The sequence below is a fragment of the Geotrypetes seraphini genome, chromosome 8 (assembly GCF_902459505.1).
Source record: "Geotrypetes seraphini chromosome 8, aGeoSer1.1, whole genome shotgun sequence".
In the NCBI taxonomy this organism is placed as follows: domain Eukaryota; kingdom Metazoa; phylum Chordata; class Amphibia; order Gymnophiona; family Dermophiidae; genus Geotrypetes; species Geotrypetes seraphini.
In genome coordinates this window covers 109,496,219-109,736,566 of record NC_047091.1, presented here as the reverse complement: position 1 = coordinate 109,736,566, position 240,348 = coordinate 109,496,219, and the positions used below count along the sequence as shown (strand labels likewise).

General features: G+C 43.0%; 2 protein-coding genes and 1 long non-coding RNA gene across 5 annotated transcripts; 1 reads left to right on the top strand and 2 right to left on the bottom strand.

Annotated features, from left to right (window-relative positions):
- Positions 1-13,192: 13,192 nt before the first annotated feature.
- Positions 13,193-25,673, bottom strand: LOC117364875. Its single transcript, XR_004540328.1, has 3 exons — positions 25,408-25,673; positions 23,383-23,456; positions 13,193-13,324 (listed from the first exon to the last, which is right to left on the bottom strand). It is a non-coding gene; the product is annotated as an uncharacterized LOC117364875 (long non-coding RNA).
- Positions 25,596-154,711, top strand: PIAS4 (protein inhibitor of activated STAT 4). Of its 3 annotated transcripts, none has more exons than XM_033954594.1 (11): positions 25,596-25,807; positions 36,093-36,546; positions 60,010-60,094; positions 72,521-72,562; positions 93,945-94,035; positions 130,557-130,685; positions 130,803-130,908; positions 131,693-131,766; positions 132,855-133,015; positions 134,060-134,190; positions 151,149-154,711. In XM_033954594.1, exons 1-11 carry the CDS (start codon positions 25,781-25,783, stop codon positions 151,343-151,345), a joined length of 1,497 nt encoding a protein of 498 aa, XP_033810485.1. In that variant the 5' UTR covers positions 25,596-25,780; the 3' UTR covers positions 151,346-154,711. The 3 variants fall into 3 exon arrangements, with proteins under 3 accessions (XP_033810485.1, XP_033810486.1, XP_033810487.1); XM_033954595.1 differs by having other exon boundaries at positions 25,598-25,807; positions 151,152-154,711; XM_033954596.1 differs by lacking the exon at positions 25,596-25,807 and adding an exon at positions 25,842-26,015.
- A 31,167-nt stretch (positions 154,712-185,878) lies between these two features.
- ZBTB7A (zinc finger and BTB domain containing 7A) lies at positions 185,879-238,868 on the bottom strand. Its single transcript, XM_033954648.1, is given in 6 exon segments — positions 185,879-187,339; positions 194,155-194,398; positions 222,897-223,108; positions 223,110-223,420; positions 223,423-224,083; positions 238,402-238,868. Coding segments are annotated over 6 exon segments (1,485 nt in total). The 5' UTR covers positions 238,429-238,868; the 3' UTR covers positions 185,879-187,309.
- Between the last annotated feature and the right edge of the window lie 1,480 nt (positions 238,869-240,348).

The window sequence follows — 240,348 nt, the reverse complement described above, 5'->3', positions numbered from 1 at the left end:
TGGCCCCCAACTCTTTGAAATGCTCTACTTTAACCAATGTCATCAGATCTGAACAATATTTCTCCTTTTTCAAGACTATTAAAAACACACTTTTTCTCCCAACTAAACCTGTTTTAGGGCAGGGATGGATCCCCTGGCGAAATAGATTGAGATATTAATTATATTTTATATTTATTGAAAGCTTCTATACTGCATGGAATATTGCTACTCCTTAGGGTTTGGCAAGGTATTAGTGAGAACGGGCTACTGGGCTTTGCTACTAATACTGGGGATCCAATTCAGAGCAATTTACATGAATGAGCTTCTGTAAAGATGTTACAATACAGAGTTAGCATTTTTTGAGGTGGTTTTCAGTACAGACACATTTATACCATAGTCAATCATCCTATGTTTATACACATATAATACTAGTATTGTGTTTTATGTTCATACTAACGGCCTCTTTTACAAAGCCATGCTAGCGGCTGCACTGTGCTAATGGCCCCAAAGCCAATAGAGATTTAAAGGGCTTTGGGGCTGTTGCCGTGCAGCAGCCGCTAGTGCGGCTTTGTAAAAGAGGCCGTAAATCCTACTTATTTGCACACTTAACACCTGTATCATGTTCTGTGTTGTGTTCCTAATGAAGACTAGCCAGCTATCTCCTTTATGTTGCTTTATTAGTTAAAGTAGTCTGTGAAGAGGATGGTCTTTATCCCTTTCTTGAACTTTCCAGTGTTCTTTTCTAGTTTGAATTCCTTTGGAATTCCTTCCACCACCTTGGAGCCATCACTGAGGACATTCTTATCCTCACGCAACAAGTATTCTTGACTCTAGTGCAGGGCGCATGTTGGTGTATGGTAATGTAGTCCAGCTACTAGATATTGCAGTTTACTGATCGGGGTGAGTGGAAGGCATGATTTTCCAAGCATATCAAAAGGTATTCCCTATTGTGAACCCCTCTCCTTTTTGTTGAACTTGGGCCCTAGGGTGCTACTAGATGTGGTACAGAGCCCCAGGCAATTAGCGTGGTTCTTTTTTTCTGTTGCATATAAGTGCAATGGAACATACAATGGGAAAAAATGGGGGGTGGGGTGAGAAGAGGGGAGGACTCAAGAGAATATAGTGACGAGGGAGATGGGAGAGGGTAGTTTGGAAGAGGGTTTGGAGAGTAAGGGGAAGCAAGGTGGCCTTAATGATACAGAGGAGGGCTATCCATGTAGAATTCTTTATTGGTGAAGATATGCATGTGCTCCAGCTGAAGAGGTGGCATTAGGGTTGTTCAGTAAAAACTAAAGTTGGAAAAAACTGTGCAAATTGAAGTTTTTCACCTGAATTCGATTGTACTTGATCAGAAACTATTTTTAAAGACCCTCCAGGGGTCCCACAAAGCTCTGTTTTTCTTAAAATTTGCTATTGTCCTATATTATAAAGAGAGCAATACTGTAATTGTACATTTGTTGGAAATTTTATCTTGAAAATGGCTCTAAGGATTTAAATGGGGACAAGTTACATTTTAGCTAGGTGTCAAGTATGGGAAAATTAATTGGGGGGTGTCTTTTTGTCATTTGAAAAAGGTTTGGAGTAGCATCAGAATGAGGCTTGGAACACACTGAGAAAGACTGTTGGAGTGCCAAAGTGAGGTTTGGAAGCACTGAGAAAGTCTATTGGAACACAAGAATGAGGCTTGGAATGCACAAGACTGCTGGAATAACAGTGAGGTTTGGAAGGCTATTGGAATGCCAGAATGAGGCTTATAATACAATGATAAAGATCTAAATACACAACCTGAAGAAAAAGACAGAAGGGAAGTTTGGCAGATAAAGGTTGGCCACTTGAAGAAAAAACAAACAAACCACTGCACACAGTTCACAAACACAAAGGAGGGAACTCCACAACCTAAGGAAATTTAAACAAAGAGGTTGAGCTTCACAGGAGGGAAGTTCAATTCACAAACATGCAAGAATGAAGTTAGGTTGCCAGTTATGCTTATAAAACCATGATTTCAAGATACAGCTTGGACACTTCACAAACACACAGGAGGGAAGTTAGGCTGATAAAAACCATGATTCAGCACACTACCTGAGGAAAATTAATCAGATAATAATACAGCACCACCATACAGCACATATGTGCCCACACTGTGGAAACAAATTACATTAGCAACTTAGAAATATATTACTGATGTAGGGCTAGTGATAGGCTAAGTTTATATAACATTGTAAACCTGTGGTTAACTTTTTCCAGATGTAGCATAACGCATATCTTTAATGTGAATGACAGGACATACAGTATGTTACTTGACTCTGAGACCTTCAGGAAAGGACAACATAGGGCATTCATATCTTGAACAGTTACCAATTTGATGGAGTTGTCACAAAAATATAAACCATATGTATGAAGTTATTAGTAGACTGACCTATGTAAGGGGCAGGCTTTTGTTCAGAATTTAGAGCATACTACGTCTGCCTTTAAGATGTGTGCTGTATGTCCTCGTATATTGAAATATATTAATAAACAATTGTTAATTTAGAGCACAAGCTAGTGTTTATTTACAGTTTCCACAACACCACAGTTCTACAGGAACCAACAACAACTACATCTGGGGTTTTTTTCAGTTTAAAACCCCTCAAAAACACAACATAATCATTGCCGTAACATACAAACGGTTGCCTAACATCCATGTAAATTTAATACAATACACTAACCTCCCCCCCCTTTTATGAAGCTGCATTAGGCTTTTTTTAATCACTGGTCACAGCAGTATTAACTCCGACGCCCATAGGCATTCTATGAGTGTCAGGCATAATGCTACCACGGCCAGCGATAAAAATGCCTAACATGGCTTTGTAAAAGGAGGGGTAAGAGAGAGAAGCTGTCTGCCTCTGTTTATATACACAGTCATATCCCACATTGAAGCACTGTTTTATTATTATTAATTTTTTTTACTTTATCATTTTTATTGCTGAACTAACAGGTTTTTCCTATTTTTAACTCTTCACCATTTTATGTTCTCTGAGACTTACCATCACTGGTCATATCAACAACCCTAACAACTTCAGATAATACAAAGACTGTTTGCACTAACATGACATAAAACTTGCACTGTACCTCTACTGTGCTTCATGTAACAGAATATACTCCTTCCAACATGCTTCTACTGTGACTGACTACACCACTTTTCAGCATGCTTACAGGGACAAATTGTATGAAAATACTTCCATCAACGTTTAATTGGAACCCTACACATCATTCTTAAAACATTTAGGGCTCCTTTTATCAAGCCGCGTTAGCGTGCACGACTTTTAATCATGTGTTAACCCCCGCACTGCCCAAAAAACTGCCTGCTCAAGGCAGGCGTTAGTGGCTAGCACGGCCGGCGGTTTAACGCGCGCTATTACGTGCGTTAAACCGCTAGTGCGGCTTGATAAAAGGAGCCCTTAAAATCTCTATGAAATAAGCTAAACCCATTGCACACCTGTGTACCGTGTTTCCCCGAAAATAAGCCCTAGCATGCTTTTTGGGGTAGGTCTTAATATAAGCCCTACCCCCAAAAATAAGCCCTAGTCATAGGCAGCTGCACTTCCCCCTGCCGTGCAGCCGATCCCCCGCTGACCATCCTTCCCTCCCAACCGATCCCCGACAACCACAACCATAAATATCTTGCTGCAGAGGAGCGTCGGACCAGCAGCACTCAGTCTGCTTCGCAGCCTTCTGTGTACTGATGATGATGATGTGTTTAATGTATGCGGTTTAAATTTTAGCATACATAAGGTGGTGTAAAATATAACTAAAACATTTTTTTTAAAACTTTTAGTACTCATATGAATTGGAACAAACACATTATCAAATTCAAGAAATTAAAAAAAACTGAATCATTTCAACAATGACCCAAACGTTTTAGTTCTCACCCAGAAAACAATGAAAACTTAAATGCCACAGTGTAATAGCAGCAATATAAAACTAAAACAACAATACCATCATCATCATTAACACTACATCCCTGAGCGAAGCTTGGTCTTCCAGGTACCTTTTGCTTAATGGAGCAATTTCTTGGTTTTTTAGCTATAACTTTTATGTTTTCACACTCAGCAATGATACATTGATAAAAAGCCATTTTGAGGGGCATTTTCAAAACATACATCTAAGTCCAATTTGGACTTATGGTGCTAGACGTCCAAAGTCAGCAGTAAGAAAATGCCTTACATCTAGAAATAATAATTTAAAAAAAATCCTCTATCTGGATGTCCAGGTCATTGGGACACCCAGACCACCAGGACATCTCTCTCTATACCACATTTACGATAAAAATTTAATCCAATTCCCAAATGCCCAGAATAAGACCATTTGGACATGGGAAGGGCCAGTCCTGTAATGGTCTGGTCACTCAGAAATGGCAACAGAGCAGTGGGGCACTTTACAGAGCACTGCTGTGACCTTCACATACAGGGTGCCAGATAAGCATATCAGCAGAACTACCTTATAGGTTATGGTGATTTCCCTCCCCCCCCAAAAAAAAAAACCAAAAACACCACAACCCACTATACCCACCTGTCTATAACCCCAAAAGCTCTTATGGCTGCAGGTGGCACTTATAAGGCAATATAGTATCGTTCACTAGCCCACATATCAAGCTACTGAAGACACCTGTGTGCAGCTCTACTAGGCATGTATGTTTGTATTCTTTTCTTTGTGGGTGTGAGGGGCTCTGTGAGCAGTGTGGAAGTGTCTTATCTTGATACATACATGGTCATCTGGTCAGTTTGGGCACCTTTGTGACACTTAGACCCTTCTAAAACAGGTCTAGTTCCAAACGCATAAGTTCTGTCCAGGATGTCTTGCAAAATGTTTATCGCAGCAAGACGTCCATGTCTAACCCACCCTTGAAACTGCCCAAAGCTTACCCATAACATGCCTCTACCACGTTCATCTTGTGCTCTTAATGTACACAGGCTGGAACACCTTGCTAGATGCAGTGTTTCTCAACTCGGTCCTGGAGTCCCCCCTTGCCAGTCAGGTTTTCAGGATATCCACATTTAATTTGCATAAACTTGAATTATATGCACTGCCTCCATTATATGCAAATGCTTTTCATGCATATTTATTATGGATATCTTGAAAACCTAACTGGTAAGAGGGCACTCCAGGACCGAATTGAGAAACACTGGCTAGATGTACAGAGAGACGGTTTTGATTATCGGCACTTGGTCATCCTGGCGATTAGAACATTCAAGTGCTGATTTAGGATGCTTTTTGGATGTCTATGTTTTTTGATTATGGACCCCTTTATGTCAAGTCTGTGTTATTTAAAAAGAACAATAAATTAATACAGAAATAACACTAGAGAATCCAATATGCTTATTATAACAACAAGGGTCAGATTCCTAAGAACCCCACTAATACTTTTAATTAACTATTTCCCTCTTCTTTTCCTTCAATCTACAATACATTCTCTATTGATTTGTATAGTATGTCAAATAAACATTAAACATGAACCTGGTATGTGTGTGGAGGAGGGGGGATTTACACAGGAAACCAGGCTACAGCTCAGTTCAGTTTTATTGTCATTGGGATTATACATCTGTATCTATCTCTTTCTCTCTAGCTATGGAGTTAAATTTTCATCAACCATATGTTTTATGAGATTTGTATAAATCACATTTAATAGATATGAAAAAAAAGCAATAACATTCTGCAGAATACAGATTCCTCCCTCCTGGGGCGCCATCATATTTTTTGCTGTTTTATAATCTCACTGGCAGTCAGCCAGATAATTGTGAGCCTTTTGCACTGTCAGGCAGCATGGCGTGGTCTGCCAAGATTCCTTTCTGCCTACGTCCATCCATAAATTATTTAGGACAAGGTGGGGGGGGGGGAGGGCTCCAAGCTACTTCTCTTTTTTTGTTGTTGTCAAAGGAGGGACAAGCAGGAACTTAATCCGGTCTATGATTAGAAGCTCCCTGGTGACCCCAGCTGGTCAGGAGGACTTAGAGGAGGCTTTTATTTATTTTCAACTCGGACTTATTTAACTCAAACCTCTTTCAGTCCCGTCCCTCACACTGAGGGTAAACAGCAACACCCTCATAGCAAAGCAATCACATGTCCTATCCAACAATAAATGCCCAATTATTTCAATTGTGGTCTATAAGGTATGCAAGTCTAAACAAGCACTGCACCCCGTGAAAATTTTTTGTCAGGTCGCCAAACAGGAACCTTTTCAAAATTGCTTCCTTTTCCCCCATTGTAACTGGGCTGGAAGATACCGGCTGCTGCTTGTCCCGAGCTGGAACCTTTACCACTGACTGAAGCAAAAAAGCAGATCAGGTCTCAAGATCCCTGCAATGCATGAATCTTTACTGATATATGAAGAGGCCTGAACTCTAATAAAACTGTGAAACTTTAACAGTTTCTTGGTGATCTCACAGTGTGTGTGGGAGGTGCTATCAGTGTCCTTGCTATAGCTTTCCATGCCTTAAGAAATCCTACCTACTACCAGATGTCACTGCTGTTTCATAGATGTTTTACCTAAACATTGCCATTTGATTTAAAAATAAAAAAATAGTATACTTCAACGTATTAAGTTGATAAATATTGTGGTTGTTATGTTAGTTTACTTTTAAAGGTAATAATTACAAATTGGACTAACATTACTTTTACTAGCTTTTGAAGGCAGAACTTTCTTCCTATGGTTTTCCCTCCTGAAGGCTCAGATGTTAATTTTTTCAGTGTTGTTACTGTGAGGATTTTCAGAACAAAAAAAAAAAAAGTTATACATAATCATAAGTGTGTATTAGCCTTCAGATCCTCCAATGTCTCTGTAGCAGTTAAAGAGAGAGTAGGTTTTGTGGAAAGGAAGCAGATCTTTTTTTGTATTTTCTATTCTTTTTATTTGACTAAAGAAACATAGAATATGAGGGCAGAAAAGGGCCACGGCCCATCAAGTCTGCCCATTCTAATGACCCTCCCCCCCTAAGTTCTTCCTTGAAGTGATCATAGAAACATAGAAATTGACGGCAGAAAAGGGCCATAGCCCATCGAGTCTGCCCATACCAATGACCCACTCCCTGATTCTTACTCTCCTAGAGATCCCACATGAATATCCCATTTTCTCTTGAAATCTAACACGCTGCTGGCCTCAATCACCCGCTGAGGCAGCTCGTTCCAATGATCGACCACCCTTTCGGTGAAGAAGTACTTCCTAGCATCACCCCGAAATTTCCCTCCCCTGATTTTCAGCGAGTGTCCTCTGGTTACCGAGGGCCCTGTAAGACTGAAGATATCATCTTTCACCTCTATACGCCCAGTAATATACTTAAAGGTCTCAATCATGTCCCCTCTCTCTCTTCGCTCCTCCAGCGAGTACATCCGCAGTTTTTTTAACCTTTCTTCATACGTGAGATCCCTGAGCCCCAAGACCATCCTGGTAGCCATTCGCTGAACCGACTCAATTCTCAACACATCTTTTCGGTAGTGTGGTCTCCAGAATTGAACACAATACTCGAGATGAGGTCTCACCATGGATCTGTACAGTGGCATTATGACTTCAGGTTTTCTGCTGACAAAACCCCTATGGATACAGCCCATCATTTGTCTTGCCTTGGACGAAGCCTTCTCTACTTGATTGGCAGCCTTCATATCGTCGCTAATGATCACTCCTAAATCACGTTCCACCGTGGTCCTGGACAAGGTTTCACCATTTAGTGTGTAAGTTCTGTGTGGATTTTTTTTGCCTAGGTGCATTACTTTACATTTTTTAGCATTGAAGCCTAGCTGCCAAGTTGATGACCACTGTTCAAGCTGTCTTAGGTCCTGCGTCATAAAGTCAGGCACACTGCTGACTTTATTTTTGGAGGAGAGGTTAGGGCAGGATGTGGGCCGACCTAGTCGTCTTACAGGGATAATCGAAGATTTGACTAGACTGCCTATGGAACTTATACGTTGTGATTTAGATGACATAAAGACATGTATAAGTGCCCAAAAGGTATCCAAAGTGACCAGATAACCACTGCAGTGGCAAAGTAAACACCCCCATACATACTGTTGCTCCCCCGCAAAGTTCACCAGAAAACAATGAAAATATCTTGATTTTATTATATCACTTTTGTTCCCGTTCGGACCCTCATAGGATCTTCCTTTCTCATCATGTATGAACTTTTGGAGAAATGCATGTGATAAGAGCCAGCTCTAGCCAACTGGTGCCCTGTACAATGCCTAAAACTGGTAGTGTCCCATTTCACAGTGGCAGCTCCAGCACATTGTTTCTCCATCATCACTTGTACTCGTGGAAGGGCATAATCGAAAGGGACGTCTAAGTCCGTTTACGTCCAACTCACAAGTCATCCAAAGTAAAAAACATTCTAGGACACATTTTCGAAAAATACGTCCAAAATTTTTTTACTTTCGAAAATCGTCTAATTATACTTACTGCAGATCTGATCGTCCAAGTCGCTAAATCGTCCATCTTTATACCACATTTTCGTCTAACTTTTCGTCCAAGTCCAAAACGCCTAGAACAAGCCTTGTTGGATGTGGGAGGGGTCTGCAAAGTGATGGACTGAACACCCAGACATGCCACCTAAATAGTGGGGTACCTTACAAGGCACTGCTGTGAACTTCACAAAAAGGGCGCCTCACTACAGCTCCCTAATAGGTCACGGTGAGCCCCACAAACCACCTCTAGAATCCCCTAGACCCACTTATCTACCACCCCAATAGCCCTTATGGCTGCAGGAGCCACTTATATGCCAGTACAAAAGGGTTTTGGGGTGTATAGGGGAGTGCACATGTTTCATTATCAATGCAGTGATTACAGGGGCTTATGGGCATGGGTCCTCCTTTCCATGAGTCCCTAACCCACCCCCCAAGATGACTCTGTGCTGGACAACTAGGCTTTCCTATGCCAGGCAGCCAGGTGATGATGGTCTAGAGGCTGAATTTTAAAGTTGTGATTAATATTTTTATGGGAGTGGGGGGGGGGGGGGGTCGGGGATCACTGGGGTAGTGTGCGGGGGTCTGCTTTATGTGTTTGCAGTGCTTCTCTGGTGGACTATATAACTTTTGGTTATACATGCTGTACAACTAAGTCTAAGCCGGCCCACGTCCCGCCCAACTCCTGCCCTCGACACTCCTCCTGAAACGCCCCGTTTAGCTTTGGTCATTCAGCAGCACTATGAAGGCCTAGGTAGTTTAGAAATACGTCCAAAACCCGTTTTTATTATCGGCACTTGTACGTATTTGGGAAATGTTCGTCCAAGTGCCGACTTATGCCGGTTTTTGGATGTTTTTCTCTTTCAATTATGAGCCCCATAGTGTTTTGACTACAGCATCCTCCTTTCTTTTTCTCTTTGATTAATAACTCCCTCTTTATTTCCCCCATCTACACTCAGTTCCTTTTCTCTGCAAATATGATGTAAAATGGAGTGGGGAAGGGGGTGCCAACATGATAGTACCCCCTTGTGCACGGCAGCTTGTGAGGCTGCACAGGAATTCTGCTGGAGATCTGATTTAGCTGGGGTTCTGAAATGTAGCCAGACAGTTTCTTCAGATAGGAAACAAAACACAGAATATGAGACATAATTCCAGAAAAAAAAATAAAATAAAATAACGTAAAGGCTGCACAGATCAAAGCCTCTAGCAATAAACAGCATTCCCAGCTTCAAATTGCTGGAGATTCAAGTTAAATACAGAACAAAAGAGCTGATAATTTCAGATATTGAAGTGTAAAAGCCATGGAAGGGCATAATCAAAACATATGTCTAAGTACGATTTGGGTATATGGCACTAGAAACCCAAAGTCGATAGTGGTAAAATGCCCATTTTTGAAAAATACGTCAAAAATATATTTTTTTTCTCGTCTATCTGGACATCCAGGCTATTGTTTGTACAGACCGCCGGGATGTCTATTTTTATACCGCATTTTTGACCAAAATTTCATCCAAATCCCAAAAGCCCAGAACAAGATAAGAACATAAGAATTGCCGCTGTTGGGTTAGACCGGTGGTCCATCGTGCCCAGCAGTCCGCTCACGCAGCGGCCCTTGTCAAAGACCAGCGCCCTGAGACTAGCCCTACCTGCGTACGTTCTGGTTCAGCAAGAACTTGTCTAACTTTGTCTTGAATCTCTGGAGGGTGTTTTCCCCTACGACAGACTCCGGAAGAGCGTTCCAGTTTTCTACTACTCTCTGAGTGGAGAAGAACTTCCTTACATTTGTACGGCATCTATCCCCTTTAAATTTTAGAGAGTGCTCTCTCGTTCTCCCTATCTTGGAGAGGGTGAACAATCTGTTCTTATCTACTAAGTCTATTCCCTTCAGTACCTTGAATGTTTTGATCATGTCCCCTCTCAATCTCCTCTGTTCAAGGGAGAAAAGGCTCAGTTTCTCTAATCTTTCACTGTATGGCAACTCCTCCAGCCCCCTTAACCATCTTAGTCGCTCTTCTCTGGACCCTTTTGAGTAGTACCGTGTCCTTCTTCATGTATGGTGACCAGTGCTGGACGCAGTACTCCAGGTGAGGGCGCACCATGACCCGGTACAGTGGCATGATAACCTTCTCTGATCTGTTCGTGATCCCCTTCTTTATCATTTGGACGTGGGAAGGGCCAATCTTGTAATGGACTAGCTACCCAGACATAGCAACAGAGCAGTGGGCCACCTTACAGGGACACTGCTGTGAACTTCACAAAAATGGTGCCAGATAAACATCTCACCAGAACTCCCTTATAGGTTATGGTAAGCCCCCCCCCAAACCCCACCATACCCACCTGTCTACAACTCTAATAGCCCTTATGGCTGCAGGTGGCACCTATATGACAGTAGAGTAGGGTTTTGGGGGGGTTTGGTGGGCGCACATGTTCCACCATAAGTGTAGTGGCTATAGTGGCTCCTCCTATGGTTCAGTCCTCACTCCCCAGGTTATTTAAAACACCTGTGTGCAGCTCTATTAGGCTTCCTATACCAGGTGCTTATGTTCTGGAGACAGGTATGTACTTTCTTTATTAAGATCTTTGTGGAGGTGTGAAGGGGTCGGTGAACACTGGGGGAGTGTGTGTGGGTCTTTACTTTGTCTCTGCAGTGGTTAGATACTTTTTTGGCATTTATACCTATTTTTACATCATCTAACTCACAACATATAAGTTTCGTCCAGGATGTCTAGTAAAACATTCGATTATCCCTGCAGGACGACTAACTCTAGATCGGCCAAAATTCCACCCACATACTGTCCTAACCCCTCCTCCAGATACGCCCGTTTCAGCTCTGGGCGAACAGCGGCATTCAGAGGCATAAAAAGTCCCGCGACAGCTGTAGAAAGGATTGGTAAGAAGGGGGGGGGGGGGGTTGTGTATACTAGAGGGGACATATTTGTTGTTTAGTACATTCTGTTTGGGGAGTTGAATAATAGTCCACTTATGAAGGGAATGTAATTTTTTTGGTAGGAACAGTTGCGGGTGTTGTGTTTGTTTGGTTGTACAGAACCTGACAAGCTTGTAGCGGCACTAATTCGGGGACCATGAGGAACAAGGCCTCGGATTGTTGTTTGCTGCAGTTCTGAAGTGGCCTTCTATTTTGCTCCTGCTGCTATCTAAGGACTGGGCTATGGGAAGGGGGGAGGGAGATGGGGAACATTCATGTTAAATCGGATTGATGACTAGATACACTTGTTAGTAGCCTTGGTGTTGACTTCTACATGTATTGCTGACAGTGTACTGTGACTGTTGTTTTATGGTAATTCTTTGTCATCAATAAAAATGTTTGAATACTAAAAAGTCCTGCAACACATCTAGAAAGTCAGTTTGATTATCGACACTTGGACGACTTCTCTTTTAGGTTGTCCAAGTGCTGACTTGGGCAGGTTTTTAGACGCGTTTAAGTATTGATTGAGCTCCACAGTCTCTAAGCAAACTAAACATCTCCTGATCTTTAAGTCTGTCCCCAAATGCCTTATGACGAAGACCACACACCATTTTAGTAGCCTTCCTCTGGACCAACTCCATCCTTTTAGTTAAATACTGCAGATTTCACTAAAATGCAAAATATTGGTTCAATTGCTATTAGGGCTTCAATTCCACATTTCCCAAGGTTAAACACATCTAAAGAACACAGTAACCTCTCAGTACAATTTTCTGTCCAGTCTAGTAAGAAATGCAGAAATTTATATCCCCATTCCACTCCAGTAAGCTAAAGCAAACATATCCATAAATAAATACAATATACAGTAGACGCTCAGTTAACCGGCACCCATGGGGATTGATCGATGCCGGATAAATGTGATTTCTGGTTGCTCGAGAGTTACTATTAAAAATAGGCCTAACTAATACTATGCCATACCATAAACTGTTCCAGACAAACTACCGGAAATGTAGTAGGCAAAACATGGGCGTACTCAGGTATGGCATGCCAAGTTTACACTTAAATTTCTGCCAGAAATTGATTTTATTTTCATTGTTATTTAAAGTATTACAATATATCTTTAGATTTTTTTTCTGGTTGCTTGAGACTGAGAGTTCTGGGTAAATGAGTTCTGGTTAACAGAGAGTCTACTGTAATAACATTTCCATCAACCACCCCCAATAGTAACAAAATAAGTGCAATACAGGATATACTCATTTCCATCAACAGCAGCCACACTATAATCTGCTAAGGGTAAAATTTTCTGACTAGCAGACTACATATGTTAGAAAATAAAACCAATTAAGGAGTTAAACAATGCAGTAAAGTCATTAGAAAGATTAACAAGTTGAAAAGTGCACACAGTGGCACATTTCCCCTCCTTCCATTTCTAAACCCAAAACATAGGGCTCCTTTTACGAAGGTACGCTAGCGTTTTTAACGTACGCACCAGATTAGTGCGCGCTAGCCAAAAAACTACCGCCTGCTCAAGAGGGCATTTTAGCACGCGCTATTCTGTGCGTTAAGACCCTAATGCGCCTTCGTAAAAGGAGCCCATAGTAGACTAAAAGGGGGCTGGGTGGATGTCTAGGAAGAAATTATATGGGTTATGTCAGTTTTCTTCAATGCAAGGCTCAGAGTTCAGTAGCCGTCCTTCCCATCATTCTGTTTGTTTATTTTGTTGCTACTCTCTGCCTCTCTATCCAAACTCATGACAGAAAGAGGAAGCAGTTGGGGGGGGGAGGCAGGGCATACTTGCATGCTTGAAGGACAAGGGATTTCTCAATAGAAGAAGAATGTATCAGAAATGCTCACCTCCTCGAGGTTACTCCCATTGAAAAGTTTGAAAGCAGGCTGATATGGGTTGATATTAATACCCGCTGGTCTTCAGGTGTTGTGTCGCCACATGGGAAGATATTTGGTGGCTATCCTTCAGCTTGTTGGGATCCAAAGTGGTCTCAACTTAAAAATGAATGAAAACCACTAGGTTATTTAATTAATTAATTAATTTTGTTTTATATCCCGTCCACCCCAGAGAGTTCAGAATGGGTTACAAGGTAACATGCATAATAATTGAACAAAAATGAGATACAGAAATCTAAGGCAGTATGGGCTACAGAGAAATTCGTCTAATACGGTTGTTCAACATAAATTAGAAATCACAGAGTGAGGTTTTTCAACTCAGATGGATCATCATATATTAGCAATTCAGAGATAAGTTAGTTCCACATATAACATCTTAAAGCATTCACAGAGAATTTAGTTCACCATACATGAGGAATACATTAGTTTTGGAGTTATATACTGGATGGTTTCTTAAGGTCAAGAATTAAGACTAGTGGGTCAGATGCTCTGGTAGTTTGTTAAGTAGTGGGCTAAGAGATTTAGGCAAAGAGGTTTTTATTGCTTTCCTAAAGCTCAAAAGCTTTTTGAGAAATTTGATAGGTGGAGGTAGTTGATTCCATTTTTTGTTAAGAAATGGGAGTAGGATCGGCATCTGGCACTTTCTAGTCAGAGGCTACGACCAGAGAGTAATTGTAGATATATTTCCTCTTGGGAGTGGAGAGGTCTGTTAGGGACATAAGGTGGGAATTTGGCTGATATGTAGCAGGACGTACTGTGTAAGGACTTATGTGCAAGTACTAAGCCATTGGCTATAGGTAGCCAATGGGCTGGCACTAGTGCTTGGGATTCTGGTAAGACCTTATTTAAAATACTGTGTTTGTCTTGTATGACTATGTTTATTACTTGTAGTTTGTTCCCTAATTAATATTTTAAACAACTTTTATTGTACAACACTTTGAATTCTATGTAAAGCATTTAATCAAATTTTAATAAACTATGAAACTATGAGATCACATCTGATCAATTTGATTGAAATGTATGTACTGCCTTTTGTTGTATTTTATCAAGATTGTTATTGAAAATGTATGTACTGTTTTTTTTCATCATGCGGTGAGCCGCTTAGAACCTTCCCAGTATGGCGGCATATAAATAAATAAATAAATTATTATTATTATAAGGGGCCGAAATCTAAGTCGCAGGCCAAATTTTTTATTAAGATACATAGAGGGGCAAAATCCAAAAATACGTCTAAGTCTGTTTTGGGCCTAAGGTGCTAGCTGGTCCAAAGTCGGCAGTGTCTAAAGTCCATTCTCGAAAAATACATCCAAAATCTTTTTTTTTTTTTGAGAATTGTATATTTCTACGCCAAGCCGCTTGATCGCCAGACCGCTAAGTTGTCTATGTTTTTACCGCATTCTCGTCCATAAAATTGTCCAAGTCCAAAACACCTAGAAAAAAACCTTTTGGATGTGGGAGGGGTCAGCAAAATGATGGACTGGCTACCCAGACATGGCAACAGAGTAGTGGGGCACCTTACAGGGCACTGCTGTGAACTTCACAAAAAGGATGCCACATAAACATCTCACCACAACACCCTTATATGTCATGGTGAGCCCCCCCCCACCAAAACCTACGATACCCACCTGTCTACCATCCCAATAGCACTTATGGCTTCAGGTGGCACTTATATGGCAATAAAGTAGGGTGGGGGGGGGTTGGTGGGTGCATGTTCCACCATAAATGCAGTGGTTAGAGTGCCTTATGGACCTGGGTCCTCCTATGGTTCACTAGTTCACCCTCCAGACAACTTAAGCCACCTCTATACAGCTCTACTAGGCTCTCCTATGCCAGGTGCTGATGTTCTGGAGGCAGGTATGTATGGTTTTATTCCGATTTGTATGGCAGAGTGGGGAGGGTCAGTGATCACTGGGGGAGTGGGTGGGGGTCTGTACTTTGTCCCTGCCATGGTTATCTGGTCACTTTGGATACCTTCTGGGCACCTATACCTGTTTTTAGATCGCCTAAGTCACAATGTATAAGTTCTGTCTAGGCAGTCTCGTTAAACTTTCAATTATCGCTGCAGGATGACTAAGTCTAGGTCGGCCTACCTCCCGCCCTAACCACTCCACGAAAAACATCCCATTTCACTCTGAGCGCACAGCGGCAGTGAAAAGGCCTAAGCTGCTTTTAGATACGTCTAAAACCTGTCTCGATTATTTGCACTTGGACGACCCGTCTTTTTGATCATCTAAGTGCCAATTTAGGCGGGTTTTTTAGATGTATTTTCATTTCAATTATGACACCCTTAGTCTTAGTAGAAGGATTCTAGGTTAGATGGACTACTGGTCTGATCCAGTAAAGTTCTTCTTACATTCTCATGTTGCTCAGAGCAATCTTCATTGATCTGTCATCTTTCACTCAACCAGTTCCTAACTCAGTCTGGGGCCCATCCCAAGGGCGCTCAGTTTATTTATTAGACATCTGTGTAGAACATTGTCAAAGGCTTTGCTAAAATCTAAATCTAAATACACCACATCTAGTGCATGCAGTACAACACCAGAGAAATAGAAACAAATTAATTTCTTCCTGAACAGTGCAAAATATAGACAGCAGATGTAAATTTTCAAAACTAACATATTTCAATCACTGAATTGAAAATAAAATAATTTTCCTACCTTTCTTGTCTGGTGATTTTATTTTTTAATATATTTTCCCAGTCTCTGGCTATATTTCCTTTTGTCTGTGCTCTTAATTCTTGTTTCCAAGACCTTCTTATCCATTTGCTGATTTTCTCTCCTTTCTGCCCTACATCCATTATTGGCATTAACCTTTAACATTCAACTTTCTTCCATTTTTCTGCTTCCTTCTCAATCTATTTTTTCATGTCTTCCCCTCCTCTCCATATATGTGCACCATCTCCTCCTTCCTTTTCCCTATTCCCGTCAATCCTAAATAGCATTTCTTCCATCTCTTTTCCCTTTCCCACTCTTCCCATCCCTGTGCATCATCTCTTCCTTCTCTCTCCTGCTCCTGTGTTCTGACATCTCTGTTTTCCCCCTTCCTATGGTATGGCATACTTTTTCTCTCCTTCCCACAGTTTGGCATCTCTATCCCTTCCTTTCCCTCCATCTCCCTACTGTGGTCTGGCATCTCTCTCTCCTCCTTCCCTCCCCCTTCTTGAGGTTTGATCTCTCTCTCCTTCCATTCCCCCTTCCCCTGATTTGGTATCACTCTCTTCTCCTTCTCACAGTCTGGCATATTTCTCTCACCTTCTTCCCTTCCCATCCCATGGTCCATTTCCCTCCTTCCCTTCCCCCCCCTTCCCGTGGTCTGCTATCTCTCTCCTCTCGTTAGTTTATCATATCGCTTTCTCCCTTCCTCCCCTTCCATCCCTGCTCTGCACCGTTGCCCACTATCTTTCTCTCCCTTCTGTTTCCGACGTCATAAGTTCTTCCCCTTCCCCTCTCTCCCACCCCTCCCCCATTCTATTTAAGAAACTGGACCAGGGGGCTTCCTGGCCTGGCATTTCCTCCCCTTTCTATCTGCGCTGGTCCGACGGTATCCTCACCTTCAGTCTTGCAGATACATTCATTTTTATTGCAGGGGACCACCAACTTCGGCAGCAATTCTCAACTGCTGCATGCAGCCCCTTCCTTCTGCTGCTGTCAGTCCCCAATAATACAATTTCCTGTTTCTGCCTGGATGAACTGTGGCAAAAGGAAAGCACAGAGAGGGGCGCAAGTAGCGGTTAAGAATTGATGCCAGAGACAGCAGCTCTCTGTTATAAAAATGAATGTGTCTGCAAGACCAGGAGAGGAAGATGTCGGACTGGCATGGATAGAAGGGGGTGGACATGCCGACCCACTAGGGACCCCTCAGAGCCTTAGAGCCCAGGGCAGCTGCCCTGTTTGCTTCCCCCTAATGCTAGCCCTCTGCTGCGGCGCAGTCACCACAGGCCACATAAAACAGCCAGGCGGGCCAGATTCAGCCTGCGGGCCTTGTGTTTGACACATGTGCTTTACAGGAAAGGCAGGAGAGGGGAGATATGATACATTTAAATTCATATGTGGCGTAAATGCGTACGAGTCGAGTCTCTTTCATTTGAAAGGAAGCTCTGGAATGAGAGGGCAAATAATGAAGTTAAGAGGTGATAGGCTCAGGAGTAATTTAAGGAAATACCTTTTTATAGGAAGGTGGTAGATGTGTGGAACAGTCTCCCAGAAGAGACTGTTCCACACATCTACAGTGTCCCGGTAGAGACTGTGAATTCAAGAAAGCATGAGATAAGCATGTGGAATCTCTTAGAGGAAGTGAATGGGCAGACTAGATGGGCCATTTGGCCTTTTTCTGCCATCATGTTTCTAAAGATTCTTCAGAAGCCTAATTGCTGCATTTTGTTGAGATCAGAGGCTTAGCAATAGTGTTGATCAGGTCTGTAGCACTCAGTATGATGGAAAATATTTGTAACTTTTTGTCACATTTTTCTTGGTTTCTGACTGTATTGCTTGGTACTTGAGAATCTTCTTTTTTCTGTTCTGGGTGGTTTTCTCTTTTCCACTATGTTCAGTTTCCTTGCATCTAGCTTTATATTGGTTGGAAAGAGAATATGTTATGTCTGTTATATTAATCAGGTTTTCTATTCCACCTTTACCTATTCAGTTCAAGGTCGGATTACATTACAAGAGGTTGAGTCAATAAGGGACAGTTAGCAGGGATGTAGGTATTCTGATTTCCACAGTCCGTATATGAGTCTTACTGCTGCATTTTGAACTAGTTGTAGACGTGAAAGCAATGTCTTAGCACTAAGAACTAGTGTTACATTACAGTAGTCTAGTCTAGGTAGGATTAGAAATTGCACTAAAATTCAGAAAGTCTGTTTCGAAGTATTTTCTGATGGATCTTAACTTTCTCATCACAAGGAAAGATTGTTTTATTATTGATTGTATGTGGCTTTTCATGGATAGATGGTTACCAATTTCTACTCCCAAGATTCAGGATTGTAGTTCTAATGGAAAGTCTGTGTCATGTGGAGTATAGCATGGATCAGTTGAGGGTCCTAGCCAAAGGAATTTGTTTTTGTTTTTATTTAGTTTGAGGCAGTAAGTTGAGGTCCAGTTTTCTATGATGTGGACACATTCTTTGACAGTGGTAGGGGTGTTGGCTGATGTGGAAGTTACAGGAAGCTTGATTGTTATGTCATCTGCATTGGTGAAATTTTTTATCTGTGTGAGATCTAGGTTGGCTCCCAAGGATTGCATTAGAAGGTTGAACACTGACAGTGAAAGTGGGGAACCTTGGGGGACTCCGCTGGGAGGGTGCCAGCTGTCAGAAAGTTCACCATCCTTTCGTACAGCATGGTGCCAAGTGGTTAGGAAGCCTTAGAACCAGGAGAGGACTGGGCCACTAAATCCAAAATTACGGAAGATCTTGAACATTTGATCGAAGCCTACTAAGTCAAATGCGCTGCTTAGGTCAAATTGGATTATGATTGCGCTGACCCTTGCTTAGTAGCTCTTTGCCATATGTTACTAGTGCTGCAACCACCATCTCAGTGCTGTGATTATTCCTGAAACCCAACTGTGAAGGGTGGAGGATACTAAAGCATTGTAAGTAGCATTCAAGTTGTTCTGTGACATATCCTTTCATCATTTTGATAAATAGGGGGATGAAAGCTACTGGCTTATAATTGATCACATCGTAGGTGCTGAGTTTTGGGTTCTTGGGAATGTTTGTTAAGATAATTCCTCCTCCTTATTTGGGGAAAACGCCACTTGTTAGGTGATAGTTGGGTCATAAGGTTCTTTTTCCTATGGTTGTTGGGGTAGCTGCTTTGATCAGGTAAGGTTGGCAGGTGCCGAGGCTACAGTATGCTTTGGAGTATTTTAGGAGAAACAGTTTTTGTGGTCTTTGAATTTAATCTCTTCAAAATCATTCCAAGATCTGTTAGTATTTCCATAGATGGTTTTGTTGCAGAGGGTCTAGCTGGTCTTGTGTGGATTGAATCTTTGTTTTAAAATAGCTAGTTCTGGGGCTGTTGGAATAGAGGGGTTGTCGCCCTTTGTGATCTTGTTCGTGTTGGTTAGGTTATCTAATATTGAGAACAGTTAATTTTAAGCTTAAAGCATAACCTAATATAACATAAATCTTTATTTTTATACCGCACAAGCCTTTCAGTTCTAAGTGGTTTACAGAGTAAAACAAATGAAACAAATTCAACAATAATAACATCTTCTGTGCTGATCTGTTTATAGTACTCTTTTTTCTTTTGCGTCAGTACTGATTTATAGTCTAGGATTTTCTGGTGCAAACTTATGCTCCCTTTTATTAAACTGCGATAGCAGTTTCTAGCATGGGGAGCCATGCTGCACCCGATGCTCATAGAATTCCTATGAGTGTCGGGAGCAGCGCGAGGCATTCGGCACAGCTCCCGGCACTAAAAACTGCTAGCGCAGTTTAATAAAAGGAGGCCTTAGTCTTGTTTTATTCTCTTAGGGCCTTTTGTATCAAACCTCAGTAGAGCTTTTTACCCTGGGCCAGCAACGTAAATGCTCCAATGCTCATTCAATTCATACCGCAGTTTGATAAAAGGTGGCCTTAGATTTGTGATCCTAATGTTTTTTTGCTATACAACAGTACTGACATGTTTATCAAGATTCCAGTGGTTGAGATGTGCCACTTTATTGTGTCTTTCTGTATAGAATTTTTCTCCTATCAGACTTTTGCAGTCACCAAAGAGATAACTGTTTTCATAATTACCTTACAAAATTTACCTATATTTTACTATTTTTTAAAGTCATATTCCATTATTTTACCATATTAATCATAATTCATTGTTCTGAGCTTTTCTCCTTTTCTTTTGCTGGCTGGAGTTCAGTGCCTGTTGACTGGGCAGAAATTTGCTATAGTTCCTTCTCCTTCTGCCAATAAGGAGCAGATTGCTGCTGGCCCAGTGGAAATTATATTACTGCAGGGACTTCAACTTTTTGGGGGGCCCCTGTGGCACTGATTTTTACCATCACTTTTGTATCTGGGTTGGAAAAAAAAGGGAAAGGGATCTGTAACTCAAATACTGCCTTTTTGTAGTTTTACAACCACACTCAAAGTGGTTTACAAACAGGTACTTCAAGCATTTTCCAATCTGTCATGATGGGCAGTGGAGGATTAAGTGACTTGCCTAGGGTCACAGGGAGTAGCATGGGGTTTAAACCCACAACCTCAGGGTGTTGAGGCTGTAGCACACTACACCATACTCTCCTCCAAGAATTAGTAGGAACCGATTTGTATTAGATAGGGATTAGATGTGAGGTTATTGAATTGTGCTATGGTTATTGTATTGTGCTTTGATGTTAGAAATCACATAGAGACTTTTGTTAGTGGCAATAAATATGTCAAAATAAAGCTATAGCTCATTACTGGGGAGGTAGGGCCTGACTTTCCTGCCATCCTGATAATACTCTGAGTGCTTCTGCCTTTATCTTACATATGGGATTGTTTGTGCATGCTTGAAGCGAAGTCGTTTGACTTGTTGAAGCTATGTAATGTTCTTTCCAAGCCATTAAAAAACTACCATGTACAATAGGAAAACATGTCCTTCAGCAGGATCAGACAGATACTACTCTATCCCTTGACTATCCAAAGTTTGGAAACCAAGCAAAGACAAGAAAACAAAGAAAAGAATGAGAGTAGAAAGGTCAACTCTAGAACTTCAAGAACTGCAGGCTGTGCCACCTCTGGTCTTCATTAGAGGTCAAGAATTGTTAACATAGCATATCAGTAGATACATACAGTAAATAAAGCAGGTGGCACCTTAAAGATTGGATATAAAAAAGGATCTCAGAAAACTATACCATAGCACACATAATATTATAATCCTTGTGATACCTGGGCATTGTAAACTAAGTACAATTTCTATATAATAATAAGTACAAAGCATTATTCAAGTATTATTTATGATACAATTTTCAATGAGAGTTGTTGGTTGGTTTTTGGTTTTTTTTTTGTAAGATCAATGAAAGACACTATTAACCAGATATCACAAACACTATAATATTAAGTATGCTGTTATGGTTTTCTGATATCTTTTTCCCCCCATTTCTGTTGTATGTGTTAATTAACAGTAACATTTAAAGGTTTCTTGTGGAAGATAGACACAAAGGATCTCTGAATATAAAGCAGATAGTATCGAAACAAAACTTGACAGGTCAATAGCTAAACTTTACTTCGTTTGTGATGTGCAGGACCATTCCTGCACATCACAAACGAAGTAAAGTTTAGCTATTGACCTGTCAAGTTTTGTTTCGATACTATCTGCTTTATATTCAGAGATCCTTTGTGTCTATCTTCCACAAGAAACCTTTAAATGTTACTGTTAATTAACACATACAACAGAAATGGGGGGAAAAAGATATCAGAAAACCATAACAGCATACTTAATATTATAGTGTTTGTGATATCTGGCAGCTCCAGCAGTGAGGAACTGAAGCAGATGTCAGATAGACATCTACAGTCTTTGCCCTGTATGTGGCAAGATGGATCAGGATGGGCTGGAGTTAGCTTTGATGGCAGATCCAACAGTGGGGAAGTGAAGCTTATGATGGACGGTGAAAAAACAATTAATCAGAGCCCCTCAAAGAGGAAAGAGGGGTCATACTCAGCGGAGGACCCCAGAATCCTTCAACTCGGAAAGGATATTCCTCAGTCCAGCATTGAGTGAGATAGTAAAATTTAGAGAAGTGAGTTTCCAACTGTAGTTAAAAAGTTAAGAGTGCAAGAAAATAAATAAATGTAGCCAAAATAGTCTCTCAACCAGAGTGCCTGAAATAGGCCGTCTTTTATTAAGCAGTGGTAGAAGTTCTACTATGGCCATTTCTCCAACGCTCATAGGAACTCTATAAGCGTTGAAGTAGCGTCAGAGCATTTAGCGCTCCGGGCCACGTTAGAAACCTCCACCGCGGCCTAGTAAAAGTGGGTGATAGTTTGTAATGATGTATTGGTCTTATACTAATTAAAAGGGGAAGGATGACCTGGAAGCATCAAAGGGACCAAAGATTTCCCGTTTATATAGCACCACAAATGGTAAGAATAAATTTATTTCCTGGTGCAAGAGGTAGCTTATATTATTATGCAATCCCCACAGGTCCAATTCCAAGCTTCAGGACTCCTCCAAGTATAGCTGTCCATGATCTGTCAAATTAATCACTGGCCACTGATAACACTACAGAGGAACTGTTTATTATATCAGCATTGGGAGACAGGAATTCACAAAGCAGATTCTCTGTCTGACTTTATGATGTATCTTTATTATAGAGTGGCAATATCAATTTTAATAAGCACAATCCTGGATAATATATTTATGGTTTGCTCATGCATATCATATTTATTATACTTAATTACCTCACCTACTATCTCTTACGAACATAAGAACATAAGCAATGCCTCCGCTGGGTCAGACCTGAGGTCCATTGTGTCCAGCAGTCCGCAAACGCGGCGGCCCAACAGGTCCAGGACCTGTGCAGTAATCCTCTATCCTATACCCCTTTATCCCCTTTTCCAGCAGGAAATTATCCAATCCTTTCTTGAACCCCAGTACCATACACTGCCCTATTAAGCCCTCTGGAAGCGCATTCCAGGTGTCCACCACACGTTGGGTAAAGAACTACTTAGCATTCATTTTGAATCTGTCCCCTTTCAACTTTTCCAAATGCCCTCTTGTTCTTTTATTTTTGGAAAGTTTGAAAAATCTGTCCCTCTCCACTCTCTCTATGCCTTTCATGATCTTGTAAGTCTCTATCATATCCCCTCTAAGTCTCCTCTTCTCCAGGGAAAAGAGTCCCAGTTTCTCCAATCTCTCAGCGTATGAAAGGTTCTCCATACCTTTTATCAGACGTGTCGCTCTCCTCTGAACCCTCTCGAGTAATGCCATATCCTTTTTAAGTACAGCGACCAATATTGGACGCAGTACTCCAGATGCGGACACACCATCGCCCGATACAACAGCAGGATAACTTCTTTCGTTCTGGTAGTAATACCCTTCTTGATTATACATAGCATTCTATTCGCTCTCTTAGTTGGCGCTGCGCATTGTGCCGTCGGTTTCATTGTCATGTCCACCATTACCCCAAGTCCTTTCTTGGGTACTCTCCTTCAATAACATCCCTCCCATCGTATAGCTGTACCTTGGGTTTCTGCTTCCCATATGTAGTACTTTACATTTCTCAACGTTGAACTTCATCTGCCATCTTTCATTCCCCTAGAATGAAAGATGATTGTTAAGACTACCAGGAGAAACATAAAATGATACATTCCAAGCATGCACATTTAGCAAAAATTGGTCAGAAGTTAAAAGGTCAGAACTTAACTTTTCATGTTTTCACATACTTTTGCAAACATTATTGGCACCAGGTACTTGAACTGTGCCTGTCATGATAAATCACTCAAACCCCAGCATACCATTTCACAAATTGGTACTTTGCTCATTATGTACTGCACAATTTCAGAAAGCATATGTTCAGTAATCTCTTTCAACAGACTTCTACAGGCTGTGTCCCACCAGTACAGACAGGGAAAAAGCTTGAGTACCTGATTGTAAACCATTTAGATAACCTTCATAGGCAGTCTACAAATACCTAACAAATAAATATAAATTAAATAAATATTACATTACATTATATTAGGGATTTCTATTCCGCCATTACTTTGCAATTCAAGGCGGATTACAAAAGAATTATCCAAGATGTATTACAACAAGAACTTACAAAAAAAAAAAAATTAGTCATTTTCAAAAAGAGTAAGAAATGGGTAAGGTTATTTGTTTGGGGTAGTTGGCTTTAATGAGAGGTGGAGTTTGAGACTTGCGGTATTATTTATTTTTTCAGAGTTTTCTTGAAGAGTATGGTCTTTATTTCTTTTCTAAAAGTCTTGTAGTCGACTTGCAAGATGAATCAGGATGGGCTGCATTTAGCTTTGACAACAGCTCCATCAGGGGAAAAGTGAAGCTGATGCCAGACAGACTTCTACTGTCTGTGTCCTGTATATGGCAAGACAGATCAGAATGGGCCAGAGTTAGCTTTGACAGCAACTGCAGCAGTGGGGGCAGTGTACCTGATGCCGGACGGATTTCTATGATCTGTGTCTCATATGAGGCAAGACAGATCAGGATTGGATGGAGTAGGTTTTGATAGCACCTTGTTAGCTAGAAGTAGGGCCAGTGCAGGGCAAGTATATATACTTTATGTTCAAATGTGTTTATTCAATTTTAACGTGCAGAAAACAACAACAACCATAGCAAAAACATTGCAGAATACTGACATATTTGCACATAAACCAAACCATCCCTCCCAATCCCCCTACCCCCCCAACAGAAACCCAAACATAAAATCCCTGGATATAAAAAGTCAATAGATAAACCAATTATGAATTTAAGCGTCTACTCTGGGCCACAGATGGAAGGGTCATCCAAAAGCGCTCCCAAATCATAGGAAATCTTTGCCCCAGTTCAGAGTCGATATCAATAAAATGTCTACGTTCTAAAGAAGCATGTATGATCATCAATGATTTCCATTGACTATAAGTCGGGGCATCGCTAGCCAGCCACTGTGTTAGTATAGCCTTCTTTCCAAGTAATATAGCTTGAGCCAAAAAGGCTGAGAGGCCTTTAGGTTTAGGAGAGACAACATCATAAAATCCAAAGAGCGCTCTGGAAGTCGGAGACCCAAAAGAACGGTAATATAAGATCCCAAGCGGTGCCAAAACTGAAGAATACTAGGGCAAAACCAAAATATATGGCCCAATGATGCATTTGCATGAGAATATTTAGGGCACTGATGACTCTGAGAAATGCCCATCCGGTAAGCTCATATGGGTGAGATGTAAAGGCGAAGTATAAACTTTAATTGCTGTTCCCAGTGCTGAATATTGGAAGATATCTTAAAGTATACATACTTTATTCCACATGCATATTATCTAATGGTCTTGCATATCTGGGGGCAGGGAGGGGAAGACATCTTATAGTGGAACTTAGCAAGTAAATAATAATAGCATACTGGATTGTTGGCTCAAAATTGCCTTGATAATAAATGTGACTGTTGGGCAGACTGGATGAATCACATAGGTCTTTAACTGCTGTCATTATATGCTAGTTTTCCCAGTTAACAAACTATAATTTGTTCATTATTAAACACAGAAACATCAGAAGCATATACCAGCAAGAGGCAGATACTTCAACAGGCCGCACCCACTAGATCAAACAGTAACTCTTAATTCATCATGCGCCAGCCCAGCCTTTGCACTACTACCGGTAGCGTTTTGGAGTTCTTTTCTCTTCTGTGCATGCGCACGCCGCGCATTTGGGCCCTTCGTCTTTAAGACTGGATTGACGTGGCGAGTCGGGGGTGGGGCTTAAGCAGGACGTCAGTGTCTGGATTGGTGTATGCCGCACGACAGCAAAAGCTGCACGGGCACGCGCGAAGGAGCCCGAAACGGCCGTGGACAAGGGTGGCTGGTGATTGGCTGCTGGCCTCCGGGGATCGTCACGTGGCTCGGCGGCTGCGGGCGCGCAGGACGCTGGAGGCCAACATGGCGGCAGAGCTGGTGGAAGCGAAGGTAAGTGAGGTGGGGGGCCGGGCTGCCGGCTTTACAATTCTCGGTGTCGGGAGGTTACCATAAGGGCCGCTCCGCTCTCTGCCAGCGGTCTTCTCCGGGCTGATTCGTCTTCTTAGCTGACAGTGAGCCGCGTTCCCCGGCACAGTCTCTGGCCCAGCCTGCTGCATTTAGGGCGGCCTCGGGCGCTTCCTTTCCCCTGGGACACAAGGTCTGCTTTATATTTTCCCAGCCCCTTCTGCTTTAGAGTCCCCATTAGTGCTTCCTTTGCTAGTTGAGCTAGTATCAATAGTAAGCCTGTCTAATTAGGAATACGAATCCCAGACACTTCTGTTCAAAGCTTGAACAGAAGTGTCTGCTGGAGCGAGGTTCACATATCGCAATTTATAACACTTTTTCACTTTTAGCAGGTTGTAGTGTTATGGTTTAATTTCTATTGCATAGTAGAAGGGGAAATCCACTTGTCTCAAACACATTTACCGGTGGCTAGCTTATTAGAGTGTTGATGGTAACTATTCTCTTCCTCAGATGTGAAATCTCTGAATGTCTCTTCTTTTAAGGGCCAGCTATGCTAATAATTTTCTCCATAGACATAAAATGGCCATTGCTTTGTCATCTTGGAGCTTAACTAAAGAAAAACATGATTGAAGATCTGCCTAAGTTAACTGACAAAAAAGGACTGCAAACTGAAGTAGTCTTAATAGAAATATGGGGTTCCTAGTCTGTGGACTGCCTTTAGGGGTAAGATTTATTCAAGTGAAGATAAATGTAAGTAATAACTAAAGACGTGAAAATACAGTTTTTAATAATTGGCTATATGCACATTTTGCTATATGGATGTGTATTCCTAGACTTTTGTATTGGGCAAAACCTGTGAAGGTATATTCCTAGCAATTACAGATATTTACCAGTGGTGGGAAAGATAATGAAGATGCTGGGCCAATTTTCTACAACCCAGTGAGTTACAAGATGCAAGGCACCATGGCTTTACTAAAGGCAAAAGAACTGGGTGTGGACCACTTAGATTTCAGCAAAGCCTTTGATCCCTCTCCTCATAAGAGGCTCATAAACTGAACAGATTGAGGATGAGACCCGAGATGGTTAACTGGGTCAGAAATTGGTTGAATGATAAGTGGTAGAGGATGGCAGTAAATAAACTTTCACCAAAAGAAAGGTGAGTATTGAAGCACCTTTGGTATCTATACTGGGGCCTATTTTCTTCAATATATTTGTGACTGATATTGCTGAATGGTTAGATCAGTGTCTCGCAAACTTTTTTGAGCCGGGGCACACTAAACCTAGTGTCCCCGGCTCGAGATGTCAGCGCATGTGCATAGGTCCTTCAAATGGGCATTGCGCTGAGAGGATAGAAGGGCCGGCAGAGAGAAAGAGAAAAGGGCCGGCCGAGAGAAGAGGTGCCGGTGTCGGGAGATTGCTATTACGTGCCTCTCTTCGTGAGAGGCACGTCCTGTAGACAGCTGGCGCCGGCATCTCTCCTCTTCCCCAGTGTACCGCAACACTCCTGAAATCTCAGGAAGCACACAGTTTGCAATACACTGGGTTAGATGGAAAGTGTGCCTCTTTATTGATGACATGAAGATTGACAACAGAGTACCCACTGCAAAAGTTGTGAAATACATGAGGTGTGAACTACAGAAATTAGAAGAGTAAGCAAAATGATTTGATCAAACAGGTGATTGACTATTGGGGAAATATCTGAGGATCTGAACTTCTCTGGTTCCATTCAAAACATTTTAACAACAGATTTGAGCATGAAAAACAGGCAGTTTTATCCTCCATCATGACAATGCTGAAGTCATGCATCACATCTAGTATTGCAATTTCTGCCAAAAATATTATGGTGTCTCATCATCCTCTTTATTCACCGAATCTGGCACCATGCAACTTCTGGCTCTTCCCCAAAGACAAAATGACCATGAAAGGTAAATATTTGAATTGATTCATGACATCGAGGCAGCCATCACAGTGTAGCTAAAGAGACTCACGATAAAGGACTTCCAGAACTGCTTCAGAAAGTGGCTAGAACGACAGGATAAGTGTGTTTGAAGCGAGGGGGAGTATTTTAAGAACATAAGAAGCGCCATCTCCAGATCAGACCTTCGGTCCATCAAGTCCGGCGATCCGCACATGCGGAGACCCTGCCAGGTATACACCTGGTGTAATTTTTAGTCACCCTAATCCTTCTATGCCTCTCAAAGTTGTTGTTTTTTTGGGTTTTTTTTAATAACACTTTTAATTGTACAAACCTACCTATTTAAACGTGAAAACACTGAATTCTCAACTTTTCATTCTTATAAAAGTCATAAAAAGCAACATATGAATCACACTTATGGTAACGTATTTTTATTGAAATTATACAAAATGACCACAGATTTAGAGGTGAGTAGTTTTTTTTAGATTTGTGGTTATATTGTAAGTCACATTCACGAATCAGCCCCCTTATGTAGTCTCCCATCATGTTCTCATATTGTTCTTGGTAGTGGCGTTTGAAGTCCAGTATATCCTGGGGGGAATTAATGGCAATGTGTCTTTTACTGTAATAAATGTTTTTTAAACTTTCACCGTATTTTTTGATCACATCTCGTAAAAGGTTTAGACTGCATCAGGTGTCAGTTACAATCTTAAGAACTGGTTTGGGGGGGAGGGGGGTTAACCTGCACAAAGTTGCAGGTACAACACTAGCTGTCTGATTAAATTGGATGGACCATGCTGGGTTTTTCAGCTATAATTTTACTGTGTTATACAGTGGTACTTCGGTTTATGAGTGCATCGGTTTGCGAGTGTTTTGCAAGACGAGCAAAACATTCGCAAAATTGGTGCCTCGCAAACCGAGCTTGCCTCGATGTACAAGCGTCTCACCCCGCGATCTGGCACCCCCCCCCCCACGCCGCGATCCGGCACCCCCCACCCACCCGAACACTTCGCTTACCCTCCATCTGGCACCAACGCACAGGACATGCCGGTGCCGATGCCCGAAGATCTGCAGTCCTTTTTGCTGGGCCTTGAGCATCTGTGCATGCTCAAGGCCTTCGATTTCCCGCCCTCTCCGAGATTCCCTTACTTTTTATGGGGAAACTCGCTTTGATATACGAGCAATTTGGTTTACGAGCATGCTTCTGGAACGAATTATGCTCGTAAACCAAGGTTCCACTGTATTAATTTTGTTATCTTGGCAACAATGTATATTAAAGGTGCCTTAGAAGAGTGGCTTCATTGTAAGGCTTCATATTATTGCTACATATCTTGATTTGGAGAAAAAAAACAAGGTAAGATTGTGAGTTTTTTTTAACTGTAAAAACAAAAGACCATATTCTTACCACCATAAGAGTGCCTCACTAGAAGATATAACCTAGTGATGATTAATGTCATATTGGGAGGAGCCAGAGGCAATGCCAGTGCACTGTTGTATAAACAGGATATCAGAGCACTGGAGGTGGAGTTTACTTTGAATTAATTTAGAAACTAAAGTTTTGTAACCCTTCTGCTTAAACTGAGGGTGCATCCACACAATAATGAAGGTTCTTGCCATTTTGAATACAGGATTTGAATCCCAGTACTAAATATCATGCCCTTGAAATGTGTGTTGTTCTATAAATATGGCAACAGATTAGTGGGGCACCTTACAGGGCACTGCTGCGAACTTCACAAAAAGGGTGCCACATAAACATCTTACCATAACTCCATTATAGGTCATGGTGAGCCCCCAAAAACCTACTAGACCCACCTGTCTACCACACCAATGGTCCTCACAGCTGCAGGTGGCACCTATGTGGCACTACAGTAGAGTTTGGGGGGTGCACATGTTCCACCATAAATGCAGTGGTTAGAGTGGCTTATGGGCCTGGGTCCTCCTCTATGGTTCACTAGCCCACCCCCACACTACTTAAGCCACCTCTGTGCTGCTCTACTAGGCTTTGCTATGCCAGGTGCTGATATTCTGTAGTCAGATATATACGTTTTTATTCCAATTTTTATGATGTGGGGGGGTGTCAGTGATCTCTGGGGCAGGGTGTGGGGGGTATGTACTTTGTGTCTGCAGTGCTTATCTGGTCACTTTGGATACCTTTTTGGCACTTAGACCTGGTTTTACATGGCCTAAGCCACAACGTACAAGTTCTATCCAGGCAGCCTCGTTAAACTTTCGGTTATACTTGCAGTACGACTAAGTTTAGATCAGTCCACGTCCTGCCCAAATCCCGCCCTCGCCACTCCTCCTAAAATGCCCCTTTTAGCTCTGGTCGTACAGCACACTGAAAAGGCCTATGTCATTTTTAGATACGTCTAAAATCCGGTTTGATTATCGGCACTTGGACGACTTGTCTTGCTGATTGTCCACGTGCCGATTTAGGCCGGTTTTTAGACATATTTCCGTTTCGATTATGAGCCCCTTAGTCTTTATCGTACCATTTTCCTCTTGTAAAAAGCTTTCTTATTATGATGTTATACAGTTCCATTATCAAGACTGTGTTCTAAACTGAATTAATCAATCTAAAACGAGCATGCAGGAAACTAGAAAAGAGATTGAGGAAAGATCAAACTGAGGAGTTAAGAATAACATGGAGAAAAATGATCTCTTTTTATAAAAGGAAGCTAACAGAAACGAGAGAGGATTATTTTTTTATCTTCTAGGAACAGATGTTAGTGACATTAAAATATTATTCAAATTAATAAAGGAATTGAGTAACACTAAACATTTAATGTTCCTATTGAAAAACCACTGACTGCTCAACAATTAGCTTGTCACTTTATAATTAAAGTCAAAGATATAAAAAGCATAATTGCCACCTGTTTCAGAGTCCATCTTGCTTTTAGCAAAGACCCAAATATAATAAGGGGGTCCTTTTATTGGACATCTTTTCAAAAAAGTGGGATGAATATATTAAAACATATAATAGGTATGTCAACACTTTTTGCTATTTGGATATTTGTCTATCTTATGTCTTAAAGAAGGCACCTCCCTCATTTCAAATAATTCTTTTTGAATGGGTTAACAAAATGCTAAATAGAGGTCTTCCCCAAACTATTTAAAACATAATGTTAACACCTTTAATAAAAGACTCTTAAGGGACATATTGACCAGGTATCCAATTATAGACTGGTAGCTTTAATACCATTATTAGTTAAAATATTAGAAGGCCTAGTCAATATCCAATTAAATTCCTGCTTAGAAAAAAATAATATTTTACATTCCATACAATCTGGTTTCTGCAAGGGTCACAGCACAGTAATCATTATGACAGGACAAGCAGGCAGCATATTCTCAACATGTGGGTGATGTCACCAACGGAACCCCACAGCAGACAGCCTCGCAAGCAGACTTGCTTGAAGATCTTTTTGGGATCTCAATGCCGTCCTGGCTCAATTGATGAAGCCTCCATTTGAACCAATTGATAAGGCTCATCTAAAGTATCTCACTTGGAAAGTGGTGTTCCTCATTGCCCTCACGTCTGCTCGAAAAGTCAGTGAGTTACAAGCTTTAGTTGCGGATCCACCCTTCACAGTTTTCCACCATGACAAGGTGGTCCTCCGTACTCATCCTAAATTCTTACCTAAAGTTGTTTCAGAATTTCATATTAATCAATCTATTGTTCTTCCAATATTTCTCACCCCGGAGAAATAGCGCTTCATACTCTGGACTGTAAACATGCTTTGGCTTTCTACTTGCAACACACTCAACCTGACAGAACGGCTCCTCAACTTTTCATCTCCTTTGATCCAAATAAGTTGGGACGTCCTGTCTCGAAGTGAACCATTTCCAACTGGATGGCTGCTTGCATCTCTTTCTGCTAAGCTCAGGCTGGTCTCCTTCTGCAGGGTCAAGTCACGGGCAACAGAGTTAGAGCAATGGCGGCATCTGCAGCTTTCCTCATATCAACTCCTATTGAGGAAATCTGCAAGGCTGCCACTTTGTCCTCGGTTCATACATTCACCTCTCATTATTGTCTGGATACTTTCTTCAGGAGGGACGGCCATTTTGGCCAGTCCGTTTTACATTTGTTTTCCTAACCTGCCAACTCTCCCTCCATCCCATTATGCTCAGCTTGGAGGTCACTCACATGTTGAGAATATGCTGCCTGCTTGTCCTGGGATAAAGCACAGTTACTTACCGTAACAGTTGTTATCCAGGGACAGCAGGCAGATATTCTCACAACCCACCCACCTCCCTTGGTTGGCTTCTTAGCTAGCTATCTGAACTGAGGTACCTCACAGGAGATGCGCGCCCTAACTCAGGCGGGAAGGCACTCGAGCATGCGTGGTGCAGCACTCGTAAGCTCTTAAAAGATCTGTAAGCAAGTCTGCTTGCAAGGCTGTCTGCTGCGGGACTCCGTTAGTGACGTCACCCACATGTTGAGAATATCTGCCTGCTGTCCCTGGATAACAACTGTTATGATAAGTAACTGTGCTTTTTAGGATCCATGTTAGATATTTTAAGAGCTAATATTTCTAAGGGTTACAGAGTATATTTTTACTTCAGTTTGACCTATCCAGTGCTTACGACTTAGTAGATCACGTACTGTTAAGAATATTGGATGAAATTGGTTTAAATTGGATGAATGTTGGTTACAAATTTTTTTGATAAGATCTTATAAAGTAAAAATGTCTTCGATGATATCTACTGAATGGGAACTCCCTTATGGAGTCCCTCAAGGTTCTCCACTAGCTCCCTTTTTCAATATTTTCCTTCATCCATTGGAAAAAGCTAATTTTATTTCTTTCATCTATGCAGATGACATTACTGTACTTATCCCCTTTTCTTGTTCCTTAGAACATATCAAATCTACAGTAAACCATTGTATGAATCTGGTAGAGAACTGGATGTCAGTTTATCAACTGAAATTAAATAAAAATAAAATGAATCTATGTTTAGTTAATCATCCCAAAATGGGGAGTGAAGTTAGTGTTATCAGTAACCAATATTGGCTTCAATAATCAGAATTCTATGAGTACATTTTGATAATCTTTCTCTGCTGCGCCAAATCAACATGTTAATCAAAAAACCATTTAGGGCTCCTTTTAGTAAGCTGCGCTAGTGGTTTTAGGGCACGCTTAGCGCACGCTACAATGCCATGTGTGCAAAACGCTAACACTTCCATAGAGCTGGCATTAGTTTTTCCGCATAGCATGGGTGTTAGCGCGCGCTAATCACGCTATCGCAGCTTAGTAAAAGGAGCCCTTAGTCTTTTTTGAAAACTAAGAAGGTTAAAATATTTTGAACGTCATAAATTCCATTTGCTAGTGCAATCATTATTCCTGTCTCTATTGGATTATTGCAATGTTACATTTTAGACTGTCCCAGAGCAATATTTAAAAAACCCTACAAACTCTGCGAAATACAGCTATAAGACTAATTTTCAGATTGAAGAAGAGTGATAGGATAACACCTTATCTACAGAAGCTTCACTGGTTACCAGTTGAAACGAGGATCTATTTTAATTTTTTTTTGTTTATTGTTTAAAAATTCGCTATGGGGACACCCCAGATTATATAACCACAACGTTTTAAATTCTCCACTGAGCTGTTAATTTAGGGCAAAATCATCCTTTTACATTTTCCTGAAATTAAAAATAAGTTCAGTTTGAATTACGAGGGTCATTTCATAAATAATGCACAGGTTGGCAACATTGGGGAGTGGATGATGCAATTGCAGTAAATCTTGTTTCACTTCCACTTCAGTGCTTGAAGCAGCAGAACGTGCGCTAGGAGCTCTGTAGTGTACATATTGTGGCTGTGACAAGTGTGGGAAATGGAGGCTGCAGGTGTCTCGGGTACTGTGTCTGTTAACGGTCAGAGGTCTTACATTAAGATTGAAACTCTACGTGGTAAAAACCCGACAGAAATCCACAGTGAAGTTTGTGGTGAATTAACAGTGGACCATAGTACAGTTTCTCAGTGGGCAACTCATTTTCACAGTGGTCGTGTGAGCATAGATGATGCAAGACCAGGAAGGCCGAAATCAACAACCGATGAACGATGTGTGTAACTCGTGGCTGATGCTCTTGAACAAGATTGTCATGCGACATGCGAGGAACTTTCTGAAACCACAGGGATTCCACCGACATCAGTATACCAAATTCTGACAAATGATTTAAAAAAGAGAAAAATTTCTGCGCAATGGGTCCCCCACTTCTTGACTACTGAACAGCAGCAGAGACGCCTGGACAATGCAACTGTGCTGAAACAAAAGATTTGATGTTGAAGGTCAGGCATTCTTGAATCACATTGTTGCTATTGATGAAACGTGGGTCAGAGATTTTGAGCCAAAGCTGAAATCGCAGTCCAACAAGTGGAGAGCTCCATCTTACCTCACGACCAAAAAAATTTTGATGAGTTCAATCAAAAGTCAAACAATTAATGATTTTTGCTTATGATCATAAAGGCATCATCATCACAGACAAAGTTCCATGTAGAAGAAGTGTCACGGCAGTGTATTATCATGATTTTTACCAAAAAAATGCGTAGAAAAATACACAAAACCCGACCTCAGTTGCTCTTGACTGGGCCACTCAATCTTCTCGACAACGCTCACCTGCATATAGGGAATATCGTCATTGAAAAACTATGTGAATACAGGTGGGAGGTGTTACCTCATGCTTCCTACAGTCCAGACATGAGTCCATCAGACTTCGACCTTTTTACAAAGTTGAAACAACTTATACCTGGACATCGTTTTGCATCTCTGGAAGAACTTTCTTCCACCATTACCCGAGCCATTCTGCAACTGAACAAAAACGGTTTCTTGGATGGAATAATGAAGCTTCCCGGATGTTGGGACTTGGTCATTGCAAAGCAGGGAGACTATATTGAAGGATTGTAAAGAAATACTTGGGGGAAAACCCCCATGTATATTAAAAAAAATAGTGTGCATTATTTATGAAATGACCCTCATATAAATTCTGGTATATCAAGCAGCTAAACTATGTAAAACTCTTGCCTATTCAGATTATTCTTAAAAGTCCTCTTGGAATTCCATATTTCTTATACTTTAATCAGTGGATAGATTGTGCTCAGAGACATGGAGGAAAAAGGGGACAGAAAGTCCCCCAAAAACCTCACCACCCAATCATTGCAAAACTTCCACCTTAACACACTTTTATATGTGCATGACTTGAAAGATTGTATTATTGAAAAAGCACTTATCTTTTGTTTATAGTTCTTTGGCCTTGACGTACCACGTTTCAAAATTTCTTCAGGAAGCCAAATGGTAACAGCAAAAGACTCTTCAGTCTTCCAGAATGGGTGTCAGTCTCTGGTCTAGCTTGCAATTCAGCTTTCAGTGAACTTCCGATATCTGCTCCGATCAGCAGATATCGGAAGTTTACTGAAAGCTGAATTGCAAGCTAGACCAGAGACTAACACCCATTCTGGAAGACTGAAGAGTCTTTCGCATCCTGAAGAAATTTTGAAACGTGGCACGTCAAGGCCAAAGAACTATACACAAAAGATAAATGCTTTTTCAATAATACAATCTTTCAAGTCATGCACATATAAAAGTGTGTTAAGGTGGAAGTTTTGCAATGATTGGGTGGTGAGGTTTTTTGGGGACTTTCTGTCCCCTTTTTCCTCCATGTCTCTGAGCACAATCTATCCACTGATTAAAGTATAAGGAATATGGAGTTCCAAGAGGACTTTTAAGAAGTTACAGCAATTACACTAGCGTGATTTTTGTTTATTTTCTTGAATTTTTTCACGCTGTTTGATTTTTGAAGTTATTTTCCTCCTGTGTAGTTTTGACTTATTCAGATTATTCAGCAAACTAACTTTGAGTTTAAAAAAAATCTAAAGACCTAAATTTATTTGTACTTAAGAAGTTATGATTGTAGGATAACCAATTTACAATTTTGTATGAACTTGTTTTATGTAAACCACTGTGAACTTTCTTGAGGTATTGGTGTTATATAAATAAAGATTGTATTGTACTTATTACTTCCAGTAATTTTGCTTCAGTCTCTATCAGAACTTCAATGCCTGCTAGTTTTATTGAAAATTTATGGCTTTTCCATAGTACCATTACCTATCCAAACCTTTTCTTTAATGAGCAAATGTTTGTTTTAACTTTGTTGTTTTTTTTTTTGTTTTTTTTTAATAGAGGCTGTATATAGTACCTCTGGCCTTTTATTCCAATTTTGTATATCTTTTTTTTTTTAATATCCGGACAGTGAGCTTTTAGATTTCTTCTTATGTCTTGGTTGTGCTTCATTTTTCCTAGCCAATCCATTTTTAGCATGTGATTCAGATTCATGTTAGATTTTATTTTTATTTTCTTCAGAACATGGTGATGAGCTTCAGGGTTTCGGATCTTCAGATGTTGTTAGGCTTTGTTGGACGCAGCAAGAGTGGACTTAAACATGAACTGGTCACCAGGGCGTTGCAACTAGTCCAGTTTGACTGTAGTCCTGAGGTCTTCAAGAAGATTAAAGAACTATATGAGACACGTTATGCCAAGAAGACTACAGAGCCACTGCAGCAGCAGCAGCAGCAGCAACAGCAGCAACCATCACACAGATCTTCGGACACACTAGCCATACACCCTTCCTATGACCATGGGAGTTCTCTTCCTAAGACTTCTCTTACTGCACCTAATATTGACTATCCTGTGCTGTATGGTAAATATCTGAATGGACTGAGCAGAGTTCCCTCAAAAATATCAAAACCTGACGTTCGACTGGTGAAGTTGCCATTCTTTGATGTTGTGGATGAATTATTGAAACCAACCGAGCTGGGTGAGTTACTGTATTTTATTTTGTCTTTTACCTGTTAAATAAGACTTATATTTCTAGGTAGTTGAGCCTGGTATAAGTGACATTTTTCCTTGGAAGAACCTCAAGGTGAAATGATTGACACACCTTTCTTTCCCCTTCATCTCTGCCCTTCGTTGCTGGTGTGTCCTGGAATCAAACAGGAAGATGAGTAAAATTCATTGTAGTCTATGCTAAGTGAAACATCGTCCAAAATGGCTGAATCTTGTTCTGGAAGATGTGTAACTGGGATGAGAATTACAAGGGTTTGTGTTTTTGGAAAGTTAACTTTTGGTATCCTGTACCACTTCAGATGTTAAGTTAAGATGCACCCCCTCTGTACCATTGCAAATTCAATTTTGTATAGGATGAAGAGGATGTTCATTCTCAACACATATAGGTCTAGTGCCCCAAAGTAGTTTTGGTCCCTGTGATACTGTGAGCAAGGGCAAGCTTGGGGCCTGGACAGAAGGACATCATGCATCAGTCTAAAGGTGAACAAAATTAACATTTATTAAGGCTGTTAGGAAGAGGTTCCTTTTTGTTCACAGGTGAAGGAGAAATCGAATGCAAAACTACAACTTGAGAAAAGGAGTGTCCACTGTGGCCTGTTCCATGGGCAATATAGTTTTTCAATAAAGCAATACCTTCTCTAGGCTCTGGTCTAGCAGGAGAAGCATCGGCACAGGTTTCAGCGCTTCACCAGTCAGCCTGCCTTAGGCTGGATCCAATATGTAAAACTATAAAGTCCCAACTGGGCCTACCTGGATCACAGATATGTGGAGGCATATGCAACAGGTCTTTGCGCCTTCTCTGCATCCCAAATGTGCCCTGAGCTTTTATACTTCCTAGTTCCTGTCTTTCTAGTTCTACCCAGAGAAAATATAGATGGAATGGAATATCTTTCTATATTCTATAATAAGTAACCAACAATATTTGTTACTGATTTGCAAGTACAGTGGTGCCTCACACAACGAACTTAATTGGTTCCAGGAGCAAGTTTGTTATGTGAAACGCGTTTTCCCATAAGAATACATGTAAAAAAAAATAATTCGTTCTGCAGCATAAAATATGCTAAGATGACATAAAAAAAGATAAATTTTTGGTTATTATTTTTATTTAGATACATCTAAAAACATAATTGTTTTTTAAAACAACACACATTTTTTAAATTTAAAGACAGACTAAGTAGAGTCTAATTTTACAGTGAGAGAGGGCAGAGTCTCAGCGGCAAAAACTGGGACTTAACTGTTCATTTTTTTTTTTTTTCTACCGTGTTTCCCCGATGATAAGGCAGGGCCATCAAATAAGACAGCCCCCCCTTTTTAGAAAAAAATGTAAAATAAGGCACCCCCCCGCAAATAAGCCACCCACCGATACCTGCGCTTACCCGAATCGGGTGGTACGGTGGGTGACTCCGTGTGGTCCCTGGCACCCCCGACACGATCGGGGCAAGAGGGAGCTCAAGCCCTCTTGCCCCCCCGACTCCCCGACACGATCGGGGCAAGAGGGAGCCCAAGCCCTCTTGCCCCCCGACTCCCCGACACGATCGGGGCAAGAGGGAGCCCAAGCCCTCTTGCCCCCCCGACTCCCCGACACGATCGGGGCAAGAGGGAGCCCAAGCCCTCTTGCCCCGCCGATTCCCCAACTCCCCGACAATATCGGGCCAGGAGGGAGCCCAAGTCCTCCTGGCCACGGCGACCCCCTAACCCCACCCTGCACTACATTACGGGCAGGAGGGATCCCAGGCCCTCCTGCCCTCGACGCAAACCCCCCCTCCCCCCAATGACCGCCCCCCCAAGAACCTCCGACCGCCCCCCCAGCCGACCCGCGACCCCCCTGGCCGACCCCCACGACACCCCCAACCCCCTTCCCCGTACCTTTCTGTAGTTGGCCGGACAGATGGGAGCCAAACCCGCCTGTCCGGCAGGCAGCCAACGACGGAATGAGGCCGGATTGGCCCATCCGTCCCAAAGCTCCGCCTACTGGTGGGGCCTAAGGCGCCTGGGCCAATCAGAATAGGCCCGGGAGCCTTAGGTCCCTCCTGGGGGCAGGGCCTGAGGCACATGGTCGGGTTGGGCCCATGTGCCTCAGGCCCCGCCCCCAGGAGGGACCTAAGGCTCCCGGGCCTATTCTGATTGGCCCAGGCGCCTTAGGCCCCACCAGTAGGCGGAGCTTTGGGACGGATGGGCCAATCCGGCCTCATTCCGTCGTTGGCTGCCTGCCGGACAGGCGGGTTTGGCTCCCGTCTGTCCGGCCAACTACAGAAAGGTACGGGGAAGGGGGTTGGGGGTGTCGTGGGGGTCGGCCAGGGGGGTCGCGGGTCGGCTGGGGGGCGGTCGGAGGTTCTTGGGGGGGGCGGTCGTTGGGGGGAGGGGGGGTTTGCGTCGAGGGCAGGAGGGCCTGGGATCCCTCCTGCCCGTAATGTAGTGCAGGGTGGGGTTAGGGGGTCGCCGTGGCCAGGAGGACTTGGGCTCCCTCCTGGCCCGATCGTGTCGGGGAGTCGGGGGGGGCAAGAGGGCTTGGGCTCCCTCTTGCCCCGATCGTGTCGGGGAGTCGGGGGGGCAAGAGGGCTTGGGCTCCCTCTTGCCCCGATCGTGTCGGGGAGTCGGGGGGGGGCAAGAGGGAGCCAGGCGAAGAGAGGGCAGTTAAGCGCAGTGCCTGCGCGGAAGGATGCAGCTCGGGCGACTTCGTTGTGTGAAACGAAGTTCGTTGTACGAATCAAGACATAAAGTTCGTTGTGCGCAGCGTTCGCTGTGCGAGGCGTCCGTTATGCGAGGCACCACTGTAGAACTATTAATTGCCTACTGTAGCTTCTTTTCATTGGGCAGATTTTACTTGCCAATTCTAGTCCAAAGATAAATCTGCAAAGAATCCAAACTGCATTGGGACTCCCTTTATTTAGAATCGCCAGGGTTTTATTTTAGCCTCTATGTAGCAATTTTGACAAATGAAACTGTTGCCTCTGTAAAATTGTGTCATCAGACCAATGTGTCCTATAAGCTGGGTCTTTTTTTTTTTAATCCCATGGGCCAAACAGATTATCTGTGTGTGGTTTAGGGGATACTTTTACAAGTACTGGGCTAGGTTGGTTTCATGACTTTCTCAGGGTTTATGAGCTGTGTATAATGCCATATAAAGTGAATGGAGAGAAGTTGTTGTGGTATCAGATCCTAGCAATGGTTCTGATTTGAAAACCATAAAGAGCAGATAGAAACTGCTGAGCCACAAAGGGTGCAGTGGGCTTCCTGTTTATTTATACATAAAGGATCTGATTTACAAATATATTTCTCCCATTCAAAAACTTGTGTGATCTGAGTATATAGAATATACTGAGTAAAGATGCTGAGTATAGAATTGATGCTGTTTCTGTGAAGATAGTGATTGTTTACATGTTTATAGTGATTGTTTACCTGATATTCCACCTCATTACAATATGGAATATCATGAGAAGCCACAGTCCTTGGTACCTAATAATGTGTGTGGAATGCTGTACTCAGTTATAAGTCTTTATTTTGATTAGATGTATATTTTTCTAAAGAATACATGATCAGGGATGAGCCTCAATACCACTTTATGTCAAGCTAATGGAAGGCCTCGTAGCTAAACTCCTAACCGTACACCTAGAAAATTGAGAGTGGTAAATTGTTCCATAAACTAGTTGCCAAAAAGAAATAAGTGCTTAATTTAGTTGATTCCCACTTGGCCCTCATAAGACCTGGAAGAACCAATTTATGATAGAGTGTAATAGATGTGGTGGAACAAGTTTCAAGTTTTATTAGGATTTTATATACTGCCTATCAAGGTTATCTAAGCGGTTTACAATCGGGTACTCAAGAATTTTCCCTATCTATCCTGGTGGGCTCACAATCTATATAACGTACCTGGGGCTATTGCTTGCCCAGGGTCACAAGGAGCAGCGCAGGTTTTGAACCCACAACCCCAGGATGCTGAGGCTGTAGTTCCACCCATCATGAAGGACGGTTAGCGTAGCTGGGTTTAAGAAAGGTTTGGACAAGTTTCTGGAAGAAAAATCCATAGTCTGTTATTCAGACAGACATGGGAGAAGCCACGCTTGCCTTGCGATCGGTATCATGGAATGTTACTACTATTTGGGTTCTTCCAGGTACTGTGACCTGGATTGGCCACTGTTGGAAATGGTAAATTGGGCTAAATGGACCATTGGTCTGACCCAGTATGGCTGTTCTTATGTTTTTGTCTAATTTTTGTTAGTAATTTTGTTTGAGCCTGCATTCTTTAAACAGCCTGGTACAGTTGAAATGTGGGTCAAGAGAATAGAGCAGCCAAGAATGAGATTACTGGATGAGATTTTCTCTGTGATCTGTGGAGACTATTATGGCTGAACATAAGTAGTACCTCAGGTTTTAAAGACAAGTAAGATTATGAGCCTGAATATTCTGACTTACTGTATCTTGCACCACAGTATATATACTGGTGCAGTCTATATTTCAAGTAGTCTGTTTTAAGACTGTCATACCCAATGTACAATCTTTGCCATTCCTGTAGGTGGATCGGCTCATGACTCATAAGACTTCTAACCCTCGTTCTACAGTATGTGAAAAGGAAAGATGAATCTTTTCTAGTGCCTTCCCTTTTTCCCCTCCCAAGCTCAGAGGCATTCAGTGGGAAAATTGAATTGGTACTTGATAAAGAGACTGCCATGAAAAAAAATATTGCACCTAAAAACAGCTGATGTTGATAGTGTGATTAGTCAGATGCTTGCATAGAATTTTAAGTACCAGTTTCTCTTGTGCTGGCACATTCACTTTTTTCCGCATTCAAGCCCTACGATCTACAGTCATAAAGATTCACCAACATTTTAGATCAGTGTGACCTTGATCTTTTATATATTTTTGGCCCTGAAGGGGGGGTATTATATACATTATGCAATTTTATGACCACCTGTAAAACCCTTTAGGAAGAAAGTTAAGGTATATTTTTAATTAAACAGGCTTGCTATCAAAATATTTGTTATTAATATCCCACCTATTGTCATACTTCTAAGAAATTTATATTATATGCATAATCATAACATTACAGTATATTGTAAGAATAAGATAGCATGCATAATGCACAAAAAATTAATAAGAACTTATATAACATTCCTCGATCCTCTAAAACACCCCATACTAAATATGCCTTAATGTTCTTTTCTAAAGTGTGTTTTTCCTTGTCATCAACAGCAGATGAATCCAGAGACTAGTGGGATTATGTCCATCAACCAGCAGGTGGAGATAGAGAGAACTGAATTGATCTCGAGTATATCTTGGATGCACAGCCTCCTGGCCAACCAGTATACTCTATCTCCAGCAGGTTGGATGACTGGTTCCTGTTTTTTTCAGCTCCTGCGGCCATGGCTGCTATCATTCTGGTACCTGGTTTCAACTCCTGAGGACAGAAGGCTGTTTGCTTATGTTGCTGCAGCTTCAGTAGAGCCTAGGGGTGTTGGCCAGACTGAATCAACTTTAAGGGCAACACTTGGGCCCACTCAGGTCCCTTCCCGACCCTCCCTGCCAGTAGAGAGAAGGCTGATGTGGTTGGAGGTTTTAAAGAAGAAGCCCAACCTCAGGTGCCAGCACAGTTCCCTGTGCGCTGCAACACAAGCACTTCTCCTGTTGCCTTCCAGTAGTTCAGGAGCACATGAGTACTGGGTGATTTAGTTGCTGGGTTGTTAGCCGGTTGTTCGGGAGACGCAGAAGTAAGTTGGTCGGTTGCCATGATCTCCGTGTTACTGGGAAAAGGAGGCGTCTAAAAGGTGGAAGCTATGTTGGGGGTTGACCCTCGTTCTCTCGTTCGGGGAGGAGGATGCTCTAGTATAGAACTGGTATTTTAGAAACATAGAAGATGACGGCAGATAAGGGCCATAGCCCATCAGGTCTGCCCACTCTACTGACCCACCCCCAAGTCTACTATCCTAGGGATCCCACTCCTGGTGACAGGTTCCCTTGGCTTAACCCTCTAAGGCAGGGGTGTCAAAGTCCCTCCTCAAGGGCCGGAATCCAGTCGGGTTTTCTGGATTTCTCCAATGAATATGCATTGAAAGCAGTGCATGCAAATAGATCTCATGCAGATTCATTGGGGAAATCCTGAAAACCCGATTGGATTCTGGCCCTCGAGGACCGACTTTGACACCTGTGCTCTAAGGGATCCCACATGGGCATCCCATTTGCTCTTAAATTCTTGCACGCTGTTTGCCTCGATCACCTGCACCCGGAGCTCATTCCAAGGATCAACAACTCTCTCGGTGAAGAAATATTTCCTGGTGTCGCCATGAAATTTCCCGCCCCTGAGTTTGAGCGGATGCCCTCTTGTGGCTGAGGGTCCTTTGAGAAAGAGAACCTCTTCTTCCATCTCGATACGGCCAGTAATATACTTAAACGTCTCGATCATGTCTATCCTTATGAGAAGAGTGTTTTTTTTAATACAGGCTGGATAGGTTACACATGGCTCCTTGTGGCCCCCGGTAAGTTTTTTATGGATAGGTCTTGGCTTCGGAAGTGTTTTTTTCTGGAGCGTTTCCAGATGCACCAGGCACAGCCTTTTGTGGTGGCAGCCTGGGCTGGCACATCTTCTGCCTTCTATGGCTGCTTTCACAGAGTTCAGTGTTCTTGCAGTATGGTTGTCCCAAGCATGCAAGGTACCGGATTTTGGTGACAGCACACACTTAATCTATATTTTTTTAGACAGGCCTCAGGGGCTAGCTATAAAAGTGCCTGCTGGCTACTCTCATCTTTTGTTCTTCTGTTCTAAATTAAAGGGGATGAAGGTCTGTTACAGGTAGCTGTCTTCTTCAGTTGTATCAAGAAGGCGAAATCCTCAGAGGGGAAATAAGATTCCTGTAGCTTAGGCCTCAGAGTAGAAAAATTCCTGGGGCGCAGGCCCCTGCGGAGACAGAGTCCCCGGGGCCCCAGATTAGGGATATTCCAGTGGCTCGGGCCCCAGTGGAGAAAGATTCCTGAGGAGTAGGCCTCAGTTGAGTTGTGGGATGTTGGCTGTATGGTACCTATGGTGGGGGGGGGGGCAACACCTGGCCTCCCAAGTCCCTCCCCCCCGAAGAACCTGGATTTCTAAATCCCATAAACTCAGTCGGTCTATGGAGCTACAGAGGTCGCCGTTCTCTTCAGAGTGGCACCAGTAGGATGGATGAGTTTGGTTTTTGTTTTTTTTTTACTCCTTTCCCGCGGAGGAAGCAGAGACTGCTTCGGCCGCAGTCGGGCAGCAGCGAGCGGTGGGAGGTCCCTCAGGGCGGTCGGCCAAGGCCCTTCCTTCCCACCACGGATCAGAGGGGGGAGTCACTGTATCTACAGTTGCCGTCACCGCCGCCGTCAGTCTTTCTCCTCTAGGAGGAGGATCACCGCCCCCGGCAGTGTGGCCTTTGCAATCACTAACCGGCTGGCCCCAGTAGCTGCCGCATGGATGGGTGGGGGGGGGTTGTCCTTGGGCGGGGCAAGATTTTGCTTGTGGCCTGTTGTACCTTATTTAGTCCAGGCTGGCTGGCAGGTAGCTGTGGCAGGTAGCGGGCTAGTTTGCACTGCAGATCTTACTCTTGCTCAAAGTTTTTCTTTCCACTCTTGGGTGCATGCATGTGGAGGAGTGGACTAGAGGTTGGATCAGCTACTTTAGTGTCTGAGATTGTCACTGTATCTCCTTGAGACTCTGGGGAAGGCACTTGTCACTTAGTGGCCCAGGTACAGAAGAGTGTCTGGCTACGAGAGGATGCCTTGTCTCTCCTCTGGTGTTCTTCTTGACTATGGTCAGGTCCGTTGCTACCGATAGGGTCAGCTGCTCCTTATAGTAGATGTATTCACCTTGATTTTATTTTTTAATGAATAACATTTCAAGAACATTATAATCCACAGTCTCTGCCTTTTTCTGCTATCCCTTTTTTGTTGTTGTTTGTTGTCTGACGTCAGAGGAGGGGCAGGACCGCAGCAGAGGAAACAGCTCAAAGCACTGCAGTGCAAAGAGCTGTAACCGCGATCTTCGGCTGAAGCTCTAAGGTAAATGGTTCGGGGAGGCCAGGGGGAACACAGAGGCCTTCCCAGGAGGGTGCGCAGTCTTTCGGGGGGGGTGGGGGGGGGCAGTCCTTCAGGGGGTGAGACAGGCCTTGGGGGGTTGCATGCCTTCAAGGGGTGAACAGGCCTTTAACGGGGAACAGGCCTTTAAGGGGGGGGAACAGGCCTTCAAAGGGGGGATAGGCAGGCCTGGGGGGGGCAGTCCTTTGGGGGAGCAGTCCTTCAGGGGGTGGGACATACCTTGGGGGGGATGCAGGCCTTCAAGGGGTGAACAGGCCTTTAAGGGGGGGGACAGGCCTTCAAAGGGGGGACAGGCAGACCTGGGAGGGCAGTCCTTCAGGGGGTGGGACAGGCCTTGGGGGGGGGGTGCAGGCCTTTAAGGGGGGGACAGGCCAGGGATGGTGGCATAGGCCTTCAGGGAGGACAGGCAGGCCTTCAAGGGGGGACGACAGGCCTTCAGGGATGGGGGGGACAGGCCTTCAGGGGGGACAGACCTTCAGGGGAGGGGGGCCCTGGTGTAGAAGTACACGGAGGGAGGGAAGGGGGTTCAAAGAGATGTGCATATGCCGGACTTTGGGGGGGGAAGAAATAATGGGTCTAAAAATAGAGGAGAGGGAGAGAGATGATGGACAATGGGATTTAGGGAGGGAAGGAACAGAAAGGGAGAGAAGTTGGACACAAGGGATGATGTGGAGGGGGGGATAGAGATACTGGGAGAGGAGGGTAGTTGGGAAAAGAAAGGGAGAGATGGTGGACCCTGGGGTGGTGGGGAAGGAAGGAGAGATGCTGGATGAAAGGGTAGTTTAAGAAAAGGTGGATCTGTGGATGGAGACGAAAAAAAAGAAAGATGCCAGACCTCCGGAGGAGGGAAGGGAAACGGAAGGGGAGGACAGAAATGGCAGATGGATGGTTAGCATGGAGAAAGAAGAAAGAAGGAGACCCTGGCAAGCAAGACAGCCAGAGCATGGGACCAACAAGATTTGAATAATGACCAGACAACAAAAGGTAGAAAAAATAATTTTATTTTCCGTTTTGTGATTACAATATGTCAGATTTGAAACGTGTATCCTGCCAGAGCTGGTGTTAGACTGCAAACGTGAGGTAGGATTTAACAGAGAGAGGAAAAGTCTCTTTTGTTTGTTTATTTTGTTCACACCACAGCGCCAGTGTGGTTAGGAGAAGGTAAAGGGGGTGAAGAGGCTATAAAATAAACCCACCAGGATGTTTGAAAAAGAACACCCAATTGGGCAGGAAAATCGAATCGAAAAACCAATTCAGTAGGCCGAATCGAATTGAAATTTTTTTTCCTGAATCAGGCAGCACTACTCTGGAGTACACTTTAACCTCATGGAATGTTGGGGGGATACATTCCCCTTTCAAGCGCTCAAAAATTTTGCAGCGTTTAAATCGTTCTAAAACCTCGATAGCCTTTTTACAGGAGACCCGGCTGTCCTCTGCTGAACATGCTAAGCTCTGTACCTGGTGGGTGGGCACACATTTGGAGGTGCCCACGGTTGATGGGAAAGGTGGAGTCATTATTTTGATCCATAAGTGTCTCCGTTTGCAAACCCGGCGAGTGCTCCGCGACCCTAATGGGCATTACATCATTGTTTCTGTCTTGCTTAATAATCGGCCCCTTTTATTATGTAACGTATATGCTCCTAATAACCCTTCAGTTCGGTTTTTTCGGGGGCTTCGTAATCAACTTTTGCAATTTGGGGACCTTCTGATACTAATTGGTGAGGACTTTAATGAGGTCCCATATCCCCAGCTGGACCGCTCTACCTCCACTGGAAAAGAGGTTATCAAACTTTGTACAGGGGCCAAGCTTCTGGAGTCTATCTTGGGGCTGCTCGATGTTTGGCAGGTGCTGCATTCCTTGTAAAGGGATTACTCCCACTTATCTGGGGCTCATGGGACTTTTTCCTGTATAGATTACCTCCTAATTTCGCGGGAATTGCTCCCCCGTATGCAGGCGGTGGATATGGGCCCCATTGAGATTTCTGACCAAACATGGGTGAATTTTCAGTAGACCTGGGGTGATTCTCCGGGAACTAGGAGGGGGTGGTGATTTCCCTGCTACCTCTACAGGGATCTTCGATTTCTTGAGTTTTTGGTGCAGCGGTGAAATGATTTTAAATGCAATAACCAGCAACATCACGATGATCCCATTCTCTATTGGGAGACAGCAAAGGCTGTTTTGCTAGGAGAAGTTATTGCCTATGTGGCACAGGAGTCCAAGCTGAGATATTGGAATGTTCTTGCTTTAGAAAGGAAAGCAACCATGTTGAGGCATCACTATGGCAGGACACCCTCGTTTTTGCTTTGGGTGCAACTCTTGGAGGTACAGCAAGAATTGAACAAATTATTATACCTCCGGACCATGCGTGCACGGGCGCACTATAAGTTTCAATTATTTCATTTTGCGAATAAGAGCAGCCGGTTGTTGGTGCGAATGGTGCGTATGCAAGCTAGCCCAATGGACATTCCCGCTCTTCGGGACTCTCATGGGGTGCTGCATCATAGAATGACAGAGATCTGTGAGCTTTTGCGGACTTTTTTCGCAGATGTCTATGCGGATCCGGGTGATGCGGTTTTGGACGGGCAGGTCTATCTTGACAGTGTTGCTTTGCCTCGTTGTCCCATAAGGATGCTGATGCTTTGGATCTTCCCTTTTCTGCGGCGGAGGTGGAGTGGGCAATAAGGGTTAGTCCCCTGGGTAAAGAGAAACTGGGACCATGATGGAAAAACAAAACATCCAGACAAGGTAGAAAAAATGGTTTTATTTTGAATTTATTAACTGGAATATGTTAGCTTTGGGATATGTGCATCACAATTATTTTTGTATTCAGTGGCATAGTCATATACAGCTGATTTTGAGGAGGGACTGGAGCCCAAAATTAGTGGATGGGCACCAAAGTTTCTCCCCGCCTGAGTGCAAATTATAAATACTTGAGCTAGTGGGGATTCCCAAGCCCTGCCAACTGAAGACATCTTCCTCCAGTCTGGCAACTCAAAATCTCCAAGCTTTGCAGCCAATGGCAATATCCTCAAGCTGCCCCTGCTTTCATACATGCATGAAAGCCAAAGGGGGAGCAGGGAGGAGGGAAGGCAGCAGCTCTGCAATGTTGCTGCCAGCTGCAGAACTTTGGAAGTTGGAGGGGGAGGAGGTGGCTATCAGTTGGTGAGGCTTGTGGATCCCTACTAGCTACAACAGGTGAAATGTTCATTTTGAGGGAGCCTAAGCTCAAAGTGGGAGGCCCAAAAAAGCAGTAATATTTACCCTGATTAAACAATCCTCCACATGCACTCCTGACAGCTGATTCAGCATCCCCCCTCTGATGAGGCTCACCTCTGAAGAGGCTCAAAGCAGCTGTAATAGAAGTGAATGGGAGAACAAGGAGCGCGTATCCCTGCTCATCAGAGTGGGGATGTGGAAGCCTGTGGCTGCTCCCACTGTCAGAGGTGCACGTGGAGGATCACTCAGTCAGGGTAAGCATTACTGCTTTTTTGGGTTCCTCTCCACAATGTCCCTTTAATGAAGATTTATTATTAGATATGTACATCTTCTATATTAGTGATTGCAAATTTGGGACCTGTTCAATCTTTTTTTTGCTCATCAGCTAGTGTTAGTGTTTGTGCGGCTCCAGAAATTTTTTTTTTTCGTCCAATGCGGCCCAGGGAAGCCAAAAGGTTGGACACCCCTGGTGTAAAGAGTTGTAAATAATGTTGACCTATATACCAAAATCTATGGATACTAAATCTGAAAAATTTAGGCCAGTTGCAAGCATATTTTGGCTTGTAAAACTTCTAGGGTTAACTATAATCAGCAGCTTAACCAATTATTTTTGTTACCAGGCTCACTTCACCCCATACAACATGGATTTAGAGCAATGCACAACATAGAAACTTTAAGATTAGAGATGATGTTGGATATAAGAGAACATCTGATTTTAGGGAAACAAGTAGTTATAGTTTGATATATCTGTGGCCTTTGATACAATTGATCGCTCATTACTATATAAGTTAATTGATTTGAGAATTACAGTAGTAATAATTGTTTGAACTGGATAGAGGAATTCTTGAAGTTTATAGTAGAACTTATCAAGTTTTTAAAGGTCACGATTTTATCTAGAATTTAGCATAGCACTTTTTGAATTCCATCACTCACATCGTTCAACGTATATATGAGAGCCTTAGATTCTCTTTCTACTGATCTCAGTGTTTTAGTATTGTATATTCTTATGCCAATGATATATTTCTGCTTTGTCCAATTATTAGAAAATTTGAAGATCCATCAGTTTATCTGAAACAAATTTATAGTGAAAATAGATATCTGGACCATCAAGAATTTTCTGAAGCTTAATAGACTTAAAATGAAACTTATTTAGTTTGGAGATCATGAAAAATTGTCCTGTAAGGTTCTATATTTGGATATAGGTAAGGCTCTTACGACTGAGAATAACTCAAGAATTCTTGGTGTTTTAATAGATTCAGAGCTTGATTTTTAAATGTCATCTGAATTCTTTATCAAGACAATTTTTTTTAAAGACAATTACAATCTATTAGCTTGTTGAGTTCGTCATGTTTCTATAACAGTCTGTGTCTGAATTAAAGAGGGCCTGGGATAGGCATGTGGGATCTCTCAGAGAGAGAAAGAGAGAATAGTTACTGTGGATGGGCAGACTAGATGGGCCATTTGGCCTTTATCTGCTATCATTTTTCTATGTTTCTATTATTTTAGAGTGCTATCTCAATCCATACTATTTCCATATTTGGATTACTGTAATTCTTTTTTATATTGTTGACTAGATGGCAAGTATTTCAAACCACCTCAGCTAGACTTTTTTTGTTGTTGTTTGCAAATAAAGGTATGAAAGAGCAACTTTGTTGTTAAGGAGGCCTCATTGCCTCAGATTAAATTTAAGATAGCCTGTTTAGTCTATAAATCACTCTATGGTTTTTCTTCTCATTGATTTGACAAACTATTTAAAGTTTACAGAAAAATTTGCCATTTGAGAGAAGTCCATGTTTTAAGCAGAATTATCCTTCTGTCAAGAATATTTCCAAGGAAAAAAAACAATTAGAAAACACATTTGCTTTTCAAAGTTTGGAACTATTTACCTCTTAGTAAGACAACTAGATTATTATTTAGCTTTTCATAAAGCTCTTAAAATATTTGTTTGGAATTAGTTATAGACAATCTGAGTCTGAATGTATAATCTAATTTTTATATACAGTATATACTAGTGGCCAAATTTGTGGAAATGCCTAGAATTTTAGGAATTACGCTTTTTAAAAAAATGGCTATAACATCATGCAGTAATTTTTATTTAATGCATACATTTTTGATTAATAACAGAAACTCTAATTGTTTAACAAGACCAGCATAATATTTGGCACATTTCACAAATATAATGCCATTCATAAGCTACCTAAGCTAATAAAGTGTAGTTACTTACCTGTAACGTAGGTTCTCCGTGGACAGCAGGATAGTCAGCCACATATGGGTGTTGTCCCAACAGCTCCCAATTTGCGGATAAGCTCTCCAATAGCTCAGAGAGATTTTTTTTTTTCTCTGAGCACATGCAGTGCCCGGGCCCCACTGGGCATGCCCGAGCCCTACCCATTTCCCCCTGCTTCCCCCTAATCCCCAGGATGTTCCTAGCTGTGGCCGGGTCGGCCGTATGGGGAGGCGGGTGGGTTGTGTGGCTGACTATCCTGCTGTCCACGGAGAACCTACGTTACAGTTAAGTAACTACACTTTCTCCTAGGACAAGCAGGATGAGTCAGCCACATATGGATGACTCCCTAGCCGAGGGATGTACCAACTGGACCTGCACCTTAGTGCTCTGTGCATCCCTCGCCTGGCTGTGGAGGCCGAGCCGGGCAGGGTAATCAGGCGAAGCAGGTGAAGTTGTGGAAACAAGGTTTTTTGATAAAGCGCTGTGTTAACTGAGCAATAATACAGAACAGTGAAACTGGTCAATAACAATCAATGAACAGTGAGAAACCAACTGGTCAACAGTGACAATTCATACTTGCATATTCCACATTCAGTCTAGACAGGAGTGCTGGAAGACCTACTTAATCAATATCTATAACACCCTACTTGATCTGTGTTTGTCGATATTTATAACTCCTACTTGATCAGTGTTTGTCAAGGCTGTGCTAGTGGTTGCTGTCCCTCCCGGGAGGGAAGAGCGACTTCCAAGACTGCTCAGCCAAAAGCATTTGGAGCGTGGAATGCTATGTCAAGGCAGTAGTGCTTGGTGAAGGTGTGCATGGAGGACCAAGTGGCAGCATCGCAGATGTCCCCTATTGGTGTGTGGTGCAGATGAGCCGTTGTGGTGGCTATGGCTCTGCGCTGGTGGGCGTGGGCTCCCACCTGCGGTTGACGCTGCTCTCTTCTATAGGTGAAGGGGATGCACTTGGATATCCAGCGCGAGAGCCTGCGTTTGATGGCCGGCAGTCCTGGTCTGTTTTGGTCGTAGGAGACGAACAATTGAGGCTTGTCTGGTCTGTTACATAGTCAGGGCCCGCACACAGTCCAGGAGGTGTCGCTGAGGTGGCTTTGTGCCTCCCTGTGGGGGGATGTAGAGTACCGGGAGGCACACTGAAGCCATCTTCGGCAAGAATCGGGGGTGGGTTCTGGGTACCACCCTGTTCTCATGGAGGAGTGTGTCGGGGGGTGATGGACCAGGGCCTGGATCTCGCCGATTCATCTGGCCGATGCGATGGAGGTCAGGGTTTTCCCGGCCAGGAATACGGGATCTGCCTCCCCCAAAGGTTTGAAGGGGTCGAGGTGAGCTGATGCGGCACCAAGTTGAGGTCCAATCCGGGCGGTGGTGGTCTGACCGGTGGGTGCAGATTGGACAGTCCCTTCATGAAATTGTGAGTGTATGCATCATGTAAGTTCAGGGATACTAGCCAATACTCGGGCTGTAACAGGGCCAAGACTGTACCCAGAGAGTGCATCTGAAATCGTTCCTTGTGTATGCACCTGTTGAGCTTGCAGAGATCCAGGATCGAGCGTTGTCCTTGTCCATGGGGACGCGGGGGTTCCTGGAGTAAAAACTCCTTGGTGATCTCCTCTGTTCGGCACCGCCTCTATTGATTCTGCCGAAGCAGGTCCTCTCCTTGCTGCAGGAAAATTGGGTCGTCAGATGGAGGGTGCCCCGACCACTCTGGGGGCGGGAGTGGAGACGAATTCGGAATCCCTGCTTGATGATGCTGAGGGCCCACTGGTCGATGGTGATCCTGGGCCAAGCCTTCGCAGACAATCTGATCCTGCTGGCCGGAGGGTGATCAAGGTTCTGTTTTTGTTTTGGGGAGAGGGCTGCCCTTGGATGCCCCTGCCCTTGGATGCCCCTGCCCCTCGGGCGGTGCTTGTTTGCTTAGCAGTTATGTTACAGTTGCGAGCGCTGGGGCACAGACTGCTGCCAGTGTGGACTTGCTCGGTGGTGAGCTGGAGTCCCTGTTTTATTTTTTTATTTATTTTCTCTCAATGGCCTCCTGATAAAGCTGCATCTGGAACTGGAGCGCAGCAATTAGTGTGCTCAGCATTGCGCCCTCGAAGGTCTTTTCCCCGTGGAATCCAGGGTTTTTCAGGTCCTTCCCTGACTGGGCGTTGGAGGGGGGTCGTGCTGCCCTGTTTCTCTTAAGCACCAAGGCTACCGCAATGTCCATGTATGGCTGCTGCGGGTTGTTGAATCCCTGGGCTGGAAAGATCTGGTACTTCAGTCCCAGTCTCCTTGATGTTGGTTGCCCTGAAGAGGGAGTCTGCCAAATCTTGTCTCTGCAGTCCAGGAAGTTCTTGTGGATTGGAATCGCCACCGCCTGCCTGAAGTAGTTCAGCCATTGTAGTAATCTGTGTTGGGTACTGGTGGTCCACCCATGTGGATCTTGAGAAAGGCTGTGAGTTTCTGGAGGAACATGGGGTAAGTCCTCGTTTGTGGGTTTTTTGTGGGGTTTTAATTTTTTTTTTGTTATTTATTTATTTATTTTTGTGGGTAGTAACTCAGGGTGTGGCTGGAGGCTGGTATGTTGCTTGTTCCTCCATTGCTTAGGTGCATGGCATGTCGCTGGAACACGCCATGTTGTTGTGCGTGGCTCCCTCTAAAGGGGGGCATTAGGAGGAGTGTTGTCCGCTTAGAGAGGAGTTGGGTCAGCAGGAAGATTAACTGTTGCTGCTGGTCCCGCCCCTGGTGGTTCGTAGGTTCATGTGCTGCTCCACTTGACTGGTTGGGTGGCTTCATGTACCCCGTCGACATTCTCTGTCCTTCTTGAGAGGGGGGGTGAGCCTGCAGAGAGGGGGCAGGATGCACCCCTTCATCTATGCCAGTGCTCCTGGCTGCGTTTCCCACTGTGCCTGGAGAGACTGCTAGTGATGGTGGGGGGACTGATAGAAGATATGAAAGAAGGGTGGTAGAAAGGAACAGATGGTAAAGGAGGGAGGGAAGGGTGGTGGTGGAAAGGAATAGAACAGACATTGAAAGAGGGTAGAGAGGAACAGACCCTGAAGGGAAATATGGAAGGCAGAGTGGGGAGAAGACGCTGGAAGGGAAGAAGACAGATGCCAGACTATGGGGGAGTGGAGGGATGAAGATGGGTGCTAGATCAATTGTGGGAGGGGGTGAAGGGAGAGGCACAGTAACAGCAAATGGAAGACGCAGAGAAAAGACACACAGTGGATGGAAGGAATTGAATGAGAAGATGTGGAAAGCAGAAACCAGACAACAAAGGTAGAAAAAAAAATTCTATTTATTTATTTTTTGCTTTAGGATAAAGTAGTATATTAGTTGTGTTGATAAAAATTTATAAACAAAGCCCTGCCAGCTGAACATCTCTTTCTCAAGTTCAGCAGCCAGAACTTTGATTTATAAGAAAGGAATAAGCTAAATATTGCAGTACTAAGGCTTATATGGATGCTGCGGGGACGGTGACGGGGCGGTGAATGGGATGGCAGTGGTGGTGACGGGGCGGTGAAAGGGGTGGCGGTGACGGGGCGGTGAAAGGAACGGCGATGAGGGGGCGGTGCAGAGGATGGTGGGCCGGGGACGGTGCAGTGACGGGGACAGATTTTTTCCCCATGTCATTCTCTAAGAGAAATCTTGAAACACCTTATTCCATTCCTGCTGTCCTAGGAAAACTGGAGTCTCATTACAGGATGGTCCACTGCAAGGGCTTCGAGAAATCTCAGTTATCCCATCAATCCCTTCTTGTGGAATCTTCTCTGAAAAAGATCAACCCTGCCAAAGCTTATGCAACTGTCCCTCCTGGAAGAGAGGGCAGTACCATGGACAAGTTTGGTCGCCGTTTTTTTATCAAAATGCTCTCATGACAACTAGAGTTTTGAATTACAATTTTGTTTTCATTTCTTACTTCAAGCAATTTGGTTGACACACTGACTGAATATTTCAAATATATTCCTCAACACCATCTTCCAGGGTTTCAGCAATCATCACTCTGACTCAACTCCACATGCATCTCCTTCAATCTTCATATGATGCATGTGAACTTTCCTCTAGAGTCGCTGCCTTTTCAGTGGCGATGTGCAGGCTTGCCTGGCTCTGCACTATAGACATGGACCCTAATCTTCAAGATCATCTGGCCAACATTCCTTGTCAAGGCAATGAACTGTTTGATGACTCCATCGAGGCAGCTACTAAACGATTGTCTGAACATGAGAAATCGTTTGCTTCCATCACTTGTCCTAAGCCTAAGCCTTCTACCTCTAAAGGCTTCAGACCTCTTCCATCTTACCAGAGGCGTTTTCCACAGAGAGCATCTCATTTCTACAAGAGCGCCTCTTAAGAAACAACCACAACAACAACAGAGGCAGCAGAAACCTCAGACTCCTGCTGCACCTAAGGCCTCTCAGCCTTTTTGACCATCTAATACAGAGCATAACCTCCATTGTTCTGCCTCTGTCCTCTCCCCTTCCCATTGGCAATCGTCTCCATCATTTTTACCACCGCTGGGAGATCATTACATCAGACCTCTGGGTGCTGTCCATCAGGGAAGGATACTCTCTTCATTTCATTCAGGTTCCTCCAGGTCAGCCTTCCAATCCATCCCAGACCGCCCTTCTTCTTCAGGAAGCTCAAGCTCTGCTTCATCTCCGTGCCATCGAGAAAGTTCCCCCAGAACAGCAGTTACTCCAGTTACTTCTAGTTCCGAAGAAGACAGGCGATCTGCGACCCATTTTGGATCTCAGAGTCCTCAACAAATTTCTTATCGGAGAGAAATTTTAGATGCTGTCTCTGGCATCATTATACCCCCTTCTAGATCAGAACGATTGGTTATGTTCTCTAGATCTCAAAGAGGCTTATACTCGCATTTCCATTCATCCAGCCTCTTGACAGTTCCTCAGATTTCGGGTGGGGAATCTGCATTTTCAGTACAGAGAGCTACCTTTCAGCCTGGTTTCATCTCTAAGAGTGTTCACCAAGTGCCTAGTTCTAGTAGCAGCAGCTCTTCGGAACCATGGGCTCCAGGTGTTCCTGTACCTAGACAACTGGCTCATCAAAGATTCAACATCTCAAGGGGTTATTGTAGCGATCCAATGGACTAAGTGGTTCCTATAAAGCTTGGAGTTCAAAATCAACTTTCCCAGGTCCCAGCCCTCTCAGACTTTGCAGGTCATTGGAGTTTTTCTGGACACTGTCTGACTCAGAGCATTCCTTTCTCAACAACGTCAGGCTGTTCTCATTCATCTCTGCCACAAAGTGTCTTCCTTGACAACAATTTCAGCAACCAATTAGATTCAGCACTACAAACATCCATACATCAAAAATGGAGAAAAAAACCTCAGTGTCTAATAGGGGTAACAAAAAAACTTCCCATATAGACAAGCCAGTCTCAAAATACCAACTTTGAAACCAGCAGACACATCCTTGGTAAAAAAAAAAAAAAAAAAAAACAACCTCCAAGATAAGTGGAAATACACTATTGATTATAACAGTCCTTAATAATAAATCAAAATACCATCACTTATCTGAAAATGTAGTATTCAAAATGATCTTTGTAGTAGTGCTGAGATGTGGAAGCAGGAACAACCCGCATAGTGGAGCATGAGCACTAGGCACAGCAGCTAAACACTCCTCACCGCTTACACTTTATCTCCACAGTAAGTGCAAGATAGATCTCTTTGCATCTCCTCACAACAACAAACTGCCTCAGTTCTGCTCCAGGATATACTCTCCTCACCGATTTGAGGCAGATGCTTTTCTACTGGAATGGATGAATCAGTTTCTCTATGCGTTCCTCCATTCCCTCTCATCTTTGTCAAACTCAAACAGGAACATGCCACCATGATTCTGATAGCTCCTCAGTGGCCCAGACAACCTTGGTACTCCCTTCTACTTCAACTCAGTAGCAGGGGGCCACTGCTTCTACTACTTTTTCCCTCTCTGCTTACACAGAGTCAGGGGTCTCTACTTTATCCCAACCTGCAGTCTCTACCCCTGAAAGCTTGGTACCTCTCAACTTAACTGTAACTCTACAGTTTTCTCAATCTGTACAGGACGTTTTAGATGCTTCTAGGAAGCCGATCACTAAACAGTGCTACAATCAGAAATGGACTAGATTTTCTGCTTGATGTACCATTCATCACAAGGAGCCTCAATCTACCTCCTTGTCTTCAGTTTTGGATTACCTGTTCCATTTGCCTCAATCAGGCCTAAAATCCATATCCATTCGAGTCCATCTCAGTGCAATTGCTGCTTTCCATCAGCCTATCGAAGGGAAATCCCTTTCTGCTCATCCTGTGGTTTCCAGATTTATGAAAGGACTTTTTAATGTCAAACCACCTCCAGTGGTTTGGGATCTCAATGTTGTTCTTGCTAAATTGATGAAGCCTCCTTTCGAACCAATGGATTCGGCTCATCTTAAATATCTCACTTGGAAAGTGGGTTTTCTCATTGCTCTCGCGTCTGCTCGCAGGGTCAGCGAGCTCCAAGCTTTAGTTGCAGACCCACCTTTCACAGTATTCCATCATGACAAGGTGGTCCTCCGTACTCATCCTAAATTCTTACCTAAAGTGGTTTCAGAATTTCATCTCAATCAATCCATTGTACTTCCAGTGTTTTTTCCAAGGCCTCATTCTCACTCTGGAGAATCAGCTCTTCATACTCTGGACTGTAAGTGTGCTTTGGCTTTCTACTTGCAACGCACTCAACCACATAGATCTGCACCTCAATTTTTTGTCTCCTTCGATCCAAACAAGTTGGGACATCTGATTTCCAAGCGCACCATCTCCAAATGGTTAGCTGCTTGCATCTCTTTCTTCTATGCTCAGGCTGTACTGCATCTACAGAGTTGAGTCACAGCCCACAAAGTCAGAGCCATGGTGGCATCAGTGGCTTTCCTCAGACCTACTCCTATTGAGGAAATCTGCAAAGCTGCCACTTGGTCCTCGGTTCATACATTCACTTCTCATTATTGTCTGGATACTTTTTCCAGATGGGATGGCCATTTCGGCCAGGCAGTTTTACAAACTTTATTCTCCTAAGTTGCCAACACTCCCACTTTCCCATTTTGGTTAGCTTGGAGGTCACCCACATGTGGGAATATGCTGCCTGTTTGTCCTGGGATAAAGCACAGTTACTTACCATAACAGGTGCTATCCAGGGACAGCAGGCAGATATTCTCGCAACCCACCCACCTCCCCTGGTTGGCTTCACTGCTAGCTATCTGAATTAAGGAGACACATGCTCTGCACTGGGTGGTGCGGCAGTCGCGCATGCGCGGTGCGGTTGTCGCAAACTTTCTAAAGTTCTACAAGCAAGTCTGCTTGTGAAGCTGTCCGCATCCGGGCTCCATGGATGACATTGCCCACATGTGAGAATATCTGCCTGCTGTCCCTGGATAACACCTGTTACGGTAAGTAACTGTGCTTTTTGTAACATATTATATCTAGCTTTATGGTTTAATCTTGCTTCGTTGCCAGCTCTGTCTCTTCATCAAAGATGGGAGAAACTTGAAGTGATATTTATTGAAACATATTTAATATATTATAAAAGATTTAATTCAAAAATCATAAATTATTAAAAACCGAAAAAAAATTTCTCTATAAAAATAAACATTATCCAAAAAGGAGGTTTTGACCAGTGATGGTACTCAAAACCCCAAATTGGTGTCTTTCCATTGATTGGACTCCGGGGGTTCTTTGAGGTCTTTACTTCTCCTTTTGGTTATATATGTGCATCATATGCCACATTTAGTGTTCTACACTTAATTGCCTTAGGTACTTTTTGAAAACTAAACAAGCTTTTTCACTCGATTTTGCTCAGTGTAAACTGTGTGTGATAAATAGCCACATAAAAACATAAAAGCCTTACTGGGTCAGACCAATGGTCCATCAAGCCCATTAGTCCGTTCTCATGGTGGCCAATCCAGGTCACTAGTACCTGGCCAAAACCCAAAGAGTAGCAACATTCCTCTCTGTTAGGTATTAGCTCATACTCACAAACACCAGCTCTGGCAGAACACACATCTACCATCTCTCGCTCTCTGTCTCTCTGTGTGTCTCTCTCTGTCAACACTGACTCTCCCATCGTGATTAGTATAGTATGTGCCTACATATCCTTTTCATTCCTCCTCTAGAAGTCATGTGGCACTTCGTAATGCAGCTGTTAAGAGAAAGGAAGTATGGTGAAAGAGGACATTTAAGATGAGGGCTGTGTTGGAGTGGAATAGTTGCCTACTTAGAGGGGAGGAGTTGGATTTGCAGTTTAGGAAAGCGGTGAAAGTGCTGCTGTTTCCTTGATTTGTTAACTGGGAGTTTTAATGTTTTTATGATTGAACACCATCTTGATTAACATTTTGCAGACAAGAAGAGTGTATATGTGTTAAATACGTGTAATAATTGGTTGCATCACCTTTAGCAGCAATAATTGCAACCAGATGCTTCATATCATTTGATACCAATTGTTCATAACACTATCGAGTAATCTTAGCCCACTCTTTATTTATTTATTTTCCTTTTTCCAGAATTGCTTTATTTCAGACACATTTGTAGGTTCTCAAGCCTGAGCTGTTTGTTTCAGGTCCTCTGTGACAGCATACATAAGTCAGGATTTTTGACTAGGCCAATCCAAAAACACTAATTTTGTTTCTCCTTAGCCATACAGATGTAGACTTGCTCATGTGTTTTGGATCATCTTGCTGCATAACCCAATTATTCTTAACTCAAGCTATGAACAAGATGACTGGACAGTCTCCTTAAGAATTTTCTGATACAGTGCAGAATCATGGTACCTTCAATAATGGCAAGTTTTCCAGGTCCTGAGACAGAAAAGCATCCCCACACCATCACACTAATACTACCATGTTTGATTATTGGTATGATGATCTTGCTATTAAATGCTGCTATTTGCTTTACACCAGACATAATGAGACCTATGATGTCCAAAGAATTCCACTTTTGATTGCCTGTCCATAAAACATTATCCCGAAAGGCTTGGGGATCATCTGGGTGTGTTTGCAAGTGTGAGACTAGCATTGATATTACTCTTGTCATATCTGTTTAATTTCCTTTCCTTTCCTTTAGTTTGGCTGCATCATCTTGAGACCTGCCCTCGGAATACTTGGATGCGGGGCTCTTGGACTGCTCTGCCTTTATGAGAGAAAAAGTTTGTTCTTCCTTTTTTCTTTTAATCTGTTGAAGCAGAGAAAGAAGAGTGCCACAGATGTGGTGTTGGGGCTCATGTTACAAAAAGCTGCAGTGGTTGATGGGACGTGTGTGTGTTGTACTTGAGATCTTTTGCTTTGGCAGATGCATACTGGGAGTTTTCTACTGAGCCACCAGCAGGTTATACCGTGAGTTTACTGGAAAAGTTCAGTTACCGTCAGATGGTAGGAAGTGATAATGCCTGCTTGTTCAGCACAATACAGCCTGACTAAAGGAAAGGAAATTAACAGTTATGACATAATTTCACCTTGTCCACAGGAGAAAAAAAGGTGCAAAAAAATCTAAAGTAACTTTGTACCTGTGGTAATTTTTTTTTCAAAAGGGAAAGTACATATATACTTTAACCTTTTGACCTATAATACAAAATCTGAGTTAAAGTACCTGCAGACAGTGCTTTCATAATGGCACATCAGGTTACACCATCCCTTTAAGTAAAGCTCAACTGGCTGTAAGTCATCAAATTTTGATGTTGGGTCTAAGGAAGATGAATAGAATGGATAAGCAGCTAGGAACCCATTCTGAGAAATAAGCTGAAGAGTCCATGTCCCACAAATGCCCTCATCTCCTGCCTCATCTCAGTCCTGGAGCATTCTTGTCTGGGTGTTAGGACTGGTGAGTTTTTCTGAAGTCATTAGGCTGCCATTAGGTACTAATGTCAGGAAATGAACAGTGTACTGCTTGGAATATAATGTCTGCTTTTCCTCACCTTCTTTCTAGTCCCTCAGAATAATGAGAAGCTGCAGGACAGTCCATGTATTTTTGCATTGACTCCACGCCAAGTGGAACTGATTAGAAATTCCAGGTACCAGCCATTTTTTCTGCTTTTTGTCTTCTCAGTTTGCATTGGAACTGGCCATTCTTACTGTATTAAAGTGCTTTTATAAATCATTTGACTGCTACTTTTAGCTTGTATGTAAGGAAAGATTGAAAGGAAAACTGTCCTGAACCAACTTTTAAACTACTTCCTGTTATAAAAATTTACCTTTCTTGACTTGACTAAAATTGGTGTCCAGCAAATAAGTAGTATGAGAACCAGAGAGCAAAGCAAATCTTATTTTGTTGGCACAGATTGATCTGTGTGAGAAGAATGCCTCTTACCTTTTTATATTTCATTTGCAGTATTAATCTGACATTTTCTTACCATGAATTTGGTTCTATTTCAAGTTTTCCTTTTTGCCAAACTCCTATATTTATGTATTTAGGATGTAGTTAGAACTGACAGTATTCAAATCCAGATTCAAAGCCCACTTCTTTGATGCTTTCAATTCCAAACTCCAACCCACCTTCTAAGTAGAGAATGACACGGTAAAGGGTTCCCGCGGTGAACTGCGGTTGTGGGAAACAATATAGCCAACTTAAGGCGGGAATGGGAACAAGGTCTTCCACTTCCCCACAAGAGTGGTAAACGGCCTTGTTCTCGTGGCAAAAATTGTACCAAGGTCAGCGTGACAACATTCCCTCTCCCTACGGCTCAGCATCTACTCCCCAGTTCCCCTCACACCTACCTTACCCGGACGAGTCGGCTGCGCCACGCTGAAAAATCTTGAGAAGCCTGCTTGCAAAACTGAAGGAGGGACTCGTCAGCTGAAGGAAAGCTTGGAGCAGACCTCTGAAGTTTTTTCAGTGTGGTGGTGCTTTTACCTGAAGGAGCCAGCCGTGTGGATAATGAAAAATCTTCAGAAGCCTGTTCAAGGCCTTCCTCTGCCAATGAGTCCCTCCTTGATGTTTCTTGGTTTTGTGAAACTGGAAGTTACATCGAGGAGGGGGTCATCAGCAAAAGGAAGGCCTCTTGAGAAGGCTGCTCAAGATTTTTCAGCTTGGTTGGCTCATTCGAGTAGTAGTTGCGAGGGGAGCTCGGGAGGAGATGCTGACCTGTGTTTGGGGATGTCGCCTGCCACTATCAATGTATTTGCTGGTGGGGGGTGCTGGCTGTTTCAGAACTAGAGCTGAAGGATGGTGCTGGATTTGGGCTGGGGAAAGAGAGGTAATGGACCAATGGGGGGGAGGGTTGGGGCTGGAGGGAAGGGAGAGAGCTACTGATTGGGGGGGGGACTGGAACTGAAGGGAAAAGAGAGGTGCTAGACCTAAAGCTGGAAGGGAGAGGTACTGAATTTGCGGCTCAGATCTGGAGCTAGAGGGAAGGGAGAGAGATGTTGGACCCATTAGAGGAGGGGCTAGAGGGAAGGGAAAGAGGTTCTGGATCCTTGGGCTATGTTGAGAGAAGGGAGAGCGGTACTGGACCTGCAGGGAGGAGAAGAGGGAAGGGAAAGAGATGCTGAACCAAGGGGATGATGCAAGTGAAATATTTAACACAGTGGAGGGAGGGAGAAAAGAGAGGGTGAGACAATTTGGTGTAAAGGAATAAGGGGAGCAGCTGAACACAAGGAGATACAAAAAGAGGAAGATTGTGGGTATGGATAGGAGCATAGGAATAGAGAATGACACGGTGACGGTTTACCCGCGGCCACCGCATTTAAGCCGCGGGTCACCGCCGAAAACGGGGAAGAAAAATAGCAGTCGCTGCGGTGACGGGGACAAGGCCATTCACCGACCGCGGAAACGGTGAACAGGTTTGTCCCCGCGGGCCAATGTACCCCCTTCTAGGAACCGCTATTTCACCGTGCTCCTCATTTGTCATTTCAACCCTTCCTGCCAATCGCAGCAGAAGGGTACCCAACCCCTCCTGCCGGTCCTCCCAATGGCCTCCCCTAAGATCGCCGGCAGGAGGGTACCCAACCCCTCCTGCTGGACCCCCCCCAACGAACCCTCCCACCCCGGAACCCCCTTAGTCTTACTTTTCAAGTTGGACCGGACAGCTCCTCGCTCGTCTGGCCAGCAGGCCTGCCTCCGTCCAAATGAGGCGGGCCCGCCCCTCCCCTCCCCTCCCTAACCCACAGGATCCTAGGGCCTGATTGGCCCAAGCACCTAAGGCCCCTCCTATAGCGGGAGTGGCTTTAGGTGCCTAGACCAATCAGGCTCTAGGATCCTGTGGGTTGGGCAGGGTAGGGGCGGGCCCGCCTCATTTGGACGGAGGCAGGCCTGCTGGCCAGACGAGCGAGGAGCTGTCCGGTGCAACTTGAAAAGTAAGACTAAGGGGGTTCCGGGGTGGGAGGGTTCGTTGGGGGGGGGTCCAGCAGGAGGGGTTGGGTACCCTCCTGCCGGCGCTCTTAGGGGAGGCCATTGGGAGGCAGGGGAGGGGAGGGGCGGGCCCGCCTCATTTGGACGGAGGCAGGCCTGCTGGCCAGACGAGCGAGGAGCTGTCCGGTCCAACTTGAAAAGTAAGACTAAGGGGGTTCCGGGGTGGGAGGGTTCGTTGGGGGGGGGTGTCCAGCAGGAGGGGTTGGGTGCCCTCCTGCCGTGATCGCTGGGGGGAGGGGAGACTTGCAGCCGTAGCCGCGGTCACTATGCTAATCACGGCAGCATTTAAAGTACATGTCGTGTTTGTTTTTGCATTGCTAGCCCCAGGGGTGGTGGAAGATTAGTGATTGAAAAACTGTATGAAAAATAACTATTTTAAATTTAGTGATCAAAATGTGTCAGTTTTGAGAATTTTTATTAATTAATTTTTTCTCTGCGTGTTTTGTTTTTGTATAGTTATTAACTAATATTTAACTAAGTTTTAAAGTTTTAAAGAATGTTTCCTTTATACGTAAATAAAGAAAAGTGAATGGGATTGCAGTGGCGGTGACGGGGCGGTGAATGGGGTGGCAGTGGCGGTGACGGGGCGGTGAAGAGGATGGTGAGACGGGGACGGGGCGGTGACGGGGTTGGTGAGACGGGGACGGGGCGGTGACGGGGATGGTGAGACGGGGACGGGGCGGTGACGGGGACCAATTTTTTCACCGTGTCATTCTCTACATAGGAACAGGGACGCAAAGGGGAACGCTTTATAATAAAGTCAATGGGGCAGTGCCAGGCATAGGAGGGTATATCGACACAGAAGATGGCTAGACATGAGGGGGAGAGGAACGCAGAAGAGAGATGTTGGACGTGGGGGGGCATAGGGACACAGGATTGACACTGAGCACAGAGAGGATAGGGAGACAGAATAGTGTTGATGAAGGTAGGGACATGGGCACAGGGGAAATACTAGAAAGGGAAGTATAGGAGACAGAGAAAGGAGATGCTTGCTGTACAAGGGGGGAAAACATACACAGAGATTGAAGATGAATGGTGAGCAGGAAGAAAGAAGACATGTCAAATGGTCAGAAGACCCTGGCAAGTGAGTTAAGAGTAGATGGATGGAAACAGAAACCAGCTCTTGAGACCAATGTGATGTGAAGAATAAAATGACAAAGACAGCTGCCTGGACGGAGTTGGGGGGATTGGGTCGGAACCGACGCTGAAGGGGGCCGAATGAGGCCGGATGTGAAGGGCAAAAGACCCTCTGAAAAACCCGTGACCCCCGTGGAGGAAAGAGAACCCCCAGCCGCCTGAAGATAAGCCTTGCACAAGGCTAGTACAAAATCTGAGGAAAACCCCCCTGGTGGCACAGCAGGATTCACTGCCAAAGCAGGAGACCCAGTAGAAACCTGCCCCTGTCTCTCCAATACAGGGGGAAGGTCACCTGAGGCTTTAGACAAAATGGAGGAGCTTCCCACCAAAATCAGTGCAAAACCCGCCGAAAAAAACTCTAAGGCTTGCAGCGGCAAAGAGGCCTGAACCACCTCAGCCGCTAAAGCCAGCAGCAGCGGAAAGTGAGTCCCCAGCACTATCGGCAGTAAGGGAAACCTTTGTTTACCTGACCATTGGCGGCTGGGGAAATTCCTGCGTGCTGCTGACGCGCAAAGGGGAACCCTGCTTGCCAGCATACAAAGCCGGGGAGGATTCCCATCTGTGGTGATGGACACACTGCAAACACAGGCCAGCTGCAGCGATCTCGCGGCAGGAACACAATGAGCACTCTATCCCTTTAAAACTACTTATTGCGAAAACCGCTACTATCTGAAAAATAAAAGTGGTATTAGCAATTAGAGAATGATACAGTGAATGTTGCAGGTAACCTGCTGAAACAGGAAGAAAAAAAGCCTGGTTGCCGCGGGTACTGAGACAAGGCCATTCACCGCCCCGTGGCCCGTGGAGTGGTGAATGGCCTTGTCCCCGCAGTTGAGGCAACGAGCGCAAAATACCTTTCACCCCTCACGACCGTGCGGTCCAGCAGCCCCCTCCCTCCTTCCTCTCAGTCTGGGCATCTCCCTCCCTCCCCCTCACCTTTGCTGGCGATTTTCATTTTTCTGTCTTCGAGTGGCACAAGTATTTAAACAAGTAACGCGCGGCTGCCTCAAACTTCTCCTCTGACTGAACTAGAAACAGGAAGTTGCATCAGAGGAGAAGTTTCAGTGTAGCCGCACATACCTTGAGGAAAGGCTTGGGCCGCTCAGAGACAGAAAAGTGAAAATCGCAAGCGAAGGGGAAGGGAGGGAGAGAGAGATCCGAACAGTGGCGATCAGGAGGGAAGGAGGGGGCTGCTGTACCGTGCGAAGGATGCTGAAGGAAAGTGGGGAGGGGAGAGAGTAGAACAGACGCTGAAGGAATGTGGAGAGGAGAGAGGGGAGCACTTACTGGATGGAAGCGGGGGGATAAAGGAAAAAAAGGGCACATGCTGGATTAGGGAGACAGATACCAGATCTGAGGGGAGGAAAGGAGGAGAAAGATGCTAAAAACCAGCCCCCCAAACATGGAACTCACTCCCTATCGATTTAAGGGAAGAACGTGATTTGGACAGATTTAAGAGCCAATTAAAAAGCTTTCTTTTTAAGGATGCATTTTATAATTAGAAAGCTTGAGTAGTAGCCTTATTTCAATTGCATTTCTTTACTTCTCTGAAATACATGATCTTTCCCTTCCCAGTGTAGTTTCCCATATATGTCTTATTTACTATCAAAGAACTTATATTTCTCTTTCCTTTTGTTTAATATGTTTGTAATATTAGTTTTTAATATATCTTACAAGATTTAGTTTGTCGTTTGTTTTGTTGTCCCCAAATTGTAATTTTACTGATTTGTACATCGCTTAGAACTTTGAATAAGTGATCAAATTTATATTAAACTTGAAACTTGAAGAAAACAGAGATGCCAGACTATGGGGGGAGCGGAGGGAAGAAGATGGGTGCCAGACCAATTGGGGGGGTGAGGGAGAGATGGAAGGGAGAGGCACAGTAACAGAGTAGATGCCATATGGAAGACAAGAAGATGGGGAAAGCAGAAACCAGACAACAAAGGTAGAAAAAAATTATTTCTTTTCTTTTCTTTAGGATAAAGTAGTATATTAGATGTGTTGATAAACATTTATAAACAAAGCCCTGCCAGCTGAAGATCTCTTCCTCTAGTTCAGCAGCCAGAACTTTGATATATGAAATGACGATTTTACAGAATATTGTTTCTTTTTATACTTTAATAAAATAAGTTCAGTATAAAACTATTTGAGGCTTGTGTGGATGGGATCAGATGGTTTGCGAGGATGGGGCGGAGACTGGGACTGAGCAGGCGGGGTTGGGACAAATTTTTTCCCCATGTCATTCTCTATTAGCAATTAAATGCAATTTACCTCAGTTGAAGGTTTCCCTTCACACCGGCAATGCCTCAGGGTTTTTTTTCCCTTAATATAACTGTAAGGGACAATTGAACAGACCCCACTGGCTCTCAAAGCCATATGCCTTGCTGGTGTTGGTGGCAAGGCTTACAGCTGAGACACCTCTAGTGAAAAAATTTTTGGGGAGGTGGGTAGGGACTTAACTCATCAAGTGTGACACCCTCGAGGTTGGACGGACCCCCCAAAAGGGTCCCCCAAGCTCAGTTTGGCACCACAGATGAGGACAAGAAGGCCTAAACAAAATCCAACAGTCCTACACTAAATCAGGCTGCACAGGCTTACCACCTCCACCTGCTGGAGATTGATAGCAAACTGATTGTATTTAGGAAAGCAAAGCCCACTTGTATTTCAGCCAAAAGTTTGTGTCTCAGTCTCCACCTGCTGGTCATGGTGAGCTATTACCAATCAGTGAGCTATGCTGGTCTGGAGAGACGATAAAAGAAATACATTTTTCATTCCCTCTTTCCAGTTTGTCCCACAGTGCCTCTTCCTTACACTTTAGATCCTGTAATTGTGTGGTTTTAATATGATCTTTAACATATAATGACACTCCCCCTCCTTTTCTTCCTACCCTGTCTTTCCTGAACAGATTCTAGCCCGATATAACTATTTCCCAGTCATGGCTCACTGTGAACCACGTCTCCGTGATCACCACAATCCAACTCAGCTTCTAGATTAAGAACCTCATTTCCCATACTTTGAGAATTAGTATATACTGCGTTTCAGACATTGCCCCTTTTTCTCATTTGTGTAAAAGTATTTAGTGATTAACTTACCCGAGAGCTTATACTTAACTTGTGGTATTGATCATCCTGCCCCAATGATTCTAGTTTTAAAGCCCTCTTCAGTAGGTTAGTCAAGTTTGCTGCTGAAGACATTTCATCCCTTCATTGATAAATGCACACCATCTCAACTGAGTATGCCTTGAAAAATCATCCTATGGTCCAGTAAGCCAAAACGCTGTTGACACCAGCCATGCATTCATCTCCGGGATGCGAGCTTCTCTGCTCTGGCCTCTACCCTCGACAAGGAGGATTGATGGAAACACCACCTGTGTACCTGATTGCTTCACCTTCCCTCCCATAGCCATGAAATCACTTTTGATACATTCAGAAGGGTACCTTACAGTATCATTAGTGCCATCATGGATGAGTAACATCAGATAATAGTCATTAGGCTCGATGAGTCTTAGCAAGCTCTCCATAACATCTTGATTTTTGGCACCAGGCAGACAGCAAACCTCCCAGGACATCATGTCTGGTCTGCAGATGGATGCCTCTGTACCCCTTAAAAGGGAATTGCCAACCACCACTGTCTTTCACCTAGTGGTCACAGATTCAGCAACTTTGGTGATTTCAAGCTTTGGTCATTCCTTTCCCTGGGATGCTCTCTTCTCCTCCGCTTCCATGGCTGCATACCGGTTCTTTAGTTCAAGGGTAGGTGGAGTCACAGTATCAATCCTGTAGGGTCTTGTAACCTGAGTCCAGCTGTTCTCCATCAGCACAACCTCTTCTTCCCCAGTGCTGGAAATCTTTGATGTCTCATGGCAGAGACACTATCCAGGAGCTTACCTTTCTACATTTCCTCTTGAGTGATACTGATGATGGATGCCAGTCTGTATTGCCTTCTGCAAACCTTATGGGTAAAGGGAAGAAACCCACTTGTCAAGCCTACTGTACCCTTCTACTAGAAAGATTATTGAGGTAAAAACCTAATCTTCCCCTAGAATGGTGATAGTAGAAGAGACCCTGGATATCTCATCCTACACTTCAAGACCTGCCTCTCTCTATACAGGACCTCCTTTATTAAACTAATGTCCACTAAGAAACCTCCTATGATGGAGCTCTAACCTCAACACTGCTTCCTGAGAAAATTTCTCAAGGCCTTTTCCGCCCTTATTGTTAGTAAAGCTTTTCTAATCCTGCTCTTCAGTATATGTTATAGTTTATAATAATAATAATAATAATTTTATTTCTTATATACCGCTGTACCGTGAGGTTCTAAGCGGTTTACAGTATAAACAAAAGAAATGCAATAAGTAAGATTAATTAAGATGAAGAGAAAGTACTTAGAATTCCCTGACTGTCCCAAAGGCTCACATTCTTGCTAAAGTACTTGAGAAAAATAAATTAGTTAGGTTATAAACATAGAGTAGAAGAAGGTAGGAAAACAGTTCATAGACACGAGACATCACTGATAGGATTGAGAGGATCCTAGACGGAGCAGAGACAGAGGAGACTGCGGTAATAATCCACGTCGGAACAAACGATGTGAGCCGGAGGAACTTCAGCATGGACGCACTGACTGACCAGTTCAGGGTCCTGGGACGAAAGCTGAAGCGGAGCACACGGAGGATAGCATTCTCGGAGATCCTGCCTGTACCGAGAGCAGATGCAAAGAGGCAGTCAGACATCCAAGCTGTGAATGCATGGTTGAGGAGATGGTGCCAGGAGGAGGGCTTCCGCTTTGTGAGGAACTGGACGTCCTTCTGGAGAAAGAACAAGCTCTACCGGCGGGACGGACTGCACCTGAGCACAGCGGGAACCAGACTACTGGCAGCCAATGTGAGGAAGGAGATCGAGAGGGCTTTAAACTGAGGAGAGGGGGAAAGCCGACAGCTGATCTGATGTTGACGCTTCGGAAAACAGTATCCAGAACAGATGCTGAACGAGCTGACTGCAGGGAGGAAACAGAGGGACCGGAAGATCTCAAAATCAGACAGCGAGGGAAACAACGGGTAAAGGGAGCTTGCTGGGAGAAGACTAAGGGGCACAGGGACACGGGGCTGGGTGGCATGAGGGCGAAAGCCGAGGGTAATATAGAGGTACCACAGGGCGAAGGGGATCAAACAGAGGCTCAAGGGATGATAGCCCAGGAGGGGGACGGTAGGGCTAGGAATCCCAGAGGAAAAGCGGAGACGTGGGGTGGCAGGAATGTGGGGAAGCAGGAAGCCAAGAGGGTAAAGGCTGAGGGCAAGGCAGAAACACAGAGAGCGGGAAAATTGCCAGAAATCCAAGGGCAAGTGGCCCAGGTAAATGCAAAGGTGGAAGAAAAACGACGGAACCTGCGGGGCTTATACGCAAATGCAAGAAGCCTCACGGCCAAGATGGGTGAACTAGAAGTCGTGGCCAAAGAGGAGGACCTGGATATAATTGGGATTGTAGAAACCTGGTGGACAGAGGAAAATCAATGGGATGTAGCGCTGCCGGGGTACAAGCTCTACAGGAGGGACAGGACCCACAAAAAGGGGGGAGGCATAGCACTATATATAAAGGACTCTATCCACTCGATCAGGATGGATATGGCAACAAAGGCAGAGGAGCTGGAATCGCTATGGGTCAAATTACCGGGAAACAAGGGTGCGGGCATAAAACTGGGGCTTTACTATCGACCACCTGGTACACCAGAGGGAGTCGGACACGACTTGGAAGCGGAACTGAAACAGGAGTGCAGGACTGGAAGTGTAACAGTGATGGGGGACTTCAACTACCCAGGGATAGACTGGAGTACGGGTCACTCCAACTGCACGAGGGAGACAGGATTTGTAGAAGCTGTGAAGGACTGCTTCATGGAGCAACTAGTCAAAGAACCGACGCGAGGGGGTACTACTCTTGACCTCATCCTAAACGGTTTAGGGGGGCCTGCAAGAGGGGTAGAAGTGGGAGGACCGCTAGGAAACAGTGATCACAACATGATCAGATTCACATTAGAAAGAGGGACACCCATAGTTAGGAGGACCGCAACAACTGCGCTGAACTTCAAGAAAGGGAACTATGTTGCTATGAGGGAAATGGTGGGGAGGAAGCTCAGAAACATCTTTAGGATGGAGACTGTGGGAAGCGCCTGGACCCTATTCAGGGACACCCTGCAGGAAGCGCAAAGAATGTACGTCCCCAGTTTCAGGAAAGGCTGCAAGAACAAGCGATCAAAGGACCCGGTTTGGATGTCAATAGAAGTAAAGAGGGCGATAAAAGACAAAAAAGTATCTTTCCAGAGTTGGAAAAAGGACCCAACAGAGGAAAACCGTCAGGCGCACAGGAAATGCCAAAAGGAATGCCACCGGGAGGTTAAAAAAGCAAAAGGGAAATACGAAGAGGGGCTGGCCAGGGAGGCGAAAAACTTCAAGGCATTCTTCAGTTACGTTAAGGGGAAGCGACCAGCGAGAGAGGAGGTGGGGCCGTTGGACGATGGGGACAGGAAGGGAGTGATTAAGGAGGATAAAGAGGTAGCTGAGAGGTTGAACACGTTCTTCTCGTCGGTTTTCACGAGCGAAGACACTTCTAATATACCGGACTCAGAGGACCTCATGAGTGGGGAACAGGCTGAGAAATTAGAACACATAGAGGTAAGTAAGGAGGATGTCCTCAAACAGATAGACAGGTTAAAATGCGGCAAATCACCGGGCCCGGACGGGATCCACCCAAGGGTTCTGAAGGAACTAAGACAGGAAATAGCGGGCACAATCCAACATGTTTGCAACCTATCCTTGAAAACGGGTGAGGTACCAGAGGACTGGAAATTGGCAAATGTCACACCCATCTTCAAGAAGGGATCGAGGGGTGACCCCGGGAACTACAGGCCGGTGAGCCTGACTTCAATTATAGGGAAGATGGTGGAAGCTATGATCAAGGACGGCATTTGCGAGCACATTGAGAGGAATGGCCTACTGAGAACAAGCCAGCACGGATTCTGTAAGGGGAGGTCGTGCCTAACGAACCTGCTGTACTTCTTTGAGGGAATAAGCAGTCGCATGGACAAAGGGGAGCCCATAGACATCATTTACCTCGATTTTCAGAAGGCTTTCGACAAGGTGCCACATGAAAGGCTACTTAAGAAGCTTTGGAACCACGGGGTGGGAGGGGATGTGCACAGATGGATCGAGCACTGGTTGTCGGGTAGACTGCAGAGGGTTGGAGTAAAGGGTCAATACTCTGACTGGCGGGGAGTCACGAGCGGTGTGCCACAGGGATCGGTGCTGGGGCCGTTACTCTTTAACATATTCATCAATGACCTGGAAAAGGAGGCAAAGTGTGAGGTTATAAAATTCGCAGACGATACCAAACTGTGCGGCAGAGTTAGGACCAGGGAGGAGTGTGAGGACCTACAAAGAGACCTGGACAAGCTGGAAGACTGGGCAAACAAATGGCAAATGCGCTTCAACGTGGACAAATGCAAGGTCATGCATATAGGGAAAAAGAACCCGTTGTTCAGCTACAAATTGGGGGGGGGTATTGATGGGAGACAGCAGACTCGAGAGAGACTTGGGTGTGCTGGTGGATGCATCACTGAAGCCATCTGCACAGTGCGCGGCAGCCTCGAAAAAAGCCAACAGGATGCTGGGCATCATAAAAAAGGGCATAACAACCAGAACACGGGAAGTCATCATGCCATTGTATCGAGCGATGGTGCGTCCGCATCTGGAATACTGCGTTCAGTACTGGTCGCCGCACCTCAAGAAGGACATGGCGGTACTTGAGAGAGTCCAAAGGAGAGCAACGAAAATGGTAAAAGGGCTGGAACACTGCTCATACGCCGAGAGGCTGGATAGGCTGGGGCTCTTCTCTCTGGAAAAAAGGAGGCTCAGGGGAGATATGATAGAGACCTTCAAGATCATGAGGGGCATAGAGAGGGTGGATAGGGACAGATTCTTCAGACTGAAGGGGACAGCAAATACAAGGGGGCATTCTGAGAAACTGAAGGGAGATAGGTTCAGAACAAATGCAAGGAAGTTCTTTTTCACCCAGAGGGTCGTGGACACTTGGAATGCGCTACCGGAGGAAGTGATCAGGCAGGGTACGGTCCAAGGATTCAAACAGGGATTGGACGGATTCCTGAGGGATAAAGGGATCATGGGATACTGAGGGAGGAGCTGGGATGTAACAAAAGTATAGAAAGTTTGTCAGGTAATGAGTATAAACCAACCAGGTCGTGCATGTGCAGGACCGGAGGGCTGGGACTTCGATGGGAAGGCAGGACCAAATTGGGAGGCCAAGGTGGCAGGGGAGCCCCTTCAGATGATTCAGACAGGTTGTGATCTGTTTGGGCCGCCGCGGGAGCGGACTGCTGGGCAGGATGGACCTATGGTCTGACCCGGCAGAGGCACTGCTTATGTTCTTATGTTCTTAATACATTATACATTATATATTGTTCAAGGCGGAATACAAATTATAGGAATTACCAAAAGAATTGCGTAATATAGATTATCTAGATAAATTACATAACAGTGATTCGTGTACATTACATGGTGTGGTAGAGGATTCAATTTTGAGAATTACATATCAAGGGAAGTTTATGCGAAGTGTATCATTTTTGTGGTGGTTCTATATATAAAAATTTATATTTTCTTTATGTTCCTGATCTAGTTGGAGTAGTGTGACCCTCTTAAACAGTCTAGAATGTATCTCCAGCGGGGACAGGATCAGTGGGTTTTTCTGTTTATGGAGGGGGAGGAGGGGTCAGGTCTTAACCATTTATTTTTTTTTCTCAATGGAGATTTTGTTTTTTTCATTTCACTTCTTCAGTCCACAGCTTGCCTGCCTCCTCCCTCCTTCCCCACATATTCCCCCATGATGCAGGATGACATTGCAAAATGTGATAACTTGTTCTTTCTCACATATCTCACTCTTTTTTTTCCTAGGGATTTGCAACCTGGTATGAAATCTGTGCAAGTTGTGCTGAGGTAAGTTTGGAGCTCTGGATTTGGCTTTTGCAGAGAAGACACAGAGTGTGGAGAGATGAGAGATTTATTAATGCACAATATAAATGACTTTATCCCTACATATTCTCCTAATAGTGTGCCATTTCTGTATAGTCATTCCGATTGAGGTTACATCTGTATTACAGGCAATAAACTATCTTATCACTAGCACATAAGCTCAGTAGTCAAAAAATGTTTTTATAAGTTAAAAATTATCCATTCCATTTCAGGTCTTTTAGATCAAGAATCCCTCAATTCATTCTTTAGTTATAACACAGCTGGACTACAGAAACTCCCTTTACCATGGTATAAATCAAAAAGAAATCAGATGACTTTAGATAATACAAAACACAGCGGTGAAATTCATCTACAAGGCTAAAAAATACAACCATGTTACCTCTTTCTTGAAACACGCTCACTGGTTGCCATTATCCTACCACATCTCATTTAAAATCTTCCTACTTGTTTTCAAAACAAAATAAGAAAGCACACCGGCATTCATTGTCAGACTATTGATCTCTCACACAACATTGCGACTACTATGATCTTCCCAGCAAAATCTTTCAATTCCATTACTTCGCCATATATTTTATGACACAATACTGAAACAATTTTTTCTGTTTTAGCTCCGACATCATGGAACATACTTCCAAGCCATATCAGAAATGAAACATCCTTCTCAATATATAAGACAAATCTAAAGACCTTTTTGTTTAAGGATGCCTTTGCTTCCTTCCTAAGAAGTTTCCTTCCCTAGGTAGTGTAATACATCGCTTTTTCCCCCTCCTAATGTGTGAGCGCTTTTTTAAAATTATTATTGTTTGAATATTGTATTTTTCTCCAGAGACAGGCAGGGGATATTCAGCCCCACTTGATGGTGAAGTCTCTGTCTGAGCCTAATGATGTCGGTACTCTCCCCTAGCTATAGTAAGCTTTTGAGCTTACTAAGCATGTGCAGGATTGCCCTACTACTCGAGCCCCTCACCTCTGCCTGTCAGTTTTTTTTCTGACCATTCTGACCCGTTCCTGCACAGTCACGGCTCTCCCTTTTCTCAGAGAAAAATATTAATAGGAAAAAGTAGTTTTTAGTCAGGAAAGCCTTGGCTTTCTAGCCCTTAGGGCAGTAATTAAAATTTTTTTAAAAAGCGAGGGCGTGGCTTGATCGCGCATGAAAACGGTCGGGTGAGGAAGGAGCTCCGTGCTGGCAGACTTTTTTTAAAGTCAAATAAGTTACGAGAAAGATTTTTCTTTTTACTCAAACAAGTGTTAGAAATATATACTGCCGATCCTGTAACATAAAATGGCTTCGGGGAAGCAAATAAAGAATGACTCAGCGTTTACAGCCACAGGAAGCATAAAAAGATCAAAACCAGAGCCAGTAACACCGTTGAAGACTCCATTGCATAAAGATGGTAAAGACGAAAATGAGGTTTTGAAGAAGCTTCATGAAATTAAAGAAATAATGTTGGATAACGCAAAGAAGTTAAAGGATCTTGGAGAAGAAGTTGCTAATCTCAATAAAAGAATGGAGAGGGTAGAAATAAAAGTAAATGATATGGAGGAAAGAATCAAAGTGATGGAGGCAGAACTAACTCAAATAAAACTGGATCAGAAAAAAATTGAAATACCCGTGATCTGGAGGACTGCTTAAATAGAGAGAGGAGGCGCAATTTAAGGATCTTGGGTTTACCAGAAGGGGTGGAGAAAAGTAATAATAATAATAATAATTTTATTTCTTATATACCGCTATACCCTAAGTTCGAAGCGGTTTACAGTGGGGTCGTGTCTAGAGAGAGTACAGTGTTAACAGTAGGATACAGGGTGACACAAAGTGAGCAGGTACTGGGTGATTACAATAAGGTACGAGATATTAACACGAAAAAACAGTTACAGTATGTTTACAATGGGGTACAGGGTACTGGGGTGTTTACAATAAGGTGCAAGATATTAACAAGAGAACAGTTACAGGATGTTTACAATAAGATACCGGAAGTACCAAGTAAGGTGCGAGATATTAGCACGAGAAAACAGTAACAGTATGTTTACAATGGGGTAGAGGGTACTGGGGTGTTTACCATAAGGTACAAGATATCAACAAGAGAACAGTTACAGGATGTTTACAATAAGATACAGGAAGTACCAAGTGAGCGGGTACTGGGGTGATTACAGTAGGTTCAAGATAACAAGATAGCAAGAGAATAGTTACAGGATGTTTAAAATCAGATACAGGATGTTATACTAAGTTATAGGATGATACAATATGAACAGTTACAAGGGATCAGTGCTGTTTACAGCTACATATATATGATGAGCGTGAGAGAGGTACAGCATTAAACGTTGGGGGAGGGGAAAAGGAGGGGGAGGACTTTCGAGGCGGTTTATAATTGGTAGGGGGAGAGTTTAGGTGGTGTTGAAGAGGCGGGTTTTCAGAGATTTTCTGAAGTCCGCATACGATGTGGCTTCGAGTATAGGTTTTGCTAGCCATGTGTTCAGTTGGGCTGCCTGGAAAGAAAGCATTCTGTTTAGGTACTTCTTGTAGTGACATGATTTCAGTGATGGGTAAGTAAAGAGGTTTGTTCTGCAGGAAGTCTTTTTTGGGCAGTAGGTGAGGAATTGGGAAGCTAGGTAAGTTGGTAGCATCCTGAAGATCGCTTTGAAGCTGATGCAGGCAAACTTGAAAAGTATTCTGGATTCTACTGGTAACCAGTGGAGTCTTTGGAGGTATGGAGAGACATGTTCCCATTTCTTGAGTCCGAAGATGAGACGGACGGCCGTGTTTTGGATTAATCTTAGCTTTTGGAGGGACTTTTTGTATGCTCCTAAAAATATGATGTTGCAGTAGTCCAGAGTACTCAAGATGGAGGCTTGTACAAGTAGACGAAAGGATGATTCGTCGAAGAGTTTTTTGATGGTGCGAAGTTTCCAAAGGGTAGAGATACATTTTTTGAACATTAGATCGGTGTGTTTTTCTAGTGTTAATCCAATTTCCTTTCTAGAGAACTTTATACCTAAAATACTGCCTCTTAAAAACGAAGTTTCCTATAGAGATTGAGAAGGCACATAGGATCCCCGCAAAGAGATCTGACAAGCAGGTGGGTCCACGCCAGTTAATATTTAAGTTGTTAAGACATCAACAGGTCATGGAGATATTTCATTTAGCAAAACAAAATAAAAACTTGAAATGCCAGGATGCCCATATACATATAGTTCCTGATTTTGCCAGAGCTACTGCAAACAAGAGGAAAAGGTTTTTGGAGCTCAGACCTCAATTAAGAGCAATGGGGACCAAATACGGGCTGCTATACCCTGCAATTATAAGGATTACTTTTGAAAATAAAACTATAAATTTTGATGAGCCAGATAAACTACAAGATATTTTATATCAACAGGAGCAGCCAATGTCATCATGAATCCCTCATTGGATATTAAAGAAATTATTTATTTACTAGTGTTTAAGCCCGTTACATTAATGGGTGCTAGTAAAGCCTCCTTCCCTCACATGTCCCCTATTTTCAGCCCCAGTTCCAGCTCCAAACCCATTTTTATCCCCCCAGCCCCCTTCTCCCATCTTTTCCCTTTCAGCTCCAGCCCCCTTTTCTCACCAGCAGCATTTCCCTCCCCACTCCACTTCCCTGTGCAGTAGCAGCAGAAGCATATCCTCCCCCTCCATTTTCCTGTGCAGCAGCATTTCCCTCCCCCAATCCACTTCCCTGTGCATCAGCACCTCTTCCCTGTTCCCCCGGTCCCTCTTCCCTGCTCCCCCTGTCCAGAAGCCCCTCTTATGTACTCCCCCTGCCCCACTTCCCTGCTCCCTTGGTCCAGCAGCACCTCTTCCCTGCTCCCCTGGTCCAGCAGCACATCTTCCCTGCTCCCCCTCACTGCCTTCCAGACTTTGTCCCACCCCCACCCTCCGAAGCCAGCTTGCCTTCCTGTCTGCCATCCCCCTGTGCAGTAGAACTCTCCACCCCCCCGCCAGCAGCACCTCTTCCCTGCTCTCCCCGGTCCCTCTTCACATATTTTTAAAATGGCCTAAAACAGAAGTCTGCCATATTGCATTGCAGTTACAAAATGATTTACAGTGGATCTTTGTACCTGCCTGCCAGCCATCCTCCTGTGCAGTAGAACCCTCTCCCCCCACCCCCCAGTGCACCCTTTAATGTTTTATTTTATTTCAGTGCTGAGATTGTGTGTTAGCAAACGTTACAATATGATTTCAAATATAAAAATTTGCCTTCATAGAACACTAATAACATCAGACAAGAATGCTATGAATACAGTTCAAATTGTATGGTTTAATGGCTTCTGATGTGAGATATAGAACGGTCCCTACCCTGCCCAACACACAGGATCCTAGAGCCTGATTGGCCCAAGTGCCTAAGGCCCCTCCTATAGCTGGAGGGGCTATTAGGCGCCTGGACCAATCGGGTCCTAGGATCCTGTGGGTTGGGCAAGGCGGGCCTGCCTCATTTGGACGGAGGCGAGCCTGCTGGCCGGACGTGCGAGGAGCTGTCCAGTCCAACTTACTGGTAAGGTCAAGGGAGGGTTCTGGGGTGGTGGAGTTCGCTGGAGTCCCTCTATCTGATCACTTCCCTGTGGTACTCTCGCTTCAAATCACCGCTGACCCCCCCCCCCCCCCCCCCCCCGACCGGACTTGGCGTTTCCCGGGATACCTCTTTAAAGACCTTGCTTTTCACAAGTGTCTGCGAGATAAGTGGCTGGATTATTATAGTACTAACTACGCCCCTGATCTTGATCCGGGTCTCTTCTGGGAAGCTTCCAAGGCGGTACTGCGTGGTTTCGTTATTGCCTATGTCGCTGGGAAAAAAAAGAAACAAGAAGCAGAGTTGCTGACGTTATCGGGCGAGCTACAGCAGTTACAGAGGTGCCACCAGGGGACCTTGCTGGACGCTGATCGTATCCGCATACGTACCCTTAGACAACAGATAGATGTGATTCTTACACAGCGGGCGGAACGAGAGCTGTATTTCCGTCGATATAACCTTCATCGTTGGGGGGGGAGGTGGGAAAGCTGTCAGGTTACTGGCACGTTTAGTCCGTCCCTATCGCAAACGTCAGGTTATTACAGCTATCGCCGATCTAAAGGGTCACACTTATACGACCGAACCCCATATCCATCACCAATTCGTGACTTATTACAAAGATCTCTACGCCCATAAGCCTTCTGAAGATACCGATCGGGTGGCTTTTTTTCAGAATGTCCTCCTCCCTAAGCTCACTCCGGCCCAGATTCAAGCTCTGAATGCTCCCATTGAACGCCTTGAGGTGGAGATGGGTATTAAGGAGCTTACATTAACTAAATCTCCAGGGCGCGAATACTATAAAATTTTGTCCGACGACATTTCCACCTCTTTGGCGGCAGCTTATAATTCTTTACATTTGAGTCATGTGATGTGCTGAACAGAGCAGGACGTATCTTGCTCGTGCTCCGGGGTCCCAGGTCCTTTCCCACCTTGCCTGGCCTCATTTAGTGTCTACCAGGGCGACATAGTGCTGGGAGCAGTGCATGGACAGGTTTGTCCAGCATTTCATCTGGCTATGAGTGGACGGGCGACTAGAAAGGACAAAGAAAAAGACGTGCGGCCTTCGAAGTCCGATTCCAAGATGGCGGTGGCAGAGCCGTGTTCCGCGCTACTCCTTTCTGATGTGCATATTGAAGCGCTGTCGGCATCCGTGGTACGTGCCTTGGATTCCCGTTTTGAACAACTTTCGGGGCAGCTTACCTCTTTAGAAGCTCTACTCACGGAGACTACTCGGCGCACAGGGCAATTTGAGACACGGGTGGCGCTTGTGGAGGATGCGCACACTTCCTCAGCAGCCGATCTCTTTTTCCTCAAAGAGCAGCTGCTGGTTGTGGTTGGAATGGCGACTCATGTTTCCTCTACGTTTATGTCATGTTCTCAGTATCAAAATGCCTAGACTGTATATAGAAAACAGAATATTAATGGATACATGGAAAACCTTACGATATGTCAGTAATTTAACATCTATTCCAATTTATAAATCGACGAATCAAACTATATGGCTAAACTCCCAAGATTCAAATTTGCGGATTTAAGGTCATCTGGAAGCACTGGATGATTTCAAGTATACATATTTTAGATGATGTTATTTCAAATGGTAAACTGCTTGATTTTTTACAATTGCAGCATAAATATGATCTTAATAAATCACAAAGCTTTAGATGGTTGCAACTGAAGCAGGCCATTCAGGTAATAATAATAACAGTTTATATACCGCAGGATCATGAAGTTCTATGCGGTTTACAAAGATTAAAAGATGGTACAAATTGATTGAACTTAACAGAGGTGAAAGATAGGTAGGGTTCCCTGAATGGAAAAATCTTAATACGCAATATAGCTTGGAATTTTTATGCTTTCAGGTAGACTTCCTGGGACACCAGGCCGCACAGTGGTATAAATTGATAAACGGATTTGTAAATAAAAATCCTAAAACTGGTCTTAGGGATATTTGGAGCATTGAGATTAAGCATCAAATTACTGCATCTCAATGGCCACTAATTTGGTCTTGGAGGATGAGATGTACAGTGTCTGCATCTATGAGACAAACTTGGTTTTTTCTCTTGCATAGAGCATTTTGGACCCTAGTTAGATTACAAAAGTTAAATAGCTCTACATCTGATAGATGCTGCCATTGTAATCTTGAAGCAAGGACTCTAGATCACTTATTATTCTATTGTCCATTTATCTTGGCCCTTTGAAAATCAATATGGGGCCAAATAAATTGTTTATTGGAAAATCCTGTGGCATTATTGTATGATACAGTTCTATTTGGTATGTCAATGAGAGCAAAGAGTCAAATTTAATCTAAAAATAACAGGCTTCTACTGATTATGACAGGGTTTGCCATACAAATATCACAATTGGAAGAACTGGAGCAGACTCAATTACAGTTTTTGGTGGAATTCGTTGTCACATTTATAAAATGGAAAGAACAGTAGCCATACAAAAAGAGAATTATAAGAAATTTAAAGAGATTTGGGGGCCATTGACAAATTATTGTAATGAATAAATACCATTTTTCCATTATAAGTATAATACAAATGAGGGGGTGGGGGATTTCTGAATTTTATAAAATGTTTAGTTCAATAGGAAGAATATTTTATATGTTAAATGTGATTGCATAGGTTATGATAGGGATGGGAGGGAGGGGGTTAAATTTCATGGGTTGTTTTTTTAAAATCTTTATTTATATTTTAAAACAAATTATCAAGAATAAACTTCTTGTATAGAATATGATTAAGTCAACATAATAGCTAACAAAAGAAATTACATTTAATATAACTAGATTACTATTTACTCAATCAAATTAAAGTCCCAAAATTGAGGATCCAAGATGCTACCTGAGTGAGAAAACTATTTAAAAGAAAAAAGAGAAATTCAAATTACAAATTAGGCGGTTAGTTGAGAGTGGAACAAGAGTAAATTTATACATTAAGTTTTTCTTTCTCCCCTTCAAGGCGCTTCCTAGAGAGAAATCCTGTCAACTGAGATGGTTCAAAGAAAATATAGTTGCAAGACTTATACTTTACAATACATTTGCAAGGATATCGTAAAAGAAATAATGCCACCATTGCAGTGACCCCAGGCTTAAGAAGCAATAATTCTTTCCTTCGTTTCTGAGATTCTCTTGTCACATCCGGAAATATTTGAACTTTATGTCCAAGAAATTCTTTGTCTATTCTTAAAATAAAGCTGTAATTTCCAATTTTTGTCCGGTGATAAAACCACCGTAGCTAATAGAGTAGCTGGAATAGCTACCTCCCTCATTGAAGATTCCAATAATGTTGTTAGATCCATCTGTTCACCTTGGCCTTGTTGCTCTAGTAGATATTGTGGATGTTGTTCCAAGTTTTTTGGTGTTGGCAAATAGTATATTTTAGAAAAAGGGGGAAAGGCATCATTTGGAACATTAAGAACTTCACAAAAGTACTTTTTCAAAACTTCTTTTGCTGATAAAGAAGGAATCTTTGGGAAGTTCAAAAATCTAAGATTATTCAACCGCATATTATTTTCCATCATTTCCACCTTTCTCCTAAGGTTAAGGTTATCTTTAATCAATGTTGTTTGCACCTGATTTATTTCACTTATCTTTTTATCTATTTTTTCCACATTACTTTTCATCAATATATTTTACTGTTTAAGTCCATTTAGTTCATTTCTTTGTTCTGAGAATTTCTCTTCTAATACTTTAATTTGTAGTGATAATGTTTGTCCCAGAGTGATTACTAAATCCCATATAGAGTCTAGGGTAACATTCGTGGGTTTAGGAACAGAAAATATACTTGCAGGTATTGTCCCAACTTCCACTGAGATGGCAGTCTTCTCTCGCTGCATGCCTTGCTCCAATTCTAATCCCTTCATTGTTCCCACCTCAGTTACGTTTTCAAGTGCTTCGCTCATTTCAGCCTCCCGGGAAACGGAGTCTGCCTCTTCGGACTCGCTGCTTTCCCGTGGAGAGCTAGCACACTTTGGTTGAGGGGGCGGGGTCCTGGCGTCGGGGCTCAGAGTCGATTCTAGCCCAAGGAAACTCGCCGCGGCCTCATTCCTTCCTGGCGGTTCCAGCGGGCGACTCCCAGACGCAACAAACTCTTGGTTTAATCGCCGCAAAAAAATCCTCCATGGTCGTCTGAAGAGGAGTCTCCAGGCGCCTTGAGGCTCCAGAGGCGCCTTTTCCTCTCCTCTTTGGTATCGATAAAGCAAAAGGTAATGTTTTGTTCGGGTCTCTGGTAGCGTCTTACTCGCTCTCAACAGCTTGCAGCCATCTTGGATCAGACTTAATTATTAAATTTTATGTTTTAACGTTGAATTTGATAGAAATTCAAGTGATGTATTCAATTTTAAATGTCATTTATTGATAGACTTGTTGTAAGATGTAAAAATGAATAAAGATTAAAAAAAAAAAAAGTGTGAAATTCCGACCTGTTTCTCACAGTTCTTCAGCGACAGGAACACTGATTTCTTCAACCGCCAGTTTTTTGACTGTGACAACTAATCACAAGTATTTTTGGTTATAACAACAATCGCTAAAAAAAAAGACAACAAAAACCTAACAAGCCGTTCTTCATAATAAGCGCGGGTCTGTTGCCGTTACAGACTTGCCAGGCCTGCTTTCTCACATAGCGGCCACTAGGACCGTGGATACTTTGGCAATTAAGATGTCTACGCCTCTGATGTTGTTACAAACTGGCACATAGAAAATTCCGGTGAAGAAACAGCTGATTTTTATGGCTCCCTCTCTGGGCCCTGCTTCGGTCCTACAGGGGAAGGCAGCGTACATCCGCCAACTCTGACAAAAAAGTTTCAGCACCGGTGAGGCAGCAGAAGATTCCTTTGGCTCCCTCCCCTTAGGGCTCTGACTCGGTCCGGCGGGGGAGGGAAGTGCCGTTCCCTCTCATCTGGGCTGATAACAAGATCCCACCGCCGGCAGCAACTCATATGAGGAAGCTTTGCGTTGGAATGGAGAGCACACCAGCAAAGCAAAAGGTATTTTTGGTTCCCTCCCCTCAGGGCTCTGCTTCAGTCCGGCAGGGGATGAAAGTACCGTTCAGCCTTAGCTGGGCCAATAACAACACCGTAGCACTGGCAGCGACTCATCTATTACAAAAAGGAAAAAATAAAAAGCCTTGCGCCTGCATGGAGTGAACACCGGCGAAATAGCAGGTACTTTGACTCCCTCCCCTCAGGGCCCTGCTCCAGTTCAGGCAGGGGAGGGCAGGGCAGCGTACATCTTCCAAGACTGACAAAAAAGTTTCAGCTCTGGGATGGCAGCAGAAGATTCCTTTGGCTCCCTCCCCTCAGGGCTATGGTTCAGTCTGGTGGGGAGGCACCTCAGCCAATCAGGGCCTTAGGCCTCTCCCCGTGCATCAGATGATGCGCCAGGGCGGGGCCTAAGGCCGCTTTTGGGCGGTGGGCCGGCAGAAGAGTAGGAGAAGGAGGGCTTTCCTCCTGCTCCTGAAGATTTTGGTGGTGCATAGGAGCAGGAGGAGGGTCCGGGCACCCCTCCTGCTCCCGAAGATGTTGGGGAGCCTTGCCCAAGGAGCAGGAGGGACCAGGCAACCCTCCTGCTCCCAACTATTTTACAGGTACCAGGTGGGTGGGCCGGGCCCGACCTCCTCAGCCGACCAGGGATGGGCCGGGGGGTGGTTGGCCTAGGAGCAGGAGGAACTGAGCACTCCTCCTGCTCACAACTTTTTACTGCCGGGGATGGGCCGTGCCGTCGGCGGGGGGTGGGGAGGGCGAGGGCTGTGCTGCATGCATGCAGCATTTTTAAAAAACCCAAAAAAACACTGATGGCAGGAGGGAATTGGCATCCCTCCTTTTTTCTCCAGTGAGGGGGGGGAGTTTAGTGAGGGGGGTAATTTTTTTGACAGGCCTGTCTTTTTTATTCTTTTTTTTTATGGGGAAGGTATTTTGCGTGTGTAAAAATATTAAACAAACATGGTTATCTGACATACTACAGCTGAGAACATAAGTTTCACCAGACTTCTACCATTTTATACCAACACGTACTCTTATAAGCTACTCAGGAACTGCTGAGCTAATCTCATACCAGCTGGTTCCAAGCTCATAATTAGGAGCATTGGCACTGCCCCATCTCCATAAGAACAAAAGAATTGCCGCTACTGGGTCAGACAAGTGGTCCATCATGCCCAGCAGTCCGCTCATGTGGCGGCCTTCCGGTCAAAGACCAGCGTCCTAACTGAGACTAGCCCTACCTGCGAACGTTCTTGTTCAGTAGGAACTTGTCTTGAATCCCTGGAGGGTGTTTTCCCCTATGACAGATTCCAGAAGAGCATTCCAGTTTTCTGCTAAACTCTGGGTGAAGAAGAACTTCCTTACGTTTGTATGGAATCTGTCCCCTTTCAACTTTAGAGAGTGCCCTCTCGTTCTCCCTACCTTGGAGAGGGTGAACAACCTGTCCTTATCTACTAAGTCTATCCCCTTCAATACCTTGAATGTTTCGATCATGTCCCCTCTATTCGAGGGAAAAGAGGCCCAGTTTCTCTAATCTTTCGCTGTATGGCAGCTTCTCCAACCCCTTAACCATCTTAGTCGCTCTTCTCTGGACCCTTTTGAGTAATACCGTGTCCTCCTTCATGTATGGTGACCAGTGCTGTACGCAATACTGCAGATGAGGGCATACCATGGCCCAGTACAGCGGCATGATAACCTTCTCCGATCTGTTCGTGATCCCCTTCTTTATCATTCCTAGCATTCTTTTCGCCGCTGCACATTGCGTGGATAGCTTCATCGACTTGTCAATCAGAACTCCCAAATCACTTTCCTAGGAGGTCTCTCCAAGTACTGCACCGGACATCCTGTATTCATGCAGGAGATTTTTGTTACAGATACACATCACTTTACACTTGAACCTCAACTGCCATGTCGATGCCCATTCCTCGAGCCTGATTATGTCACTTTGCAGATCTTCGCTATTCCCCTGCATCTTCACTACTCTGAATAACTTTGTATTGTCTGCAAATTTAATCATTTCGCTCGTTGAACCTATGTCCAGATCATTTATAAAGATATTAAAGAGCATGGATCCAAGCACTGAGCCCTGCGGCACCCCACTGGTGACACTCTTCCAGTCCGAGTAGTGTCCATTTACCCCCACTCTCTGTTTTCTATGCTCCAGCCAGTTTTTAATCCACGTGAGTATTTCACCCTTGATTCCATGGCTTGCAATTTTCCGAAGTAGTCGTTCATGCGGAACCTTGTCGAATGCCTTCTGAAAGTCCAGATATACAATGTCGACCAGGTTGCCCTTGTCTATCTGCCTGTTTACTCCTTCAAAGAAGTGCAGCAAGTTTGTCAAACAAGATCTGCCTTTGCTGAAACCGTGCTGGCTGGTCCTCATCAGCCTGTGTCCGTCAAGGTGATCAATGATGCAGTCCTTTATCAGCACCTCTACCATCTTTCCCAGTACCGAGGTCAGTCTCGCCAGTCTGTAGTTTCCTGGGTCTCCCCTCAAACCTTTTTTTAAGATCGGCGTAACATTCGCCACATTCCAGTCCTCTGGAATCTTTCCCAGTACGATCGACAGATTGGCTGTTAGTTGAAGCAGTTCAGCTATGGTCCCTTTCAGTTCCTTGATGACCCTCGGATGGATGCCATCCGGTCCCGGGGATTTATCACTCTTAAGCCTATCAATCTGCCTGCATACCTCTTCTAGACTGATCGTTAACCCTGTCAGTTTACCATTTTCACTCCCAGTATATAGCCTAATGGGTTCCGGTATGCTGTGTATATCCTCTTCGGTAAATACAGACGCAAAAAACGTGTTCAGTCTGTTGGTGATTGCTTTGTCCTCCTTTAGCGTTCCCTTTATTCCTTGGTTATCCAACGGTCCCATCACTTCCTTCATGGGTTATTTCCCATTAAAATATCGAAAGAACGGCTTGAAGTTTTTTGCCTCCTTAGTTATTTTTTCCTCGTAGTCTCTTTTGGCCCCTTTTACCACTTTATGGCACCTGCGTTGATGTTTGTGCTTATTCCAGTTTTCATCCATTTTTGATCTTTTCCATTCCTTAAATGAGGTTTTTTGTATTTGATCGCTTCCTTTACCTCTACAGTGAGCCACACTGGTTCTTTATTCTTTTTCCTCTTTGATCCCTTGTTGATATGCCGTATATATAGATTTTGCGCCTCGGTGACCGTATCCTTAAAAGGAGACCAAGCTTACTCTAGCATCTTTACAGTGTTTATCCTCTTCTTAATCTACTTTAGTAACAGAGCCAGTTCCAAACAATTTTTCTACACTGCCTATCTAATCTGATATTCTAAGAACATCCAGTACTAAAAAAGAAAAATTTGCCTGCAGAACCTTCAGGATGCTCTGCTATTTCCCTTAGAAGACCATTCCTCTCTCCTTTTTCAGCAGAATAGCCATTTCTTACCTTCCAATCTCCGCAGTCTGTTAAACATACTGACAGATCCTCTCAGTTTACATGGGTACATTTATTCCATCCGGGTGCAAGTTCTCCAAGTTTTTCCTCTTCATTGTCCACTTGACTTCATTCTCATGCCTTCTGCATCTCTCAGATACTGGTCTCTAATCAAACTCTCTCATTTTATGAACAGTCGTACCACCTTCGGTCTCCAATAAGAGACCCTCCTCCAGTGTGGGACCTACCATTGGGGGTGGATCTCTTGGTCCAATTCCTGTCTAAACCATTGGAATCTGCTTCCATTATGTTCTTTTCTGGGACATTAGTTTTGTCTCACTGCTTTCAACTTCACTTGAGGATGTAGGGAACTTCAAGCATGCCTTACTTATTCTACTTATCTCATACATTTTTTTTCCTACTAGAGTATTTTTTCCGAACTCATTCCAGATTCTTTCCTACACTTGGTACGGATTTTCATCTAAACCAATCTATTACTTTATCATCATCGTTTCTTCCTTTACATTCCTCTCCAGCAGACCAAGGTCTCCATGTTGTCCACTGCAGAGGAGCATTATGTTTTTACCTCTAGGCAACTACTCAGTTTGCCAACCAAATCAGCTCTCTGTTTCTTCTACATCAGCTACTGAGGAACACAAGAAAACAAAAACCAATAAAACAATAAAATGCAATATGATAGAACAGAGAAAGAACTCTCCTCTCCGATAGCACATTTTATTAATTTGTGCTACCCCAGAGCACACCTGATCCCTACTGTGTCAAGTGTAGATCATAGAGAGCGACCTACAGCTTCTGCATGGCAAATTTTCATTTTAATTCCTATTCAGGATGTTTCTGAAGCTGCATTTTGGTCTGCAGTGCATCCATTTTTGCTGCGCAAGAGCTCATATTCAACCCCCTGGCAGGGCATCAACTACAAACTATAGCGGCTCCAATAGCCAACTTGAAATCCGTCCCAATCTAGGGTATTTCCAAACCAGCAAACTAGTCTTCTGTGCATACTTTTACAATGCAGTGCTGCTTGGACCACACTTTAGCTTCAGATATTCGCTTTTTGACAATCAGTTTTACGTAATCTCTTTGAATTATAGACTGTTTTCCACCTCTCATATGCTTTTTCAGCATGGGACTCATCATCAAGTAGGGCTGTGTTCCGCCACTTATTTCTGTCAAATGGGATGATCAGTGACACTCAGAAAAGCACACAGACAATATAAAGCATAAACAATAACACTTTATTATTGTTATATATATATATATATATATATATATATATATATATATATATATATATATATAAGAATAAAATAGCATCACCGTATCTCAGGCAAACACTCTTCCTTCATAATTGGGAATCCCTCAATTAATAGGCGAGTAGACACGGGAGACTGCCCCTTTAGACATCTTTTGGATTCTGTTCCTGGAGACGTCTTGGATTCTCATGTTAGGAGCAGAATCCCGTCCTTTTAAAAGGGTGAACGCTGTTGAGTTCAAAAGCATAAACAGCTGGTCCTGCTATTACAATTAGAACAGCTGGTCCTGCTCTTTTGTTCTTTTGTTTTGACAACACCCAGTTCAGGATATCAGAAGGAGGTGTTGCAGAAACGGCTTCCCATCTTGGTTCCCTTCGATGTTGTTTTGGGCAACACTCAGGTCAAGGAGGTCAGAATGTCAGATAAGCAGAGTATGCTGAGTTTCAGTTACTCCCCTGGCCAGTCCTTTTGATGTTATCGAGGAGGTGTTATAGAGACCGGTTTCCCATCTGTCCTTTTGATGCTGTTTGGGCAACTCCCAGGTCACAAAGGTTGTGGAAACCTTTGATGTTGTCTTGGCAACACCCAGATCAGATAAGCAGACTTGAGGAGACATATCAGTAGTATGCAGAGTTTCAGTTACCCCCCTGGCCATCTGCATAACAGTCCACCCCTGGATCCTTAAGTCTGCACCTCCGAATAAAAAGTCATCCAAATAAAGGGATAGAGTGTCCGTTTGTATTCACAATAAGTAAACCCACAATTAAGAAATGTTAACATAAGGATAGTTAAACAAAAATATAGAGTAAGGAATGAAGAAACACCTTTTGTGCCGTAGCCCTCCCTCTAGTAAAAGCATCCCACCAAGGGTGTGCAGTGGTAGCTTCAGTGTGATCTGATTGCTATATTTTGCATGGCTTTCTTTATAGATGGCAATAAAATACAAAGGCAAAAGAAAAATTAATATTTACATTTGATATACACATACTGAAAAGGGAGCTTGAATAGCATGAATCACAAGTTTAACAGTACTGCTAGCAACAAATACATTTTTATGTGATATTTCTTGTATAAAGGTATAACATTGCGGTGGAATGGTCCATTGGCACAAATAGTAGATATGTTGAAAAGAACATGGTTCATAGATGACACATTTGTTTTATTTTGTTCGTCTATTTGTTGCCCATGATAAGTGGGAAACCCTAATTGGGGTCCCAATGTCAAAGGCATCACCGTAAAAGGACACATTGTTTCATTTCAAAATTACACCATTTTCTATCTAAGGGTACAGAATGTGATGTGATTTTAAATCAATGAGATAAAGTTAATTCTTTGTGATATCATTGACGACATGTAACATTAACTGATCATATCGTAGTGTTAGTTCATAATTATGTACAGTATTTGGCACCCATTCACCTTCCCATCAAAATACATCTGCTACTCTGGAGCCAAAATATGCCTGTTTGCCAGCCAGTATTTCAGAAACAATAGTATTTACTAGAACTCAGGTTCTACATTTAGGTAAAGGTAAAATGGGAAAATTAATTTTCCCTTCATAAATTATTTCCTTATGTTCTAAACCTGGTATTCTTGCCTTCCCTAATATTTCTTGCTAATTAAGCATTTTACTTGAAAGTATCACGTATAGGGAATCATGGAAATTAATAATCTTATTAATATTATATTTGTGCTCTTACTCATGGCTTACATACATTTAGGGCAGCTTCATATTCACCATTGATCACTGCAGTTATCTGGTATCCCATTTTTCTTAGCAGCTTTGGTTAGGGTCTGGCTATGCTCCAGTTTCAATAGGCTTGCTATGCCACTCACATGCCTTCACTCACGTAAGAGTCAAGTGCACCACCCCCAGAGACCAGCCCTAATGTGAAGTGGCAGGATATAGGCTCACTTCTATTCCCAAGTCGGTGCCACATAATAGCGTCATGGCACGGCACTGTATGTCTGGTTACGTGTCATCATCTTCTCGATCTGGTGAAATTTTCTCTTAACCCAGCATGTTAGCCAAATCATAAGAATAAGAGAGCAGAGCTGACCAATTTTATCACAAAGGGATGAAAGTCTATATGGAATAACATTTTCCAGTACGTGATTTTCCAAGGAAAATATTTCATCATGACTGTTTAGCTTCAATGCTTTAGTTACAATAAACACCCCTAGTGGTAAAAGAGAAGATAAAAGAAGAAAAACCACTTTATGTACAGAATGTGATAACATATGACACAATACTGGTGTGTAAGGTAGTATTTGTTTGAGATAAGAGAAACAACACTAATGTACTTAAAGGTATTCTGTAGGACATTCAGAAAATACACCTTTTTATGTTCTGGACATAATTATTATGTCACTTAAGAGAGACCATAAACACGTACTGATGGTAATACCAAAATAACTTATGTCAGAGATATGCACTGCACTGTTTATACCTGATAAGTTAAATAAAGAGACCATTTTTTATTTTATTTAGCAAATATCAAATACCAATGAGCACCATTTTACCAGGTATAAAGCTTTCTAATTTTTTCTCTTCAGATATCCTCTTATAATATAACCCCTAACTAAAATATAATTGGGCTGTATGAGCCATAGCATAAAATCATTGTGAGCATGGTTTTCATAAGATACTTTCTTGTATGTGGGGGAATCTTTTTTGGAAAGGGATATGGTACCATTTGGACTAATAGAAGGGGTGGAATAGACTCTGGAAATGGCCAATGTGCGATGTTTATTGGGGTACCCCATAAGCTAAAACAGACAACACATAACAGAAACAGACAAACACAGAGCTCCAGCATGCTTTCTTCCATCGGCAATGATTCAGGGTTGAATTTAATCTGTAAATAAGCACACTATTAATCAAAAGAGTCATAAACAAATTTGGTATCCATTGGATTCCCACTATCAGGTCACAGTGCTGGAAGTATTTTGAATATGGCACAGTGAAATTGGTTCTCCTGACCATGTCTGGATACTAAGCTTCTAAAAGAAAGAGAGATAGAAACTTAAGTTCTTGCTGGTCTCCTTTCTTTCTTCTTCCATTTCAAAGCTCTGTCACACACTCATAAGAGAATGCAAGCAGGGACGTTTTCATCTATAGAACATACAAGAGAAGTTTACGTGCAGGTACAGTGGTTCACAATGTTAGTGTTTGAGGTAAAAGACACATTTGCAAAATCACTTGGAGTGCAACTTCCTTATACTATCTAACAAAACTTTATATTTTATAAAGGTCACTTAGCAATATTTCTACTTTTTTATTGTCCAACCTACGCCATATGTTACCCCAGATGTGAAATATGTTGCCTCCAGAATCCAAAAAGGCCCAAGTCTGTTTTTTACTTTGGGGAGGAGGGAAGTTTACAATTTTCTGTTTAACTTTCTCTATCACCTCTCGGCATCCTTTTTTGCCCACTTTCTGCTATAATCTTGTGATAGGAAGTGGGACTATGTAAGTATTTTTGTGGTAGTCTGGTAGATGTATATTGCCTCCCTTGCCAAGTGAATGCAAATTGTTCTGGACATTGCTCCACTATAGGAATAGTAAAAAATGCATTGGTTCATGTTTACAATTTTAGTGGAGATCAGTACTACTATTGGTTTAGATAATTTCCCCACCACTACTGATCTCATAGGAATGTCTGGCAATTTACCAAAACTATAGATTCCATCGGAAAGCTGTAATGTTAACCCTTTTAGGATATCTAGCCCTATTATATTTTAAGGAATCCCATAGATTAATACAGTATATTCCCAAATTGGTAATTGTCCAATTTTAAAATTTGTAAAAAAAATTTTTTTTCTTCCTGCTTGTATAATTTTCCCCCCAATCCTGATATTTATATTCCTCCACCCCAGTGTCCACTACAGCTTGTACCTTTTGCTCCCCAGATTTCTACTAAATATTTATCTCTACCTGCGGACGCTGTTCTAATTTGGTCCAGGCAAACACTGAGGCTCGGCATTCACATTATTGATCCTCCCAACACTTCCACCCTTTTAAATCAGGATAAAGAATGGAAGCAGTTTCCTCAGGGGGAGCCGTTGGCACCAAAATATCCTCCCTCTCTCCTTTGTTCATTTGTGCTTGAGACATAGATTTCTTTCCCAGTCCTCTACTTTTGTACATTTCCCATAATGTCCTTGTATTTTTCCCATCTATTTCTTCCCCCTTTACACCATCTTTTATTAATTTCAAAAACATATTCCTCCGAGACACCCGATTAGCCCTGTTTGAATTGGATTGTCCTTTTCTCTTTTTGTCAAAAGTATTTGGAAGTCCCCAGTCCCCCCGATCTCCTAACTGTCGGACCGCGTCTAAGGCTTCCAAAATAGTCCTGTCTATTTGATTGATCAACAAGGTTATCATTACCTGTTTGTATGCCGGTGCAGCATACTTAATAATTTTATTTCTCATGGACACAGTAAAAGGTAATGACATATATGTGTCAGCGTGACCTATTACTAAGGTTGCCTTCTTAGCCTCCTCCTTAATTCTCATTTGAGCATCTTTTAATGTATACCAAATTTTATCATTTGAGGGCCAATCAGATTCAAGTGGATATCGCCTCGTGACACCCCTACTAATTATCTCTAATAAAGACCATTGGGCATTTTTTGCAGGATAAGGATCCTCCCGCAACGCATTTTGCACTGCTACTTCTTGACTAATTTGAACAAATTTAGGGGCATCTGTGGCATCCAACATAATCCCTGCTGCGCCCAGCTCCTGCACCCGAATTACCCATTGTATTAGTGGTTCCCCAGGCTGCTGTGTAAAGCGTGCCATCGTATCCATGATTTCATGTGGAGTAACATCCTCCATAACATTATTTCTAGTTAGATTTTCTCCTGTTTGCAGACTTCCCTGTAATCTTTGTCTCCTCACAGGCTCTGCTTCTAAACTTTCTGCCTGTTCTCCTTCAACACATATATCCTCCTCACTGTTGTTAGAATTTGAATCCCAAATATCCCCATCCCGCTTGTTTGGATTCCAATCATCCGGCAGATGATAAATTAAGATTTTAACTTTTCTGTAACTCACTTTCCACCTCCGTTTCTTGTATTTATATCGTGCACATTGCATAGCTGCCTTTTCTGTTACATTTTGATAGGTGTCTACCTTATCCATTAACAACTTATTCTGACATTGTAGCATTTTAATGGCATGCTGTTGATTATACCTTTTCTTTTCCAGCTCTCCTAATTTCAATTGTAATTCCTGTTTAGCTTCATGCAAGTTCCTCCAGTCTGACAAAATCATCCTTCCTTGTCTAGAAATTCCATCTTGCTCTTCTCCTTTTGAGATTTTCACCTTTTGTAAGGAGGCACATAATTCATGTGGATCCCCACTTCCAAAAGTACAGGATTCACTTAATCCTGCTTCTACAGACCACTCAGTGGCCACTAATTTATAAATACTGTCATCCCAACCCGGAATGGAGAGGTTGGGAGCCTGCCCCTCAACCCCATGTTTCATCTGGTGCTTTTTTGACCACATTGATCAACCCCACTTCTGGTACCAATTTGTTCCGCCACTTATTTCTGTCAAATGGGATGATCAGTGACACTCAGAAAAGCACACAGACAATATAAAGCATAAACAATAACACTTTATTATTGTTATATATATATAAGAATAAAATAGCATCACCGTATCTCAGGCAAACACTCTTCCTTCATAATTGGGAATCCCTCAATTAATAGGTGAGTAGACACGGGAGACTGCCCCTTTAGACATCTTTTGGATTCTGTTCCTGGAGACGTCTTGGATTCTCATGTTAGGAGCAGAATCCTGTTCTTTTAAAAGGGTGAACGCTGTTGAGTTCAAAAGCATAAACAGCTGGTCCTGCTATTACAATTAGAACAGCTGGTCCTGCTCTTTTGTTCTATTGTTTTGACAACATCCAGGTCAGGATATCAGAAGGAGGTGTTGCAGAAACGGCTTCCCATCTGGTTCCCTTCGATGTTGTTTTGGGCAACACTCAGGTCAAGGAGGTCAGAATGTCAGATAAGCAGAGTATGCTGAGTTTCAGTTACCCCCCTGGCCAGTCCTTTTGATGTTATCGAGGAGGTGTTATAGAGACCGGTTTCTCATCTGTCCTTTTGATGCTGTTTGGGCAACTCCCAGGTCACAAAGGTTGTGGAAACCTTTGATGTTGTCTTGGCAACACCCAGATCAGATAAGCAGACTTGAGGAGACATATCAGTAGTATGCAGAGTTTCAGTTACCCCCCTGGCCATCTGCATAACAGGCTGCATATCCCCTGCCTGTCTCCGGAGAAAGCAAAGTTGCTTATCTGTAACAGGTGTTCTCCGTAGACAGCAGGGGAATGCAGCCACACTTGCCCGCCCTCCCTCCCCTCGTCTCCTCTTCTATTGGTAGGAACAAAAATGACAGGCAGAGGGGAGAGGCTCGAGTAGTAGGGCAATCCTGCACATACTCAGTAAGCTCAAAAGCTTACTATAGCTAGGGGAGCGTACCAACATCATTAGGCTCAGTCAGAGACTTCACCATCAAGTGTAACTGCATTCTCCTGCTGTCTACAGAGAACATCTATTACAGGTAAGCAACTTTGCTTTCCCCCCTTTTTTTGTCTTTAGTCAATATGTTCTCATGATTATACATTTCAGTCTGATGTATTTTTATTTTTACTCCCTCTATTTTTAAACTTTGTTTTTAACCTATTTTAAACTGCCTAGATGTAATGGTAGGCGAGATATCAAATATATAATAAACTTGAACCTTTTTTTTTTTTTTTTTGCCTTTTCATGTACTGCTGTGAATCCTAAAGTAGTTCAGGCTTTAAGAAACTCTTTTTTTTATAAAAAGCAACCCAGTCAATGCAGTGCTAGTTTCAGGTGGTAAGAGATGAGCATGGTTTGCAGAGATGACTGGTACCTAAGTCCTGAGCATCTTATAGATACTGCTGGACTGGCATGTGTGCAAATGCCATGGAATACAGCAGCCCTACTAGCCACCAGTTACAGATCACAAGAGCTGAATGACAAGATTCAGGTTCTTCATGGCTGGAGCCAGAGCCAAAGTACATTCACCCTTTTTTCTAAAGGTCATGTATAGCATTGGGGGCTGTAATGTGGCAATGCAGCTCTGTTCAAGTTGACTTCCTTTTTCTTGCAGGATCTGTTACACTGACACCACCTGCCCTCAGGAGGATCAGTACCCTCCAAACATTGCAGTGAAGGTGAATCATAGTTTCTGTTCAGTCCCGGTAAGTTTGCTTATCAGCCTTCTAAAGGTAAGGGTTAATTAGCAGGATGCCAGAAACGGTTCTTTGGTAACAGGAAAGGGATAGGAAACAAGAAAAATAATGCTATAATGCATTTGTGTACTTTGGAAGAAAGGTGGGAGAGAGGATATATAATTGGTATTTAAACATGTCTGTGTGGCATAATTGCACAGGAAATGAGTTTTTTTCAATTGAAAGGAAGCTCTGGATCAATAGGGCATAGGATGAAGGTAAAAGGGGATAGACCTGAGGAAATACTTTGTTATGGAAGAAGGTGGTGAATTGGTGAAATAGCCTTGAGGTGGGGGAGATGAAGACAATATTGGAATTACAGAAAGCTTGGATCAAGTACATCGGATTTCTAAGGGAGTGATAAGAGTAGATGGCAAGGACAGGTAGACTGAATAGACATATGATCTTTGCCTTCATTTTTCCATGTTTCTAGATAATTGTCTCACAAACTTTCCGGCTGGTGGCATACTAAATCCAGTGCCCTGGCCGGAAGGCACCCGGAAGCGCATGGACGTTGACGTGATGACGTAACGTTCATGCACGGAGGCCCTTCTGGCCGCGACCCGCTTTGGTGGAAGGATCCGAGAAGTGCAGGGAGAGGAGGAGACGCCGGCCAGGATGAGAGCCATCTGTGCCGGCTGACTTCCTACAGGACATGCCTCTCGCTGCGAGAGGCACTTCTGTAAGCAGTCAACCGGTATGGATGATTCTCCTCCTTGTCAGTGTTGAAAAGGCGCTGCTAACCTTTTCAGAATAATGACCTCGCTACGACAACCCAATTGCTGTATATAATATAGATTTATTAGTAATAGACAAAAGTCAGCTTACATGGAACCAACAGTACAGCAAATTGAGCCAATGGATAACATACAGAGTAGCCGAATTCTGTCATGGATCCATCCTAAAACTTGAGCCATCCGGTATGCTACTTATATACTTTAGTTTAGTAGCCTAGAGTACTACCTAGTTACAGATTACATACTCACTTTCTATTGGATTGTCACATTTATCATAGCTATTGATTGTATAGCCTGCATACTTATCACGGAGCTATATTGAAGCATGATGTCACCTACTGTCAAATCTGACTTCTCTCTATTTCCCCTGACAATGCATTCTTAATACTAAGTTCAATAATTTCTGAGAGTAGGTCCCCCCTCCTTCCTGAGCTTTATTGTTGCTTTGTCAGCAGGGTTATTCCATGTCAAGTGATCAAGGGCTCCCTGCATGACCATCACGGATTTTGATAAAACTTTATGCACAAAGTCCCACATGTATCAAACGGACTTTGGTAAAGTTTTAGTTTCGCCTGTGGAATATTCGTGGAGATATAGCCATTTGTTTGACCCCATACTGCAATGACATACAGTACGACAGTGACATTCTGACAACTTTGAGACACAATATCTCACGAGCTATGTTTCCAAAAAAACTGAAACTTAGCTACCCTGCACAACTTTTGGAGCTCTATTCAGTGCTACCAATAATAATTTTTGTCGAGCACTGAGTGAATGGCTGAATTACAGTAAACTTGGCCGAAAAAAATTAATGCTCCAAAAAAAGTCAAATTTTGACATTACTTAGCTCCCACAATAATTGAGTAATAAATGCGAAATTTGGCATATAATGTCTCAGTACAACGTTGTTTTCAAAAGTACAATTTCAACCTCCAAGCTCTTTCCATTAGTTTACAAATTAAGTGTAAAGTTGCTAATTTGTGTAAAAAGGCCAAAAATAGGGTATTTTCAGCCTGCTTTTACAGAAAAATACCTTTCAGAAACTCTTTCAAATCAGTCTCATTAGAAAGAGCATATTTCAAACCCCGTAGAAAAGTGGGCTTCATTTTTCAACGCAGGTTAACAATGCCCGAAAAAGGGGGACAAAGTTGGGAGATGTCACCATGGCAATGGCCTACGTTTCAATTTACAATTATTTCACTTTTCACACTGTTTTTCCCTGTTTATTTTTACTCAAGCTTTGGGTACAATTATAGTGTTCTTAATTAATGATTATTCCTAACTAGAAATTGAGGTGATAATTTAGTTGCAAGCAGATCACAAATTACAACTTGTTTTCTTTTTCAGATCCACATTATTATTAATTCAGTTTAAAATGGATGCCAACGAATCGACTAATAATAATCCTTTTCTGCCAGACTGTGCCATTGGGCAAAAATTGTTGTCAGTGTCATGACGGCACATTTTATTCTAAAAAATGTGAGCTCATTTTTTTACATAATTTGTCAACCGATGAAAAATTGCTTATCACTCGGCGCTCTGAAGTTGAACTGATGGATAAAGACCAAATCTGCCTCCACCACAAAGCAAAGTATCTCGACAAATACGAATTAAAGCAAACATCATGTTGTAATCCATTTGAAAAGAAAAATCACATTGTTCAAAGTGGATTGTTAAAAGTCGATCTTGCCATGTCTAATGATTTTAGAAAAGTGGCAAAAATAAATATCAAGCCAGGTCAGAAACTTTGCAGAAGGTGCAAAGCCCAATACGTTTCAATGAGTGAAGCTACTGCAGCATCTTCATCTTCAGACGATTTTGATATCAGCATCTCCGATGCAGTTGATCAAAGCTTGACTGCTTTAGGAATCTCTCCATTGAAAATTCGAAGGTTAGCTAGTAGAGATAAAGCCGGCTATGTGATACGAAAAATTGAACGTGTGCAGAATGTGATAGCCAAGAAGATTACATCTGCTGCTGGAGTTTCAGCTGAAGAAGTTGGGCCGTCTCGTCAGTCTGTAGAATGCAAGTTATGTGAAGATTACACTGACCTCAATGAAGAAATGAAAATGAAAATTGCAATATCCAACAGGTCAATGAAAGTTCAATTATTGACGATGGCCCCCAAAAGTTGGTCAATAAAGGAAACAGCAATGAAGTTTGGCATTTCAGAGCGCATGGTCAGAACAGCCCAAAAAGTAAAGAAAAAGAAAGGCATTATACCTGATGCAAAAATTGGCAAGTCCCTTCCAAAAGAAATTGCAAATAGAGTTCAAGATTTTTACGAAGACGATGAATTCAGCAGAATATGTCCTGGCAAAAAAGATTGTATTTCAGTCCGCCTCAATGGTTTAAAAGTACAAAAGCAAAAGCGGCTGCTGTTGTGTAATTTAAAAGAGCTGTACGTGGCGTACTGTAACAAATACGGAACTGAAATTGTTTTTTCCAAATTATGTGAGCTCAGGCCAAAGTGGTGTGTAACCGTTGGTGCATCAGGTGCACACTCCGTGTGTGTCTGCACTATACATCAAAATGTAAAGCTCATGCTACAAGGCGCCAATGTCAAAGAGAACTACAAAGTTCTTATGGAAAAAACTGTGCGACCTAAATGTCAAGGACTGTATGCTACAACGATGTCAAAACTGCCCTGGTGAAGAAGCACTAACAGCATACCTGGAAGAAATATTCAAGGATTTAGATCCAGAAGAATCAATAGAATTTAAGCAATGGGTTCACGCTGACCGTGAAACATTAGAAACAAGCGTACTAACCATGGACAACTTTATTGAAAGACTTGCAAGCAAGATTTGGAAGTTGACAAGCCACCATTTCATTTCAAAACATCAAAGTGAATATTTGAAGATGTTGAAGACAGGCTTTAAAGAAACGGAAATGATCGTTTTGATGGATTTCGCTGAAAATTACTCATTTGTTGTACAGGATGCCGCCCTAGGCTTTCACTGGGAAAATTCACAAGCTACGGTACATCCTTTTGTTGCATATTACCTCAATGAAGTGGGCACATTGCAAGTTGTAAACTGTTGCATTATTTCTGATCATATGCAACATGATACGATATCTGTACACGTGTTTATTCAAAAGTTGATCGAATTTTTGGTAACTCAAACAAACATTACCAAAATATACTACTTCAGTGACGGCTCAGCTGCACAATATAAAAACTACAAGAACTTTGTGAATTTGTGCAATCACAGAAATGATTTCAACATTGAGGCTGAATGGAATTTTTTTGGAACTAGCCACGGAAAATCACCCTGCGATGGAGTTGGTGGAACAACTAAACGACTGGCTGCCCGGGCTAGCCTCCAAAGACCATCAACGGATCAAATATTGACGCCAAAGGATCTATTTAACTTTTGTGACCAAAATATACACGGAGTTAAATACATTTATGTTCCAAAAGAAGAAATTGAAGAAAGCAAAAAGTTTCAAGAAGAAAGATGGCATGAAAGCAGCACAGTAACCGGTACCAGAGAGCACCACCAATTTGTACCAGTCGACTCAAACTCGGTTCGTGTCAGCAAAGTTTCAAATGACACAATAAATTTTGTTGCCAAAATTTCTGATACTGCCATTCCAAATTTGAAAGTGTCCGAAATCTTTCCTGGTTGCTACGTTGCCTGTACTTACGATAATCAAAGGTGGATAGGCAACGTTGTTGAAGTCTCAATTGAACAAAATGATGCATTGATAAAATTTATGCATCCTCACGGTCCAGCTCATTCGTTTTATTGGCCAGAAAAGCAAGACGTTTGTTGGGTTCCAGAGCAACACCTCATCTGCATGCTTTGTGCCCCTTCAGTTACATTATCCGGCCGCCAATATCAATTTCCAGAAACTGCATTGAAGAAAGTGGCTCAAAAATTTAACAGAATGTTATAAAGATTGCTGGCAGTTAAAATCAAAGTGGACTTCACTTCAGCTTGGGAACCATATAAGATACCCAATTTAGGCTTGGGAACCTAGGATAAGACACCCTAATCATTGGCTTTGGAACCAGAAAGATACCAACAAAAGGCTTTGGAACCTTGACAAAGAAACCAAATGCGAGGCTTGGGAACCTGGACGAAGTGGCCCACCCATGGCTGGTATTGCACAGCTATCGGGCGTGACCCCTATGGCGATGGGGTTGCCAGTTCAAACTCTTGAACTGGTAGTGACAATGTCACCATGGACCAACGCAATAGAGTAGTAGTAATACTACGTCAATACAAAACTGTAACTTTAAAAATGACAGAACTATGTTGAAATAGAGGTTGTTGCCGTGGCAGCGTCTCCCAACTTTGTCCCCCTTTTTCAGCCATTGTTAACCTGCGTTGAAAAATGAAGTCCACTTTTCTAGGGGGTTTGAAATATGCTCTTTCTAATGAGACTGATTTGAAAGAGTTTCTAAAAGGTATTTTTCTGTAAAAGCAGGCTGAAAATACCCTATTTTTGGCCTTTTTACACAAATTAGCAACTTTACACTTAATTTGTAAACTAATGGAAAGAGCTTGGAGGTTGAAATTGTACTTTTGAAAACAACGTTGTACTGAGACATGCGCCAAATTTCGCATTTATTACTCAATTATTGTGGGAGCTAAGTAATGTCAAAATTTGACTTTTTTTGGAGCACTAATTTTTTCGGCCAAGTTTACTGTAATTCAGGCATTCAATTAGTGCTCGGCAAAAATTGTTATTGGTAGCAATGAACAGAGCTCAAAAAGTTGTGCAGGGTAGCTAAGTTTCAGTTTTTTTTGAAACGCAGCTCGGGAGATATTGTGTCTCAAAGTTGTCAGAATGTCATTGTTATACTGTATTTCATTGTGGTATGGGGTCAAACAAATGGCTATATCTCCACAAATATTCCACAGGCGAAACTAAAACTTTACCAAAGTTCGTTTGAGACATGGTGGACTCTGCATATGAAGTTTCATCAAAATCCGTGATGGTCATGCAGGGCTCTTTCCAAGAATCTGATCACTTGACATGGAATGACCCAGCAGTGCAGATAACTGTTGGTAGGACATCTTGTTTGGGTTTGTCTTCTTGGAAAGTCCCAAAATATCCAATGCTGTTACAGTCAGCAAATATTTTCTAGCTACTAGAGCAAAGATGAACCTCTTACATAAGTATATTGTTTCTGTTGACAGGGAGAGATACGTTTCTTTCATTATTCAGAAACCTGCATTCAATAGCACAATGTCTCTTAAAAATATCCTCTGGGGGGGTCTCATAGGGGTCTTCACCTACATTTTCATGAAGGTCTTACTCCTGATTCTCCCTCAGTGTGTCATGACACACCTGAAATCTCAGGAGGCACCCAGTTTGCGATACACTGTTCTAGAGTAAGAAATCCATTTTGGGGCTTTTGGAGTGTGATTATATTTCCCTCGATCTTTACCCTCCCTCCCTGATGTTAGTGGCTACAATATAGGATCATGCAACAAGAAAATGAAATGACTGAGGAGGACTATTCCTTGAACATCGCTAATAATTTTATAGTTCTGAGTCATTTCTTTAGTAAAGTAGTGGGATGTATTTTCTTAGGCCCACTGAAGAGAAGTGAGGCAGGCCATCCACATGGATTATTTAAAAAATATTTAGCTAAAGCCTTGATGTGTGAAGGAAAACTGTCGGTGCCAAATAAAACAAAATAACTGCTTGTAGGTTCTAATTTATTGGAAAATAAGAACCGGGCAAAAGACTCATTATTTTTTTTATTTATTTTAAAAATTTCTATACTGTTTATATCAAAACGGTTTACAAAATGGTTACATACGTAAAATGTTAAAACATATCAGGACAAATAGAAACAGACAGCATTAATTCCAACAACAGTCAATACTCAGAAAAATGCATCAACAAATAATTGTGTTTTTAACAGTTTTCTAAATGAACTCCTGTCACTGCATTTCCGAATTTGGCCAACAAGGGGAGAGGTGTGCTTGGAGGCAGACAGCTTTGCTTGGGGGGGAAACAGAAGGGGGGGCCACGGAGAGACAGTCAGAGAGGAACTGGAGGGGCAGAGGGAAAGGGGTCTGCTTTGGGGGAGGGGTGTGCTGGGAGGTAAATAGCTTTGCTTGGGGGGGAGACAAAATGGGAGCCACAGAGAGACAGCCAGGGAGGAATTGGAGGGGTAGAGGGAAAGGGGTCTGCTTTGGGGGAGGGGTGTGCTGGGAGGCAGACAGCTTTTCTTGGGGGGGAGACAAAATGGGGGGCCACGGAGACACTGTCAGGGAGGAATTGGAGGGATACAGGGAAAGGGGGCTGCTTCAGGGGGAGGGGTGTGCTGGGAGGCAGATCATTTTGCTTAGGGGGGAAAGACAGAAGGGGAGCCAGGGAGAGACAATTAGGGAGGAACTGAAGGGGGGAGGGAAAGGGGGCTGCTTTCTAGCACCCGTTAATGTAACGGGCTTAAACACTAGTGGTTTATAAATAACTAATTTCACTGATCAACAAAGTTTTTGCTTCTTCAACAATTTACGATGTATCTCACAGATTTTTGGCTGCTGATTATGAAAATCATGTTTAAAATTACGTATCATGTACTGTTTTAACAAAAAAAAGTATATTTTTATAATTTCGTGTTACACTTTCAGGCTAATGCAATTAATTCTTAACTTAATTCTTAATATAGGCCTATTGCTCATGATATACCTTGCTGGATATAATGTGGGCAGGTCCAGGTGTACATTCAGGGCAGGTTGCATAACGTCCTGGGTAACAGGAAAGCTAGACTCGGGAGAGTCTCTGGACGTCGTGTACTTAGACTTCAGTAAGGCTTTTGATAGCGTCCCACATCGCAGGCTGATAAGCAAAATGAAATCGATGGGGTTAGGCGAGACACTGACTACATTGGTCAACGATTGGCTGAGTTGCAGACGTCAGAGGGTGGTGGTCAACGGCACCCTCTCTGAGACTTCGGAGGTGACCAGCGGAGTGCCGCAGGGCTCGGTCCTGGGTCCACTCCTTTTTAACATATTCATAGGGGACTTGACTCGAGGGCTTCAAGGTAAAGTAACATTATTCGCCGACGACGCCAAACTATGCAATATAGTAAGTGAAAGCAACTTGCAAGACAGTATGGCGCAGGACCTGCTTACATTGGAATGCTGGTCCTCGACCTGGCAGCTGGGCTTCAACGTTAAGAAATGTAAGGTCATGCACCTTGGTAGCGGTAATCCATGCAGAACTTACACCTTGAATGGAGAAACATTGGCTAGGACTTCAGTAGAACGAGATTTAGGAGTAATCATCAGTGCAGATATGAAGGCTGCCAAACAAGTGGAGAAGGCCTCATCCAAGGCAAGGCAGATGATGGGTTGTATCAAAAGAAGTTTCGTCAGCCGGAAACCTGAAGTCATAATGCCACTATACAGAGCCATGGTGAGACCTCATCTGGAATACTGTGTGCAATTCTGGAGGCCACATTACCATAAAGACGTGCTCAGAGTCGAGTCGGTTCAGCGGATGGCCACTAGGACGATCTCGGGGCTCAAGGGTCTCTCGTACGAAGAGAGACTGCACAAACTGCAGCTCTACACTCTTGAGGAACGTAGGGAGAGGGGGGACATGATTGAGACATTTAAGTACATCACAGGACGTGTCGAGGTGGAAGATGACATTTTCTTTCCCAAAGGACCCTCGGCCACAAGAGGACATCCGCTCAAACTCAGAGGAGGGAAATTTAATGGCGACACCAGGAAGTACTTCTTCACGGAAAGAGTGATAGATCGCTGGAACAAGCTTCCGGTGCAAGTGGTTGAGGCCACCAGCGTACCTGACTTTAAGAATAAATGGGACACCTACGTAGGATCACTACGAAGATCAAGTTAAAGAATTGGGTCATTAGCACACAGACTAAATTGGGTGGGTCAGTAGAGTGGGCAGACTTGATGGGCTGTAGCCCTTTTCTGCCGTCATCTTTCTATGTTTCTATGTTTCTAAGCATGCCTGGGCATGTCCAGGTATACATTCTGGGCAGGTTACATAATGTCCATGGAAATGATGCAGTCTAGGCATTCCTGGACATGCTTGTATATGGACTTGATGGATACTGCCTGAAAAGGCTATATAAAAGCAGTTCGCATACAGGGATAATCTTCATTACGTGTCTTGTCAGTTCAGGTGTATGTTGATGCTTCAAGGCATAATATTTTCTATGTAAGTAACTTAATTAGTATGCCAGTTAATTATTAATTGCTATAGGATAGCAGAAATGTCTTGCCGATGTCGCAACAGCTTTGATGTATTCTATTTCATTTGTGGCGAGTACACACTTAAGCCTCCAAATGCGCACCATGACTCGTCTTAAGAAAGCATATGAGCTGTACTTCGGTTGTAAGATTGGCAATCAAGACAAAACATGGGCTCCTCACATTTGTTGTGCAAGATGTGCAGTCGATCTTAGAGCTTGGCTCCGGGATACTTGGAAGTCAGTGTCATTTGCTATCCCAATGATATGGCGAGAACAGAAGGATCACTTGACAGACTGTTACTTCCGTTTGACAAATGTATCTGGTTTCTCTGGTAAAATAAGAAATCAGTTGAATACCCCAATCTTCCTTCAGCCGTGAGACCAGTGCCTCATGATGACAATCTTCAGGTACCGAAGTCACCAGAGAAATGGAGCTATTCAGAAGAAATGTGTGCTCCACATTTTTATGGATAAAACTTGTATAATGTCTCGTAAAGCTTCACTTTCCTGTGCAAACAGCATACAATTCCTTATGGATGGGTTAAGCACCTCAACTCGTGAGTTACTTGCATAAGGTATTAATTATTTTCTTTCTGCCCCACCCCCCTTAGTCTTAAGTTCTGCAAGTGAGTTGAGAAGATGTCTTCATCTGCTCTGCACTAGATTATTTTAGATTTTTTTTTTTCTTTATTATAATTTTCAAAATTAAGTATAAGAATGGAAATTTAAACAAAACAAGATTATATCCATAACATCATTAATAACATCATTATTACCATCTAGCCCACATTTAGGGAGATTACCATCATTCAACAAAGAAAAATTTTTAATCAATATTTAAGAAAATTCAATAATAGTGAATCTTAATTATATAATCTTTCAAAGAAATTTTTAACTTTCTCAATTCTTACTGGTATTTCCAATTAACTCCAAAGCATCAGTAGTTATCAGTTTATGATTTATGAGATTCTTGAACTAATAAAAATTGCTCAAGTTGTAAAGGATCCCAGAAGATATAATCTTTATCCTGATGTTTAATCAAACATTTGCAGGGAAACTTTAAGTAAAAAGATGCTTCAATTGCCAGGAATCGAGGTTTTAATGCCAAAAAAGCCTTCCTTTTAAACTGAGTTGCCCTGGCAACATCCGAAAACACTAAGACATTGTCTCCACAGAACTTCTTATTTTTATTCTGGAAATAAGTTTTTAAGATCAGTGTTTTGTCAGACTCATTTAAACATTTTACCAATAATGTTGCTCTAGTCAAAATAATATCTTGAGAGTCTTCCAAAAAAACTGGTAAGATCAAATTCTGTGGGGACAAGTTCTTCTAATCCTGTTTCAGAAGTAATTTTCTTCTTTTGTTGATATAGGTAATAAATCTGCGTTAGCTAAACCAAGGATTTCCTTAAAAAAATTCCTTAGTAAAATTTCAGGTGTTAATAAATGGGTCCTTGGAAAGTTAATTAGACACAGATTTTTAACTCTTAAAAAATTTTCAAACTTTGAGTGGTTACATGGGAATCCTTTACAGCAGATATAGTAAACGTTTGCAAAGATGTTATCTGAGATTCAGTTGCTACAAGATGTTTATCCAAAATCTTTACATTGGAATCATTATTTTCTAGCTTCTGAATAACTTCCTGAGAAAAATTTAAATTCTGAGTAGCTACTGACTTTGGTTGATAAATGTACGAGTTGAGGGATTGTTAAAGTCAATAGCTACTCAGATTTTTTTAGATTTAATCGATATTTTTTCGAGGCTTCCCTGTGCTAAGAGGTTCCCAGTATCTCTGCCTGGGAGAAGGGGTAGACGGGTCTGTAACCAGGAGGGCCACACTTTAAAAAATAGCACCTCCCTTGCCAGCCTGCTTTAACATTTAGTACTTAGGAATAATTTCCCTGGGAACAGTGCTCACCCCTGCAGCATTAGGCACTTGAGTCCGGGCTGTTTTGACCCTGCGACAGGTCAGGAACCTTGGCAGAGGTCAGCTGCACTTCCCCCTGAAGAACTGTGTGGGAGTGTGAGGGGTAAAGAATTTTAGGTTTTTGGTACCTGAATAAAAGGCAGCCCGAAGAGACAAGCTGCTGAAGTTACCCTTGCTTGGCTGAGGCAGAAATCCCTTCTTCATTTCCAGACGCAGTGAGTAGCTGATACAGGCACAATACATGGCAGATCTGTGAGTACGGCTCTTTACTGTCTATGGCAGGGGTGTCAAAGTCGATCCTCGAGGGCCGCAATCCAGTCGGGTTTTCAAGATTTCCGCAATGAATCTGCATGAGATCTATGTGCATGCACTGCTTTCAATGCATATTCATTGGGGAAATTCTGAAAACCCGACTGGATTGCGGCCCTCGAGGACCGACTTCGACACCTGTGGTCTATGGGAAAATTGGGGTGGCTCTGAGTTCAGCAAAACTAAAGGTTTCCGAGGGTCTCCCAATAGTACCCCATCTCAAAAATCCTATTTTCAATCATTTTAAATTTCTGGTTTTGCTCCCACAGACCGTGTTTTGGCCCCAAAATGTTGCCGTGGTGCCCATCTTGAATTTCCCATTTTTATTTCAAAAGCCATCTCCTGCATCAAATAGCCTCAAGTTTGGTAAAAAATAAATCAATTATTATAGACTCCTCAGGTGGTTTAGACCTCATATCATGCCAAATTTGCACTTGATTGTTAGATGAGGAACATTCTTGTACCTCGAAGGGGGGGGGGGAGGGCAGGAACCATGGGCTTAGCCCTCTCTGTCACATCACTGCCCCCACACAAACACACGATAAAGGCCATCATCTAGATGTAGTAGCCATGTCCACAAAGGAAATCCCAGACCCCGTCATCTCCTTACCCAAAGGCACCTGGTGCCATGACATCTGGTCGGACCACTTCACTTTTCACTTTAAGTTAATCTGGTCCCAACGAAAACAAAAAACACGTCCGACAATAAAAAAGAACATCTCACAAGAGGCCACATTAACCCAGAAAACTACTGGTCACAATATAAACTTCAAGCAGAGATAAAGGAAGAAGTTGATTTCTGGGATCACTGGACCACTACCAGCACCTGCATTTTAGATAACATTGCACTTAAACATAACAGTAAAAGTAATGCAAATAAATATAACAAATGGTTCAACATCGAACTCCTAAAAATGAAACAGCTAGTTAGACAACTAGAAAGAATATGGAAAAAAACAGGAGAATTATCAGACCGTAACAATTGGAGAGCCAATATAAAAACCTACAAACAACTGATAAAAGACAAACGCAAAGCATTCTACTCAACCAAAATCAATTCATCCTGCAACAGTTCACAAGGAGTCAATACAAAAGAGCTGTTCAATCTGATTACGAACTTATTTGACACCACTCGCTACACTCGTACCTACACACAACATTAAATTACCCTCTGCGAACGACTTAGCCCTACACTTTGACTCAAAAATTAAAAACCTAAGAAACAATTGCTCAACAAAAGAACCTAGTGATCACCAAATAGCTAACACGTGTGACACAAGGAAATGAAACACCTGTAGACATGATCTGGAATTCCTTTCAAGACATAGATTGGAATAACTATACCAAATTATATAACAAATACTCCAAATCATATTGCATCCTGGACTCATGTCCCCCGAAAATCATGAAAGCGGCACCACTTGAATTTAAACTTTCACTACTGCACTACTTAGCCCATAACCTGAAAAATGGGAAATTCCTCACCAAGATAATAATAACCCCTATCCTAAAAAATAGCAAAGAATCCTCAGCTCTAGTAACCAACTATAGACCAATTGCTTCCATTCCATTCATCGTAAAGATCATGGAGGGATTGGTACACTCCTAATTGATGGAATATCTTGACCAGTTCTCACTCCTACATGAGACTCAATCTGGCTTTAGACCTCTTTTCAGCACGGAAACTGTAATTGCGGCTATCTTAGATAACTTGCATCTATTGTTAAGCAAAGGCCTCAATGCTCTGATCATGCAATTCGACATGAGCTCCACCTTTGATCTAGTAGACCATGCGAAAATGCTACAATGCCTAGACGCTATTGGATCAGGGGTGAAGTGCTAAACTGGTTTTATGGCTTCCTTTTATCCCGCACCTATCAGGTTCGGTTCAATAATGATCTCTCCAACACCTGGAGCAACCCATCCGGTGCACCGCAAGGGTCCCCACTATCCCCATTGCTTTTCAATATCTACATGACCTCACTGGGCTTTCAATTAACCCAGCTGGGGATAAAATTATTAAGTTACGCTGATGATTTTACGATCATCATCCCATTTGCCAACTCCATCTCGGAAACCATTCCCAAAGCATCAGAAGCCATAAACTTGATGGAGCACTGGATGACAGACTTCAAGCTCAATACAGAGAAGACAAAATTCTTTGTCACTTCACCACGCCCGCTTGACACCAAAACACCACTAGGCATCAACAAACTTAACTACCCCATACAGCCCACCATTAAAATACTGGGTGTAACTCTGGACCAATGCCTAACCATGAAAGACCAGGTGGACTCCCTAATCAAAAAGGGGTTTTTCACCCTCTGGAAGCTTAAATCCATTAAATCATATTTTGATAACTCTGCATTCAGAATCCTGGTACAATCCCTCGTACTGAGTCAACTTGACTACTGTAACATTGCCTATTTAGCAATCCCCCAAAAGAATATGCGACGCTTACAATTAATGCAAAACACTGCTGTCAGACTTATCTTCGGTCACGTGACGCCATACTACAAACAGCTACACTGGCTGCTGGTGGAAGCTCGGGTAAAGTTTAAGTTCGCCTGCCTTTGCTTTAAAGTTCTTTACGGTCTAGCCCCTAAATACATAACTGACCTCTTCTCCTTCTCAGCCAACAGACACAAGAGAAGCTCCCACTTGCACTTCGTCTCTCCTCTGGTTAGAGGTTGCAAATTAAAAAAACACTATGGACACCTTCTCTCACATCAAGCAGCTTTATGGGGTAAAGATCTAGAACAACTCCTCTCGCCCACCCCTTACGAGGTGTTCAGGAAGCGCCTCAAAACTCATCTGTTCCTGAACTACCTAGACAGCTGACCCGCTCCTCTCTTTCCCATCTATAATGGTTCTCTTGCCCTATCCCCCCTCTTGTTCTCCCATCCTTTAAGTTCTCTCAACTTGTACTTCACTAATCTTTTGTAAACCGCATAGAACTTAACGGTACTGCGGTATATAAACTGTTATTATTATTATTATTATTATCTAGGATGTAAAGCCTTGTTAGAACCTCTTAAACACAACTCGGCATCGCTAGTGAAGCGCTTTTGCGCAGACACCCCTGACCCTAAGAGGAGATGTGTGGCCCCAAGTAAGGTCTTTGACCCTGATTTTGTAACTTTGATGTATGCAGCTTAACAGAAGCATAAAGGATTGTGCCAACCGGTCAGCTTTCATAGAAGTTTACCTCCATAAAGCGAAGTCTCACTGCAATCAATAGAGCTGCAGGATCCAGACGCCCATTTGGATAAGGACTGGGTTGAGCTGAGGTCAGATGTGATTCTGCTGCTCTCCTACCATATGTCATCCCTGGAGGATTCTAGTTCTCATTGTGTGGCAAGCAACCAGGGGTTGGCATTAGCCTAGATCAGGGGTAGGTAATTCCGGTCCTCGAGAGCCAGGTCAGGTTTTCAGGATATCCACAATGAATATGTATGAGATGAATTTGCATGCACTGCCTCCTTGAGATGCAAATCTATCTCATGCATATTTATTGTGGATATCCTGAAAACCTGAACTGGCTCCGGCTCTCGAGGACTAGAATTACCTACCCCTGGCCTAGATCAAGGAGAGAACCTGACGCTGTGTAGGTTATTTAAGCTGACAGATTTAAATGAGGAGTTGGATTTAGAGTCACCACAGATTTCTACTGCCCAGCTCTCACTGTTACCAAGTCACAGACCACGTACTTGCCTTGACACCCTTACCAGGATGATAACTGAGCATTGGGAGACACCTGAGGGTCCTCTAATGGGGGCCAGGACAGTGTTGAAATTGTATCCCATGGCTTCTGATTTCCAGTAGTTATTTACTCCACCTAAGGTAGATTCTCTAGTGGCTCAGGTTACTAAAAGAACTTCTTTGCCTGGTAAAGGTGAAATAGTCCTGAAGGATTTTCAGGATCGCAGAGTGAACTTAGTCCTCAAATGGCAGTTTGAGGCATTGGCATTAGGCCTTAAAGCTGCGGCTGCAGTTTCCTTTGTAGTGCAGGCCTGCCATAAGATGCTATGCTAGATTCTGTCTGCTGAAGGGGCGGAGAGCCCTCCTGTGGTTCTGGCTGGGGGTGGACTATATAGTGAATGCTTTTTATGACATGTTCATGAGTAAAATGTCAGTGTATTCAATCTCTGCCTGCAGAATGCTCTGGATCAGACAGTGGGCAGGAGATTTAGCATCTAAGAACATCTTGAGCAAGTTCCCTTTTAAGGGGCAAATACTTTTTGGAAAAGGACTGAACGACTTGATGACCAGCATGATGGATCTTCATCCCAAGTCCTTGCTGGACAGTAAGCCACATGGTACTGGGAGTTCAGTCTTGTTTCCTGTCGTGGCTACAGAAAACTGCATTATGGGTCAGCAAGCTCCTTGTCCCAAAGGCCCTTCCAAGGCTATGGGCAGAAGTTTGGGGGCTCCAGAAGAGCCTCCATATCCAGTTCTCACTCCACCATAAATTCTAAGAAGTCCCAGTGACGCCTGGTTGTCCTCCAAGATCCCCCGCATAGGAGGGAGAGACTGAGTACTGGGAGACTTGTGCGTAGATTTCATCATACCAATGGGTGCTTGACATCTTTTGAGAGTCTATTTCGGACCCTGCGCAGTCCTCTCCTCTTGTTCAGGAGGTTCAATTCCTTCTTTTGCTGAATGCCATTGAGAAAGTTCCTCTTTCTCAGTGGACTCAGGGATTCTACTCCTGTTACTTCTTAGTCCCAAAGAAGACGGGAGGACTGCAACCTATTCTGGATCTCAGAGATCAACAAATTTCTAGTCAAGGAGAAATTCCGGATTCTCTCCCTCGCTCTTCTTTATCCTCTTCTGGATCAGAATGACTGGCTATGCTCTCTGGATCTCAAGGAAGCCTTTACTTACATATAGCTTCCCGCAAATATCTTTGTTTTCAAGTCAGTCAGCGCCATTACCAGTACAAAGTCCTTCTTTTCGGACTAGCATCGTCTCCCAGGGTCTTCACGAAATGCTTGATTGTAGTGGCTGCATCTCTTCATTCGCAAGGCCTGTAAGTCTTTCCTTATCTGGACAACTGGTTGATCAAAGCTGTTTCATCTCAGGAAGTGCTCCTCGACACAACTCGGACCATCTCCTTCCTACAGGTTCTGGGATTCGAAGTCAACTTCCCCAAATCACACCTACTTCTGACTCAACATCTAAAATTCATAGGGGCGATCCTGGATACCACTCTAATAAGAGCATTTCTCCCTCCAGATTGCATGAACACGCTACTTTGCCTGTCAGCAGATGTTTCAAATTCAATCTATCTCAGCGAGACACATGATGGTTCTTTTAGGCCACATGACATCTACAGTTCATTTGACGCACTTAGCAAGGCTACATCTTCGCACTCCTCAATGGGTTCTTGCCTTTCGGTGGTCTCAGGCGACAGATTGTCTTTCCAAACATATTTCTGTGACATCATCTCTTCTGCAGTCGCTTCACTGGTGGTTGACATCTTCCAATCTCTCCAGACATCTACTGTTTCATTTGCCCCCTCATCAACAGGTACTAACAACGGACGCCACAGAGTAGAAGTTTCACATCAATCTCCTAGAGCTCAGAGCGATGTATTATGCCCTCAAAGCTTTTCAGCATCGTTTATGTCCTCAAGTCCTTCTTCGCATGGACAATCAAGTAGCAATGTACTACATAAACAAGCAAGGAGGCACAGGCTCTCTTTTGTTATGCAAGGAAGCCCAAAAAATTTGGACTTGGGCAACTGTTCTCAACCTTTTCTTGAAGGCTGTCTACATTCAGGAGAAGAATAATTCCCTAGCAGACAACCTCAGTAGAGTTATTCAGCCTTACGAATGGACTCTCAGTTCGGCAGCTCTCCGTCCCATCTTTGCTCAATGGGGCACTCCACAAGTGGACTTATTTGCGGTTCCCCACAATCATAAGTTGCCCCAATTTTACTCTAGACTCTCCTCTCCTCACCGTTTGGAGGCTGATGCATTTCTCTTGGATTGGATGGGCCTGTTTCTGTTTGCATTCCCTCCAACTCCTCTCATGTTGAAGACTCTTTTCAAACTCGGAGAGTCGGCCACCATAATTCTCATTGCTCCTTGGTGGCCCAGGCAATATTAGTTCTCCCTTCTACTTCAACTCAGCTCCAGGGAGCCAATTCCTCGGCCAATCTTTCCTACTCTGCTTACTCAAAATCAAATATCTCTTCTACATCCCAACCTGCAATCTTGGTTTCTCTCGGGCTGAATCCATGTACTTTACATCTCTCTGAGCCGGTACTCAATATTATTAACGCCTCCAGGAAACCGGCCACACAACAGTGTTATCAACAAAAGTGGACTAGGTTTTCTTCCTGGTGTCTCCTTCATCATCACGATCCAACTTGTCAGTAGAGTTGATGTTGGATTATCTACTTTCTCTGTCTGACTCTAAATTCAAATCTTCATCCATCAGAGTTCATTTCGGCACTATTATAGCTTTTCACATGCCAGATGAAGAAAACCTCTTACAGCTCATCCTTTGGTCTCCAGATTTATGAAAGGGCGTTTTAATGTGAAACCACCTCTCAAACCTCCTCCTGTAGTCTGGGACCTTAACGTAGTTCTTTCCAGGTTGATGAAGCTACCATTTGAACCAATGGCCACAGCACATCTCATGTTTCTCACCTGGAAAGTGGTCTTTCTCATCGCCTTACCTCTGCAAGGAGGTAGCAGATCCACCTTTCAGAGTTTTTCACCATGACAAAGTGGTTCTGCATACTCACCCAAAGTTTCTTCTGAAAGTTGTCACAGAGTTTCATCTCAATCAGTCGATTGTTCTGCCAGTGTTTTTCCCTAAATTTCATTCTCATGCAGGAGAAACGGCTCTTCACACTCTGGACTGTAAACGTGCTTTGGCCTATTACATCGACAGGACAAAGCCTTATCGTACTTCTCCCCAACTCTTTGTCTCATTTGATCCAAACAAGTTGGGGCATCCTGTTTCCAAAAGAACGACTTCCAACTGGTTGACTACCTGTATATCGTTCTTCTAGGCTCAGACTGGACTGCCACTGGAGAGTCGTTTTACGGCCCACAAAATCAGAGCTATGGCAGCTTCTGTAACTTTCCTTACATCTACTCCTATTGAGGAAATTTGTAAAACTGCCACCTGGTCCTCAGTTCATACATTCACTTCTCACTATTGTCTGGCGTCTTTCTCCAGACGGGATGGGCACTTTGGCCAATCTGTATTACAAAATTTGTTCTCTTAAGGGCCATCTCTCACACCAACCCATTCTAGTTAGCTTGGAGGTCACCCATCAGTGAGAATATGCTGCCTGCTTGTCCTGGGATAAAGCACAGTTACTGACCGTAACAGGCATTATCCAGGGACAGCAGGCAGATATTCTCACAACCCACCTACCTCCCTGGGTTGGCTTCTTAGCTGACTTATTTTAACTGAAGGGACCATCGGGTGGGAAGGCACCTACATCGGGTGGGAAGGCACTCACGCATGCAGGGTGCGGGCTATTGAAAACTTTCTGAACACTTAAAGTGGCGATACACTTTTGAAGTGGTTCATACCGGGGCTCCATCGGTGAATCACCCTTCAGTGAGACTATCTGCGTGCTGTCCCTGGATAACACCTGTTACGGTAAGTAATTGTGCTTTCCAAGCAGCACTTTGCTAACTTTCCCTTTCAAGGAAAGCTTTTTGGAGAGCATATGGAAAAGCTGGTCAAGGATCTGGGTAACTCCAAAACTCGGCATCTGCCTACTAACAAGCCTTGGAGCTCCTTTAGATCTTTGCAGGCTTGCTCCAGGCTTAAGGGTTCCAAGAGGTGTCTACCTAATAGGTGGTCATCTTTATCAGAAGCCCAGATTTCAACAGAAGTGGTCCTTTCATTCAGACAAGCAATCTTCATATCAGGGTTCCTGATATCCTCAGCCTCTCATCCCTTGCAATGATGGGGTCCCAGTCTACTCTTGTTGTCTCATTTCTTTGAGGCATAGACCAAAACTGCAACAGACCAGTGAGTGCTGGAAATTATTAAAGGCTACAAGTTAGAGTTTTCCTCTCCCATCATAGATTTTTTTTCTTGGAGTCACCATGCAAGAGGTCATGCATTGGTTCTTTCCACTCTTCCTTTCTTTTCTTAAGAGATTGGAGCAACAGTTCCAGTCCCCATTCATGTGCACTGTCAAGGCCTTTATGTCATTTACTTTGTGGTACCAAAGAAAAGGAGTAATTTGTCATCCTATACATGAACTCAAAAAAAAAAAGTAAACAAATTTTTCAGGTCAGACATATCTGCATAGAGACTTTGCATTCTGTTATGGTAGCAATTCAACCCAAGCATTAAAAGAAGGCATACCGTATTTCCCCATGTATAGGTCGCGGCCTATACATGGGTTTTACAATCCCCTCCACTGGGTGCGGCTTCCTTATATGGGGCGACCTATCTAAAGACATTGTAGATAAGCTGTCCCATTGGAAGATCAGCCGCATAGTCCCCCGTACCTCCAGCTCCCTTCTGGACAGCTAACGGTTGCCTCCTGCCTCGTCGCGGCCAGCGGTGCAGGGCAGGAGCATTCTTTTCAGCATCCAGCTGGCTCTGCACTGCTTCCTCAATGCCTGCGCCAGTTCTCGTGGGACTTACGAGAACTGACGCAGGCATTGAGGAAGCAGCGTGGCGCCAGCTGGATGCTGAAAAGAATGCTCCTGCCCTGCACCGCTGGCCGCGATGAGGCAGCAGGCAACTGGCGAAGGTATTTACTGGGGGGGGGGGGTTGTATAGGCCGCCCCATTGTATAAATAAGCCGCGGCTAGTAACATGGGGCGGCTTATCTAAGAGTTTTAAAACCTAAATCTACATTTCCTGCGGCCTATACATGGGGAAATACGGTACTTGCATATTCTCATTTGGCCGTCTCAGTGTTTCCTCAGTTTTGCAATCTTGGGTCAGAGCTTTCAATTCTAGGCAACGCCCTTTGGCCTTGTGACAGCTCCCAGTTCCTTTTCCAAGGTTATGGTGGTAGTACTGGCATTTCTGAGAAAGGAAGGGATCAGGGTGCATCCCTATTTAGACAACTGACTGATCAGATCTTCATCAGCTCAGGACAGTTATCAAGCCATTGCCAGAGTAATTTTCCTGTTGCAGTCCCTAGAATGGGTAATTTGATTCCGTGAAAGTCTTCTAGTTCCCATATGTTCTGGACTATCTAGGAGTTTATTTCAACATGGTGCAGGGAAAGGTATTTTTTTGAGATCAGAGAAGAATCAAACTGCAGACTCAGATTTGATTATTGTATAAAAGCAGAGTCCTCCCACATAGGATTATTTCCAGGTTTTGGACGTCATGCAGGGCCAGATTAAAGGGTAGGCCTAGTAGGCATATGCCTTGAGTCCAAAGCTTGCCAGTGTGCTGCTACGATGACGTTGATGAGAGGCCCACCCAATCTCAGCTCAGACCGCCAAACCATTTGGATTCGTACCTGGAGTCCTGCACAGAGAGAGCCAGTGTTTTGTTTTTCATGGGGAGTCCATGTCTGGTTTGTGCCGCGCCTGCTCAGTCATCTCATCCTTCTCCTTTAGGGGCAGCTTCGTGTTTTTTTTCTCTCTATGCATTGTGGGTTTTCTATCCCCACGGCTAAGTTGTGCAGTAAGCATTCCCATGGCAACTTTGTGGTTCCGTGATAACTTCTTGCACAGGTCACCTCATCATCTCTACCCACTTGCTGGTGTGCTGTCTGCTCCTCTCATCAGGATGTGGTAAGTGAAGAAACAGGTACTAGGAATGTTGTAGCTGAGCTGATATATACCCAACCTTGCTTTGAAACTCTGCTTTTATTCATATTTCTTGCAAACATTTTGTATAAATTAATCTTCGGTAACTTCACTCCAGAATCTTTTCGACGCCCTTTGGTGCAAGGGGTTGATTAATTGAACTTAAAAATGCATTTCCTCTCATCAAGATCATTTCAAATGTTTCCTATGTGTGAATAATTAGCTCTCTGGTTAAAAAAGCAGCATGAAGGCAGTTGCGTGTAATGTGTCAGAATGGCATTGTGGGAGATTTGCTGCCCCAAAGCGTTTTGCATTTCAGGTGTAGAGCAAGTGAGATGGTCTGTTGCTGTCCTCGGTGTTTGGCTACTATATCAATATGTCTGTTAATTGGTGACTTTTTAAAAACTTATAAAGGAAAGGGGAGTAAACAGCAGTATGGTTGGCAAGGCAGCTGCAGATGAAGTGAATGCATTTAATATAAAACAAAAAATGAATTTTGAAGATAGTTCTAGCAGATCATATTTGTGGCATAGCGATTTGACAGTCTCTTTTAGCTCTACGATTCCAATTTCAAATATAGCCCAGGTTAGTAATGAGCACCTGAAAGTGATCTGGTTTCATCTATGAAATGAGTTGGGGGTCTAAGTGGTCCCATGTCCACATCACTAAAAAAAATAATCAGACAACAGAAATCTGAACTTGCTGACTGTGTCAAGAACTGATGGGATGTGGAGATCTTTAGAAGTTGTTCCTCTAAAGCAGATTTCAAGAACTTTAGCATAGGATGACTTTGTTTTCCTTTCTGAAACTGCATTATTTCAGAATTTTTCCATGTATGACAAATTATTCAACAAACCATTTGGAAGAAGGTGTGATAGGTATTAAATAATTCAGTGGGTTTTTAGCCTTCCCTTAGGGGTAATGTTTCCCCCCTCTGTTGAAGGTCCACTGATCTTGTGACTTAATGTGTCTGCCAACATCACTGGATGTCTTTCTGACCACACAGCTGTGGAGAGATTTATATTGCTATTGCTCAACCCTGTAACACTTCTGGAAATGTCCAGATAACTCTTATGTAATCCGCCTTGAACCGCAAGGTAATGGCAGAATAAAGTCACTAATGTAATGTAAAAATCAGAATATTATACCCTAGATCTGATCTGCATGTTTATATTTAACTCATAAGAACTACTATACTGTGTCAGATCAAGGGTGCTTAAGCCTTTCTTCATAATGGATCTGTTCCTTCCTACTTATCATTTTTGCTTTTCAAATTCCACTGTAACTTTCTAGAGATGGCATGACCACAACTGCACACTTTTATTTTTGGTGGTAGTGTTTTTGACTATTGCTTCACATTGAACTAAGAATTTCACTTTATTGCCCACAATGCTTGTAATTCCAAGATCCTTTTCCCGGATGGTGACTCTTGATATGGAATGTAGCATTGTGTACATATAGACTAGGGGTTACTACTACTATTAATTATTTATATAGTGCTACCAGACGCACACAGCGCTATACAGAGTCATAAAGAGTAAGAAAACAGTCCCTGCTCAAAAGAGCTTACAATTTAAACAGGCAAGACAGACAAACAGGATGTCATGGATATAGTTAAGGGGAACGATTAGAAACATAGAAGATGACGGCAGAAAAGGGCCACGGCCCAACAAGTCTGCCCACTCTAATGACCCACCCCCTAATTTCTTCCGTGAAGTGATCCCACATGCTTATCCCATTTTCTCTTAAAATCCAGCACACTGCTGGCCTCAATTACCTGCAGTGGAAGACTATTCCAATGATCAATCACCCTTTCGGTGAAGAAATACTTCCTGGTGTCACTATGAAATCTCCCACCCCTGAGTTTCAACGGATGTCCTCTTGTCGCCGTAGGTCCTTTAAGAAAAAAGATATCCTCTTCTACCTCAGTACGGCCCGTGACATATTTGAATGTCTCGATCATGTCTCCCCTCTCTGGCTGGGTTGGAGGGCAGAGGAGTAGGGTTAAGGATTGAAAGCTATATCAAAAAGGTAGGTTTTCAGTCTGCTTATAAACAAAGGAAGGGGCTTGACGGACAAACTCGGGTAATTTATTCCAGGCATAGGGGGAAAGCTCAAGGTTACTAGATGAAGTTACAGGGAAATACTTTAAAACCAATAGGAGGAAATATTTTTTCACTCAGAGAATAGTTAAGCTCTGGAAAGCATTGCCAGAGGTTGTGGTAAGAGCGGATAGCGTAGCTGGTTTTAAGAATGGTTTGGACAATTTCCTGGAGGAAAGGTCCATAGTCTTATTGAGAAAGATATGGGGCAAGCCACTGCTTGCCCTGGATCGGTAGCATGGAATGTTGCTACTCTTTGGGTTTTGGCTAGGTACTAAGGACATGGATTGGCCACAGTGAGAATGGGCTACTGGGCTCGATGGACCTTTTATACCCAGTAAGGCTATTCTTATGTTCTAATTATTTTTCCCTCTGTGCATCATTTAGCACTTCTCAACATTGAATTTCATCTTCTATTTATAGAAGCAGTTCTTGAACTTTCCACCTTTCAATCCCCCTTCAATCTACTGTTACTTTGTATGGTGCTCCATCTCTTTTAAACAATTGATTGACTTTTCCCTTCTAGCTTGCCAGTTCTTGTAGTCTTAAACCCTTCATTCTTCTACATCCTGGGATAGTTCCAATAACAGAAATAGGACTATGACTGAGTTCTATACATTTGAATGATGTGTAGGAAATTTAGAAGTCACCCTTGCTGGATATAAAACTTCTCTATGGAGGAATAACTTCTTCAAATGTACTGATTAAATATTCATACAAGGAAAAATAAAATAACTACCTGTCTGTTCATAGAAGCAAGATACACCATGTAAAAGTTACCCTCTAACAAGACTATAGCATAATGTCTCTCATGGGAGCAGCAAAGCACAAAAGAAAATAATAAATGACAGTGGGGAGCATTGGAGCAATTTGTCACAGCCACCATATTTTCAGTTAACAAAAAAATGCTGAATCGCAGGTTGATTCCCTGGAAATGAATCGTCCACAGGGCGGCATTCAACAGCAGAGAAAGCAGGTCTCCATGGTAGAGAAGGCAAAGGAGCAGATTCTTCATGACTTAAGAGCAAACTAAAATGTCAGGAAGTACATGGGAAATTACTGCCTTACAGAGCAACCCTGTTCAAGACAAAATCATGGCTAGCTATTCTAGTGATCTAGCCAAATGGTTTGATGAAAGCCTGCAAAACTAATTTTCACTAAACAAACCTATTCAAAACATTTGTGATTTCACTGCTTCTTTGAGAAAATATGGAAAAAAATTTGGAGCTTAACAAAGGAGCATTTCTATTGAAAAAAAGAAATGGAGAAGCACTGTCAAAGGAATGGCAAGGATTCCTTCTAGAACAGTGTCTCAAACTTCTTTAGCTCTGCATACTAAATGGAGCAAATGTTTTTCATGGCACATTATAGTTGAAATTATAAAATTGCAAACCCAACAAAAAATTAAATTTGAGTTATATATTTACTTAAAGTTCTTTAAGTTATATATGGGTAATTGTAACAACGGTAAAACTAAAGTAGAAAGAATAGAATTGCTAATCAATGCGATGGATGTGCTTGCTTTTGAGTGCAAATTAACTCAAAACACAGCTCGATAGCTGAGAGGTAAACGCGCATTTCATCATCCACCATTTGCTGTCGTTCTCTCTTAATTTTTTGTCAGTTTAATTTTTGTCAGATTTGAAAATCCAAGTTTGCAAAGATAAGAGGATCCAAATGGTAACAAAGCCTTGATTGCTTTGTTGCTCAAGTAGGATAGCTACTGCATAAAAAATAAAACTAAAATTACTTGCTGTTAGTTTTTAAGGACCAATTGCATCAAAGAATGGTGCTTGTCTGGACTGTTAAGTCCTTATGCACAGACGCTCATAACATGGACGGACTCTTGCCTATGTGACGTACACTATTCTAGTGTATACATATGAAGGGAATTTTTAAAAATAAAATTCTGGAATCTCTTGTGGCACACCTGGAATCTCTTTGGGGCACACACTGTGCCATGACACACAGTTTGAGAGAGATTTTTCTAGAACGGTGATTTCAAACTCATGGCCCAGGGGCCACATGTGGCCCACCAGGTACTATTTTGCAGTCCGCAGTCTGTACTAGTGCTGTCTACTCTTTGCAATGTCCTCTGGCTTCCCCCCTTGCCTCCCGCTCTTACCTTTAGATAATTACTGCAGCCTGCAGAGAGGATTGCCGGTGCCGTAGTAATTCTTGCAGGCTGCCGTCGTATTCAGCAGCACGTTCCCTCTGCTGCGATCCTGCCCCTGATATCAGAGGAGGGGCGGGACTGCAACAGAGGGAACATCCTGCGGAGGCCGATGGCAGCTTGCAAGGAACGCTACAGCACCGGCTGATTTGCGATCCTCTCTGAAAGCTGAATCTAAGACCGGGAGGCCAGGGGGGAAGCTGGGGGACACTGCAAAGAAGGGGGGAACATGCAGGCCTTCAGGGGGGGGAAGATTTATAAACTATAAAGAATTTTACCTCATGCAAAAATGTCATTTCTTCAATAAGACATTAACTATTTTTTTCTGCGGCCTTCCAAATACCTCCAAATACTAAATGTGGCCCTGCAAAGGGTTTGAGTTTGAGACCACTATTCTAGAGGGTCACTTTATTATTATTGCTGTAAATTATTCTCTAAGAAAAAAAAATCTGCCGCCTTTTCTAGATTCAATGACTGGAAAAATAGTTCTACTTGTTTATGCAATCATAAGAAATCAGCTGATCATCACAATACTTTGCTTAGTATGCGTTCACTTAGAGATGTCCATGTGCGAATAGATTCTAATTTACAGGTAGTTCATCAACTAGAAGCAGAGAGAAGATATTGGTGAAATGCCTTGAAAAAAATGTAGTTGTTATTTACCTGCTATGCCCAAGCGCAGGGGTAAGCAGAGGAGTATGCTTCCTGCCTCCTCTTCCACTTCACTGACTCGGCAAGCGGCAATAACATCTTATGTTGTCCCAGTTGGAGAGGGCGCATCCGCAGACCGAGGAGGGCAGACCTCGGTCCTGGAAGGCGACGTTTCGCTTAGCCCCTTTGGGCCCGGAGTTCCTCCGCGTCCCGGGATGATATCGGGGACGCCCTCAGACGCACAGGAAGCGCCGGAATTGATGTCTCTGGCGGCGCTGCAGGTCTCACCCCTGACCCCGGATGGAAACCACAGCTTGCTGACTTCCTTACAGTCAGCATCGGAAACCGGAGGACCTGAAAGTCAGCGGGAAACGGGGAAGGTGGAGATGGATCCTATGGTGGAGTCCCCCGGAATAGCTACCCCCGCTCCCCTGATTAAACCAGCGATGATCGACATGGAGGCATTATGGAGCGCTATGGAGACTTTACATAAGGTATGCTCCCAAATTGTACTTTCCACACAAAATACTAATAGTAAATTTAAAACTTTTGAAGAGAAACTCCAGCAACAGTCTCTTAGAATGGACAAATTGGAGAAATCTGTGGCAGATGGGAAGATTACTACTAATTTACAACTTAAGGGTAAAGTTTTACTTGCTAGGAAAATTGAAAATTTGGAAAATGTTAATAGGAACTTGAATTTGAGACTTTTAAATTTTCCTGTTTCCAAGTTTCAATCTCCTAGGGATCTATTTCATTCCTTTTTGAACACTGTTTTGAAATTTCCTGAAAATAACATGCCACCATTACAAAAGATATATTACCTAAATTTACCAAAGGAGGATAAAGATAAAGGGAACGCCATACCCGGGAGAATTGGATCTCACTGGTATGCTGGAGACATCGCAAGAAGATTTATTGCCTAGAGCCACTTTTTTGGTAACTTTTGTCTTTCTTCAAGATAAAGAAGCAATTCTTCGTCTATTCTATAGGACTGAAAAGGTGGAATTTCATGGATTCAAAATTTCTATATTTCCTGATGTATCTAGGTGGACACAAGCCAGACGTAAGAAGTTCTTGGCTTGTCGTCAGTCTGTTTTGAGTTTAGGGGCAACTTTTCAATTACGTTTCCCCTGTAAATGTTGCATCACTTATCAGAGTAATAGATATATTTTTTATGAACCCGATCAACTGCAGTTTTTTCTTGAAGGTAAAGTAACCACAAGAATTCCAGATACCTCCATGGAATCAACCCAGCAGGCCATTAGTTAAATAACTCCAACTGCACTCTGTTATTTGTATTGTATTAATTTAGTTTATTTCTTGAAACCAACTACCCTTGGAAGTGATTGATTCCTTCTCCTCTCAGATTGTGGACTTTACTCATAGTTACTATGTGGCATTATTTTATAATTAATATTTGTTTTTCTTATTGGATTGTTATATTTCCTTCAAGTACTGATTGACATGTTAAATTGTAAAAGTATAAATAATAAATTAAAAAAAAAAAAAAAAAAGAAAAATGTAGTTGCTACTGTTCAGTTTCTAACTTCTAGTGATTAAGGCAAAAAAGTACGACCACGTGACACCTCTACTGATCAATGCACACTGGCTTCTGATCTCTAATAGAATGGCATACAAAATATTACTATTAGCATTTAAAACTCAATCATTCCACTCTCCTGAGTTTATAGACAGATTCTTGATTCCATTTGCCCCCTCAAAATCTCTTTGATCAAACATCCAACACTTTAATCCCTTCATTTCGTCAAATAGCATATAACGTACATCAATTTTTTCAGTAACTGTTCCTCAACTATGGAACTCTATGCCAACTCATTTACAAGAAGAATCATCATTAGACCGCTTTAAATCAAATTTAAAAACTTTTCCAGTCAAAGACGCATTTGACCTCTAATCCTCAAAATACATATCTTTCTAAAGACGCATTTGACCTATATCCTTAAAAACATATCCTGTGCAGATGGGACTCCCCCCCTAATATATTAACTCTATACGTCTCTCTGTCATATTCATTATTGTAGTTCTCCCCCATACCCATTGTTTCTAAATGTATGTCTGTCTCTGTCACTTATAATGTATAGCCCTGATTTTAAAGCTATGTACTCCGCTTAGATATACGATAAGCAGGTTAACAAATTTTAATAAACTTGAAACTGCCAGTCCATGGTGGTCATGAACTGCTCTCATCATCGCATAATGGTCATTTTGGGGGTTCTTAATATTAGTTGCTTTGATTCACTCTTGTCAGATCATCTAGCTAAATATGGAAATTCTGACAGAAGAAGCATTAATGTGTCCTCAACCATTTGTGATGAGCTCATACATTTAATGTCTGGGAAAAGTTCTGAATGCTATTATCAGTGAAATAAAAAGTTAACAAGCACTTTATAGTGGATTGGATTTATTGTATTTGATATACCACTTGAACATAGGTATTAAGCAGTTTACGATACTAAATATAAGCATTGAGCTACTCATAAGAACATAAGAATTGCAACTGCTGGGTCAGACCAGTGGTCCATAATGCCCAGCAGTCCACTTATGCGGCGGCCCTCTGGTCAAAGACCAGCACCCTAACTGAGACTAGCCCTACCAGCGCATGTTCTTGTTCAGCAGGAACTTGTCTTAACTTTATCTTGAATCCCTGGAGGGTGTTTTCCCCTATGACAGACTCTGAAAGAGCGTTCCAGTTTTCTACCACTCTCTGAATGGGCTCACAATCTAAGCATACAAGAGAAGAAGACATCACTAACATTACAGAGATATATAATAAGAGGGAGGAAAGAAAGTACCCCCTGGAAAGTAAAGAATATTGAAGGCAAGATAAAAACCCCTCAAGATCCAAGAAAATGAGTATTATAGTTACATTTATAAGGCAAGATAAAATAGTTAAACTAACAATCTACATTTATAAATATCAATAACAGGAAAATAAGAGAGATTTAAAAATTAAACTTAAAGTAGACTTTAGACAGTTTATAGTTCTGAGTTTCATTCCGGCCCAATAGACCAAGAAAGGCTAGTGCCAGATACAATATTTAGCTAGAGACATCCGTTAATGAACTTTGGAAGGATCCATAGTGAATATGAAAGAGCGTAGGTTTCTGTAGTTTCCGGAAGGAGAAGTAAGATATTCCCTCGAAGAAGTCATGAAGTATGGAATTCCAAAGGCAGGAACCTGGATATGAGACAGCTCTTTTCATTATTGCTTGAAGCTTTATTACTCTAGGACCTGGGATTTCAGGTTGGTCATGGAAGGATGATTTTAGAATTCTACTAGGTTGATATTTGATTGGTTTTTTATGTAGATAATTGGGAAGTAGAAGATGCTAGGCTTTGAAAACTAGGCAAAGTAGCTTAAATTCAATCCGCTTAATTATAGGCAGCCAGTGCAGCTTAAATAGAATCAGAGTAATGTGGTTGCAGATGTGTGCAGCTGTTAGAAGTTTAGCTTCAGTGTTGTGAATTAGCTGTAGGTGTGATAGATTGGCTATGCTTGCCCCTGGAAATAACATGTTACAGTAATCTAAGCAACTAGTAATGAAAGCATGAATTAGTTTTGTTTAGATTGTTTACAGAGAGCACATGTTTTAGTTGCTGCAATAGTCTTAGGTAGAATCACATTTTTACTACATGGCTTATTTGCAGAGTGAAGCTTAATTCAGAGTTGCAGCAAGTTCCTAGAGTTAAGAGTTCGTGCTTGAGTTGGATGGATTTTCTGGCTAGTTCGGGAAGTTTACATAATGCAGAATGGCTGCGTGATAGCCACATGGTGGATGATTTTTCTGTGTTAACAATTAGGCTATTGTTTGCAAGCCTAAGATGTTAAGATCAATCAGTTTGCTGTTAAGGTCAGAGAGCACTTCTTCTTGGTTGCTACCCATAAATATAAGTAGTTGAATATCATCCGCAAAGATGTGAAATTTGATGTTCCATGACTCTAGTAATTTTGCTAAAGGAGCTAGTTACAAGTTAGAGAGTTGGTGATAGTAAAGATCCTTGCGGAACACCTGACATAACGGATTTGCTGGTAGACCATTCATTTTCGGTTCCAATAAACCGAACAGGATCGGTTAGTGAAGTAAGAAGTGAACCATTGCAGAACTGTGGAATTCAAACCAAACTCTCTAAGTCTCTGGAGAAGTTTCAAGTGAGAGATTGTGTCAAAAGCTGCGGTTAAATCTAGTTAGATCCATAAAGGATTAAAACATAGAAACACGATGGCTGATAAAGGCCAAATGGCCCAGCCAGTCTGCCCATCCGCAGTAACCATTATCTCTTTCTCTCTCTCAGAGATCCCACATGGCTATCCCACACCTTCTTGAATTCTCCACCACTTCAGCTTTACATAGGATTTCATCCACGAGGTCTAACAACAGTGATTCTGTACTGTGATGACTTCTGAATCCGGATTGCTGGGGGTGGAGTATATTGTTATCTTCTAGGTATTCTGTAAGCTGCCTGAGGATCACTTTCTCTAGAGTCTTAGCCAGTAGAGGTAGATTTGAGATTGGTCAGAAATTGGCATAGCCTCTGTTAAACTGGAATTATCTTTTTTAATGATGGGAATAATAGAAGCTTCCTTGGTGCATTTTGGGTCTATTGATATTGCTAGTATCAACCAGCTCACTTAGATAATTTGATATGTCCAGCAGCTGAGTGGGAAGGCGGTTGAGCGAATTTTAAAATTCTTATCCCTTCATGGTCATACTGCTGAACATACAGCAAAAACTGTCATATCAATGCTGAAAGAGCTTGATTGACATTGATTTGGGGGACTTTTGTGGCCAGAGTTATGATAATGACAGCAACTTGCCAATGATTTTGCAGTTATAGTTTAATAAATGTTTTGGTAAAAAAAGTAAGTTAAATATTTTTTTTAAAAAACAGTTACATTTCTCAACATAGTCTCCATTGAGGGCTATATAATTCATCCAGCGAGTTTCTAATTTTTCCATTCGGTCAGAAAAATAGGTTTTGTCAAATTTTTTAAAATATTTGTTTTAACTTGTTTTTACCAAACTTTTCAAACTACCCTCATATATTTATTTCTTCAATACTACCACAAATTCCAATTTGCTAAAGTTAAAGTGAATTAATTAACATGCTGATATGAAAATAGCTGTGGGAGTTTAAAATATTATTGTATTGGTTTATCATTGTATGGTATTGCACATTTAACTTGTCTCTGTGTAGTGAGGAAGAGTGAAATCAAATGAAAATCCCACCTGAATGATAAATCAAGGTTGCAGTACATAAGAAATAAGAATTGCCACTGCTGAGTCAGACCAGTGGTCCATCATGCCCAGTAGTCCGCTCATGCAGCAGCCCTCTGGTCTAAGACCAGCACGTTAACTGAGACTAGCCCTACCAGCGCACGTTCTTGTTCAGCAGAAACTTGTCTAACTTTGTCTTGAATCCTTGGAGGGTGTTTTCCCCTATAACAGCCTTTGGAAGAGCATTCCAGCTTTCTACCACTCTCTGGGTACGTTTGTACGGAATCTATCCCCTTTCAATTTTAGAAAGTGCCCTCTCGTTCTCCCTACCTTGGAGAGAGTGAACAACCTGTCCTTATCTACTAAGTCTATCCCCTTCAGTACCTTGAATGTTTCGATCATGTCCCCTCTCAATCTCCTCTGTTCGAGGGAGAAGAGGCCCAGTTTCTCTAATCTTTTGCTGTACGGCAGCTCCTCCAGCCCCTTAACCATCTTAGTCGCTCTTCTCTGGACCCTTTCGAGTAGTACACTTTATATATGTGTGGAAATGGTTCAGAATTTTAAATCCTGGGCAAGAAGGGGGGGGGGGACTTGTTCAGAGATGTTGGGGGGTTGCCTTACTGCTGCATGGAAGAAAAATTGTGCACTGGTATGGTAATCTTTGTTGTTTGTTTTGGAATTTTAAAATAAAAGTAAAAAAGAAATCAAGTGGAAATAAAGAAGTAAATAAGCAAACAGGTAAATAAATAAATGGAAATGTGGGCAGGAGGCGGGGTTGGGCGAGTTCAGGGGATCCAGTGTATTTGTGTGCCTAAGGCCCATCGAAGAGTTAATCCTATCCTGGCTTCATAAAGGCGATGTTATGCCTTGACCCAGGACGCACATGCATCCACTTCAGCAGTCCACTTTGTGCCAGTAGTTGCCTGTAATTCAGGATTACAATCTTAGGCTGTTGTGGAATTATCAGGTGAAGAGCAGTATGTCATGGTGGCTTCAGTCAACTAGTCTCCTCCAAGGCATCTCTCTGGCCACTCCATCATGGATTGTGATGATCGCAGATGGCAGTCAATGTTGATGGAACAAAGTAGAGTCGTTGTGGCCCATCAGCCATCTGGAACTAAGAGCATTTAACAAGGTTCTTTAGCCTTTCAACACATTCTGCAAGGCAGATCAGTTCACATTCTCTTAGTTAACATGACATCAGCAGATGAGGCATTTGCAGTGTGTCTCTGGCAACAGAGGCTCACCTGATTGTGCTTTGAGCAGAGATGTACCTGCAGCAGATATTGGCAGCCCATATTGTGGGAACATTGAATGTTCAAGTAGACTACCTCAGCTGTAACTCTAAGGACCCAATGGATTAGAAGCCTTTCAACTTGTCACTCAGAAGTGGGGCACCCCGATTCTGCATCTTATGGCTTCTCGTTGCAATACCAACGTCCCCAGGTTCTTCATTGTTAGAAAATAGTTCAGTTCCAAGGTCTAGATGCTTTGCTCCAACCTTGGCCAGAGTCACATTTTCTTTTTCCTCCATTCCTGATGATAGGTAGGGTACTTGCCTGAATCCTTTGTCATTTAGAGTTGGTAATTCTGATTGCACCAGACTGGCCCAGGAGACTGGTATGCAGATCTAGTTTGTTTCCTTGTAGACAGACAAGTCCAAATTGTGGAAATACAGCTTTCAAGCCAACCATTGCCCTATGGGTTAGGGAGGCGATTACCCCAGCTTATATTCTTTCAGGTAAGCAGGCCTTTTTTCTCTGTGAGCTCACTCAGCACAGGCTCTTTCAATTTCCTAGGCATAGTCTAGGTCAGTGTATCACAAACTGTGTACCGCTGCACACTAGTTTGCCGCCTGAGATTTCAACTGTACCGCAAGACGCCTGGTAGGAGAAAAGGCACCAGCACTTGTGGCAAGAGGCACATCCTGTAAGCAGTCAGCCGCTGCTAGTGCCTCTCCTCCTCCCCGTGTGTCTTCTTTTGCAGCACCCCCCCATTAGGAGGGCCTCCGTGCATGCACAGACATCGATGTGATGATGTCATCACATGTGCATGACATCATGTCAACATCCAGTTTAGCCGGTTTAGTGTGCCGCGGTTCACAAAGTTTGCAAGAACACTGGTCTAGGTCTTACTCACTGGAAGAAATTTGTAAATCAACCATCTGGTTCATATTGCATACTTTTTCCCAGGCACTATTGCTTGGATATCGCAGCTCAGTTGGAGGTATCATTTGGAGCAAAGCAGCCCTTACACAGGGTGGGAATCAGAAACCCCTGCGGAGAGAACCAATGCTCTGGATTCATCTGCTGCTATTGGCAAGGAAGGAAAATTTATCTGTTTTGATATAATTTTTCTTTCCTTTAACCAAAACAGATGACTCCAGAATACCTCTCTATTTTTTTTAGTTCTTTTATCTGTATCTCAAGTAATTTCTCAGTTTAGAATGTTGGTACATGTTTCTGTTTGCTACAGTTGTAATTGGTTTGTTTCCATTCTTTGTGAGGAAAGAGAATGTTAGTGTTTACTTCTTCCTTCTACTTTGATATTAGAAATATTAACGGACCAAGAAGCATGTCATCCCATAAGACATTCAGTTTAGTGTTGTCCATCTCCACCTGCTGGTAGATAGTCATAACCCTACAAGTCTTTGGATTTATCCTGCTATGATTAAAGGAAAGAAAATTATCAGGTAAGACTTATTCTAGTGCAATAGGTGAGACATTCTAGACCATTGTTCTTCAACCACCGGTCCACAGGGCCGGCACGTGCATCAGGCCCAAAACAGTGTTCTTCAACCGCCGGTCTATGGTGCGCTCAGTGCAGTGTTATCTTTGAGCCGGTTCCCTCTTCCTCACTGATTCAGTGCAGAAAAACACGGGCAGAGGCTCCTACGTGCGTCCTGCACCTGAACCGGAAGCTTTCTCTCTGATGTCGCAACATCAGAGGGAAGGCTTCCAGATGAGGTGCGGGACGTGCAAGGAGCCGCTGCCCACAGCTTTGTGCACTGCATCAGTGAGGAAGAAAGAGCCAGCCTGAAGATAACACCGTGGGCGGCATAAAATGGCCAGGCGGGAGCAGGCCAGAAGGTAAGGGAGGGAGGGAGACAACAAAGGTAGGGGGGATGATTTTTTTTTTTAATTTAGTGATTGAATTATGTCAATTTTGAGAATTTACATCTGCTGTCAGTATGCTTTGTGTAGTTTAATTTTGTGGTTAACTATTATAAGATTATATTGTGTGTATCTATGAAAAATGAATGGAAAAAATAGTGTTACTGTTATGGGGGTGGGGTCTGGGGTGGAGATTAGGTAGAGATGGGCGGGGTCTGGCCCACTACTTAGCCCATTGTTCTTCAACCACCGGTCCGCAGACCGATGCCGATCCACAAAATAGTTCTTTTATTTCTACCGGTCCATAGGTGTAAAAAGGTTGAAGAACACTGTTCTAGACCATAGGGTTATTTCCCTTTACTCACATGCTGCAGAAGGAATCCACTCTGGATTTTTCAGTCTGCCTCCAGTATATGTCACAGACTAGTTTAGCGCCCTCTACAGTCAGTACCCAAGCATAGAGAGACACCCATGTATGTGAAGTAGAGGCACCTGTAATAACAGGTCAAACCATTGTTCTGCTCAAATAACCAAACAGTACCATTAATCACCAACATAGGCTTCAGAGAAGATCCCTCAACAGGTTGAACATATTTACAAATTTTTCCCAACCCCAAAGGGTTGATCAGTCTCCAAGAAACAGATTGGAGAAGTATAAGTAGCCAGAAATCTGAAAGCAGGCATAGCAAGGACAGGGAGGGGGGTCTAGAATGTCTCTCCTATCTTCTGAAAAAGAACTTACCAGGGTAAGTACATAATCTCTTTTTCCAGGTCAATAGGTGAGACATTCTAGACCATAGGGATGTACAAACAGTCGTCCCCTCCTTAGGACCAAAAGGCCGAGTCCTGCCTGGTAGCAATATCCACTCTGTAGAACTTGGCAAACGTGTGAAGCGAAGGCCATGTCACCACAGTGCAAATCTCCTCAGGCGGAACGGATCTAGCTTCAGCCCATGAAGAAGCCACACTCCTGGTAGAATGCACCTTAACAGATACAGGGGACTGTTTCCCCGCAAGAATGTAGGTGTACGAAATGGCTCTATGGATCCACCTCGAGATTGTGGCCTTAGAAGTGGGAGCAGAACACACATAGCTGCAGTCATGCGTGCAGAAGGAAGAGACTGTAGAGGGTGCTAAACTAGTCTGTGAAGTACACTGTAGACAGAGTGAAAAATCCGGAGTGGATTCCTTTCTGCAGCATGCAAGTAAAGGGAAATAACCCTATGGTCTAGAACAGGGGTAGGTAATTCCGGTCTTCGAGAGCTCGAGCCAGGTCAGGTTTTCAGGATATCCACAATAAATATGCATGAGATAGATTTGCATCTCAAGGAGGCAGTGCATGCAAATCCATCTCATACATATTCATTGTGAATATCCTGAAAACCTGACCTGGCTCTGGCTCTCGAGGACTGGAATTGCCTACCCCTGGTCTAGAATGTCTCACCTATCTACTGGAAAAGAGCTTACCAGGGTAAGTACATAATCTCTTTAGTTTTCAATCTGAAACTGTCTCAGCAGACAAATTAGTGAATGGATAGCGATGAAATTTGAAAGTGTATATAGTGAGGGAAAAGGCTACCTGGTTTGTATTACAATGCATCACTCATACTCAAATTACACTTTTGAGAGGTTTTATGGTGGTTTTAAAATCTGCCACCATGCCAAGCACAAGCAGCAGGTTTCTCACAAGATTGACAAATGTTTAAAATGCTCTGTGTCACTGACTAATCTAGTTCACATGTTTGGGAAGTGTTCTGTGACTCGCCACTTTTGTTCAGAAGTACTTTCTTGAACACTATGCTATGTTTGTCGGTGTCTTACACCTGAATTAATGTTGTTCGGTAAAGTTATTGGTCAATCTTTCTTAAGAAGAGGGCAGACATTTATTAAAGAAAATTTGTCTAATGCCACATGTACAATTTTGCAATGGAAGAATGAACTTTATCAGTTATTAAAGTTGGAACACCTGGATGTAAAACATGTTATCCCTAAAGTTTGATGATAGTTCCATACTACATGGTCTCCTGTGTAGAGGACTTTACCTCTTAAAGCATGTAGTGCCTTATTAAATATTTGCTAGGTTTAAATAAATTTTATGAGCACCCTGGGAGTGTAGGTTGGGAGAGAGTTGCAGGGGGATAGAATGTGGGGGGTATAGTTTGTTTTCTTAGTAGATTACGTTGGTGATTGCAGAATGTTAAAATAATAGGCTGGTTATTTGAATACTGCTATTCTGCATATCCCTTCCAAATAGGTCATGTTTCCTTTTCCCCATAGGGTTACTATCCATCCAACAAGCCTGGGGTGGAGCCAAAAAGGCCATGTCGTCCCATTAACCTCACAAACCTCATGTACCTGTCCTCTGCCACAAACCGCATCACTGTCACATGGGGTAACTATGGAAAGGTAAGTGCCAGGTGGCATGGCGACTTGTCAATGGGTCTTTCTCTGGTCATATCATCATCTGTTCTCATGATTTACGGAGACTTCCTTCCCTCCATTTCCTCCTCTCTTTGTTGCCAGAGTTACTCTGTGGGCCTGTACCTGGTGCGACAGCTGACCTCCACAGAGCTGCTTCAACGATTGAAAACCATTGGGGTGAAGCATCCAGAACTCTGCAAGACGCTGGGTGAGCTCCAGCCATTCCTTACCATAAAGGGGCAGTAAGGGAGGCGAGAGCGGCTGCAGCAGGTCAGCCAGCCAGACTCAAATGTTTTTTTCTGTACTTAAAATAGTAACAGAGCAGTCCACTGTTCATTATCAGGAGGGGAATATCTATTCCTTTATCTGAAACATAAGGTTCATATTGGCATGAAATGCTTTGTGACGACTAGGGGTGCTAACAGTATGAGATGCTGTCTGTCATGCTGCTCATAATTGTTCATCTTGATACTGTGAGGTTAGATCTAGAGGCACCATTTATTTGCTTGCTGTCAGAAATGTGTAAGGAAAAGCAGTAGAAAGGCAGAATTAACTTTTTTTAAAAAAATTAAAGAAAGAGCCATCATATGACTCAGCACATATAGTCTTGACTTCTTCATGTAGCAGACTCACCATTGTACAAGTCCCTAAATAATTCCAGAAGTGCTCTGGTCAGCATCATTTTATATTATTTCATGCCCTATATCATGATTTAAAAAAAAACACTACCTAGAATTACACAAACAGGATTATATACATATGAAGCATTATGTTTGTTTAAAAGAAGCATCACTTTAGCTGTTTCACTGTTTTGGGCTTCCCATCTTAGTATTAGAACCAATGGATGATTAGAATATGCATCTTACAGAATATATTAAAGTTTTAAAAATGCCAGAAATTTTTTTTGGTACACTTCTGCCACTTGTTCATAATATACAGTGCTAACCATTTAAGCCTTCTGTCTGTTCTCATGTCTTGTTTTATGAATGCAGTCAAAGAGAAGTTGCGCTTAGATCCAGACAGTGAGATTGCTACTACTGGAGTCAGAGTGTCTCTTATATGCCCAGTAAGTATTTGTGTTTAGTGTTCCTCCTGTTTTCCATATTTTTCAGCCATCTTTGAAGTCTCTGAGAATTATAGTGATCTAACGCTGTTTAACCCTTTATTTAGCATAGTTGCTCAGAAGCAACATGTGTTTCTATGACTCTTATGGGAGATCTACATCTCCAAATGCTTGTTACTTGGTGCTGTTCCTTGCGTTCAGTATCAAGTTGCGTAAAGCAGCCGTTTGCACCATCTGCCAATTAAAGGGTTAAAACCATGTACTTATTGACATGTACTATTGGGGGAAATCAGAGTACTTCTGTGCTGTTCATTAATGAAATCAGAATTAGAGTGCGGTATAAGGAGATGAAAAGGAGCTGACAAAAAAATGGTGCTTTTAAGAATTAAAAGACTTTTGGTAATTTTTACAATTCCTAAAAGAATTGGGAGATGCCCCATGTACAGAAATGTTGCTTTGTAATAGCAATGATGCCCTTTTAAGAGACATTCTATTTGCCTGCTGTCATTCACTGTACAAGTTCACTTTGTTTTCATGCTGCCGAGTCACTGCTTTCACTCTGTCAAAGATTACAAAGACTAGGGGACACTCGAAGAAGTTACAGGGAAATACTTTTAAAACCAATAGTAGGACATTTTTTTTCACTCAGAGAATAGTTAAGCTCTGGAACGCATTGCCAGAGGTTGTGGTAAGAGTGGATAGCGTAGCTGGTTTTAGGAAAGGTTTGACAAGTTCCTGGAGGAAAAGTCCATAGTCTGTTATTGAGAAAGACCTACTGCTTGCCCTGCATCGGTAGCATGGAATATTGCTACTCCTTGGGTTTTGGCTAGGTACTAGTGACCCGTATTGGCCACCATGAGAACGGGCTACTAGGCTTGATGGGCCATTGGTCTGACCCAGTAAGGCTGTTCTTATATACTGGCGTTGGTATGTTTTGCATCAGAGGAGTATAATGTGCAGGTCAGGTAGCCAGAGTCACTGATAACTGCTGTGAGAATTGAGAATGTTGGTTCCATTGGAACTGTAGCTGCCCGTAAGCAAAGAGCACCAAATGGACATCTGATCCCAGAGTTTTTGTGTTTTCCTTGCAGCTGGTTAAAATGCGGTTGGCAATACCATGCCGGGCAGAAACATGTGCACACCTACAGTGCTTTGATGCCGTCTTCTATCTACAGATGAATGAGAAGAAGCCAACTTGGATGTGCCCAGTCTGTGATAAACCAGCACCTTATGATCAACTTATAATTGATGGGTAAGATCAGGCTGGTTTCTTCTGGGAAGCTTAGAACATATTTATCTCCCTTGTGCTTCAGGGTCTTAATATAATTTCTTATGTACAGTGACAGCTTTATCTCATGCACTGTCCAAATCCGATGGAAGATTTTTGCAGTTCTGCGCTATTCTATGTATGTTTATACTACACTCTCTTTTTTTGCTGATCTCTCCATATGAGTTTCTGGCTAAAAATAGCAGACCTTCAGTTAAACTCTTGGAAAATTTCCAGTCCAGCTGTACACACACTGAGGTAATACTGCAGAGGTGTGTTTTCTATCTATATACTTGCTTCCATACCAACTTATTACCTGTCTTTATGAAGAGATTCATATAGATTAAAATAACATTCATGGACCCAGTGCTGAGGGCATGGTAAAGAAGCAGGCATGAGTGACATAGAAGGGAATACCATGCAACCTTTTATGCTGATATGATTTAAGAGTGAGCAACAGTAGATACTATAGAGCTCTTCCACTTTGCAGGCCATTCTAGATGGTAATCTTTCCTACTGGGTCACAGTGAATAATTTATTTGCTGTCCAATGTCAGTGACTTCTGTTAGCAATGGAAACATAACAAGTAAATATGGTAACTTGTGTACAAGAGGTTAAGACATCCTTGCATTCTTTTTGCCTCTATTCCCCTGCCCTCCAATACAAAGCATAAGGCATTTCGGAAATGCCAAAGTATGGTAATTGGCAAATGGTGAGTAACAAATGGAAATCAGGTAGATACAATATAGAATGGGCCTTGCAGTCGCTATCCAGTTTGTCCATTTTTTTCTCCTGCATCATTTACTGCCCCTCCCAGCCTTATCAGCAGTTTCACCCTCACTTCCCCACTGCTGGGCCCCTGCATTCGTAAATTTTCATACTGCTTTTGCCCTCAACTGAAGAAGCCCATCTTTGGGTCTGGCTGTTACTAGTCACGTGGCTAGCTGCTCATTTAATCTGAGATTTCTTGACATGCTAACACTTCTTCTGGATCTCTGATTGATGTGGCATTTCTCTTTCTTTTTCCAGACTCCTGTCCAAGATCCTAATGGAGTGCCAAGAAGCAGACGAGATTGAATTTTTAGTAGATGGATCATGGTGTCCTATCAAAATCGAGAAGGAGAGGAGCTGTAGCCCTCAGTGTCCCATCTTAGTGCTTGGTGGGTGTAATATAGATAAGTTCGGATTTCATCTGCAGATAGATTTAACTCTTTAAACAATAGTTTTGGCAATGGAATTCATCAGTCAGTATGTAAATAAGGGATGTTGAGGAAAACTCTTAAACAGAGATCAGTACATCTCTGCTATAGGTTCTTTCCCAGTATAGATATAAAGAACTGCCTCTGGGAAAACCAAGGTGGGGAGGCAGTGCCAGGCTGTGCTTGGCATGAGGGTGGTAGAGGATGTTGGGATGGGGGAGTCTTTTGCTGCTTCCCACAGAAAATGTTTAATCTTTCAAGAAACTGACTTCTCTGATGAACAAACAGGATGTCATATTCACTGTAGTGGGTGACATCACTGACGGAGCACTGGTGCAGAAGCACTCCCCAGCATTATTTTCCAGATGCTTTTGGAAGCATGCCGTCACACATGCGCATGTCTTCCCACCTACCATAGACACATAGGACCAAGCCAGTCATCTTTTTTGCAGAATAGAGTCTTTATGTCTTCACGATCTCCCCTCGGCTCATATCGATTCCCCTTCACTCAAGACTTTCACTGCCATGAATATTCAGATTTGGTTATTTATGTAAGAGTTCTAGCGGGGCCGGTATCTTTTCCCCTTTTAGTGTCCTAGATAGGCTTTTTCAGCATTTTGTAAGTTTTTCCTTTCTTTTGCCATAGTTCATCAGGCCCTCTTAAGCTTTGAGCTTCTCAGTCAGGGTATACTTTTGTCAGAAACAAGACGTCTGATTTCACCTTGGCTGTTTTTCTCAATGTCTCAAAAACTCCAAGTGATTTTAAAAAGTGCTCCTTGGTGCGTGAAGTGTCTGGGGCCTGACCATAATTTCCTTGTGCAAATGTCTCTTCCCCCCTGCTAGAAGGAGGGTGTATTCTCCACTAGTTTGGTAGGACTTAAGGAACAACAATTATTGAGGCAGCCTTTTGGGGGAGGCACCGACTTCATCAAGTCACCATCCCAGCCCACCCCTGGTACAGCCTTCTCTTCCAGGAGGTACTGTTGCGGAGGGCAGAGGAAGGCCAGCTACTCTCACAGGCATAAGTTTCTTTCACCTTCTCATCCATCCCAGACCACCCAGAGCTCTTATCCCCACCCATGGCTACAGAGGGCTCAGAAGTCCCAGCCAGCTTCTCAATCAAAGCAGGACAAGCTTCTGAAAGGCTTCAGGAGAGCTTACTTGCCATAAAAATAGCTGTGTTGGGTGACCTACCAATAGGAGGAAGGTTGATTTTTTTTTTTTTTTTTTAGGAAAGGAGGCCCCTTATAACCTTAGACTAGTATGTTCTCAAAATTGCCCACCAAGAGTATCAAACTTAAACTTTCGACACCAGACGTTGCTTACAAAGGAACTCTTTCCTCTTACAGGCCAAAGTGGTCAAACTTGTTTCACCAGTTGAAAAAGGGAAAGGATTTGGTTCCAACTGCTTCAATGTCACAAAATGAGGACTTCTGTCTCATCCTAACCTTAAGGACCCTGAACAATTCCTAACAAACAAAAAAAAAGGGTCAGGATGATTTCCCTGGGCAATCTACATCCCATGATTCAGGAACAAGATTAGCTATGTGCTCTGGACTTAAACCTACGTCCCCACATAGAGATAATATCTCAATAATAGGAAGTATCTCAGATTTGGAGTAGAGAAGCACATCCATCAGTACCGCATCCTGCCATTTGGCTTTGCATCAACTTACAAGTCTACAAAATGCTTAGCAAGTATGCCGTGGATTTGCTAAATTGCTTGAATTACTGGTTAATGGATCAATTGAATAAATTTGTCACTCAAGTTAAAGTACATTATACTCAACATGGTTTTAGATCCTTTCATAGTGCGGAGACACTATTGTTAGAGATGATTTTAGCTGTGCGTGAGCACTTAAGCATGGGGCAACAGGCAGTGGTACTGCAGTTTGATGTTTCCACGTTTGCTGGAGTGGATCATCAGTTAATACTATATAGGTTGAGTATGGTAATGTTTTTTAATGGTTGAAAAGATTTTTGGAAGGAAGATCATATCAAGTAGCAAGAGGCATTGAATTATCTGAAATATGGAAAGCTAGATGTGGTGTGCCTCAAGGTTCACCCTTACCATCTTCCTTATTTAACATATTTATGAGTGAATTAGGAAAAATCTTTTCACATACTTATTTAGATGACATATTTCTACTTTGTCCACTTACAGAAGTGGTTATAAATGTTCCTGAATATATCAGTCACGTTGTAGGCAAAGTTAGCGTTTGGTCTAGAAAAACTTTTTAAAATTGAATACAGCTAAGAAAACTTATTAGTTTTGGAAATTACAAGAGTATCTGTATGAGTGAAGTAAAGTTACTTAATATCTGTTTTGAGAATAGATAATGCATCTAGACTCTTAGGTGTAATTCTGGATTTTGATTTAGAATTAAATCATCATATGAGAATGCTCTAAAAAAATTATTTTTCCATCTTCAACAACTGAAGAGTTATAAGATCTGTCTTGTCACAATCCAGTTTTTGAGTACTTTGTCAAACGATATTATTAACATATTTGGATTACTACAGTTCTATTTACTATGGAGCATCTGAAAAGGTTCTTACTAGATTACAGTTGTTTCAAAATACAACTGCTAGACTAATCTTTTTGGTTAGAAACTTTGAAAGTGCTTCACCTTTTCTGCACAAATTGCACTGGCTTCTAATTATAGATACAGGATTAAGTTTAAGGTATCATGTCTAGAACATAAGGCTTTATATAGTAAAGCTCCAAATCAATAAACATAGAAACATCCCTTTTATCTATTCCAGATAATTTTACTACTACACAGAGTAACTGTAGCTTTAAACTTCAGTTTCCAACTGTTTTTAGAGTAATTAGGAAGAGTCAACTGGTGCAGTTATTTTCTTATCAGGCAGTAAATATGTGAAACAGTCTTCCTTTTCATATATTATTTTTCATAAAGTTTTAAAGACCTACTTTTTGATAAATGTTATTCTTGAGATTTTATCTCTTTGTGCAATAATGTAGGGTTCTTCTTGTTGTAAACTGCTCTGAATAGGAAAATATTGGAATAAAAGACTACTAATTAGAATAGATTAGATCTGTGCAGACTGGGAGTTCATTTCCTTACCTAGATGATTGGATGGCGAAGGGGCACAATTTGGCCCTCTCTTATTTTGCAAACTATTTGTCTTGCTATATTCTTGGACATGTGCTACTACCTCAGGTTTCATCTAAATCCTGTTCAAAGATTAGAGTTCATAGGAGCCCTGCTAGACATAACTCGGAGCCTTTTTTCCAGACCAGCATATGGAAATCTTAATTTCCGAGATGCTACAGTTTGGGCAGAGCCAGCAGTTTCAGCTCTGCAGATGTTGAGATTGCCATGCCACACGGCCTCTACTGTTCACATTACACCCATGACACATTCATTTGAGGGATAGCCCAGTGGACTCTAGTTTCCCAATGGTCTCAAGCCATGGAGAACCTAGCAGACATTATTGTCATTCCTTCCCTCAAGAAGTCTGTCTTGGTTACTCATTCGTTATCAGAGGATATGGTAACAGTGGTTAGTGTATCTGGGTTTAAAAAAGGTTTGGACAAATTCTTGGAGGAGAAGTCTATACTCTGCCATTCAGATAGACATGGGAAAGCCACCGCTCTGGAATTGGTAGCATAGAATGTTGCTACTATTTGGACTTCTGCCAGGTACTTGTGACTTGAATTGGCCACTGTTTGAAACAGTAAACTGGGCTAGATGGACCATTTGTCTGACTCAGTATGCCTATTCTTATGTTCTACGTGACCTTGAGCAATTTAACTGTCTGCAAAGCCACACCCATTTAAATCATACCCTTTGTTGTCTGTCCAATAAACAATTCCTAATCCACAACAGAACATTGCCTCCTATTTCATTACTCTAATTTTCTCAGGAGTCTGAGAGGAACTTTGTCAAAGCTTTATGAATATCTAAATATACTACATCAACCAGTTCACCTTTATCTACATGTTTATTCATACCTTCAAAGAAATGAAACAGATTGGTAAGGCAAGACTTCCTTTGGCTGTATATGTGCTGACTGACCCATTAAACCATGTTTGTCCATGTATTTCCTAATTTTATTCTTTATAATAGTGTCCCAGCACTGAAGTCAGGCTTTACTGGTCTGTAATTTTTCTGATCACCCCTTGAACCCTTTTTAAAAATTGGCATTACATTGGTCACCCTTCAATCTTCAGGTGCTACAGATGATTTTAACGACTAATAGTGGATCTAATCTAATACTTGTTCTTATAAACCACACATTCCAAAAATGGTTCCTAAGTTATATACATATAAAATACATTATAAACATATAAAAAAATAGACAAGTGAAAAATTTAATCAGAAGAAACATCTAGTAGAAATTTTATAGGAAAGTTTTAAACTTTCTTCTGAAAACCAACCAAGAAAATTCTCTCCTAATCAGCAATTTCATGTTTGAGTTCTTTCAGTACCCTATGGTCCAGGTGACTTCAATTTGTTGATTTCACTCAGTATGTCTTACAGGTTCACCGAGATTTCTTTCAATCCGTCCACATCGTCATCCTTGTTAACCAGTACTGGAATTTTGGCCTATGCCCTAGATAGTCACACACCCTAACAGGCTGCTTTTCTACCACCAAATCCTACTTGTTTTTATGAACCAGCAAAAGAACCTGCCAAAAATGATTTTGTGGTGGGTGGAATTTATAACAGATTAATCATGTTTGGGAAGATCGAAGGAAACAGGTGAAGAGGATGACCTGCAATCAGACAACTGGACACATTGAAAACAAACCATGGGGGTGACGCTGGATGACCTTTCCAGACTAGAACAAAACCGGTTTCTTTTTAGATCCGTAATTCACAATTCATCAAGTCACTAGGACTTGAACACGAGTCAATGGCACCTAAAATCATTATAGGGGTATGCAATTTATTAAATCAAGCACCCAAGGTAGCCATGTTTCACCTGTCGGGGGTTAAAACTGTAGTAAAAACAATAAATATCATTAGGAACTTACAAAGAAATAAGCCATTAACATGTAATTAAAATCAAATAATTGAATTACAATAAAAAAAGACAATATTTAAAATCTAACAATAAATACCATGTAAACAAAATCATATATATTAAAGGAACTCTTGGCAAGCAGTAATGCATCATGAGCTATTACTATGAATGTATCTGGCAAGCATAAAAAAGCGAGCAGGCCTACATAAGTGTGAACATAGTGATATGAACCAGATATTCCAATAATGACATCAAAAAAGGACACACATCTAAAAAGGAATTTAAACACACATCCCCTAAAAGCAGATTTTAATCCAAAACAATCTAAAAGCCAAATATTATTTATGACATCATTTAAAAATAAAATCTTGGGTCTCATCAGTAGTATATAAGAGTTGCATTGCTTAACAGCCCCCCCCCCCAAAAAAAATAAAAAAACAAGCATACACTCCTTCAGAGCATCAGCATTTCCTCTCCAAAGGCAGAAGCAGTGAATCTGCTTTCCTGTGGTGATATGCTAGCTTTTAAGCCTCTTGCTAAGGTGAAAAGTCAAATTCTAATTTAATTAAAAACTTATTAAAACTTCAAAAATCGTAAAGAACATAGCGATAAAATGAATCACATAGCAGAGAGACTCCTATCAAATGGTGAATTTCCACAGGTTTCACTTCTCTGCCCAAAGAAAGCGCACTACTGCACGTTGTTCTTTGATGATACAGTCTTGCAATGGAGCGCACATGTTTCTGACTACATGACTGCTACATGACTAAAGGCTGAGCTGTACACTGTGCATAAACAAACTTTCCAACGAGTACATATGTTGCATTTCGCTAGCTCTGTTCCGGTTATCGTGTCATTTTAACAATTGCCTTTAATTTTTTATTCACCCATGTATGATCCTGTGTACATGGTATTTATTAGATTTTAAAATTTTGTCCTTGCTCTTATTATGATTTATTATTCAATTATTTGATTTTAATTGCAAAATGTTAGTGGTTCATTTCTTTATATAGTTGATTATTATTTTAATATGTTTTGTATGTCTCTAATTGTATGTATATACTACAGCTTTAAATCCTGGTGCAGCCTTAGGGAGAAATGTGGCCACATCGGGTGCTTAATTTAATTAACCACATATTCCTGTACTGGTTGGTCTGCTTTGTGTTTTTCTGCTTTCTGTTTGCAGATCATCACCTCTTGTGTGTTGAGCTGGTTTATACTTACTGTCATCTAACTTTTCCTGACAGAAGTACATGCAGTGTTCCATTGCATAACTACTTTAGTTCTATCTGCAGAGGCCTGGTAGCATTCGCAGCCCTCTTTGCGCATATAAATGTGCTTCTCTATGTGAGATTGATAAACAGCTTTGCTTTGTATCCTATGAGAACATCATTTTAATATATTTCTTGTTCAGTGAAATTAAGGGCATATTTTGTGAAATACTACAAGAAAAAGTTAAATCCATGATTTAGTTTTCCCTGGAAAGACAGCATATATAGTGTGTGGATGTGTATATGATTCTAGCATAAAGTGCTGATAGATGTAAACTAAAAACATGTGTCTGGCCTTACCCTTCACATCCAGTAGTTGATAAAGAGGCCAGTCATGGGGAAGTTGTTTTCTGCTTAACAAATTAAACTCTTATCTTGTGGTAGATAGAATTCATCTTATAGAGTTGGTTCTGCATCTGATTGTACTGGAGGGAGAAGGCAGGGGTTTGGAATTTGACATTTTATGGGAATTTCAAGGCTAATGAAATGAGACTTGGATGCCTTAGTAGAAAAACTTAAAAAAACAAAATTTCAAGTTAGAGAGGTGCAAACAATATATAAATAAACAAAATTCTCACAGGACCAGTGAGCAGTATATTCTCACATATGGAGCATCATCATCCATGGAGCCTTGCATGGACATGTACCAAAGTGCATTGTCGCATTAAAAATCTTAGCACTGCCTGTACCACGCATGAGCCTTCCCACCTGACACCAGTTCGCGGAACATTCAGTTCTTCGTCTTTGAAGCGAAGAAGTCATGTTTTTCAAATGCTTTGGTGTGCTTAAAAATTTTTCAAATTTGTGTCTTCCCGTTCCCTTTTTTTCCAGAGAAAGGAAAATGGTAAAACCAGAGGGCGTAATTTGAGGTTGAGGGGTGGTAGATTCAAAGGCAATGTTAGGAAATTCTACTTTACGGAGAGAGTGGTGGATGCCTGGAATGTGCTCCCGAGAGAGGTGGTGGAGAGTAAAACTGACTGAGTTCAAAGAAGTGTGGGATGAACACAGAGGATCTAGAATCAGAAAATAATATTAAAAATTGAACTAAGGCCAGTACTGGGCAGACTTGCATTGTCTGTGTCTGTATATGGCCATTTGGTGGAGGATGGGCTGGGGAGGGCTTCAATGGCTGGGAGGGTGTAGATGGGCTGGAGTAGGTTTTAATGGAGATTTCAGCAGTAGGAACCCAAGCACTGTACCGGGTAGAGCTTTGGATTCTTGCCCAGAAATAGCTAAGAAGAAAAAATTTAAATTGAATCATGTTGGGCAGACTGGATGGACCATTCGGGTCTTTATCTGCCATCATCTACTATGTTACTATGTTATATTTTTTTCCTTTTTTAAATTTGTTGGGTTTTTAGGGGGGGGGGGGGTTTCTTTGTTTGTTTGTTTGTTTTTAAATGCCTCTGGGCAGTTTTCCGCCCTCTACCTCTGCCAGGAACATCGACTCATTTTCGGCTATGGTTGTACTCGACCTTCCTTAAAATTGAGCCCTTTGATTTAACATCGGCAATATTTCCATTAATGTCCACAACGTCTAGTGGTTTCAAGAAGTGCACTCAATGTATGTAATAGGACCATCTCAGGCTCAGATCTTAAAAACTAGCGTGTACAGTGTCTTGGTCTTGAATATCGGGACATTTCTTGTGACCTCTGTGGTCGTATTCAGAAGAGGGCTCTAAAATTTAACCCTTTCAGGACCAAGGGACATATTTGTCCCATAACTTTAAAAATCCTATAAATTTTGATTGTGATAGTCTACAGTTCTAAATTTGATATGTACGGATTCCATATGATACTGCCTTTATGTAAACAAACTGGTTCCGACATTCATTCATTAGCGTCGTTGCTAGATTGACGAGAAGATTCACTTGCCACACTGTCCATAAGCCAGAAGTGTGATTTTTTTAAATAAAAATAATGATATTTCACAAAAAAAATCAATTTTTTGGCATCTGCAAGCCCTTTTTACCATAAAAATGTCGTCAAAACCACAAAAATTGGCCTACGATCCTTATGGTCCTGAAAGGGTTAAACAACTTCAGTTTCAAACTTTTTCAGTTCTACATCTTCAGTGTCCATTGATTCAGTAGAAACATAGAAACATAGAAAAAGACGGCAGATAAGGGCCGCGGCCCATCTAGTCTGCCCACCCTAATGACCCTCCCCTATTTAACTCTGTGCAGAGATCCCACGTGACGATCACATTTCTTCTTAAAATTAGGCACGCTGGGAGAGGCAAACGATTGTGTGTGTTACCATCTTGGTGGACTTTGAATCTGACCTGGTTTGCAGCACTTCATTGACAACAGAAGCCGGAGAGTCGGGACCTGTTTCCCTGCGGGCACCCAAGGAGTCAGACGTCCTGACGTTACGTGGGTCCTTGGCATGAGGGTTAAAGGGACGCCGCGACTGCACGAGTTTGGAGAGGCAAACAATTGTGTGTGTTACCATCTTGGTGGACTTTGAATCTGACCTGGTTTGCAGCGCTTCATTGACAACAGAAGCCGGAGAGTCGGGACCTGTTTCCCTGCGGGCACCCAAGGAGTCAGACGTCCTGACGTCACGTGGGTCCTTGGCCTGAGGGTTAAAGGGACGCCGCGACTGCACGAGTTTGGAGAGGCAAACGATTGTGTGTGTTACCATTTTGGTGGACTTTGAATCTGACCTGGTTTGCAGCGCTTCATTGACAACAGAAGCTGGAGAGTCGGGGCCTGTTTCCCTGCGGGCACCCAAGGAGTCAGACGTCCTGACGTCACGTGGGTCCTTGGCCTGAGGGTTAAAGGGACGCCGTGACTGCAGGGCGTGGCCAAAGGGGCATGCCCTAAGGGGCACGTTTTGCCCCTTGGGAGCCCCTTGGAGACACTGGGAGAACGGGAGAAACTGTATGTATTAACTTTAAAAAAAAAAAAATATGGGGAAAAGAAAAGGGAAAGCTAAAGTTTCTACGCCAATATTATTAGGCCCCATAGATCGGCACTTTACGTCTTCCAGTACCTTAGGCCACAGCCAAGGAGCGGATTCGCTGTCAGGGGCATCTCTAAGTCCCCCAGGTAGAACTCCACTACCTCCACCAAGTATTCCTGAAGTTTTGGGGCCCAAGACTGGCTCCAATTCTCAGCCGGAGGGACTATATGAGCAAATGGGGTCACCCTTATTAGTCTATGGGGTGATACCCAAAGCTTTATCTTTTCAAGATGAGGCTTTGCTTGCCAGAGAGTCCCAAACTGAACCTCAGGAAGTTACCTTAAAGGATCTTTGGCAAATTAATACTCGAATGGAGGGGTTATTAAAATCTGTAGTGACACAAAATGAAAAATTTTCGCAAGAAGTTATTGAAAAGTTTGTAACTGTTGATTCCAACTTAAAAATTATTGAAAAATCGATTAGAACAACAGAATCTCAGGTGGTTACACTACAAGCAGTTTCTTCAACAGCAGTAAAGGATTTTCATATCACTCATATGAAATTTGAAAAAATGGAGAACTTGCAAAGAGCAAAAAATCTACGTCTAGTTAATTTCCCCAAAACTCATTTGTTGTCTCCAGAAATATTGGTTAAAAAATATTTTAAAGAAGTTTTGGGGATGGTGGACGTAGACAATTTGCCTTTAACAAATTTATACTATATTCCTCAGAGGAAAAAAGTTCCCATAGAACCGGGTATAGACCAGTTGGAACAAATTGAATTTGATTTAACTGGTTTCCTGGAAGATTCACAGGATATAATTCCAACTAGGTCTACACTTCTTATAACTTGTACAAGAGAGATAGATAAATCCTTAATTATGAAAGCTTATTTTCAAAATAAGCAAACTAAATTTTGTGGGGACAATGTTTTGATCTTTCCAGATGTAGCCCAAGCAACACAATTAAGAAGAAAATCCTTTTTGGCACTGAAATCTAGGGTGTTGGCTTTGGGAGCTACATTTTACTTAAAATTTCCTTGTAAATGCTTGATTAAATTTAAGGATAATGATTATGTTTATTGGGATTCTATTCAATTGGAGCAATTTTTGCAACATCATGAAACTAGTTCATCTGTCACTACATAATTAATATTTGGAGTTTTTGAATAATTAACACTAATATGGTTGATCTTTAGATCATGTTTATTTTTGAGTTGTTTCTTAAGCAATATTTTGTTTGCTATCTCTCAGTTATGTGGACTTGAGGAATCTTGCGATAACCTTTGGTTTTAAAATATTTTTCCTTATCTTTTTTTCTGTAAATTCCTTTCTTTATTATTATGTACAAATAATAATGTTTAAAAATTTGAATAAATAAAAAAAAAAAAAAATTAGGCACGCTGCTTGCCTCGATCACCTGAAGTGGAAGTCTATTCCAGCGATCAATCATTCTTTCGGTGAAAAAGTATTTCCTGGTGTCGCCGTGTAACTTCCCCCCCCCCTGATTTTCCATGGATGTCCTCTTGTCGCCGTCGGACCTTTGAAAAAAAAGAAATCCTCTTCTACCTCGATATGGCCCGTGAGGTACTTGAACGTCTCGATCATATCTCCCCTCTCTCTGCGTTCCTCGAGTGAGTATAGCTGCAATTTATCCAGCCGTTCCTCGTACAGGAGATCCTTGAGTCCCGAGACCATCCGGGTGGCCATTCGCTGGACTGACTCAAGCCTCAGTACATCCTTGCGGTAATGAGGCCTCCAGAATTGCACGCAATATTCCAGATGGGGCCTCACCATGGATCTATATAACGGCATAATGACTTCAGACTTGCGGCTGACGAAACTCCTACGTATACATCCTATGATCTGCCTAGCCTTAGATGAAGCCCGCTCCACTTGATTGGCAGTCTTCATGTCTTCACTGATGATCACCCCTAAGTCCCGTTCTGCAACAGTCCTTGCTAGGATCTCGCCATTTAAGGTGTAAGTCTCGCATGGATTTTGACTGCCGAGGTGCATGACTTTGCATTTCTTGGCATTGAAACTCAGTTGCCAGGTCCTTGACCATTGCTCCAATAGGAGTAGGTCATGTTTCATATTGTTCATTGTGCTCTTGCTTGTTATATTACATAGTTTGGCGTCATCAGCGAATAACGTTATTTTACCGCGAAGCCCCTCAGCCAAGTCCCTTATAAAGATATTGAAAAGGATCGGGCCTAAGACCGAGCCCTGTGGCACTCCGCTGATCACTGCCGTCGTTATGGAGGGGGTGCCGTTCACCATCACACTCTGAAGCCTACCACTAAGCCAGTCCCCAACCCATTTTGTCAAAGTGTCACCTAATCCTATAGAACTCATTTTGCACAACAACCTGTGGTGTGGGACACTATCAAATGCTTTGCTGAAGTCCAAGTATACAATGTCCAAGGACTCTCCAACATCGAGCTTCCCCGTCACCCAGTCAAAGAAGCTGATCAAGTTGGATTGGCAGGATTTCCCCTTGGTAAATCCATGTTGACGGGGATCCCGTAGATTCTCTTCATCCAGGATCTTATCTAATTGGTGTTTGATTAGGGTAATGGTGTCTCAGCTGCCTCCTCCATTAACTTCGACTCAACACCTGTGTTGATGTAACAGACTCCAATGCCTTTTCGTGGCTGCTTAGGCTCCTCTGCGACTACATGTCAGACATTAGAGGACCTCCAGAAAAAGTCCAAGAAATACCAGGCATTCACCACCTAGAAGGAACTCTACCACTTCACCATCTCCAACACCTCAAAAGCATTGATGGTCAGAGTGCTCCCCATCTTTGCAGGTGCTCTTTCCATCCCAATGCCCACCTAGTTCTCTGACGTTTCGACGTCAGTCTCAAGTAGAGCCAACTTTACCTTTAGCCGTATTGGTACCAGCAACTAAAAGCATTATTGCAACAGGAATTGGTGTCCTTATCCCAGACACTGTTTCCTTCCAAGCAGCAGGCCTTGGCCTCAGCTCAGTCTGATATAAGACAACCAGAAATCCTCTTCTGTAATCCGCCTTGAACTGCAAGGTAATGGCGGAATAAAAATCACTAATGTAATGTTCTGCCTTTATGTCAATCTACATCAAGCTTCAACACCTCGACATCGCTCTTCTCTTCAATGTCAGCCTCGATGACCTGCCTCCTCATCCAAACATAGCTCCAAATCTCGTCTAGACACACTTTGTCTCAATCGAGGCATGCTCGACTTTCTCCTTGACACTCTGCGACTCATTCTACCAGGAGACATCATGTTGAAGCTTTTGACTCCGATCGCTCCACTTTCATCTGAGGTAAATTTTTCTGCTGAGGAGTCATATGGAATCCCATTGGACCCTTCACCTCTTTCCCAAGGAGACTATCTACACCTGAAAGCCTCGCATTCACAGCTTTCATTGAACAGATTGGCTTAGTTCTCCCAATTCATATGGAATTTAAGCAAGAACCTTGAGCGGAGCTCATGGAGGCTTTAGACTTTGATAAGTGGCCCAAGGACTTTGTGAAGCTTCCTTTACACAATTTAATGAAGGAAACTCATTTTAAAAACTAGAAGTCTCCACTCATAGTAGTGGTAGCTCCTCGCAAACTGGACACACTCTACAAGCTCCAGTCTACAGCTGCCTTTGACAGACCACAACTACAACACCAGTCTTTAGTTGTGGAAACTGCTCTCAAACATGCTTGTGGCTCATGTTCCTACACCAGAACTCCTTCTGGTAAAGAGGGTAGGACTCTGGACAAGTTTGGGAGGCATGTTTTCCAATCATCCATGCTTACCAACCATATCTTTAAATTACAATTTCCACATGACATTCTACCTTGTCTCTAATTCAGCAACTCTCGAAATTCCAGCAACAACTTCCTTCTGACCAACAAAAGGCTCTCTAACAGCTAACTAAGGACTTGTTAGAAGCCAGAAAATATATGGTCAGGTCTTCCTTTGACACTTTTGATATCTTGTCTAGAACATCAGCAGTTTGTTGCTATGCACAGACAGATTTGTCTCTGTATCTCCGACTTAGAGCCTAATATCCAAGACTGCCTTTCAAATATCCCTTGTATGTGGGGATGTCTTTTTTGGGGACCATATAGAGGTGGCCACTGAAAAGATTTAAAAAAAAATACTGATGGTATGACCACACTGGCTAAGGTACAATCTAACCAACTTCCTCAATCTTTCTGTAAATGTACTGCACCTTATAGACAATAGCCTTGTTATACTTCCAGGCATCACTACTCTCATCCTTCCTCGTCATCATGTTCTTCAAACTGGAGGCGTCCTTGTCAGTAGAGACAACAAAAATCTCAGCCATCTTGCCCTTCAAAGTCTCAACAGTTTTTCTGAATCTTTCCTAGAGAGCATCACCAATGTGCCTCTCTCTACGCCTAGAGTTACCTATAGAGGGTCAAATCCACCACTTCTGTCACCACTGGATCCTTCTCACAAAAGACAGCTGTGTTCTTCCAGATGATGTCTCAAGGCTACACCCTTCATCTGCTCAAAACACCTCTGACCCACCCTCCAAGAGAGTCTTTTTTTTTTTTTTCAATTCCCCCACCCCTTCTCAAAATCTATCTTTCACCAGGAATTCTCAGCCCTCTTTTAGCTCAGTGCAGTACAACCAGTATCACTGAAGGAGAGGGGCAGAGGATTCTATTCCAAGTATTCCCTGATCCCCAAAAAACTGGAGGTCTTTGTCCCATCTTGGACTTCCATGCCCTCAACAAATACTTGGTAAAGGAAACATTTTGCATGGTTTCTCTGGGAACTCTTGTTACCCCTGCTAGAGAAGAATGATTGGCTTTGCTCTCTCAATTTGAAAGAAGCTTATACTCATATTCCTATCTTACCAGCCAACAGGAAAACCTTCACTTCCGAGTAGGGTCTCAACACTTCCAATACAGAGTACTTCCTTTCAGCCTCTCCTCTGTCCCGTGAGTATTCACCAAATGTCTCATAGTGGTAACTGAGACCCTACAAACGTTTGGCTCTCATGACTTCTCATACTTGGGCAACAGGTTAATCAGTGCCTCCTCACTGAAACTAGCTCACAAGGTCACCACCTACATAATTTGTCTCTTAGAGCTCCTGGGGTTCATAGTGAACTATCCAAAATTGCATCTTTCTCCAACTCAAACACTAGAATTCATTGGAATCCTCGTAGATACTACTCACCACTCGTACTTTTTTTTACCTCAAAAGAGACTTGACAACCTGCTATACCTGTGTCAGTCTTCTCCCAAATGTATCTCCAAGAATGGCAGATGTTACATCTTCTAGGTCGCATGACATACACAGTCTATGTAGTTCCGTTTGCATGCCTCCATCTCAGAACACCACAGTGGACTCTTTCCTCCCAATGGCTTCAGGCCTCAGACCCTCTTTCTGCAAACATTCAAGTAACTCCAGAACTTAGGCAGTCACTTCAGTCGTGGCTCATTCCATCTAACCTCTCCAGAGGGCCTACTCTTCCAGCGTCTTCCATACCAGAAAGTCCTCATAACAGATGTGTCACTTCCAGATGGGAAGCTCACCTCAATGGCCTCATCATTCAGGAAGTTTGGTATCCTCAAGAGAAAACTCTACAAATCAACCTGCTAGAGCTACAGAACTCCTTGGCGGAAATATTGAACAGACTCCTCCAACTTTATGAGTGGTCACTCCATACATCAGTCGGATGCCAGATTTTTGCATTGTGGAGAACTCCCAAAGTACATGTCTTTGCCTCCCATACCAACTGCAAGCTGCCGCTTTATTGCTCCAGACTTTTCACTCCCAACTGTCTTGAATCAGATGTCCTTATCTTCAACGGGTGAAATTGCTTCCTCCATGTGTTTCCTCCTCTTCCATTAATCAGGAAAACTCTACTCAAACTTTACCAAGAGAACTCCACGATTCTCATGGCATCACATTGACAACATCAAATTTGGTTTCCTTTCCTCCTGCAACTCACCGTGCGGGTACCCATCACTCTTCCACTATTTCTAACTCAGCTTGCTCAGGACAAAGGCTTTCTTCTTCATCCCGAGCTACATTTATTAGCACTCACAGCCTTGTATCTATCATCCCAGATGTAGATGCCTATCCACTTTCGACTCCAGTCTTGGCTATCATTCAAGCCTTCTACTAGGTGATGCTATTAGTTTAAATGGACACGTTTAACTATCTGGTGTGACTTCCACTCATTGGATCAAATCACCTGCCCTCTACTGGACTATCTCCTTCATCTTTCCAATTTTGGACTTCAAATTTCTTCAGTACATGTACACTTCAGTACAATCGGTGATTTTCATGCACACTTGGATACCAAATCCATCTATTTACATCCACTAGGCCCCAAATTCATGAAGGGTCTTTACCAAGCCTCTCCTTAGACCACCACCTGTTGCTTGGTATTTGAATGTTGTTCTTGCCATGCTCATGAAGCCTCCCTTTGAACCACTCTTGTCTGCTTCATTGACACATCTTACATGGAAAGTGATTTTCCTCATTGCAGTTACCTCTGCACATCAAGTCAGTGAGTTGCACGCATTAGTCTCAAATCCACCCTATACCAGATTTTATCATAATAAGGTTATCTTGCATACTCATCCCAAGTTTCTGCCAAAGGTGTAGTATCTGTATTCCATCTCAACCAATCCATTGTTTGCCTGTTTTCTTTCCAAAATTACTTGCTCAGTAACTAAGAGAACTATCTCATACTGGCTAGCAGACTGTATATCCTTTGCATATTCTCAGGTTGGACTGAAACTGGTCAGCTATGACATTACTCAGAGAACGAGCTATGGCCACTTTTGTTGCCTGTTGTGCTCCGCTCTCATTGAGGACATCTGCAAAGCGACCACTTGGTCCTTAGTCCACACATTTACTTCTCATTACTGTTTAGATTATCGTTCTAGAAGAGACAGGCAGTTTGATCAGGCAGTTCTCAAAAACTTATACTCCTTCCTTACATCCTCAGGGATTTCACCAGCCTCATGACAGTTATATTTAACCTCTTTCTAGAGGCATGAACGTGGCAGCTTGGAAGTTCCATGTGTGAGAATATACTGCTTGCTTGTCCTTGGAGAAAGCATACTCATCTGAGCAGGTGTTCTCCAAGGACAGCAGGCAGATATTCTCACAACCCACCCACATCCCCTAGCTGGCTTCTTATCTTTTGGACGAAACTGAAGGTCCCGCAAGCCAGCGTTGGGCAGGAAGGCACACGCACATGTGCGGTATGGGCAGTGTTAACATTTTTAAGGCGATAGAGCACATTGGGAGATGTTCATGCCAGGCTCCATGTAAGACGTCTCCCCATATATGAGAATATCTGCCTGCTGTCCATGGAGAACACTGCAGGTGAGTTACTATGCTGTTTCATGTTGGTGAATATAGATCTTCTAGGGCTAGAAATATGCCAGAGAATTGATAGTACTGTCCCAGGACGGCAGTACATGTTCTATTTTTTGAAGGAAAAACCTGCTTCATTTCTGAATCTTTAGGGACTGTATAGAGAGGTTAAGAGAAGCCCCTTCCCCCCAACTGGGTCTTTTAACTGTAGTTTTCTGTAACTGGACCTTTTGACTATGGAAGCAGAAGTGAATAATTGAAGTCTCAGTGGCATTCATTGTGGCATTGTATACTACCTACCAGTTTTTGTGTGGGAACCTTATCACATAGTGGTGGTTGTGTATCTGTTCATCCAGCAATTGCAGTAAAAGTGAATGCTTTACTTTGCTCTAGCAGGTTCTTCGGCTATAAATGGACAGCTGCCCCCTCCTCCCAGCAGTGCTGAGAATGGGAAAGGCAGTGCAGAGGTGGTAGATTTAACACTGGACAGCTCTTCAGAAGAAGAGGATGACGAGGAAGAGGAGGAAGAGGACGGGCCTCCCCAGAAACGACGCTGCTCTTATGAAAAAGGTTTACTTTCCGCTTGCTGACCCTGGAAGGCAATTCTGAATTTGTGAACTATGGACTTGAAAAATTCTGGTGCTTGCTAGACCTGGGTGGGAAGAAAGAGTTGGTTCTTTCCCCCTCACCTATTTCTCCTCCCTATTTTAAGAGCCGCCACCACCACCCTCTCCAGTTTCAGTTTTAATCCAGGCTCCTGTTTAAATCCTTTAATTTAGCTTTTGCTGGGATGGGAAGATGACCCAGTGCAAGTTGAATCTATGCTTCACTTCTATCCCAGTGTGGAATTGACTCTTGCCTGGGTTTTTCCATCTGTTCCTCTGAATTGGGAAATGGGCAGGGAAAATCAACAGTCTCAGTAGCTCATGTTGCAATGTCTACTGTATGTGAGAAATAGGTTACCACAATCCCCTCATGTTTAGACTGAGGTGTAGGAAAAGGAGGGGAGAAAGATTGGAGTCTTCTCAAATGACCGGTTCATTAGATTCAGTATCTATTTTGTATACTGAAATATTTTAGTGAAGAAGCAGCCATTGTGCATGGCTATGCTCCATTCTCCTCCCCATCTTTTGAGAGCTGTATTGAAGTGCAATAACTTAGCATTTTGGAAAATTAGAGAAAGTGAGGTCTGGTCTGTTGCCAAAGGCTGGAAAATGCCAAGGGAGGGAAAAAGATAAGACATATGGCAACAAGTTGACAGAAACCATGGATAGGAGTCTGGGGACCTGAAATGGCCCTTGGAATGCTAGATGGGGATAGGCAATTCATTTCAAGCCATCTACCTCAAACACCATTTCAGGTTCATTTCGGTGGTCAGATGATGCATCCCCCTTTCATAAATAGAATGACTTTTTTTTTTCTCTCCTTCCTGTCTTATAAATTTGTAATTAACTTTGCATCCTCACCTGTTATGAAGCAGCAGTCCCAGGGACAGACTTTGTATTGATGTTAAAACACCCTGTGTTCCAGTTACACACAGTGGTGTATACAGGCATTAGCCTATTCCAGTCCTCAGGTCACACCCAGCCAGATGGGTTTTCAGGATATTCACAATGAATTTGTATGAGAGATTTACATACAGTGGAAGTAGTACATACAGATTATTTCATGCAAACTGGCTGGGTGTGTCCTGAGAGGTGATGGGATAATCGCGCGCCAGACACCAGCGCGCTGATAATTCAGCGCAAGAAAAAAGCGTGCTGCCGAAAGCCGCCAAAAAACTTATTTTTAAAGAGCTCAGATGGGGGTGTGTTCCGTTTTGTCTACAATGTGGGGGTTTGCACTCCCCACGGCAGCGTGAACACTATGCATTTAAGTGGGGGGGTTCCCCCACACACACCCCCATCGGAACTCTTTAAAAATAAGTTTTTCAGTGGCGTGCTTTTTCCTTGCGATGGATTGTCAGCGCTGGATTGTCGGCGCGCTGGTGTCTTGTGCGCCACTGACTATGAACCGTCCTGAGAACCCCTGGCTTTATACCATGCCCCTGGAGCTGCATTAGAGTTCTTGGAGTTTTTCAGGTGCTGCTAACTTGCCATGACTTTTGGGGAAACTGCACAGTCCTGGACATGAAATTCTTTCAGTTCCAAGCGATGCAATGAGAATGGTACGGTATGTCCTAGGCTGTTCATTCTCTCCTTAAGTTAATTGGCTTTCTTTTGAACACATTTATATTATATATCCTGAGTCATCCTTCATTTTCTAAATAGATTTACTTTTTCACCAAGTAGAGGAGAGATCATTCTTAAATATTTTCCTGATATTTAAATATATCCCAACTCAGAGCCTTATCTGTCAGCCTTGGTTTATAAATGTTCTGAAATCAGAGCTCTCCCCCCCAACCTCTCACCTTCCCTAAATACTCACTATCTATGTTTAAAGTTCTGATGCATGTAGTGAGCAAATAACCTTACCAAAGTTTTTATAAAAGCAGAATATATTATTAGTGCAGCTTAAGGGGGGGGGGTTTCATCCTAGTTGATTACCAGGTTCACTTCTGGTTATACTGCACTAAATGATAGCACTTCACACCCTCAGTGGGAAAAATGCTCCTGAAATGATTTTTTTTTCCCCCTGTAATCTGCCCTGCCTTCTTGGTGCCTCACTCCTTCCTATGGAGCTTTCCCAGAGTATCTGTTGAGCCCTTACACACAAAATCATTACTAAGTCAGATCTGTTCATTCTGGGGAGAGACCAGCTGAGTCTAACTCTTTTAGGTTAAGAATAATAAGGTTATTTTTCTAAAAAAAACAATCTAAACTTTAGTGTACTCCCTTTCAGAAAAGTCTTTGCGAAGGGGATCCCTTCAGAACTGAGCCCTCCATTTGGCTGCTCTCTTCTGGGTGGATGAGGGTAAGGAAGGGAAGAAGGCAGGTATATGTTGCAGATTTCAATGTATCTTAAAAAGATGCCTCCCTTTCTGCATGCCTGCTGATGTATCGCTCCTCCCCTCCCCCCCACCTTTCTTCTGAACACTACCTTAGAAATGTGCTGAAGCTGGCTATAACTCTTTGCTCCACGATACTACATTGTTGTAAATAATAACATAGGAAATAGTTTCATTGTATGAATCCCCAATCCCCCCTCAAAAACCTCTTCCCTTCACATGAATTATTTGCAATTGCAAAGTTGACCACAAATTTTGAATCTGAAAATATAGTTGAAGCTCTAGATCTGGGTGCTGTGAGTATGGCACAATGTAAAATATATCCTAACTTCTGCCCTAATACCTCCCCTCTCCCTAATCCAACTTCATCCCCACCCCTAGCCATCGCATGGGGTCTTTGCAGGCACAGGCCCAATAAAGGTCAGGGATGGCAAGAGAAAAGGTCGCTTAGAATAACTATTTACCTTTAAACCTCAGAAATAAATTCCACCCCTTTCCAAAATTGAATTTTATTTGTATATTTAAAATGAGCAATTTTTGTTTTACAGTAGACTGGCAAGAAAAGAGGGCTCATTTATCAGGTTAAGTGAGCATCTGTTGCTCCTGCAAGATGTTTTATTGCATCAGATGCATGGCCTGAGCAGAACTGGCCAGTGCTGGAGCTTGAATTTTCTGGGGTGTTTCCTTTTTTTCCCCCTAATGTTTCTGTCCTAATTTAATTGGTTTTAAAAGTTTGCAGGCCAAGCCTTTTGTTTGGGGAAATCATGTTTTCTGTTCCTCATTCCCTTGTATTTGGCTTCCTTTCTTTGTACATATGGGTTTTTTTTTTCTTATGTCTGTTTTTGTTTTGTTTTTTTAAAAAAGAGAGAAAAAAAAGAAAAAAAAAATCTTAAATAAAATTAGCAAAAATGAAAAAACCCACAAATTTATTTTTCTTTTTGTTTCTTATGCATTCTTCAGAGTTTAAAAAATATAGTGTTTGTTACAATAAAGACAAATTTACATTTAACTGTGTGAGCTTTTTCTTTAGGCTTCTGCGCTTGAGATGGTTTTAGTGTGTTGCAGTTATTTGGTATCAGAGTCAAATACAGAATCCTGTCATCTTGCGTAAGACCTCACTAATTGAATGATTTGCTGATCTGGAGGATCAGTCTTTGCACACTATTTTGGTTCCTATCACCTGTATGTGCATTGCAGCCAATTGATGTAAAATTTAAAATGAATAAAGATTTACAAAAAAAAAAAAAGAATTTAAGCCCTCCCTTTATGAAGCTGAATTAGGCTTATTTATCGCCGGCCGCAGTAGTTTTAACTCTGATGCTCATAAGAATTCTATGAGCTTCTGAGCTTTTACCACCACAGCCTAATGCAGCTTCATAAAAGAGAGGGGCGAGGGTTGGTTAAACAGCTCAGGGCAGGTTACAAGATTTACATACATAATAAGGGGACATACATTATAAACACACAATCTTTATTAATTACAAGATAATCAAACTTCGCCTTGTAATTTATATTGCTCTGTACTCCTATCAATAGAGCACATCAATATGCATACAACAGAAAGCCAGAATTACAATACAGTAGTTAACAAGAATGGACCTATACATGTCACTCTATAATATTTATGTAACCATATACATTTTTAATGCCTTCTGGAACAACTATAACCCATCTTATGCTCTAATAGAGAGACTCTGGTTCCATAATTTTGGCACAAAATGAGAATACACCTGCTTATGAGCAGAATCCAAAGATGTAATGATCTTCCAGAAGGTAAACTTAAATGCCTTTCATTTTGTGATCACAGTGAGCGACTTGGGACATAAACAGCATATTCTCTAGACCCATGCTTTTATAGGCTTAAACCAGTACTCCTACTGGGAGCCAATGAACTGACGTCAAAGCTGGAGAAACATGGTCTGAAATCAGATGATCCAGCATGTGAAGGGCCATTTGCTGAATAGTCCCGCAATGAAAGGGCTGTACTGAATAGTCTCACGTGGCCTATTCAGTTCAGTGAGGTTTCCACCCACTTGCTGCATTATCACCATACTGAACTCGGTGGGGGCCAGAAGCAGGGGCTGAGCTGGAGCCTGGTGCAGGTACGGCAAGCGGGAGTAGCAGATGCTGAACTCGTCCTGTAATGAAAGGGCCATTCTGAACTGGAAGCTCTTATATGGCTGTGATGGGTCATCCTAGGCCTGCCTCTGTACCCCTCAGAAGGAATCACCATCCACTACTACCTTTCACCACTACTTTGAGGATTTTGAGCTTTGGCTCCTCTCTGGGATGCTCTCAGCTCTTCCACAGCCAGGGCTGCATACTGGTTCTTCAGTTTGAGGGCAGGTGGAGTCTTGTGCATTGATTTCAGTGTTCTCTTTCAGCACAGCTGCTTCTTCCCCACTACTGGAAATCTTTGATGCCTCATGAAGCATTTCATCACTGTATTTCTCATTTTTGCAGATGCCTCTCGACCTTGCTACCTCTTTTCTCAGCTCTTTTACGTCTTTCATGAGGGATTCAAGCTGAAGTCTCCATGCACATGCAATCAACCCCTCATTTTTCCATCCCGTGCCTGTGAGTTTTTTCTTGTCCCTGCCCCTTTCCTGCAAGTTCTGTCCTCATCTGCACAAGCCTCAAGTACTTTAAAATCTTAAGTGTTCGAAGCTTGTGTGGTTAAGGCAGAGCTATTAAGAATGGGGCATTGACAGTGACAGTGTCAAAACTTACGGGAATGGGACAGGGAAATTGAGTTTCTGCGGGAGTGGGGACAAATTTGGTATAAGTTAAGCTTGAATACTTCTGTCCTTCAAGATCCTGAAAGGCATAGAAAAAGTAGACGGACAGATTTTTCAAATTAAGGGGAACCACAAGTACAAGGGGGCACTCGGAGAAATCCACTCCGCATAATAGTATTGTGCTTGTAGGTAGCCAAGTCAGTGTTTTGAATTCAAAGTTATCCCTTTGTGTAATAGTTCTGAGGTACATATAGCAAGGGTTGAAGTGGAGGGGAAATGGAGGCACTCCTCAAATCCTTCTCTTCAAGCAGTATAAGGCACTATGGTGACTGGGTGACAGGAAAACTAGACTCGGGAGAGTCTCTGGACATAGTGTACTTGGATTTCAGTAAAGCGTTTGACAGTGTCCCACACCGTAGACTATTAAACAAGATGAAATCGATGGGGTTAGGTGAGAAACTAACGGCATGGGTCAATGATTGGCTGAGTGGAAGACTTCAGAGGGTAGTGGTCAATGGCACCCTCTCTAAGACATCGGAGGTGACTAGCGGAGTGCCACAGGGCTCAGTCCTGGGACCATCCCTTTTTAACATATTCATAAGGGACTTGACCCGAGGGCTTCAGGGAAAAGTAGCGCTGTTTGCCGACGACGCCAAACTGTGCAATATAGTAGGTGAAAGCGATCTCACGGATGGTATGGCGCAGGATCTGATCAAGTTGGAAAACTGGTCCTCGACATGGCAGCTGGGCTTCAACGCAAAGAAGTGTAAGGTGATGCATCTCGGCAGCAGAAATCCTTGCAGAACATACACCTTGAATGGAGAAACACTAGCTACGACCTCAGAAGAACGGGACTTGGGAGTAATCATCAGTGCAGACATGAAGGCTGCCAAACAAGTAGAGAAGGCCTCATCCAAGGCAAGGCGGATGATGGGATGTATCAATAGAAGCTTCGTCAGCCGTAAACCTGAAGTCATAATGCCACTGTACAGAACCATGGTGAGACCTCATCTGGAGTACTGTGTGCAATTCTGGAGGCCACATTACCGTAAAGATGTACTTCGAGCTGAGTCGGTCCAGCGAATGGCCACTAGGATGGTCTCTGGACTCAAGGGTCTCTCATACAAGGAAAGACTGGGCAAGTTGCAGCTCTACTCTCTAGAGGAGCGCAGGGAGAGGGGTGACATGATTGAGACATTTAAGTACGTCACAGGTCGTGTCGAGGTGGAAAACGACATATTCTTTCCTAAGGGACCTTCAGTCACAAGGGGGCACCCGCTCAAACTCAGAGGAGGGAGATTTGGTGGTGACACCAGGAAGTATTTCTTTACAGAAAGGGTGGTGGATCACTGGAACAAACTACCGGTGCAGGTGATCAAGGCCACTAGCGTGCTCGACTTTAAGACTAAATGGGACATCCACGTGGGATCTCTACCTGGGTCGAGCAGCACTCTGACTTAATGGGGTGGGACAGTGGAGTGGGCAGACTTGATGGGCTATAGCCCTTTTCTGCTGTCATCTTTCTATGTTTCTATGTTGACTTGCCAAGGGTCACAAGGAGCCACAGTTTTCAGCCAATTGCACTAACCATTAGCCTACTTTTCCATTCCAATATGTATACAGCTTTCACTTAGAAGAAATGTGAAGACAGAATAATTTGGGAAAGTGCCAAGAATCAAACTTCAGTGGCTCTAGACAGAGGAAGCTGTTATTTGTGAAGGCACCTTTTAACTATCTAACAGGAATTACTCTATAGCTTTGGAGACCTCACTAACTTCTCTAGATGTGGTCCAGAAATGTGGCTACACCCAGGACCATATTGTGAGGCCATGGTACTTGATATGCTGCTTTTTCTGAGTGGTTTACACAAAGTGGTTTACATGGGGCAATGAAGTTTTAAGTGACTTGCCCAGTCATAAGGAGCTGCAGTGGGAATCAAGCAGGCAGCTGCTCTAACCACTAGGCCACTTCGATAAAATAATGCTGGAAATGAGTTTTTGATTTCTGAAAGTGCAGTGCTAGAAAAGTTCACAGACCATTTTAAAAATCTTTGGTTTATTTATTTTTCAGGGTGATTGGAGGAATTCCAGTGCTCTGGAATAACCTTATGTGTTGCAGTGAAGCAGGAAAGTTTCAGGTTGCTCTGTTACCTGTTTGTGATAAGGTGATCCATTCTTCACCCCTTTCCTGTGCTCTCTCCTTCCTATGCAGGGGAAAAAAATGGAGCAACAGCATGAGGAGTAACCTCTTCCTGAATATATCCAGCTAAAGTAACAAAGGCTATATCTGGGCCATCCAACCAGCCAAGCTAGAAGATTCCACCAAGGATGACTAGTACTGCCAGAGGGCCAGGAGGAATTACATTTACAGATTAAATAGACACTGGGCAAATAGCTTCTAAAGTAAACTTTGCAACTTCCTTAACTTTCAGATTCAGAAATATTCCTAAAAGAAAAGTCCATTGGCCATTATTAAGTTGGCTTAGGGAAATCCACTGCTTATTCCTAGGATAAGCAGCATAAACTATATTTTACTAGGTACTTGGGATCTGCTTTGGCCACTGCTGGAAACCTTTGGTCTTAGTGGTAATTTTAGTAGTTGATTCAGGATGATTATGATAGCAGAGTACCCAGAGGCTCTCTATATTTACATTGATGCCAGGTTTAGTCCCATCCTAGAACAGAAAGGGCTGGGGAAGTAGTTCCAGCTACTGGTCATCAAATCTCTGAGGTGGAAAATGTTTTCAACAGATAAGGAAAATACATCCAGCCCTGGATGGAAGATTGATAGTGGATCCCCTGTAATTCTCATTCAATATGCTATCATTGACAATTATTTGCACTTGTACCAACTTAAAGATGAACATTTGCTATTAGTGATTGCTGAGGAATGTCTCAAAAAGCTAGATTGGCAGATTGAAAGGACAAAAGGAAGGTGATGAGGTGTATAGGCAGGGCTGCTTTGTGCCATGCTTTCTCAACTCCAGGGCTGCTGAGGGGGGGCAAGATTCCCCATGTGCCCGGCCTCCAAGGAGGGATTGGCACTGGCCATAGAAAAGCCATCCTGGTCTCTATGGTCCTGCATCTCCCTCTCATCCTTCCCTTAACAAGCCTCTCTGAAAAGGTCTCACTGGCAGTGGAAGGGGGGCAGGATGTGGCAGAGGGGAGGTTTCCAGGTCAGCCACTGGCAGCATGTGAGAGTTGCTGCCACTGCTGCTGGTAGGAGTATTGTTTCTCAGCGGCCCTGCTCAACTCTAGAGTCAGCCTCTGACTCAGACTGCTCAGTTCATTAGGAAATATGATGACAGGGGCTGAGATCAAAACTTTATGTGTTACCTGGTTGAACCTAGAAAGGATATTGCCACCATAAAGAATAAGATTCTTGACAGCATCAACATACTTCATTGTGACATTAAGGAGCTATGTGGTTGCATGGAAGATTTAGAAGTGCGTGCTGAAGAGCTGGCAAACACTATCACAGCATTGTGGGAGCATAATGAAGGACTCTACACCAGGGTTCCCCCAAAGTCCCTCCTTGAGGGCTGAATCCAGTCGGATTTTCAGGATTTCCCCAATGAATATGCATTGAAAGCAGTGCATGCAAATAGATCTCATGCATATTCATTGGGGGAAATTCTGAAAAACTGAATGGACTCTGACCCTCGAGGACTGGATCTAGCCCTTAGTGACAACCAAGGTACCCATGACTGCAGCGAAGTGTGCTGTGCAGAACAAAACAGAGCAATGGCAGTACATTTTTAATAAGCCTAAGAAACAGTATTTGGGGCCTGCTAAGGATGCAGTCTAAGTGAGTCCATCATAAATTTTATTATTGATTTTTCAAGTGCATTTACATACAAGTTAACACTTGTTACAGAAACACAGAAGGAAATTCATCTTTTAAAGTAACCACAAACATATGTAGAAACAATATTTTCCTTCATAGACCACTAAAATAGGGGAAAGGAAAGCCCATAGGACAAGGATAGCCATTGCAAACGAAGAAACTAAAGAAATAGAAAAAAAAGAGGTCCTAACATGAACTTCAACGATAATGTCTGAATGTCAGTCTCTATGTAATTTTCTTCAAATAAATGAATGCTTTCAGCTGTTCAGGAGAAAAAAAAATCAAACTTAACACTCCCTAGTTGGACCAAACATTTACACGGATATAACAATTTAAAAGTTGCTTCAATAGTCAAGGTTTCCTGTCTTTAAGACAAAAAACCTTTTCTTCTTTCTTGCGTTGCTTCTGTAACATCCGGAAATATCCACACTCTATAATAGGGGTCCCCAAAGTCCCTCCTTGAGGGCCAAATCCAGTCAGGTTTTCAGGATTTCCCCAATGAATATGCATGAGATCTATGTGCATGCACTGCTTTCAATGCATATTCATTGGGGAAATCCTGAAAACACAACTGGATTCGGCCCTCAAGGAGGGACTTTGGGGACCCCTGCTCTATAATCATAAAAAAGAGTTTGAACATTGCGGAAATATATTTTCATAAGATTATTCAAATCCTGTTCAAATATGAAGGAAACAATCAAAGTTAATCTTTGTATAATTTCAGATGTTGATTCTTCTAATATGGCTGAAATATTCTGTAAATCCAGTTGATGTTGATAAGGAGTTTGTGATGAAATATGTTAAGTCTGAGATTTTTTTCATAGATTGAGTGACATAATATACCTTATTTATAGGTGGAATCATTTGTGTTGAGAATTTAAGCACTTCAGTGCGATACTTTTTAAACATATCAATTGGCAGAGTAGCAGGATTGTAAGAAAAATTCAAAATCCAAAGATTTAATCTTCTATTAAAATTTTTCATCTCTTCTACCTTTCTCCTTAAGTTTATCTGATCTCTTACAACTGTTCTCTTAAATTCTTTTAAATTTAAAATATCAGTTTGGACCTGGAATTTTCTAGAGGAGTTCTGTTTAACTTCCTCCACAATTTTTACCAAACTATTCATTTTAGTTAACAAAGACGTTGCGGTCCATTACCATAAGGACTGAAAGATTCTCGTAAATATATACAGGGAAGAAGGAAATTTGAACAAGATATTGACATAACTGGATATGGGAGGAAAAAAGGGAGAGGAGAGTTGATAATTACATTGTGAAAAATAAAAATAAATGAAGGTACGAGGGGTGGGAAAAGACAACAAGGAGTGGGGGGGGGGGTTGCTTCATAGAAGCGTTTTTGTTTAAAAAATTTGTTACGGTTGAAAGAGTGTTTTAACTTGTACTGTGGAATGCATCTTTGAATAAAAAGGTTTTGAGTTTGGTTTTGAAATTATTGAGCAAATTTTTGAGACGGAGATGAGATGGCATGGCATTCCAGAGTGTAGAGGCTGTGGTGGAAAAGATTGTATTTCTGGTGTAATAGAGTTCTTTGATTGGAGGAATGGTTAGTAAAGTTTTGATCTTCTGATCTGAGGAATAGGGGATGATGTGTTTATCAACTAATGCTGGAGCGCACATATGTTTTATTTTGAAGACTAGCAGAAAAATTTTGTACATGGTGCAATGTGACATAGGTAACCAGTGCTCTTCATGGAGGAGAGGAGTGACATGGTCATATTTCCTGGCATTGTATATTAGTTCGTTGGCTGTATTTTGAATAAGCTGCAGAAGGCACATTTCCTTTTGCGTGATCCCATGATATAAAGAATTGCAGTAGTCGAGATAAGAGATGTTTAGTGAGTGAATTAGGATTTCAATAGAAGAGGTTTCCAGAACAGAGGTTAAGGAGCGAATGAGACAGAGTTTGTAGAAACATTTTTTTTGTAACAGAGCTGATTTCATCGTGGTATGACATCATAACAATTTTATTTTGGATTCCATTTGAATAGGACAGGATTCAATGCAGACTTGTCCATTTAAGGTTTCATTGTTTTTGATCGGAAAAAGTAAGCCGTGGGATTTAGCAATTTTAAGTGATAATCTGTATGAAGCCAATCATTGATTTTATCGAGTATGGTGTTGATTTCCTGTAAGTCAATGGAATTTACAGGGTTAATGGTATGTAGAAGTTGGATGTTGTCTGATAGATTGGGCTAGGGTCAGTAGAGGAACCAAGAAGATATTAAAAACTAAGGGAGAGAGGATCGAACCTTATGGGACACCATAGGATTGGGTAATTGAGGGAGTAGGGTCCTTTGGAGTGGACTTTGAAATTTTGGCCTTCGAAATATGAGGTAAACCAGAGAAGAGCAGAATCTGAGACTACGCAATATTTGAGGCGATTGAGGAGAATGTTGTGGTCTATGGTGTCGAAAGCTGCTGACAAGTCAAGAGATATTAGAAGAACACATTTTCGATAATTGTGAAAGTAGTAGATGGTGGTGGTGAGCCCAAGGAGAGATAGTTCCGTGGAGTTGTTTAGATGAAAACTTGTTTGATTTGGGTGAAGAGCGTTGTTTTTTTCAAGGAATTCAGACAACTGGTTAAATACTATTTTTTCGGTAAGTTTGGTGGTGAGTGGCAGATTGGCGATGGGACAGTAGTTGGTGCATTGAGTCTCAACTGAATTTTGTTTTTTTATTTTAGGAAAAACTAATGCCGATTTCCAAATTTTTGGGACTGTATTATTGGATAGGCTCGTGATCATTTTGAGAAGGAAGGAACCAAAGACTGAAAAGAATTTAAAAAACCAAAAAAAATAGAAGGCGGAATAGTCTCAGTTGGGTCATTGGAGATGTTTATTGATTGAATGACTTTAAGTAGATCAGGTAGAAGGTTAGTTTGAAGTTGGAAAGAGAGCTAAGAGATAGATAGTTATTTTGGCTTGTAAGGTCTGGAGACATTGTAGGTGTTAGCTGTCCAAAGTTGGATCTGATATCATTTATTTTTTGGTCAAAATAGTTTGCCAGTTCTGTGGTGGATGGTTAGTTGAGAGGTGGAGGAGATTTCTTCAAGTATATGGATAGGGAACGTATGATTTTATATAATTGGAAGAGTTGCAAGCAGTGGTTATATATTTAGAATAGTAATTTTTTTTGGCATTTTATATTGAAGCTTTGTATTGTGTTGCGAGTTCTTTATAGTGGTGAAGGGTAGTGATAGAACGGGATTGCCGCTATTTGTGCTCTGAGGATGGAAGTTGGCGATGAAGAAGGGTAAGGTTTTCTGTGAACCAAGGTTTCTTTTTTGGGTGTTGACGTGAAGATTTTTCTTGGATTGGGGCTATGGAGTTGATAAGAGATTGTGTTGAATCTTTCCAGAGATTTGATTATTCTTCCATTTTAAGATTGGTGAAATCTTGTAAGTCTAGGTTAAGGGAGTTTTGTATTGCAGAGGCAGTGATTTTGTTAAGATCTCTAAATGTATATGAATGTTGTAGGGCTGAAGAAGGATTTGTAGGTGAATGAAGTTGGAAATTAATTAAAACATGATCTGACCACGGAAGAGAGTAGGTTGTAAAATTTTGGAAGATATAGGCAATCGTTTTTGGTCCATAAATCATGTCTATAGTGTGCCCCACTAGATGGGTGGGGAAAGAGATCAGGGGTATTAGTGAGATGCATTATTTTATTCATGTATTTTCAATAAACTGTTTGCTTCCAAGTTTGGTTGATCATGTCCCTTCCCCACTCCTTTTTTTGGATCACAGGACCTACAGCAGGCTCTTGCTACTGTTTATGTGAAAGTGCATGCCTCTACAATCAGAAAGAGACTGCACAAATTTAATTTGCATGGGAGGTGTGCAAGGAGGAAACCTTTGCTCTCTAAGAGACATCAAGGCCAGACTGAAGTTTGCCAGAGAGAACATAGACAAACAACAGGACTTCTGGAATAGTGTTCTATGGACACCAGAAAGGAGGACATGTTTGGCTTACACCAAATACAGCATTCCAGGAAAAGAACCTCATACCAACTGTGAAGCATGGAGGTGGAAGTGTCATGGTTTGGGGATCCTTTGTTGCAGCAGGACATGGTCATCTCACCATCATCGAATCCACCATGAATTCTACCGTGTATCAGAAGTGCGTGAGGAACATGCGAGACCATCTGTAAGAAAATTAAAGCTGAAGCGGAACTGGACCCTGCAACACGACAATGATCCAAAACATACCAGTAAATCCACTAAGAAATGGAGAGTCCTGGGGTGGCAAAGTCAAAGCCCTGATTTTAATCCCAATGAGATGCTGTGGGGTGATTTGAAATGGGCTTTACATACAAAAAACCCCTCAAACATCTCACAGCTGAAAAAATTCTGCATTGAGGAGTGGGCCAAACCTTCCTCAGATCGATGTCAGAGATTGGTAGATGGCTACAAGAAGCATCTCACTGCAGTTGTTTCAGCTAAAGGGGGTAAAACTAGCTATTAGGGTGTAGCGGGTGTCCTAATTTATTCCTCAGTTAGAATACACATTTTTGTGGATATCTTTTTTCATGAGTAAATCAAGGAAAATTTTTGTTGTTTACCTACACTTTCCTTTCCAGAGATAAAAAAAAAAAAAAAAAAAGATTTGACACCAATATGTGAACATTTCTTAAGAAAGCACTGAATATTTCATGGGGTGTCCTAATTTTTTCACACGACAGTATGTTAGCTTTTTATTGTGTTTATTTATTTGCAAGATAGCAGATGGGAAGGGTGGGCAGTGGAACTGAGCCCAAAATGGGTGGTTAACAAATTTTCTCTCCACTCTTTCCCTGCCTCCTGCTCAAATACAAAATATAAATACCTAAGCTGGTATCCCAGCCCATACCAGCTGAAGACCTCTTTCTACAGTCCTGTAGCCAGAACTTTCCAAGCTCTGCAGCTGGTCGCAGCTCAGTGATCCTACCACTAGCTACAGAGCTTGGTGATTTCTGACTCCCAGACTAGAGGAGGTGGCCTTCAGCTATCAGGGCTTTGGGATCCCCACCATCTACAGCAAGGGAGGTGGCTAATTTTTTAGGGACCTGGGCCTGGAACTCCCCCTGTGTGTTCAGTACAAAAATAAGTGCATATCCAATGTTTTAGTACATGTTCAGTTTAATTTCTTGGGGCTCCCAGTTCAATTTCTATTTGTGATCCCTTATTCTGTATTTGGTAAAGGTCTGTGTTTTTCTGTGTGATGAAGTCATTTAAAGTTGTTCTATGTGCAGTATTAAGGGCTGATGAAGAGATCAAGGAGATGGGATCAGGGGCCCTCTCCTTAATTTCTGCCCTGGGCCCCAGCATGTCTAAAACTGGCCCTGCTCTCACCCATGGAAGAAATCACTGAAACTCTGATGGTTCCATCATACTTTTTACTAAGGCTTCTCATTTGATGAACCTAGTTTGGATTGGCAGAGCCAATTAGATTTGATCTCTCTGCACTGTTGATCACTTTTGTGCTAAAGACTGTTAAGATCACATACAAGCTGTTATTTTTACTTACTCATAGATAAGGAACTGAGGGTTGTGGGGAAACTGGTCTTGCTTCCTCTACTGTTGCAATCTAGTAGTTCAATGTGTGGGCTGGGCTGGAAAGTGTTTTTTGGTTTTTTTTTGTTCGGGGGAGGGGGGTGAACACACCACAGGAATATTGGTATGTATTGTTATATTTGCAGAGTTCCATTTATGTAATACAGTGTTATGCCTGTGGAATTTCATAACCTAGGTAACCATTGCTACAACTGCTAAGTTGACCTTGTAGATTTTAAATATTAAAGGCCTTAATATCCCCTGCAAGTGACAATTGCTCTTTGGGAATGATCTCAGTTGTCACCTCAAATAGTTATGTTTTAAGAGACCATTTAAAGTAGGAATATGGATATTTATTTAATGATCCCCAATATTCTAAAATTGTTTTTGATTCTAACATAGCAAGCACCAAAAAAAACCCATAGGGTTGCTTTGTAATTCCACCCAAACTTAACATTCCGGGTGAGAGGGTTTTAAAGAGTCTTGGACTGAACAGAAATTCACTCACCCTAAAGAAGAGGGGACACATTATTCAAGACTGGAAACTGGGATGCAAGGGCCTCCTGCAGGAGGAAGGATGCTGCTATGAGTCTAATTCCTGGTTTGCCTTCAAAACCCATATGGTTGAGAATCTGACCTGTACTAGGGGCCTGGTCAGTATAGAACAAAAATAACCAGTGGTGTTGGGTTTAATTGCATACCACATTTGGAGTAAACTTCATGATCTTGTAGAACATTTAAGGATCAATGTGTCCTTTGGTATTTATGAAAACATTGATTGTGTCAAGTAGTCTTGACCAGAGGAACTAATGATATACTGTATGATGAACATGGACAACTGCAGGTTTTGAGGATGTGAAGAATAATGTTTAGTGAGTGAATGTGTGGGGTTCCATGTGTGAGTTTTGTATGTGATTATTTAAAAGTTTTTATAGTTGGTAATAATTGTATTAGTTGAAAAATCTGAGAGTAAAATTGTTAGTTTTTTGAAAAATAGCTTCTCTTTGTAGTTATAGGTTAATGATTGGAGCTATAGATTGATATAAGAATCCTGTTTACTTATAAGGTAATGAATATACATGAGAGACATTTGCATGCCTATATCTACTTTATAGGCAAATGTCACTCATGCATATTCATTAGGGATATCTTAAAAATCCAGGACAAGTTTAAGAACCACTGACCTAACTGTTCTGTTTGGCTGGAGACCACTAATCAGTTTAACACACACATAAATTTGGTCTTAACAAATCGCAAAATTATAGATGGTTGCAGTTGAAGCCAGCTATTCAGAGGGGGGGGGGGGAGTTCCTGAATGGAAGAATCTTACAAATCAATATAGTTTGCTGGTCTTGTGTTTTCAGGTGGACTTTCTGGGACACCAGGCTGCTCAGTGGTATAAATTAATATCTGGATTTTTAAATAAGAAACCAAAAACTGGTCTTTGTGACATTTGGAGTATTGAGATTAAGCATCATATTACTGCATCTCAAAGGCCACGAATTTGGTCTTGGAGGATGAGATGCACGATGTCAGCATCTATGAGACAAACTTGGTTTTTCTTATTACATAGAGCTTTCTGGACCCCTGTTCGTTTGCATAAGTTAGATAGTTCCAAGTCAAATAGATGTTGGCACTGTCATCTTGATGCTGGAACTTTAGATCATTTACTTTACTATTGTCCCTTGATTCTACAGTTTTAGAGGTCTATTTGAGATCAAGTAAATAACATGTTAGAGAATCCAGTGGCTTTATCTTATGATACCATTTATTTGGTACTCTTATGAGAGCCAAAAGTCAACTATCAATGAATAATAACAAGCTTCTATTAGTGATGACAGGGATTGCCATGCAGCTTATTTTAAGAAATTGGAAAAACTGGGATAGATTGAACTATACATTCTGGTGGGAATCCCTGTGTTATACATATAAAATGGAGCATTGTATGGCCATACAACAGGGAAGATTGAAGAATTTTATAGAAGTGTGGGAGCCATTGACTAAATACTATAAAGAGGAATAATTAAATTTATTTTATAAGCAAGTAAATGTAGACATCCTGGGGGGTGGGATAAGGGGAGGGAATGGAATTTTATGATTTTATGAATGGTTTAATGAAGGTTTTATTTATTTGTTTGTTGGGAGGGAGGGGGAAATTTCTTTGTTGCAGTAATATTTGAAAGTTTGCTGTGCTTATTATACAATGTACATATATGTGATTTATTTATGGCGCATTTGTAGTTTGAAAATCAATAAAGAATTAAAAAAAAAACCAACCAAAAACCCAAACACACACAGGCAACGCCACTATTCTTATAGGATATATTCAATGAACAGCAAAATTTAAAATGAGTTAATCCATTGTTTATATGATGAGGTGTGCATTAGCAAAATCCTGTTCCCAGTATTGCTGTTTCATTTGGTGTACTGTGGATTCATCATTTATATCTTCCTTCCGCTTTTACTTTTTTCTTTTAACTGCACGCATCAGATGTAAAGCAGTAAAAATTGATAAAATTATTACTTTAGTAAAAGTAACAAACGTTATCCTGTTCTTTCTTTTACAAATAAAAGTAACAAAACACAAATACAATTACTAGTTGCATTTACTTAGTTACTATACAACCCATAATTTCTGAAGTGTTAGACACTGTAAATCATGAGATCTTATTTCAGCTACACGATGGGAGGGCTGTTATTGAGTGAAAGTTCCCAAGAAAGGGACTTGGGGTTAATAGTGGACATGACAATGAAGCTGTCTGCACAGTGCGTAGCGGCTGCTATGAAAGCGAATAGAATGCTAGGAATAATCAAGAAGGGTATTACAAGCAGAACGAAAGAAGTTATGCTGCCGTTGTATCAGGCGATGGTGCGCCCGCATCTAGAGTACTGCATCCAATATTGGTCGCCGTACCTAAAGAAGGATATGGCGATACTCAAGAGGGTTCAGAGGAGAGCGACACGTCTGATAAAAGGTTTGGAAAACCTTTCATATGCTGAAAGATTAGAGAAACCGGGGCTCTTTTCTCTAGAGAAGCGGAGGCTTAGAGGGGACATGATAGAGACTTACAAGATCATGAAAGGCATAGAGAAAGTGGAGAGGGACAGATTCTTCAAACTTTCGAAAACTACAAGAACAAGAGGGCATTCGGGAAAAATTAAGAGGGGACAGATTCAGAACCAGTGTTAGGAAGTTCTTCTTCACCCAAAGGGTGGTGAACACCTGGAATGCGCTTCCAGAGGGTGTGATAGGACAGAGTACGGTTTTGGGGTTCAAGAAGGGATTAGATAATTTCCTGAAGGAAAAGGGGATAGAAGGGTATAGATAGAGGATTACTATACAGGTCCTGGACCTGATTGGCCGCCGTGTGAGCGGACTGCTAGGCGCGATGGACCTCTGATCTGACTCAGCAGAGGCACTGCTTATGTTCTCTGACCATTATTGTCAGTTATAAATAGATAGTGATCACTCAGAATGGATGCCTATTGTGATGAGTGTTCCCCAAGGCTCAGTCCTACCTGCCGCCCTTTTCAATCTGTATATTTCTCCTTTATGAAAGGTTTTGGCTGGTCTAGGTGTGTGTTATTTGTGTACTGATGACATACAGTTTTAGTTTTTTGTCAAGGACACACTTGAGACACCTTTTATCTTTCTTGAAGATGTGCCTTCAAATGGTGAAGACCTGGTTACAAGCAAATTGTTTTAAACTGAATATACCTAAGTCCTAAATTTATTTTTTTTTTTGTCTAATAAGGCTGAGCCACTGAATGATAAGAACATAAGAATTGCCGCTGCTGGGTCAGACCAGTGGTCCGTTGTGCCCAGCAGACTGCTCATGTGACAGCCCCCAGGTCAAAGACCAGCGCCCTGAGACTAGCCCGACCTGAGTATGTTCCAGTTCAGCAGGAACTTGTCTAACTTTGTCTTGAATCCCTGGAGGGTGTTTTCCCCTATGACAGACTCCGGAAGAGCGTTCCAGTTTTCTACCACTGTCTGGGTGAAGAAGAACTTCCATACATTTGTACGGAATCTATCCCCTTTCAATTTTAGAGAGTGCCCTCTCGTTCTCCCTGCCTTGGAGAGGGTGAACAACCTGTTTCCTTCAGTACCTTGAATATTTCGATCATGTCCCCTCTCAATCTCCTCTGTTAGAGGAAGAAAAGGCTCAGTTTCTCTAATCTTTCACTGTATGGCAACTCCTCCAGCCCCTTAACCATCTTAGTCGCTCTTCTCTGGACTCTTTCGAGTAGTACCGTGTCCTTTTTCATGTACGGCGACAAGTGCTGGACGCAGTACTCCAGGTGAGGGCGCACCATGGCCCGGTACAGTGGCACAATAACCATAAGAACATAGAAACAGCCTTACTGGGTCAAAACAATGGTCCATAAAACCCAGTAGCCGGAAGATGGGATTTTCCCCAGTCTTGAGGGTCTGTTACATGGCGTCAAAGTCCTTTTCTTCTACACCTTCTCACAGTGGGCAATCCAGGTCACTAGTACCTGGCCAAATTCTATGATTTTTGATAATATTAATACTGAGATTACATTCAGTGACAAATACCTGGGTGTGATTTTTAACTCCACTCTCTCTTTTAGGTCTCATATCAAAAGTGTAGTTCAAAATGTATTTTTTACAATTGAATCTTTCAAGATGTCTTAAATGCTTATTATCAAATTTTAATTTCCGGTATTGCGAGCTATGATTTTTCCTATCTTGGGTTACTGTAAATTTATTTTATGTAGGCCTCTCAAAATTAGCAGTGTGTCTTTTGCAAATTTCACAGAACTTGCAGCAAGATTGTTATGTGGCCTGTCAAACAAAGATCAAGTTTTGCCCAAAATGAGGAGCGCCATTGGTTGCACTTACTCAGTTTAAACTGCTGATGTTAACTTTTAAAGTCTTGTACAGTGAAGCTCCTGTTACTTTGACTTCCACATTGAGGATCTATTGACCAATAAGTTCCTTGAGATTTGCTGATAAGATGGTTTTAGATCAGGGGTGGGCAACTCCAGTCCTCGAGGGCCAGAATTCAGTCCGGTTTTCAGGATTTTCCCAATTAATATGCATGAGATGTATTTGCATGCACTGCCTTCAATGCATATTCATTGGGGGAAATCCTGAAAACCCGACTGGATTCTGGCCCTTGAGGACCAGAGTTGCCCACCCCTGTTTTAGATGTTCCAACTTTCAGACAAATAAGACTTGTTAGGTATCAATCTTCTGTTGTGTATGTTGAAGGAACCAGACTATGGAATACACTACCATCATATTTATGGGGTCCACAGCCACTTCTTGAATTTAGGAAACATTTGAAAACGTATTTTTTTGAGCAGGCCTTTAATTAATTTTCACACTCATGCTAGGTTTATGATTGTAGCTCTTGCTGTACAGCTGTTGCTATGTTTGTTGGTCTTTGTTGTGCCATTTTGATATTATGTATGTTTTATATTGTACTCTGCTTAAATTGATAGGATAAGCGGGTAATAAGATGTTTTAAATAAATACATTTTCTAAAACAGAAGCCACGATAGTAGACTTGTCTCAGCAGGAACAAAAAGTGCTTATTAAAACGTATTCTATTATAAAGGTGTAATGAGGCCTTTAGTATTTGGGGGTTTATCTAACAAAATCATTCTTGAACAAAAATTTGTCTAAGTCCATAATGCCCAGAACAAGACCATTTGGATGTAGGACTGGCCACCCAGACATGGCAACAGAGCAGAGGGGCACCTTACAGGGCACTATTGTGAACTTCACAAAAAAGGTTCCACAAATACATCTCATCAGAACTCCCTTATGGAGTTATGGTGAGCCCCCCCAAAACCCACTATACCCACCTAACTACAAGTTTATTAGATGTTTATATACCGCCTATCAAGGTTCAGCTAAGTGGTTTTACAATCATGTCCTAGGAGGGCACAACTGTTTCTGATCAGGTCCAAATGGACCTCATCAGGATAAAAGGTTGACCCAATCCCATTATAAAACAAGCATTTCATTCTGCTAAAGCCACCTCAACCCCCAAATATGAATGTTTTTTTCCCCAGCACAGCAGACCTGGTCCATGCTGACACTTCATTTTCTTTTTTCCCCAGACCTCAATGAAACAATACCTTTGCCACATGTCTTAATTAGGACTTCAGTGGCACCACTCAGAACTCAGATATCTCATTGTTCTAAGCTTTACGCATCAGCCTCTTCATCAGTCCTTTATTAACTGCAATCCACTTATTCATACTTTTGTAATGACAATCTTATTTTTAATTTTTAAGACAAATTCACTTATCTTATCACTGTCCATCAGCCAGGGGCTATTCACATCCAACATTGCCATGTTTTGCCTAATAAGGCTTTCTCAAGGACAACCCCTGTAAAAATATACCCTTATAAAAGAGCAATATTATTAAAAACTTTTATCAAAACTCTTACCCAAATTCTATAAGCACTTACCTATTGCTGACTGATACGCCATTACCCGGGGAGGGGGGGGGGGGGGGGGGAGGCTGTTCAGACTACAGTGGTGTCGGCATCCTTCCTAACTTTAAACCTTACTCTCATTGACTAGAACTCTCTCCAGCAATCACAATCCCTCCTGAATTAGAATAGCGATACCCACTCAATTTCAACGTTAAGGCCATGTGGGTTCACTGTCTATAATGCATAAATCCAGTGTTCCTCCTTAAAATATATATTTTCTGCTTTACCACCCTCTCCCACCCTACTATAACTTGATCTACATATTATTCGCCATCTAATTTCTTCTACTCCCAATGGCTCACTGATGGAGCTTGCATATAATCCATTGTAATTCATGATTTATGCTCATTTAATCTCAATTTTATAGGTCGATTAGTATATTCTATATAAATCATATCACATACACTATATTTGCAGTGTTACAATCGTTATTCTTTACAGATCTTATTACTTGCTTTGTTTGGGAATTATTCCATTCCGTCCCAGTCAGAGACATCTCACACCTCTGACAATTGCCATAAGATTCATGGGATCCTACTTTATTCTTTTCTTGAAAAGTCCCAAATCACCTAGGCTATCATTGGAAACTGTGTAAAACATGGACAGAGTTGTACTACATGCTGAGTTCTCATACTCTTCACAAAAGCACCCCCAGTCTTTAAGGTAAAACACAAGTAATTCATCCTTTTCTTGAGATTGTTCTTGTACTAATACAGCAGGATGACCATATCTTGCTCTTAGATATGCTTGTCTAATGGCTATCTTGAAAGTGATTTTGTAAAATTCTTGCATATTCTTAGTAATTGACTCACTGGAAGGCTATATTTCAGTTTATATGTGTGGAAGCTTGAAAAATGTAGAAGAGTATTTTGCTCCACTGGTTTCCTATAGACACTAGTTACCAATTTAAATGGTTATTTTATTATTTTAATATCCAAAAAATAATTTTTTTGAGTCATAAGACATCACAAACTGCAGATTCACATCTAAAGAGTTAATCCAAGTGCCAAACTCCTTCAATTCCATCTCTGACCTGGTCCATACAAAAAAAAGGCATCATCCAAAAATCTCACCACAAAGAAATCTTTTGAAAGAACTGTGATGGGAAAACATACTTTTCTTCAAATTTCCCCACATATAATGTGGCAACAGACGGAGCTAGAGTTATCCCCATTGCAACTCCCTGTATATGTTGATAAAAAGCCTCTTTGTACACAAAACAGCTGTGTGTAATCACCCATTTAGTTAATTGTAGAAATTCATTGTGGTTCTACTCTCCGCTTCAACATTTCTCCAATAATTTCAAGTTCTCCTTAGCTATGCATGCAAGTCAGCCAATTGATCTTCAGCCACTTTTAGCCATAACGACAGTCACTCTCCCTTTATCTGCTTTAACCACAATCAGGCCGCTCTGGCGCAGTGAATTCAGAGCTTGAGATTATTCATGACATAATTCAATTTTTTTCACTCTAGCACTTTTAATTGTTCAAAATCTTTCAAGACTAAGGACTCCTTTTACTAAGCTGCGATAGCGGTTTTAGCGCGTGCTTAGTGTGCGCTGAATTGCCACGTATGCTAGACCCTAACGCCAGCATTGAGCTGGCGTTAGTTCTAGCAGCATAGTGCAGGTTTAGCATGCGCTAAAATTCTGTGTGCACTAAAAATGCTATCGCAGCTTAGTAAAAGGAGCCCCAAATCCCAAAATGTTGAAATTACTGAATTCATCATTCCTGGAGGGGTCTAGCAGGAAACTGGCTTACAGATATAAACATGGTACTCCATGAATGCCTACTTCGGAAACTGAAGAACCATGGGGTGAAAGGAGACGTACATAGATGGATCAGAAATTGGTTGGCGGGTAGGAGTAAAGGGCCACTACTCGGACTGGAGGAGGGTCATGAGTGGTGTTCCGCAGGGGTCGGTGCTTGGACCGCTGCTATTCAATATATTTATAAATGATATAGAAACAGGGACGAAGTGCATATTAATAAAATTTGCAGACAACACCAAACTATTTAGTGGTGCTCGGACTAAAGAGGACTGCGAAGAATTACAAAGGGACCTGAACAAACAGGGAGTGGGTAACGAGATGGCAGATGAAGTTCAATGAAGAGAAATGTAAAGTATTGCATGTAGGAAGCAGAAACCCAAGGTACAACTATACGATGGGAGGGATGTTATTGAGCAAGAGTACCCAAGAAAGGGACTTGGGGGTAATAGTGGACAAGAGAATGAAGCCGTCAGCACAGTGCACAGTGGCCACTATGAGAGCGAATAGAATGCTAGGTATAATCAAGAAGGGTATTACAACCAGAACGAAAGAAGTTATCCTGCCGTTGTATCGGGCGATGGTGCGTCCGCATCTGGAGTACTGTGTCCAATATTGGTCGCCGTACCTTATGAAGGATATGGCAATACTCGAGAGGGTTCAGAGGAGAGCGACACATCTGATACGCTGAGAGATTGGAGAAACTGGGACTCTTTTCCCTGGAGAAGAGGAGACTTAGAGGGGATATGATAGAGACTTACAAGATCATGAAGGGCATAGAGAAAGTAGAGAGGGACAGATTCTTCAAACTTTCGAAAACCACAAGAACGAGAGGGCATTCGGAAAAGTTGAAAGGGGACAGATTCAAAACCAATGCTAGGAAGTTTTTCTTCACCCAACGGGTGGTGGACACCTGGAATGTGCTTCCAGAGGGCGTGATAGGACAGAGTACGATATTAGGGTTCAAGAAGGGATTGGACAGTTTTCTGAAGGAAAATGGGATAGAGGGGTATAGATAAGAGGACTACTACACAGGTCCTGGACCTGTTGGGCCGCCGCATGAGCAGACTGCTGGGCACGATGGACCTCTGGTCTGACCCAGCAGAGGCACTTCTTATGTACAACAGAAAATATATGTTCAATTATAATTTCCATAAACATTTTTAAAATGTTAACAACCAAAAAGCATCCAAAGGTACAGTGGGTACAAAATTTAATCCCAACTGCAAAACTTTCATTGCATCACTGATAAACATGTTTCCATTGATTCTAATGAGTCTTCACTCTTCCCATATCCAGTGGTTTGTTCCATGGATACTGGTTTATCCTGTATCATCCTCTTTGATTTCCTCCTTTTCTCTCCTAGATTTTTCCAATCACTGGATTCCTCACTTAAGTCATTCGTATTTCCTGTGAACTACTGAAAGATACTTAAAAAAAAAATAAATTACAAATCATCCTTGTCTCGTTTCTGTTCCATCTATATACCCATCTAATTGATAATCCTTCTCAACCCGTTTTAATTTTTGTTTTATATACTCTCTAAATTGAGCAATTGATTTTTTTTAACTTCAGCTAACTGCCGGTCAGATTCCTCATGGGCATTTGTATCTCATAATTTATGTTCCATCTCTTGCACCTTAGTTTTTAACTCAGATTCAACTCCTGTTGTAGCTTCCATAATTAGCACCATTACATCTCTACTGCACCGATTTAAAATAGGTAACCATTTGTCCATAAAATATTTATCTGTTGTGATAGTCTTTGGTTCTTTCAAAATACATAATCCCCTAGGGCTCATTGCTTTTTTAAGATACTGTCTCTTAATACTATCATAGAGCAACATTTAGAGATGATTTCCAACTCAATCCAGGACTGTGCATTGTTTTCTTCCACATCAAGAAGAGCAGGTCGTGTCAGGATTTGCTGAACCTATTCCTCTGAATAACCTCCAAAATCTTTTAACTCTTGTGCCATGTTTTCATCAATTATTGACTTCCCAGCTCAGCACTTGATTTTCTTCTTCCCCCAAACTCAGAAGATATTAAATTTTAAGGAATATTGGATTTATGTATTACTGACAGTGACCCCACACAGCCCTAATGCTGAGATCGAGCGAGCATCACTATTCTAATTCAGGAGGGATTGGACTGGTGGAGAATTCTAGTCAATGAGAGCAAGGTTTAAAGTTAGGAAGGATGGCGACACCAGTTTAGTAAAAACCAAAAAACCCCCGGGGTAGTGGCATATCAGGCAGCAAAAGGTATTTATAGAATTTGGGTGAGAGTTTTGATAAAAGTTTTTAAATAATATTGCTTTTTAATAAGGGTATTTGTACAGGAGTTGCGCTTGAGAAAGCCTTTTTGGGTGTCACATGTTGGACATGAATACCCCCGGATAATGGACAGTGATTTTGTCTTAAAAATTAAAAAATTGCGGAGGTGAACTCTTATTTTCATGGTCTTTGGGATTGTGAGAGTATTCAGAGCTTTTGGGGGGCCTTGGCTTCCTTTCTTCAGGGTCTCCTGCGGGTTTCTGTTCCTGTCTCTGCATGCATATCATATGTTGTTCGCTCATTTTTCTTTGTTTTCTGTGTATACCTCTGCTTTTGGAAGGGATAGGGGGGGTGGGGCGCTTTGTAACCTGAGAGGACATAAGAGTCCAGTCCTCTTGGGGAAGGGGAGCCATGTCTTCTATATTTGACTTTTTGCCCTATGTTTGTACTTGTTGTAGTTTGTTGCTTAATAAAAAAAACAGATTTCACCTAAAAAAAAAAAAATTAAAAAATAAGAATTTCTTAAAAAAAACCAAAAAACGTATGAATATGCAGATTAAAATTAATAAAGGAATGATGAAGAGGCTAGTGCTTAAAGCTTAGAACAATGAGATATTTTTGAGGTCTTAGTGGTGGTATTAAGACAAGGGGGATATATCTTAAGCTTTGTACTCTTTTAACAAGACATGGTACCTTACTTGGTATGCAGACCATTTCAAAACGTATTAATCTGCCCTGCACCTTTATGCAAGCCATAGGAGCTAGTTCTCTGGGAGCTGAGCAAGCTCCTTCATTTTGTCTAGGGAGAGGTAATTTGTATTGTGGTAGGTATCAACACTTCAAAATAGCTGGGGGTGCTAGTGATGCAGCCATCACTGTTCATCACAATTCACTTCCTCTATGCCAGCAAATAGATTAAAGATAGCCCTTGCCTGATACAAATCCTTTTAAGATGCCCCTTTCCCCTCAAGCATTTATTTGGTGTTATTTAAAACATATTCCACCCTTCTTAACAATTCAAAGTGGATTCTGTCACAGGCCCCATGACTTGATGAGAATGTCATCCTGCATCTATGCCTCTTCCAAATGAATGAGACTTCACATTTTTGTTCATTGTTAAGACACATGACAGGAACCTCCACATCCATTCAGAAGCCCAGGACTTTGGCCTCACCCTATATTTGACTGGCAGGTTTAATTCAGAAACTTTAATCTATATAAACCGATATATTAAGGATTACAGGCATGGATGTGCTCAGCAATTCTACAATTTTCCAGGCATGCCAGAAACTGGTGTTGGCTCTCTCCTTTTTTTTGTTGAGGGGATATTTTCTTGTTTATAGATATAAAAAAGCCTCTTTCCCACCCCTTCCTTCCTTTCCAGTTAGATCTTTCAAGAGACAGAACCAGAACTACTACCTCTCCCAAATGCCCACAACAAACACTGTCTACACCCAGTTGCAGAAGGGTGTCAATTTAAAATATATTTATAGCATGACTATCTCTACACCCAAAAAAATCCACTAGTTATTGCCAGGTTTATTTATTTATATGGACAAAATGAATTTTATTAGTCTAAACCACTGTTCTTCAACCACCAGTCCGCAGAAAATTCCTGCAAGTCCGCGCAGGGCCGGCGAGATTGACACAATTAAATTTCCTACCCCGGTGGTGTTGGCGAAAATCTGCTGTTCCTCCCAGCCTCGGGCGATCAAGACAGGCTGCCGATGTCAGGCATTCCCTCTGTGAGTTTCGCCTATGCGGAAACAGGAAGTTGAAAACAAAATAGGCAGGACTCAGAGAGGGAAAGTCCCGACATCGGCAGCCTGTCTTGATCGCTGCCCCTGCCGAGTCGCCGAAGAGGGCTGCGGGGAAGGTATAGGTAGAAGGGAGATGGTCAGCTTATGGATTGAGGCCATCGGCAGCGTCTGTGCTGATAGTCTGCCCATGTGCAGGATGCGGTGGGTAGGGGCCTCCGGCTCGTCTTGGGTGGCAAGTGCAGGGCGCGCAGGAGCAAGGTTATGGTGAGCCTTCAACAGTTGCTATCTCCCCTCCCAGCAGCTCTCGTACTTGCTAGGGCAGTGATTCACTTCAGCAACTTTCCCTTTTCTTGGAGGCGGCAATGGACCCAAGGCTGCCTAAGGAAATCACTGCTGCAGGTAAGTACTGAGAGCTGCTGGAAGGAGAGGAAGCCACTGTTGGAGGCTGGGAAGCTGCTGGATAAAGGGAGAGCTGCTACTGGACCTGGAGGGAGGTAGAAGGAGAGATTCTACTGGGAGGGGAGGAGGGAAAGGGATGGGAAGAGAGTTAATGTTGGATAGGGGGGAGGAGGGAAGGGAGAAGGAAAAAAGGAAGGAAACAGCTGGCAGGGAGATTACAGGAGGGGAAGGGAGTCAGGGTGGAATGGAGAGATCAGATGAGGGAAAGGGGAGAGACAGAGGAATGAGAAAATAGAGAGATTGATGCTGGAAAGGGGGTCAGCAGAGAAATGAGAGGGATAAAGATGCTAGATCTGGTGTAAGAGAGATAAAAATGAAAGCAGTGAAGCTGGAATGAATGATGTAAAAAAGAGAGGAGGCACAGGCTTGATGGAAAGGGGAGAGGGGCATAGAAAGATGTCAGATACATATGGAAGGGGGAGAGGGCAGACAGTAGATGGAAAGGGCAGATGCTGGATTGAAGACACAGGGCAGACACTGGAAAGAAAAGAGTGAAAAGAAGATGAAAGCAGAGACCACAAAAGATAGAAAAAAATAATTTTATTTCTATTTTGTCATTAGAATATATCAGATTTGAAATATATATCCTGCTAGAGACATAACTGGGGACTGCAAAGCCCAGGCAGTGCTTCTTTAGCTTCCAGCTGGCTTAGGGCTCTCTCTAACTAGGGGGCACTCCCTTAACACTATTCCTGTCATGTGTGACTGCAGTATTCTGTTAGCATGATATTTCTGTGTAGCATTCTGTAAAAACTTGGCTTGTTCAGTTTTCTTGATAGTAGAGGGGATATATGTGAAGGGGAGGGGAGACAGGGATTTTGTTGGTCCTTGCTCTGTATATTTATATTTATAAAATGACAATTGTACAGAATGCTTCTTTTTAGACTTTAATAAAATACATTCAATATAAAATCATAACTGAGGCTTGTGCAGATGGGATCAGATGGTTTGTGGGGACTGAGCTTGCGGAGACGGGGCAGAAATGTGTATTTTTAATTTCAGTCTTAGTAGTTTGCCGGTCCACAAAATAATTCTTTTATTTCTGCCGGTCCACGGGTGTAAAAAGGTTGAAAAACACTGGTCTAAACAATCTGATTTAGGGTCCTTCACTCAACCCCAATCCTCAAAAGCGTTTTGCCTATGTTGTGCCTACAGCACATTTGGAAATAGGGCCTGTTTGAGTCTGATTAGCAAAAGAAACCTTACAAATTGCTTACTCCTGATCTGTAAAAGCTTGTGGACCATGCTGGTGTGTAAGATGGTATAAAGAGATTATGTACTTACCCTCGAAAGCTCTTTTCCAATAGATAGGCGAGACATTCTAGAGACAACAGGATTATTTTCTCAAACTTGCATGGGCTGCAAAAGGAATCCACTTTGGATTTTTCACTCTGCCTCCAGTGTGCTTCACAGCTCAGTATAGTGCCCTCTAGCAGTCAGTACCCAAGCATAGAAAGGCACCCATATCTATGAAGTAGAGGCACCTGAAACAGCAGGCTAAACAAATATTCTGCTCATAAACAACTAAACAGTACCATTAACCACAACATAGACTTCAAAAGGCCTCAGAAACCACTCCCTAACAAGTTGAACATCTGTACAAATTCTTCACAATGCCGAAGGGCTGACCGGTCTTCAAGAATCAGTTTGGAGAAGCATAAGGGAATGAAAGCAAGCGCAGGAAGGACAGGGCGGGGAGTCTAGAATGTCTCACCTATCTACTGGAAAAGAGCATATCAGGGTAAGTACATAATCTTTTTCCAGTGCTGCTAGACAGCAGGGACATACAAAAGCAGTCCCCCCTCTCTCCCCTCCCCCCAAAAAAGCTAGGGTAGGCTTGCTGCGACAGCCCTTAAGACCGAAGACCCAAAAGCAGAGTCCTGCCTGGCAGCAACATCCACTCTAGAACATGGCAAACATGTGATGCGAAGACCATGTTGCCACTCTGCAAATCTCTTCAGGAGGAACAGCCCTAGCTTCGGCCCATGACAAAACCACACTCCTGGTAGAATGCGCCCCGACGGAAACAGGAGACAGTTTCCCTGCCAGAATATAAGCAGATGAAATGGCCCTATGGATCCATCTGGATATCATGACCTTAGAAGCGGGAGCACCTTTCTTAATCATATGAGTCAGCACAAAGATGGTCAGAGAGCCGAAACTTGTTAGTGACCTCCAAATAATGCAGGAGCACCTTGCACAAGTCCAATTTCTTCAGTAGGCGATCCTGATTTCTGGAACCTGTCGGCTGAAAAGCAGGCAAACACACTTCCTGATTGACATGGAAAGCTGACACAACCTTTGGCAAAAAGGAAGGAACTGTCTACAAAGAAACCCCCGTCTCAAAAATACAGAGAAAAGGGTTTCTACAAGACGCTTGCAGTTCAGAAACCCTACAGGCAGAGGTGATGGCAACAAGAAAAACAGCCTTGAATGTCAAATCCAAGAGAGAAGCATCCCGAAAAGGCTCAAAGGGAACTCCGGCAAGACCCGACAGCACCAAGTTAAGGTCCCAAGCTGGGAAAAGATTCCCAATGAGCGGCTGGACCCGATGAGCTCCCTTCAAGAAATGAGCAATATCAGGATGCAATGCCAAAGAGAATCTACTGTCTCAGGATATAATACAGGACCAGTCTAGGCACCTGAACCTGCAGAGAAGTCACAGTAAGGCCTTTATCCAAACCAGCCTGAAGAAAAGCGAGAATACGCGCGACCAGAGCCAAAAGGATCCACCTGGTTTTGGGCACACCAATGTTGGAAAGACTTCCACACCTTAGTGTAGGCCGACACTGTAGACAACTTCTTAGAACATAAGAACATAACATAAGAACTGCCATCTCTGGATCAGACCTTAGGTCCATCAAGTCCGGCGATCCGCCCACGCGGAGGCCCAGCCAGGTGTAACCTGGCGAATCCTTAGTCACCCATATCCTTCTATGCATCTTGCGAGAAGATGTGCATCTAACTTGCCCTTAAATCCTAGAACGGTGGGTTCCGCAGCAACCTCCACCGGGAGAGCGTTCCAGGTGTCCACCACTCGCTGTGTGAAGCAGAACTTTCTGGCATTTGTCCTGGGCTTGTCCCCCCTCAGCTTCAGTCCATGACCTCTTGTCCTAGTCACATTTGACATCGTAAATAACTTTTTTCCTGCTCTATTTTGTCGATTCCTTTTAGACCTGAGAAGTGAATCAACCACCGGATCCGAATATCCTTTATGTTATAGGGCAACCAATAACTAAACACTACCAGGACTTATCAAAAATTATCAGTAGCTTTAAACCAAAAAGCTAATTACATTCTTTTTTCAAAATATTTCATCATTTCTTAATTTACTTTATTAAATACTCCATGTAAAGATACTATTAAAGAAATCATATAATTCATACACAAATATCACATGAACAGAGCCCCCCCCAAAACCACATCCAAACCATTAAAACATTCAGTATAAAAATTTCATGAAATGTTCACCCATACAAACAGGTTCAGCAGTGGCCATCAAGAAAAGTGCTTGGACTTTAATGTTTTGTTGTTATTCTCATAAACCACTCAATCTCGTTGCTTCACCATGTCAGCAAGAGTCCAGATCTTCCACAGTAATCAAGCCATAATCAATTTGGGCAGCTCAAGAACCATGTTGTAATCGCAAAGTGACCCAGATCTTCCATAGCCACCGGACCCCGAGAAAGAAGATCTGGATAGACTGCATCCCACGAGTAGCCGCATTAGAGCCACATACCACAGTCTTCGAGGCCAATTGGGAGCCACCAGAATGACACGGCTGGGATGAGCCACAATCCTCTGAAGCACCTGGCCGATCATGGGCCAGGTAGGAAATATGTACATAAGAACTCCCGGAGGCCACAGTTTCACTAGAGCAGGGATCTCAAAGTCCCTCCTCGAGGGCTGCAATCCAGTCGGGTTTTTAGGATTTCCCCAATGAATATACAAGAGATTTATGTGCATGCACTGCTTTCAATGCATATTCATTGGGGAAATCCTGAAAACCCGACTGGATTGCGGCCCTCAAGAAGGGACTTTGAGATCGCTGCACTAGAGCATCGAGCCCCTCGCTTCCTGGCTCAGATCTGCAACTGAAGAAGTGCTGTGCCTTTTTGTTTCTAGCTGTGGCCATGAGGTCTAAGTGGGGCTGTCCCCAGCGCCTAACAATGGCTTGGAACACCTCTAATGACAGGGACCATTCGCCTGGATCCAGAGTCTGTCGACTGAGGAAGTCTGCTTGTATGTTGTCTACTCCAGTCACATGCACCACAGTCAGTGCCAGGAGATGATGTTCCACCCAAAGAAAAGAAGGTGGGCTTCCTGAGCCAAGGGAGAGCTCTTGGCCCCTCCCTGGTGATTGACATAGGCCACTGCTGTCGCATTGTCTGAGAAGACCCGGACTGCCTGCCCTTCCAGGGTCTTCTGCAATGCTCTCAGGGCTAGATGGCCTTGAATTCCAGATGGTTGATTGACCACCTCTTCTGAGACAGAGTCCAACAGCCCTGAAGAGGATGACAATTGCAGTGAGCTCCCCAGCCCTGAAGGCTGGCATCTATCATTACCACAATCCAGGAGGCAATGTGCCAAGGAACGCCCTTGCAGAGCGATTGAGAATGAAGCCACCAGCTCATGCTTGCTCGGGCCTCCAGAGTCCACGGCAGACACATCTGCAAGGCATCCCAGTGGGGTGCCCAGGGAGAATGCAAGGCATGCTGAAGAGGATGCATGTGCGCTCTCACCCATGGGACGACACTCAAGCGTGTGCCTTATCCGGGCACGCGGATGGAGAATCCATGAACCAATCTGATAGAGGTTGGGCAAATTCCAGCTTATAGCCTGACCAAATAATTTCCCACTGGTCTAATAATGCGCATCCAGGCAGGCAGAAACTCTTGAGAGCTGACCCCCTATCCTCAGAGGGGCAATCGGCTCCCTGGTGTCATTGGGTCTTTCAGGCAGGTTGTGCAGGATGGGCGGCTTGGAACACCTATAGCCCACATACTGACCCCAGGAACTCTGTGAAGATCTCTGCGACGAGGAAGGAAGATAAGGCAGGTAGGTAGTCACAAAAATTTTGGTTGGAGCCATGAAAATTAGAACGCCCAGAACCCCTGGAGAGTCGAGCTCTACTATCAGGCAGCATCTTTGGGTGACGGTCCACCAACAAATCCATGAGATCATCCAGGCCCTTGCCAAACAGCAATTGCCCCTTAAAATGTAGCCACACTAAAGTTGCCTTGAAAGTGGAATCACCAGCCCACTGCCGAACCCACAGCATTTGGCATGCCGAAATAGTATATGCTGACACCTTTGCCAGCACTTTCTAAAGGTCATATAAGGTATCTGCCATGTAATTCGTCCCAGCCATCAGAAACTAAGGAGGAGGATCCACCGCATCAGTCTCCAGCATATGCAGCAGAGAGAGACTGCCCCGTGTTACGAAGGACGTCGCCACAACTGCTTTAATGCCTAAATTATCTATCTCAAAAATTTTCCTGAGGACCACATCCACATGGCAGTCCTGCATATCCTATGATACCACTCCTCCATCACTGGGAAGATATGTGCGCCCAGTTACCTGAGCTACCAAGGAATCCACCTTGGGCTGTGCCAAAAGCTGCTGGCACTCTGGCGCCATAAGATACAAGCAGAACATAGCGCTAGCATTTCTCAAAGGACCTTCCAGAGAGTCAAACTGCTCGGAGACCATACAACTCATTTCCGGATGCCATGGAAATGTCACAGATTGCGAGCGCACACTGCAAAGCCAGGGAGAAGAAGTAGGTGGAGTTGGCTGAGCAGCTAAGTTCAATTTATGCAATGATTCAGTAATCAGATCAGGCAAAGCTGCAAATTTAAATAAGCGCAGCACAGACAGATCATCCCCAGGATCTGGAGCCCCTAAGGGATCCGTGGATCCAGTACCCGTCTGGATCCCCTGATCCGGGAAGGGCTGCACTATCAAACAAAGAATCAGAGAGGTCAGTATCAACTGCTGGATCCACCAGAACAGAAGTCAAAACTTGAACAGGCGGAGCGATTGGAGGGGAAAACCCTGAGGACCCTCCACTGCCCACAGATGTCGACGGAGGAGGTGGAGAACTGCCAGCCACAGAACCTCTGGTCTGAAATTCGGACCACAAAAATCTCAGTCAGAAAAAATATCAGGTCTCTGGGGCATAGAGTCACCCTTAGATGACTTGAGACTTGCGTTTCTTAGGTTGTGGAGGGTCTGCCACATGGATGCCCCAAAAGCAATGGCAGCTGCTCCACTGGGCTAATTGAGCGTAGAATCACTTGCTTTTGTGAGGAGCATCAGAGCTGGTAGCTACCCCCCCCCTCGCTGCGCCACATGATGCTCAAAAAACTCTAAATTTGTGCAAATCTCACATGAGTTCACAAGAGGAGACCCTGAGAACTCCATCCCAGCAAGTTTCCTGGCAAAAATTTGAGTTTTGAAGAAGCAGGGAGAAGATGAAAATAAAAAATGGCAATTTTAGGATTTTTCAGGTGGGGGAAGACAAGGGAACACTCGAAACCACAGAAAACCCTTCAAAATTAACTTTTGAAAATCGCCGCAAGAGCCTATTAGCTCTGCTATACTCACTGTTACCAGAGAGACTGGGCTGCACCTGCTTCCAGCTCTGTTCAGTACCCAATTCAGAATTCATTGCCACATTGCTGGGAATGCTTTCTCAAAGCTGAACTTTGGACTGCCGGTCAGACTCCTCTGTCTGACTATGCCTCCACCCCTGTGGACCATCAGATGCACACCCGGATGGGCAGAGGTGCAAAAATGCAGCCAACACACTGCAGGACACCGCTGAGCCCCCTAAGTGCATCAAACAGTCTGTGCTCACCCTCCGTTTAACTCCAAGGAATCCAATGCAGACTGGCTATCAGGTACCCAGAAAGGGATTGGCTTGTCAGCTACAGACCAAAGTCTGTGAATTCACAAGAAGGCAGAGAGCCTACAAATCACCTTGAACGTGAAAATTCCCAGAAAGGAGAGCAGGACAAAAATGAGGAGAGCAGCCATGCATGCAAAAGGAAAGACTGCTAGAGGGCGCTATACTGAGCTGTGACGTATACTGGAGGCAGAGTGAAAAATCCAAAGTGGATTCCTTCTGCAGTCTATATGAGTATGGGGAAATAACCCTGTTGTCTAGAGAATGTCTTACCTATTGCATTGGAAATTATATTCTACAATGAACATCTCCTGATTTGTAGATCTTATGCTGATATTCGCTATTGGCTAGGATTTCAATAGGTCTTACAAACAACAATAAACACCTCTTTTTTTTTTTTCAAATTATTTTTATTCTCTTTAAAGCCCAAAAAGTGCAATCTATGTTCTCCCCACATGTTATAAAGACAATCATAGTACAATCTCTGGAATGTCACTTCTGTGCTTCATTTGGGTCTTGTTTAACTTGTTCATCCCATGCCAACGAATGTAGCCAGCACACTGTTTATCTATCAAAACAAAAGGAAACTGAGAACCCTATTTCCCACTTCTCCAGTTCCCAAGGAAGAGCAGCCCCTTCTACAGCCTTTTTGGTTAAAAACAGGCCAAAATTCAGGTCAAATGGGCCAACTAGTAGGGGAGAGTAGAAATTGATGCAAAGCAGCCATACAAATTGGCCAAACTTTGCATTCGGCCACATCAAAAAAACCTAAAAACATGATTCTAGATGTTAAAAAGGTTTTCCTCTTCTACATTATAGTTGGGATAATAGCTTTTCTTTCTCTCACAGTTATCTTTGAACATGGGCTAAAAATATTTTTCCAGAGAGCTTTGGCAAGAGCTACACAATGAGATCCATGGTGGCTGGAATTTGGCTACACTGGGCTTTAAATTTACGATCTTGTTAAGAAAAACGTCAAGCAATTTTTGAAAATCTAAAGAGGACTTCAGCTTGACATCTCATCTGATTTGTCACCAGATGGACAGTTTAAGACCATGTGGCTTAGGGGCAGGTTTGTTTGATTGCGCTGGTCTGGGTTTTTCTTTTTAGCATACATCCCACTTTAGGCTTTCTGGCCCCTCTACACTGTTCCTAATGAAAAGACAGGATTACACAGCTTACATTGCTTTGGGATAAGAGTTTAAAAGAATAATTTAAAGAAAACTTTAAATTTAATAAATAATAAATTGTATATATAAATAGTTTTTATAAATATCTATTTTTCTAGGTGCTGCTTTTGGAGCACTTTCGTCTAATTGACATGTCCGGAGGAAAGGGTTAACTAGGTATATGAGCTTTGGAAGCTTCTACAATCACTTATGCTTTTAGAAATGAAAAATGTCCTCTTTGTGCAATTCAAGCAGTTGGGTTTGCAGCTGGTGAAGGAAGTCTTCCAACATATGCATCTTATGCTCCAGCTCTGGTCTTACCCTGCTCGTACCTGGCAGCCCCATTCAGCCTGTGGATTCTTAACTGGCTTTTCTCACCTTCCCACCCCAACAAATGCTTCTGATGTCACAAACTGCTCACATCCACTCAGTCCCCAATGAGGTAAAGCCAAAGCGCTGGGAACTGTAATGGTGGTCATGTATGCAAGGGCCAGCCAGCAGGAGAGAGATGGCTAAGAATCTAATCAAAGCTCAAATGCTCTGCCATGACATCTTGGAATTACACTGCAAAGCCAAAGTAGGCCAAGCCCTTATTTCTTGTTCTTTCATTAATTTTTGGTCAGTCTTTATTTAAAAAACCAATGTAGGCTAAGAATGACCAGGCTCTTCCCCAGAATACTTGAGAGAGAGAGAGAGAGAGAGAGAGAGACAAGAGAATTTGTTTCTTCTCAGGTTACGCAAGAAATATAAAAGTTCATATAGTTTATACATAATATTCAACCTTCTTCTCTCTTTCCAGGCCATCAGTGACCTCCCTCCCCCAACCTCCAAACTACCTGCTTCTACCTACCTCTACCCCTCATCAACCCTGTGCAACAAAAAGAGCTTCCCAATGATTTTAAACAAGTCCAATTAGTGCAAAGAAGGATCCCCACATCTTTTAAACTCAGACTAGCTTTTCCATGGAAGGAGAGGTTTGTATGCATTTCAAAACACTGTGGGGGCCAAGAGTCGATACAACCAAACTTGATCTGTTGGTCTTGGTGAAGAGTAAAACAATTTTAGACCCAACACTTGAAAATAAAAAAGCAAGAGACAAAAGAAAACTTGGGAGACAGGTCAAACAACTAAAATTAGCGCTCATGATGACAAAGATGCAGACAATAAAGTTCACACCCCCATTGCTGCATAATTAGTAGTGCTAAGAGCTGGGAAAGAATCTAACAATCAAATCACACAAATTCCTTTTCAGCACACCTGATATTTCCAATATAGGCATAATTAGCCCTATTTCATCTTCTTTGGGAAACTCTGTTAGATTCTTGTGAATAAATAAAGGCCTTTCCCTACCCTTCTAGCACCAGATATCTGCATGTTTACTTAGGGATGGAGAAATTGTTGTGTAAATAAGCCCTGGCTGTCTCTTCTTACTATCTAGGATACCCTTAATTATTTCTTCAAGGCAAATTACAAAGACTTCCAATGCTGTAGACAAGTCATAGAACTAGAGTAGCAAGGTTGGATCTGTAGTGTCTGATGTCCATTACTCATGATTCTCCTTGTACTCTGGACAACAGATGCAGCATCATTTAGCAGATTACAGGTCAGGGCTAGAGATTAGCTTAAAACAGAGGCATTTATAATATATGACAAATATTACAAAATATACTCCAAGCCTCATCACAAAGCTTTTGGGGCTACCCTGGATACATTCAAGTGCTACAAAGGAACACACATGGAGCACCTATGAAGATCACCATATCCTGAAGCTAAACTATTACCCTGACTACCTCCCAAACACTGGCCATTGAAAAGCAAATCTGCATATTTCATTAATACAGGAACTACTGAGGGATATCTCTTGGAAAGCTATAGCGAGGATGGGGTATACTTTGGTATTTACTATAGACAAGAATAATGAATGTGCTTTTTCATACTTTAACCCTTGAGTCAAGCATGGAACCTTTCAGCTACTCACAGTTGTTAGCTGTGTCTTTCCCCCTCTGTCATGGTCCTTGCTTACAATTACTGATTTGTGATAGTTTGGGGAGGGGGGGTGTTACAACGTCCAAGCAAATTTTACAAGTACAATCCAAGCTCTTCCAACCACAGAAGTGGCACTGTACTTTACAAGAGGATGCAAGAAAGGACCATGAACAACAAGATGATGATATGGGTGTGTACAATTATCAAACTAAGCTGCGACACCTCCCATCATATAACCATACAACTGGGATATAGAGAAAACAGATTAACTCAAAGGTTTCAGCTCCTTAGTAACAATTTAGGTGGACAGAGGCAGTGTGAGGGTCTTCTCACCTCTTCTCCCATCACTATCCCATGAAATTGAATTAAAAGTTGAAAAAGTAATTCTTACGAGACTACCTATCCACCCGCAAGGGTAGCAGAACATCTTTGTGGTTGCAGGGATCAAGCAAACCAAGCGCCAACCCTGCCCCTAAGCTCTCTAGTTGCTGATGCTGTACTGGGTAAAATATTGGTAGGGCCATGGTCCCACTGGCCCACCCAATTCTGCTGCCTCTGCACATTCTTATGTAAACTTTGAACATGAAATTGGAACAGCTCACAAAGACCTCAGACTTTCCATTCAGCGTGAAAACTGTGCACAGCACTGTTGATATAGACAGACACATGGGACCGGTGCAAGCACACAGAGCACATGTGACAAGTTTTTTTTCTGTACCAAGAAAATGAAACACACAATAATAATTTTCTCTGTTGGATGAGTTTCCACCCTACAATAAGATAATTCAGCAGTATCCCTGGCAACACTTTACCACAACCTGAATTTAAAAAAATACAAACAGAAGAATCAATAGTTATATACAGTATGCAATTGGGTTGTTTTCATGCATTTGGTGGTTGGAACAGAGTTAAACCTATCGGAAGGTTAAGGCAAAATGGGTTTGGACATATGAAAGACTCCCTGGAAGTGTACAAGGGGGTCAGAGTTTAGTGCAAATGCTTCATGGATTGTACTAAAGTGTTGCCTGTGCTGACACATGATCTGACCACACTCAAAGCTCGCACACCTGTTCCCCGCATCTCCAATAAAGATAAAAGCTTTTCATTAGAAACAAGCTGTGGTATCTCTGTTCAGAATATCAGCTGTCAGAAGTTGCTCATCTCCTCTCTACAACCTCAAAGTAGTAAAAGGGGTGGGGGGGGGGAGCGAAAGCCTTAAGGGAACCTTAGGAAAGGAAAGCTTTAGGGGCGCAAAAAAAGTTGGTGATAAAAAGCAGTGTTGGCTTTGAAAGAGTATTCAGATGGATGAAGGCTTGCAGTGATGAGCCAAGTCTGATCGCCATTTCTTTCTCAAGCCCAATTTTGTTGCAGTGCAGGTCCTACTTTATGGACAGCTGACAAAGAAACAGGCATGATTTACCAATACTTTTCTTACAGGTCCTCATATCCGGGTAGTTTGGATAAATCGCTGGTAAGAAATGAAATCTCTCTGTCATTGCATAGCACCAATTCCCCCCTCCCCCCGGTCCAGAATTCTCAAAAAATGGCACCGAAGGGCCCATACATTCTTTCTGATGGTAAGAGAGTAAATCATATTTGTTTATGGACACCAAGACCATAACTATTTGTGAGCACTTCAACTCCCATTGTACTGTCCCATCAACTTAACCCTACTACTCCCATCAACTTTGCCATCTTCATTCAACCTTTGTGTCTTCCGATACAAAACTGGGGTGGAACAAAACCTCTGTACAAGTAATAACCTTGGCAGCTCATGATGGGAAAAGGTCTTCTGAAATCACAGAAAGACATGCAGAACAGAAGGGGTTAGGAGCAGAAGATAGAGAGCAACCAACTGAATGCTGAAGAGAGATACAACAACTTTTGATTATAATAAGAACTTCAAATAACTATTTACAAGTGCACACTAATTTTTGCATATGCAGTAAGTAGCCAGTGCTAGGCAGAGGGTCCCTGGAAGAAGCATCTGAGCTGGGACCCACCCTGTACAATCAAAACATGGCAGGATCCATTCAGATTGCTTGCCAAATTAAAAGTGTTCATGTGGAAAGGGGAGGGGCATGGGTTTGAGGGAGAGACAGCATCCAACTGACTCATTACTAAACTGGAAGAGGAAGGCCCAAGTGCCAAACTGGAATGAAATTCTCTGACTACGGTCTGGTTGACTTCCATAATCTGCCTGCCAACTGGAAATTTCTATTTCTTTCCATTTTTAGTCTATAGTATAGCTTTAAAATGAACAGTATCCATCAATTACTAGGCTCATTCAGACTCAGCTGAAGAGTTTTCAGGAAGCAGGACAACCTGAGGCATGCAAAAGAAATGGCTTGTTCCGAGTGGGGAAATTACCTTAAGACTCTGCTGCATGAGCAGGATAAAGAACTCTGGTATAGGGTTCCATGTGTCCCAAAACCAACCCGAAGATACCAGCGCATACAAAAATGTTAGAGTCGCTTGACACATGCTCATGTCGTTAATACAAAGTGTTGATTAGAACAATCTCTATGGCTTTGCCTTACAAGGTCCTCAAACAGCTCACTGCAGGGACTTTTGAGTTTAAAACTTTCTGTATTTAATTGCACAAAATTGGAGGACAATTGGTATTTTATCTATCCTCACCTACCTTTTGAAGAACACATTATCATGCACTCTTTTTCTTCTGAAGAGAAAAATGCCATATCTATTCTTCCTCTTCGTTGAAGGTTAACCTCTGTTACTTTTCTTATATGCACCCTGTTATTTTCCATCTCCATTCCATTCTTGCAAGGAATAAATAAGATAGCAGAGCCCCCCCCCTTGTCTCTCTCCTCCACCCCCTCCCCTGCTGCCCTTTCCTGGAGAAAAAATAAGATATAGCTCCCTCTTTCAGGCAGGAGAATTGTTTGAGAGGCAGCCAGCTGATTATGGGAAGAGAGAGGACCATTAATGCCAGCACTGGCTATAAGACATTAAAACAATAAAAAAGGGGGGAATGGGGTGAGAAGGAGAAAACACAAAAGACATGATTCCTGCCTAAAATTCAAGCTTCCATTCGAAGTGCAATCAGCTTTAAAGGTTCAGGTGAGGTCACAATCCTAATTAGCACAGTCCTCGGTTCCTCTCCAGAAAGCACACACCCCTGGAGCCCACCACATACAAAAATAAATCCATCTACTGTCTCCTCTTGCATTTAGCTATTGGGTATGTGTTGGGGTTTTTTTCTGCAGTATATGTTGGCTTTCACATGTAAACATCTTTCCAAAAAGATTAGGATAAGGTTGTGTACCCGTTCCCATTCAAAGTGCTAAGATATAATTTTTTTTTTCTTATTGCTTAAACAGCTTTAAACACGCAATCTTCAATCTGCCTCTCCTTATCCTTTCACTATTATCGGCTCACCACTCCTCAAGGTACTCTATAAAACACTGTTACACCTGAGGGTTCCTTTTAAGACTTTGCATTTATCCAGGCCCAGCCTTCTACTCTTAAGACAGTTAGAGAAAAGGGGTTGGGGGTGGGTGGAATTTCATACTATGGTTGATCTCAGCGGAACAACAGGTCTTAGTTTCTTTCATAGGTATGACTTGTTCTATATCCCACCTGAGACAGTGCATTTACAAGCAGAAGCAAAGGCTGTGGGACACCAGATCCCATGTACTCAAGGGGTGGTGAGTGCAGTAGCATAAGCTCCAGTAAAAGAACCCCAAGTAACAATTTGGGAATGACCCTTGGAGTAACTTCAGAAGATTTGAGAGCAAATGCAAGTCCCCTTTTTCCTTGGATCTCTTGCACTTTGGGAATGGGAGTGCTTTTGTTTTGGCTAATTCCAAGCCATTGTGAGATTTTGATCCAGTTCTGATTTATCTACTCAGATCTCAATGCACCAAGCCAGAAATTTAAAAAGGCGAAACTGCATTGGGAGGGAGTGGGGAAAAAGCCAGTAGGAAAGAATCCAAAATCCCAACAAAAGAGCAGTGCCAAAGATTACAGGGATCACTAAGGGCCTAATTTGTAGACTCAGACTGGGGTAGAAAAAAAGTCTTTATGGTTCAGACCTTCGGTGCAGCCTTTTGACATCTACCACAAAGGAAAGCACCATCTCTTGGGTGGGGGAGAGAATAAATTAAAAAACCTATATTTCCCAGCACCATGTGCCATTTTTTTGAGATGCACATCACTGTCATAACATACTAGATGGCAATCTACGCTGTACTCACCCAAAAAGGCCTTTGCAGCACTCAGGCTGAGATGAAGCGGATACGCCCTGATCGCAGGCCAGGTATAGCTAACATCTTTACATCTAGCACTATAGGTTAGAGGCAGCACAAGAAAATTTTACAGGGAATCCGATGTGCCCGTGTGCTGCAGGATTTGGTGCACCCACATCCGAACTGGGAGGGAGAGGGGCAATGACTAAGAGAAAGAGGAAAACCCTCAGGTCTCACAGTAGCAGCAAACCACTTGCTGCTGTTTCTCTCCTCATCTTTATGTGAAAAGATTTTTCCATTCATTTATGAAAAACTGACTTAAGTGCTGCACAATACTTAACAATCCATCATACTGGAACAGTGTGTACTTTAGCATTAGTACCAGAGCTAGGGATGTTAAGGGTCCATGTTAAGGTAGGTTAAAAGTGGAATTTAGTTAGGATGAAGTCCTCTTACAGAAAGTGCTTTGGGGTGTTTAGTGTCCACTGAGTAGACAGAATCTTTTTTTAATGCCTCATTACCAAATATCTTTTGATATGGAACCCGACATCTAGGCTTTAAACCCGTTGAAAAAAAATATAAAGACAGGAAAGGTTTTGGACGCTTTAGTCCATGCTTCCGTAGTAATCAGTCCCGAGGGCACTGGAAGGACTGGACCCTCACCCGTGCACCTAAAAAAAAAAAAAATGCTGCAGTGCAAGAATGCAACTGCCTCTTTTTTTTTTTTTGCATTTAATGCATTTGCTCCACTGTCTAATAATCTTTGCTTAAAATAACTTAAAAGCATATTTTTTTCTTTTTTTTGTCTGTTATCTGTACATAAAATATAGCTTTGTATTTGTATCATATCTCCCTGTATTACAAGCGTAAGCTACCTCTCCTCCTCTCATTTTCCCCTCTCCAAACTAGCCCCTTTCCCCTCGACAGCACCCCTCAATCAACATGATCTAAGTAGGAAGGGGGCTAAAAGAGGGGTGGTGGTGGTGGTGGGTTAAAAGGAGGGAATGTGGGAGATAAAAGGGGCAATAAATCGGCATCATGAAGACAAATCAGAGGAGAGTGCTAACTGGATTTTGTGACAACTTGATTTTTGTTTTGTTTTTTGGTGTTTTAGGAGAGCTGGGGCTTTCTCTCTTCTACTGAACCCCCCTCTGCCCTCGGCCCTTCTGACATGTCCCCCATGGAAGGCTCTCCTGCATGTTCCCGATTATTTCCATGGGTGTCCTGGATGGCAGGGGGGCTCCCCAGCTCTCCTGCCAAGGGGACGGGGGGCACTGGGAGGCATCCTGCGTCTCTCACCCGGGGCTTGCGTCCCCGCTTGGATGGGATCCCATTGCAGCCGTCTTTCTTGAGGTGCCGGTGCAAGTGGTCGGAGCGGACAAAAGTCTTGAAGCAGCTCTCGCATTGGTAGGGCCGGAGCCCTGTGTGCACACGCATGTGATTCTTCAAGTCGTAGTTGTGAGCGAAAGCAGCACCACACTGCTGGCACATGTACGGCTTTTCTCCTGTGTGCTTCCTCATGTGTACCTTCAGTTTGTCCTGCCTGTGGGGAAGCAGAGAGGAAAGTGAACATTAGAAACCCTGAATATTCTCCTCTTTAAGGTCAAGTGGGTAGCCCTCTTCTGAAATGGAAGATTTTTTGAACAACAGAACTGATCCATTCCCAGCTTTAGCCCACTGAATGCAGGGATGTGTAGCTTGATTTCTCAGTTGCATTCACTAATAGAAGCAAAGTTTAAGTCACTGATGGAATGGGTAAACCCAGGCAGGCAAATATGGAACCAAGTGGTAAGCCTACAATATCTAGGCTTCAGTCACTTGCACCTGAACAGAAGTAGACTAAAAAACAAAGTCAAGGTTCAACTCGACACTTGGCTTCAGCTGTCACTTGTTCCTTTTTTGAAAGGACTTATGCCTTGAGATATCCCATTCCTTAAGTGGCCTAGGGCTCAGCACAGTATTTCTTTTCAGTCTGTGTATCTGCCTCCCTCTTTGTTCTTTCCAACTTAACAGAAGTTGGAAATACATTATATAAAAGGGATTGAGAACGTTTGTATTTATTCAGGGGCAAAACAACAGATTGATAATTTAACAGACTAGGATGAAGCTTAGCACGTGGGAAAATAGGTCAAATTGGTCTGAGGGTTCCAGAGATGTAAGAACCCTGAAATATGACCCAATGTATTTCTATGGGAAAAAGAATTGCAACTTCTGTAGCGTAGAAACATAGATAAAAGTGAAATGTAGCAGTTAAAGAACAGGGCAAGGCATTTTAAAACACAAAATCCCCTACTCTTTTTAAATGCTTAAACTAGCCCTCCCCTCCCCCCCAACTGCTTTCAAAGTCCAAAATCTAACAACATGCAGAAGAGCTATTAAGAATTAAACAATATGCTCTGTAAATTCTCCTCACTTTTTCCCCAGGCTAGGATTTAACTCGCAACCTCAGGGTGCTGAGGCAACAGTTCAAACCACCAGGCCACCTCCTCCTATCTCAAAGGAAAACAAAGTTTCAGTGTAGAAATCCAATCCACTCCTCTACCAGGTCCAATGATTCAACCACATCTCACCTCTTCTCACAGCAGAACATTGGCTAGCTATTCTGCCCAGATAAAATTCAAGATTGCAAAGAATTTCTTTCAAAGGTTGCCTCCCTCCACTGCCAAACTACAAGACTGTCTCAACTCCTTATAGGTCAGCACATGCTCCGAGTTCCTCCCAGAAATTCCTATTGCTACCTCCTCCAGTGTTTTGTTACAGAAACTCTGGAACTTACTACCCCACCTTCTCAGACAGGAATCATCTTGCGCCAGTTTCTTGAAACTGCTCAAATCCTGGCTCTTTCAACATACTTATGCCACAGCTATTAAAAGTTTTGAAGACCTCTTTGGATTTATCCAAATCCTACTTAATCCAACATTCAGACCCCTCCCACTAAAATACAATCAACAAAGAACTGTGCTTCCTTAAAACAGCAGTGAGCAAAATGAGTTGCTTACCACAGTCACATGAGTAGGTACGTCATACGTGATTGGAACCAGCATGGAATGGAGTCCTAGCACAGAAATCTCTAGAAAGGGTTACACATGTGTGGGAATTCCCACTTACTGTACCCCCCCCTTTACAGTAACCAAAAATCCATCAAATTCATACATATAGCATGCATCAACTCTGGATGGGCAGAAAGGTTTGTGAGGCTGAAAGATCCTGCTATGGAGAACATCCATTACAGGTAAGCAACTCTATTTTCTCCATGGATTGCATGGATCTTTGTGTTGCACAAGCAGCGACTCCCAAAATGAAGTATGCACAAAAGGAATAAAGCACAGTTATAGATCTCAAGTTTATGCAACCTACAAAACTGGAGGTAGTGGAGAGCTGTAGAGTTTTAAATATATGAGTTCAACACTGCCTGAACAAAGTTGGAATCTGAATTAGTCAATTGGCTCAAACAATCATGTCTTGTGAACCATGTAGCTGCTTTACAGACATTCTGAGTCAAGGTCCTTTGCAGAAGGGCCCCTGTAACAGCAATGGAGTATAGACAGTGAGCTGTAATTCTAGATGCTGCTGGATAATATTGTAGTCCAGCTTCGTTATAACTGAAAAAGTTTGCTTTGTTTCTAGTGCCTGATGATATTTTGAGTCATAAAACAGAAACAGTTGCGATAGTTGATCAGGCAGTGATGTTCTCTTACAATCGAGAGTGTGAATGAGGCCACTATGATAATCCTAATGTGAAAAGGCTGGCAAAACTCTCAGCTAGTTGATGTGGAAGTCAAAAACAATCTTGGGGGAAAATTCTGTATGAGTTCTTAACAATACTGTACTTTGTTTTCTAAAACCTGTGCATATCAGGAATAATGAATTAAAGCTAGAATCTTATTTATTTCTTCTGGTCAAAGTGATAGTTAAAAGGAAAACTCTTTTCTACATTCTATTGGTTCAAAAGGAGGGGATGTTAGTTTGGCATAGAACCAGGTTGAGACCCTATACTGGTGTTGCAAGGCACAATGGTGGTTTTATATTTATGAGACTTCGTTAGGGTCATCAGATGGCCCTGGACGGGGTGGGGATCAGTGTTAGGGAGAAATCGTGGGTCTTTATTTTTAAAAAAAAAATTTGGGGGGGGGAATTCTGAGCCATCAAGTCTTACCTCTCTGTCAGTGCCTGAGCCAATCAGCGCTCAGGGACTGACTGGAAAGTAAGACAACAACAGCTCAGACCTTGCCATAAAAATTTGCCTGCAAATGTGGCACAACGAGGTTAGGGAATCACCTGGCAATGACAGAGAATCGTCTGGAGTGCTGGTTTGAATATTAATGAGCCCATTTTAATATTAATGACCTCATTGTACTACATTTGCATGGCAGAGTCGGAGACTGCTAGGAAACTTGGAAAAGACCATGATGAGCCATTCTGATCAGTCTGTAAAATATTGGCATGGAACCAGTTTAGCGACCATCGTTAAAGGCACGGTAAGTTTTTGAGAATCCAACCCTGATACAGGAATTTCTGTGGCAAAATGAAATAGTCAGCAAAGGAGCCTTAATGGTAAGTAGGTTAAAAGGAAACAGCGTAAATCAAGCAAAATAGACTTAGTGAGCAAATGACTGTATCTTAAACAGGATCCTGTAGGCCAGTGCTTGGATACTGGGAAGGGCAAAATGATCAAACTTCCTTTTTCCTAAGAGTAACTTGACAGAAGTATTCTCTGTCATATGAAGCCGTCTAAGCTGAGAGGAAGTGAGCCCTTGGTATAAGGAATTATAAATGGCCTAGTTTAGGAATAAATAGTCAGGGCAAGAAGTAAAATATGTAATGAAGATGGTGATTTTGCTACTACCCTTCTGATATACACATGGATACCAGGCAAAAGAGAACAGGATATTTTCTTCCCAGCTGATTCTGCTGGTTTTTGATAAATGAATCAGCCATGGTGGATTCTCTCAGCATTAGTGGAAGGTACTAGAGAATGACACGGTGGCTCCTACTCGCCGAAATGGTGGCAAAAAAAAAAGGTTGCCGCAGGTACGGGGAGAAGACCATTCACCGTCCCATGGAGCGGTGAATGGCCTTAACTCCGCTGTTAAGGGAAGGGAGCATGCACAGTCACCGATTGCGCGGTCCAGCAGCCCCCTCCCTCCCTACCGATTGCTGCTGCCGCCATCCGTTCGTCGCCATCCATCCATTTCCCTCCCTTCCCCTTACCTTCGTGGTGATTTCAATTTGTTTCTACAAGCAGCCAGAGCCTTGAAGTTGCGTGTGGCTGCCGGAAAGGTCTCCTCTGATGCAACTTCCAGTTTCTGGTTGTGTCAGAGGAGACCTTTCTGGCAACCACACACGACTTCAAGGCTTCGACTGCTTGTAGAAACAAAATTGAAATCGCCATGAAGATAAGGGAAGGGAGAGAGGGAGAGAGGGGGTGGACAGGAGAAGACGCTGAAGGGAACTGGGGAAGAGAGAGTAGGGAGAAGACACTGAAGGGAAATGGGGAAGACAGTTGTACAGCATGTATAACCAAAAGTTATACAGCCCAGGATCGACGGAACTTGGACGCTGTGATTTAGATCATGTAAAACATGGTCTAGGTCATAAAAACCCACCTAAAGTCACCAGATAAGTACTGCAAACACATAATACAGACCCCCCACACACTACCCCAGTGATCACCGACACCCACCCCCTCAACCCCATAAAAATCGTAATCACACCTTTAAAATTCAGCCTCCAGACTATCATCACCTGGCAGCCTGGCATAGGAAAGCCTAGTCGTCCAGCACAGAGGCGGCTTAAGCCGTCTTGGAGGTGGGTTAGGGACTCATGGAGAGGAGGACCCATGCCCATAAGCCCCTGTAATCACTGCATTGATACTTAAACATGTGCACTCCCCTATATACCCCAAAACTCTTTTGTACAGGCATATAAGTGGCTCCTGCAGCCATAAGGGCTATTGGGGTGGTAGATAGGTGGGTCTATGGGATTCTGGACCTATAATGAAGCTGTAGTGAGGAGAAGACATGGCACCCTTTTTGTGAAGTTCATAGCAGTGCCGTGTAAGGTACCCCACTATTTAGGTGCCATGTCTGGGTGTTCAGTCCATGTGGGTAACATCATCCACGGAGCCCGTTACAGACAGTGCTAAAGTATACATGCATTTAAGCTTTGCGAAGCTTCGAGACTGTCCGCACCGCACATGCGCGAGTGCCTTCCCGCCAGACGTCGGATCAAGGTTTCTCAGTTCCGTAAGCAAACTAAGAAGCCAACCAGGGGAGGTGGGAGGGATGTGAGAATATCTGTCTGCTGTCCCCAAATAACATCTGTTATGGTAAGTAACTATGCTTTATCCTAGGACAAGCATATTCTCACATGTGGGACTCCCTAGCTTACTGAAATGGGATGGAGGGAGAGTTGGCCATTAAGATTAAAATAATTTCTGCATAACACTGCTTGGCCGATGACCATCTCATCTGGAGTAGGATTCCAGACAGTAGTGAGATGTAAATGTATGAATTGAGGACCATGAAGCTGCTTTGCAAATATCATCAATGGGAGTAAGAATGCTACTGTCACTGCCATAGCTTGGACTTTGTGTGCTGTTACACGACTCTGGAGTTGCAACCCAGCAAATCACAAAAATGCAAGCTGTGTCATTCATGGAAAAAGTACTAGCTTTAAGCTGATGTTAGCAACCTGATTCTACTGACAGAAAAAAATAAAATGTGACCTGCTACTTCTGGGAGAGGCTGAGTCAAATAATTACCTTTTCAGACAAGCCCTGAAGATCCCTCCACTAAATATATATACACATGAGTATTTGGCAGCTTCACCCTTTGCAGTAGTACCACAAGACTACTGCTAGGAGTTAACCAGCAGCATTTTTAACTTAGAAACCGATAGGGCAGGTGTGACTGGGGATTGCTCATACCCCAGCCACTAGAAACCAGGGAAATCTCTTAAAAGGGCCTGAGTCAAGGGCCTGGGCAAGCAGAATAACACAGCTTGTGATGTTGATCACAAGTTGTATTATTTGTATACTATGGGAATTACTAACCTGTGCTATAAGTTTTCACAGATTAGCAGCTCCCAAAGTAACTAAACTGCAGTAAAATATGACATCTTACTGCATCGTAAATGTCATACACTAAGCAGACAATGGAGACATAAACCAGTCTGCTGACTGCTTGAAAACCCACGGCTTGGGCTTCCATAACCACAGCAGTTCAGAGTAATAGCAATCCCATGGATCAATGGGCAGGTAGAGAGATTAAAAATTCTTACCTGTGTGCAAAAGGCTCCTATATAGACTTATTTTTACCGAAGATATTACTCACTGTATATCCTATAGATTTTTTTTCTTAGACCTGCTCTCCTATAGAAATTCAGGGTAAATTCTACAGCAAACTTTAGAAAATTCTGTAACATGTGTATTTTGTTTTATAAAAGTATTATCCAATGTATGCTGGGATTTTATTTTTTTAAATTATTGTTCTTGGGTGGCAGAGACCTCATAATCAGTGCCCAGAAGGGAGGAGAAGAGATCAGTGGAGGGGATAGAAGGAAAGAGAAAAGATCCTGGATCAGACAGAGGGAGGGAGAAAGAGAAAGAGATCCATTCTCACACATTCCTCTCGCCAGCATCGGACCTTCTTCTCTGCCGGGTCCTGCATTCGCAAAAACAGGAAGTAGGTAGGACTAGCAGAGAGGAAGGCCCGACGCTGGCGAGAGCAGCCAGCTGCTGCAGGGAAGATCGTAAGCATTCTTATGGGCTGCACCAGCTTCCCCCCCCACCCCGAACTGTGACTGCTCTTCTTACCCGCTGTCATCCTCTCCTCCATGTCGGGTCCCGACTCCTGACTCGCCTCTTTTGATCTTTTTTAAAGGTTTTCCCCACCATCTCTCCTCTGGCTTCGGCGTCATTGACTCAACATGCAGTACACAGTGTCTGCGCATGAGGTGGGCGGGACAAGGGGAAAAAGGTCAAGGAGAGTGGAGGATCCAGCTTCATGCATAGCACTCGCCAATCAGGTGACTTGGCGTATGCTGTATGTGTCTCCGCTTAGTTGACATGCTGCAGTGGGGTCCAGAGCTGATCTTTAATTTTTGGGTTGCTGGCTGCCGCCACTGCATCCCCCCTTCCCTAAATGGCGAAACAGACAGAGAATAAAAAGAAAAATCTGCCCGGACTTTCTGACCAAGTGCCAGAAACTGAACATGTGCCGATCATCAGAGGGAGGTAAAGATGCAATGCTGGTCATCGGGGGAGGGTGGAGGATAGCAGTGTTGGTCATCGAGGGAAGGGGTGGTGGAAGCTAACAGCGTTGCTCATCGAGTGGGGAGGGGAGGAAAAAAGTACCATTATTGGAAGGTGACTCAAATATAAACCGAGTCCCCCATTTTTGGGCCATGTTTTTGGCCTCAAAATCTCAGTTTATATTTGGGTATATACAGTATGTGTACACCATTTTGACTGAACCCACAGAAAGGTGGTATATCAAGCCCATGACCCATTACCTTTGTCTTATACTTTCTTGAGGTCAGATACCTTTGTCCTACACTTTCTTGAAGTCAGATACAGTTTTGGTCTCCACCACCTCCACTGGGAGGCCATTCCATACATCCACCACACTGTTAAGCTGCATCTATAATAATAAAATGCTAAGCGCGCATGTGCACTCGCGCCGCATGTTCCCTGATCTGTCAGGATGTGGCGGCAAGAGTGCGCAAGCGCGCCAGACAAGCCTCCCTGCTCTCCACCTCATGCTGCAGCGGGCTTAAGTTCATTTTTTAGCTCAAGCCACACCAGGCAGGGATCGAGAGAGGAGCTGCGGGGTCGGCTTTGAACTAAAAAATGAACTTTGAAAGCGGGCCGGGGACCGCAGCCAGCCGCCGATCGCCTCCACGAGCGGGCGGCGCAAGGTCATGCCTGACCCCGGCAATGCCTAGTGCTGGCTGCACGGCCGAGCTGCTGCTGTTGCTGCTCCGCGCAACCCCGGCCTCCCTGCCATTCCACAAGCCCCGGCCTCAGCACTGGAGTATTGTTGGGGACCTGGTCCAGTACTGGCCAGGTCCCGAAGATTAAAGGTAGGCCTCAGAGGGCCTGAAGAGCCCAAGGAGGTTGGGAATGGGCGCGGTTGTAGAACAAGTTTAAGGGCTCCCGGAAAGTACTGGGGGGCAGAGCAGGCTCACACGCCCGGCCCAGTAGGAAGTTGGAAGCTCCAGTGGGCGTCGGACCCGATGGGAGCGAGGCAGGGCAGCGACCGACGAAGATGGCTCCTGCTGCGGTAGAAGCCCTTGCAGTATTGATTAAGAGAGGACAAAGCAGAAGAGAGTGAAATGATGGACAGATGCTGCAGAGCAATGATCCTTTATAATAATCAAAAGTCACTCTGCTTCTTAAGAACATAAGAACATAAGCAGTGCCTCCGCCGGGTCAGACCATAGGTCCATCCTGCCCAGCAGTCCGCTCCCGCGGCGGCCCAAACAGGTCACGACCTGTCTGAATCACCAGAAGGGGCCCCCTTTCCACCTTGGTTTCTCATTAAAGTCCTATCTTCCCATCAAAGTCCTCACCCTCTGGTCTTGCCCATGCACGACCTGGTTGGCTTTCTATACTTATTACCTGGTTAGCTTTCTATACTTGTGTTACATCCCAGCACCTCTCTCAGTATCCCACGATCCCTTTATCCCTCAGGAATCCATCCAATCCCTGTTTGAATCCATGTACCGTACTCTGCCTGATCACTTCCTCCGGTAGTGCATTCCAAGTGTTCACGACCCTTTGGGTGAAGAAAAACTTCCTTGCATTTGTTTTGAACCTATCTCCCTTCAGTTTCTCCGAATGCCCCCTCATACCTGTTGTCCCCCTCAGTCTGAAGAATCTGTCCCTATCCACCCTCTCTATGCCCCTTATGATCTTGAAGGTCTCTATCATATCTCCCCTGAGCCTCCTTTTTTCCAGAGAGAAGAGCCCCAGCCTATCCAACCTCTCGGCGTATGGGTAGTGTTCCAGCCCTTTTACCAGTTTCGTTGCTCTCCTTTGGACTCTCTCAAGTACCGCCATGTCTTTCTTGAGGTGCGGCGACCAATACTGAACGCAGTATTCCAGATGTGGACACACCATCGCTCGATACAATGACATGATGACTTCCCGCGTCCTGGTTGTTATGCCCCTCTTTATGATGCCCAGCATCCTGTTGGCTTTTTTTGAGGCTGCTGCGCACTGTGCAGATGGCTTCAGTGATGCATCCACCAGCACACCCAAGTCTCTCTCTAGTCTGCTATCTCCCAACAATGCCCCCCCCCCCCCAATTTGTAGTTGAATAACGGGTTCTTTTTCCCTATATGCATGACCTTGCATTTTTCCACGTTAAAGCACATTTGCCATTTGTTTGCCCAGTCTTCCAGCTTGTCCAGGTCCCTTTGCAGGTCCTCACACTCTTCCCTGGACCTAACTCTGCCGCACAGTTTGGTATCATCTGCAAATTTTATAACCTCGCACTTCGCCTCCTTTTCCAGGTCATTGATAAATATATTGAAGAGTAAAGGCCCCAGCACCGATCCCTGTGGCACACCGCTCGTGACTCCCCGCCAGTCAGAATATTGGCCCTTTACTCCGACCCTCTGCAGTCTACCCGACAACCAGTGCTTGATCCATCTGTGCACATCCCCTCCCACCCCGTGGTTCCACAGCTTCCTAAGCAGCCTTTCATGTGGCACCTTGTCGAAAGCCTTTTGAAAATCGAGGTAAATGATGTCTATGGGTTCCCCATTGTCCACCCGACTGCTTATTCCCTCAAAGAAGTACAGAAGGTTCGTTAGGCACGACCTTCCCTTACAGAATCCGTGCTGGCTAGTTCTCAGTAGGCCATTCCTCTCGATGTGTTCGCAAATGCCGTCCTTGATCATAGCTTCCACCATCTTCCCTATAATTGAAGTCAGGCTCACCGGCCTGTAGTTCCCGGGGTCGCCCCTTGATCCCTTCTTGAAGATAGGTGTGACATTCGCCAATTTCCAGTCCTCTGGTACCTCTCCAGTTTTCAAGGAAAGGTTGCAAACATGCTGGATTGTGCCCGCTATTTCTTGTCTTAATTCCTTCAGAACCCTTGGGTGGATCCCATCCGGGCCCGGTGATTTGCCGCATTTTAACCTGTCTATCTGTTTGAGGACATCCTCCTTACTTACCTCTATGTGCTCCAATTTTTCGGCCTGTTCCCCACTCATGAGCTCCTCTGAGTCCGATATATTAGATGTGTCTTCACTCGTGAAAACCGACGAGAAGAACGTGTTCAACCTCTCAGCTACCTCTTTATCCTCCTTAATCACTCCCTTCCTATCCCCATCATCCAACGGCCCCACCTCCTCTCTCGCTGGTCGCTTCCCCTTTACGTAACTGAAGAATGCCTTGAAGTTTTTTGCCTCCCTGGCCAGCCCCTCCTCGTATTCCCCTTTTGCTTTTCTAACCTCTCGGTGGCATTCCTTTTGGCATTTCCTGTGCGCCTGGTGATTTTCCTCCATTGGGTCCTTTTTTCATCTCCGGAAGGATACTTTTTTGTCATTTATTGCCCTCTTTACTTCAGTTGACATCCAAACCGGGTCCTTTGACCGCTTGTTCTTGCAGCCTTTCCTGAAACTGGGGACGTACATTCTTTGTACTTCCTGTAGGGTGTCCCTGAATAGGGTCCAGGCGCTTCCTACAGTCTCCATCCTAAAGATGTTTCTGAGCTTCCTTCTCACTATTTCCCTCATAGCAACATAGTTCCCTTTCCTGAAGTTGAGCGCAGTTGTTGCGGTCCTCCTTACTATGGGTGTCCCCCTTTCTAATGTGAATCTGATCGCGTTGTGATCACTGTTGCCTAGTGGTCCTCCCACTTCTACCCCTCTTGCAGGCCCCCCTAATCCGTTTAGGATGAGGTCAAGAGTAGCACCCCCTCGCGTCGGTTCCTTGACTAGTTGCTCCATGAAGCAGTCCCTCACAGCTTCTACAAATCCTGTTTCCCTAGTGCAGTTGGAGTGACCTGTACTCCAGTCTATCCCCGGGTAGTTGAAGTCCCCCATCACTGTTACACTTCCAGTCCTGCATTCCTGTCTCAGTTCAGCTTCCAAGTCGTGTCCGACTCCTTCTGGCGTATCAGGTGGGTGATAGTACAGCCCCAGTTTTATGTCTGCACCCTTGTTTCTCGGCAATTTGACCCATAGCGATTCCAGCCCCTCTGCCTTTGTCGCCATATCCATCCCGACCGAGTAGATAGAGTCCTTTATATATAGTGCTATGCCTCCCCCCTTCTTGTGGGTCCTGTCCCTCCTGTAGAGCTTGTACCCCGGCAGCGCCACATCCCATTGATTTTCCTCTGTCCACCAGGTTTCTGTAATTCCAATTATATCCAGGTCCTCCCCCTTGGCCACGACTTCTAGTTCACCCATCTTGGCCACGAGGCTTCTTGCATTTGTGTATAAGCACCGCAGGTCCCGTCGTTTTTGCTCCTCCTCTGCATTTACCTGGGCCGCCTCCCCTTGAGTTTCGGGCAGTTTTCCCGTTCTCTGTGCTTCTGCTTTGCTCTCTGCCTGTACCCTCGTAACTTTCAGCTTCCCCATATTTCCGCCACCCCACTTCCCCGCTTTTCCTCTGGGTTTTCTAGCCCTACCGGCCCCCTCCTGGGCTATCATCCCTTGAACCTCTGTTTGATCCCCCTCGCCTTGTGGCACCTCTATATTGCCCTCTGTTTGATCCCCCTCGCCTTGTGGCACCTCTATATTGCCCTCAGCTTTCGCCCTCGTGCCACCCAGTCCCCCTGTGTCTTCATGCCCCTTAGTCTCCTCCCAGCAAGCTCCCTTTACCTGATGGTTCCCTCGCTGTCTGATCACAAGATCCACTGGTCCCTCTACTTCCTTCCTGCAGTCATCTCGTTCAGCATCTGTTCTGGATACTGCTGTCCGAAGCGTCAACATCAGTTCAGCTGTCGGCTTTCCCCCTCTCCTCTCGATCTCCTTTCTCACATTGGCTGCCAGTAGTCTAGTTCCCGCTGTGCTCAGGTGTAGTCCGTCCCGCCGGTAGAGCTTGCTCTTTCCCCAGAAGGACATCCAGTTCCTCACAAAGTGGAAGCTCTCCTCTTGGCACCATCTCCTCAACCATGCATTCACAGCCTGGAGGTCTGCCTGCCTCTTTGCATCTGCCCTCGGTACAGGCAGGATCTCTGAGAATGCTATCCTCCGTGTACTTCGCTTCAGCTTTCGTCCCAGGACCCTGAACTGGTCAGTCAGTGTGGCTATGCTGAAGTTCCTCCGGCTCACATCATTTGTTCCGACGTGGATTATCACCGCAGTCTCCTCTGTCTCTGCTCCGTCCAGAATCCTCTCGATCCTGTCAGTGATGTCTCGTGTCTTGGCCCCTGGGAGACAAGTCACTAGCCGGTCCTCCCTTCCTCCGGCTACGTGACTATCTACCTCTCTCAAGATCGAGTCTCCCACCACAATAGCAGACTTCCCTTTCCTCAGCAACCTCCTCTGTCTCAGGTCCGTGTCCTCGGTGTAGAGCGGTGTCTCTCCCTCAGGGTCCTGTCTTAAGGCAGCTTTCACTGTATCACGTACAAGATTTTACTTTGTTTCCTGACAGTGCTTGGAGAAGAACTGCAGAGGGAATTAAATCACTGTAAAGTGCTGGAAGGGCAGGAAACTAAGAAGGATTTCCCTATGGCTGCGTGGGGAGCAGGCAAGGGGTGGTGGTGGACAGCCGAGCAAAAAGAAAGAAAAAAAAATAAAATACAGAAACAGGCTAAGGAGAGAGAGAGAGAAAGAAATAAAGACAGATACACACACACATATATGCTAGCACCCGTTAATATAACGGGCTATAAGACTAATTTCTTTATATTACTTCACAGTCCAGCCCCTTTCACCTTCATCCTATGCCCCCTCATTCCCAAGTTTCCTTTCAGTTAAAAGAGACTTGCTTCTTGTGGATCTAGACCAGGGGCGCCCACACTTTTTGGGCTTGCGAGCTACTTTTTAAATGACCAAGTCAAAATGATCTACGAACAATAAAATAAAAAAAAAAAAACACAAAGCACACTGTACGCATAGAAAATGTTAATCATCATTCCTATTCCAGGGTTTTTCAAAGAGGTCAAAGCAGATGACTCTATGCACTATAACCTCAGTAACAACCATACAAAAATAGACAAATATACCCCCCTCCCTTTTTACTAAACCATGATAGCAGTTTTTAGCGCAGGGAGCTGCGCTGAATGCCCAGCGCTGCTCTAGACACTCATAGGCTCCCTGCGCTAAAAACTTCTATTGCGGTTTAGTAAAAGGGGACCTTAGTGTAAAATATAGACAGCAGATATAAATTCAGACACATTTTGATCACTAAATTTAAAATAAAATCATTTTCCCTACCTTGTCTGGTGATTTCATGAGTCTCTGGTTGCACTTTCTTCTTCTGACTGTGCATACAATCTTTCTTCCCTTCTTTTAGCCTGTATGCTTCCTCTCCTCCAGACCTCATTCCTTCCCCCAACTTTTCCTTCCTCTTCCCTGCCCTTTCTTTCTCTCTGCCTCCCTTTCATTTTTTTTCTGTTTCTCTTCTTTCTTTCTTTCTCCCTGCCCTCCCCCAAGCCACTGCCACTGCCATTACCATCGGGGACCAGGACCCAAACGCCACCAATAACAGGCCCCAAGCTCTCCCTGCTTCGGCCAACCAGCATTCCTCTCCCCGACGTCAATTCTGCCGTCGGGAAGAGGAAGGCTGATCAGCCCAAGATCATGATCAACCTATTGGGGGAAATGCTGCTGGGTCCTGCCTTCGCGGAAACAGAAAGTAGGCAGGACCCGGCAGGAAGAAGAACAAATGCTTCACTAACCTGTCTCCCGCATTAGCCCATAGCGAACGCTTGCTTCAGGGCTCTCAACATGTGCGTGCTGGCTTCCCTTCTCCCCCCCCCCGGACATAACTTCCGGTTTCGGAGGGAAGAGAAAAGAAGCCGGCACGCACACATTAGAGCCCGGAGCATAAGTTCGCTAGGGGCTGAAATCTACAAGCCGGTTTTTTTTGGGGGGGGTGTAATGTTCAGCAGCGGCAGATGACAGCTGGGCAGACCGCCCAGCTAAAAGGCCCTAGGGAGAACACTGGAGAGGAAGGCTGATCGGCCCGTAGATCAGGACGGCAACACGAGTCTATCACAGAGCCCGGGATGGGCTCTGCGATCGACTCGCGTTGCCTTCCTGAGCTACTGGTCGATCGCGATCGACGCGTTGGGCACCCCTGATCTAGACCAAGGAGGTATTTAAATATTTATATGTCTATCTGATACAAGGGATGGACAGGCTTCATTTTATAGCTTTTCCTGCAACATTGTGGGGATCAGCACAGGGAAACTCAATTCTATTCTTATGTACTATCTATATTTATTCTCCTTTTCTGTGCCTTATTAACCTTATTGGTAAACTATAACCTAGGCTACCCCTTGTGTCTCCTCTTGCTGTCCATGATTTTTCTTTTAAAAACTGTACGTCGCTTAGGTGACACTGTTTTACAGGTAACATACCAAATAAACTAGACCACAGATCAAACATGACAAACCCTACAATGCTATTTAATATATTCATAAATGATCTAGAAACAGGAACAAAGAGTGAGATAATAAAATTTGCGGATGACACCAAACTATTTAGTGGAGCTCGGACAAAGGAAGATTGTGAAAAATTGCAAAGGGACTTGGACAAATTGGGAGAATGGGCAGAGAGATGGCAGATGAAGTTCAATGTTGAGAAATGTAAAGTATTGCATGTGGGAATCAGAAACCCGAGGCACAGCTATACGATGGGAGGGATGTTATTGAATGAGAGTACCCAAGAAAGGGACTTGGGGGTAATGGTGGACATGACAATGAAGCCGACGGCACAGTGCGCAGCGGCCGCCAAGAGAGCGAATAAAATGCTGGGGATAATCAAGAAGGGTATTACAACAAGAACGAAAGAAGTTATCCTGCCGCTGTACCGGGCGATGGTGCGTCCGCATCTTGAGTACTGCGTCCAGTATTGGGCACCATACCTTAAGAAGGATATGGTGTTACTCGAGAGAGTTCAGAGGAGAGCGACACGACTGATTAAGGGGATGGAAAACCTTTCATACGCTGAGAGATTGGAGAAACTGGGTCTCTTTTCCCTGGAAAAGAGAAGACTTAGAGGGGATATGATAGAGACTTACAAGATCATGAAGGGCATAGAGAGAGTAGAGAGGGACAGATTCTTCAAACTTTCAGAACATAAAAAAACAAGAGGGCATTCGGAAAAGTTGAAAGGGGACAGATTCAAAACAAATGCTAGGAAGTTCTTCTTTACCCAACGTGTGGTGGACACCTGGAATGCGCTTCCAGAGGACGTTATAGGGCAGCGAACGGTACTGGGGTTTAAGAAAGGATTGGACAATTTCCTGCTGGAAAAGGAGATAGAGGGGTATAGATAAAAGATTACTGCACAGGTCCTGGACCTGATGGGCCGCCGCGTGAGCGGACTGCTGGGCGCGATGGACCTTAGGTCTGACCCAGCGGAGGCATTTCTTATGTTCTTATGTTCTTATGAAAGGGCTTAAAGTGATACTCACTGGAAAAGGAAAGAGATGGGGAGGAGGGGGTTGGGGAAATGAGTATTCTGGAAACATTCCAATGTCTGATAGGTGTATAGTCTTAATTTACAGTCAATTATTCTAATTAGGGCAACAGGAGAACTGTTTATTACATATTCTTATTTCATTACTTGCTAAAAATCAAACACTAAATAAGCATACAGTATAAACCTAAGGCTCTCTATACTAGTCTAATATTCTGAGAACCTTAATAGAGTTTAATTAATCAGCTCAAAAATAAGATGCAGATAGTAGTTCAGAAGTAAGAGGAGTTCTATCCAGTCTTTGGCACTGATTGTCACATCTATGATTATCTCTCACTTGATGAGAGGTTTTATGTGTGTGTTCACTGCAAAGAGCTCCTAGCTCTCAGAGAATGAGTCTGTTCTGTTGAGATTAGAGCTGCAGACTTGGAGGAGCTGAGGGAGACAAAGAGGTACATAGAGGAGTCCTACAGGGACTATTTCGCCCAGAAATAGCTAAGAAGAAAAAAAAAAAAAATTTAAATTGAATCAGGTTGGGCAAACTGGATGGACCATTCGGGTCTTTATCTGCCGTCATCTACTATGTTACTATGTTACGATGTAGAGAAGTCCCACCTCCAATCTGGCAGCCCCTGTGCTGCCTTAGAGAAGGGTGGTCTAAAAGGAAAAAAATCAATCTGGTGAAGTAGGAAATAATCCTGTAGCCAGGACCTGTCCACCAGGGGATGCAATGTTCTCTAGCACTGAGGATGTGTCTCCAAGGATTCTGACCAGGAGGGAAGGGTTCATGATTTGATTATTAGGCATGCCGCCTGGGGGCCGCCGTGTGAGCGGACTGCTGGGCACGATGGACCACTGACCCAGCAGCGGCAATTCTTATGTTCTTATGTAGATAAGCTAGGTGGCTGGTAGGCATGAGATCGCCTGGTCACTTGCCTGCCTGCCTGGTGTGAAGGTGGCAAACCTCACGCTTCACTTAAGACAGGATTTTAGATAATGCTGGGGAGAAGCCGGCTGTCTTGGTACATGTAGGTATTAAATGACATAGGAAAATGTGTGAGGGAGGGTCTGTAAGCCAAATTCAGGCTCTTAGGTAGAAAGCCGAAATCCAGATTCTCCAGGGTAGCATGTTCAGAAATGCTCCCCATTCCACACACAGGACCCAAGAAGCAGGCAGAGCTCTGAAGTCCCAATGCATGGTTGAGAGATTTAGATTTGTTAGGAACTGGGCAAGCTTCTGGGAGAGGGGGAGCCTATTTCAAAAGGATGGACTCCCACCTTAACCGAGATGGAACCAGGCTGCTGGCACTAACTTCTAAAAAGGAGACAGAGCAGCTTTTAAACTAAGATGAGGGGGAAAGCTGACAGTCGCCCAGGAGTGAATGGTTCAGTGTGGAGTATCCTTGAAGGATACGTACTATTGAAACAGGATATTTAAGTAGTCCCAATAGAGAGGTTTCAATAATAGTGAAAGCAAGCCAGGAGTGCTTAAGAGGAAGGCAGAGTAAAGGACTCAAATTATCCCTGTCATCTTCTCAGCAGCTTATAGATCAAGGAAAAAAACACAATTTGAAGTATCTGTATGCAAAGGCTAGAAGCCTAGAAAATAAAATAGGAGAGCCAGAGTATATAACATTGAATGATGAGGTAGATATAATAGGCATCTTAGAGGTCTGGTAAAAGGAGAACAATCAATGGGACACTGTGTTACCCGAGTATAAATTATATTGCAAGGACAGAGTAAACCCTTCTTCAATGCCAAAGCATCTAAGAAAGCCTGTGACTTTCTTAGAGTCAGATTTCTAATGGGATAGAGAGAAGCCGCTGACATTTCCCGAAGAAATTTGGTGAACTGAGGATTGTATCAGGCTTGGAACCGGTATCGATTGTGGAGGGCTCCTCGTCAGTTGAAGAAGCTTCATCGTCGGTACCGGGTTGGAATTCTTCCCAGAGGTCCGGGTCCCTGACGTCGGTTGTGTGTAGGACGGGAGGGTGGTGTGGATGGTTCTGCGTGGCGAGTCTTAGAAAGAGATTTGCCAGAACGCATGGAGACGATACCGGGGGAAGAAGAGCAGTGCCGGTACTCGGTCTCGGGGGGCTTGGTGACGGTCCCGATGTCGGAGAGGATCGGCCTCAGAGTGTAGTTGCACGAGAGGATTGGTGGGTTTCCGCCGCGAGCACCGGCATGGACGTATTTAATGGTACCGATGGAGTCGACTCCGGTGGTAATGGTGCGAGGCTCGGGCCGGTCCGGTACCGGAAGGAGCGGGGCCAATATTGTTGGCAACAGGTGTTGCAGTTGTTTGCTGTAGCTGCTCCTGCAATTGAGTTTGGAGTATAGCCGCTATGCGGTCGTCCAGAGGAGGCACCGGTACCGCTTTTTTCTTTTTCGGTATCATAGGTGCTGCTCTACGCCCCGCGATGAGGAGGCCAATGACGAGGCACTCACCGAAATTGGGGCGGAGCGTTTACGGGGTCGGCTGGATGCCGGAGGACCGGTGTCGCCGACAGTGGCGGAGTGGGCGCTCAAAGGAAGTGGAAGGCTTCTTAGCCGCTTACCTGACGCCATCGACCCCGAGGGAAGGATCAGGTGGTGTGGAGGTAGTCAGTGCCGACTTTAGCGGCGCCGTCGATGGTGTGGCAGACTCCATGGCAGATTCCGGTGCCAAAAAGGATTGTTCTGCTGGATCTGCCTATTCTTCAACGTACGTTTTTTAAGAGTAGCACAGCGGGTGCAGGTGTCAGCCCGATTGCTCTGGACCCCAGGCACTGTAAGCACCAATTGTGCGGGTCAGTGAGAGAGATCGGGCGTGCACACGCGCTGGCACTTCTTAAAACCCGGCTGAGGGGGCATGAATGGAAACACGGCCTCCGCAAAATCTAACCCGGAGGCCTGTATGTTGGCAACAGGCCCCGCCGGGGCCGGCCAGAAAAATAAAGGAAAAGACAAATTAAAGAAAATTTATTTTTTTTTTTTAGACGAAAAAGAATACCCGAAGGGAAAAAAGCAAAAAAGGAAGAAAATGACGCGATGCGGGAAGGCAAAGTAGGATATTTCAACAGCCGTTGAAAGCACATGCGTCTTCTTCGCTCCGCGGAAACGAAGAAACTGGGGACCACGCTCTCCTCCGTCGAGCGGGGAAGGCACCCGCGCATGCGCGGTGCGGTCAACTAGAACTTTCTAGTTAAAAGTGTCCGTACCCGGGGCTTCCGTCGGTGACGTCACCCATACGTTAAGAATATGCTGCCTGCTTGTCCTGGATAATCATAGTTACCAGATGCTAGGGGACCACCTTGGGTGTCAGTGTCCAAGAAAAAGATTTGGATGTCACTGTAGACAATACGCGGAAACTTTCCGCCCAATGTGCGGTTGCGGACAAAAAACGCAAACAAAATGCTAGGAATTACAATGTGCGGTTGCGGACAAAAAACGCAAACAAAATGCTAGGAATTATTAGAAAAGGGATGGTAAACAAGACTAAGAATTGCTAATCCAGATTTAGCTCCTTTACAATCTTGTATCAATATGATTAGTGGCTAATTAAATGAAAATAAATTGGTCATCACAAATACCATCTTTGTCACCTCTTTTGGGTACTCAACCCATAAAGCTTTCAAATCACTTAAATATTTAGGTGTCCATTTAGACTCTGCACTCACATTTCACTTACAAATTTCATCAGTTGTGAAATCTTGTTTCTGTTCTTTACGAAAGATTCGTTCTATTCGTTCTTACATCAAGACCTTGAGCTGCGAGTCTCTCATTTATGCTTTAGTCACTTCCAAATTAGACTATTGCAACATTGTTTATGTTGGATTGCCATCAGTTTCGATTAAGAAACTGCAAACTATCAAAAATTCTACTATCAGAGTCCTTGTTAATGCTCGAAGATATGATCACATTTCTCCTTTTTTAAAGGAATATCACTGGCTACCCGTTAAATCCCCTTATGCATAAGGCTTTAATGCTTGCATATAAAGCATTACAATCGGGTCAACCAGACTATTTAGGAAAATGATTACTGACTGCTCACCAACTTACTTTATCTGCGGTTCATTTGGTACAGAAGTTTGCCTTTTTTGCAGCAGTTCCTTGCCTGTAGAATTCCCTCCCAGTTATAATTAGTTCCGAGTTATTTTATGTAAATTCAGATCAAATGGTTAAGACGCATCTTTTTTGGTTTAGCATTTTTATGAGACGATTGATGACTTAGGATCCTGTTTCTTTTTGGCAACTATTTAAACAAGATTTAAACAAAAATTGTTTTGTTTTTAGTTTTTTTAGACTTATAGATTACTTGGATTCAATTTTTTTTTGGCTTTGTCTTTTCTTTGCTTTCCTATTTTAAATGGTGTTCTTTTCATTTCTTGTTTTTATATATTTTGTACACCGTGCTGTTGATAAATCGAAGTGCGGTTAAAACTTTTAATAAACAAACATAATGCCTCTGTATTGCTTCATTATGCGACCTCACCGCACTGCATTCAATTCTGGTTGTCTTATCTCAAAAAAGATATAGCAAAACTAGAAAAGTTTAAAAGAAGAGCGACCCAGATGATAAAGGGGATGGAACTCCTCTCATATGAGAAAAGACTAAAGAGGTTGTGGCTGAAGGGAGATATGATTGACGTCTACAAAGTCCTGAGTGGTGTAGAATGGACACAAGTGGATCGATTTTTTACTCATCAAAAATTACAAAGGCTGGGGGGATACTGGAAGTTACAGAAAGATACGTTTTTGGGTTTTGTCCCCTAGGTAGGTTAAAAAATGATCACTTTATTGTAGGGACTCAACACGGCCATGCTTCGCAGAGAGAGACTTTAAAACCACATAGGAAGGAAATATTTTTTCTATCAGAGAATAGTTAAGCTTATGGAACACATTGACCAAAAGGATGTGGTAAAGAGCGTTTAACTAAGCTGGTTTTAGAAAAGGATTTGGACAATTTCCTGAAGGAAAAGTCCATAGTCTGCTATTAAGACAGACAGTGGGGGGAAGGCACTGCTTGCCCTGGATCGGTAGTCATGGAATATTGTTACTATTTAGGTTTTACCAGGTACTTGAGACCTGGATTGGCCACCATGAACACAGGATTCTGGGCTACATGACCATTGGTCTGATCCAGTAAGGCTGTTCTTATGTTCAGTGCATTTGGGAAAGTTAGGGTGAAAAGTTCTGTAGAAAAGCAAAATTTAGACACGAGGTCAGTCTTGACTGATGACAGACTAGGAAGAGCTCACTACAGATTCTGCACCATAAGTAGGTATTCTATCATGAAAGCACCAATCATAAAATCAACCTCTAAGCCAGTGACTCTCAAACCTGTCCTGGGGGGAATCTCATCCATCATTTTCAGGATACTGTATTCATAATGAAAATGCATAAGATGGTATGCAAATCTATCCTATGCATACTCATTGTGGATAATCCTTAAAACTGACAGAGTTCTCCCAGGACAGGTGTGGGAGTGACCACTCCAAGCCACACACACACACTTTTCTCTGATGCCAGTAGGAGTAACAATACTCTCTATCTACACTTGCATGGATTGTATATATGCTGGAAAACCCACTGAAACTCTTCAACACCACACCACACCACTCACTTTTTGAACCCATTACCTCACCTTCCCTTTTGTCCACCACTCTTCTCAGCCCTAAAACTTCAATACTCTCTCCCTCTCATTCAGCCATCCCTATTCTCCCTGCAAGCATTTTTGCCTGCAATGCAGCAGGTCTCATCCTTGTTTGCCTCTTCTTTCATCCATATCTTCTTGCTTCTTCTTTTACTCTCTGCAAGGGATCTGAACCCCAACCCTGGTCCTCCCAATCAACATCCACCTTACTCATGAGGATCACACTGCAATGTCGCCAGTATTATTTCTGTCCCCTTCCTTCATCCTCCCTTCACTGCCCTTATGTGCCCCGTAGAATATCGTTTATTAAACTTGATATACCACCTTAGCTGCAGCACAATTCAAAGTGGTTTACAATAAAATACCCGCTCTGTCTCCAATAAGCTTGTCTCTTCATCTCTTGATCTTTCCATCTGCTCGCACTGACTTGAGACCTGAATCTGCCCAGATGACTCTACTTTGGCTGTCACCCTATGTCATGGAGGCTACCTTTTCTCCCATATGCCTCGCCTGGTTGGTCATGGAGGTGGCATTGGGCTATTGCTCTCATCCTCTTGCAGATTTCAACCCCTTCCTCCACCACAGTCTCACCATTTCTCTTCCTTTGAAGTCCACTCTTTGCGTCTTTTTGCACTTCTGCCCCTCCACGTAGCTGTCATTTACCAACCCCCTGATAAGTCCCTCTCTTCATTCCTCACTGATTGATACCTGACTTTTCCTCTTTCTTGAACATTCATCTCCCTCCATCATCCTTGGAGATTTCAACATTCATACCAACAAACCCTCTGGCTCTTATGCTTCTAGACCCTAAATCCTCATTTGATCTTCATCTGTGCTCCATCACCCATACCCACCAGAATGATCACTACCTTGATCTTTTCTTTTTCTCCAACTGCTCTATCACAAATTTCTCCATAGCAGCCCTTCCCCTCTCTGACCCTCATCTGATAACTTTCACAATCCATCATCCTTCCCCACAGCCCCAGACAATTTCCATCTATACATTTAGGAATCTTCAGGCCAACGACTCAGACACTCTCTGCACCACTAATTTGCCCCTCTTCTCTACCACTATGCTACACAAATCTGTAAATAAGGTTATCTTCTCCTATAACACCACTCTCTCCTCTGTTCTAAATACCCTCACTCCCCCTAGCCCACGCTCTGTAAGACATCCCAAACTCCAGCCCTGGCTAAACTCTAAAAATCCATTACTTAGGCTCCCTGTGTCAGGTCTGCTGTATGGCTCTGGCTCAAATTCTGTACTCATGCTAACTTTATTCATTTCAAATTCCTCCTGACCTCCCTTCCAATCAACTCTATCACTTGCCAAACAAGATTATGCCCACCTGACTCTAGGCTCCAACTCTTGCCACCTAAGTCACACTAAACTTCTTACCTAAGGGTTCCTCCCACCTTCAACCCCTCTTGTCACTCTACCCCCAGACTATGGCTGAGTAATTCTACGATAAGGTTAACAAAATTAATCTCAGGAGTTTTCAACCAAGCCATCTCTCCCAGTCCACTCTCTGCCAACCCCTCCTCCCCTTGCCGCCTTATCTTCCTTTCCTGAAATTACTTGAAGAAGAAACTGCATATTTTCTTTCCTCCTCAAAACTCACCACCTGTTTCTCTGATCACATCCCTAACCATCTACATTGTCATCCCCTCTTAGCACTCTCCACCACAACTGTGCCCAATGCCTTCAAACACTCCATTGTTACACCACTCCTCAAAAAAACTTGCTGAACCCTACCTGCCCTTCCAACTATCATTCTGGTTTCCTTCTTATCCAAGTTACTTGAACGTACTGTTCACCATTATAGTCTTGACTTTCTTTCATCTCAATCAGGCTTTCACCCTCTTCATTTTACAGAAACTGCCCTTACGAAAGTCTCCAATAACCTGCTCCTGACTAAATCCAGAAGGATGAAGATGGAGTAGAGGCTCTATTATCTCAGGTTTTTACTATCTTTCCCATTGCAACCTTTAGAATATGCTATGGTGGATCCTCCTCCACCACCATCCCGCATCGGTTGGTGTACCTCAAGGCTCTGTCCTGGGACCATTTCTTTTTTTATCTACACTTCTTCCCTTGGTGCTCTAATCTCCTCCTATGGTTTTCAGTATCATCTCTATGCCGATGATTCACAGCTCTCTCTACACCTGCAGTCTCGATATTCAATCCCAGGTTTCAACTTGCTTTGTGACATTGCTACCTGGATGTCTCGCTGCTATCTAAAATTAAATATGGCCAAGACTAAGTTCCTTATCTTTCTACTTAAACCCATCCCTCCTCTTCCCCCATTCTCTATTTCTGTAAACAATGCCCTCATCCTGTCTCGTCAGCTCACAACCTCAGGTAATTTTTGACTCACCTCTCTCCTTGTCACATATCCGACAGACTGCCAAAACCTGTCATTTTTTTTCTACAATAATCACTAAAATCAGACCCTTCCTTTCTGAGCACACCGCTAAGACCCTCATCCATACCCTCATCACCTCTCGCCTAGACCAGTGTTCTTCAACCGCCAGTCCGCAGAAATTTTCTGCCGGTCCGCAGGGCCAGCATGTCCATCGGGCCGGTTTCCTGAGTGCTGCAGTGCAGTGCACAAAGCCACAGAAATATCAAGTCAGATGCATTTGACTCCTTCACACTCACACGCTGAGCATCCTTCTTCACATGCATTCAGGGATTGGGGTCACCTCCCCCGTGGTCTGCCATTCTTTAGGCATTCCCTGGTCCAGCATGCTTTTCTCTCTGCCCCCCATCTGTGATCCTGCATAATCCCTCTCAAACCCCAACTTTTCCCCCATCCTACCTTCAAACGCCTTAGGTCACCGCACCCCCTCTGACGCAACTTCTCTATCTCAGCCATGTTCCGCCCTGCGGACACAGGAAATTGTGTTAGGGGCGGGACCCTGGGCAAGGGAAAGCGTTGTGTTAGAGGGGGTTGGGACGCTGATGTAAGAAAGCTCTTGGGTGAACTCAAACAACTTGGGTAGGAGGAGTTAGAAAGAATGAGGGGGAAATGCTAGACTAGGACTTGGGATTTGGACTTTGAGAGAAATAGTAGGGGAAGAGAACCTGAAAATGAGGGATAGATGCTGGACTGGGGATTGGGGCTTGTGCTTGAGGGAGAGGGAGCAATAGCAAATGGGTTGGAAGGGATCGTGTGTGAGCTGCCGAGTGTCCTCTTCCGGTTTGCTTTAACCACATTTGGGGGCCCTTTTAACCAAACTGTGGTAAAAAAGTGGCCACTTTTACCCTGGGACAAAAAGATTATTTTCCCCCCATTAATGCTCATGTACTAATATTTCTTATGTGGCCATTAAACATGGGGTGAGCTCATATTGCCACGCATAGATGATGGTAGGAGCCTCGGGTAAGCATGGGCTAATCGCTTAGGTACGCAGCTATGTAGCAATACTAAGCCAGTAGTGCAGAACTCTCCACCCTTAGACCTAATCCCAGGGCTAACAAATATATTAGGACATTCAGAAAGTGGGATGGGATGTCTCAGCACCTTGCAGAAAGTTATTTTGTTTTTGCTCCAGTAAGCGCACTGGTTTATGAAAAGGGCCTCTTGGAGCTTCCAAGATCTTGAACTGCTTTAATACTCCTGTAGCTCCTATACTAGTGATGGCTTGGAGCTACTTGGAGGAGGGGTGCAGGACCAGTCCTTGGAAATAAATGAGGAAAGAGTTTAGGGAAATATCAGAGGGGAAGGGCTTCTGATGAGGCGCTGGATGTGCGCGAGGAGCTGCTGCCCACAGCCCTCAGGGAGCTGGTGATGAAAAGGCAGGCGCTCGGCGTTCAATGCAGAAGTTGGAACCTATCTGACCGAGCCGGGCGCGAAGGCTTCTTCGACCCACTACGCGTTCCCTCGCCATCTCAAAGCCCGAAGAGCCATTTTCCAGACTGGGCGTGGCCCCAGAAGTTCCTGGAGGCAGCTCTACCCCTCCCCCAGTATGGAGCAAACTGCTTGACTGTGGCCAGGGAGGGGGTCATTTCCATTGGGTTTAGCCCCCCTCCCACTTGCACCCTTGATCCCAAATACATTGACCACAGTTTTCTGAGTTTTGTCCTGGCCAGGTGCGGTTAGCGAAGGGATGGAAGGGCTTTTGGAGTTCAGATTGATTTCCTGCACGTGATGGTGTGTCCCTGAAAACTAAGGGGAGAGCGGGTTGATGCTAGCATTTACCGGGTACATTTTGCCCAGGATAATTGGACTATAGATTAGATTTATGAACTGACTATACCTTGGATAGGCCAAAAGGCAAGGCATAGCATGGAGGGAGAGAGACACCAACGGTAGGGGGAATGCTTTTATTGTTTTTATTTAATGATTGATTTGGCTGTTCAGGAAGAAATTGCATTTGTTTCTTTTCCTCTGGGGTTGTACTGTTTGCAGAGTCTTGCATCTTAGGGTTTTTTGTTTGTAAATATTAGTACTTTTAGTTTTTGGTCCTGCATTTGCATGGGGTTATCTGTTTTCTGGTAGGAATGAATGCTGAAAAGCATACAGTGTGCTTTGTGTATTTTAATTTTGTAGTTAACCATTATGTGTCGTTAATACAATTATATTTGTGTATATATGAAAAATGAATGGAAAAAATGGTACAATTAGTACTATTATGGGGGCGGGGTCTGGGGTGGAGATGGGCACGACTTAGCCCAGTGTTCAACTGCCAGTCCGCCAAATAATTATTTTATTTCCACCGGTCCATAGGTGTCAAAAGGTTGAAGAACACTGGCCTAGACTACTGCAACTTGCTTCTCACTGGCCTTCCACTAAACCATCTCTCTCCCCTTCAATCGGTTCAGAACTCTGCTGCACACCTCATATTTCGCCAATGTCATTATGCCCACATTACACCTCTCCTCAAATCATTTGATGAGAGGTGTAATGTGAGTGAAGTGGAAAGAGTAAAGGTGAATTGCTTGTTCACACTTTCCAAAAATACTAGGACTAGGGGGGCATGCGATGAAGCTATTAAGTAGTAGATTTAAAACAATCCAGAGAAAACATATTTCTTCACACAGCATGTAATTAAACACTAGATTTTGTTGCCAGATAATGTGGTGAAATCAGTTAGCTTAGCGGGGTTTAAAAAAAGGCTTGGATACTTTCTTAAAAGAGAAGTCCTTAAGCCATTAATTGAGATGGCTTGGGGAAATCCACTGCCTATTCCTAGGATAAGGCAGCATAAAATCTGTTTTACTCCTTGTCTTGCCAGGTACTTGGTTTGACCACTGTTAGAAACAGGATACTGGGCTTGAAGGACCTTTGGTCTGTCTCAGTATGGCAATTCTTATGTTCGTTGGCTCCCTATCCATTTTTGCATATAGGTTCAACTCCTCTTAATGACCTACAAACTGTATTTGCTCTGTAGTAGAGCATAACATGGGGACAAATTTTTCCCTGTTCCCGTGAGTTCTTCTCCTGTCCCTGCTCCATTCATGCAAGCTCCATTCTCATCTGCACAAGCCTCAAACACTTTAATATTATAAGTGTTCGAGGCTTGTGTGGTTAAGGCAAGAGCTTATAAGAATGGGACAGGGACAGCGAAAAAAATAGAAGGGACAGGAGGATGGGGAAATTGAGTTCCTGTGGGGATGGAGTCAAATTTGTCCCCGTGTCATTTTCTACTCTGTAGCTTCTCAGAATCTCTCTTCTCTCCCCAAACTCCCCCCCCCCCCGGGCACTCCACTCATTGGGTAAGTCTCTTTTTTATCTGTACCTTTCTCCTCTATGGCCAACTCCAGACTTCATCCTTTCTACTTTGCTGTACTATATGCCTGGAACAAACTGTCTGATTCGTTGCATCAAGCTCCATTTCTGGCAGTATTCAAATCCAGACTCAAAAGCTCACTTCTTTGAATTACAAACTCCATGCTAAGCACCAATATCTGTCTTATCATTCCTTCTATAATTTCCCCACTCAAGCACTGTGTATAGGTGCACCTTCTTGTTCAGTTTGTCTATCTTGACTAGAACGTAAGCTCTTGAGCAGGGGACTCTGATTCTTCGTTTGATTTACAGTGCAGTATGTCTAGTAGCGCTATAGAAATGATAAGTAGTAGATAAAGATCAGAAGCAAGTGCCACATTAATCGAAATAGCTAATATCAGAACCCGCTTCAAAACTGGATGAACCAGAAATATAGAAAGTGATAAAAGTTTGCATGACCTCATGTATGATATGATTCTGATTAACATTCAAATGCATAGAAACTGATGTACATGTACACCCAGCTTGGGAAGAGATGGCCCAGGGGAGATATGACAGAGGTCTATACCAGACTCCATTCAGTATTTTAGACATGAATTGCTTATTTATTCTTTACAAAACACTAGGACTAGGGAACATGCAATGAAGCTACTAAGTAGTAAATTTAAAAACAAACCAGAGAAAATATTTCTTTGCTCAACATGTAATTAAACTCTCAAATTTGCTGTCAGAGAATGTGGTGGAAGCAGGTAACTTAGCAGGGTTTAAAAAAAAAAAAAAGATTTGGATAACTTCCTAAAAAAGTTCATAAGTGATTTATTAAGATGGACTTGGGAAAATCCATTGCTTATTTCTAGAATAAACAGCATCAAATCTGTTTTATTCTTTTGAGATCTTGCCAAGTAATTGTGACCTGGATTAGCCACTGTTGGAAACAAGATACTGTGCTTGATGAACCTTTGGTCTATCCCAGTATGGCAACTCTTACGTTCAAAATCTGTGTGCGTTACCTTCCTTCTCATAAACACAGATGTACTTACATACCCAATGTGAAACTCTAATATGAGGGGGAACACTCAGACATGCTCTTTTCTCTCGCATTCTAGCTCAAACCCACACAGTAAGGCACACATGCAGGTTTAGCATATCCCTTCACAGCCAGCACAACCTGGCACAACACACCATGGGAGTGGTACCCTTGGCATCCAGCCCGTGGCAAAGGGTGTACCACCTGCATTCCAAGGCTCACAAGACTCAGGTCTTACAATTGCAACACATTTGAGCTTTGTTACACATATCTGTACCTGCCTCTTTTTAAATTGAGGGATGAGTGGGAGGGGAGAGAGAAACAGGAGCAAAGACCACTGAGAGATAACAGCAGCTAATGTAGAGCTTATGGATGTTTTTCTTACACCCTAAAAGCTATCTAGGTAACACCCTTCTGCTATTTCCCAGCTTCTACAATGTGCTATTTAATTAAAAGCCTAGGCTAAAACTTGCAGAGCTCCAGTACTTCTATATCCTTAGATTGTCTGATGAAAGGGGGATACTACATTCAAACAGTAGCAGTGGCTTGGGCTCAGGGACTTAGGGCATTTAATGTAAATGGACTGCAGGCTTATGTAAGCGAACTAGGCAGTTTTTACGGCTTTTTCAGCCAGTGCACACAATGCAATGTTTTCTCTTGGCACACCAGGAGACAGAGCTGGGTGGGTCTGCCATCAGAGCTCTGCAGGAACCAGATTGAAGACAGCCTCTCTCTCTCTCCCAGTAACCCTTGGAGGGAAGCACAGAATAGAACAATCCTTGCTTTCTCCTTTCTATGCCCAGAAAAAAGGAAATTTGCCTTCCAGCTCTGGTTGGCACCTGATCTATCCTAGGCTTCTCTCCCCAAAGCTACAGCACAGTTTAAAAACCCTTATACTGTGATAGAGAATGGTCAACTTCAGTTCATCACAACTGGTTTGCTACCCACTCCTCCAATTATCTGGAACTTTGCTCCTCTCCTCTTTTTCTCCTCACTGGAAGAGCTGTTCCAGACTTCCCCACAAGCTCCACTTACCTTGTAAACCGGACCTTACAAATGTTGCATTCATAGGGTTTTTCACCCGTGTGGGTTCGGATATGGCGTGGTAGCTTGCCCGCTCCTTGGATCACTTTCTCACAGATTGGGCATTTCTGGAATGCTTTAGCTCGGATCTTCTTTTCCACCTTCTGTGACCAGGACGGATACAGGTCACTCTCCTGAGAGCTGCGGAAATATTTCAAGTAATAGATCCATGACTCCATCTTCATCCTTTTCCTCCTCCCCAGACTGTTTCCCCACAGAATTGAACATTCGCTGCAGCAGAGCACTGGCAGACAGACCATCTGCCTCCTGGCTAATAGCTTCCTCAGCATCTGCTCCTCCTGAAATAAAGTTGGGAGAGTCCCCAGCTTCTTGGTGGTCAAGCTGATTTGCTTCTTCCTCCTCTTCTTTAATCGGGAGGCTGTGCCCACTATAATGTCCATTCTGGGATGGCAAATACAAGGAACCTGTACCAGTCTCCTCATCATCCTCTCCTGGCCAAGCACCATGACTGCCTCTGGATCAAAGTCTTTCACCTTTGGTCTTTCAACTGTTGGGTCTTGAGAGCATAAGTTTGCACCATTGCACTCCCCCTCGTCACTATCTTGGCTCAGTCTTTCAAATTCTCTCAAATCCTCGTTGGTCCACCGACAGTTGGCTTGGTTGCCATTGTTAATGGAATTGCTCTGGAAGAACTCCAGGTACTCCTTTGCTCTGAGATGGTTTTGTTGATCAATTTGATCTACTAAATCATTCTGGTCATTTTTGGCCAGAATCTTCCTGTCCAAGAGATCTGTGCAAACGTCCCTCACTGACTGGATCTCTAACAGGTTCGAGGCATCAAGGATCTCGCTGACATTAGAGGTGCTGACAGTCAGCGTTGCGGTATATGCAAACTCCAGGAGAGCGGACAGAGCCTCAGCAGTTACAAAGTCCAACACATACACATTCTGGTGATTCACCATGACTCCTGAGGTGAAGAGCTTCTTGAAATATTGACTGCAGGCTGCCAGCACAGAGCGATGGGTGTGGAATTCTTGCCCATCCACAACAATGATCACATCACAGAGGAACCTCTTGTTTCTCTGCTCATTGAGGCTGCTCAGGATATCACTGCTGTGATCAGGAAACGGGATCCCGATGGGGCCATCCACACCACCCGTCATGCTGACCACAGATATCTGAAAAAAGCACAAAGAAAACCAGCATTTAGAAAGGAGAAAAAGATTCACAATAGCCATTCGAAACAAGAGCAGAGATTTATCAATGAGTACTGTAAAGAGGTTATTGGAAAAGAGATGATATCCTGTAAGGTTTGTTTTCATTAAGTGACCCAAGCCTTGAAACTTTCTTTGTATTTTAGAGAAAAACAAAGTGAATTGTGCAATATTACTTTTCTGACAGTATGCTGTGACTAAATTAGTTTGTAGAGGCCGATATTCAGATCACAGGGGTTAGAGGACTAAATCACGCAGTTAGTGGCAAACCTGGAAATTCAGGTCATAGCTAGTTGCATTTCCAGTCTATTTTTTAGCTATTAATAATATAGCCAGCTAAGCTGATATTCACTGGCTAGTCGACAAAGCTATAGAGGCCAAAGACAGACCCACATAAATAGCAGGTCTATCTGGCCACTCAACTTAAACGGTCGACCAAAGAATATTGGCATGACATAGATAACCACTAAGCACTAATATTCAGCAGCCATCTCGTGGTGAATATTAGTGTTTAGCCAGCTAAGTGCTATTTAACTGGCCAGGAGCCATTCCTGGATGGTTAAATAGTGCTGAATATTAGACGGATAGTGGCTTTATTAATACATTCATTTATAACATAACATAACTTTATTCTTCTATACCGCCATAATCAAACGATTTCTCGGCGGTTTACATTGAAGAGAGCTGGACAATCAGTGAAGTATAAAATACAAATAGCAAAAGTACAATATATTTCTTAAGGATAATTAGAATAGAAATATTGCAATTAGTGTAATTTCTATCCATAATAATAAAAGGCTAAGCGCGCATGCGCTGTCGAAAATCCGTGAGTCCTGGTGGAGTGAGCTGTGCTTCTGTGCCAGTGCTCACGGCACCTGCACTAGCGCGTGTGCCAGCGACTCCTCCCTCCCACTGCCGGTCCTCTTCAAAGCTGCCTGCTGAGGTTCGCCAGCCACTGTAGCGAACCTTGCAGGCCGCTCTAGCAAATCCAGGGAGGCAAAGGCGGGACGGAGGCTGCAATTGGCAGTGGCTGCTGCTACTCCTCCAGCCGCCTAGCTCCTCTCCGCCGGCCCTGGCTGGCAGCCCCCTCTGCCCAGTCCTCTCTGCTCCAGTGGCCCGCGAAGGAGAAGGAGCGGATGAAGCAGGGAGACTGTGCAAAGGGAAACAAAGGGGTTGACGGGACGGGAAGGGAAAAGGGAGGGGGAGGAAGCCGAGGAATCTCTAGCACCCGTTAATGTAACGGGCTTAAAGACTAGTTTAGGAAATAAATCTATCAAATAGTACAGTCTTAATTTCTTTGCGAAATGCACCATAGGTCAACCTGGCTCCACTAATGTAATTACCTAACCAGGTCGGCTGTTTACATCTCCATGCAAAAGCATCTTGTTTAGTAGAGCAAATTTTCAACAAAAGATAAATAAAATATAAAAGCAGCAGATACTGCCTTTTACATACCACTCTCTGGTAACTCTTCAAAGCAATTTACAAAAACCAGACAGTACCATCTACACACTATTCATACAATTCTTCTGACCCTAAACAGATCACCAGAAGTCAAGAGTATTTCAAGTTCATGGAACCAAATAATGTTTCAGACAAAAGCTTTTGCCCAATCTGACAAAAGCCAGAAGAATGTTTGGGTACAAAGGAAGAGGAATGGCCAGAAGAGAAAAAGGAGATGATAGTGCCTTTGTACAGTCTCTGATGAGACCCGAGTACTGTGTGTAAATCTGGAGATCACATTTTTTTTTTCTTTCTTTATGTTTTTAAGCACAGCAGCTCCAAGAAAGCTTACAATACATCAAACAGAGCAGAAAACAGATTGGAAAACTGCCAATACCAGCTATGCACTACATATATCAAATACCCCACCCCCAACCTCTCTCCCCACCCCTCTCCATCCCGAGAACCAAAAATCTAAGCAATACAATATCCAGAAATGACGTCAAAGTCAAAGCGGTGGTATATCAAAAGTCCAGCATGCAGTTTTATCTCTAGGCAGTATAAATATCCCATACTCTATGATATGATTTTAAGGTGTTATGGCGGAGCGCCGTCAATTTAGACCCGAGTTGTAAATAGTCTAATTTAGTTCAGAGGAACCCATAATCCGGGACTAATCGTAGTCTCAACCTCATAGCCAGGGCCATACGGGCTGCCGTGAAAATATACGCAGCTAGCTTTTGTTCTGAAGTGGTATAACCTAGCAGAGGGGTATTTAGCAGGAAACAGTCCCACAACAAGGGGCAATGTTTGCGATTGAGGCATACCACAAATTGGCCCACCAATTGCCAAAAAGGCATAATACAAGGGCAAAACCACCACCTATGCAGAAAATACCTCCCTATGGCCACATTGCCACCAAAAGAGATCAAAATCACATTTTCACCAAAAAGATATAAAACATGATGAGTCAGCCCATAGGGTGGTCTTTATTTATCAAATTTATACCCCCTCATTATCCATGCAATCTAAGCGAGACTCAAAACACATACACACACAAACTGAAAAACAAAAAAATGCAAAAACATAAAAATCATCTAACTGCCATAAGAAAATCTGATTGCCTTTATAATAATGTGCTTCCTGAAACGAGTACATTTTCAGTTGTTTTCTAAATAATGAAAGTGAAGATAATTCTTGTAATGCTAGAAGAAGATTGGTGTTTTTGCTGGTCTAGCACTGTGGAATATTCATGAGCAATCTAGACTGGAAGACCTAAATGCATATTCTCTGGAGGAGAGGAGGGACAGGGGAGATACGATATAGACGTTTTAAATACTTGAAAGGCATTAATATAGGACCAAATCTTTTCTAGAGAAGAAAAAATGGTAAAACCAGAGGGCATAATTTGAGGTTACAGGGAGGAAGACTTAGGAGCAATGTTAGGAAATTCTTCTTCATGGAGAGGGTGGTAGATGCCTGGAATGCCCTCCAAAGGGAAGTAAGTGGTGGAGAGGAAAACAGTGATGGAATTCAAAAAAAGAGTGGGATAAAAATAGAGGATCTTTAATTAGAAAACGAAGGATGTAAATTAAAGAACTAAGGTCGGTATTGGATAGACTTGCACGGTCTGTGTCCCATATATGGTGATTCGGTGTAGGATGGGCTGGGGTGGGCATCAATGGGAATTCCACTAATATAGAACATGAGGATGTTACTGGCCAGACTTTACGGTAGATATCCTGCAAACAACGGGATGGTTGAATAGGCTGGAGTGAGCTTGGATGGCAACTTCAGCATTTGGAACCTAGGACAATACCAGTACAGTCTACAGCCCAGAAATATCAAGGAAGAGACAAGTTAATCTAATCATGCATTTTTTAATGGATATAACTTATGGGCAGACTGGATGGATCATTCAGGTCTTTATCTGCCGTCATTTACTATGTTACTATGTTTATATATTTTAGATCATAGGAGTGCAACCTCGGCCCACGCCAGGTCTGGTTTTCAATATCTCCCCAATGAATATGCATGAAATCTATTTGCATACAATAGAAGCAAATTCACTGGGGAAATCCTGAAAACCCAACTGGATTGCGGCCCTCGAGGACTGACGTTGGATAACCTTGCTCTAGATAAACCTGGCACAATGAGGGAATATCTAGAAAGGACTATCCTCAAGATCTTAGGGGTTCCTAGAATGATAGTTTTTTTAAACACTTCATTATGAAAGACTTTAAATACCAACAATAGTATTTTGAATTTGTCATAAAGTGTATGGGGACAAACTTAAAGATCTCAATAAGTAGAAAATGTGTAGAAAAGTATGAGAGAGGAGATATGAAAGAGACATTTAAATATCTCTGTGGCATACATTCATAGGAGGCAAGTCTCTTTCAAAAGAAATGAAGCTCTGGAATGAGGGGGACACAGTATGAAGTGAAATAGGATCGACTCAAGAATAATCTAAAGGAAATACTTCTTTAAGGAAAAGATGGAGGACAAATGGAATGGCCCCCAGTTGAGGTAGAGAAGATGACTGTATCTGAATTCAAGAAAACATGAGACCAGCACAGAGTATCTCTAATGGGCGGGGGGGGGGGGGGAGGTATGGAATGTAAAAGTTGGTAGTTGGTATGGATAGGCAGACTGGATACGCCATATTGACTTTATCTTCCATCATTGTCTCTGTTTCTATGATCAGCATGATCCACAGCAGTATGAAAATAAAGTGGCCAGCCTGCCAGCCCAACCATACTTTGGTCATCTGTTCCAAGTCTAACACATCTCCCTCTGGTAGGGTATTTTAAAATATTTAGCTACCCTGCCCGGTACACTGCTGGACCGCCAAGATCTTGCAGCAGCCATTCAGAGGGGCTCAGCAAGCGGCAGAAGAGCGGAAAGCCAAGTACACCGCTGGACCACTAGGGATTCAAAAAGTTACAAGGGAGGAGGCGGGAGGGAGGTAAAAAAAAATTGTCAGAGTTGGCTGGGACAGGAGGGATCCCTCCTGTCCCGGCCCATCAAGCCATATGGCAAGTCCGATAGAGGCCTGCAACAAGTCCGGGAGGGAGGCAGGTAGGCACTGACCCGAATATAAGACGAGACCCCCATTTTGGCCCAAAAATCTCATCTTATATTCGAGTATATACGATAAGCTCGTCTTTTTCTGTATGAAGTAATACTGTTTGAATGTTACTCATGGAGGATGGAGAAAAAAAGGGTAAAAGTACAAATGGAGGGATCCACTTTAAAGAACGGTGCTCACCTCCATGGGAATGGACCAGCATCATAGATATTTGATCATTGCATTGTGTGTAGCCAATGATAATTTTTGTACCGTAAATGATATTTCTGAAATGCAAGGAAGTTGTGTAATAAATTATTTGACACCTACTTACTGGGAACCCAGAAATGTGTTCCACATTTTTTTTTTCAAAGATAAACAAAGTACCAGGCTGCCAAAGTTTGCCATAAAAAGGCTAACCCTTTTACCTCATATACCACAACTTCTCCCACCATAAGCTAGCTGACAAACTCAACCCTAAAGAGTGCAAGGGTAATAATGACAATAAATAATAAAATGTTCAAAGTGTACTTTAAAAGGTTGCAACTTCAGTTGGTTATCAAGATGGGTCATTGTGCATTGCCCCACCCACTTGTCTGAGTGGCTCAAGCCAGCCTCCTGTCCAGTTGCAGCATTCATGCATTGGGCAGTGAAGAGCAGGCAAATTTTCTATCACATTCTATATTGTGTTTTTCTATCGCTTGTCAGGCTTGTCCCCAATCCTACCCCACTGCCAGTTGAGACAATAAACCTGTCTCCTTGGAGAGGAGCAGGCACAAAGCCCGGAGTTTGCTCGCATAGTATGTTCTGTGTCCACTGTTCCAACAATATACACCCAATGCTTTTAAAAGATAGAAATTGTGTGTGTGGGGGGGAGAGGAGAACAAGAAAGGGCCAGTAGAAGAAAAGGAAAACAGAAACCTCAATGAAAAGGAAAGAGAAGAGGCTCCCCGTAGCAGCTTTTCCTAGGTTTTAAAAAAAAAAATGGACCTCAAGCACTTTTGCAGGGTTAGATGTTTATTTTCCTGGGTATCTAAAATTACAGACAGTTCTGGAGCCTGTCATTTCAGCTTTTCTGAATAGGAAAAGCCTACTTCAGCCACAGAGCCTCCCCAGGATTTGTAATGACTACTCACCTTGTCCAGAAGGGTAATAAGTAGATTCTAGCAGACAGGATTGAGTGTGCCAAGGAAAGAGTTAATGCCTTCTGTGCAAGCCCACAGGCTGCAGAACAGTGTGGGACTGGATGCTTGGTCATGAGACTCCTTCAGTAGGACCAGGCTGCACGCCTTTCTATGTACAAAATGTCTTTTATATTCAAGAGGCCAAGACTTACAGTGGCCAGCAATGGGTGTATATGTATTTGTGTGTGTTTGAGGGGGGCATAGCTATAGAACTACAGTTCCCAGCATTCCTCCCCCTCCACTATCAACAGGCTATAGAATATGGCTCTGATTTGGGTGGGGTTTCTTTATCCAAACTATGGGCAAAACGTGTTGTATCAGCCCTATAGAGGAAGTGTAAAATCAAGTTTCCGGACTTGAAAGGAAGAGACTTTTTTATTCTAAAATAAAATTCCCTTTCACCCCCCTCCCCATTAAAGCTAGGTACTAGGATTAGAAAGTCAGGCCCAAACCTTCAGCTTCCCGCCCCATCTCTCTTAAGCCACATGCATTGTTAGTGCTCCCCTTTGATCCTAAAGGGCCATACAGTTCTTATATTCATAAGAACTATCTATGCATATATTCTGGATCAAGTTGCAAAACCTTCCAAGAGCACATAAAACTAAAACCTCCTCTTGCCATCTCCTGTTAGCATCAATCTGCAAGCTTCCATAGGTGATCCAACTTGCAAGATGTATCAGTTTATTCAAATGCTCAGAAAAATTGCATATTCAAGCAATTTTTATCAGCTGCTGGCCACTGAACTTAGTGTATTTAAAAAATAAATAAATAAAATCAGCTTGCCAGTTTCCTTCATATTTATAGTCCAGGAAAAGCTACTCCTCGTTCAGTCTGGGTGAGAAAAGGAAGGCGTGGTTCTACTTGTGCTGACAGTTCTCACTGCCGTATCCAAGGACAAGTTCCAGCAGGTCCCTCCATCGCACCTCATCTCATCAACATACTGCCTTCCAATCTGAACAAGCCTATAAGCAAAAGAAGCCAGAAAACAAAACCAGAAGGTCCACATTCAACTAATAGAGTTTGCTTTCTGGAATGAGTAGAAATAATAGCCCCATCAGTATCTCCTTGAACCCCTAGACATATAATGAACACACAGGCAACAGAATAGGATGGGCCACTGGAGTCATGGTCCTAGCAACGTTTTGCCCCACACAACCTCAGAAACTAGAGAGAAGGGAGGGCAGAAAAAGCTCGGTTTGTTTGGCCCACCAAAGTAAAAAGATGTTCCACTGCTCCTGCCTGAAAATCTGGAGTGATCAAATATTAAAACACAAGTTATCTTTTTTTTTTTTATTGGGGGGGGGGGGAAGAAGCAGTACACACAGGGCAGTCTCATAAGCCTATGTTCCTTTAGAGAGGATGTCAAAACCCCCTAATCAGTCATTGTAAAACCAAGATGCAAACACCCATCATCAGACAGGTAATTTAGACTCAGAAATTATCAGCACCCCAAAAGCCAACAAACAGGTTATTGCTGTCAAGCCCTGGAATCACAGATTACATATTCCATGCTACAGCTGCATGTTATGACAAATGCAGAGGCCTGTCAGCTGCAAATCTAAGGCTACCTTGGTACTTCTATACTGCCTACAGAAAAAACATCAAACTAACATCTCAGAGTGACAGAGGAGCAAAGAGGTTTTATGGCTGACCTATAGGTAAGTTTATGGAATACTAGTCTTTAAGCCCGTTACATTAACGGGTGCTAGAATAGATGTGTTCGTCTGTCTTTCTTTCTGTCTCTCTGTCTGCTTAGCCGCTGTCTGTCTTTCTTTCTCTCTCTGTCCTTGGCCGCTGTCTGTCTTTTTTTCTTGTCTCTCTGGCCCCCTGTCTGTCTGTAATTCTTTCTGTCTGTGTCTCTCCCTGGCCCCTTGTCTATCTGTCTTTCTTTCTGTCTGTGTCTCTCTCTGGCCCCCCGAGCAAACCAAGATTGTTTCCTGCATGCACTGCCTCCTTGAGATGCAAATCTACCTCATGCATATTTATTGTGGATATCCTGAAAACCTGACCTGGCTCCGAATCTCGAGGACTGGAATTGCCTACCCCTGCCTATTGAAGAAGAGAGCAATCCTATAAACCAGTGGTTTCCAACCCTGTCCTGGAGGACCACTAGGCCAATCGGGTTTTCAGGCTTACCCTAATGAATATGCATGAGAGAGATTTGCATATAATGGAAGTGACAGGCATGCAAATCTGCTCCTTGCATATTCATTAGGGCTATGCAGAAAACCCGATTGGCCTGGTGGTCCTCCAGGACAGGGTTGGGGACCACTACTATAAACACTGACCCCCTAAACCACATGTTGCTACTGCTTCAGAGCTATACTCTCTGATGGTCAGCACAGACTCCAAATGGTCTGTCTTATTTGTCTATGACTAAGTTGTGTGAATGCAAGTGTGCTTGTCTAGTGAAGTAGTTCCCCTGTAGGAATTTTGTAATCCAAGAATTAGGGTTACCAGATTGCTGCTATTTACTTCTTATATAATTTTCTCTCTTTTCTATGAGTGCTTTGCATTATAATAATTAAGTATTTAGAGCTTGGTGTATAGGAAAACTTGCTATAATTAGCAATTTCTTACTTGTATAATCATTTCTCCTTTCTATGAGTATGAGTTTATCATCTTTCCTGAATAAACAAGATAAAGAAATGGAGTCCTGTGCATAGAGGTGTGTACTTTGGGTATTGTGTCCCACACCTAATCCCAGACAATAACAACAAGACAGGTCTTGGGGACCCCATGCAGTCCCTGGACTTTGCTTGGGGGCTAACATTGGCCAGGAAATGAACCCAGGCCTCCCGCGTTGAACCATCTGTGCAAATTAAAGAGTTATTGTGTATTAACACTTCCAGCACTTGAGAGCCAATTATAGCACTACCAACCCTGGAATTGTCTCTGAAAGGCCTGACAGAGTCAGAAGGAAAGGTAGGGAATAAAACTATAAGCTTTGTACCAAGAATGAGCTCCTAGAATTAAGGTGGCTGAGAGATGGGGAAGCCTCCAAGGCCTGAGCTTCTGGATGAGAGGCTCTCCAGTAACAAGATACCACAAAAAGGGCCAAGCAGGAAGCAGAAGCACTGGTAGAGACCCTGTACTGTCTCTAGGCTAAAACACTATTACCCTAACAGCTAGGCAAAAATGGAGAGATTTAAAATGTGGAAAGCTCCTCAGGCAGCTGCACAAGAAGGGCCACTGTACTAGTACAAGCACGCTGCTGGGAACAAATTAAGAGACTCAAAACTAAATACTCCTCCCAGGAAATGTGTTGATTTATTTTAATGCCATCCCTCCAGGAAGGGCCCGTTTCAAAATCAGCTAGAGAGAAACCTAGAAGTAACTGAAACAGTATGGAGCCTGTGGAGGTTGAAAGATGACAGGGAACAGGAGGATATGGGATAATACATGACACCCATCCAGTCTGTCAGCCTCCTCTTAATGCTATTTTTGCTAATTTTGTCCCTTTTCCTCTAGAATGCCAGGACTTCTAATCTAATCTAATCTAAACCTTAAGTTTATATACCGCATCATCTCCATGAGAATGGAGCTCGACACGGTTTACAAGAACTTAAAATAGTGGGTAGAGAAGAAGAAAAAGGATTACATGAACTTATGTGTAGAAGGGGGGAGAGAAAGGGGGGAAGGATAGAGCTACAATTTGCTGAAAAGCCAGGTTTTCAGTTGTTTGCGGAATAACTGAAGGGAGCTCAGGTTCCGCAACGGGGTGGTGAGGTCGTTCCAAAGACCTGTGATTTTGAAGAGAAGGGATTTTCCCAGTTTGCCTGAATATCCACAGTCCCCAACACCACTTTCTGTGATAGCCCGCATATACCTAGTACTTTTTTTTTTTTTTTTTTAACACAGTCATTATGACTCTCATTCAATTTGAGTGCAGTTTGCTCTTGATAAAGATTTTGCTGGGACTAGAGCTATTTTGTAAACCGTTTAGTTTAGACGGCATAGAAATTTTTTAAATAAATAAATATAATTACAGCCACCATACAGTAACATAGCTCCTGGTTTTCCATCTTCCTGTAGTTTTGGACTTGTGTGGCAACTTACACTTTCCTCTCAAGCTACAATCATCCTCTCACATAAAGCAATACACTGCGAGTAGAGACCCCAAAATAAGGTCATGATCTGGATGAACTCTCCTTAAGTGCTACATTATTCTTCAACTTGGTGTGTGTGTGTGGATATCATGCAATTTTATTTCACATCATGGGGTCAGAGCCACAGAAAGATTGACAAACACCTGGAATACTGCGTCCAGCATTGGTCTCCATACCTAAAGAAGGATATAAAACTGCTAGAGAGGGTGCAGAGACGAGCAACGAAGCTAGTGAAAGGTATGGAGAACCTGGACTATGAGGAACAACTTAGGAGACTGGGATTGTTCTCCCTTGAGAAGAGGAGACTACGAGGGGATCTGATCGAGACTTTCAAAATACTAAAAGGATTTGACAAAATGGAGCAGTGAAAGCAGTTATTTACAATGTCCAATGTGACACGGACAAGAGGACATAGACTGAAGCTGAGGGGGGACAGGTCCAGGACGAGTATCAGGAAGTTCTGTTTCACGCAGCGAGTGGTGGATACCTGGAATGCTCTCCCGGAGGAAGTAATTGCAGAATCCATCTCCTTAAGAGTGGCATAGAATGATACGGGTAAGGGTAAGTTAAATGCATCGGTGATATGAGGACTAAAACTAGGCCAGGGTATACCTGGTGGGGCCTCTGCGTGTGCGGATCACCGGACTTGATGAACCCAGGGTCTGATCCGGAGATGGCAATTCTTATGTTCATTGCAATACACTATGTTGGGGTTGGGGGGGGGGGGGCTGCTTGGCCAGACATCACAGGCACTTCCTACTTAGTACAGAATGAAACAAGCCATCGTGTCTTCTGGCTTCAGTGCTCCCTTACTGAACATAAAATGCCACAATAATCCCTAGGGAAAGCAAAAGCCTCTGTACTACTCCCAGTGGTTTTTCCAGAGCTGGATTGTTATTTTGCTACTGCAGCGCAGACCCAGCTGCAGAGGGGGAGAGAGAGAGAAGAGGAAAGGCAGGCAGGAAGGAAAACGTAGGATGGAGGGAATGAAAGGGGGGAGGAGGGAGAATGGTCTTTTCAAGGTTGTGTTCAATGGAGAAAGAAACAGGAATTATTTCTGCATAGTGCACATCTTCAATGAAGCAAAACATTCACTGACGTATGCATGAGGGTAGCTGATACGCCAGCCTTCAGTGTCATGGCACATGCTGGAGGTAAGCTGAATCTCACAACAGCCACATGCACCTGATCTTCTTTCTACCCGAAAAGAGCACATTCGGCTCCAGTTTGCACTGTGCCTTTGTGAAAAGCAGCATGAAATTGAGGAAGCGCATAGAGGTTTTAGAAGAGCTACCCAGGCTTCATACCACAAAAATAGACAAGCTGGTCCTGGGTTTTCTTGACCCCTGCTGTAGTTCTATACCATGAAAAGCTCCCAGAATGCTTTGTAAGAGGAAAGAGAAAGATGGTGAAATACCAATCTAAATCACTCATTTCTTATAGAATCTCCCCCAACTATGAGAACAAAGTGAAGGGGCAGATACACAGAACTGTGCCAAAAAAAATCCCATATAGGTGCTTGCTGGAGAAAACAGGAAGTTACCTGTTGAAAGGCAGGGCTGATCAGATCTAGCCCACTCCCTTACTCAGTCGCTCCCACCTGTAGGTATCAAAGCTCTGTCTATTTAACAGGGTTTGGCAGAATCATGCACACTTGCTACACCCTCCTCTCCCACCAGGAAGGAGTGGAGTGAAGGTTAACACGCTGAAGAGAACACAGAGCAAGAAGAAAGAAGAACTTGAAAGGCAGGGACAGAGAAATAGGAGATCAAATATTTTGTTATTATGTACCCGGCCCATTATACCTGGCCATATATCTAAAATAGGCAGACTGGAAGCTACTAGCAGAAAAAGTTCCTGATAAATAAGAACCCTAAAGTAACACTGTCCCTGTTCATTCAAACTAACAAGCTTTTCTGTTTTAAGGAAATAAAAGGCTAATGGTTAGTGGAGTGGACCAAGAACCCAGGGAACTGGGTTCAATTCCCACTACAGCTCCTTGTGATTGCAGGCAAATCACCTAATCCTCCAGTTACCCTAGATCTTAATCCACAATGTTCACAGCCTTAGCAGTGGGTATAGCAACACCTGCCAGAGGCCAGCACAGGTTTACCAAATTACAGTAAGATATAAACCTATGTACTCTTAATGAGTAGGTATGGTAGATAAAAAGCCTCCAGAATACAAACAACACAGAAATGGCAATCATTTTTCAGAGATAAGAGCCTCTAGAACAAGAGGGGCATACCAAAAGACAATTCTCCATAGAGCAGATGGTGGGTTCACGGAAATATATTTCCTAAAGGCAGGTGAAGGCCAAATATAGAAAAGGAATTTTAAGAAGTACTGGAGTACAAGGTTAAGTAAAAAATCAAGAAATAGCTGTTATAACAGGAAGTGAAATAGACAAGACGCAGAAGGCCTTGTGTCTTCATCAGCCCTGTTTCTCTACAATGGGGAAAACAAGTGACATTCCTGTCACAGGATAAAACAAGTTTTCTTTGGACTGGTTTACAGTCTAGAACTGGGTTCTACAGTACTTTTTTGGAAGGTTGGATGCTTCAAGTTCACATGTGTTCCAGTATTAGAAGATGCTTGTTTCGTTTTAAATATCAAAACTAGTGTTACCGGATTACCCTGGGTAATCTAGGGCAGGTTGAACCAGTCATCCCTAGGCAGGTTGGAGCTTGTAGTTCCTGTTTACTCATTAAGGAAATCAAAACTATAATCCAAGTTTAATAAAATGTGATATGCCACGCATCAGTGACCTACTTAAGTCATGTACAATATAAATAAAAACAAAATATATATAAGTAAAAGAATACACAAGCATACAGAAATAAGGAATGCCATCAAAAGAAAGGATGAGAGAGAAGAGAGAAATATCACTCTGCTTGATGTTCCAGCTCAGTCCCCCTCCTCACCCTCAAATCACATGGCTGTATTATGACAAGTTCAATGAAAGTAGCAGTTAGAAATGTCTTACGTGAAGCTCTAGTCCAGTGGTCTCAAACCCTTTGCAGGGCCGCATTTTGGATTTGTAGGTACTTAGAGGGCCTCAGAAAAAATAGTTAATGTCTTATTAAAGAAATGACAATTTTGCAAGAGGTAAAACTCTTTATAGTTTATAAATCTTTCATTTGGCTAAAGTCTTAATAATGATATTGTCATTTATAGCTAAAGAGACATATGATCAAGAAACTGTTTTATTTTACTTTTGTGATTCTGATAAAAATACCGAGGGCCTCAAAATAGTACCTGGCGGGCTGCATGTGGCCCCCAGGCCACGAGTTTGAGACCACTGCTCTAGTCTAAAACTGAGTAAAATCATAACTGGAGTCTGACCATCTCTGGAACCACTAGGAAAATTTTAAAGAACTGGACAGAAACACACTTCAACAGTGAACATGGGACACAATACTCAAAAATTTAAAAAGTAGTGAAAAAGATTCAGGAATGGCTAATTATTTCTGAAAAAAAGTTAGGAGTCAAATCAGTTTGAAATTCTCTACATGTCAAAATTAAAGAATGTATCTATGTTAGGAAAACCTAAGGAACTGATACACTATTCTTCTAAGGCCTGTCTTTGGTGACTGCCCCCTAGATACATTAAGAAATAATTTAAAACAGCATGAGAAAGGTATTGGGATGGTTTGGAGCCTGCCACTTCAAGTGCCGCTCATTACTGAAGTGCCAGTGCAAGCTAATACAGAACTACAGCAGTGCTAACAACAGAGACCCTTCTTATACACGAATTTAATAATACACATCAGACCTGTCTTGCAGCATTGCTTGCTATTCCACTACAAAAAGCCCCTTTCCCCACCCCCTACCCCCTCAGTCCTGACCTACAGCACTACCAGAATCATTTGCCCCCAAGTCTGACCAAGAACAATCCTTCCTACACCACCGGGGGGGGGGAACGAGATTTACTACATATACAGAGTAAACTTTCCCCCCCCCCCCAAAAAAAAAAAAAAAAGCCATCCCATAAGGACTATGCCTGCTCAGTTCTACATCAGCTGCTTAAAAGGGGGCGGGTTTTGTGAAGGGCGGGGACAGGGGAGTGGCAAGGGATAACTTAAGGCAGCCTGAGGCCCTGGTCAAGACCAAATTTACAGTATAAACTAACTAGACAAGCTACAGCCGAGAGCCACACGTTTCACTAACATGGTAAACTATTAAACCTAAAATTTACTCCCTAATGGTATGGGGGGGAGGGGGGGAGGGGAGGACTCCCTTAAATGTCACAACTTAGGGGCCACAATGCGATAAGCCCGGCCACGAACCCTATCACACAGAGACCTCTCAGGATTGGAACCTATTCCCGTGCGACATGGTAGCATTGGATTAAGAACAAGAAATAGGAGCCACAGGTACCGGCAGCACCTCCCCTCTTCGGGCCCAGCGCTCAAGGAGGACTTGCGGGGGAGGGGAGGCGAGGGCGGAAATCGAGGTGACCCGTCCCCCACTTACCCTCCGCAGGGATCTGGGGCCTGCCATGGCCGCTCGCGCCGCAGCGGCCGGACCAAGCGACTAGTCGGCGGAGTTCAGGGAAGCGGAAAAGCGCTGGGCAGCCTGGCAGCTTGCCCCACCCCGCCCTCTCTCCTCCCCACCCGCCCCCGCCAGGCCTCAGGGGCCGTGCCGGCTCCGGCAGGGTGGTGGTAGGGGCCGCTTCGCGCCGGGCCTGTACGCTGCGCTGTACAGAGCAGAAAACGGGAGAGGAGACGGTGGTGATGCTACTCTGGGGATCGGAAGGTTTATACATTGCTGGGGAAGGCGAACAGCAAAGATGGAAATATCTCCATCGAAGGCCGCTACCGCTTTAAGGCTGCCCCCGCCGGAACGTCACCGGGCACCCGGCGCCGGGATCTGTCACCGGAGCAAAGCCCCGCCCACTATCCTTTTCCAGGGCGTCCGTTGGCCACCAGGTTCTGGCCCGCCTGAGCTTCCCATTGGGCGCGAGGGCCGCCCGTCACCCCGCCTCCCTCTCCTAGCAGGCTACGCCGCGCTCGGCCAACTAGCGGAGCAGCTTGGGAAGGCGAGTCCGACCTCTTCTTCCACCTGCTCCCAGGCTGGCCCAGCGAAACTACGACCCCCAGAAGCCCCCTCCAACCCTACCCCCCCCCCCCCCCAGGACACCCCCGGTTGCACCAGCTAAGTCAGCCAACGACAACGTATGCACGCAGCACAGAATGAGGAATTTCAGGGTGGGGGTAATGAGTGTGGGGTGGATTCTGCAGTTTTATTGAGCCCGAACTTGACTGACCGCCCCACCCCATTCCATGAATTCAGTATTACCACCTGACCCTTCCTCCTCCATGCCCTAGCTGGATATCTGCTCCTGCACAGCCGGAGCATTTCCCTCCTAAACCTATGGCACCCCCCCCCCCCCAACAAGGCTGCTGTCAATAAAGTTTAGTGAAATAAGTACAGTAGACAGGCAGTTCCCTTCCCAAATTCCCCCTCCCCTAATCACCACCCGGTAAGGGCTAGTCCCTAGCTCCCTATCCCCCTACCCACTCAAGAGAACGGCGAGAGAAGGGGGCCCTCGCTTACCTGCTGCTCCCGGGGAAGGGGTGGGGGGCCTAGAATAGAGTTTGGAGTCAGTTCCTGGCCAGCTCTGCTGTAACTGCCCCTTCTGTAACTGTATATGCAAAGCCCCGTATGATGCTCAACTCCCTTCCTGGTTTCTGTAAGGGCAGAGGGGTCCTCCCTTCTCTTAAAGGTGCAGCCTCCCCTCTCTGCGGGCGGGGGTTCTCCGTGACACCACAGGAACAGGCTTTGCAAGTGCCTGGCTGGGACTGCCACGTCTCAGGCATCGGCTCCCTAGTTCCCTGCCAGCCTTGCACTGGGAAGCAGGGATGCTGCAGGGAAAGGCATTCTTCAGATCCTCTTCTCTCTCCATTTCAAACCCCCCCCCCCCCATGGGACCTTGGACCTGAAATTAATAGCATGGCTCTGTCTCCTCTCTCTCGCTCAGATCTCCCTCCCCAGCCGCCTCCTCCTCCTCCTACCCCCTCCTCCATCTGTGGCTAGGTGCCATCTTATAAAGCCAACACAGAGCCAGTGCCAACCTGCTACCCCCACCACTGAATGGAGTGTACTTCTCGGCCTAGGAAAACCGCTCTCGTTTTTAGTTTACCTTTTCATTAGAAAGAACTTGAGCTCTCTTAAAATATGCAAACTAATCCTGTCTGTATTGCTATGCTACAGTTGGAGGTGAATGAGTGGGGGTATGAATGGATGAGGACTGCGATAAATACTTCTCGTGTTTCATCCCAAAAAGCAAATATGATGTACTTCTTCAGTTTGGAGATGTTACATATTAGGGCAATTTCTCCAAATGTGGTGCTTGAGACTGTCACTGTCAACAATAGCAAGAGCTTCTGGGGGTTTCCAGAGGTGTTGCATCACAGTCAT

What these genes read in the sequence shown, in the direction of transcription:
- PIAS4 (XM_033954594.1), top strand. Translation starts at nt 25,781, where the DNA reads ATGGCGGCAGAGCTGGTGGAAGCGAAG. An exon ending in TCTGTGCAAGTTGTGCTGAG is followed by an intron (nt 72,563 to 93,944) that starts GTAAGTTTGGAG and finishes TTTTTCTTGCAG; the next exon opens with GATCTGTTACACTGACACCA. An exon ending in GAGTGTCTCTTATATGCCCA is followed by an intron (nt 131,767 to 132,854) that starts GTAAGTATTTGT and finishes TTTTCCTTGCAG; the next exon opens with CTGGTTAAAATGCGGTTGGC.